At 40.6% G+C, this 288,358-nt stretch overlaps 1 long non-coding RNA gene across 1 annotated transcript; it reads right to left on the reverse strand.

Moving 5' to 3' along the window:
- Window positions 1-61,951: 61,951 nt before the first annotated feature.
- Window positions 61,952-221,235, reverse strand: LOC148112292 (uncharacterized). Its single transcript, XR_015729596.1, has 3 exons — window positions 220,769-221,235; window positions 69,411-69,488; window positions 61,952-64,065 (listed from the first exon to the last, which is right to left on the reverse strand). It is a non-coding gene; the product is annotated as an uncharacterized LOC148112292 (long non-coding RNA).
- Between the last annotated feature and the right edge of the window lie 67,123 nt (window positions 221,236-288,358).

Below are 288,358 nucleotides of genomic sequence, written 5' to 3' on the forward strand. Positions count from 1 at the left end.
ACATTGTCTCAGGGTTGGTAATAGATAACTATGCATATGGTTGGGAAGTGACCCCTGTAAACATTAGATATGGAGTGATAACTATATCTACTTGGGCTCTGCAAAAGGATTTTGCAACTAATTCACTTGCATGCCTTCTATTTCTACCGGCCCCCATTGTAGCATGAATACTGAAACAAAAATTCAGAAATGGATGTGCTGCGGCATGCAAACAAGTGAAATTATGGAAATAGGGTGACCTCCATTTTAAAAATGGTTTCTTAAAGACTATATAAATTAGAACCATAGAATCATAGACTCATAGGCTGGAAGGTCTTCTACTCCAGGGGTCTCCAACCCCCAGCTCATGGATCGGCACCAGTCCTCAGCATGCTAGCAACCAGGCCATACAAACAAATGAAGCCCCATCCACAGTATGCAGCAGTGGTAGGATTCAAATTTTGTTACTACCGGTTCTGTGGGTGTGGCTTGGTGGGCATGGCTTGGTGGTTGTGGCAGGGGAAGGTTACTGCAAAATCCCCATTTCCTCCTGATAAGCTGGGACTCAAGAGGCAGAGAATAGATGTGGGTATGGTCAGTCAGAGGTGGTATTTACCGGTTCTCTGAACTACTCAAAATTTCTGCTACCGGTTCTCCAGAACTGGTCAGAACCTGCTGAATACCACCTCTGGTATGCAGGTAGCATGCAAAACTACCCGTAGTCCAGGCCGCGGAAAAAAACCTTTCTCCATGGAACAGGTCCCTGATGCCCAAAAGGTTGGTAGCCGCTGTTCTAGTCCAACCCCCTGCCCAAGACAGGAGACCATATTGCATCCTGGACAAATACTGTAGCTGTCCAATTTTTCTTGAACACCTCTAGTGATGGAGCACCCACAACTTTGAGAGACAAGCTGTTCCGTTGATTAATTGTTCTTACTCTCAGGAAATTTCTCTTTAGTTCCAGATTGGATCTCTCTTTAACAGGCGTCCATCCATTACTTCTTATCCTGCCCTCTGTTCTCTGTTCTTTGGAGAGAAAGTTGAACCCCCTCCTCCCTTTGACAGCCCCTGGAAGACAGCTGTCATGTCACCACTAACCCTTCTCTTCAATAGGATAGACATACTAGTTGAAATGGCTCTAACTTTTCAAAAAAGTCATTTAGAGAAAAATGATTTCAATTTATTTGCATATCCCTTGTCAGGACCCATCACACAGACAAGAGTGAACATCAATAGCAATAGCACTTAGATTTATATATTGCTCCCTACTACTTTACAGCACTCTCTGAGAAGTTTATAAATGTCAGCCTATTGCCCCCAACAATCTGGATCCTTATTTTACCGTCCACGGAAGGATGGAAGACTGAGTCAACCTTGAGCTGATCAAGTTTGATCAACTGTGAGCAGAGTTAGCCTGCGATATTGCATTCTAACCACCGCGCCACCAGGGCTCAAACTGTCCCTTTTGGAATTAAGTAGCCAACAAGTGACCTTATTAGCCCATTAACTCATCTGGCAGTCCATACTGCCATACTGGACTCTTTACTATGGTACTTGTCTATTCATAAAAAACTTTTGCTTCTTTAAAAGCTTGTTTATTCATGTCAGAAGCATCACAATTAAAATGAGGCAGTATGACATAAAAATTCAAGATTAAAATATGTACAAATTTAAGCAGATCTTGCCCAGAAACTGGCAACATTGATTGTGTTCTGTCACGCTGCCATGAGGTCAAGTGTACACTGATCAGGACACGAAGGGTAGGTATACAGGTCTGCATCAGAGGTGGGTTTCAACAGGTTCTGACCATTTCTGTAGAACCGGTAGCGGAAATTTTGAATAGTTTGGAGAACCGGTAACTACCACCTCTGACTGGCCCCGCCCCCATCTATTCTCTGCCTCCCGAGTCCCAGCTGATCTGGAGGAAATGGGGATTTTGCAGTAACCTTCCCCTGGAGTGGGGTGGGAATGGAGATTTTACAGTATCCTTCCCCTGCCATGCCCACCAAGCCTCATCCACCAAGCCATGCCACGCCCACCAAGCCATGCCACGCCCACCAAGCCATGCCACACCCACCAAGCCATGCCATGCCCACCAAGTCACGCCCACAGAACCGGTAGTAAAAACTTTTGAATTCTACCACTGGTCTACATGCTACCACAATTGCAAAGAACAGAAGCCACTGGATAGCCCCTGATCTTATTCAGGAGGGGGGAGCGGACCTGGCAGGTATTACGGAGACCTGGTTGGGCCATGAGGGGGGGGTTCCCCTCGTGGAGATGTGCCCATCAGGCTTCCGTGCATTTCATCAGCCGAGAGCTCAGGGCAGGGGCGGGGGGGTGGCGGTCATTATAAGAGAGGGTCTTGATCCGAGGGAGACCACTGTGCCTCAGATAGCCGGATGTGAGTCCCTTTTCGTGAAGTGGGGTCGTGGGGTGCAGATGGGTCTGTTGATCACGTACCTGGCTCCCTGCCACGTGGCGACGACCCTGCCCGAACTCCTCAATGTTATAGCCGAGGTGGCGGCTGATACCCCCAGACTTCTGGTCATGGGGGATTTCAACTTGCCATCCATTGGTGAAACTTCTGAGGTAGCTCGGGAGTTCATGGCTTCCATGACGGCCATGGACCTGACCCAAGTAATTCACGGCCCTACTCACATGGGGGGACACACTCTGGACTTAGTTTTTGTCTCTGGTCAGTGGTTGAGTGGCCTTGATATAGGGGATATAGATACTGAACCCTTGTCATGGTCTGACCACTCGCTCCTTCGACTTGACTTTCTGACCGCCGCACCCCGTCGCAGGGAGGCGGAGCCGACCAGGTGGTTCCGCCCCAGGCGCCTGATGGATCCTGATAGGTTCCAGATGGAGCTTGGGCCATTTCCTGAAACTCTAGCTCACGACTCGGCTGATGACCTGGTGGCCGCCTGGGATAGTGCGGCTGCCGGGGCTTTGGACCGGGTCGTGCCTTTGCGGCCTCTGACCCGGCACCGAACTCACTTAGCTCCTTGGTTCTCCGAGGAGCTGAGAGAGATGAAGCGCCGGAAAAGACGCCTAGAGAGCGGTTGGAGGGCCAGTCGTTCCGAATCCGACTTGACACTGGTAAGGTCTCATATTAAGACCTACCTAGTGGCGATAAAAGCGGCGAAATCTAGCTATTTTGCCGCTCTTATCGCGTCATCAGATAACCGCCCAGCCGCCCTGTTCAGGGTGACCTGCTCCCTTCTCCATCTGGGAGCGCGGGAGGACCCCTTGCAGGGCCGAGCTGAGGATTTTGTACAGTATCTGGATGATAAAATAACTCAGATTCGGGAAAACTTGGCCACTGACTGGGTTAGTTCAGACGAGATGACTGAGGCAGGCCTTGAGAATGTTATCTGGGAGGAGTTCGATCCTGTGGCTCCCGAGGACGTGGACAGGATCTTGGGACGGCTGAACGCCACCACATGTTTATTGGACCCGTGTCCCTCCTGGTTGGTGCTGGCTTCCCGGGAGGTTACACGAGGCTGGCTCCAGGGAATTATCAACGCTTCTTTGAGTGAGGGTGTCCTGCCGGCCGCCTTGAAAGAGGCGGTGGTGAGGCCTCTCCTCAAGAAGCCATCCCTGGATCCGGCTGTTTTGGCTAACTATCGTCCAGTCTCCAACCTTCGCTTTATTGCGAAGGTTGTTGAGAGTGTGGTGGCGCGACAGCTTCCACAGTACCTGGATGAAGCTGTCTATTTGGATCCGCTCCAGTCCGGTTTCGGACCTGGGTACAGCACGGAAACGGCATTGGTCGCGTTGGTGGATGATCTCTGGAGGGCTCGGGATAGGGGTTACTCCTCTATCCTGGTCCTGTTAGACCTCTCAGCGGCTTTTGATACCATCGACCATGGTATCATGTTGCGCCGGCTGGAGGGACTGGGAGTGGGGGGCACCGTTTTGCGGTGGTTCTCCTCCTATCTCTCCGACTGGTCGCAATCCGTGTTGACAGGGGGGCAGCGGTCGACCCCGAGGCGCCTTGTTTGTGGGGTGCCACAAGGGTCGGTCCTCTCGCCCCTCCTGTTCAACATTTATGTGAAGCCGCTGGGTGAGATCATCCGTGGTTTTGGGGTGGAGTTCCATCAGTACGCTGATGATACTCAGCTGTACATCTCCACCCCAGACCATCCCAACGATGCCTTGGAAGTGATGTCCCAGTGCCTGGAGGCCGTGCGGGTCTGGATGGGGAGAAACAGGCTCCGACTCAACCCTTCCAAGACCGAGTGGCTGTGGCTGCCGGCGTCCCGGTATAGCCAGCTGACGCCATCGCTGGTTATTGGGGGTGACTCATTGGCCCCCACGGAAAGGGCCCGCAACTTGGGCGTCCTCCTGGATGCACGGCTGTCCTTAGAAGGGCATCTGACGGCCGTGGCCAGGGGGGCTTTTTATCAGGTTCGCCTGATACGCCAGTTGCGCCCCTTTCTGGATCGGGACTCCCTACGCACAGTCACTCAAGCACTCATCACTTCTCGTCTGGACTATTGTAACGCTCTCTACATGGGGCTCCCCTTGGGGTGCACCCGGAGGCTCCAACTGGTGCAGAATGCGGCCGCGCGGGGGATTATGGGAGCGACTGGGCGCTCCCATGTGACTCCTCTCCTGCGCGAGCTGCATTGGCTTCCGGTGGACTTCCGGGTGCGCTTCAAGGTGTTGGTGACCACCTTTAAAGCGCTCCATGGCTTAGGGCCGGGGTACTTACGGGACCGCCTTCTGCCACCAATTGCCTCCCACCGGCCAGTTCGCTCCCACAGAGAGGGCCTCCTCAGGGTGCCGTCGGCTAGACAATGCCGGCTGGCGACCCCCAGGAGGAGAGCCTTCTCTGTGGTGGCACCTACCCTTTGGAACAATCTACCCCCAGAGATACGAGTGATCTCCGACCTCCGGACCTTTCGTCGGGCCCTAAAAACTCATCTCTTTCAGTTAGCCGGTCTCTCTTGATTTTATGATTTTATGGTTGGTTTTAAATTTTGATATGGATTTTAAATTGATAAATTTTAAACTATGGGCCAAATTTAATTATTTTAAATCTATTTTTAATCGTATTTATGTATAAATGTTTTTATTTTGGCTGTTCACCGCCCTGAGTCCGAAAGGAGAAGGGCGGTATAGAAATTCGAATAATAAATAAATAATAAATAAATAAATTTGTTCAGAGTGTTTCTGGATCTTGTTGTACCCGTGCTCAGTCTATTCTAAGTTTAAAAGCTTAGAAAGGCAGATGGAAGAAGGAATGATTATCTGCGGTTGTAGAAGGTAAACATTACTATTAATAAAAGAGAAGGGAAATTAACCGTCATTCCATAGACACCGCCCCAATTGCAAAGCTAAAATTGATTAGAGATTCAGAAGCCGTATTAAGCACAATGCCAGATCTGACCAGGGGTGTCTCTTACAAAGTTGTGGGATTCAAATCATTTAACAACCGGTTCTTCTGCCCTAATGACAGTCTGGGTGGGCGTGGCCATGGCCAGGGGATGTGACAGGCAGCACTCGGCCTCCCGCACCGCCCTGGGAGCAAAAACGGGCTGCGGGGGAGTGGGGGTGCTGCACCCCCCATGCCCCATTTTGGGCCTAGTAGGCCTAGAATCCCACCACTGCTCTTACACAGAAAATACTAGACATCTCTATCAATATTCAATCCTGGAAGAGGAGGATCCTCAGGCCAACTGCAGATTAACATGGTCATACGAGTTAGATAAGTCTAAAAATCATCAGATGATGCAGCTCATTAGATCAACCACAAGCTGCTCAAACTCTGAAATCAAGCGACGATCTGAACTTTTATAGGTCGGAGTGGCAGGGTGATGCTTTTTTCATTTAATGGTGGCTTAACTGGAGACTGAAACCAGCCCTTTGATGCTACTTAAGTGCAACGTAAAAATCAGCCCAGCAACATCTTCATCTTCTGGGAAAGCCACCATAAAAAACTTTGAAGCACTTTCCTTTGGTTCCTAATATCTTAATGACATTTGTCTTATTAATATAAGAGACTGATGGGAACAAGTGATAAGCTAACTCAGACGTCAGAAAACTCATTTCTTTCTCTCTGATCTGTTCATTTTCTATTTGTAGGGAGAATTTAAAATAACAGACTGCTGCAAAACCCACCTCTTCAGTTCCTGGAAATTCTATATCATTTTCTTGCACAGGCAAACTAAACTTGAGATGTCAATAGACCAAAAAAAAAAAAAAAAAAGGACATAAAAACCAAATCCCCCCACCTTTGAAAACAGCTTTTTCCCGAAAGAACAACTGTTCCTCATACACATTACTGCTTTTCAGTGTCCCTCCAGTGTTTTGAAACACTGTTTTATAGGTCTTCAGTGATAATATGCTGGATGTAACTAACAATTATATTATTTTTTCCTTGCTAATTGTATCCAACTGGAATTTCTTCTGCAGCTAACAAGAAACATTTATGGCAAATACAGGGAACGGTGGAGATAAAGCAATTGGCAAAAACCAGGATGCTTAAGTATCATAAAACAGCCAGGATCCAAACAGGTGCGAGATAAAGCAATATAAATAAACTGCTCTGTATGCAGCGCACCGCTCGGCAGAGTTGTGTAAAAAATAAATAAGAATTGGATGAAATCACTTTGCTCCTATCCAGAGGAAAATTTAACAAAGCCATGCCTTGTGTCGGCTAATTAGTTCCAACAGCTGGGAAAACATTTCTCAAGTGGAAACTTTAAAAAAAAGTTAAAAGTTGTTCTATAAAAATGAAAAACAAAGATGTGATCAGATATACAAAATGCTTCGGGGACTCTAAGATGTAAGTTTCTCTAGCTATTTCCTAACATTTCCAACGACCACACTCCAAATACTTTAAAAGAAACCTTTCCATCTTTTGCTTATCTCTCTCCCTGTCTGGTTAGGTTACTTAGGGTTTTAGCACTGTTGACTAAAAACATTTTCTGCCTGAATCCACAAGGTGACCCTGGATGAGTTGGTCCTTAAAAGTTATGGCATCTGTTCTTCTTTTTTTTTTGAGATCAACAGAGTGATCTTCAAATCAGACCATTCCCCTCCATGGTACGGGAAGGCCAGCCCTGCATAACCAGCCTTTATGGAATAAAAAGGAAATACCATATTTTTCAGAGTATAAAACACACCGGAGTATAAGACGCAGCTTAGTTTTGGGGGAGGAAAATAGGGAAAAAATATCTGCCTACCAGGTATTCATCTGGTTAGCATCCTTATAATCTGGTCAGTTTCAGCACATTAGTTTGCTGGTTTTTATTCCCTGCTTGGGGATAAAACACAGCTTTTAAAGCACAACTGATCTTTGGAGAGAGAAGCAGTGAGAAAAGCAGGCAAAGCACGGAGATCGCTTCACTTGTTAGCACCTCCTTAGAGCTGAAAAAAAGCTTCACAGTTGAGAGTCGGAGGGAGCAGGCAAATCACGGAAGATTGCTTCGCTGAAAAAAACTTCACAACTGAGAGTCAGAGGGAGCAGGCAAAGCACGGAGATCGCTTCACTCACTAGCTTTTTTGAAAAAAAGCTTCAAAAAAGCTACATTCGGAGTACACACCCAAATTTTCAACCTCTTTTAGGAGGGAAAAAAGTGCGTCTCATACTCCGAAAAATACGGTAGAATATGAGCAACCCTTTTATATTTTAGGCTTGAAATGAAATTATGATCACTTTCACTTCAGCCAAGACATGACAAGAATCGGAAATGGTTTGCCAAGAGAGGCTACAAATCCCTACGTTCTTAGTCTAGGCATTGGAGAAGATAAAAGAAGGACCCAACCAAACATCCTGACTCTTTACAAGCCAACTTTGTTGCAACTGAAAAAGAAAACAGAAACAAAAACTCTAATCAAGTTCATCCCTGCTCTGGGGAACTGCAAGCCGAAAAGGGAGAGCTACAAAGTTGTCAAGCCACCATTCCTTTTAAAGGATGAGAGATTTAAGAGCTGGAAAGAGAGGAAAGACAAAAACTGCCTTCCATTGCAAAATGCTCCAAGAGGAAATATTAGCTCTGGATAGAGTTAGGCTCCAGTTAAACAATACATATATTCAGTTTTCCATCACTGTTGGTATCAGAGGAACGCAAATGTAAGGATAAAAACTGATAGTAACACTTTTTTTTTTTAAAGGGCTGGTTGAACCATAATGACAAGTCTGAAAGGAATGGATAATGTAAGAAAGAAACTCTTTTATCCTCAACAATATTACATTATTAATGTATATTATTCAAACAATATAGCCTTCCTTTTTAAAGTAAACCAGGTTTAATTCCTACCTGCTGCTGTGTCAAGAGCGGTCTCCAAGTCTGAAGGGAGCACCTTTTCATTAATTCAAGTACATCAATAATGGTCAATGTAGGCATTGTGGTCTGCAAAAAAGAAAGATGAAAATGCTCACGATGGGCCATATTTATTTATAAGGAATTTGTTTATTTATTTAGCATGTGGCATATCATACATGGACTAGTACCGTGATGGCGAACCTATGGCACACGTGCCAGAGGTGGCATGCAGCACTCTCTCTGTGGGCACGTGAGCCATTGCCCCATTTCAGCTCCACTGTGCATGTGTGCCCACCTCCCGCCAGCCAGCTGTCTTTGGGTCTCTGCTGCGCATGCATGGGGGAGGGGGAGGTGGGCGTGGGGCCGTGTGTGCATGTGGGTGGGAGGGCATGCATCAGGAATGGGTTCTACTTACCTTTACTACTGGTTCACAACGGGATCGCATGCCTTGCTTCTGCATGTGCGCAGATTGCCAATGATGACATCCGGGGCAGTGGGCAGGGCCTCCTGCTGGTTTTACTACCGGTTCTTGCGAACCGGTCCGAACCGGGGGTAACCCACCACTGGCATGTGTGCATGTGTGGGGTGGGGCGTATGCAGGGGGATGCGCTTGTGTGCAGAGGGAGTGGGGCACGCATTGCATTTTGGGGATTCAGGGGGCATACACGCATTCACATATGCACAAGCTTTGGGCACTTGGTCCGGAAAAGGTTAGCTATCACTGGACTAGTAATATACTGTATATTAACATTTCACCTAAAAAATTTTTTATTATTTTTTATTTTTATTTTTATTTTATTTTTTTAATTTGATTGATATGCCGCCCTTCTCCGGAGACTCAGGGCGGCTTACAATGCGCTCAGCAATAGCCTTCATCCTTTTGTATATTTATACAAAGTCAGCTTATTGCCCCCACAAACTGGGTCCTCATTTAACCTACCTTAGAAAGGATGGAAGGCTGAGTCAACCTTGAGCCTGGTGAGATTCGAACTTGCAGTAATTGCAGGCAGCTGGTCTTAATAACCAGCTTAATAACAGGGTGCCTTAGACCACTGTACTACCAAGGCTCATTAGTAGAACCCTATAAAATATAGATGTTAAAATAATCTGTGTTCAAATACCAATGTCTAGGCCGTCTAAGAACTGAAGCGCAGCATCGTTTATATTTTTAAAAAATCAGATATATGCCCTCAGTTTACAGCTAATCACGATGTGATCTACAGTTTGACATGGAACCCCACACTGAGGGAATGATATTATGCCCCATTTATATAGGGAGACCTAGCAGATATCATGTGAAGTGCGAATCCTATTCAGGCTTGTCCAGCCTGGCACCTTTTTTGTGGGGTCATTTAAATGTCTTCATTTTGGGGGACATTTAGCTACCCATTTGACTTTGCATTGGAAATCGATGCGAAAGTTGTTGGGCAGATCTGCATCAAAGTTGTAAGGAAAGGGGGCCATTTACAACTGAAGAACAGAGAAAACTATACAGAAGAACATTTAGTCAACAGGTTTTAAAAACAGAACCCCTGGTTGATTTTGTACGTTGTTTTAACCTCATATCGTGCTAAGCCACAAACCATGTCTTGCAAGCCACAAAAGCTAGCTTCATACATCACACTCAACCAGAACTATAGAAATCTATAGCTTAGTGGGATGTATATAATAGTTAAGAAACCATTTTCTTAACCATCATCATTTTCTCTCCTTCAGACAAGCCAACAGTTCCAACAATCCACATATCCAAAGGGAACTATCCCATTATCTGAAGAGAAGAGACTTCCCACCAAGCCAAGGGGCCTTATTACTTCAGAAGCTCTGAGAGTTAAAGGCCTTAAGAAACTCACCAGTTGGAGAATATTTCAACGATGGCCCCCAGCAGAAAATTCAGTTGCTTTTAATATTTGTAAACCCCCTTGAAATCATTGATAAAGGTTGATACGTAAAGGTTTCCAATATAACTTATAAAACAGTCCAGGCTGGGTCTGTGGATGTCCATTTTAATTTCCCACAGTGCTCTAGGGGGCCATTCAGTTGCGCTTTTAATAACACCTGTCATTGATTAGCTCAGGTGAAATGGCAAAGCATGCCTTTTGTTCTCCAAAGATTTAAAGGAACCTCATGCTCAGATTCATATATATAAGGGCAGATGAATGATATGTATCAGTCTGGCTGGCTGAATAAAAGCAATTAAAAGATTAAAAGAAAATGTTAAACTTTTTTTTTTTTTAAAGAAAAAGAAGCATTAGAAGCATTAAGAACATATCAGGAGGAGCAGGGTAAAACCAAGTTCAGCAGATATTTAAAAACATCTCCTACATTTTATGACAGGACTTTTCTTTAACAGTTTACAGCCAATGGTGTTGTGTCTATAGATTGCTAAACCTTGCGTTGATTCCTTTTATCTTTTTATATCCAGCCACCTTTGCTATTGGTCAAAGGCCAACGTTCAGCTTAACTTTCCCAGAATTACACTTGCCTTCGGAAAAAGTTACTCCACTCTCAATTCCCTTCTTCCTCCCATCTGAAATATTTTTTTTCAGACTGTAGGGTGGATGGAGGAAGGGTTGAAATTACCCCAGCAATCCATACGCGTAACACGTTATACTATGATATAATATAGCTTAATTTGCAATGGGAACCTTGTATCCTATGACTCATCCTTTATGGTTTAACATCTAGGGGAAAACCTAAACAATGGGGACATCTTAAAGCTAACTGTGATTAAGAAAATAAGGCCTAGCTATATTTCTGAACCCAGCCATTGTCGCCGGATCCAGATGTCACACAAAAGCATCATTCAGAATGTTTTGCAGCGTTCCTAAGATTTTGTGCTTCTTTCTTCTTTGATATGGCTGCAAGGAACAATTTAGAAGCATCCGCTTCCATTTTGTGCTTCCATTTGTGCTTCCAATGAATTTGATCGTTTATCCAGCCTGCTGAGTTTTGGTTAGCATCAACGGAGGCTTGCGTGAAATAAGCTAGCTCTGCATCGGAGGGTTATGAATATGATTTATTTAAATAAGTCATTCTTGACATTCGCTACAATTTAGGTTTGTTTGAAAAGGGATGGCAAAGAAAGGAATGGCTGAGTCTGAGATTAGTTATAAGTCATGGTTATGAAGGTCCTTTCTCCTGCTAGAGCACAAGAGTCCCCATGTGTGAGTTTGTTTATTTAGAAAATGTATATGGCCACCTACTCGCTCACAGTGACTCTAGGCGGCTTACAAGCAATAAAACACATTGTATAAAAAAATAAAAATAAAAAGTAATGCCCCTCTCCCTCACCCTGGTTGACAAAACACAGTCAAATAAATTGCTGATATGGACCTGATCTCATCATCCTTCCATGCAGATCCCACAACTGCTGCTTTTTATCTTTTCTGGCAGGTTTTCAACTGTTGTGGTCCGCCAGCAGCCTGTGCAGCTGGCACGGAGTCGGACAGTGAGGAGGCTGGGGAGGAACATCAGCCAGTCCTAGAGTCTGGGGAAGGCCCAGACGAGGGCTCTGCATCAGAGGCAGAGATGGGACCAGGGCCATCTGGCAGTGATCATGAACTCTGGAGAGCAGAGAGGCAGAGGAACAGGAGGAGCTGTTCCTAGTGCACAGAGCATGTGCAGAGCTGTCAGAAGGCAAGAGCAGCTAAAGTAAAAAGGATGACTCGGGAGTAAGGCCAAGAGTAAGAAAGATGATTGGCCCCTCCAATAAGCTTAAAAGAGAAATGAAGGCACTTGGGCCTTTTTGCAGGAAAGCAACGTTGCTAACTCTGTTTCCAGTCGGCATCTCTTGTTTGTTTCTGAACTTCATGGGGCTTTGCCAAGTAAGGCCTTTGGCAGGGTGTCAAAGAAGATAAAGGTTGGTGATTATCCTAAAGGACTTCTTCTGAAGGACTTGTTTTGCAACTAATTGGGACTCAGCTGGGAATGAACGTAATTCTCAGCTGTTAAAATAAAATAGGTTTATTTGGGACTAATTGTGTCTTGTAATGACTCAGTAAGCCTAGGTCACAACAGATGGGCTCCATCCCACTCTGGGTTCTTCAAACCATTTGGCAAAGTCTTTAGGGTTTTATGAAAGAGTGTCAAAATGGGATCCAGTCTAATTTCTGAAGGGATGATACTCCAAAGGGGAGGGAGTCACTATGGAGAAGGCTCTTCTTCTGGGTCCCACCAGATGTACTTCCTTAGGAGACGAGACCTGCAACATTCCTTGCTCTCGTGGTTGGTTGGATGTGACCAGCAAGAGATGATCCCTCAGATAACCTGGTCCCAAACCATGAAGTCCTTTAAAGGTGACAATCAGTGCCATGAACTGCACTTGGAAGCAAATCGGCAATCAAGGTAGCTCCTGTAGGAGAGGTGACACATGCGCACGCTGAGGTCTGCACAAAAGAGAGCACTGTATTTTGAACCAACTGGAGCTTCCAGATGCTTTTCAAGGGCATCCCCAGGTAGAGCCAAATAGTCAAGAGTTGGGCAGCCATGCACATGTGTACAATGAATTAAAAAAGTGGAAACATTGCTGTCCCGTGTAGCATGCCACCAAGCAATGATAGCATTATTGGCCTTGTGCAACTGGCTGACAATGCCATTTTCTCTGCTGTGTCCCAATTCAAGGTTTCTACCATCCAACCTGTCTGGATGGCCACTGCAGATTTCTTCATCTGCAAAGATGGGATGTGGCTGTTTGCTGAACCACATCCTGGTCATGCTAAACTACAGTTTAGAAGAGGAATACACAGGACCTTTGTGTATGAACACACACATATTCTGGAATGTCTCGAGGAGAAAAAAAACAACAACAACAGAAGCTCTTTTCATCCATTAAACACTAGAGAGTTTCCAGATGAGAAATTGCTTGCAAAAATCAAGCTTGGGGTATGGGTGGGAAGCTGCTCTAAAGTCTTGAGCACAGCAATGTCTCTTTGCTTAGTTATTATTTCAGTTGTTCTGTGTAAATAATAATTATTAACAAACACACTTTATTCCTTTTTTTCCACAAAATGCCCAAGGTGTGTAAAAATAATTAGAATCAATAAAAGAGTGAAATGAATGATAATAACAGCATGACACACGGGGTGACCTAACACGGCAGAGAGTTAATCAAACATACCAGAACAAATGTCACAATTACCTATGGAGCAGCAACTGACAAACAATAATATCCAACCGGTGGGCAGGACGATGATGCTAATGGGACATGTCAAGAGCGCTGAAATGCTTCCTGCTGATTTTGTGGTGGGTTAGGTCAGCCTGCCTCAACTTGGGGCCTTCCAGAAGAGTTGAAACTACAACTCCCAGAATGCTTAGCAAGTAGTAATTGGAACTTCTATCAATCTAGTCTTACCTTATCTACTTTCAAGGCAGTGGTGAAATCCACTCTTTTTTTTACTACCGGTTCTGTGAGCGTGGCTTAGTGGGCGTGGCTTGGTAGGCATGGCAGGGGAAGGATACTGCAAAATCTCCATTCCTACCCCACTCCAGGGGAAGGATACTGCAAAATCTCCATTCCCACCCCACTCCAGGGGAAGGATACTGCAAAATCTCCATTCCCTCCCCACTCCTGGGGGAAGGATATTGCAAAATCTCCATTTTTTAAAAAAAAATTGATTTATATGCCGCCCTTCTCCGGAGACTCAGGGCGGCTTACAATGCATTAAGCAATAGCCTTCATACTTTTGTATATTTATACAAAGTCAGCTTATTGCCCCCACAAACTGGGTCCTCAATTTACCTACCTTAGAAAGGATGGAAGGCTGAGTCAACCTTGAGCCTGGTGAGATTCGAACTTACAGTAATTGCAGACAGCTGGTGTTAATCACAATGCTATCAGTCTGCTGAGCCACCAGGCCCGTTCCCACCCTACTCTGGAGCCAGCCAGAGGTGGTATTTGCCGGTTCTCTGAACTGCTCAAAATGTCCACTACCAGTTCTCCAGAACCTGTCAGAACCTACTGGATTTCACCCCTGTTTCAAGAATACTTTCAATCCCAAAATTTCTTATCACCAAATATTAACTGGGCTAACATTAGGAATTACAGGTGAGTCTTCAACAACAATTCATTTAGTGACCATTCAAGTTACAACAGCTCGGCAAAAAGTGATCGATAGCCATTTTTCACACTTACAAAATGTTGCAGCCTCTCCCATGGTCACATGAACAAACGTCAAATGCTTAGGAAGTGGTTCCTATATATGACGGTTGCAATGTCCCGGGGTCATGTGATCAGCTTTTGCGACCTTCTGACAAGCAAAGTCAAAGGGGAAACCAAATTCACTGAACAACTGTGTTAATACTTTAACAACGGCAGCGATTCACTTAACAACTGTGGCAAGAAAATGTAAAATGTGGCAAAATTCACTTAACAAAACAGTACACTTTTTATTGTTCTGCAGTATAAATTTTGGGCTCAATTACGGTCATAAATCGAGGACAAGCTGTATATTGCATTGAAAATTCTGGTCTCTGTCCAGCTAACCCGCTCACTGCCTCCCCCCAGAAGTCTCAGGACACTAAGTATCTGCAGAAATGTTTGAGGAATGTCTTTGCAAGAACATCCCCAAAGGATGATGCTGTTTACAAAATTGGTGGTTAAAACATGAAGAGAGAAAAGTGTCTTTTCTGCTGTTTATTAACTTCAGCTAACGATTGACGGACGCGATAAAACATCCTTTTATATGTTACCAATAAAGCAAAATGAACTCAAACCAGGGATCGTATTATGAGAGCTACACATTGGTTTCATTTAGAGCATCGGATGGTTTATTCTTTTTTTTAAAAAATTTTTTTTAATTCCTTCCTGTAAAAGTATTATGCCTAGGCCCCATTCATATCTGATCGTCCTTTTAATGTTTTTCATTAGGAAACCACAGTTAATTTTAGATAATAGTTGCAGATAATCACACATTTGTGTCTTTCTTGAATGCCTTAGATCTGGGGTTGGGGACTGGGGAGAGAGGTTTGGAAAAGAGGTTTTTTTTTCTTCTTCTTCTCCTTTCTAACTCCTTTCTTTTAATTTGCAGCTCCAGGGTGAGTGCGGCTGTTCTTGTCAAAGAAATCCTCACGCTATAGACATTCCGTCTCCTCATCTCAAGACTGAACGAAAGTCCCTGCCTGTTTACTCATCCTTTGTTTTAGTTCCATACCCTGAGTGGTTCAGTGGTTAACCATCAGGTGTGCCAAAAAAGATGGTAGACAATGAGATTTCAGAGAAGGTTTTCAAGGTTGGGCTAAAATGGCATAATGTTGGAGGAGGTGATGGTGGTGGCAGCAGAAGGGGTGGAGAACTTGAAACCTACTTTCTGAAGTTCTTGGAGTACCGCGAAGGGGGGATTGCCTGTTGTCCCCTTGTCTCTGACCCTTTCTTGTACCGCTGGAATTTGGTGGCGTTCCATCATCTTTTTTTTTTTAATGCAAAGTAGGTGATGAAGGTTTGAGGAGGCTTATCTTGAGCTATCAGAAGTGGCAGCCGAGAAACTGAACCATTCAACCCTACCCAGTCTCATTATGTTAGGTTGTGTCTGGCCTCTCCCTCAAAACCCTCATTATAGTATATTAAGGAAAGGGTGTCTGATTGTGGTTGGAGTTATCTAAGCAGGTATGTTTAGTACTTAGGAAGGGGAGAAAGAGAGAAAAACCCCTTACCTTGTGGCCCTGGATTCTAACTCTGGAGTCAGATGCCTGTCTCTTTTCCCCCATCAGACAAAAAATGTCTGCTCCTTACCGTCCGCCAAAATCTGGCAAACGATTTGGTTGCATTTGGGGGTATTGCCTGCACATTCCACAGACTGTGGTCCTAGGAATCTTCCCAGTCCCACAGCAGTGGTGGGTTTCAAAATTTTTTACTACCGGTTCTGTGGGTCTCGCTTGGTGGGCGTCGCATGGCATGGTGGGCGTGGCTTGGTGGGCGTGGCAGGGAAAGGCTACTGTAAAATCTCCATTCCGTCCCCAATCCAGGGGAAGGATACTGCAAAATCCCCATTTCCTCCCGATCAACTGGGACTCAGGAGGCAGAGAATAGATGGGGGCGGGGTCAGTCAGAATTTTTACTACCGGTTCTCTGAACTACTCAAAATTTCCGCTACCGGTTCTCCAGAACTGGTCAGAACCTGCTGAAACCCACCTCTGTACCACAAGTACCTTTTAAAGGGCTAACAAGAAAGCATGCTTGGAGCAGAAGTGTAAGGATCTGAAGGGGATATGTGTGTATTTTAATCAAAATGCCTAATTTCTTCCAGATAATTAAGTTACTGACCAGAGGTGTTATTCACTTACCTTCACTACCGGTTCGCAAATGTGAATGTACGTGCACGCACGGGTCCTTCTGCACATGCACAGAGTGTCAAAAATGGGACGTGATGACATCCGGGAGGGTGGGAGGAGCTTCCTGCTGTATACCACCACTGTTATTGACCCTGATGAGTGCTTGAGATGGGAAGCCCTATAAACTGAATGAATCAATCAATACAGAGAGATCCTGGTTTACAACCACAATGGTAAAAGCTAAGCAAGTGGTTGTTAAGTGAGTAACAGCTGAGTCTGGCATCTTTTTTTTTTGCAATTGTTAATCCAAGCATTGTAGTTGTGAAGTAAATTCACATTTGGGAATTTACTTCATGGTTATTAAGGGAACCCATCTTCCCCATTGACTTTGCTTGTCAGAAGCCAGCTTGGGAAGGGTGACAAACGGTGATCACAGGATCCTGGGATGCTACAACCATCTTAAATACATGCCGGTTGCCAAACGCCCAGAATTTTAGAATAGAATAGAATAGAATCACAGAGTTGGAAGGGACCTTAGAGGTCTTCTAGTCCAACCCCTGCTTAGGCAGGAAACCCTACACCACTTCAGATAAATGGTTATTCAACCACTTCTTAAAAACTTCCAGTGTTGGAGCATTCACAACTTCTGGAGGCAAGTTGTTCCACTGATTAATTGGTCTAACTGTCAGTAAATTTCTCCTTAGTTCTTGGTTGCTTCTCTCCTTGATTAGTTTCCATCAGTTGCTTCTTGTCCTGCCCTCAGGTGCTTTGGAGAATAGCTTGTCTCCCTCTTCTTTGTGGCAGCCCCTGAGATATTGGAAGACTGCTATCATGTCTCCCCTGGTCCTTCTTTTCATTAAATTAGACATACCCAGTTCCTGCAACCGTTCTTCATAGGTTTTAGCCTCTAGTCCCTTAATTATCTTTGTTGCTCTTCTCTGCACTCTTTCTAGAGTCTCCACATCTTTTTTACATCATGGCGACCAAAACTGAATGCAATATTCCAAGTGTGGCCTTACCAAGGCCTTATAAAGTGGTATTGACACTTCACGTGATCTTGATTTTGATCATGTGACTGTGAGGATGTTGCACTGGTCATACATGCGAGCACCCGGTATTAAGTTACCTATGCCAATGCCCTTGTCACTTTGAATGGTCACTAAACAAATTGTTTAAAGTCAAGGACTACTTGTAAATAGTTCTATCGTGAAACTGGATTCTCCCCTGCCTCTGGGACCTCTGCCTCTGAGGCCCACCCACAGGGGTGGGCTTCAAAAATTTTAGCAAGGGGTTCTGTGCCCGGTTGCTGGGTGGGTGTGGCCATGGTGGGCATGACCTAGTCAGCCTCCTGCACCACGGCAGGGTTTTCACCCTCCCCAGGCTTCGGAGGCTTTCACTGAGCCTCTGGGAGGGAGAAAACAGCCTCCCCAGGCTCCAGAGACCCTCTGGAGGCCAGAAACTGGCCTGTTTCTGGCCTTCCTGAACTTCCGGTAGGCCCATTTTTTGCCCTCCGCGAACCTCCATGCATGCCCTGCATTTACCTGCATCCAAAACGGGCCGCATGGGGACTCCTGGGAAGGGTGGGGTGGGGTAGGGTGGGCGGGACAGCCAGGAATGGGATTTGGGGGTTCTCCTAACTGCACAAAATCTTAGCCAGAGGTTCTCCCAAACCCCTGCAAACCTCCAGCAGCCCACCCCTGGGCCCCCTCCATAGAATGTGCAGACGATACCCTCAAATGCAACCAAATAGTCTGCCAGTTTTTGGAGAAAGTAAGGAACAGCCAATTTTTGTCTGACGAGGGGAAAACAGGCAGGTATCTAACATCACAGTTAGAATCCAACTTTAATTCCATTTGGTCCTTCAACTCTTGCTTGCTTCAATATTTCTCATATGGAAAGGGAATGTACCTTCTCCAAAATCTGTTTTGCCTAAGTCTCTTTCCACGTTCATCTGACTTGCCTTGTTCCTATGTCCTCCTGATCATTGACCAGATATACTTCCCACCTGAAGGCAAAAACCACTTAAGCGTGGGGCAGTTGCTAACTTGCTAGTCCAGGTTCAGTTCCCACTCAGCCCTCAAAACTCCCTCGGTGACTCTGGGCTAGTCCCTATTTCTCAGCCCAACCTATCTCATAGAATTGTTGGGGCGGAGGAGGAGGGAGTAACTAATACCTTGAGCTCCAGGACGAAAGACAAGATACAAATCTAGGAAAAACAAAAGAAGACACAACACCCCACAAATATAAGTTTAAGCAAAAGTCAAATGGCTGAACAGCTATTGAAGTCCTGCAAATAGATCTGAGGAGGCAAAAGCACTTGACTAGGTAGATCTGTATGCAAATTGATACCCTGTTTTCCTCAAAATAAGACATCCCCTGATAATAAGCCCAATCGGGGCTTTTGAGTGCATGGCAATAAGGCCGAGCGCTTATTTCAGGGTTCAAAAAAATATAAGACAGGGTCTTATTTTCGGGGAAACGAGGTATCTATCTAATCTATTCTATCTATCTATCTATCTATCTATCTATCTATCTATCTATCTATCTATTATCTATCTATCTATCTATCTATCTATCTATCTATCTATCTATCTATCTATCTATCACTACCTACCTACCTACCTTCCCACCCTGTTTTCCCCAAAATAAGACATCCCCTGATAATAAGCCCAATCGGGGCTTTTGAGCGCATGGCAATAAGGCCGAGCGCTTATTTCAGGGTTCAAAAAAATATAAGACAGGGTCTTATTTTCGGGGAAAACACAGTATATTCATCAGTGTTACGATTGTGCCCTTTTGCTGCAACTCTTGGGTGGAGAGAATGTTTTTGAGAAAAGCTGACCTGTAAACAGCTGGCAGGACATTCAATATTCAGTCAACTCTCATTGTCTAATAGTGTGTGTATTCTCTTGATAGTCCCATGTCTGTGCAGATATGGAGGGTCAAGGCAAGTTCCCTTAAGTCACTTCCACCTATTCTTTGGGACTTGTAGGAAAGCTATATCTTGGATAGAGGCAAAAGGGTGATTCCTACTCCTTTTTCCTCTAGCTCCTCTCTACTTATCTCACTTTTCTTTCCTCTGTTATGTTTATTTCCCCCGGCTGTCCTTGCCTATGGCCAACATGAAGCATTAGGCTGTAATTCAGGCTGAATTCTCATTCACCAGGACTGAGATTTAGATCTAACTCCTTTTTGGTCATTGCTCCGTCTGTGAAGGGCTAAATGGATGGACTGTGCAACTTGCCCCTTGCCTTCTGAATCATCCTACACTGAACATGACATTTGTAGAAGGACAAAAATATGCAAGGAATGGAATGTGCATGGACACGCCAGTTGATTTAGTCCAAAGAACAAGAAGCCTGGGTGAATGGATTTGGGACCTAGTGGAATTTGGATCACTGATATGGTCCATATTTTGCATAGCGGTTTCTTTTCAAGTGGAAGCACATAGAACATTTTATGGTTTGTTTGTTTTTTTGCCATTTCTGTACTTATTTTATTTGTTTCATTTGTCAAACATGTACAAGATAACAGGTATAAGTATAAACATGGACATGAACACAGGGAATGAGTATAAATAAATGGGGATTTTGCAATATCCTTCCCCCAGGAGTGGGGAGGGAATGGGGATTTTGCAGTATACTCTCCCTGGAGTGGGGTGGGAATGGAGATTTTGCAGTATCCTTCCCCTGGCACGCCCACCAAGCCATGCCCACAGAACAGGTAGTAAAAAAAATTGAATTTTACCACCGGGAGGAAGATGATAAAAGATAAGAACAGAAACAGGGGGGAAGATGAAATCTGGCTGTAAATATAATAAGAGTATCAGTGGTAATTCGTTCCATTGTAGCCTGAGCGGATGGAGAGAGGCATTCTACATTTGGGATGTCGCCATCTAACTAACTTCAGAAGTCGCTGGATAATAAGAAATTCAACAGACGTTGACTGTAACTCTCGGCAATGTTCATGTGTTGTTTTTTACACCTACAGTTTACCTTCCCCGACACAGCTGGACTCTAACCAGGCTTTGGCCTGCATGAGCACTATTCATGGATGATGGGAGGGGTAATCCAAAACATCTGGAGAAGAGATTGATACGAAGGCTAAGCTTGAATCGAACGAGAGATTACAGCCTTCAGGAATAGTTAAGATTGTCTGGAATTCCAAATACTTAGAAGAAAAGAAAAAAAAAAAAGTCGGAACGATTTACAGTCATCCTAATGCATGTCCAGAATCCCTTTACAGCTCTGAGGTTTGCAATTTGCAGTTGATTTCAGCCTTGTATCTCATTTCCTTTGTGTAGCTTCGGTATAATTGCCACATGTTAATGAAAATTGCAAAAATGTGTCCTGCTTCCCAAAGGCAGCCCAGTCCAAAGTGTTTTTGGCTTCTCTGCTCTAAACAAGACACTGATTAGCTAGTAATCAGCCAGTGATTAGCAGAAACAAGTTGGTCATTTGGAGTTCAGCCTGTACATTGTTTGCTTCAAGTCAATGGAATGCTGCAGCCTAGACCAGACGAATAGATACGATGGCCCACTGTAAACACTGAATTCAGCATATTTGTTCTGGAAAATTAATTTTGAGCAATAACAACAACAACAACAACAATAGCCAAGGCAATACGCACACACAACCTAAAACTTTTTGGTTTTGGAGCCCAGTGATCTCTCAATGTAATTAAATTACAATGCCAACCAGAGAAGAATCAGGTGGAATGTTTAATTAATGGTTAATGCACATGAAATCAAATGCAATTTTTTATGTTCGTTCCATCAACTACTTTTCTGGAGAACAGCCTCCTGCTGTCATAATTCTCAAGAGTCAAGGGTTGCCTTGGCCCGCAAAAAATTGGACAGCTTTCTCTAATATTCCCACAGAGTTTACTGCACTTCTGGTTCAGTTTACTCAAGGATAATATTGACAAATGAATGATAAAGCATAGCCGTTTCAGTTTTATTTCAAACCACCACTGCTGCCATGACACAGTTCATGGAATAGAATAGAATAGAATAGAATAGAATAGAATAGAATAGAATAGAATAGAATAGAATAGAATAGAATAGAATAGAATAGAATAGAATAGAATTCTTTATTGGCCAAGTGTGATTGGACACGCAAGCAATTTGTCTTTGGTGCATATGCTCTCAGTGTACATAAAAGAAAAGATACATTCATCAAGAATCATAAGGTGCAACACTTAATGATAGTCATAAGTTACAAATAAGCAATCAGGAAACAATATCAATATAAATTGTAAGGATACAAGCAACAAAGTTACAGTCATACAGTCAGAAGTGGAAGGAGATGGGCGATGGGAACGATGAGAAGATTAATAGTAGTGCAGATCTTATTCTTAAATATGTAAAAAGCAGTTTATCGTAAATATCTGACATCAGATTTGTAGAGTGGACACATTCATCTGTATTTCTCAGTCTATTTCTTGGACAGTATAGATAGTCCTTGATTTATAATGGTTTGTTTAGTGACTGAAGTTTCAATGGCACTGGAAAAAGTGACTTATGACTGTTTTTCACACTTATGACCATTGCATCTTCCTCATGGTCACATGACCAAAATTCAGACACTTGTCAACTGGCATGTATTTATGACGGTTGCAGTGTCCTGGGATCATATGATTCCCCTTTTGCGACCTTCTGACAAGCAAAGTCAATGATTCAGTTAATAAATGAATTACTAACTTAATGACTGTAGTGATTCACTTAACAACGATGGCAAGAAAGGCTGTAAAATGGGGCAAAACTCACTTAACAACTGCCTTGCTCAGCAACATAAATGTTGGGTTCAATTGTAGCTGTAAGTTGAGGAGTACCTGAATTTATCTTTTAGATTTATATCCCATCTTCCTTTTAGGCAACCAAGATGGGATAATATAGAATTCTCCCACCACTGAGGCTGAGCTGAGCGAGAGTGACTACTTCAAAATTACTAAGTGAATTTTCATGGCTAAAGGTGGATTTGTGATTTCTATTTTTCCATTTTAGAAATATTAGAAAGACATCCCATGATAATAAGCCCAATCGGGCTTTTGAGCGCATGGTAATAAGGCCAGGTGCTTATTTCAGGGTTCAAAAAAATATAAGACAGGGTCTTATTTTCAGGGAAACACGGTATTAGGGTTTTAATGTTTTAATGCTTTAAGCTGCCCAGAGCCATTCCGATAGGAGATGGGTGGCAAATAAATTTAATAAATAATAAAATAAAATCTTCTAGTCCTTGTTTTTGGCAATGATTATCAGCAGTTGAAAAATATGGTAAATCTAGGCTGGTTTTAGCATTTTTTTTAAAAAAAAAATAGATATCTACACCCATTATTTAACTCACTCCATATGAATGCTGGTTCTTGTTCAACCTTTATTGTTTGATAATTACTGAGCAGCAGGGGTATGCAAATCACCCCAATTTGGTTTGAATAGCCAATTTATGTTGACTGAAATTAATCTGAATAAACGTATTTAAATTTCAATATTTTTTTTTTTCTGTGCAGAAAAAAGAAATGCATTTCCATGCAGGTTGAAAGTCTTGGGAATTGCCTTCTTATCGGATCTCTGAATCAAATTGTCACATAGGCCTAGAGAAACCCTAAATTTAATGACTTCTACATCCCATTCAAAGGATGTCTGGTTGGAGAAGCTATTTCCAATAATTTGTATTACAAAGCACTAACCTGTAATTACCGCAGAACAACAACTGTATTACCCCAAAGAAACCTAAGGAGCAGCTCAATCCTTTCTGCTGGTTGATAACCTAAATGGAAAAATTGCAGGATCGGTTTTTCAGTCTTCAATCTAGAGCTTTACCCTCGAAATTTAGCATGGCCCTTTGAATAGAAGCAGGATGTCTACAAATAACAGGGTCAGACCATTCTTGTAAAGTGCTGGTATCTTTCCATGCAAAGGCTGCTCAAAATTGGGCCGCTATTTCAGGGGTGAAATCCAGCAGGTTCTGACAGGTTCTGGAGAACCAGTAGCGGAAATTTTGAGTAGTTTGGAGAACCAGCAAATGCCACATCTGGCTGGCCCCAGAGTGGGGAGGGAATGGGGATTTTGCAATATCCTTCCTCCAAGAGTGGGGAGGGAATGGGGATTTTGCAGTATCCCTACCCTGCCACATCCACCAAGCCACACCATGCCCACCAAGCCACACCCACAGAACCGGTAGTAAAAAAGGTTGGATTTCACCACTGCGCTATTTACTTCCTTGCTTGATTTCTATAGTCACCCATCTCAGCACACAGTTCACTTAGTGACTGTCTGAAGTTTCAATGGCACCGGAAAAAGCGACTTATGACTGTTTTTCACACTTATGACCAATGGTGAAATCCAAATTTTTTTACTGCCGGTTCGGTGGGCATGGCTTAGTGAGCGTGGCATGACTTGGTGGGTGTGGCTTGGTGGGCATGGCAGGGGAAGGATACTGCAAAATCCCCATTCCTGCCCCACTCCAGGGGAAGGATACTGCAAAATGCCCATTCCCTCCCCACTCCTGGGGGAAGGATATTGCAAAATCTCCATTCCCACCCCACTCTGGGGCCAGCCAGAGGTGGTATTTGTCGGTTCTCTGAACTACTCAAAATTTCCGCTATCGGTTCTCCAGAACCTGTCAGAACCTGCTGGATTTCACCCCTGCTTATGACCATGACTCCGGGCAGCTCACAATTCAAAGCATATATTAGAATTAAAATAAAAAAAAAAAAACATTTTAAAACAACAAACTGTAAAAAGCATTAAAACAGTAAAAAAATAAAATAAAACATCTAATTCAAAGTATCAAAGTATACATTCAAAGTAAACATCATACGAGCCACGGTGGCATAGTGGTTAGAGTGCAGTACTGCAGGCTACTTCTGCTGACTGTTGGCTGCCTGCAATTTGGCAGATCGAATCTCATGAGGCTCAAGGTTGACTCAGCCTTCCATCCTTCCGAGGTGAGTAAAATGAGTACCCAGATTGTTGGGGGCAAGAGGCTGACTCTGTAAACTGCTTAGAGAGGGCTGTAAAGCACTGTAAAGTGGTATATAAGTCTACATGAGATTGCAATTGCGATCATACAAAATCAAGATATCCGGCCCAACACTAGTCTAAGGTATTAATCCAGACATTCATCTAAGACTAGTGAAGTCAAAGTATAGTTGCTACTATAGTTGTTGACTACAGATATCTTGGGCCAGTCACTATCATTCATCATAGCTTAACTAATAGATGGTCTTTGCAACCATTTAAGAAAAGTTTATTTCAAGATATTACCACTATCTCCTTCCATGGTTAGCTCCACTAGATAGACTAGACTAGGAAATCACTTCCATAGGAAGCTACTTTGGCTGAGATTGGCTGCTATAGCAGAATTTTGCAAATCTTGTTTTTTCCTCCTCCTCCTCCTCAGTTGTACATAATTACTGTATTTTTTGGAGTATAAGATGCATTGGAGTATAAGACGCACCTTAGTTTTTGGGGAGGAAAATAGGAAAAAAAATTCTGCCTACCAGGCTAGCATCCTTAGTCTGGTCAGCTTCAGCACATTAGTTCTCTGGTTTTGAGCCGGGTTGGGGATAAAAAACAGCTTCTAAAGCACAGCTGATCTTCGGAGGGAGCAACAATGAGAAAAGCTGGCGAAGTGCGGAAGATTGCTTCACCCGCTAGCGCCTCATTAGGGATAAAAATCAGCTTCTAAAGCACAGCTGATCTTCGGAGGGAACAGCAATGAGAAAAGCAGGCTAAGCACGGAAAATCGCTTCACTCGCTAGCACCTCATTAGGGCTGAAAAAAGCTTAGAAAAAGCTAATGGAGTATAAGACGCACCCAAGTTTTCAGCCTCTTTTAGCGGGCAAAAAGTGTAACTTATACTCTGAAAAATACAATATATTGGGAGTTAAAATGAGTCTTTTCAAGTGGGGTGGCTATAACAATCTAAATAACAATAATAAAAAGCATTAGACAACTTTTCTTGCAGAGGGAATTCAGCAGCTCCGAAGCCACCAATGGAAAAGCTCTGTAGCCTTCTTGTTCTCAATTACAGCTGTGTGGCTACTGTACAGACTGATATGAATAAATACCTTGTCATTTCCACAATCCAGGTAAAATCACTAAGGAAAGTTGTTTACTGCTCCAACCTTGTATTTCTTTTGAATTAACTGCATTTCCTCCCAATGCCTTTGGGCACTGTGGGAATAGATGAGTTAGTGTTACTGATGAGTTAGTAACTGCGTTAGGATTATAGAAGAGTGTAATAGATGAGTTTGGACTACAGACAATTTAGTATAGAGTTCTGAGTTCTTTCTGCTTTATTTTGTCATATTCATTTTGCACAAACCTCCAAACCAAGGTTAATCCCTTGATTTCCAACTAGTTGAGGCATTTTTAACTATTGGGGGTGCTGCCAGAAATACAGATTGTAAATGCTGGACAATTTATTCCTCAGAGAATTCAGGATCTGAACACTATAAACTCATGAGCTTTGGGACTCAGCTACATAATGTACTTCCTTTAAAAAGATATGTCTTTCCTGACGTAGTTTATCAGTTATTGGCTTTCCTCTATTCCTGTTTCATGGCAGTATCTTCTACGATTAAGTAACAACAATAGCAAAACAGTCTGATTTAGATTATGTTGCTCAAAATAGCATTTTTCTATTTTTTTTTGACGGAACTCCCCCCCCCCCCAAAAAAAAAGACCATGGAAAAGATGATAACATTTCTGCAAAAATTGTCTGCACGTATGCAAGACTTGAAGCCTCCATTGCAATTCAATTCTGAATAAAAGTAAAGATTCTTGAGTTGAGCTTGGCTCCTAAAGACTAAATAGATGCCTAGTGCCCTTCTCTCTAGATGTTAGGTTTTATCCTGCTTTCTGGAATGACCTAGATCAGAGGTCTTCAAACTTGGCAGCTTTAAGACTTGTGGACTTCAGCTCCCAGAATTCTCCAGTTGGCTGGAAAATTCTGGGAGTTGAAGTCCACAAGTCTTAAAGCTGCCAAGTTTGAAGACCTCTGACCTAGATGGTGCCGCCTGAATGAGACACCATCAAATCTTATTTTGATCAATGATTAATAAATTACTTAAAAGCATAATTAAAAACAAAATTATAGTGTTCAAATTTGCATCACCTATTGCCTCATTTCCACTGGGGCAACACAACATTGTGTTACTATGTAGATGATAGATATGTTTTATACCTGAGAGAAAGAGGTTCATATAATAATTATCAGTTATTCCTAGGTATTGACACAGCAGGAGTAAAGTACAATTATTCCAAATATCTTTGGAGAAGTAACAATATAGTAGTATGGGATGAACTGTTTCTTTCTCCCTGGATCCCCAGGGCCAAGTGCTCATAGTCAAAACATCTATTGCAAAATATCTACTACTCTTTTTGCAAAAGTGCAATGGCAAGGAGATTATGTTTGGCCCTGAAAACTACTGTCCTCAGCTGGTAATGGTCAAAAGAATCAAGATGATGTTCACTTGTCTGGGATGTCATAAAATCTCCTGCCTTGGATGGGGGTTGGCCAAGAAGATCTCCAATGCCCCTTCCAGACTTATGATTCTATGAGAGTGCAATAAAAACCCGGACTCTTAAGGAACTTGTGAACTGACTATTGTTTAACAGATTAACAGAGTTGGAAGGGACCTTGTAGGTCATCTAGTCCAACCCCACCACTCAAGCAGGAGACCCTATACCATTTCTGACAAATGTCAGTCCAATCTTTTCTTGAAAGTCTCAAGTGATGAAGCTCCCACAACTTCCGAAGGCAACTTCTGTTCCATTGGTGGATTGTTCTCACTGTCAGAAAGTTCCTCCTCATTTCTAGGTTGAATCTCTCCTTGGTCAGTTTCCATCCATTATTCCTTGTCTGTTCCTCAGGTGCCTTGGAAAACAGGTTGACCTCCTCCTCTCTGTGGCAGCCCCTCAAATATTGGAACACTGCTATCATGTCTCCCCTGATCCTTCACTTCACTTGACTTGTTCTACCCTATCCTCACTGAAAATCTTCCCATGAAGTTCAAGAGCGAAAGTCAGACTTAAACTCAAAGATGTCACAATGTGATCCAATCAATTATTTGCTCACGCTGAATAGACAGAATCTTGCCAGACTAAAGCTATAGTCTTCTAACTTATAGCTATATCCTGGGAGATTCTAAGACATGGCTATCTCAAATCTTTTCTTCCCTCTCCCATCCAGTTCAGGACTATACAATCTCTTGGTTTGGAACGTGCTACTTCCTCCCACTCTTTCTTCAGTTGCACATTCCATCACACTGAAAAGGAATATGAATCTAGGTGAACCACTGTAATGTAGGGATGGTCGACTTGGAGACATCCAAATTCCTGAGATGCAACTCCTACCAGCCCTTCCAGGATAGCCATTGGTCAGGGACCAGTGGAGGAACTTTTGCAAGCTCTCTCCTTGTCTCTAATTAAATACCACACTGGTTCTTGCTCCATAGAAGTGGAATTACAAAATAGGAGACATGTTGGAATTGGTAGGAAAAGCACACGAAGCATGGTTTTGTTGGAATTCTTTCCAACTTCATGACCAGGAGCCATAGGATATTTTTTCATTTTCTTCTGGGTAACAAAATAGGGTTGGTGCAGGGGTGCTATTCAGCAGGTTCTGGAGAACCGGTAGCGGAAATTTTGAGTAGTTCGGACAACCGGCAAATACCACCTCTGGCTGACCCCAGAGTGGGGTGGGAATGGAGATTTTGCAATATCCTTCCCCCAGAAGTGGGGCGGGAATGGGGCTTTTGCAGTATCCTTCCCCTGAAGTAGGGTGGGAATGGAGATTTTGCAGTATCCTTCACCTGCCACGCCCACCAAGGCACGCCCACCAAGCCACACCACACCATGCTCACCAAGCTATGCCCACAGAACTAGTAGTAAAAAAATTTGAATTTCACCACTGATTTTGAGCAGAAATTCAAGCACTCTCTTTCTTTGTACATATACATCTGGCTTACACATATTTAAACATGACAAGGAAATCAGGTTATACTGTTACAAGATAGGAAAAGTCTGCAGAATATGGCATCTGGAATTCTTTCTACTTCTTTAAAAGTAGACTCCACCTGGAGTCACCTGAACTGAAGGGAGAAGGGAAGGGTGTTAAAATGGAGCTGTTGCCATCATTCTGAGCTGTAGTAATGCATGGGGGACAATTTCTTTCCAATCACTACGTTTGAGCATTTCCTAACTTGAAACTCTCTAGATGTACTTTATTGCTGGAAATAAGGAAATTTTGAAAATCAAGAGCCATCCCTTCTGAAAACCTTTGTATTTGGAACAAATAAATGGATACTTATTCATTCACTACATCAGATCAGAGAAAACTAAGATCATGGCATCTGGCCCACTCAATTCCTGGAAAGTAGATGGGGAAGAAATGGAGGTAGTGACAGATTTTATTTTCCTGGGCTCCAAGATCACCACAGATGGGGGACTGCAGCCAAGAAATTAAAAGACGCTTGCTCCTGGGGAGGAAAGCTATGGCAAAGCTAGACAGCATACTAAAAAGCAGAGACATCACTCTGCCAACAAAAGTGCATATAGTCAAGGCTATGGTTTTCCCAGTTGCAATGTATGGCTGTGAAAGTTGGACCATAAGAAAGGCTGAGCACCAAAGAATTGAGGTCTTTGAACTATGGTGCTGGAGAAGACTCCTGTGAGTCCCTTGGACTGCAAGGCAATCAAATCGGTCAGTCCTAGAGGAGATCAACCCTGACTGCTCTTTAGAAGGCCAGATCCTGAAGATGAAATTCAAATACTTTGGCCACCTAGTGAGAAGAAAGGACTCACTGGAGAAGAACTTAATGCTGGGAACGATTGAAGGCAACTTAAGAAGGGGACAACAGAGAATGAGGTGGCTGGATGGAGTCACTGAAGCAGTCGCTGTGAGCTTAAATGGACTCCAGAGGATGGTAGATGACAGGAAGGCCTGGAGGAACGTTGTCCATGGGGTCGCGATGGGTCGGACATGACTTCACAACTAGCAACAACTAACTCATTTTCACAGACTGATCAACATTTCTTGGACTATCCATATCATCTGGAAACTAAAATAGGTCTAGTGAGAACTTTGTGCATTCCTCCATAAAAGGAGACGAAAGCTGTTCTCAGGAGTGACTAAGTTACCCAAAGATAGGAATATATATTTAATTTTTAGAAGTGATTCTCCCAAAGCTTCATGGCTGGTGGAAGTGGATAACCATCTCTAATAAGAGTGCATCATCCTTTAATCAAGCATGCACTTCATTAGAACATATCTGAAAGTAGACCATATGTGATGTGATAAAGTGATAAAGAATAATGGTTTAGGAGACCATTATGGGACTAGGTGGCTCCACGTTTCTCTATTATCTGTGGAAAAAAAACCTGTTTTCACAGGAAGCTGTTAGATAAATAGCCAAAAAGTCTCCAACTGAATAGACCACAGGATATATTAGTTTTAAATAGGGAGTAGTTCAGTTGCTGGAGTTCCTATAACCCAATCCTTTCATCTCAGTCTTGCTAAAGAGAAGTCTGTGAGAATCAGCTTTGGAAATAATCATTTTTTTAAAGTTTTACACAGCGAGCCTGATATGTGCATGTCAGACTAAGAGTTCCTAATGCGAAGTGGCACACAAGGAAATCACTATCATCATCATCCCTTTACATGCTTGACTAATGTTACTCTCTATTTGTAATCTTGTAGTACATGATAATAAGAAGAGATGTTGGGTCTTGACTTATGGAAGTTCCCAGGGGTGAAATGCTCCCGGTTCGGACCGGATTGCCCGATCTGGTAGCGATGGTGGCGGGTGGTTTGGAGAACCGGTAGCAAAAATCACTGCCCCCCCCCATGCCCAGCTGAGCTGCGTGATCATCAGAGGCTGTTTTTTTTTTTACTTTTAAAAGCATTTTTCCTACAACCACTTCAGCCAAAAAAATGCTTTTAAAAGTAAAAAAAAACAGCCTCTGATGATCGTGCGGCTCAGCTGGGATCGTCAGAGGCTTTTAAAAGCATTTTTTCTACAACCTCTTCGGCCGAAAAAATGCTTTTAAAAGTAAAAAAAAACAGCCTCTGATGATCATGCAGCTCAGCTGGGATCGTCAGAGGCTTTTAAAAGCATTTTTTTCTACAATCTCTTCATCTGAAGAGATTGTAGAAAAAAATGCTTTTAAAAGCCTCTGACGATCCCAGCTGAGTTGCCTGATTGTCAGAGGCTTCTAAAAGCATTTTTTTTCTTTAAGATTGTAGAAAAAATGCTTTTAAAAGTAAAAAAAAAAAAAGTTGGCCAAACCTACCCAGTCACATTAACCCCCCCACCACCACCACCAAGCCACGGCCACAGAACCGGTAGTAACAAATTTTACATTTCACCACTGCTTTACATGCCTGACTAATGTTACTCTCTATTTGTAATCTTGTAGTACATGATAATAAGAAGAGATGTTGGGTCTTGACGTATGGAAGGCCCTTGGGTATTTAATGTACTTACAGAAACATGTCCAACAAGTCCAACTTCTCTGGTGTCCCTGTAAACTGCAACTATTTAATATATTTAAAAGGAAACTGCTGAAAGCAAAGTCTTTACCAAGGAGAAGGGTAACCTACCATAAGTGAAATGAAGGGAAAAAAAGGGCAGCCAGACTAGTCAAACTGGAACGATGCCGGAGGAAGCAAGAGCTAGCTAGTGTTCAAAAATGTTCCATTGATGTCATCTACTGTATATTAATACCAGGTAACGTGGAATGCATGGAGAACACTTGCCAATAAAGTTGCCAAGAATCAGACATGACTAAATGGTTAAAACAACAACAACAGTTTGGAAGGCATTTGGAGGGTGCTTGCAAAGTGAATGGTTGGTTGGAACATCAAGGACGCTGTGTTTCCTTAAGGGATAAATAAGATAAAATAAGGTAAGCTTTATTGTGACTTTTTTTCTGTAAACACACTAGCACACATTAAAAAAATGAAATTCTATATTCTGATGTATATACCCTTTCACACACATATGCTATATGTATACACACCCATCCACCCACACCCAAACCCCTATATATCTACAACATCTACAATATCTATCTATCTATCTATCTATCTATCTATCTATCTATCTATCTATCTATCTATCATCTCTCTCTCTCTCTTTCTCTCTCTCTCTCTATCTCAGTCCATTTTGAATACATAGCGGAAAAAAAGTCTTGAGGATTAACAAGATTGATACAATATGGCAGTAATGGCTAACCTTTTCCGGACCGAGTGCCCAAAGCACCCCCAAAATGCAATGTGTGTGTGGCCCCGATGCATGTGCCCCGCCTCCGTGAATGCACGTGAGGCCCCCTGCACACGTCCCGCCCCTATGCATGCGTGGCAGAGACCCGAAGATCAGCTGGCCGGTGGGAGACGGCGCGCATGCCAGTGGTGGGTTGCCCCCGGTTCAGACCGGTTCCATAGAACCGGTAATAAAACCAGCGGGAGGCTCCGCCCACTGACCCTGACGTCATCAGAAGCAATCTACGCATGCGTGATCCCATTGTGAACCGGTAGTAAAGGTAAGTAGAACCTACCCCTGGCGCATGCGCGGTGGAGCTGAACTGGGGCAACGGCTTGCATGCCCACAGAGAGAGCGCTGCGTGCCACCACAGCTATATGGTATAAAGCTATTACAGAATCGAGTAGTTCTGCTTTGGATACTGTGAAGCCTCCTCCCAGAAGGTAACAAAGAAAACTGGTCATGGAGAAGACATGTAACGTCCAATACAAAACTGTGGACCCTGCTCAAGCATTGCTTATATGCCATGTCTTGGATAGAAGGCAGTGAACTTCCAATAGTCTTTTCTGCTGTCCTCACCACTCTCTGCACAGCCTAAATCATCTTTTGGTTTTCTTGCACCCTATGAGCTTCAGCACATGCACAGAAGTCACTTCCACTAGGAAGTTCTCTGCAAATGATTTAGACAACTGTATTCATTACTAAGAGAAAGTTCAGGGGACCAGGATTAATTATCTCCTATATTCCCAGAGCTCTCCTCATTTCTAAAAGGGGTGAACAAGAGAGAGATTTTAAGTATTTTAATTAAAAATGTCAAATAGTGGGAGAAGCCAGGATGGTAGCTCAGAAGCAGAGATCATAAAACTTGGATTTTCAGATCCCGATGCCAAGATGGCACCCTTTCTCTGGCCAAGGCATATTTTTCAAAACTATTTTAGTAGCTTCAGTAGCTTGATTAAGATGTTGGAATTGGACCTAAGAAACCAAGATTCAATTCCCAGTTCAGCCATGGAGCTCGGGAGGTGTCACGGGGCCAGTCACTGTCAGCTCAACCTTTCTCACAGGCTTGTTGTTGAGCTGATAAAATGATCTGCCTTTTCATCTCAAGAGAAAAATTGGACTGCAAGCACAGTCATAAATAAAGAAATATTTGAAATATGCAACTGGGCTATCTCTGCCTGAGAGGCCCAGATTAAGGAGGGGGGGGCTGGTTATGTAACAGGTTATCACAGGATGACCTAAGACTGTAGAAAGCCATCCGAGTCAGTTTTTGGGAGATGGGTGGCTATAAAAAAAAAAGGATAAATAAACAAATAAATAAAAACAGAGTAAACTGCATTTAGACTAGACCCGTGATGGAGAACCTATGGCACACGTGCCAGAGGTGGCACACACAGCCCTCTTTGTGGGCACACACGCGCATCGCCAGCTGCTCTTTGCAGGCTCTGCAGCACTGGAAAACAGCACGAAACACAGCCCCAAAACAGGCCATTTTCTGGGCCTTTTTCGGACCATTTTCAGGCCGTTTTCTGGGATATTTTCAGACCCTTTTTCGGGTCATTTTCAGGCAATTTTGAGCCGTTTTTCAGCTGTTTTGGAGTCATCTTTCGGACAAGAAGCAGGCCTGAAAACAGCCTGAAAACAGCCCAAAAAACAGCCAAAAAATGGCCAACAGGCATGCCAGCCAGTTGATCTTTGAATTTTTAGTGCTCTGGCACACATGAAGATTAGCTGGCTGGTGCACATGCACATGCCAGAAACTCAAAGACCAGCTGGCTGGCGTGTGCATGCGCACTGGGCAATGGTCTTTGGGTTTCCGGTGCTCCGGCATGTGCACATTCTGCTTAATAGGGTCAGGTTTCCCTCTAATTCTGCAGATTACACTAGCTACAAGATACCCCAAAATTAAACCAGAGATTTTTTTTATTAGGGATTTTACCAGAAACATATAACAGAGAATTGAGTTACCTGATTGTGGATGTATTGACAGCAGCTAGAATTGTGTTTGCTAAAAATTGGAAAAATGAGGAAATACCTAAACAAGATGAAGTTATTAGGAAAATGATGGAATGTGCTGAAATGAGCAAATTGCCATTTGAAATTAGAGAACAGGAAGATAAACAATATTATAAGATATGGGATTTATTTTATCAATGGCTAGATAATAAAACATGGAAATGAAATATGAAATGGATGTTATAATACAATTTATGGAAATGATTTTAATGGGATGAAAATGCCATTGTTAAATGAATGACAAATGAGAATAATGATATAAAGATATATGTTAGATTGATAATACGAAAAATTAGAGAATTTGTAATGATGAATATGAGACGAAGCACAAAAGATTTGTAACCGAACGACACACTACTTGTAATTGGAATGGATGATGGATGTTTTTATGTTTTGTTTAAAATAAAAAAAATATTTCAAAAAAAAAAAAGATCCCCCAAGATTAAGAAACTTGACGTCTCCACTTTCTTCTCTGCTATTATCCTCTCTGAAATTATCCACGATCAATCTGATGCTATAATACTTAACTGCCTGTTGTATAAGCATCCACGATCCGGTAGTTGATCTTCAAGGCTTTGTAATCCATTGGGAAGATTTGTATTACGGCCTAAAGCGAATGGCTTTGGGAAGACAATTATAGCAGCAATTGCTATGAAAACGACGAAGGGATCACGAGTTAACTGAAGTGAGCATGTTCGCCTAAATTAGAAAAGATTGTTGTCTTGTTTAATGGAGAAAATACATCTCCAGATTGGCCAGAAGTCATTAAACAAAAAGAGCAAACTTGAAATTGAAATAATTAAACCGTAGTCATAAGGAAGCTTGAGAGAAACCAGGTCAACATATGCTCGCAAGGTGTAATTACAAGCTAGCTTAAAAGGAAGCAACATATCTTTATTACTTTCAGAAACCCATTTAAAGGAAGGATGGAAGTCTCATTTCAGCAGAGTTGGGTGTGAAATCAACTAGATCACAACAGAAACAGCTCCTTGGAAGACGTCCAAAGAAATGCATTCTTTAGGCAGGCTGATGTGGCCGATAAGCTTAGTCAAAGATAGAGTTGTTTAGAGTACGTTGAGACTCTCCAGAATCACAAATTTAAATAGATGTGGATAGATGTCTGGATTACTCATAGGAAGTCTTTGGAATTTTTCAGACAATACTGCATTAATCAGTATGGCATATATCCCTTAAGGAAATAGGAAAGAAAGATTTTGGATTTCTCTCAGTTGTAGCTGAGAAATTCCAGAAGATTTTACGAAGCACGCTTTGTAAATGTTTTCATCTAAAGCAGAGGTGTCCAACTTTGGCAACTTTAAAACATGGCCGGCTGGGGAATTCTAGGAGTTGAAATCCACAAGTTGCCAAGCTTGGATCTAAAGGATAATTGCCCTTGATTCATGATAGGGATATGGATATTAGATTAATCTGCAACCCCCAGTTCTTCTTATACTATTGCAGGAAAGGAGTTCCTGGAATGAATTACGCAAATCTTCTGAATTATACAAATATGGCTTGATTTTTTTTTGCAGGGGGGAGAGGGGAGTTGAATGAATTAACTCATCTGATTGATTGGATGAGATGCAAGCTCCATTTAGTGCATTTGAAGGAGCCATAGTTTGCCTTCGAGAATGTCAGCCATTACTGCCAAAGAATGACCACAAAAGGAAAAAAAGGGGGAAGATGGAAGAATATGACCTACAACCACAATCGAGCACAACATTTCTTTTGTTAAGCAAGACAGCTGTTAAGTGAATTTTGCCGCATGTTGTGGACTCTCTTGCCGCTGTTGTTAAGTGAATCACTGCAGTTGCTATGTTAGCAACAGGGCTGTTAAGGGAATCAGGCTTCCTCATTAACTTTGCTTGTCAGAAGATGGGACACAGACCACAGGGCCTGGTGGCTCAGCAGACTGATAGCATTGTGATTAACACCAGCTGTCTGCAATTACTGTAAGTTCGAATCTCACCAGGCTCAAGGTTGACTCAGCCTTCCATCCTTTCTAAGGTAGGCAAATTGAGGACCCAGTTTGTGGGGGCAATAAGCTGACTTTGTATAAATATACAAAAGTATGAAGGCTATTGCTTAACGCATTGTAAGCCGCCCTGAGTCTCCGGAGAAGGGCGGCATATAAATCAAATTTTAAAAAAAGAAGAAAAAAAAAGAAACCATCATAAATATGAACCAGCATCTGAAATTTGATCACATGACCATGGGGATGCTGCAATGGTCATAGGTCACTTTGTGTAGAGTTGTTGTAACTTTGAACAGTCAAAGTTGACTTGTGTGTGTGTGTTTGTGTGTATGCAGGGGTGGGCTGCTGGGGGTTCGCAGGGGTTTGGAAGAACCTCTAGCTAAGATTCTGTGCAGTTTGGAGAACCCCCAAATCCCACGCCTGGCTGGCCCCGCCTGCCCCTCCCTGCCCCTCCTAGGAGTCCCCACGTGGCCCGTTTTGGATGCAGGTAAGTGCAGGGCGCATGCAGAGGCTCTGGGAGGGTGAAAAATAGGCCTACCGGTAGTTCGGGAAAGCCAGAAATGGGCCTGTTTCCAGCCTTCAGAGGGCCTCTGGAGCCTGGGGAGGCTGTTTTTGCCCTCCTGGAGGCTCGAGAAAAGCCTCCAGAGCCTGGGGAATGCAAACACACACACACACACACACACACACACATACACACCGCCATGGTGCAGGAGGCTGACTAGGCCACACCCACCATGGCCACGCCCACCCAGCAACCAGGCAGAGAACCCCTTGCTAAAAATTTTGAAGCCCATCCCTGTGTGTATGTGTAATAAAATCACACCAAAAGTCACTCAGGGGAGCCAATCTGAGCAACTTTTTTGCAAAAATACATAAATTTTTCAAGTGATTAAAAAGATGGTAATGCTTTTCAGAGAACATTTGCTGATATTTCCCAGAAACATTCTTTTGTAAAAACAGTGTCATGCCCTATAATCTCATTGGGACAATCTGGTTTTCTGAAGCCCAACATTTCACTATACTTAAGTCTTGTGGTTTATTATAAAGTGTATCATAGCTAGTTTATAATTACTTTTGAAGAAAATTGCAGAGGAACTGGAACATCAGTCTCACTCCAACAGGTACATTATTAAGGAAAATGAAGGAATTTCTCCCAGGAAAGTATTCTTCAGAGCAATCTAATGGTGTCCAATATTGTCAAGTAAACTATTTGAAAATTTGTCTATGCAAATGTTCTACCTTTTGTGGAAAAATAGCATTAATAAAAAAAAATCAAATCAATAGAAGTTAAGGAATTGAGGTCAAAAATAAATGTAGAGAATAAAATGGAATCCATTTGCTTGGATTACCAATTATACAAATGTAATCAGGGCAATTTCTGCTCAGCTTGATGGTAAAGGAGCTAGTAATACCTCTGGCTGATTCAAGGAAAAGACAAAAGTTCAATTTCGGTTTGGTTATCTCCCGCCCACCCCCCACCCCAATTTAAGGATTAGTTTTTCAGCATTCATTTCAATTTATTAGATGCCTGAGAACATTCTTAAGCATTTCTACTTCCTCTAATAAACATGTTTCTAATTTTAAAGCAAATTACACAGTGCATATGTTGTACTGTGCATTTTTCTTTGTGCAATGGTGCTACAAAACTCAAAAAATGTTACATATTACAAGATTCTTCTGTTTTATTTTTATTTGTTTTATGTGTCATATTTGTATAGCAATCCAGAAATTGACATCATACAACACTTAATTAAAGGTCTACCCCAATATGGGAGGGAGCATCCTGCTTCCCTTTCGCCTTTCAGCTCCAATCCAGGAGCCCTCAGGCAGTCACTATTGCGACAAACTATTTGTATCAAATTTATATTTGCTGATAAAGAAATAAAGAGAGACTAGTATAGATCTATTTCAAGCTATTTAGCTCTCATCAGCTAGCCATACCCCTACTTGGATTCAAACCCAAGTGTTCGTGGCCGTGCCACTTTAAACCCCTCCAATCCATACATGAAGCAGACTGACACCCAACATGAAGAGATGGCATGGCCACGAACATGAAGCCAAACACAGCAACACAGCTCACCAGCTCAAATCCCCCTGCTACTCAGACTAACCCGAGCACAACCAAGCCCCCACCTAAACAGAACACACACCCATCCAATCAGAGCACAGCCAACCCCCCATCCAATCAGAGCACAGCCAAACCCCCAACCAATCAGAACATACCTCCACCCAATCAGAACACAGCCAAGCTCCCACCCAATCAGTTCACACCCCCACTGGCAGTTAAAAGGAAGAAACAGCTGCGATCACACACATTGCTCCTAGAAGCACGAAGCCGAGAACACCAGCCTGAAGATGATGAATGAGACTTCGTCGAAACGTTGCCAAGACACCTCCAATTTTACGCGGGAGAAAACCCGAATAACCAAAGACCTATATATATAGTTATATATATAGTTATATATATCCATATATATATATGTGTGTGTGTGTGTGTGTATATATATATATATATATATATATATATATATATATATATATATATATATATATATATATATATGTATGTATAACAATCATAATTTTATTCTTGTTTTATTTGTAGTCTTAATTGATTAAAGTGGTCTATCAATATTGCAAAATAAATATAAAAATATTAACATAACTGTTCTTTAGTTTATACTTTGGTTTAAGATGTGAGACTTATTTAGCATACTGAAGTTCTAGTTATGGATCCGCTATTCAAACCTTTATTGTCAGAGTACAACATGTGTACTATGAGATTGGCTGAGCCTCCCTTCGTGCACCCCTCTCCCAACCCAGTACAACTCACAGTGAAAGACAGTAAAAGAAAAATCCCTAACTGAGTGAATCCTGCTAACAATCACCCAATCCTACTGCACCATGTGAATTTATTACACGTCGCACTGGCCCCGCAAGTCAATTGTACTATGTTGTTGTAAAGTTATTTTCCATTCGAAGCCTGAAAGCCCACGGATAAAAACTGTTCTTCAGTCTGTTTGTGCGGCTGCCTATGCTTCTATATCGCCTTCCCAATGGAAGGAGAATAAAGAAGTGGTGATCAGGGTGAGAGTCTTCCCTGAGGATTTTCCTCACTCTTCCAAGGCAGCGAACCCTAACAATGTCGTCTAGTGATATCAGGGGATAGCCCACGATTTTTGTGCTGTGCTCCACCACCCTCTGTAGTGTTTTTCTATTCTATCTAAGACAGCATACCACACCGTAATGCACGGAGTGAGGACACTTTCTATTGTGTTAAAATCACTTCCGTCTCTAGGTGAAAGGCATTAGACAACTAGGATACCATCATTATCATCATTATCAATCATCAGGTCAAGGACAAGAATTCTCTGAATGGATTACAACTTTTCCAAGAATCAAGTATATCCACCCTAACATGCAGATCAAATGATCTTCTGTACACCACTCTAGATATTACTACAAAGTGGGGAACAGGAAATAGAAGTACATGACACTTTATTTCCTACTTTCCTATGGTTTTAAGCGGGTGTAACACTTAAACGTAGGCAGAGATAGTGGGCGCTACCTCAGATTAGATGAGGTTCTTAAAAAGGTCTTCACTTGTCCTCAGTCTGATGGAAGTTGGTGACTGCCCATCATACAAAGCTTGCCAATCCTAACTACCTTAGAAATCTCTTAGACCACATTCTCTTCTCAGGGGAAAAAAAGGGGAAGATGTGAGATATGAGACTCTAGAACTGGAACCATAAACTTTTAAAATCAAATCCCTGAAGTATCCTACCAACCATAGTTGGCTATTCATAAAAAAAAAAAATCAAGTTTATTCAAACAAAAGATTATTCTAGATTGCATGGATCCTTGGTTGTTAGAACAGGGAGCCAACATATTCCAGACAAATAGTGTTCCCCTTATATGCTTCTTTGCTTACAAATCTCTTGAGGGTTATTGTGAAATATATTCTTATTTCTGTATGGAAAATCAAGCCCGAGATAATGTTTGCTCATACAGAAGTACAGTTTTTCCTCTCTTTTTGTTTTTAGGATCATCACTTTTAACATTTATCATAGTAGAATATCAGCCTTTTAGGTACTTTGGGACAGGGGTGAAACCTACTTACCATCCCTACCGGTTCAGAAACCTACTTACCTTCCCTACCGGTGCGCGTGGGGACCCTCTGAGCATGCGCAAACCTTTCTGTGCATGCGCAGAGGGTTAAAAAACAGGGTACTTCCTAGTTAAAAGCAGGAAGTAACGACAACCGGGTGGGTGGGCGGAGCTTTGTGCTGCCATCGCTATCGGTTCTCCGAACCACCCGCCGCCATCGCTACCAGTTCGGCTGAACTGGTCCGAACCAGTAGCATGTCACCCCTGCTTTGGGACTACCCGAAGGCCATCTGCTGGGAAAGTAGCAGGCTTCCTTGGGGAGTTGGTTGACTACTCTAAGAACAGACTGCTGGGCCTGATGGACCTGGAATCATGAAGAGTTGTGCTTATGTTCTTATATTCTTAAGCAGTTTCACATAGGGACAGAGGCCAGGCCAACATTAGAATTGGTTTGGATCTTCAAATTTTGAATATATTAATTTGTGTTGGTGTGAGTTTTTTTTTTTAATAAATATTTTATTAAATATACAATTTAAAAACATTAGACTTGGTGCGACTTGTCTGGTACATACTTTTCTAACACTTTTTCTTTTGTGTATATTACAATATAACATCACGCATATTCCATATATACCTTTTGTACATTCAATCACACTCCAGTTACATACATATTCCCTTTGTATCTATTAAAATCCAATTTATTCCTCTCTAATATTTCTTTTAATATTTTATTTATTTTTCTTCCCTTTGTTTCTAATTCTCTATCCTTTCATTCCTCCTTTTCTCTAGCCATTTATAAAATGTATTCCAGGTTGCGTAGAATTCCAATTCATCTTTATCTTTGAGCTCCATTGTTAACCTGTCCATTTCTGCACAGGTCAAAATTTGGTTGATTATTTCTGCTTCCTGTGGGTTCTCTCTGCATTTCCAATTTTGTGCAAATATCAACCTTGCTGCTGTTAATATGTGTACCATAAGATATAATATGAGTTTGTTAATACCATCTCCTTTTCTGTGACATCTGATTATGACTACCTGCCTGTAATAAACTCTCCCTCTTACCATAATATCCTAGTCTCTTAGTAATCTAGGTCAGTTACCGGAAGGCCCTGAAGAAGCCAATCAAGCTTGGTCAGACCAGAAACAGGAATTCTTGAATCAACTTTGTAGAGAAAGGTGTGAAAGTTCCACTTAAAAAGTTATGGGGAAGAAGAAAGAAGAGGAAGTACATGTCACTTGCACTTCCTGTTTCCCACCATTACCCCGTGCCTAAAGCCATTCCTGGATCTTAGGTCTTGCAAGCCATATCATTTCAGAAACTAGACATGAGTGATGCAGCAGCTCAAATACCACACAATTATCTTAATTAATGCTAACTAGGGTACAAAGGTGGGGCAACCAAATTGGCTGCTTTGATCTTTAATGTTCAGGACTGCCCTGGTCCAATTTAACTTTAATGGATGATAATATTACAGAACAAATCAAAAGTGAGGATAACATTGACCAGAAGAAAGACAAAACGAAGAGATCACTATTTAAAGCCTTGGGGAAGGAGATTAGCTGGAAGACTGAGTGTCTCCTTCTAAGCAGGGTGCGTTTGTCTCTTCGGCTTACCTGTTGTTGTTTTTTTAAGTAAAGCCATACATTATGCACCCTTAAATAAATTAATTTTCATGAATTCTGATGTAAACTGGCCTCCGTCATCCCTCTAAACTATAGGTTGCGATATGGAATAAGTCCCCTTAAGATGTCGCACATCTCTGGCCGAGGTGGTATTCAGCAGGTTCTGACCAGTTCTGGAGAACCGGTAGTAGAAATTTTGAGTAGTTTGGAGAACCGGTAGTAAAAATTCTGACTGGCTCCGCCCCCATCTATTCGCTGCCTCCCGAGTCCCAGCTGATCGGGAGGAAATGGGGATTTTGCAGTAACCTTCCCCTGGAGTGGGGTGGGATTTTACAGTATCCTTCCCCTGCCATGCCCACCAAGCCACACCCACCAAGCCATGCCCACAGAACTGGTAGTAAACATTTTTGAACCCCACCACTGATCTCTGGGTTACAATCAGCAAAGAAACCAAAGTGCATTTTTAAATATATCTATTTTAAGGTTAAAAAAGAGGAAAGTTCTTTAACAAAGTAGCTTAGGAATGTGCATTTGTGAAAATATGGGCTCAGACATGCCTTTATTTTCAAATATGAAATATTTGGGCAGATATAAATATGAAATTTGGGCAGATTCACAATGAAACTATGAGAAATTCACACATGGTTCGTTCCAACCATGGTAAGAGAAAATAGCAAAAACTAAGAGAGACAACCTAAAACTTAATAACATCGCATGTGGTCTATGACGAAAAATAGTTGTCACTAAAGTAAGCTTTGTTTTAGAAACCAACTTTAGATCTTAACAGAATGAAATTAGTATTTTAAGGATTAAATTATTCTAGAAGGAAGGGGAAGGAAGTTTCTTGACTCTTCTGGTTTTGCAAAGAAAAAAGAAAAAGTATTTTGCACATAATGAAATACAGGATGAACGAGTAAAACATGCCACCAAAGGGTTGTTTGTCAACCCTCAAGGTGTATTTTATTACTCATTTCTAACATTCATTACTCTCATTACTCAAAACAGTTCTGACAGTAACTAACTTCATAAAAATAGGCAGGCAGGCAGGCAGGCAGGCAGGCAGGCAGCAGGCAGGCAGGCAGGAAATCAGTATATAATTTAAAATATAGGATGTGAAAGGTAATAAAATAGAATGGACAGAAGATGCACCTCAGTATAATTTAGCACTATGTGGATTCAGTTCAGTGGTGAAATGTAAAATTTGTTACTACCAGTTCTGTGGGCGTGGCTTGGTGGGGGGTAATGTGACTGGATGGGCGTGGCCAACTTTTTTTTTTAACTTTTAAAAGCATTTTTTCTACAACCTCTTTGGCCGAAGAGGTTTTAGAAAAAATGCTTTGAAAAGTGGGGGAAAAAAAGCCTCTGATGATCGCGCGGCTCAGATGGGCATGGGGGAGGGCAGGGATTTTTGCTACTGGTTCTCCAAACCAGCCGCTGCCATCGCTACCGAACCGGGAGCATTTCACCCCTGATTCAGTTTGTATCAGTGGTGAAATTCAGCTGCAATCAGCGATCGCCAGAGCCTTTTTTAAAAACTTTTTTAAAGCATTTTTTTACTACCTATTCGCCCGAGCCGGTAGTAAAAAAATGCTTTTAAAAGGTAAAAAAAAATGGTTCCAATGATCGTGTAGCACAGCTTTGATCATCAGAGCCTTTTTTTAAACCTTTTAAAAGGATTTTTTTACTGGCTCGGCTGAATAGGTAGTAAAATAAATGCTTTAAAAAAGTTTTTAAAAAGGTTCCCCCGTGCGCCACAGCTGATCACCCCCCCCACATGCTGTTCTACTTACCTTCCCAAGCCTTCCTTTGGTGTGCACTGCACGCGTGCACAGCTCGCATTTGGTATGCACTGTGCATGCACATGCACAGCATGTGTTTGGCGCATGCGCGGCTAGCGAACTGGTAGTAAACCGGTTCAGATTTCACCACTATGGGCATCCCTTTTCAAATTCTACTGAAGCAAAACCTGAAATGTGCTTCGTAATTTTAGCCCTGTGTGGGGCAGAATTTGTTGCACAGAAGCTCTCTTTGCTGTGCCACTTGCCAAGATGACAACAGAAAACAAGTTCCTTTATCTATGAAATTGCCCGTAATTGATAGTTGCCTATTGGAATCAATTATAACAATACCACGGCCTCTCTTTGCCTCTTCTTTCCTTGAAGGGATGAATAGATTGATAAAAATTATCCAGAGGAGAATCACTGTGGGCTGGGAGATTTGGGAGAAACTAAAAAGGAGAATTGAGAATTGAACAAGGGACAACAAAGAATGAAGATAAGGGAATGGTCACATCAATAGGAAGCAGAGGGGAGGCTGTTGTAAGCTGTTTGTGTGAATAGATTTCTAATCAAGCAGACAAAAGACCACTTACACTCGAGCATAATACAAACCAGAACCAAATGAGGCAGAACTTTGATGGAAAAAATGACCCGAAATATAAAGTTTAAAATAATAGGGTGCTGAAGGGCTCTCTATAGGATTGAAGGAAGGAATCATTTAGTCTGGTTTTCAATACAACACCCTGTGTTGCTCCATTCTAACAACACTATAGCAATAAGTAGTGTACATTCTTGTACTGCAGTGAGTCTTCGACCCTTTACAAACGGCAGGAGAGAAAGTTGAACACCTTTCATATGCGCTGTGTCCGACAAATTCTTGGCATCACCTGGCAGGACAAAGTTCCAAATAGTGCAGTCTTGGAACGTGCTGGAATTTCTAGCATGTATACACTATTGAAACAGCGACGTCTACGCTGTCTGGGGCATGTCGTGAGAATGGCTGGTGGTCCAATTCCAAAAGATCTCCTATATGGGGAATTAGTGCAGGGAAAGCACCTCAGAGGGAGACCACAGCTGCGATATAAGGATATCTTCAAGAGGGACCTAAAGGCCCTGGGAATGGACATTAACAACTGGGAAACCTTGACCTCCAATCATTCAGCTTGGAGGCTAAAGACGCAGCATGGCCTTCTCCAATTCGAAGAGACGCTTGTTCGGCAGGCCGAGGCAAAGAGGCCATCCCGGAACCAGCGAAATCTGGAAGCTGGGCAGGGGACAGAATGTATCTTCCCTTAGTGTGGAAGGGATTCCCACTCTAGAATTGGCCTTTTTAGTCACAGTAGATGCTGTTTTAGGACCTCTTTCCAGAGCATGATACCATAGTCTCTTGAGACTGAAGGATGCCAATGACAGCAATAAAAAGGATGAGTTTATTTTATTTTGGGGTTCATACAGTTTCTCCTCTGAAAACTGTTGCACACACATTACCATAAGAAACCAATGAAAGCCAAGTTTGATATTACTGTCCAAAGAACAGAGACGCTCCTAGACAAACAGATTTGCTAAATGTTTTTGCACTTGGACCATGCAGATTTGTCTGCAGTTTTTTTTTTTTAAAAAACCCTATTATAAATTCCATGCGTATCTTTTCCCATTGTGGCACTCATTTTATTCTAAACTCCCCTCTTTTAATTATCTCTCATTTTCCATTCTCCCTCCCCCCTCCCTGTTTCCACATTTATGGGAAAATATAGCAAAGAAACTAATTAAGAAATAAAGATTTTGGTTCTCTGCGCTTATGCTTTCCCCCACTTTCTAATAAAATATTAAAGCTAAATTGAATTTAATTTAACTTGATGACTGTTTAACCTTAGTAGTCATCAGTTCACTGCAGTTACTTCCAAGATATTTCTCCCCCATCAACCCCTAAACACAAAGCTTAAACATATTTGGCACTTAACCAACATGTTCTGGCACTCTGACTGTGGGTTATAATTTCAGAGTCACTGGTGAAATCATTAAGAGAAAGCTATTTTACAATCCTCTCTCACACACTCTTTATGATTGTGTGTGTTTGTGTGTTCACTTATAAAAAAACAGATGGAGAAAAAAACGTATCTGCAACTGGGACTTGCTCAAGTCTAATTTATTCTCAGGAAATGCAAAAGAAAACCTGAGAACTTGACAAAGCCAAATTCCATGATGGCATTGCTTGCAAATTGCATGAAGAGAAAGAACCCTACCAGCTTCTCCATCTCAATCTGAGCATCCCAGTGTTTTGGAAATGTGTGCAAATTGACATTTGTCTCTTTCTGTCTTGAATGGCAAATCATCTTTGCATATAAAATGAAGCTTTATGTCTTTTCTTTTGCTTCCTTCTCACCTTTGGGGATATATGCAAGGGTGGGCTGCTGGGGGTTCGCAGGGCTTCAGGAGAACCGCTAGCTAAGATTCTGTGCAGTTCGGAGAACTCCCAAATCCCACTCCTGGCTGGCCACGCCCACTCCACCCCTCCCCTCCCAGGAGTCCCCACACGGCCCATTTGGGATGCAGGTAAGTGCAGGGCATGCCTGGAGGCTCGGGGAGGGTGAAAAACGAGCCTACCGGAAGTTCAGGAAGGCCAGAAATGGGCCTGTTTCCAGCCTCCAGAGGACCTCCGGAGCCTGGGGAAGCTGTTTTCGCCTTCCAAGAGGCTCAAGGAAAGCCACCGGAGCCCCGGGAGGGCAAACCCTCCCCTAGTGTGGTCCAGGAGGCTGATTAGGACACGCCCACCATGGCCACACTCACCCAGCAACTGGCAGAGAATCCGTTGCTAAAATTTTTGAAGCCCTGGATATATGTAACTTCCCTTCATATAGTACAGGAGAAATTATGCAAGAGGAGACTCTGAAACATCTCCCATATGTCTGTGGATGTTTTATAAAACAATTATACCTAAACGTTAAAGAACGAACAGAACGTTTGCATTTTCTCAAAATGTTCTCCAGAGCAAAGGGGCTGCCAATTACTTGGAAACCTCTTCTATTGTGAGTCAAAACCTCCCTCCCTCCAGATTTCTGAATTGGACAATTCAGGAGGTGGCTCAATTTGGTGTAGCAGTAACAGGTACTGGGCTAGAAACTCAGATACTGTGAATTCTTGTCCCACTTATGACATGAAGCTAACTGGGCCAGTCTCTCTCTCTCTCTCTCTCTCTCTCTCTCTCTCTCTCTCTCTCTCTCTCTCTTTCTCTGTCATGTGCAAACAACCAGAACCACTCTTACATAGGTCCAAGAAAGCTCAGAGAGCATCAAGGACCCCACAGATACTTTATTGTTGATCACGTATGTTACAGGAATCTCACCAGAATCTCTGCCATCCCTTGGAAAATGGCAGATGTAGACCTGAAGATTTGATCTCAGACATTTCATCTCCCAAGCAAACTCTAAACTGGGATGTTTCTTTACTCTCCCTAGAGGGGATTGTTCCCTTTCATGTGGTGGTTTATTTATTTGTTAGTTAGTTAGTTAGTTAGTTAGTTAGTTAGTTAGTTAGTTAGTTAGTTAGTTAGTTAATTAGATTTATATGCCGCCCTTCTCTGGAGACTCAGGGCGGCTTACAATGCATTAAGCAATTGTTTGACCACACTCTCTCACCAAAGGAAGAAAAGAAATGCAAGTTGCTTCCAACAATGTGGTCAAGAAAATTTTGTGGACTTGTCCAGGCAATTGCCAGGAGTCAAGTCTGACTCAAAAGCAAGCAAGCAAGCAAGCAAATAAATAAATAAATAAATTCTCTCACAACTCTTCCCTTAATTTTATTGTCATACCAGATTTCGGAGGGGGGATAGATTGTAGAGCTGAATTAATTTTATCTCATAATTTTTAATGATAAACACATCACATTAGAATAATACAAACATTATTGTGCAAATTATATTGTAGTCCAAATTAATAGCCTGCATTATATTTACTGGATAGGATGGATAAAGGTCGTGTAGGAGGGGATTCATATTATGGTCCCTGATTAATCATACTTCATTAGTGCAGTCAGGAAACCATAAAACAAAATTACATTTGTGAATCAATTGCTGAAAGGAGCTAGGGCTGAGAGCTGGAGGATAAAAAATGATTCCTTTTCTTCCTGGACTGATGCTATCAGAACACTCTGTAATTAACCACAGAAAAAGCAGATAGAGATGATAAGAGATTAAGGTTTCCATTTGCATATACATTTACTTATCTTGCTCTAAGTTTCACTGAACTGAATGGAACTGACTTCTGCAGAAGGTTAAGAAGAAGCATTTCTTGAAAATTACACCTTGTATCTTGTTGCACAGTGTTCAGAATAACGATATCATCAGAACAGGACTAGGGGCAAATTTTTGCTTAGTGAACTAGGGAGAGCCCAGATGTGCCAACTTTAGATTTCGGAAAATGACTGAATCGTTGTTTATTACAGCCTAAACAGTCTCTCCCCTGACTCACAACTGTAGAGTTCAAGGTTAAGAACAACCAGTGACACCAAGATTAAAGGTGACCATGGAAGAAGTCCATTTTGATATTTCTTGGTGATTTGAGACTGATCTTAGAATCAGGTCAAAGGGGACCGATTTTTAAACTCGAGAATATAGGATTTATTGAGGCTTTTTGCATACATGATAGATGTGGAGTATAATGCCCAGGGGATCTGGTTGCTGTCATACGATATAAAATGGGATAGTCAAAGGTCACAGCAAATGCCACAGTCTTTAGGAGATAAGTGAGACTCTAACTGGGGAAGTACCTTTAACTGTGCTGGAGTTGGGAAAGAGGCTGAAACATTAGGTGAAAATCCCAGCTGGGTGAGAATTCAATAATATGGGTAGTTCTTGTCTTATGAACATAGTTGGGATATAACTTCCATTACTAGGGTGATGCATCATTAAGTGAGTCATCATGTGACTGTGCTCTATTTACAATCCTTTAGCCATGTTTGTTAAGTGAATGATGTGATTGTTAAATGAATCCAGCTTTCCCCCATTGATTTTGCTTGTCAGAAGCCAGCTGGGAAGTTCACAGATGGTGATCAAATGACCCCGGGATGCCTCAATCATTGTAAATATATTCCAGTTTCCAAGAGCCCAAATCACGATCACATGACTGCAGAGATACTGCAATGGTTTTAAGTGTGAGGATCAGTTACAAATTACTTTTCCCCCCCAGCACCATTGTAACTTTGAACAGTTGGTAAAGGAATGGTTGTAAGTCAAAGACTGCCTACTGTATACTTTTTTTTTCTATGTTCTGGAAGCCTTGATGGTATGCTATCTGGACCTTAGCCTAGAGGCTAGTCTAAACTGAATTTTAAGAGTAGTCCATACCCCAGGCTCTTCCTGTACTTTGGAAATTCAATTCCACCAGGCTATTAAAAAAGGCCATGGTTTTCCCAGTTGCAATCTATGGCTGTGAAAGTTGAACCATAAGAAAGGCCGAGGGCCAAAGAATTGAGGCCTTTGAATTCTGCTGCTGGAGATGACTCCTGTGAGTCCCTTGAACTGCAAGGCGATCAAACCGGTCAGTCCTAGAGGAGATCAACCCTGACTGCTCTTTAAAAGGCCAGATCTTGAAGAGGAAACTCAAATACTTTAGCCACCTAATGAGAAGGAAGGACTCACTGGAGAAGGGCCTAATGCTGGAAACGATTGAGGGCAAAAGAAGAAGGGGACAGCAAAGAATGAGGTGGCTGGATGGAATCACTGAAGCAGTAGGCATGAGCTTAAATGGACTGTGGGGGATGGTAGAGGACAGGAATGCCTGGAGGAACTTTGTCCATGGGGTCGCGATGGGTCAGACACGACTTCGCAACTAACAACAGCAACAAAATTAAAAAAGGAAAATTCATGACTTCATATAATAATACAGACTACTGAGTTGGAAAGGACCTTGGAGGTCTTCAGGTTTAACTTCCTGTTCAAGCAGGAGGAGACCCTACACCATTCTGGACAAGTGATGAAGCAACTACAACTTCTGGAAGCAAACCGTTCTACTGATGAACTGTTCTCACTGTCAAGAGATTTCTCCTTAGTTATAAAGGTTGGCTCTCTGTTTAATGATCTTCCACCTGTTACTTTTTTGTCCTGCCTTCAGGTGCTTTGTAGAATTAGTCAACCCCCTCATCTCCGTGACAGTCCCTTAAATATTGGAAGACTGCTAGTCCTTCACTTTGCTGCAGTGGCTTTGCATTTCAGTGACAACTTCTGCATCCCTAACAGAAGCATTGTGTCATTGGGCAGATTTCCAAATCCCCACCAAATGTGCCTTTGTAGAAATAATTGCTGTAATTTAAATAGAATTACACTAAAGTGGGTAATCCCATGTCCTTTCTGGCTACCAGTGGGTAACTTTAATGCCCTGACCTTCTTAAGCATCCACTCTGTACCATTTGTAGAGTGATGTTGACAACTGTTTGATTCAGGGTTAAACTGTCTTCAGCCTCTGTCTCTTATTTTACTTAGGAAGTGTTGGAAGAAATATTCTTCTGGGTTCAGTTCCAAGTGGGGAAAAAGACACTGGAAACATGGAGACTGCTTGGAAAGATGGTTTAATGGTGGACAGGATCACATGGTTTGAGTTCCTGAACAGAAAAGGGCCGAGATGCTGAGAATTCTTGGGTTTTATACTCTGGCTTTGAACTTCCTGGGGCACAGGAAGAATATCCTGATTGGTTGCTGTCAGAGGTTATAGCTAACCTTGCTGGCTGATGTAATCTTCCCAGGTGCCATGTTTCTGTTGCTAGATGGGTCCTATTGTGTTGCAGATGATGGTCCATTGACAAAGGTGTGTGGAGGGAATGAGTGAGCTTGGATGAGGCCTTAATGGCCATTGACAAAGGTGGGGAGAGGCAGGAAGCTGCTTTGTCTTTAAAACATGTTTCTCCATTTCTCATCCAGGGAAATATATTCTGCTTTTTAAATATTTCCTAAAATATTTCATTCTTCTAGGAGAGGGGGTGGTGGTGCTAACTTCCTACAGAAGTTTAGCCATTTCTTTAGTAGGAGAATACAAAGCATCTCAGATCATCTGGAAGCCATTGACAAGACAAGCAATCCTTTAGCAGATCAACTTCACTCTTCAAGCTCTTAGGTGTGACACTGTGTTTAATCTCAAAGGCCTTTTTATTATGATTTTTTTTTTGCTTTAAAATTGTCAGACTTCCTTGCCTTAATGTTTGGCAGACTTCAGTCAGTGTTCTCCATCTGATGAACAAAGTTTCCCGTTTCTTTGTTTCCTTAGGTGTAATGTTTTGGGTACACGCTCTTAGTTTTGGTGCTGTGCGTCTGTTTTTCTCCTGTTCTTTTTAAAACGTTGTCATCGTAATATATGAAGCATTGGCCTCCTTGCAGTTTGTCAGACTACATCAGGCTGTATCTTGTCACATACAGGAACAAATGAAGGCAATATGACTGAGTTGCAGATACATATCACAAGCCATTATAAAGTTAATAAAAACTTTCTTTGAAGGAAAGTGCATTTGATGTGTTCTCTCAATGAGCTTCGGATCATACTGCCGTCTTTCCTGACAAGTCAGAGTTGCCAAATCTTTTAAAATTTAAATTTATTAAGCTGGTTGAATTCCATTTTATTGAAGCTTGCCTGCATCAAAAAAGTACTTCTACCACGTTGTTGGTTATTTTATTTTATTTTATTTTTGCTTTTCCTTCTCCCTATTGAATAAGATTCATGCAACTGTTGTTAAAGTCCATGCAAATAAACAAAATAAAATTCTAATGAAGATTATGTTATAATAAAAACCATATCACTGTATTAAGATGCATTAATATTAATGAGGTTACCAAAGCTTCTTATTTATATCTGGATTAATTGACTTGGCAATTGGCTCAGGGAGTGTGGGAAAAGGAATATACATTCTAGATACCATAATTCTTGGTCACCTTTTGAAGAAAAGATTTACCAAATGCAAAGATGGGTATTTTCTTTGGCTTATTTCTCTTGCTTTTATATTTAAAAAGCAAGCAAGCAAGCAAGCAAGCAAGCAAGCAAGCAAGCAAGCAAGCAAGCAAGGAAGGAAGGAAGGAAGGAAGGAAGGAAGGAAGGAAGGAAGGAAGGAAGGAAGGAAGATCAAATCACATCATTTTCACTGGAAAACACATCCCAGAAAACAGAAAAGTGCAGATTTGGTCAATACCAATCTAAGTACAGATTTAGGAAGTGCAAATGAGATAAAAAAAAATTAAAAAATAGACATAATGAATTTCCTTGCAGTAGTAACTCAAGAGTTGAAAGATTTATTTCAATGTGATTCTAATGTATGAATTTTTATTGCACGTTTTTGCTAATGTATGCATTTTTGTGTCTACTTTTCTCCAGCAATTTCTCTCATGGAAAGCAGACTTTTGTGTACTTTTCTCAAATACTCCCTTTTAATTATTTTCTCTAATGTATTGTACACCCTTTTCAACATGTTTTTAAATGAATTGGAAAACACGTCCCAGAAATCAGAAAAGTGCAGATTTGGTCAATACCAATCTAAGTACAGATTTAGAAAGTATGAATGGGATATATATACTTTTAAAACAGACCTAATGAATTTCTTTGCAGTAGTAATTCAGGAATTGAAAGATCTATTTTTAACCATCCACACTAATCTGATCTTTACTTTTTTTATGCAGTTGTGCATTCGTCTTTGGAGAGAGAGATTTAGGATAACAAAACTAGCTCTCGAGATTCTTGTGAATAAAAATAGGAGAAGGGAATGTTGCATATCGTCTTGAACTCTTAGTGGAAAGGAGGAATATAAATGGAACAAGTAAATACATAAATAAGGGACTTTGGGCCAGTGGTGGGTTGCCCCTGGTTCACACCGGTTCTGTAGAACTGGTAGTAAAACTGGCAGAAGGCTCCGCCCACCAACAATACTTCTGCGCATGCTTTGCTCTGGGCTTGTTGTTGACAAAGTGGTAGGAGCAGAATGGGAAAGGGACAATTTAATGCAAAAAATAAATTACTATTCTGTCCAGCAACTCAAAATTCTGTAGGGCAGCAGTGTCAAAACTGGCAGCCCACGGGCCAGCTACGTCACATACAGGCCACTCCCACCCCAGCTCTGCAAATGGGAAAAACATCACGAAACATCACCTGATGGCAATGTGATGCAGCAAGTTTGACACCTGTGTTGTAGGGAAAAAGCTATCATGGATTTTCATGACCTCTGCCACTGCTCCCGGATAAGCAACACAATCTTTAAACAGGGATTCACTGAATACACATAAATGTCTAGGTTTACACCTCTGACTGAATCATGCTTTTCAAAAGAACAGCTAGGTTTGCATAGCATGCTAAGCCCAAGCAAATCACATTTATTTATTTATTAAGCTTATATTCACCCATGGCGACTCAATGCGGTTTACAGAATATAAAAACCATATTTAAAAACAGTAAGACTAATAAAAAAATCAAATAAATTAATGTAATAAAATCACCCCGACCCTCCCACCTCCTGCCCCAGCGACAGCCGATCAAATGAGCTATTTAATGGGCTCCATCCCGCTCTGGGTTCCCCAGGCCCACTGGCAGAACCAGGTCTTCAGTGCCTTCTGGAAGAGTTATTAGAGTGGGGGCCATTTTAATCTCTGGGGGAATGATGTTCCAGAGAGAGGGAGCCACCACCGAGAAGGTCCTTCTTCTGGGTCCCACCAAGTGTATCTCCCTCAGGGATGGGACTCACAGCATTCCCTGCCTCCCCGCTCTAATGGGTTGGGTAGATGTGACCGGCAAGAGACAGTTCCTCAGATAACCTGGTCCCAAGCCATGAAGGGCTTTAAAAGTGACAACCTGCACCTTGAATTGCACCTGGAAGCAAATAGGCAAACAATGCAGCTCCCTCAGGTTCCATAATCCCGCATTATGGATTAGCACAAAATATGAGTCGAAACTATAATCAAATCCTGTGATGAGAGAGAGAGAGAGAGAGAGAGAGAGAGGGATGGAGATAGAGAGAGAGAGGGAATATCCAAAGTATTTCTGCCTTCATCACCACCCTTAGCCTTTTCTGTGGGAGAGGGTTTCAAAATGTCTGTCTGTCTGTCTGTCTGTCTGTCTGTCTGTCTGTCTATATCCCTATCTATCCAACTCTTACTGCAGAATTAATGTTGTTTAAGGGCTTAGATTAAATCAGGGATCCATTCCAACTTTTTCAAAAGAGGGGATGGGAGTGACATCCACATGAAGATAGCAGGCTAATTTAAGGAGCACTGAGCTGGATGCAAACTACACAATATGGTCCAATAGTTTGCAGTCTCATCCTACATTTTGAGATGGCTTTGCCTTTGCAGATTGGTAGGGCCATTTCTACCACTAATTTGTGGTGTTGAATTACTGCACTTTAAGAATCATAGTAAATATTCCGTTTATTTCTTGCATTTCTATCCTGATGAAGTCTCTGATGACGCTCAGCAATTCATATGACATAAGGAAAATAGGAAAAACATCCGCAGTACATTTTAAAAAATTACAGTTCAGTCACTAAGCCAGACAACCCATTGGTGTAACAAAAATAAAATAAATGTAATTAAATATAAATATAAAAAAATGCTCAATAAGTAACTTCATTGGAATACTCTCCGAGAGTTCAGTTTTAAGGACTTTCTGAGAGCTATCAATGAGCTTTTAATATGCAGAATAGAGTTACATCTATTATTTTTTTATTTAGATGTAACAATGTGGAAGCTGATCTGCATCTCTGTCTAACTGCACCTGTTTTATAATTTTGCTCTTTGCACCTGCAATTCAAAAGAAAATCTTCTATTGCAGTGAATGACACTTCCCCCCCCTTTATACAAATCTAGGATACCTGAACTGGAATCACATTGCAACGGACAATAATTTCCCCAATTCTAATTGTCTGATATCAGCCTGGATAGGATCCCTTACATATTTGATACTTCAGATGGATGAACTCTATTCCAAATTTTCCTCCTTAATAGAACTTTTTGCCTGGCGAGAAAAACAATGGAAGAAGTTGGGGGAAGATGGAAAATTACAAGTTTAAAGTTTTGTGTATAAAACAGGGTGATCGCACAATTCAAAGACTCATCTGAAAGTATCGTTATTATCTTTTTCTTTTTTAAATGTAGCTCATATGCTAGGGGTGAGAAGTAATCTGAAATTTAGTTCCAGGTTAATAAATCAAGTAATAATCCAGCAGGAAGTTGGGTTGCATTTTAGATTAGGCTGCTTTTGAAACATTTTTTGCTTCCCACAGTACTTATGCTCTGCTAACTCTCGGTAATTGAAGTTTTGGGTAATGTTATATAAAGTACAATTATAGTTAATGCAACATACCTCTTTTGCTCAATATATATAGCTTGTAAACGTGTGAAATGGCTACAACTTTCATTTGGCCAGCTAGTTGACTGGAGACAGGAATAAGACAGATATCTCAAGTGTTCCATTAGGTGAATTTACTGTACTCAGTGATTAATTATAACCTTAATAATTCACTCCCATTGCCACAGGCCCAAAGCTGCTATTACTCACAATGTAAATACCAGCTCTTTCTCATAGGCGATGCAACACCGAGAGTGTGTAGTAGTGAAAAACCCTTGGAATGCATTCTGTGAAGTTCTTGTTAACACAGGTTTTGAAGATCTGACGACAGATCAGAGCCACACAGAATGGAGACCCGTTTCTGGGAATTAAGTAACCTAATGGTAGACTTAATTTATATGGAGTAGATCCAATCTGGAACTTTTCCAGATAGGACTAGAAAGGACCTTTGTTTGAAATCGCTCATGTCCACTCAATGTACAGAATACTCCATTGCATATCTTATTGAGATATCTGGATAGACACAGTCCATATATTGTGATTGGTTAGATGCAGGGGTGGGATTCAGCTAGTTCAGATGCTTTGGGCGAACCGCATGTTAATTTTAATCTGGTTCGCTGAACCAGTAGTTGCAAGGACTGGCTGACCCCGCCCACTCTGCCCCTCCCCTCCCAGAAATCTCCACGCAGCCCATTTTGGATGCCAGGTAAGGGCCTGCGCAGAGGCTCTGGGAGGGCGAAAAATGGGCCTCCCAGAAGTACCAGAAGTACCAGAAGTCCAGAAACTGGTACTGTTTCTGGACTTTAGGCTACTCCTTCAGCCTGTTTCAGAGGCTGAAGGAGGCCGTTTTCGCCCTCCCAGAGGCTCAAAGAAAACCTCCGGAGCCTGGGGAGGGAGAACAATGCCCCCTCCGCCATGGTGCAGGTGGCTGACTAGGCCACGCCCACCATGGCCATGCCCACCCAGCCACCAGGCAGAGAACCAGTTGCTAAATTTTTTCAATCCCACCCCTGGTTAGATGTTGCCCTAGCATGCTATATATGACCTCAATCAATTGTGGTTTACTCCACAAACCATTCGCCAAGCAAGCAATGGTTGGACATGATTTGGGAGCCATATCTATATAAGGTAGTTTTATAGTGGATGGTCCTCAAGATGTAAAAAGAGGAAGACCAGGCCACTGTTATCAGTGATCACAATAAATGGAGCTATGATCATTGGACAAACCTCCACTAGCTCTTTCCCCACTTCAGATTCAGCCACATCAGTGCCTCCTGTAGATTTTTTAAACAGTAGTGAGTAGTAGGGAGGAATCCGAAAAGTATCTCAACCTCCTGCTCGTTTGAAATTTGAGCACTGTCATTCAGAATAAATCAAGCAGCCTAGGAAGAACATGCAACTTCGTATTCACTCATGTGTAGGAAATACTTTTCATAAATGAGCCGGTGCACCATTGCTTGAGATGGCAAAGACAAGCAGAAAAGGTGGAATATGCGAGGTAGTAATTTTCCTGTTATTTTATGGTTGTTCTCCAGGAGTGCAATCCTGAGACCATGTCCACGCTATCAATGCCATGCTATCTAATCCTCATGTCAAAGTAACAGTAATGAGAACAAACTTCTCATTATTTTAGCAATGGGTGGATAATACTACAAAGATGCTCTGGAACATTAGTGGAGAAATAGTCCACTTGAGATTGGAAGAAGAAAAGTACTCAACCTCCCTACCTATAGGAGAAGAAGGAACAGAGGCTGGGGCAGTGGTGAAATGCAAAAATGTTTGCTACTGGTTCTGTAGGCGTGGCTTGGTGGGTGTGGCTTGGTGGGGGGGTCATATGACTGGGTGGGCGTGGCAATCTTTTCTTTTTACTTTTTTAAAGCATTTTTACTACCTATTTGCCCAAACCAATAGTAAAAGAATGCTTTAAAAAAGTTTTTAAAAAAAGGTTCCGATGATCACAGCTGTGCCATGCGCGCACATACTCACACATGGACACACACACTAGAGCTGTTATTCATCAATAACAAATCAACACAACCACCATACAGTCTTAGCTACACCTCCTGATCCCCAGACCCAGTCACATGTTTCCTGACCGCCTAAGCTTTGTATCTCTAAGTGGCTACAAGCTCTTAACAGTATTTTTCAAACATATGGAAGAAAAACAATGGCCCGTCAGGAGCAGCTTGCAAAGCCACTGAGTTGTGAGATTCTCGGCCTCCCAAATATACTGTACTTTTATCACTTGCAGGACTAGAAATGAAGATAAAATTGTGCATATGGAACTGGTTGCATATATAACTGGGGACACCCAGCTCTTCCCCAGTGGTGAAATGTAAAATTTGTTATTACCGGTTCTGTGGGCGTGGCTTGGTGGGGGGTGTTTAATATGACCGAGTGGGCGTGGCCATTTTTTCTTTTTCTTTTTACTTTTAAAACCATTTTTTCTACAACCTCTTTGGCTGAAGAGGTTGTAGAAAAAATGCTTTTAAAGCCTCTGACGATCCCAGCTGACTTGCCTGATCGGCAGAGGCTTTCTTTTTTTTTTTTTAAGCCTCTGACGATCCCAGCTGACTTGCCTGATCGGCAGAGGCTTTTTTTCCTTTTAAAAGCATTTTTTTCTATAATGTCTTCTGCTGAAGAGGTTGTAGAAAAAATGCTTTTAAAGCCTCTGACGATCCCAGCTGACTTGCCTGATCAGCAGAGGCTTTCTTTTTTTTTTTTTAAGCCTCTGACGATCCCAGCTGACTTGCCTGATCGGCAGAGGCTTTTTTTCCTTTTAAAAACATTTTTTTCTATAATGTCTTCTGCTGAAGAGGTTGTAGAAAAAATGCTTTTAAAAGCCTCTGATGATCCCAGCTGAGCCGCGCAATCATCAGAGGCTTTTTAAAAAAACTTTTAAAAGCATTTTTTTGGCCAAAGAGGTTGTAGAAAAAATGCTTTTAAAAATAATTTTTAAAAAAAGCATCTGATGATTGTGTGGCTCAGCTGAGCAATGGGGGGGGGGCAGGGATTTTTGCTACCGGTTCTCCGAACCACCTGCCTCCATTGCTACCGGATCAGGCGATCCGGTCCGAACCAGGAGCATTTCACCCCTGCTCTTCCCCAACCAAAAACCCTTCCTCAGCTATCAATCATCTTTGATGTAGCCCATGTTTCTCAGTTTTAGTAACTTTAAGGTTAGTGAACTTCAACTCCCAGAATATTGGGAATTAGAGTCCATGCATCTTAAAGTAACCAAGGTTGAGAAAAACTGGTTTAACTTAACCTTGAAGAGGATTTAAAATAGCTTTATATGTATTCTTTTCAATTGTATTGATGAATTTCACATGGTTGGTAAGTATTTTCCACCTATTTTAATTTCTTCAGAATAAAGGACTACTACATTTGGACTGCAAACATTCAGATGGACATGAGATGGCAGTAAGAAGATTTTCTCGATGTTGGCTACTATCTAGTAGTCACCTGAAGTTCTGTAGTCTAAATACAATAGCCCCATTTTCTGAATGAGATTGGAGAGCGTACTGTTCTCAGACTTCTAGTCTCATATCCTCATACATTCAATGTCTGTTGCCTAGCTCATTGAATCTCCTGGCTTCATATACAAGAGCAAAGCTTTAAACAAATTGAATAAAAATAAACAAGATACAGTATATGCATATGTGTAGATCATTATCACATTTAATTTCTTGTTAGAAAATAGTTAAGCATCTCCCTCTTTGGCTTGAATTATTCTATGAATGAAAGACTTCATTCTACTACTAGGACTTGGGACAGAATTTTTTTTTAAGGAATTTGAACATGTAGAGAAAAAAGACCTTCAATCATTTCCACGTTGCATCCTATTTGAGGAGTTTGTGAGCCACAATCGTATTGTAAAGTAAAAGACAATGGAAATGTTGAAGAATCTTATGCCATGACTTGCAAAATTTAGAATAATTGCAGTTTACACATGGTCAAGAACATTACTCCTTAAACATAAGGTGAGGTGATGCAAAAATAGAACCCATTGATGTTCATTGATTGATATACACATGTTTTATGTTGTCTGTCACCCCTTCTATAACTCAAGAAACAAGAGTGACATTTTCCTACATTGGGGCAGGAAATTTCTTTTGCAGTGAAGGTCCCCATTTTGGCCTTCAATTTCAACCCCTAGATATTGCAGGATAAAGGATGATGAGGACTTGAAGTTATGTAGGGGTTGGGAAAGGTACAAAAATGAATTTTGGTTGCTGCAGAGGCCCCATAATAGTTCACTCTACATAAACTACCTAGCATCGCGTTTCGTTTAACTCCATGTGGTTACACATCTATACAGGTACACATAAGATAGAGCAGCTAATATATTAATCTCTAGAGAAGGGAAGCTGAATATGAAACATACAGACACGTTGGTTGAGTTTCCATACATGCTAGGCAAGTTGTTGGGTTTCCTCAGTTTCAGCACCTGGTGAAGAATGCTGCCATTCTCTTAGGCCAGGGGTCAGCAACCTGCGGCTTTGGAGCCGCATGTGGCTCTTTCAGCCCTCTGCTGCGGCTTCCTGTCACTCAAAATATGCATCACAACTGCCAATGTGCAACACCCACTGGCATGTGATTTTCAACCACTGGTAGGCCAACCAAGGATAAATCCAAGAAAAGAAAAGTTTCAGAAGAAAACAGAACGTTTAATTCAACTACATATGCTAGTTTTGTGGCCGCTCAAGAAATAGTCAGTCACGGGAAGGGTTTTGTGGCTCCCGGTGTTTTCTTTTCTGTGGGAAACGGGTCCAAATGGCTCTTTGAATGTTTGAGGTTGCAAACCCCTGTCTTAGGCCATTGTTATGAACATGGTATTCAACTGTAGAATGTAGAACTGTTTATCAATTTGGTATTGTATGAGAATCCCACCACTGAGTTTCATCTAATCTGGAGTTAAAAGTTTAGAGTTTAAAGAAAGCTATGAATCCAACTCAAGTGTTGTTGAAAAGCCAACTAAAATGTTGCCACAAAAGGCAAACCAGGACATTGTTTTCTATCAGGAACAGGTGGCTAGAAAATAAATTGCTCTTGTTGAATTGGAGACAGCAAGGATCAAATGTATGGACTTGTACCAACCTCACCCCCAAGAATCTTTCTTTCTCCAAAACTTTCAAGTTCTCTCCAAGTTCTTCCAGATGTTTTTGTCTGAGCATGATCGGTCCTACATAAAATTTTCTCCTGTAGGCCAAATTAGACGGCAAATTTAGGCGAGAAGCTCTCACTGCCAAGAAGCTTGCGTTTCAGGTGGGAAGTCTTCCGATAGGGAATCTGCCTAAGGCTTTGGGATCTGGTGGTGCATTCAGGCTCACAGCCAGACTTCCTACAAGGAAAGAGCTTTCAGGTGGTTCCAAGGATGGAAGGGGGAAAGTCAAAGCAGGACAACAAGGCATGAAACACCAAAAGGACAATTCCCATCATGCCCAGAGAGCATAGTTGATTAATTGCGAGATCTTATGGAGTTTGTAATTTATAATTCATATTGTGTACTTTTGGTCTAATAAATTAAACAAACATTGGGGAATTCTAGGACCTGCACATTCTTGTCTGTATGTCCTGCTGGGCTGAATTTCAGTACCAGTCCATTGCTGGGAAATAACCTAGAAATTTTCTGTCTTTTTTTTTTCCTGTAGAAAACAACAAGAAGGGAGCATGTATGCCTTATACAGTGTTTCCCCGAAAATAAGACCCTTTTTTATATTTTTTGAACCCCAAAATAAGCGCTTGACCTTATTTTTGGGGGGGTCTTATTATTTTTGGGGTGCATGGAGCAAGACGGGGCTCCTCTTGCCATCTTACCTGATTTCCAGCTTTGTCTCCTTAATCCTAACCAGAGGAAATGGCAGGGACTGGCATTTAAATATTTTCAGAGAGGGCTTATTTTCGGAGAGGGCTTATTTTAGAGCATGCGCTCAAAAGCCCAATTGGGCTTATTATCAGGGGATGTCTTATTTTCAGGGAACCAGGGTACATTGAAATAAATATCAATGAAAGTTGGTACCAAATTATAATTGAACTTGATTGAAACCTGAATAAGTCAAGGATAGAGAAAGCTCGATAAAGCATTCTTCAAAATGAAAAAGGTCTTCTGCAGTCACAACATAAGCCTAAGACTGAAAATGGGACTTGTCAGATGTTACATCTTTTCTATCCTGCTCTACGGAGTGGAGAGTTGGTCTCTGACAGAAAACCACTTGAAGAGACTAGAAGCATTGGAAATGTGGATTTACAGATGGCTGTTACGTATAAGTTGGGTTGACAAAATCACAAATGAGGAGGTGATAAGCCGCCTGGGAAAGCCAAGGGAAATCATCAAAGCCATTAAAAAGCGAAAGTTAGAATATTTTGGACATGTGATGTGACACCCAGAAAAATACGGGATCTTCACTTAATCCTCCAAGGAAAGATTGAAGGCAAACCAGGTCCAGGCAGAAGAAGAACATCATGGCTTTAAAATCTAAGGGACTGGTTTGGACAAAACTCAGCAGCACTCTTACATGAGGCTGTTGATAAAAATAGGATCGCCACCATGATTGCCAACGTCTGATGACAGATATGGCACAAGAAGAAGAAGAAACCTGTATCTGCTTGTCTGTCTGTTCATCCATCTTTTCCACATCCCATCTGTCTCTTGGCTCTTATAGGCACGGTTTTAGCACAGTTTTTACTAATATTTTAATGTTGGGTCATTTTAGTCTTTTAATTATTTTTCACCTGTTTCTATAATTTGCAAGCTGCCCAGTCCCCTTGTAGAGGAGATGGGGATATAGAAAATAAATAAATAAGCAAACAAACAAACAAACAAATATCCATCCATCCATCCATCCATCCATCCATCCATCCATCCATCCATCCATCCTTTTTACCCAGCTAGGTGGCAGTGCTGAGCTTATTTTGCCCAATCCAAAAAGAACAAAGCTGGACTTGCAAAATAGATGGATAAGAGACCACCTGAAAACCTTTGAGTGGCAAATTACATTGGGAATTTTTATTTTTTTTAAAAAAAATCAATTTTGTTCCCATGAAAGCTACCTTAATGTGTCGCAAGAAGCTGAGCTCACTCGCTGGAGATTTTAACTTTTTTTTTTTACATTTTATTAAGTCAATGTAATTAATCGGAGTTAATTTGAATCACATTTAAATGCAAATTAAATTAATTTAGATGTACTTTTTGTCCAGCTTCCTCATCTCCACCTTCGACTGTATCAACCACTTTTTAAAGGACAGCCTCTGTACACTATCCCAAGAACAAGGCTGGTCACTTAAGCCGAAAAAGTTGTTTAACCCAATTCGAAATTACAGGTAGTCCTCGATTTTTTAACAGTTTGTTTAATATCTGTTTGAAGTTACAACAGCACTGAACAATTTTCACACTTTTGCAGCATCCCCATGGTCACATGATCAAAATTCAGATGCTCTCATATTTATGACAGTTGCAGTGTCCTGGGGACACATAATCAATCCCCTTTTGTGACTTTCTGACAAACAAAGTCAATGGGGAATAGAATAGAATAGAATAGAATAGAATAGAATAGAATAGAATAGAATAGAATAGAATAGAATAGAATAGAATAGAATAGAATAGAATAGAATTCTTTATTGGCCAAGTGTGATTGGACACACAAGGAATTTGTCTTGGTGCGTACGCTCTCGGTGTACATAAAAGAAAAAATGGTACAACACTTAACGATAGTCATAAGGAACAAATAAGCAATCAAATCATACTGGGAAACAGTCAATATAAATCTTAAGGATACCAGCAACAAGGTTACAGTCATACAGTCATAAGTGGGAGGAGATGGGTGATAGGAACGAAGAGAAGATTAATAGTAGTGCAGACTTAGTAAATAGTTTGACAGTGTTGAGGGAATTATTTGTTTAGCAGAATGATGGCGTTTGGGAAAAAATTGTCCTTGTGTCTAGTTGTTCTGGTGTGCAGTGCTCTATAGCCTCGTTTTGAGAGTAGGAGTTGAAGCAATTGATGTCCAGGATGCGAGGGGTCTGTAAATATTTTCACAGCCCTCTTTTTGACTCGTGCAGTATACAGGTCCTCAATGGAAGGCAGGTTGGTAGCCATTGTTTTTTCTGCAGTACTAATTATCCTCTGAAGTCTGTGTCTGTCTTGTTGGGTTGCAGAACCCAACTAGACAGTTATGGAGGTGCAGATGACAGACTCAATAATTCCTCTGTAGAACTGAATCAGCAGCTCCTTGGGCAGTTTGAGCTTTCTGAGTTGGCGCAGAAAGAACATTCTTCATTGTGCTTTTTTGATGACGTTTTTGATGTTAGGTGTCCATTTTAGGTATGGTACAAGCCAGATTCACTTAAGAACCATATTATTCACTAAAACAACTGCAGTGATTCACTTAACAACCGTGTCAAGAAAAGTTGTAAATTGGTGTAAAACTCACTTAACCAATGTCTCGCTGAACAGCAGAAATTTGGAGCTGAATTGTGTTTGTAAGTCGAGGACTATAATGAAACAAAATGTTAAAAAGTGATGATATTTATGTAGTTGTCTACCAAGCACATCTAAATTATATTAAAATAGCCAAAATATATTTACAATCCCCAAGGCATGTCACAACATTTGAGCACCTTTTGAGCACAACTTTTAATATTTGGAAATTGAAAGTTGAAAAAATCGACATGCCTTATGTTGGTATATCCTCCTCGTTCTACACTAGAGGTGGGTTTCAGCAGGTTCTGACCAGTTCTGGAGAACCAGTAGTGGAAATTTTGAGAAGTTCGGAGAACTGGTAGTAAAAATTCTGATTGGCTCTGCCCCCATCAATTCGCTGATCGGGAGGAAATGGGGATTTTGCAGTAACCTTCCCCTGGAGTGGGGAGGGAATGGGGATTTTACAGTATCCTTCCCATGCCACATCCACCAAGCCACGCCCACCAAGCCATGTCACACCTATCAAGCCACACCCACAGAACCGGTAGTAAAAAAATTTGAAACCCACCACTGTTCTACACCCATTATTCTGTCAGACACACTCACAGCATTCCCTATTATTGTGGTCAAAATGCTATCTTTAACTGCTTGGGTTTCTGTCCAGACTGGGAAAGGACTCCTGCTTTTTCAACTAACACAAATATTTGTTTCCATTTTCCAGAAATAAGATGGCAGGTGGTTTAGGTTTTAAGCAAGATTTTCTCTGCTTCCCCTTTTCATTACAGTTGACATGCTGGAGCCTGAGTTTTGTAACCGACTTGTAGCCTATGGCATCAGACAGGGGAGATGAAATTTAGAGCAAACATGCACAAAAAAGAACATGCACAAAACATTGAGTTGACAGCTTGCTGAGGTAGCTTTTTTTTGTCAAAGTTGCTCTAGCGTAATCGCCGCACATTGTTGTACAATAGTTGACATAGCTCTGTTGCGATGTGATGGAATGGAATCACCATTCGGTATTTGCAATTGTCTGTGATTTACTCTGAGAAAGAAAAGAAAATAGCCCAGTCCTAACAGGTGTTTTAGTGAACCAGTTGAAAAACTTGATTTTATCGGTCATCTATAAATAGTTTTACTATTTATTATATAATGCTATGATATTTTTATAGATACCTGGCACAATCTCCTGTATATACCCTATTTTCCCGAAAATTAAACCCAACCGGAAAATAAGCCCTAGCATGATTTTTCAGAATGCTCATAATATAAGCCCTACCCCCAAAATAAGCCCCAGTTAAGATTGTCAACCAGATGGAGGCATTTAGTACTATATTTTCCCCAAAATAAGACCTAACTGGAAAATAACCCCTAATGCGTCTTTTGGAGCAAAAATTAATATAAGACCCGGTCTTATTTTCGGGAAAACGGGGTAAATTAGTTGTCTGTTACCTTATTGTATTGGGAAATGTTGTAGTGGCTAAGGACCATCTTTAATGTTTTGGTGAGACTGGAGGATAAAAGCTAGAGTAGATACGGCACTGATGTGAGGAAGACAAGAAACCATTATTTACTTAATATGTCTAAAGAATCATAGAATCATTGGGCTGGAAGGGACCTTGGAGGTCTTCTAGTCCAACTCCCTAACCATGGCAGGAGACCTTTATTTAATTTTCTTCTTTGCTACTGATTGTTATGCTAAGGAGATTTGTAAAGGTTCTGCAGAGCCAGTCCCCAATTGTCAACAAGTGAATGGGGATAGATTTCTGCAAGATGTCTAGATAAAAATAGAATACACAGACATACATGATATCTTCCCCCCAATTGCCAACAACAAATATAAACATTGGTAAAGTATTGCAACGGAAGTCTGCTTTTTTTCCAAGAACTGCCACTTGGATTGCTGATTAATTTCATATCTTCTGGACTGAGGAAAAAAAGGTTTAATGTTCCTTAGTGCTATGATTAGCTCATGGAAATCTCTGCAAAACCTTGGCCAGATAAGTGATGTCTCCATTTCGGCCTCTGTCTTATAATCTTAACAATATGTTTTGTAACATTGAATAATGATAATTAAATCAATATCAAGCAAGATCAGAAAATAGATGTGGGGGGTTTTGGACAAAACTTCATATGTAGCCAATGTTGGTTAGTAGTTGGGGCTATATTCAAAGCTTGTTTCAATGCTAAAGGAGGTAAGTGATGAATTAGTTGTTGGCTTATAGAAAAATGGGTTCTGTTATCACTCTTTACTTCTATGCATGTTTCTCCTCTTCTGTGTGGAGTTAACTTAGAAGAGCAGAAGAATCAGGACATTGGGGCTTAAAGAGGATATAGTCCATATTCAAACATTATGCTTTGTATAATAAGGGAATTCATCCACTACGGGTTTTTTTAAGTTAAACCAAACACAAATGACCATTCAACATATTTGGATAGAGACATGGGATGGGACCTTTCTTACAATTTCTTCATAAGGTGGAGTATTTCAATATATCAAGAGTAACTTTAAGCAATACAGCTTGCATCATCACTGAAAAAAGCCAATAGAAAGAATTCCCTCAAAAAGTCTGATCTTCTGATTTAACTAAAACGTTCAAAATGAAGAGGACTGCAAACAATGGTTGAGATGATCCTTCGGTGGGATAAAAAGAACTTTTGTGTACCACTCTTGGCCCCCCATTAGATTTCCTCCAAATTCTCATCTCTGAAATAATTTCTTATATAAATTCTCCTTCATCAAACTGTCTGAGGCCAAGTAGAAAACAACGAAGAACAATTTCTCTACCCCTTGTGAATAGGCCGTGGGAAAACAAATTGGTCTTTTAGAGTTAAGCAGCTGCACTATTCATACAACATAGAATAACTGAGTTGGAAGGGACCTTGATGGTCATCTAGTCCAACCCACTGTTGGACAAGCAGGAAACCCTACACCACTTCAGACAAATGGTTATCCAACATTTTCTTAAAAACTTCCAGTGTTGGAGCATTCACAACTTCTGAAAGCAAGTTGTTCCGCCGATTAATTGTTCTCACTGTCAGGAAATTTCTCCTTAGTTCTAGGTTGTTTCTCTCCTTGATGAGTTCAGGACAGAATGATGTTGGCTGGTCCCATGTTTGATTTCTGAGACTTTAGTTGAAGGTCTGAAATATGTTTGTGTGTTTGATGGTCCAGGATTGTTATGCAGGACTATCCATTAAACAGAAGAGATCACCAGTGAAATGCTCAAACCAAATGGCTGCTCCTTGAGCTAAATTTAACAAGTGAGCCAATGAACTATAATATGGGGAGGACCTGCCTATCTTTGCCACTATCTGACATGTTACCTATGTGTACAGTTTTCTACAAGATCTATCCTGACACTGTGATTTAATAATCCACAAATAAGGCCTCTCCTCAAAGGATGGGAACTACTTCTGCCTGTCAATCCTGCTATTCTTAATTGGCAGAATTTACATTTTTAATTTAATTACATTTTTTAATTTGATCTTTCAAGGTTCCTCTACACCACCCAAGAATATTGACAGTCGACAATGAGGAGACAAGAGGAAAATCTTCTGGGAAGAATTTTTTTTGGCAATGTGTAGAAGACTAAACATATACTACTAGGATTATACCATGAGAGGACCATCTAAATCAGGGGTCTCCAACCTTGGCAACTTTAAGACTTGTGGATTTCAACTCCCAGAATTCCTCAACCAGCTGACTGAGGAATTCTGGGAGTTGAAGTCCACAAGTGTTAAGGTTGCCAAGGTTGAAGACCACTGATCTAAATCATACATGCTTGTCTGTTTCCTCTTGATTAGAAGATAGAGCCATTCTTCTATTAGCCAGAATAGCTTCTGAGAGATAGCAAGGAGAAAAGGACAATTACACATGCTTCATCTGAAGATGTGAAGAGAGCTGATCCATTCATGAATGGTAAATCCAGAGGAACAATTATGTCCCACCTTACCTAAAGGTTCAAATCTCCCAAATCTCATATTTATAAGAGCACTGGCTAACACAGACATCTTTAAATTGCTGATCCATTTTGGATATATTTCGATATCACACCCCATAATGTCCACATAATAATCATGACATCATTATTATTAATCAGCCAAGATTGGGAGCCAATGCCATAGAGAAAGATAACAAGATGGGAAAGTAGCCATTCAGATAAATTACTAGATAAGAAATTATTTATTATTAATCAGGAAAATGACTTCTAATATATCTGGAAGGCACCGTGGAGAAATCTGGATTATCTAGTAGCTCAAATATGCATGCCTTGGTGGTGCAGCGGACTAAAGTGCTGTTAAGTAGCACTTAGCTGCCAGCTGTCTGCAATTACTGCAAGTTCAAATCTCACCAGGCTCAAGGTTGACTCAGCCTTCCATCCTTCCGAGGTAGGTAAAATGAGGACCCGGATTGTGGGGGCAATAAGCTGACTTTGTATAAAAAGAACACTGCTTAGGGGGAGCCGAAAGCCCTACTAAGCAGGTATATACAAAAGTATGAAGGCTATTGCTTAACGCATTGTAAGCCGCCCTGAGTCTCCGGAGAAGGGCGGCATATAAATTGAACCAATAAATAAATAAATAAAATAAATAAGGTTTTCCTTAATGCAGATTCCCCATGGAATTTCTATCTTGGAATATTACATTCTTGCATTCAGGCTCCATTTCTTTCAATCTATTTTAAGGGTACGGTGTAATGCATTAAGCATTATTTATCAGAATTATTTCTTGAAAGTTCATAAAACATATACAGATATTATTATCCTTCTATGTCGAATTGTGTATATGTGTAATGGAAAGTGTGGATGACCAGCAGGAATGAAGAATGGGATTGTTTCCTGCTTAGGAAAGGCAAGAGGCCTCAGTTACTTAATGGTCAGAGCAAGTAACTGACGATCAGGGGTGCTATTCAGCAGGTTCTGACAGGTTCTGGAGAACCGGTAGTGGAAATTTTGAGTAGTTTGGAGAACCGACAAATATCACCTCTGGCTGGCCCCAGAGTGGGGTGGGAATGGAGATTTTGCAATATCCTTCCCCCAGGAGTGGGGAGGGAATGGAGAATGGGAATGGAGAATGGAGGTGGTGGGCAGTTTCAGACATGCAAGATTAATGTCAGCCCACTCAAGTAAACCAGACAGGTCAAACAAATAAATCAGACAGAAAATTCTAATTTAGGTAATTCTACTTTATTGTAAGATTATATTAATAGAATCCTGCAAGAAATCTGAAGGTACAGACTTCCCGCTGCCACTTTTAACTGCTTGTTCCTTTAGGGTAGATCCTTCCTAAGTTTCTTCCTTTGACCAACTGGGGGCTCCTGTCTCTCTTCTTTGATTGTTTCCTAAGCAGTATCTTTTCCTTTTGTTCCCCAAGGTCATCTGCACATTCCATTCCATTCCATTCCATTCCTCCCTCCGTCCATCTCTCTCTCTCTCTCTCTCTCTCTCTCTCTCTCTGTGTGTGTGTGTGTGTGTGTGTGTGTGTGTGAGAGAGAGAGAGAGAGAGAGAGAGAGAGAGAGATCCTATTTTATTTTCCATTCGTTTGATGATTAAATATCAAATTAGTTTTGTTAATCATTCATAAGAAGCCAACTTATTTCCTTTGATATGAATTTAAATACTGCTCAATGACTTTGATCAAACAACAGGTCCAGCCTTAGTACATGCTTTCTCACAATATACTAAGCTTGATTAGCAGCAGCCTTGGTCACTTTTTGGGCTTTGTGGAAATTGTGAAAACCCAACTCATTTGGTTGGTTATGATTTAATATATTATGTCCCTCTGACCCAGTGGTGGAATTCAGTTTTTTTTTTACTACTGGTTCTGTGGGTGTGGCTTGGTGGCATGGCTTGGTGGGTGTGGCAGGGGAAGGATACTACAAAATCCCCATTCCCTCCCCATTCCTGGGGAAAGGATATTGCAAAATCTCCATTCCCACCCCACTCTGGGGCCAGCCAGAGGTGGTATTTGCCGGTTGTCCGAACTACTCAAAATTTCTGCTACTGGTTCTCCAGAACATGTCAGAACCTGCTGGATTTCACCCCTGCCCTGACCCCATGGTTAATTCGGAAATCAGGTTAAGGGTGTTGAGCTTTTTCAGTCATTTTGTTACTCCCATTCTATTTTTTTTAATTATTTTTTTGCCTATTTTCTTCTATTCCTTCTTTTCCAGATTCATTATGCAATACTCATCAGGACTGTAGCGCAAGAGAAAAAAGCCAGTAAACCAAAGGAAAAAACAAAACAAAACAACTAAGCCCAAATTTATTCTAGACACAATTTACAAATTCACATTGCTTAAATTATTAATTAAGTGCCAGTTTGGTACAGTGCGGGGGTGAAGGTGTTGGCCTAAAGACCAGGAAAATATGAGCTGTAAATCCTACCTTAAGCATGAAACCCAGCTGGCTGACTTTGGACAAGACACTCTCTCCCAACATAGCCCACCTTGCAGGATTGTTGTTCTAGGCAAAACAGGAGGAGGAAGGAATATTAAGTACATTTGCTGCCTTGAGTTGGTTATACAGTAATAAAGGCATGATAAAAATCTAATAAATACATAGTTAAAATAAAACTTGTTAGAATGGCATGCACGGAGGACCCTCGTGAAACCTCCTGCAGTTTGGATCTTATTTTTATATCGGCATTTTCCGGAGGACAGAAAGTTAGTTTAGAGCAAACAAAATAGACTACAATGCACTGCTTTCCACAAGCTAGCTTCTATCACCTGGACACTGAATAGTGGGTAGAGGGAATGAGAAAAATAAAGAAGTAGAAGCAAGAAAATGCACTTAGAAATATAAAACAGGATTTTTTTAAAAACGGAAATTTCTTCCTTATTTTTACACTTTATTTAAAAAAAAAAAACTCTTTTCCACTTTAGGCTTTTGAAGAAACACATCTGATAGTCCTCTGCCTGCTTTTCTTTTTGTTAATGGTAAAGGATAGATGAGGAGTTAGGATAGAAATGGTTTTTATTGAAAGGAGGAAGAGGAGAAGGAGGAGGAGAAAAGAAAGAAAGAAGGAAGGAAGGGAGGGAGGGAGGAAGGAAGGAAGGAAGGAAGGAAGGAAGGAAAGAAAGAAAGAAAGAAAGAAAGAAAGAGGAACACATTTAAAATCATCTGCAAAGATCAACACGTGTCCTTTCATTCCCCCCAAATATTTTTGTATTAATGTTGAACAGTTCACCCCCTCTCCCTCCCTCCCTCCCTCCCTCTCTCTTTTACACAAACACACATACACTTTCTCATTGCAATCTCTCTCTCTCTCTCTCCCCCTCTCTCTCTTAAACACACTCATTTTCAAATTTCTTTCCCTCTGTGTCTCTTTCACACTTGCACACTTGCTCATTGCAAAACCAGCTGGATACAAGTCCTGGCTGAGAGGAAGAGCTGAGGATTTGAATGGCAGCGAACTACCCCTCCAGTTCACTAAGTTGATAAAGTTATTAAAAAGCAGGAGCAGGATGAAGATGACAAATGGGGCGGTGTTGGGTGTGACCCACCCATACCTTAAGGCTGTGCAAACAGAGAAAGAAAAAACAGAACAAGTCTGACAGGGTAATGATCTACAATAGCCTCATTCCCTCAAGGTTAAAATATGTGTGTGTCTGTGTGTGTGTGTGAAAGCGAGCGAGTGAGCGAGAGAAAAGGAGAGAAAAGAGACAGAAAAAGACCACAGGCCAAACCCGTTTTCTGAGGTTGTTCTCTGGTGCTCTTGGCAAAAGTGTGCGCTTAGTTTTGTTTGCACAAACTTGACTTCAGAGTTTTATTTATTAGGAAACAGGAGAAGCAAATCTTTCTTACACGGTGGAAAAAAAGATGGACTTGGTCTTTGCTATAAGGGTGGGGTCCGAAGGGAGTTCTAACCAGCCACTGGGACATCTGCTTAGCAACAGGACTCTGAAGGAAAAAAAGAGAGCAGAGTTGGGGGCAATTGTTGGGAGCCGAGAGGCCAAGCAGAGCCTTTATGCAATTGGGCTTCATTCCAGCTTCTTCGTGCCAAGTGCCGAGCTTTGCTTCCAAAAAAACCAAACAAGGACATTTTTACAAGACTCCAAAAAGTGAAAAGTTTTCCTCCCTCCTCTTCCTCCCTCTTCTCTTCCTCCTCCTTCAAACTCTTGTCTTGGCTGTGAAAAAAGGATGCAGGATTGTTTAAAGTTATGACTTTAAAAAGGATGCAGGATTGTTTAAAGTTATGAGGAGGAACCTTCTGACAGGGAGAACAATCCACCAATGGAACAGAAGTTGCCTTCCGAAGTTGTGGGAGCTTCATCACTTGAGACTTTCAAGAAAAGATTGGACTGCCATTTGTCAGACATGGTGTAGGATCGCCTGCTAGGACGGAAGGGGGGGAGGTTGGACTAGATGACCTTCAAGGTCCCTTCCAACTCTGTTAATCTGTTAACATGGAGCAGGAGCTTGCAGGAGATGGACGGTTTTTATTCTATAGATGCTGCTGGACCCAAGAATGATTCAAAGATTTAAAAGTTGGTCGCACAGTCAGTCAGAGGTTATTAAACTGGATTTTGCCCACCTATTGAGTCCTATTGACTTGGGATAGGCAGGTGCTATTTTGATGGTATTAAAGGTATTATCACAGGATGAAAGCTGTCCAAGAAAAGCTGCCTTTTGCAATTGATTTATAGTGATTTTGTCAATGGCGGTTTTACTGTTTATGGGTATTGCTAGTCACACATTCAGTCAGATGTTTACAGTGAGTTTGGCATTTTTAGTCACTTATTTAGTCTGTCCCAAGGATCCGGGATAGGATAGGCAGATATTTGATAGTGCTAAAGATGCCTTTGCGGATCTAAGCTGTTCCAAGTAAAGCTACTTTTACAATTGACTGATGGGTTTTTTTCTCAATGTCAAGGATGTGCAAGTGGTGCTCCAGATATTTCGGTACTATCTTTGCATTTTCATTGCATTATTATTAATATTATTATTATTATCCCACCTATGGAGTTTGTTTGTTTATTATTTATTTATAAATTTTATTGGCCACCCATCATCACAGAGTAACTTTGGCCAGCTTACAATCAGTGTTGTTGAGGAAATAAAATTATTGGGGAAAGGTTGGGATGGTGATGATATTTGCCTATGACCACATGCTACTTTCAGGCAACTTTCAGACCAGGCCTCTGCAGGGGTTTGATAAGGAAACACCCCCCCACCACCACCACCAACATCTCATAGGATTCCTGGCAGGAATTCTGGTAAAGAGGTGCTGGGTGCTGTAGAACAGGGTCCCAACCTTTCAGACCTCAGGAACCACTAACTTCATAATTTTAAATCCCGCAGACCATTAATATGGTCTGCCTAATGACCGACCGGGTGGGCATGGCTAGGTGGTCATGTGACTGGGTGGGCGTGGTCAACTCAATGTCACTCACGTCGAGAGGCACCTTGCTGGCCTCTCCTTGCCCCTCTTCTGCCAGCCACTCCTCGCCTCTCCACCCAGGCTCCTTAGGGCCTCAACAAGAAGCAGCTGTTGGAGCTAAGCAGCCACCACGAGAAAGAGTTAACAAAACAGCTGGCTCAGTTCAAATTGGATCTGACTGAGAAGGAGGCTCCGCAGAAGCACCTCACTGAGGGCTACAAGCACAGGCTTTCCAAGCAGAAGGAAGACCTGTGGGCGTGCAAGGCCAGGTACTGGCGCCTGGAGGCTCAGAGGGCTGAGATGGTCAGCCAGTTCCAGGCCATGATGCAGTCTCACTGGAACAAGGCCCTCTGGCTCTTCGCCACTAGCGGCACTTCCATCCAGCCTTCGCCCAAAGCCCTGTACCAGGAGGCTGAAGCAGACCCCAAGTCGGAATTTCTTCCCCCCTCTGACCCACATAAAAAGACCCCAAAGGGGGAGCCTCTCTGCCGCAGCACAAATGTTCATTGCACATATGCGGCCCAGGTAGTTTGAGGACCCCTGATTTAGTGCAATATAAAAACTATAAATAATTTTTCTGCGGACCACCAAAATTTTCTCCCAGACCACCAATGGTCCACGGACCACCAGTTGGTGACCGCTGCTGTAGATAGCTAGATTAATTTACAGGTGTTGTAATCCCTAAGGGGCCTGAGCCCCCAATACTTGAAGGAATAATTTCCCACCTATGTTATAAAGTAGGAAGTCCAGTCATTTGGAAAGGTTTATTATGGGCAGTAACTCAGAAATTTTATATGATAAAAAGATGTTCCTTTTTAGATAACTTTATTACGTTTATTTTACTAAAAAGATTAAAGAACTAACAAACACTAATAATTAAGAGAACAGGAAGGAAAAGAAGAGAACCAAGCCAAAAGTACAGAAAGAAAGAAAGAAAAATTGCTTAACGCATTGTAAGCTGCCCTGAGTCTCTGGAGAAGGGAGGAATATAAATAAAAAAAATAAAAAAAAAATATAAAGAAATGATTTCTGATTTTGTTTTATAATAGTTATAAGCATAAATTTAAACAGAACTTTCTCTAAGTTTACATTAGTTTCATTTTTCTATTATAAACTATTTTTTTTCAAATAATCGAAACAGTGGTGACATCCAAATTTTTTTACTACCAGTTCTGTGGGTGTGGCTTGGTGGGTGTGGCATGGCTTGGTGGGTGTGGCTTGGTGGACATGGCAGGGGAAGGATACTGTAAAATCTCCATTCCCATCCCACTCCAGGGGAAGGTTACTGCAAAATCCCCATTTCCTCCCGATCAGCTGGGACTTGGGAGGCAGAGAATAGATGGGGGCGGGGCCCATCAAAATTTCCACTACCGGTTCTCCAGAACTGGTCAGAACCTGCTGAAATCTACCTCTGAAGCAGTGGATAAGCAAATAAGCAACAAGCTTATTTTAAGGCCATTTGAGGAATTCTATTTTTATAATTCTTAATAGGAGTCATCTGATTCACACCTTTCAAATTAATATGCGCATTAAAGCTTTTCTTTTTTGCACCTCTCAGGTGTTGCTAGGATAAAAAATAAATAGATCAATGTCTACTTTTAAACATGCCGATGAAAATAAATTGGGATAAATGTATGTTTTGACAGCATAAATATTTATGGTTTTTTCCCCTCCAAATTGGGGGAAAAAAGTATTTGAGGATCGGTAAAGGCAGAAATAGGAAAGGACAGCTATCAGTGACTTTGTAAAAGTCACATGAGCCAAAAATAGACCAAAAACTAAGCCAATATTATGTTAATTATGTAGCGTGCGGTTCATCATCTGCTTTTTATTTGCAGTGACTTCTGCTCATGTATGCTCATGGAAGCTCTTTGTTTGTTTGTTTGTTTGTTAAATTATTCTGTTTATTAAACTTGTTATATTATTGGCAACCAAAGTGAGCCTGCAGAATTCTGAACTGAAGGAGCTGGAGAGAATATTTAAGCCTCCTCAACGTGAATACCAAATATTGATGTCTATTGGACTGTCACTTTCTTGTTCATGTGGGCAAAAGGAAAATTAGATTTGGCCTGATCTGGAACCTCATCTGGGTTGACTGGTGGGCCTTATATCACTTGTTAATTGGCTTCTTCCTGATCTAGTTTAATAGTCTGCCCCAAATAATGCCGTATTGCAGGCTAACAATGCTCATGATCCAGAGTTCAATCCTGACTGGCTCAAAGTTGCCTCGGCCTTCCATCCTTCCAAGTTCAGTAAAATGAGGACCCCAGATTGTTGGGGGCAATATGCGGATTTTATAAATCACTCAGGGAGTGCTGTAAAGCACCATGGAGCAATATATATAAGTTTAAATGCTATTGCTGTTTTCTGAAATCCTCGACAGAAGTCTTTCTCCTTATCCAGTGCCATTAATTAGAGATGACAGTGATTGAATCAAGGACCTTCTCCGTTCTCAGTTTGTGTTCTACAAAGGAATTATAGTCCTGCTCCTTAGGTTGTGATTGATGAGCATTGGCTCACTGTCCATTAATTGGTTATTCCTCAGCATAAAAACCTAAGCTATGAACTGTCAGAAACCTGGGCGGCAAAAATCATATAGAAAGGAGGTATGCAAAATTCTTTACTCCAGCATTTATTATTCACTAGACAACCTGTGATCCATTTGATGATCATTTCAGAGATATGACTTTACTTAACAGAATGATCAAGTTTAAAAGCAGTGAGAGTAGGACATCCAAGTTCCTTCTGGTTTGACCGTTCCCTGAAGCTGATGGTTGGACCAATCCACCCAGTCTCCAGAGCAAAAGTGGTCTACTGTCAGCTTTGGAAGCCATATTAGGCCGGAAGCTGCCATGCTGCCACCTTCTCGTGTGTGGGAAAGTAGGAGGGAGGGGATTTAGTAGAGGGGTTGTCCGTAGACATAATAGCATTCTTCCTGTCGGTCAAGGTCAAGGCGATCCTGCATCTGGAGAAGGAGTGGTCCAGAGTACTGTCTCGAGATGGGACGCCGGTTGATTGGAGCATGTGATCGACTGAGGAGTGAGGGGATGGTTTGGGGGGTTTTGACTTACTGAGGGAAAACCTGGATCTCTCAGATTTGGGTTTTCCCAGATGTGCCGGTTTACCTATTCTAGTAAATAGAACTTTGAAAAATGCTTGGTTCACAGTCTTTACTTGGAGTTGGGTTTTTTCTGGAATGCTGACATCTACATGATCTCCAGCAGCTGAAGGTGTAGCTAGTCTGGAGGGCTAGAGCAGGACAGATCTACTGAATCTCTGGGCAGCAACACAGTAGCATTGCAGCAGTGAAGCGACCACACATTTGCTAAATTTCAATCCCACAGGAGACACGTGTCCTGGATTTTGGACACATTCTGTAAATGAGCTGATTTGAGGTACCTTGGTTGAAAAATGGTTGCCCTATGATGCCTCTTTCACCAGTTAGCTACAGGTGGAAGAGTTGTAGTAAATTATAAATGTGTGACTTGCCAAAGACAAGAAGAAACCTGAAATTTACACATAGGGCAGCATGGTTTCCCAAAGTACACAAAAATGTGCATATATTGGGGAAAATATAAATATTTGTATTTGACGGACATGCTCTACTATGTTTCTGAGTCTTCCAATAATTCTGAAGAAGGACTACTACAGTATATCAAGTGAGTATAAATGTACTGCAGCACCTTGAAGAGTCAGCTGCTCAAGAGATGTTGCTGGCTCAGACCTGGAAGCATGGTTGCCCTGATAATCCCTAAGGTAAAGATAAAGGTTCCCCTCGCGCTTATGTGCTAGTCGTTCCCGACTGTAGGGGGCGGTGCTCATCTCCGTTTCAAAGCCAAAGAGCCAGCGCTGTCTGAAGATATCTCCGTGGTCATGTGGCCGGCATGACTCAATGCCAAAGGAGCACGGAACGCTGTTACCTTCCCACCAAAGGTGGTCCCTATTTTTCTACTTGCATTTTTAACATGCTTTCAAACTGCTAGGTTGGCAGAAGGTGGGACAAATAATGGGAGCTCACCCTGTTACGCGCCACTAGGGATTTGAACCACTGAACTGCCGACTTTTCGATCGACAAGCTCAGCATCTTAGCCACTGAGCCACTGCATCACCCTTAATTCCTACGGGATGCCAAACTCTGTCTTGTTGGTAACATCTACCAGTCTTTGTTTTTGTGTCAGCTTTGTTTGATCACAGCCCTGTTCCCTCAACACCAGTGGAGAAAACTCACATTACAGCTCTTTCTCTTTGAAATTTTTTTAGCAGAAGGAAGAGTGCCACTTTCATTAATCAGGTGAAGATGTTAATGTAATGTGTCTATTTGAATAAATCCATCTCTGTATGAAAAGCCACATAGAAAACATGATAGGAAGGCATTTCTTTTCCTGATAGGCTGCATTCATACAAACACCCTAGTTAAATTTTTAATCTTTGTTATCTCATAAGTATCTTGTAAGCTTCTTTTCAATAATTTATTAACAACTTAAACAAATGTTTCATCAAAGCGGGGGGCTAAATTGCATCAATATTTCCTTATGTATTCCCAGTTTTACTTTATGGTAACGGGTGAAGATCAATCACATACATTTCTCAGTCATATAACAGAGACCATTTTATTAATTAATACTTGATACAAATCTGTGATTAAAAACTTAGCCAGATCTGTAATTAGGTTTATAAATACACTTACATGGATTTTTGCAAGGTGGGAACAAATGAATGGATAAATTCTCATGCATGAACAACATCAAAGATTAAATCCTCTCCTTTAGACTGTGTTGAGCTCCCAATGTGGCTTTGCTGAATATTTCAACTCAGAAAAAAAATATCATTTGTGAAAAAAATATAAGGTGGTTATATAAATCTAGTGCACATGGGATGGGATGCGGTGGCTCAGTGGCTAAGACGTTGTGGCTAAGACGCTTGTCGATTGAAAAGTCGGCAGTTCAGCGGTCCGAATCCCTAGTGCCACGTAACAGGGTGAGCTCCCGTTACTTGTCCCAGCTTCTGCCAACCTAGCAGTTTGAAAGCACGTAAAAATTGCAAGTAGAGAAAATAGGGACCACCTTTGGTGGGAAGGTAATGGTGTTCCATGCGCCTTTGGCATTGAATCATGCCGGCCACATGACCACGGAGACGTCTTTGGACAGCGCTGGCTCTTCGGCTTTGAAACAGAGATGAGCACCGCCCCCTAGAGTCGGGAACGACTAGCACATATGTGCGAGGGGAACCTTTACCTTTACCTTATAAATCTAGTGAATCATAAACAGAAATGGTTTTATTTGAACTTTAATTTGAAATTAGTTTTATAAGCCACTTGGGAATTATAAGAGGACTTGATGCCATGACTGATCTGGACATCTTAGAGGCCCTTCTGAAATGTCTTACAATAAGGATAAGAAAAACATACATAAATAATGTAAATATTTCTTCTCCCAGTATCAGCTATCAGCTATCAGTGTTTCATCTTTTTATCACGATTCATGTTTCTTTTTAATATTTTTTTAAACTGTTAAGGATCATTTCTCTTATTTTTCATCAATTGATTATGTGCCATCAAATCAGTATTAAGTCAGGCAACTGGACCAGGTGGCTCAGTGGCTAAGACACTGAGCTTGTCGATTAGAAAGGTCGGCAGTTCGGCGGTTCGAATCCCTAGTACAGGTCTCCTCCGTGAGCAGGGGGGTTGGACTAGATGACCCCCAAGGTCCCTTCCAACTCTGTTAATTTTAAATACTGTTAAATTTCTTAGTGACCACCTAGATTTTGTCCATGTCCATCTATCTCTAACCTAAGCCTGGTCTTTCAGGGCTTCCAATGGTAAATTTTATTTTATTATTTATTTTATTTTATTATTTATTTTATTTTATTATTTATTATATTTTATTATTATTTTATTTTATTTTATTATTTTTATTTTATTTTATTGTTTATTTATTATTTATATCATTTTATTGTTTATTTTATTTTATTGTTTATTTATTTTATTTTATTGTTTATTTTAATTTTTAAATTATGTTTTCAGTTGCTTCATTTTCATAGAGGACCCATGCATGAGCCAAGGAAAATTTCATGGCACTAAAATGCACATAACTTTACCATCAATCGTATGTTGCAATGCTACCACCCAAGTGTAGGCATGTATGGTGCTGCTGTAAATGCTGCTGGCAAGACTAGGTGCCCCTTAGGGAATTCTGGTATCCCAATGGCCTCTTTCCAAACCACACAATCATTATTTAACTTCTCCATATCTTTCTTATGCCCTGTTTCATAAGTGAACAAATGGATTTCCTTTTTAAAAAAGCCCCTAATTTTGTTCCTTCACTGCTTTCTAGTGATCAGGCATCAAGTAGCAAAACTCCTATTGAACCCTTCCCTTCTCCTCCCCTCCCCTCCCCTCTACTAATGGTCAACAAGAATTGGTGTTAGATAAGAGTCAACAGACTTTACAGGAGAGTTTAAGTTAGGTTTCTTATGGGGGGTATAGAGACTTCAAACCGATGATATGTTTGACCCCACTTTCTGGCTCAGCCTGGATGTCTGCTACAAGAAGGTCATTCTATGAAAACTCTGGCTCAAAATCAATGAATGAGAATGCAGCATAGAATTTATCCTGTATGTTAGGCACATACTTACTGATGTGATTCTCAGCTGGCCCTACATCTGGCTCCCAGCTGATGACAAAGAGAATGTCAAAATGCCAAAGGCATATCAAATATGACATTTGCTTTAAAAATGTAACCAAGAACGAAAAATAGAGATGGAATAATCTTATTAGTTAAAAAGATAAAGAGACAGCTTCGATGCTCTTTCTTTCCGTATAAGAATAGGAACATTTGCAAAATATTGGCAAAATATATTATTGAAATATATTATTAAATCTAGGGGGAAAAATGCATGTAGTATTAAATCTACAAAAAAAAACAAACTCATTTGGGTCTTATGCTGTTAAATTTGGAAAGTCATCATTTAGAATTATTAGCGAATTAAATTGTGGGACAATTTTTTTCAATTTAATTCAATTTATATGCCGCCCCTCTCCAAAGACTCAGGGCGGCTCACAATACATTTAAAATCCTAATAAAAAACATTTAAAAATTAAAAACATTACGACATTAAAACTCATTCATATCATTCCCCATTCCCCATCCCAGGGGTGAAATGCTACCAGTTCGGGGCGGTTCTCCTGAACCACTAGTAACAAATGTGACTGGTTTGCCGAACCGGTAGTAAAAATGCTTAAAAAAAAAAAGTTCTGACGATGGCGTGGCACAGCTGATCGTCTGAACTTTTTTTTTACTTTTTTTAAAGCATTTTTTTACTACACATTGGGGCAATAGGTAAAGAAATGCTTTAAAAAAAGTAAAAAAAAAAGGGGGGTTCCGACAATCAGCTGTGACAATCAGCTGTACCACGTGATCCTCGGAACTTTTTTTTTTTACTTTTTAAAACAGTTTTTACTAGCTATTGGGGGAAGTCTGTTTTTGTTCCCAGGGGGCTTCCCTGAGGCCTGCTAGGCCAAAAATGGGGGGAGGGGCTGCTGCAAAAGAAAGAAAGAAAGAGGGAGAGAGGGAAGAAAGAAAGAGAACGAAAGAAAGAAAAAGAAAGAAAGGGAGGGAGAGAGGGAGGGAAAAAGGAGAGGAAGGAAGGACCATAAATCTGGCACTAGACGCAGCTTCAGAGGATACCTTGAAAGAGCACAGCAATCAATCCAGGGCTGGAAGGGACCTGGAGATCATCTAGTCCAACCCCCTGCTCCAGCAGGACATTGTTAAAGTGAGTTTCTGTCTTTTGACCCCCCCAGTCACATGACTACATCGCCACGCCCACCCAGTCACATGACCCACCAAGCCACTCACACAGAACCGGTAGGAAAAATTTTAGATTTCACCACTGTTTCATTCCCTTTACTTAAATTCATGCATGATAACACTGTCTACAAGAATCTGAACGACTAGTGATTAAAGCAAGTTGGTGGTAGATAAGAGTCAATGGAATTCAAGGTGGGCTGGACTTCGATCTCTGATGGGCACAAAGAGACTCAAGACAGATGATGCATTTGACCCCCTCCTTCAGGGTCAGCCTGATTAGGTCCTATACATAAAAATAGGTACAACTAGAAGAAACATTAGGACAGGGACGGTAGGCACACTGGTGCTCTTATGCACACAGTAGCACACCCCTTATGGAGCTCTTAGGAATGGGGTGAGATCAACAGTAGACAGTCTAAGGTTAAAGCTTTGGGGATTTGGGGAAGAAACTACAGAGTCATGTAGTATTCCAGGCATTGACCACTCTGTTGCTGAAGTCATATTTTCTGCAATCAAGTTTGGTGAGGTTTACCTTAAGTTTGTATCTATTGTGTGCTTGTGTATTGTTGTGGTTGAAGCTGAAGTAGTCATTGACAGGTAGGACATTGCAGCAGATAATTTTATGAGCTATGCTTAGGTCATACCAAAGGCGGCGTAGTTCTAAGTTTTCTAAGCCCAGAATTTCAAGTCTGGTGGCATAGGGTATTTTGTTGCGAGCAGAAGAGTGGAGGACTCTTCTTGTGAAATATTTCTGGACACGTTTGATTGTATTAATGTCCGATATGCAGTGCGGGTTCCAAACAGATGAGCTGTATTCGAGAATTGGTCTAGCAAATGTTTTGTATGCTCTGGTTAGTAGTGTGATATTATCGAAGAAGAAGCTACGCAAGCTTAGGTTTACAATTCTTAATGCCTTTTTGGTGATGTTGTTACAGTGGGCTTTGGCACTTAGATCATTAGATATGAGTACTCCAAGATCAAATAGTCAACCAGCCATTCTATTAGCCAGTGGAGGCTTCTGAGCCTGCTATATGCTTTCAGCAGTAGAATCAGAAAAGGCTTTATGTTCTTATAGTACATAAGAAGGATCTTTCTTGCTAATGGAACCGCTGGACCAATCCTCAAAGTAAAACAACACAGAGAATTTATTTTGCAATGCACACCACTTATTTAAAACAAATCATGTCTATTAAGGAAATTCTGCCCACAAACTGCATATTTTCATTATATTGGGGAAAATTTACAATATGCATGATGGGAAAAATTGGAAACAAAAATGCATGCATTTTTAGAAAAATACAAAAAAGGCTAAAAAATTTAATTACTAATTTCTTTTTTTTTTTAAAGAAATCATAAACTGATATAGGAATGGAGCAAACTGAATTTAGAAGCAGAAAAATTAGAAGCCAATCTTTAATGTACACATCCCTATTTGAGATTTTTCCCATAGAAATTCATGGGAATTGACTTTAATGTTATTATATTAGGTTTATCCACTGTAATTATTATTTGAATGTCTGTTACAAATAAACTAGCTTTTGTATTTCTTTTTAATATATTATTTTATATTTAGTGTCATAAACATCATAAATCTTTGTAATTCGGTCTAGGCAAGTCTATTCAAGTTTACTTGACTAAGGGAAAGTGATTGGTGTAGACATGTGTGATTTGAAATACTCGAGGGCAATTTTATAACTTTTACCTTTGATGTTCTCCGAGAACTCTAGTCATACAGGTGCATATTAAACACCACTTTTTCCAGATTTGTACAAATAAAATGTTCGGCTTAGATGTTGAAGAACCAGCCTCTAAACCATTCTCAGCTATGAAAACTACTTGGGTGGCCTCAAACTAAACATCTCTGAAAGATCTGACAGAGATTTCAGAGATTTGACAGTCGTAAACTGTGTAGCTTGTGCCCCAAATATTAATAGGGATAATCAGTTTTAATGACTTTTTAAAAAAAAGGGGGGGGGTTTAGACAACTTCATTTTGGGCTTTTCATAGCTAGAAGTTATCAAACTCCAGCATTAAAGACTAGAGTGCTGGGGAATTGAACATTTAGAATTAGTTATTTAGGATTCCCCCCCCCTTCTCTCCTATAAGTGAAGCATTCAGGGGCAACTGGTTGGTTCTTATGGAGATCTGGGGTGCTTTTAAAAAAAGCCTTGGAATAGAGTAGAGTAGAGTAGAGTAGAGTAGAGTAGAGTAGAGTAGAGTAGAGTAGAGTAGTCTAGACTAGACTAGACTAGAATAGAATAGAACAGAATAGAATAGAATTAGAGTAGAGTAGAGTAATAATAAAGAACAGAGTAGAGTAGAGTAGAGTAGAGTAGAGTAGAGTAGAGTAGAGTAGAATAGAATAGAATAGAATAGAATAGAATAGAATAAAGATAGATAGATGAGTAAGACCAAACAAGGAAGAGTCAAAACACAAATAAGAACATGTATTACAGTTGCGATACCTTTGACAAAATGTATATTCGAACTCTTTGTTTACATGTTTTGTATGTTTTGTTGTCACTTGTTTTGTTTTGTTTGTACTTTTAAACAAATAATTTTTTTTTAAAAAAAGAATAGAATAGAACAGAACAGAACAGAACAGAATAGAATAGAAGAGTTGGAAGGGACCTTGGAGGTCTTCTAGTCCAACCCCCTGTTTGGCAGGAAACCCTACAACACTTCAGACAAATGGTTATCCAACATCTTCTTCTAAAAACTTCCAGGGTTAGAAGTTCCAGTTCATCTAGTTTAAAGGTTAAATTAGTTGTAATGCCAACCATGAGTGAGTAAATGAATTGTGAAGTTTTCTTACCTATCTATCTTGCATAGAATCACTCACTGGGACCTTGGTGAAAGGCCTTGAGTTTACATTAACCTTTTCTACTTCCTACTATCGTCCCAGTTTATGCCTATTTGCTTGTTGTGGAAGGCATCCAAAGGGGAATGCTATTTCCTGCCAAAAGTATTAGGAAATTAGGAATTTCCTGCCAAAGGGTAGTTATGTATGTATGAACCATGAGCAGAAAAAGGGGCAGAGGCTTAAAGTCCATTCATCTCTTCCCTTCCTTCTCAAACCCCGTTGAGTTAGGTCTTTCATCCGTTATTCACTTTTTTTTGTTCTGCTTGGTTGTTTCTTTTTTTCCCTCATTCAAATTTTGAATGGAAGCAACTCTAAGTTAACTTTAGTGGACATAAATAGAAACCAAGTGCAGAGACAATATGGATGTACTTTCAGATATAACAATATATGAATCCTGCACAGACAAAATTCTTCTGGTCGCAGCCATCATGGACCATATAATTCTACCCCTCCAATCATATTCTAGAAAAAGGGACTTGCTTCTTCTGTAATTCTCTAGATATTTTGGTATTCAGATGAGTCTTGCGTTGACTTAAGGTCTTAGACCAATGGCTAGTTCTAGGAATTTGAAAATGCTGTTCTCTAAGCTATGGAGCCAATTTGGACTAATGATTCAGTGCTGGTGACCTTCTTATTTCCAGCTATCTGTTGGTCTGTCAACAACCTACTCCTCTTGGAGTGCAAAGGAAAGAAGAAAAAACTAAACAATGCTATCTTTGCAGAACTTTAGTCTTTTATGTCTAAACTTGCCTGCTGGCAATTATGGAATTATGATCCTTTCCCCATGCTACTAGATCCGTGATGGCAAACCTATGGCATCGGTGGGCACACGAGCTCAGCTCCGGCGTGCATGTGCCCGCCAGCCAGCTGATTTTCGGGACTTCTGGGCCCACTAGAAGTCAGGAAACAGGCTGTTTCTGGCCTCCGGAGGGCCTCCAGGGTGGGGTGGGGAAGGCCGTTTTCACCCTCCCCAGACTCCTAGAAAAGCTCTAGAGCCTGGGGAAAGCAAAAAACGGGCCTATTGGGCCCACCATGCCATCATGTGCCAAAAGCAGGGGAAGCGTGTGGGGGGGTGTCACGCATGCATGCACAGGGGGCTGAGGTGCATAGAATTATGGGTGTGGGCACCTGCGCAAGCGACCCCCCCTGCTTTTGGCACGGGATGTGTTTGGCAGTAGATGGAATTTTAAGTTTCATTATTACATAACCAAAACTATGTGCCACCAAAATAAATGGGGAAAAAAATAATAGCAAAATCATGCCAGTCAGCTGTCTTGAAATGGTGTTGTAATTTGATTCTTATCCTGTGTTGTTGTTTTTTTTAGCTTCTTGTGCTTCTGTTTTTTTTTTTTTTTTTTGACACTGCCTTCTTTCAGGGATGACTCAGTTTCTTCTTTTCACACATAAAGGTCATTTCCACAGCTCAAGGTCTTTTCCACACCTAACTGAGCTTAGATGTGGTTTCTCCTGCTGGGGAAGTGATCTTTTCACTCTCCAGCATTTGCAGACATGGTTTCTAAATGAAGATTCACTCAGCCAGTTGCAATTAGTGCAAACGCTCATTTGGCAGTTTGCTTTATCTCTAGGCCATATTTGAACTGTCAGATTGCAGCCAAAATACTCTCCGATGTGTCTTGCTGGCTTGCTTGTTCCAAGATCTTATGCTTCCTGGGGTCTCTAATTAACATGTAAGTAACATGGCAGATGAAAAGGGTTTTAGGTCCAACGGAGAACTGGAGTAACTCTCAACCACATATGGCCCAGAGATGAGATCCAAATTTTTTTACTACCGGTTCTGTGGGCGTGACTTAATGGGTGTGGCAGGGGAAGGATACTGCAAAATCTCCATTCCCACTCCACTCTGGGGCCAGCCAGAGATGGTATTTGCCAGTTCTCTGAACTATTCAAAATTTCCGCTACCGGTTTTCCAAACTACTCAAAATGTCCGCTACCAGTTCTCCAGAACCTGTCAGAACCTGCTGGATTTCACCCCTGATATGATCCCCTGTCTTTGAGTTCTTATCCCAAGAAACACAAGTGAAGCAATACAGGTTTCTTCTAGAAATGTTTAGATGGATCCTTTTCATTGCAAAAGCAAATATTATGAAGAACTGATTTTCAAGGGAACTACAAAATGGAAAACCAGATGGATGAAAATCTCTGGCTAAGTTCCTGCCTGGGTTATAGTGGAGAGACGCAAAACGTTAATGCAGGACCGGACTCCATTTAGCGGCTACTAATCTCCCCTATAAAATTTCTATCAAAATTAAAAGCTGTTCACATGATTTTCAGGTAAGGAGGTTTGAGAAGTTAAGCAGTTTTCTTCCTAAGACTGCATCGTAGTTTAAAGTAGTGTATGATCTGGAGGAGAACTACAAAACAATTCATAGTAACTTCAACCATCCAGAGGGTAATTGAGAACCAAAATTGGATTCCAGAATCTGGACAACAGCAGCAATCTGCATATACACCCGAGAAGTGCATATCAGATGGATTTCTTTAAAAAATAAACACAAAACACTATTCTTCTCCCATTCATGGCACCGTTTAGCCATAGTTGACCGGCCATTGTTTGGGAACAGGATACTGAACAGGTGACGTCATTGCTGTAATTATTCAACCAGGCAAAAACAAGTGGAAAAAGTTGATACATTGCTAATGACAGGAGACCATCAATACAGATTTTCCCCCACCCTCTCCCTAGAAAAGGGCTTTTCCCAGTGCTTCTCTCCTTTTGCTTACTGCTTCTTTGGAATTCATTGGTCAAAAATTGGGTATTTGGAAACAAGACTGGATTCTGAGTCATTCATTCATTCATTCATTCATTCATTCATTCATTCATTCATTCATTCATTGAATTCAATGTATATGCTGCCCATCTCCACAATAAGGTGACTCTGAATGGCTTACAAAGGCCAAAAAGATAAATATAAAAATAAAATGTTAAAACCTATAAAAACTCTACCAGTAGAATCAAGGAAACAGATGGCATGGAGAGCAAATCTTCTCACCACATCAACCACCTCCAACAGTAAGTGCCTCTCCTTATTCCTGAGAGGAATCTCCCTTCTGGGTCTAGATCTAGAACCGTGATGGCGAACCTATGGCAGGCGTGCCCGAAGTGGCACACTGAGCCATGTCTCTTGGCACACACGGCGACGCCCGTTCCTCTTCCGGGTTTCTGGTGCACATGCGTGTGCAACAATCGGCTAGCCCTTTTGCATACGCCAGTGCTGGAAGCTGAAAGAGCTGGTTTTCTGTTTTCCTGTGTGAGCATGTGCGCCGGCCAGCTGATTGTGCATCTGGAAGAGTAGCTGGCTGAAACCGAAAGTTCAGTAGCTGAAACCGGAAGTTCATTTTTGGGCGTGAGCATGCGCCCTGGGCAGCTCCTCTTCCGGGTTGCAGCCCAGATGTGCGTGTACACTCCCTTTTCGGCACTCAGTGCCGGAAAGGTTTGTCATCACTGATCTAGAACTTTCTATACATGTGGACCTCGTTCTGCCTCTATACCTGAGTTAAACTGTCAGGTTCTTGGTCTTTGTAACCAACCTGATCATCAAACTCCTGAAGGTCTGCTCTATCTTTAGAGCAGGATTCAATCAATAGGACTAGGACATAGAAAGATCATTGGTCAAATCCATCAAATCTCTTTCTCTGGTCTTCTGCTGGTGTTTTCTTTTAAAACAGAATACAGAATAACTGAGTTGGAAGGGATATTGGAGGTCTTCTATCTAACCCCCTGCTCAGGCAAGGAACCCTATATCATTTCAGACAAGTGGCTTTCCAATCTCTTCTTAAAAACTTCCAGTGTTGGAGCATTTACAACTTCTGGAGGCAAGTCGTTCCACTGATTAATTGTTCTAACTGTCAGGAAATTTCTCCTCAGTTCTAGTATGGTTCACTCTTTAATTAGTTTTCATCCATTGCTTCTTGTCCTGTCTTCAGGTGCTTTGGAGAATGGGTTGACCCCCTCATCTTTGTGGCAGCCCCTGAGGACTCCCCTGGTCCTTCTTTTCATTAACCTAGACATACCCAATTCCTGCAACCGTTCTTCATATGTTTTATCCTCCAGTCCCCTGATCATCTTTGTTGCTCTTCGCTGCAATCTTTTTTACATCGTGGTGACCAAAACTGGATGCAGTATTCCAACTGTGGCCTTACCAAGGCATTATAAAGTGGTATTAAAATGGTATTAACATTTCACGTGATCTTGATTCTATCCCTCTGTTAATTTTGTTTGTTCGTTTATCCGTACTTACTGAACATATTACTCTTAACACTTATGAGTTACTCAAGGCCTGACTTTGAATGCTCATCAAATATCTACTTACATTGGCAATCCAGGAAATCATTCAGTAGGTAAAACAGAGGGCTTATCCTCCCATTCTCAACAGATTATCCCATAATATTAGTAATTGTCAAATGTTAGCTTTTCTCAATAAAAGAAAGCTGCCCCATTGTGTGGACGAAAAAAACCTCCCTCTTGATTAGCTCATTAACATATGAATCGATTGTGTGAAGTAGCAGATGGAAGGGAGCAAGCTCAAAGGATCCCACTGCCAAATTTCTTGTAGAAGAGTTTGAGAACTCCCCCTTAATTGGTTAAATACTGTGAAAATATTTATTTCTTCCACAATGGAGCAAAATGATGGACTCTGGGCTACAATCGCCTGCCTTTCTCCACTGCAGTCCATGGAAAGTTATTGCTTAATTAACCCCCTTTAAATGAATACCTGATAATTAATAAAGCCATGGATGTTACCCCAAGGCTCAAAGCAGAAGTCTCTTCTGTTCAAGTATGAAACGAGAAAACATGCTGTACTAATGGGAAATAATTCCGGTGGAAGGCGAACCAATTAGGATTAGTGAATTCCATTTCATTTAAAGTTTCAAGATACAAGAAGTAATTTATCTAGGAAATTAATAGTGTTAGTGACTTTTCTAATATAGCAGCAAATGGTTCATATCAAATTAATGGAAAGCAAACTGACTAATGCAGAATGAAGCTTATTATGAAGGTATAAATGTTATGGATATGATAAAGTACAAATGATTAATATTAGAGGCTTCAGGTCTTCAAAATTGATACCTGTTTTTAATTTTTCCATATGTTGGAGCAACTTCCTTAGTTAAGTAAATAAATAAAGAGCCTGCTTACTTAATATCTTCCCTTAAAATTGAGGCTCTAAACAAGGGCAATCATTTCACATGTTTTACATGACCCTTTTTGTACATACATGCAATTTTTATGACTTTGCTCTGAAAGCATTTAGATTCAAAAGTTGACTTTAAAACTACACATTTGATCTTAGCCAAAAGGTAGAGATGCAAGATGCAATAACATGCCATAAATAAATTTGGTTTGGTTCTGCAACCCAACAAGGGCACAGACTTCAGAGGATAATTAGAACTGCAGAAAAAAATTGGCTACCAACCTGCCTTCCATTGAGGACCTGTATACTGCACGAGTCAAAAAGAGGGCTGTGAAAATATTGACAGACCCCTCGCATCCTGGACATAAACGGTTTCAACTCCTACCCTCAAAACGACGCTATGGAGCACTGCACACAAGAATAACTAGACACAAGGACAGTTTTTCCCCAAACGCCATCACTCTGCTAAACAAATAATTCCCTCAACACTGTCAAACTATTCACTAAGTCTGCACTACTATTAATCTTTTCATCATTCCTATCACCCATCTCCTCCCACTTATGACTGTATGACTATAACTTTGTTGCTGGTATCCTTAAGATTTATATTGACTGTTTCCTTATGACTATTATTAAGTGTTGTACCTTATGATTCTTGATGAATGTATCTTTTCTTTTATGTACACCGAGAGTGTATGCACCAAGACAGATTCCTTGTGTGTCCAATCGCATTTGGTCAATAAAGAATTCTATTCTATTCTATTCTATTCTATTCTATTCTATTCTATTCTATTCTATTCTATTCTATTCTATTCTATTCTATTCTATTCTATTCTATTCTAAATTTAGTCACACAGCATTACAGAAAGCTTTATGTAAACATACTTCAATGGCAGGAAGTTTATACTTTTCTTTCTTTCTTTCTTTCTTTCTTTCTTTCTTTCTTTCTTTCTTTCTTTCTTTCTTTCTTTCTTTTTTTAGGGAAACTGAGTGTGTTCTCCCACTATAATGGGATGTGAGAATAACCTTGAGAGACAGAAGGAAGCCAAGGCAACAGTCAGTCAAGAGGTATATCCATCGATGGAATGGAATGGGGACGGAGAAAGCATTCCCCCATTTTTAAAATGGTTTTTTAATTGTTTAAAATTGTTTTTTTATTGTTTTTAATTATTTCCCTTGCTTTTTGTTGTGATGTTTATTTGCTCTGTTATGGTCATTTTGTTGCACTGTTTTTTCCCCTCTTTTTGAATTTTGTATACCATTTCAAATAAAAGGGAAGTGGTGGCTCATTGGCTAAGACGCTGAGCTTGTCGATCGAAAGGTCGGCAGTTCAGCGGTTTGAATCCCTAGTGCCGCATAATGGGGGTGAGCTCCCGTTACTTGTCCCAGCTTCTGCCAACCTAGCAGTTCGAAAGCACGTAAAAAAATGCAAGTAGAAAAAAATAGGGACCACCTTTGGTGGGAAGGGCGTTCCGTACACCTTCGGCATTCTGTACACCTTCGGCATTGAGTCATGCCGGTCACATGACCACGGCGATGTCTTTGGACAGTGCTGGCTTTTCGGCTTTACCAACAGAAACAGAGATGAGCACTGCCCCCTAGAGTCAGGAACGACTAGCACATATGTGTGGGGGAACCTTTACCTTTACCTTTACCTAAGTAAGTAAGTAAGTTTAATAGGGGGAACAGTTTCCTTCCAATAGTAGGGTTATAATGATTAAAACAGTATCAAGATATGATCAGGAGTACAAGCTTTCTTTAATCCATAGACAGACTGATGCTTCTTTCAGGTACCTCTCATTGGACAGGACTAAATATTTTTTTACCCCCTTTTTTATCTTTTGAATTGTGTTTTTTTTTTTTTTGAGAGGGGAGTACAGGGGGCACGCTCAATCTATGTTCTTTGAGACTTGCAGAAAGTTTCATCACCAATGCAGCTCTGGACCTCTTTTAGAGAAGCCATCCTTGAACAAACAGAAGTTGCACTGTTCCACATAAACATCTAAACAAAAGCTATGGTTTGGTTGTCCTATTAAACACTCTCACTGGCTGGGCCATTAAATTAAAGTTTTTTTTTTTAAAAAAAATGGACAGAAAAAATCCATTCACAGAGGACGCAGTGAGAAGGAATGTGATTAGCCTTCTAACCAACGCTCTTCCCCTCCCCCGTTCTGCGAGCAAGGATAGATGTTTTCTAGGAGTATTTAGAAGAGCCTTACAAAATTGCCCATTGAAACCTAGAGATGAATAAAAAATATATACATACAGAAGTATTTGAAGATCGGTTTTATTACTGAGCATAATTGACATTGTTCCTAATTTTTAATATCCCTAGAAGGGTTGTTCAGCTAAACAGATTAAATTAGTCAAACAGTATCAGAGGCAGTAAGGGTCCCCCGTGCAAGCATTTTCTACAATTTGTAGAACTAGATTGCAATTTTGGAAGTTTGCTGGAGTGGTAAGATCCATTCTGCTAGAATCAGCCCTGTAAATTGTCCTGATGAATTTTATTCCCTGAAGTCCCTGGAATTTGTTCAAGCCTGAAATCTCTCAAGTTACTACCACTTGTTCCTTTGGCGTCTGCAAAGAATCAAGCATTTAATCCAATACGTTATCCTGGATCTGTGCCTGATTTAGTAATATGGATAACTCTAGCTCAAGAGAGCAATTATTAAAATGAAATTGTCCAGAGGTGGAATGCAAAAATTGTTGGTGATTTGGCCATATTTCTATTCAAGAATTTTCTAGGCTTAGTAATATGCAATTATAGAGGAAGGGATATCATTACTGTACTTATTTTTTTTTAGTTCTTTTTTTTTAAAAAAAAAAACAAGATACAATGATGTGCAATAAAAAATCACATATTTTGGGAATTGAAAAGATTCTGTACTTTATTTTATGTATTATTACTGTTGATTTCATTGTATGATAAAATCTTTGGGGAATAAAGGGATTACCTTTAATCTAATGTAGATAATGTAATTCTTGGGAGGAGAACCTAATTCCTTATTCATCCATTGATTACTGATGCTATGTACTTTAACTGGATAGCTATGCAATTATCCGGTGGGGGTTTTTTTTGTTTTTTTTTGCATTTCACCAGATTATTCTAGATGCATATATAAAAGGCATGCTTAAGGGGAGAAAATATACATAATTGTATTTATAGAATGTAGGCACTGGAAATAACCTTGGAGGTCATCTATTCCAATTTACTGTCCAATGCAGAAATCAACTACAGCATCCTCGAACACCTCCATTCACCATCTGTTTAAACATCTAAAGAAATTTTGCTGCCTCCTAAGGCAATCTGTTTGCATGAAGACACATTTTCCTGATGCCCAGAAAACCCTACTTCCTTCTAATTCAATTTTTAAAAAACATATCCTCCAGAACAGGGGTGCTATTCAATAGGTTCTGATAGGCTCTGGAGAACCAGTAGCGGAAATTTTGAGTAGTTCAGAGAACCGGAAAATACCACCTCTGGTTGGCCCCAGAGTGGGGTGGGAATGGAGATTATGCAATATCCTTCCCCCAGGAGTGGGGAGGGAATAGGGATTTTGCAGCATCCTTCCCCTGGAGTGGGGTGGGAATGGAGATTTTGCAGTATCCTTCCCCTGCCACATCCATCAATCCACGCCCACTAATCCACGCCCACAGAACCGGTAGTAAAAAAAAATTGAATTCCACCACTGCTCCAGAAGGCAAGACAAGAAACAACGGATAGAGACTAATCAAGGAGAGAAGCAACCTATTACCAAAGAGAAATTTTCCGATAGTGAGAACAATAAACCAGTGTAATGGCTCGCCTTCAGAAGTTATGAGTGCTCCATCACTGGAGGCTTTTAAGAAAAGCCTGGACAGGCACTTGTCTGGAATGGTATAGGGTCTCCTGCTACAGCAGGGAGTTGGACTAGAAGACCTCCAAGTTCCTTTCCAACTTCGTTATTCTGAACCAACTGTGGACAATTTAGAACTTCAAAGGTTTCATCCAGACATCCTCCTTACCTATTGCCAAACTGGCTTGCCAACTTCCTGTTTGTTTGTTTATCCTCACAATAAAGCCTCCATGTTGAAGACCTGCCAGAAAAGGTAAAAAGCAGCAGTTGTGGGATCTGCATGGAAGGATGATGAGATCAGGTCCATATCAGCAGATCCACCTCTTTTCTATATGCCTCATGATGTCACATGCACACCCAAAAGGATGAGTTGAAAGTGGTGGGTTCCTGTAGATACTGCTGAGGAATAACGGGTCTCTCCCCTCAAGCAGATGCAGTGTTGCCAAGAAGAGAATAAGCTAGGAAGATGAGGATTTTAACTGGAGGTGGGCTGTACTTACTTTCACTGGTTGTGAGCGCCCGTGTGCGCTCACTTCGCTCGCATGCACCTCTTTGGGAGAGAAACGGAGCTTCAAACATGCTCCTAATCAACTCAGGCAGCTCCGATGAGTACAGCAGGGGCGGCTCGGATCACAGCTGCAGCTGGGCCAGCCAATGAGCCAGAAAGTTAGTTATAAATGGAAAGTATAGCACAGGGATGGATGGATGCCCGCACGCGGCGATCAAAGCTAAGGGTTTGCCCCAGTGGTGAAATCCAATTTTTTTTACTACCAGTTCTGTGGGCGTAGCTTGGTGGGCATGGTGTGGCTTGGTGGGCGTGGCTTGGCGGGTGTGGCAAGGGAAGGATACTGCAAAATGTCCATTCCCACCCCACTCCAGGGGGAAGGATATTGCAAAATCTCCATTCCCACCCCACTCCAGGGGGAAGGATATTGCAAAATCTCCATTCCCACCCAACTCTGGGGCCAGCCAGAGGTGGCATTTGCCGGTTCTCTGAACTACTCAAAATTTCCGCTACTGGTTCTCCGGAACCTATCAGAACCTGCTGGATTTCACCCCTGGTTTGCCCAAACCCTTTCAACCATGCAACAGCCCACCACTGATTTAACCATCACAGCTCTCCTTCCTTTGTGTACATCTTCCATGACCTCCACACTTTCTCAAAGTAGCCTCCAATAGCCACATCCACATCCTCGTGTAATGACAGAAAAATGTTTTCTCATCTTCTACAAGGGAGGAAAGGACAATGCCTGGGGACATGGAGGAAAACCCAAAGACAGATATTATGTCTCCCTACAGTCTTGTTCTCCAGGCAAAATATGCCCAATGCTTCCAATTCTTTCTCATGGATTTTCCTTCCTTTCCCTTAATAATTTAGTTGTTCTCCTTGGGACGCCTTCTGGTTTCTCAATGTCCTTCCCAAAATTCAGTGTCCAGATTTGGACAGAACATTTGCAGAATGAAAAGGAACGATTACTGTTCTTATTTATGTTTTTCAAAAAAAAAAAAAATGCACTATAGGCGGAGATAGGAATGGAATGCATGCTTTATGAAACTGACACTGCTTGGAAATAAATTAATCTCACTATCCATCGTTCCATATAGTTTTCAAGTGTAGAGCATTTGCTCCTTAAGCAAGGTTACACATACAGGTAGGCAGATGAGTGTGTTAAAAAATGTGGTTTCCCCTCCCCTCCCTAAAAGCAATTACTGATGCCCTTCCGGGCTTAGAGTAATAAGAAGGAATGTCAAAAGAACTTTCAAAACTAATGAAGGCTATATCTAGTACAGCTTCTTATTTCCAGCCACATGTTTCTGAGATTTCCAGATATATTTTATATTATATTAATATTATATTAATTATATAATATAAATAATATATTATATAATTATATATTATATATTACATTACATTATATTATATTATATCATAAATTTTAATAATAATCATCATTTTAGCCATTGTCTATCCACTGAAGAATGAAGGCCTCATCTGCATATTTCTAACCAATACAGTCCTGAGCCTTTTTCCACCAATTGCTCCTGTAATACTGCTGATGTTGTTGATCCATCTTATTTTAAGACTCTTTCATGGACGCTTTTTATCAAGTAGGGTCTAGTCTAGTCTAGTCTAGTCTAGTCTAGTCTGGTCTGGTCTGGTCTGGTCTGGTCTGGTCTGGTCTGGTCTGGTCTGGTCTGGTCCGGTCCGGTCCGGTCCGGTCCAGTCCAGTCCAGTCCAATCCAGTCCAGTCCAGTCCATCCCATTCTATTATTATTGTATTGTATTGTACTGTACTGTACTGTACTGTACTGTACTGTACTGTACTGCACTGCATATTGTATTGTATTGTATTGTATTGTATTGTATTGTATTGTATTATATTATATTATATTATATTATATTATATTATATTATATTATATTATATTATATTATATTATATTATATTATATTATATTATATTATATTATATTATATTATATTATATTATATTATATTATTATATTATATTATTATATTATATTATATTATATTATATTATATTATATTATATTATTATATTATATTATATTATATTATATTATATTATTATATTATATTATATTATATTATTATATTATATTATATTATTATATTATTATATTATATTATATTATATTATATTATATTATATTATATTATATTATATTATATTATATTATATTATATTATATTATATTATATTATATTATATTATATTATATTATATTATATTATATTATATTATATTATATTATTATATTATATTATTATTATAATATCACATCACATCACATCATAGTATTATTAACTATTCAGTACTAATACCCTACTGTACCCTACCCTACCCTACTATACCATACCATTGTATTGATCCTGACGGGGATCAAGGTTAACTCAACCTTCCATCCTTCTGAGGTTGGTAAAAGGAGGACACAGATTGTTGGGGGCAATAGGCAAATAATCCCCTTTTTTTTTTTTTGCTTCAAAATAGTCACAATAGTGTGGGATAGCTAAATATTGATAGTTATCTGTTCTCACTAAGGTATTATAAAATAGCTGGTGTGGCACAGTGGTTAGAATGCAGCATTGCCAGGAGTTCAGTCCTGACCATTTGAAGGTTGACTCAGCCTTCCATCCTTCCGAGGTTGGTAAAATGAGAACCCAGATTGTTGGGGGCAATAGGCAATTAATGCTTACATTGTAAACAGCCCAAGAACTATGGGGTGGTACACAAGCCTAGATGCTATTGCTATTGTTTGCTTAAGCATTCGGTAAAACTGCTGAACAATCTTGGAAGGCTGAGATTCTGAAGAACAACTACGTTCTGATTAGCCTCAGAACAAATGAAATGCTACAATATTATCTCTGCTCTCCTTCAAAAGCCTGTTTTTCCTCCACTCATGTGCTAAAAGCTAGCCCTGTCAAGCTTCAGCCAGAACCTAATAATTACTAGTGAGAAATGTGTATTAGCTATCTGCTTACTGCAAATCTAATAATAATACAATGCTGGATAGATTTCTGCCATGTCCTCCCCCATAGCCCCGTCTTTAATGATTAAAACAGGAGCCATTGCTCTTTCCCTTTACTTTTAAACATGGAAAAACCAGACACAGACAGAGAAACTTGCAGTCCAAGTGCTATTACAGCAGCCTCAGTTGTCAGGTAATCTGATTAATCTGATTGGACTCCTAGATACACACTTCCTTTTCTCTCCAGGGATGTTACATCATTTAACCACGATGGTGCAACATGGTCTGGTTAACTTAAAACTAACTTGGCAGAAGGAACTTTTTTTGGGGGGGGTTAGAGGGGAGGTAGGTAGTGTCTTTTCTGTCCATTTTTGTTGGTTCAATATATATCCTTTCTATTTTTGTCAGTTGCTAAGCAAAGAGGCTTAATCTGATTGATAGGACAGCCAAGAGCCAAACTAGCCCAGCATTCTGAATCTCAGCAAGCTTTCAAAGAGGGACAACTTGTTTTCTTCCCATTGTTTTTTTTTTTCCCAACGGTTCATATTTCACTTTTGTTAGGGTTGGGGTTGTATGGATTTGTATCGGAACCTGGATCAAAGTGTCCCTTTCAAGTATGCTACAAAACAAGATGGTGCCTCTTCCTGAAGAACAGAACAGCCCTTTTACAGGATAACCGGAGCTTCTACGCATTCACAGCACATCCACACAGAGAAACCAAGCCAGGGAGCTCAACCTTGCCTTAATATTTGATCAAGGTGATATAACCTCCATAAGGTGCTTCATTGTAGTGTGGTTGAGCTACAGGCTTCCTCAAGGCAAAACACCTCATAGTTTGTATTGGTAAGGCACACATCCATATTACATGTGAGTTTGAAGATTATAAACAGACCCCCTCCAAAGCTGGCCACTGTTGACCATGCCATCGTCCAATAAGTTAATGCCCCTTAAAAGAGTAGCCTTCATGGCATCAGATGGCAAGGAATTCCCCTGCTTAATCTGTGCTTTGTTAGAGAAGTATGTCAATTCTTACACTAGGCCTGAATCTCCTCATAGATTCCAACCTCGTGGATTCCAATCTATCAAATATTGCTCTGTTCTCCCAACAAAACATGAGGCCCATGTAGGATTATTGGAACAGTTTTTGCTGTTTCTGTTGTCATCCAGGAGGTTCCACAAAGGGAATGCCAAAATAGTTTAGATGACTATGTTGGTCCCATCCAACCCTGCCTCTTTTTATATGGGCTAGAGGTAGAAGGGCAGATTCTTATCCAGCTACAGTTCTATTGATTTATTTTTTTCCCCTATCTTCATACATGTTACCCACCTGCTTGCTTGTTCTCTTTAAGGAGAGGAGTTAATATTTGCTTACCTTAACCTTATTTTTCTCAGGAAACTTGGAACTATTAAAGGTGGCATGTAAATGGAGAGTGAGAAACAGGTAGACCATTTAAGAGGAAAGGCTGGTTTTTCTCTGATTTTCTCTGATTTCTACTAGGAGACAGTAGAAATTGCCTTCCAATCAGGGCCCCAACTTTTGAACTAGAGCTGCAAATCCTAGAACACTACTGATGATCACTCCTACAAAAATGGAGATAAATTTGATAGCTCCCCAGCCCTCTACAAACCCCAACGTATTATAAGGTAAAATCTTACCAGTTGCTACAAGAAAATGTTGACTGCAAACACACCATTCCTCCTAAATTTAAAAACAGGTAAACCATTCAAGAAGAGGAAACCCTGATTCTTGTCTGAGTTCCTCTTTCAAAAGAACACTAAGAAGTAAACAGTAAGATTAATATCAGTCTTTAAGATTGCCCAGATTATTTTAAAGAGTGGCATTTGTTAAATTCGATTAAATGTATCTGAATTGTGGATGATGCAGCCCATTCACGCCCATAATCATTCTGGGCCATTCTGACCATCCTAGGACAGGACATGTGATGATAGCTGGTCATGTGGATTTTGTCATAGGGTCATAAATTCTTCCTGTTTCGTTCTATACTTTCATATTCAGTTGGTGTAATCCAGGGGTGAAATCCAGCAGGTTCTAACAGGTTCTGGAGAACCAGTAGTGGAAATTTTGAGTAGTTCGTAGAACTGACAAATACCACCTCCTGCTGGCCCCAGAGTGGGGTGGGAATGGAGATTTTGCAGTATCCTTCCCCTGGAGTGGGGTGGGAATGGAGATTTTGCAGTATCCTTCCCCTGCCTCGCCCACCAAGCCACGCCCACAGAACCGGTAGGGAAAAATTTCGGATTTCACCCCTGGCGTAATCATATGTTGGCTCGGTTGCTTGACCATGGCTTGTTATATGAATCCGCAGTTTGAAGGGGGTTTTTTTGGCGCCTGTGAATGCAAATGTTTTCTTTATATAAGTGACCATGCTGAAGCAAATCGTTGTCCTTCTGTAAAGAACTCCTTGAGGGCATGAACTTATTTGAACAGTGTTTGGAGAAAGTGGTGACCAAATAAAGACATGTGACCTGTCAGCAGTTAGATCTTGGTGTGTCATTGAAGCTAAAGCCCTACGGATTTCAGAACAAATTCTATTTATAGCTGCATTTAACATGCACATTTCTAAGTCTACATTCTTGAACTGTAACCAGAAAGACATCCTTCCCTTCCCTTCTTGCTGTATCAAATTATCCTGTCCAATGCATCAGTATGGGATGTAATTGCAAGCTGGATGGGGAAGGACTTTCACTTACAGTAGAAGGCATTTCTCCACTTTTCTGATTATGCATGATTTTAGAGGAAATAATTAAAACTTTTCTTACAAGGCTTTGTTTCCTCTCATAGACATCTGTACTTCCCTCTCCTATTCTTTCTTTTTTTTTAGGGACACCATGCTCCATAAAACTCAGCCCATCTCTGCTTTGCAGAAGAACAGTGCTAGATCTGCTGGCAACAGCATACCATGTCATACACCAAGAGCAAAACAGAAGGGATGAGATAGATGGAAACTGAAGGTGCTGCCGCCATAGAGACAAAGGGGCGGGGGGGGGGAGTCCCATTTCCATTCTTTTGGGTGGTTACTGGTCACAGAACCAAAGATGAGTTGGAAGATGTATGGAGGCCAACTTTCACATCCCTCCATCCTTGACAGTGCTGTAGATGTTGCTTGAATACATCCAGGAAAGACAGTCTCAGCTTCTCCCTAGGTAACCTATCTGCTAGGAAGATATTTTTGAACAGTAAACTGGAATATGACTTCCTGAATCTTAAATCCCTTCTTTTGTGTCCTGCAGACCGGAGAGATAGAGAATAGGTCTTGCATGATGTCCCTTCAGATATTTGCTATCCTATTCTTCCCCAATCTCTTCTCAAGGCTAAATATTCCAGTTTCTTCAATATTTCCTGACTGTTTCTATGATCATCCTCATTGTTTTTTTCCCTTTTCCTGGACACAATCCTCCAAGTGGGTTGGCCAATGCAGAGCAAAGCAGAACTACAGCTTCCTGTCATTTGAAGGCTATACTTCTATCGGTGCAGATTAAAATTAGATACGCAGTTTTTGTAGCTATATCACATTCACTTTAAAACCAAACAAGTTAAAAGGGCAAGAGAAGTGAACTCTGTTTGCCTGTTACTTTGAGGCCCTCCACCTACAAAAATGGAGGAACGCTATGAGATGTTATGCATTACCGTAAAATCTCTGGTGAACATGGTTCTCTTATTTTATCTACCCATTATCTTGACTTTATCAGGTTTTTCACAGAAATGCCACACATAAACCACATGCCTTATCGTGACCTTTCAGTTCACATTTTACCATTTGCCCTTTCTATAACTTAGATGGACAAGATTTATTTATTTTATTTTTTTGTGGACTGACAACCACACTTGGCTTTAATGTGTCCTATAATGTGCTGCCCTCCGAAAAGTAATGTGCAGGGTCAGGGCGAAAATCTCGTTTCCCTCATACTTTAAACGTCATTCAAATTAAATGCTGTTACTCTTTCATTGCATATGTGATAATGCCCCTCATCACATTAGCAGTAACCCGTTGCTGGTGCTTCTTAGGTTTCATCCAAGCTTTGGTTATGAGACGATGGATATTTCCTCTTCATGCTCAGAAGAAGAGTGCATCATGCATATAGCCTTGACCAATTGATTGATTGATTGATTGATTGAATGAAAGGAGGCTAAATGTTAGCAAGCAAGAAGCAAGCATCCATAATCGTTCATGGAAGCAATTGTTGCATCCAACACTGGCCACAGGAGCTCAGTTTGGCCAGCATTGGCCAAACTCTCTCAGTTGGAGAGATCAATGTTTATTTTCTTCTATCCAAAAATAATATTTGCATTTCATATCAGAGTTTACAACATCATAATTCCTTTCTCGTCTGGTGCTGCAAAGATCCGCTTTGTACAGAAATGCAGGAGCATTTTTATAGATACGTTTCGTTATTTTCCTTCGGTGAAATTATAAAGACTGACATTTGTTTTATTAAACTGAATTGCATTCATTTCACGATCTCTTCATTATGAAGGCTTTCAGTTTGATATTTGTGCTCACATTCTTCTGCATCTCTCCCTCCTTTTGTTCCTTGGTTTTGATCTTGGAGAAACGTTGTTTATTCTTGATGGACAGTTTTGTTTACTCATTGTTCCAAATGAAATGTATTTTAAACTCTAAGGCAGGGATCTCTCAGAATGACTATTTCTGGACGAGCTCGGAAAAATCAAAATGGGCTGCAAAACTTTCATTGTCTACCCGAACAAAGAATAAATGGGAGTTACAAAGAAGTCCTGAATGCAGTCCTCTTCGTGGACTTTAGCAACCCTTTAACATGCTGTGGGAAATAATGAAAATAGATGGTTTTATTTATTCCAAAATGAGTGTACATGTTTTGTGAGTGATCAATCAATCAACTAATTCAACTTTCAAAGAAAATGATGCTCAGCTAGTTCAGAGCTGAGCAGAACAGTCATTTTGTGATGGTTTTACCCTTAACATTCCTGCAACATTTATGCTTGAAACCCAGGAAAAGGGTCATCTATTTATTTATTATTTTTTATGCCACCCATTTAACTGTTGATCATCATTGTCCTGGATCTTCAAAATTGAATGCCTAATTAGAACAGGGCAAAAATTTGGTTTTTGGCTTGAAATTGTCCTAATGGTCCCTGTGTCCATAAGTTGTCATAATAGAAGGGGAAGACATTTGTTCATATGGTAGCAACAGGGGTGGGCTTCAGACTCTTTAGCTGCCTCGTTGTTGGGTGGGCATGGCCATGGTTGGCGTGGCCTAGTTGGTAGCCTGCACCATGGTGGGGGGGGGCTTTTTCACCCTCCCCAGGCTCTGGAGGCTTTCCTCAAACCTCCAGGAGGGCAAAAACAGCTTCAGAGGTCCTCCAGAAGCCGGAAACAGGCCCGTTTCCAGGCTTCCAGAACTTCCAGTGCCCTCCCAGACCTTCTGCGCAGCCCCTGCACTTACCTGGAATGATGAATGGGCTGCATGGAGACTCCTGGAGGAGGGGAGGGGTGTGTGGGGGTGTGTGGGGCGCATGGCCAGCCAGGGATGGCATTTGGGGGTTTGCCAAACCCCGATGATCCTTGGCTAGAGGATCACCCGAACCCTGCTGAACCCCCAGAAGCCCACCCCTGGGTAGCAACTAAACAAGCCTTCAAATCTGAGCAGTCCTTGGTACTGAGTTTGCTTGCAGGCTTTTCATTACCCAAGTTTGGGCTGAGCTTAGTATGTAAAATGCAGAGAAAAGCCAGCATAATAGTAAAATGATCAGAGCTTTAATTCAGATTGGGGAAATCATCATTAATACTTCATTCATTGAGTTCCATCACCTATCAGCCCTCCTTATAGTTGGGGGTAATGAGGATCAAATGAGGGGGGGAGAAAGACAATAGAATATACTGGTATGTATCTCTGATTGTTGTTGTTAGTTGCAAAGTTGTGTCCATTGTGACCCCATGGACAACGTTCCTCCAGGCCTTCCTGTTCTCTACCATTCTCTGGAGTCCATTTAAGCTCACGCTGACTGCTTCAGTGACTCCAGCCAGCCACCTCATTCTCTGCCGTCCCCTTCTTCTTTTGCCCTCAATCGTTCCCAGCATTAGGCTCTTCCTTCCTTCTCATTAGGTGGCCAAAGTATCTGAGTTTCCTCTTTAGGACCTGGCCTTCTAAAGAGCAGTCAGAGTTGATCTCCTTTAGGATTGAACAGTTTGATCACCTTGCAGTCCAAGGGAGTCTTCTCTAGCACCATAGTTCAAAGGCCTCAGTTCTTTGGTGCTCAGCCTTCCTTATGGTCCAACTTTCACAGCCATACATTGCAACTGGGAAAACCATAGCCTTGACTATACACACTTTTATTGGCAGGGTGATGCTCTGCTTTTTAGTATGCTGTTTAGATTTGCCATAGCTTTCCTCCCCAGCAGCAAACATCTTTTAATTTCTTTTAATGTATTTCTGATAATGGTATGTAAAGACATTTTATGTAATTCTCTGTCATGCTTTTCACCTAGGCCATGGATTGCTTGAACAATAAATAAATAAGCAAGACCAATATTGCCTGGCTCAAAAATGGAGTGTTGCAAAGTGCTCAAGAAGTTCCTTGACTGATTATGTGTAATTGGTGTTCGCTGATTAGTTATTGTTCCCTGATTGGCCTTTCCCACATGATTGGCATTGGCTGTCCCTACTCATCTGTATCTGTGGTGGTGTAGGGGGTTACCCCAGAGAAAGGACTCTCATGCTATGACACGCATTGGCTCAAATTAATTCTTACTAATCAGTTTAATTGTTTTTATATTTATCTTATAATCATCTTGTATTTGTATATGTATTCAGCAGTTCGAATCCCTAGTGGCACGTAACAGGGTGAGCTCCCGTTCCTTGTCCCAGCTTCTGCCAATTTAGCAGTTCGAAAGCATGTCAAAAATGCAAGTAGAAAAATAGGGACCACTTTTGGTGGGAAGGTAACAGTGTTCTGTGTGCCTTTTGTGCTTAGTCATGCCGGCCACATGACCATGGAAACGTCTTCGCATAGCGCTGGCTCTTTGGCTTTGAAATAGAGATGAGCAACGCCCCCTAGAGTCAGGAATGACTAGCACATATGTGCAAGGGGAACCTTTACCTTTACCTTTAAGACACCCAGATTTGTTTTAACAGTGAGAAGAGCGGCATATAAATTTGACAAATAGAAGAGAATATTTGTAGCTCAGGGTTGAACTATGGAGTCCTTGGTGCTCTCTGAGCTTGGTTGCTTTCTTGCACACATTTCCTTACCAAGCTAGGTAGCATCATCAGCACTGAAAACATCAGCAAGAAAACTACCAAGTTCAGAGATCACACCAAGGACTCCACAATTTAATAAATAAATTGTTCTCATGCTGCTGTCATCTTTTCAGTGTACAACACAAACCCTGTCATTGCTTTTCCTTCTCCAGGCCAAACCCCCCTTTCTGGGAATGATCTGGCTGGGGCCCTAATGTGACTTCTTCAAAAGGACAGGATTAAAAAGACCCGCAAAAAGGTTTAAAATTGATGGGTTCTTTTGCTTCCATTTGTGCTGCTCTGCTTTGGTCTCCTTGTTCATTTTCTTCCTGCCCCACTCTACATAATCTAAAGTAACACTGATATATTGCCTATTTTCATTCTGCTCTTTGAAGCACAATCCACTTAGCGATTACAAACCTCACACAATTTAGCAGATACCATCAGGGCAGAAACTTGCTACGAGCATGTCCTTTAATAAGCAGAGTGAATATTTGAAATGTGGTTTGTGGTTGCAGGTTTTTGTTCCTGGATTAGAGGAGGAAGCGATGTGCTTGATGGCTACACTTGATTATCTTCACTCAGTTCTTGTGACTCAGACAGGCTTTCCCATTCAGTGGCTAAGGTTTCACCCCCTGTTTATCCATTTTTAACCAAACGATAATGAGGGGCGGGGGGAAATAAGTGAAAGCAGAATAACATGGCCATTATCCTCCTTTTATCTTTCTTATAGTTTGTTTTGCACTCCATGCTGAGTCTAAAGGAACCTCCATCCTCCTGAACTTATACAAGAACATTTCCTGGCTAAACTGATCCATAATTGGATTTTTTTTTTTTTTTGCATTTACCTGAAATACCTACATTTCGGTATATCCATATTAACCTCTGCTCTGATGTAGTGCCACATACAAAAAAAATATCAGTTTTGCCATCTATGTAGGAGAAGGAGTGACAGAACCTAAGGGCAGACTGAAAAGAGGGACCAACCTAGAATCCCTACATAGTCACAGGTGGTCTAAATTCAACCCCACCCCTTAAATTCAACTCCAACAGTTATTTGCGGTTATTTACGGGACCGCCTGCTGCTGCAAACAGCCTCCCACCAGCTGGTACGCTCTCACAGAGAGGGCCTCCTCCGGGTGCCGTCGGCCAAACAATGTCGGCTGGCAGCCCCCAGGGGGAGAGCCTTCTCTGTTGGGGCACCTACTATCTGGAACGAGCTCCCCCCGGAGATACAGAGGATCCCGGATCTACGCACCTTCCACCGCGCTCTCAAGACCTTTTTATTTCACCAGGCTGGTCTGGCCTAACCTCTCCCATTCTCTTTTTAATGTAAATTTTAATGTGTTCTTAACCTGGGGTTTTAAATTTGTCTTGGGCTAAATTGATTTAATTTGATTTTACTTCTGCTCTTTTGTATTCTATGTGTTTTATCTTGTGCCTGTTCACCCCCCTGAGTCCTTCGGGAGTAGGGTGGTATATAAATCAAATGAAATGAAAAATGAAATGAAACAGATGCTGTTAGTTTAGAAAATTCCTGTGCATAGGCTATATAACAATAGTTCAGTTTCATTGAATAATAGAATAACAGAGTTGGAAGGGACCATGGAGGTCTTCTAGTCCAACCCTCTGCTCAACCAGGAGACCCTGTACCATTTCAGACAAATAGCTGTACAATCTCTTCTTTAAAACCTCCAGTGATGGACATCCAAAACTTCTGGAGGCAAGTTGTTCCACTGGTTAATTGTTCTCACTGTCAGGAAATTTCTCCTTAAATCTAGGTTGCTTCTCTCCTTGATCAGTTTCCATCCATTGCTTTGCTTCTTGTCTTGCCTTCTGGTGCTTTGGAAAATAGATAGGTTGACCTCCTCTTCTTTGTGGCAGTCCATTAAATATTGGAAGGTACCTATCATGCCTCCTCTAGTCCTTCTTTTCATTAAAGTAGACATACCCAGTTCCTGCAACTGTTCTTTGTAATGTTTTAGCCTCCATCATTTTTGCTGCTCTTCTCTGCACTCTTTCCAGTCTCAACATCTTTTTTAATATTGTGTTGACCAAAACTGGATATAATATTCCATGTGTGGTTGTACGAAGGTTTTGTAAAGCAATACTAACACTTCATATGATATTGATTCTGTCCCTCTATTAATGCAGCTTGGGATTGCATTGTGTTTTGGCAGCTCCAGCACACTGCTGGCTCATATTTAAGTGACTGTCTACTAGGACTCCAAGATCTCTTTCGCAGTTACTGCTACTGAGCCAGATTCTACCTATTCTATATCTGTACATTTGGATTTTCTTGTCTAAGGATAAAACTTTACTTTTCTCACCATTCAATTTAATTTTTTTTTAGAAAGGACCTAGTTTTCAATTGGACTTTCATGCGTGCACGTTTTCCAATGTATCCGTTTGGTAAAATTCAGATTCAGCAATAAAAGTATAACTTGTTTTAGAATTCTTTCAAAGGATTGGAGAGAATTATTTTAAAATATTTCAGGAGATTGGGAAGAAAATTTCACAATTGGTATTATGCTCCTGGGAAGATCCTGTCTTCTGTTGTAGAGATGGCCACACTGGAGCTAAATCTCAAAGGAAGACATCTTCAGAATGTCTTCACTTTCATGACTACCATCTCTGGAAATGCAACAGAGCAGACCTTGAAAAATTATTGAAGAATTTTTCCTTGGCTAGGAGAAGTGTACAGACACGGCCACATAATTTGGTAGAGAATTTTGACAAGCTATTTGTCTCCTGCAATGCACTACTCTAGTCATTAGAGAGAAGATATAAGGACAATTTAGAGAAGGTTGTAGAAACTACAGGAAGAAATACTATACCCTAAGTTTCAGGTTAGATGTGATAACTTTTGAAGGACATCTGAGGTTGTTTGCTTTTTTAAAGCATTTTCACTTAAGTCTCCAACTCAAATTTCCCAGGCTGGCTGTTATATATAGTCAGTAAAGACAAGATAATCCCTTTTCATATAGATCTGATCCCAAGCAACTTTTTCAAGATCAGACAAGATCAAATAGGGGTTCCCACCTGGGCTGCTCAGCTTCCCAATTTTTTTAAAAAATGAGATCAGGGCATTCTGATAAAACTTGATAGAGCCATGCTGCTTTAATGATGTTATCATTCTGGAAAGTAAGATTTCTCCCCGGGAATTCTGACCTGAAATCAATTAAATAGGTACACAAGAATCCTGGAACTTCTGATAATCGGAGAAAAGCTAAGCAATTTTAATGAAAGAATGATTATTGTATATCAAATGTGTGTGAAATGTGAATTATCATATTCAATGGTTAGATGGCCTAGACCAGAGGTCTTCAAACTTGGCAGCTTTAAGACCTGTGGACTTCAACTTCCAGAATTCTCCAGCCAGTTCTGTGCTAGTCGTTCCCAACTCTAGGGGGTGGTGCTCATCTCCATGTCAAAGCCGAAGAGCCAGAACTATCCGAAGACCTCTCCGTGGTCATGTGGCCGGCACGATTAAACGCCAAAGGTGCACGGAACACTGTTACCTTCCCACCAAAGGTGGTCCCTATTTTTCTACTTGCATTTTTACGTGCTTTCAAACTGCTAGGTTGGCAGAAGCTGGGACAAGTAACGGGAGCTCACCCTGTTACGCGGCACTAGGGATTTGAACCGCTGAACTGCCGACCTTTCAATCGACAAGATCAGCGTCTTAGCCACTGAGTCCCTCATTTGTTTGATTATACTCCACCACAAAAGAAAGCTTCAATACTCTCTGATAAAGATAGCAAACTACCAGAAAAGGTTTGAAGATAATCCTGACTTTGAGTTGAAGCTTAACATAATCAAGGTTGAGTATTTAGCCACTACCTCTCTGCTTGAGAGGACCCTTCCATTGACAATTCAAGAAATCATACAATATTTGTTTATTCATGTTGGATATGCTTTGCTTCAGATGCAATCATTTCAAAGATTCCATTAATAGTTTTGTAATCTCTTTGCATTGCAGTGAGATTATGACTCTACATCATAACATTATTGGACAAAGGAAATGCTTCAGACTGTGAGTTATGGGCTATTTCCTCATGTACAAACACAAAAGCCACTAGTTTTGTATGGGTGCAAATGTTGGCTTTTTGAGGCATGCATTTAAAACAGTCAGGGCATAGGTTAGATAAGACTATCATTAAGTGTTGTACCTTATAATTTTTGCTGAATGTATCTTTTCTTTTATGTATACTGAGAGCATATGCACCAAAGACAAATTCCTTGTGTGTCCACTCACACTTGGCCAATAAAGAATTCTATTCTATTCTATTCTATTCTATTCTATTCTATTCTATTCTATTCTATTCTATTCTATTCTATTCTATTCTATTCTATTCTATTCTATTCTATTCCAGCCCTCTCTAAGCGGTTTACAGAGTCAGCATATTGCCCTCAACAATCTGGGCCCTCATTTTGCCCACCTTGGAAGGGTGGAAGGCTGAGTCAACCTTCAGCCGGTGAGATTCGATCTGCTGAACTGCAGTTAGCAGTCAGCTGAAGAAGCCTGCAGTACTGCACTCTAACCACTGCGCCACCTTGGCTCTTGTAACATTACAATAAAGTAGAATTAGCTCATCTGATCATATTTTATGTCTAATTTATGTGGGCAGTCTAACCAAAGCTGTCTTATATGGACCTTCTTCATCTTGCTCAACTCTGACTTTTTCCATTCTTAACTTAGAGAGTGGACCAAGATCATCTATACACAACATGGCCCCTCTTCTATCATTGATAGCTCAGCCGTGAGCATTTAAAACCCTTAGATTTTTAGCTAAGGATTAAGTATGCATTGATTTCAAAAATGCTAAGCAAGGTCATACCTACTTGATGGGAGACCAAGAGGGAAAACCAGGGCAGTGTAAATGCAGAAGCTGGCAAGGCAGCAACCAGACAGAACTACTGAATAAACATTAGCAGGTGTCTTCCAATGTCAAGGCAGAGGAAAGAACAACCACAAGTTCTTTCATTGACTGGAAAAAGTGGTACAAAAAGATTTAAGGTTTAAATCCTGAATCTGAGATAGCCAGATACAGTAGATCACCAATCTTATCACAAGGTAGACAGGTTGGTAGTTGATGGATGGATAGCCAGATAGGATTTTTATGGATATCTATGGTACCTATATTACCTACAATTGAGTTACTAATTGAACAAAATCAAGTCTAAAAAGTTATGCAGTTCTTGGAAACAGGGCTGAGACATTCGAGAGAAGAGATTTACAGCTGTGCTTGGCCTGAAATTTGACAGGTTGTGGATTAGATTGGAGAGCTGAAAAAAATTCAGAGAAGGAGGCAATGGTAGACTATGTCTGTATAATTGCCAAGAAAACCCAAAGGCCACAGACATGAAAATATCAAGAGTTGTGATCAATTTGAAAGAGACTAAATCTGCTTTTAAGGTGACCAATGTATGCTCATTTCAGCATAAGGCCCAAACAGCAGCCCAGAGTGCTCCTTAAAATATTGTGTTATAAGCCCATCTCTTTCTTTCCACCCGCAGCCCCCCCCCCATGTAGATAACAAAAATGTTGGTTGACCATGAGATGGCAGCAAAAGGTTAGAGTTTTCTGTATTTCTTTGATGCCATCTAATGGCTGCCCAGATTTTTCCAACTATACGTTAGAGCGTCTAAAATTCTGTAAAGTTTACCTATGGGAATGAAATGTCTCTTCTAGATCTTTTCAAATCTCCCCTGTAGTCAGCTTTTGGAGATATTCTAGACAAGAACCACCAGCAGTATTCCCTCTGTCTTTCTTGTAAGGTTACATTAACATAAATTTTCAACACTAAAAGTATTTCTCTCCTTTTTTTTCACTCTCTGAAAAAGTAGGAAGAGTCCCTTCTGAAATGAAAGGCCCACACCTTCCATCTTTCTGTGGCTTATCTTTTACCTGTCAGCTGTTCGGTTTGTGGCTCTTCCTCCTGTCTTCCAAGGTCATTCCCATATGCAATTATACCTGGACAATGCCATTGGCTTCTCCTAGGATGTTTTAACAACTTTCTACTTTAAACAACAAAACCAATAGGAAAATTACTGCTAATTTCTGAGGGGCTGAATAACAAATGGCTGGCTGAGGGTCTTGGTTACATGGGTATTGGGGAAATTTGCCAAAGTCTCTTCAGTTGAAAACAATTGCAATCAGACATCATACGTTGAGATAATGATGGGATTGTCAAGCATAAAGAATCAGGACCATACATTAAATTGCAGTCTAGGAGATTTATTGCTTGGCCTATATACAAGAATCTAATCAACTAACCTTCAGTGGCAGTAGATAAGGGTCAACAGAATTCAGGAGGGATTGGACCAGACGTGGTATTCAGCCAGTTTGTACCAGTTCGTGTGAACCATTGGCAGAAATTTGGCCAAGGTTGCTGAACCGGTAGCAATGGCCAGCTGGCCATGCCCCCAAACTGGTCCCCCGGTCGCCGCTGCTGGAAAGCAGCTGGCAAAGATGCCTCCTATTGGACCTGCATTGCAAGTCCAATGGGATGCATGTGCACAAAGAACATAACAGCGACGGCAGCAGCTTTTCCCACGATCTCTGGTACTTTTCGGCAGCCTGTGGCCAGCCGCATCCTCTTTGAGAGTTGTTTTGCGGCTGCAGCAGCTGTCTGGGGGCCGCCGAAAACTCCAGTCAGCTTGCCTTCTGGACTCTGGACCAGTCTTTGTGGAAGGTAAGCAGCCCGAACAAAGAGGTAGTGGTGGGGGAGGAAGCAGGGCTAGGGCTGGGGCCACTAAAGGAGGGGAAATGGCGACTGGTGAAGGAAGGGAGGGGGTAGATAGGTCAAAATTCCAAAAATTTTCCTACCTTTTCCTGTGGGGATGGCTAGGTGGGGCTGGGGTCATGTGACTGAGTGGGTGTGGGCATGAGTGATGTCAAGTTGGCCACGCCCAATCAATCACATGCCCCTAGCCACGCCCACCAAACCAGTAGCGAAAATTTCTGAAACCTACCACTGGATTGGACTTCAACTGTTTGTGGAGATGTAATGATTGTGGGCTGATGATTTGCTTAACACCTCCCCTTGGCTCTGCCTGTTCATCTCCCATAGTGTTAGAAGATGTCATTTACTGGGTACTGCATGGAATGCAAACTCCATCCTCAACTGAAGCTGAACAGAAATAATTCAGGCAATTCAGAATTTTAGAATCTATGACAATATGTACCCTGTTTCCCCCAAAATAAGACCCAAATGGACTTATCCTAGCATTATTTTTCAGGATGCTTGTAATATAAGCCCTACCCCCAAAATAAACCCCAGTTAAGATTATCAGCCAGATGGCTGCATTTAGTACCGTATTTTCCCCAAAATAAGACCTAACCAGAAAATAAGCCCTAATGCATCTTTTGGAGGAAAAATTAATATAAAACCTGGTCTTATTTTTGGGGAAACATGGTAGATATATTGGTAATCATTCTTAGTTGTTCACCAAAGATGTATTAATATAGATGCTTTTGCATATAGCTAGATTAGAGTGGAAGTTAACAAGCCTGTCTGGAGATAAAACTGTTTATGAACATAAAACAGTTTTTTCTAAATGTATAAAACAAAGTAAAAACATACGGAAAACATTTGTTAGCCATCTCTCAAAAGTCCAAGAACAGAGGCAAAATCTGTTTCTATTTAAACTTGATCTGAAAACAATACTTTAACAATCCTGCTTGTACAGTACCAAAAAGTACACATGTGGAAAATGTAAATTGCCTTTTAAAATCAAGAATTGTGGTAATGTGATTTGGCCCCCATTAGTATGTGAAGAAGGTTAACTGTTTTTCTGTTGCATTAAACTCTTTGCGGTTTTTCTAGAAATAACAAGTTATTCCCAAATAAATATCCACCCTTTTAATACATATTAACAATGGTGACCTTTAAATATGAAACAAAGAGTGGTCCCCTGTTGCTTTGCTCCAGATAATGCACAAACCACCCCACAAGGCTGGGGAAACAAAAAAGAAGACTTCAGGTCCTCAAGCAATGTTTAGATGTTTGTTCCAAGAAGGCCAGATGCCAGGATTCGTGAGAGCCCTCATCTTAAAAACACAGAGCCTTGCTTACTTCCAGCTTTCCTAATTCTTCACATTCTTTCCTAGCAGGGAGAGAGAGGGGGGAAAAGCTGGCTCCATTAAGAGCAGAAATATTTGGAAGGGTAAAAACAAACAAACAAAAATAATCCATTTTCAAGGTCCACTTGCAGATGGGTGGAATTGTTTATGAAGCATTTACCATTCATTTGCAAGAGAAAATGGTGTAAGAGCAAAGGAGAGGCCCTCAAAATAGTGGAAGATTTATTTTTTGCTCCTCTTTCCATCCCATCTCCACCACTGCATATGCATTAGAATATGCCGTAGAAAAGAATATACGAAATCCCTTCAAAACATCCTAAATAAAACACCTAGCAGCTCCAGAAGAAAAACCAGGAGTCATCTACAACATACAGTATAAAGGACTGCAAAAGCTGTCCCAAAGGTGCTTTTTCAAGAGATAACTGGACTTTCTTGTTTTTCTTTGAAGAGAGATGAACAGATTAACAGAGTTGGAAGGGACCTTATAGGTCATCTAGTCCAACCCCCATTCAAGCAGGAGACCCTATACCATTTCTGACAAATGGCAGTCCAATCTTTTCTTGACAGTCTCAAGTGATGAAGCTCCCACAACTTCCGAAGGCAACTTCTGTTCCATTGGTGGATTGTTCTCACTGTCAGAAAGTTCCTCCTCATTTCTAGGTTGAATCTCTCCTTGGTCAGTTTCCATCCATTATTCCTTGTCTGGCTTTCAGGTACTTTGGAAAATAGTTTGACCCCTTCCTCTCTGTGGCAGCCCCTCAAATATGGGAACACTGCTATCCTGTCTCCCCTGGTCCTTTTCTTCACCAGACTAGCCATGCCCAGTTCCTGCAACCTTTCTTCATATGTTTTAGTCTCCAGTCCCCTAATCATCCTGGTTGCTCTCCTCTGAATTCTTTCTAGAGTCTCAACATCTTTTTTGTAGTGTGGTGACCAAAACTGGATGCAGTACTCTAGGTGTGGTCTTACTAGGGCTTTATAGAGTGGTATTAGTACCTCACTTGATCTTGATTGTATCCCTCTGTTAATCCAATTTAGGATTGCATTGGCTCTTTTGGCTGCTGCTGCACACTTCTGCTTCTATTTAGCTGATTGTCCACTAAGACTCCAAGATCTCTCTCACAGTCACTGCTATTAAGTCTGGTTTCCCCCACCTTTGGGAAACCATGACCTGGATGATTGCTAATCTCCATAGATGACTGTAAGAGCCATTATGTAAGACAAACAAGCAGGAGACCAGCAGAGTGCATCCATGAACACCGACTAGCAGAGAGAAGAAATGATGAAAAGTCCTTAATTGTACAAATCATGGATAGTTTCAACTGTGAGCATCTTAGACCAAGCCAAGTCTAAAAACACTAGAGAATTCCTGGAAGTATGGTTGACAAATCAACCATCAACAGGTACGTAGAGATAAACTACATCTACACGTCATTCAAAAGAGACAATCAAAAAGCCAAAAAGCAAACAGGAAGGCCAAAACCTCCTCATCAGCAATCAGAGATAAGAAGACACAAACACCAAGATTAATACTAGACTAAAAATCATGATGTAAACAATGCCCCAATCAAAGAACTACAATGCAGACAAGTAATGATAACAGTAAAAAACAACAACAGCCTAGTCATCTCCAACCAACACTGACAGGGCAAGCCACTAGTATATAAAATGAGAGCAAACCCCACTCTCTTTTAGCACCGATAATGTTGCCTAGTTGGGTAATTAAATGTCTGCAAGAAAACCATCAAGTTCAGAGCACATCAAGGACTTCACAGTTCAGTGACAAACTACAAATATCCTCTTCTATCAGTAATATGCTATTATTCAGTTTGCTGGGGGAAATGGAAGTTTGCAACAAAGTAGAATTAGCCAGGTAGAACTCACATTATCTCTTACTAACTAGAGATTAAATAGGAAGTTGCGATTTCAACCACATATTGCTTGCCAACTGATGGAGAATGGATGATGTCAGATGCTGAGCCCACTTTGATCTCTACTCCACTCCACTCCCTCCTCCCTTTTCCCTTTCATGTCTCCAAGACAGCTCAAACCATATTATACAAGCTTTGTTCCTATTTGCAACAAGTCTACAAATGTAATAAAAGTTATGAATATAAAAGGAAAACAAAGGAGTACAGATAAAAGAACATTATTATTTTTTAAAAAGAGACTGTTTAGCACCTTCAGCACTCTGGTTGTAGCATATATTTCCATATTATCTTCAAAGTTAGCATCATGTTCCTATAACCGAAATGATATGTAATTAAGTTATGTGTCGGCTCTGAAAGCTTTAGAAATTGGTATCACTGGTTCATGAATTTTCAGCTGAAGAAATGCTATTGCCCAGGTTTAGGCATCATGACCTACATGTGAATTTAGGATTACATTCCAGCTACAAACCTGATTCTTTCAGGAGGTAAGTTATCTCATTTATAACAGGGCAAAATCGAGTTCCTTAGGCATGTGTTTTTACAGAATATAGAATAACAGAATGGAAGGGACCTTGGAAGTCTTCTAGCCCAACCCTCTACTCAAGCAGGAGACCCTGCGCCATTCTGGACAAATGGCTGTCCAATCTCTTACAAGCCTCCAATAATGGAGCACCCACAACCTCTGAAGGCAAACTGTTCCACTGATTAATTGTTCTCATTGACAAAAAAAATTCTCCCTAATTCTAGGTTGGACTTCTCTTTGATAAGCTTCCATCCATTACTTCTTGTCTTGCCCTCAGTTGTTTTGGAGAATAGCTTTGTCCTCTCTTCTATGTGTTGTTGTTGTTACTTGACAAGTTGTGCCCGACTCATCGCGACCCCATGGACAATGTTTCTCCAGGCCTTCCTGTCTTCCACCATCCTCTGGAGTCCATTTAAGATCACACCTAGTGCTTCAGTGACTCCATCCAGCCACCTCGTTCTCTGCCGTCCCCTTCTTTTTCCCTCAATCTTTCCCAGCATTAGGCTCTTCTCCAGTGAGTCCTTCCTTCTCATTAGGTGGCCAAAGTATTTGAGTTTCCTCTTCAGGATCTGGCCTTCTAAAGAGCAGTCAGGGTTGCTCTCCTCTAGGACTGACTGGTTTGATCGCCGTGCAGTCCAAGGGACTTGCAGGAGTCCTCTCCAACACCATAGTTCAAAGGCCTCAATTCTTTGGCGCTCAGCCTTTCTTATGGTCCAACTTTCACAGCCATTCATTGCAACTGGGAAAACCATAGCCTTGACTATACGCACTTTGGTTGACAGGGTGATGTCTCTGCTTTTTAGTATGCTGTCTAGATTTGCCATGGCTTTCCTCCCCAGGAGCAAGCGTCTTTTAATTTCTTGGCTGCAATCCCCATCTGCGATGATCTTGGAGCCCAGGAAAATAAAATCTGTCACTACCTCCATTTCTTCCCCATCTATTTGCCAGGAATCTTCTATGTGACAGTCCCTCAAATAGAAGATTGCAATCCTGTCACTCCTAGTCCTTCTCTTTATTAGAGTTAACATGCCCAGTTCCCGCAACCATTCATTGAATGCTTTAATTTCCAGTCTCTTAATCATCTTTGTTGCTCTTCTCTGTGTTTTTTCCCAGAGTCTCAACATCATTTTTGTATTGTGACAACCAAAATTAGATGCAGTATTCCAAGTGTGGTCTTACCAGTGCAGTATAGAGCAGTACTAACATCTCACGTGAATTCAGATCTCTGTAGACATAGTGGGATGCGATGTAATGATATATGGCAGGGGTCAGCAACCTGCGGCTCTGGAGCTGCATGTAGCTCTTTCACCCCTGTGCTGTGGCTCCCTGTCACTCAAAATATGTGTCACAACCACCAATGTGCGACACCCACCGGCACACGATTTTTTGAGCTTTTCAACCCCCAGTAGGCCAACCATAGATAAATCCAAGAAAAGAAAAGTTTCAGAAGAAAATAGAACGTTCAATTCAACTATATAAGCTATTTTTGTGGCCGTTCAAGAAATAGTTAGGCACGGGAGGGTTTTGTGGCTCCTGGTGTTTTCTTTTCTGTGGGAAACAGATCCAAATGGCTCTTTGAGTGTTTAAGGTTGCAGACCCCTGGTATATGGGAAGGACCCTGGGAGATAGAAGGGAGAGCCACAGATTGGACAACTGACATATAAAGGGTGTCTCAGCTCACAAAAGAATAGAGGGCATGGGAAGTGTTTCAGAAGGGACCCTCTCTAGTTTTCCAGTTTCTGTCATTCACTCCTGAAATGGCTGTTTGTATCATTTTGCAAAATGCCATCAGAGTAGGGATGCAATGGGATCATTGGGAGGGGAATCCTATTTCTCCAGAAACAAGATGGTAATCGGTGGACCTCATTATGATATAATGTCCATGACAAGTGTAGGAATGCGTACATCCTATAAATTGCACATCGAAAATGGAAAGCTTATGCTTTAATCATCACATCTGCTATCAGCTTGTCTCGATCTTAGCTGTAGCCCTTGCAAAAGGGATGATTACAAAGTCTGAACAAATGCAACTCTCAAATCTGAAAAGATAAAATGACCAGTTTTACCGAAACTAGATTTAGTATAGCAATCTTGTTGAAATTATCCAGCAGCCCTCAGGGATGTTAATCAGATCAGTTTGCATCTCTCTTTCCCTCTCTCTCTTTCTGGGTGTACAATTGCACAACTCTTTTGCATATAAACTGCTTGCATGAATGTACACAAAGAAAGCATTTTCATGGGCATGTAATTAAGATAGATCCTATCTGACAAGCAAATCCCATATAGAATAAGCACTAATTACATGGTTACAGTAGCATCTAACAGCATCCTGGGGTTTAACAGAACCACATTTTTTCAACTCTAGCCATGACTGGGTGTGCCTGTTGTCTGACACATCTTCTTCATAGTCTGGTGCTGTTTATGATTTTTTTTTCCAAAAATGGTCCCCAATTTGTTCCCAGAAAATGAAGGCAAAGCATGAAATAAATCAAACATGATTAATCTCATCCAAACCCAGCTTTCTTGTGGACTATTTGTACTCTTTCGTGAAGAGAAGAGGATGAGTTGGAAGTTTGCAAAATGTTTTTAACTGATCTGTTGTATTTTAATCTGTATTATGAATGTTACTGTGTACCATTGAAGTTTGCAAACAAATGGCTTAAGAAAGTGTTGGACCATAGAAAGAATGTTAGCCAGACTTATTTCTGAGTAAACGTATCCTGCACTGCAAATGTGACTTTTTGATCATTTTGATTTTTAAATGCATTACCCTAAATGGTTTTTAGATTTTAACCATTCCATTCTCTCGGTGTTAGAGCACCAACCTTCAACAGAGCTTACTGCAAGAAAACAAGTATTGGGCGGTGACTTACATATGCTATTTGGAAAAGCAAAACATCTCCAAAAAGGCATTAAGGGTTGTAAACCTCATCTTGCGTAGCTTCTTCTCCGGTAATATTACTCTACTAACAGAGCTTACAAAACATTTGCTAGACCAATTCTCGAATACAGTTCATCTGTCTGGAACCCGCACTGCATATCGGACATTAATACAATTAAGTGTGTCCAGAAATATTTCACAAGAAGAGTCCTCTACTCCTCTGCTCATTACAAAATACCCTATGCCACCAGACTTGAAATTCTGGGTTTAGAAAACTTAGAACTACGCCGCCTTTGATAGGACCCAAGCATAGCTCATAAAATCATCTGCTACAATGTCCTACCTGTCAATGACTACTTCAGCTTCAACCAGAACAATACACGATCACACAATAGATACAAACTTAAAGTGAACCGCTCCAAACTCAATTGCAGAAACTATGACTTCAGTAACAGAGTTGTTAATGCTTGGAATGCACTACCAGACTGTGTGGTCTCATCCCCAAACCCCCCAAACTTTAACCTAAAACTGTGTACTGTTGACCTTACCCCATTCCTAAGAGGTCTGTAAGGGGCGTGCATAAGAGCAGCAGCGTGCCTACCGTCCCCATCCTAATGTTCCCTTTAATTGTATTCTTTTTATGTATTCAATTCATGCTTATACTTATATATACAGAATTATCTAATATGTACTCGACAAAATAAAATAAAAATAAATAAATATATGGAAATAAAGGCAAACGAATACCTGAATTACAATTACTTGTTCACGGCCACACAATGACTCCTTACAAATAATTGGAAGTTTTTTTCCTTACCAACCCCATAGCCAAGTCCTGCTATCATTTCAGTAGCCTGTATTGAACTTTACAGTTTATTAACCAGTTTTAAATGCATGTTTTGTAATCCAATTTTATTAATTGGGCCAAACATTAAATAATTAGGTAAGATAACCTACTTGCAGATATTCAGCTTGCTAATGAGAAACTGGTTCTTTGCATTATGAGGATATTTATTTCTGTCCATACATTTCTATATAAACAAAACCCAGATTTTATTGAAGCCATCTAATACCCAACTTTCCAAGTCAATATAAATAATTAAATCCATCTTTTTTTTCCCCAGACAAATTATCAGCAGGGAAAGCTTTGCAAAATATTTTCTCATGAAACACAGAGCTATTCCTTTAAATAAAAGGGCCTGACAAAACTAGGAAGCAGTTAGCTCAGCTGCATTAATAGAGAGCTCAGTCTATCAGCATTTAGTGAACTCTTGGTGACCCTGGAAGAAAGCAGTGACTTTAGCTTCTCCTTATGAAAAAAATATGAATAAAAAATAGAGTTGAAATATAAGCATTATTCAGGGGAAATATTACAGTGGAAAAGTGTGTATCATTTCAGAGCCTAGAATACAAGGTTGATCCGAGGGCAGGGGTCGGCAACCTTAAACACTCAAAGAGCCACAAAGGCCCTAACCGGAAGCCCCCATTCAATTCTGGAGCTGACCGGAAGTCTGGTTCCCCCATCATAGTCTCCTCCTAGCATGGCATCCTTTTTCCAATGCTAACTGGAAGTCCGGTTCCCCCACCATAGAGTCTCCTCCTAGCACGGTGTCCTTTTTTCCTCTGCCAACTGGAAGTTTGATTCCACCACCACCACCATAGAGTCTCCTCCTAGAGTGGCATCTTTTTTCCTCTACTTGTCCTAACTGAAAACCCTATCAATTGTGGAGCTGACCAGCAAAGGGATGAAAGAGCCACATGTGGCTCCAGAGCCATGGGTTGCTGACCCCTGTCCTAGAGAGATGGAATGGGCTAGGTTCATTTTTTGTACATGGGGTGGAACCAAATGGTTTGGGGGCTTAGGAGGAGATTTTGACTAGTGTGACTGTCTCATAGAACACAACCAATTACTTCAATGTTTCAATTGAATACTGAGATATATATACATAATCGTTGGAGAGCAACCATCCTAACTTGGGAGGAAGGGTCAAAAGAGGAATCAGCGTGAAATCCATGTGTAAACACAAGAAAGCTAGACCTGACCACCACCTCTGAATGCTTTAAATCGGGGGTGTCAAACTCAATTTCATTGAGGGCTGTATCAGGATTGTGCTTGACCTTGGGGAGTTGGGGTGGGCGTGGCCAAGATGGGAATGGCCAGCTCAACGTCACTCATGTCGGGGGGGGGCTGTGGTGGCCTGAGCGCTCTTCTAGTGAAAACGGGCTTCAGAGCTTTGTTTCAGCTGCAAGAGTTTCCTGCAACCCTCTGCCAGCGAAAACAGAGCTTGGGAGTGCTGCCCACGGCCCTCATGAGCTCTGTTTTTGGCTACAATAGCCTCCTGCAACCCTCTGCCAGTGAAAATGGAGCTTGAGAGGTCCACACGCAGCCTTTCTCTGCTCCGTTTTCATCATTGGCAGTGGCACTGCGGGCTGGTCCTTCGCTGTTTCTAGGGCGGCCCTGTGGGACAGATCTAAGCACCCCGAGGGCTGGATCTGGCCCCCAGGCCTTGAGTTTGACACCCCTGCTTTAGAGCCTTACCTGGTTTTTCCAGGTGAAAGCTACTAGTCTGGGGAGATTCCTGTACTATAGGCAGAGAACAATAAAGTAGCTAATTTGAACTCTATCCATGCAGGCTGTTCATGCCTAACATTAATCATCTCTCTCCCAAGATTATTGTATGAAACCTCTACATTGGATGTATAGGCATCCAGTTGAAGCCACAGTGACATTACTCATATCATGATCTCAGTGAACATTTTGAGAGAATTTCCATTTTTTTTCAACAACATTCACATTATATGTGCAGTGTGCCGTACTTGTGGTGGCACTGCTTAGATTTCCTTTCCTCTTCAGCATCTGTGATTGGCTCACAAATTTCTTACCATCATGTTCATACTAGTTTCACATCCCATGTCTTCCTATGTGCTAGCTGAACCTCTAATCTAACATCATTGAATGGAAAAATCTGCAAGCGGGAATGCCAATCAGAAATAAAAACAAAATGCAACACTTGATTATGGAGTCCTCTGGAAACCTTTATGAAATTTTTACCATCATAGAAATAAATTTTTCTTAGAATAACTTTTAGAGTGCAAAATAATTCTCAAAAAAAAATCTATAGTTAGTTGGGAGAGTATACAATAACTTGTTTAAAATCTCTAAGGTGGCCATCATTCTGGTAAACGAATAATTCCCTCAACACTGTCAAACTATTTACTAAGTCTGCACTACTATTAATCTTTTCATCATTCCTATCACCCATCTCCTCCCACTTATGACTGTATGACTAGAACCTTGTTGCTGGTATCCTTAAGATTTATATTGACTGTTTCCTTATGACTATTATTAAGTGTTGTACCTTATGATTCTTGACGAATGTATCTTTTCTTTTATGTACACCAAGAGTGTATGCACCAAGACAAATTCCTTGTGTGTCCAATCACACTTGGCTAATAAAGAATTCTATTCTATTCTATTCTATACCATGATAAATCATATACTGAAAAGACTGTGTCCTTATTGGGGCTCAAAATATTTCTCTTTTAGTCTTCCATGGAAGATACCGGTATTTTAATGGTAAAGTGATGTGGTCATGCAAAGTGAAATATCCAAATATCCATGAAATACTTGGGTATTCATTGATGCATGGCTGGTGCTAGTACAAAACGACAGATGCCTGATGTTAAATGCATCCATTACATAGTTTCCTAAAACATAAAGCAAGAATTGCCTTCAGAAGCTGTGGGTGCTCCATCACTGGAGGTTTTTAATAAGAGATTTTTAATAAGATATTTTAAGATGTTCTTAATCCTGAAGCATGCAGAGAAATCTCCCAATTGGGATGAGGATTAGAATGGACAAAGAAGGCATGCAATCCTTAGTGTCAGTAACCACCATGCTGTCCATGTCTCTTTCTATCCTTCTTTCCTTCCCGGCTTACATTTATTTTATTTTTTATTACATTTATTTTATTTATTTGTCAAGCATGTATAAGATAACAGATATAAGTATAAACATGATTATGAATACAGGAAATGGATATGAATAAATGGGGACAGTAGGACAGGGATGGTAGGCACATTGGTGCACTTATGTATGCCCCTTACAGACCTCTTAGGAATGGGATGAGGTCAACAGTAGACAGTCTAAGGTTAAAGTTTTGGGGGTTTGGGGAAGTAACCACAGAGCCAAGTAGTGCAGACCACTGTGTTGCTGAAGTCATATTTTCTTCAATCAAGTTTGGAGCGGTTTAGCTTAAGTTTGTATCTATTGTGTGCTCATGTATTGTTGCAGTTGAAGCTGAAGTAGTCATTGACAGGTAAGATGTTGTAGCAGATAATTTTGTGTACTGCGCTTAGGTCAGACCGAAGGCAGCGTAGTTCTAAGTTATCTAAGCCCAAAATTTCAGGTCTGGTGGCATAAGGTATCCTATTGCGGGTAGAGGAATGGAGGACTTTTCTCGTGAAATATCTCTGGACTTGCTCAATTTTATTGATGTCCAATATGCAGTGCAGGTTCCAGACAAATGAGCTGTATTCGAGAACTGGTCTAGCTAAGGTTTTGTATGTCCTAGTGTGCTGTACAACATTACCAGAGAAGAAGCTTCACAAGATTATTTATTTATTATTTATTTATTGGTTCAATTTATATGCCGCCCTTCTCCGGAGACTCAGGGCGGCTTACAATGCGTTAAGCAATAGCCTTCATATTTTTGTATATACCTGCTTAGTAGGGCTTTCGGCCCCCCCAAGCGGTGTTCTTTTTTATACAATGTCAGCTTATTGCTCCCACAATCTGGGTCCTCATTTTACCTACCTCGAAAGGATGGAAGGCTGAGTCAACCTTGAGCCTGGTGAGATTTGAACTTGCAGTAATTGCAGGCATCTGGTGCTACTTAATAGCACTTTAGTCTGCTGCACCACCAAGGCTAAGGTTAACAATTCTTAATGCCATTTTGGCAATGCTGTTACAGTGAGCTCTGGCACTTAGATCTAATGGAGTACTCCAAGGTCCTTGACAGAGTGAGGGTAATCTACGAGGTCGTATCCGTACATGCCGAGCAACTGCTGCAATAGCTACTTCAAAATGACAGCTTTTAAGGATGTCTCATATTCTTCACACAGACATAAAGAGAGATCTCAATTGCCCAGTGGTACCTCCCTTTTCGAAGCTAATGCCTCTGTTTGTTGGGGATCTCCTTTTTATCCTCATAACAATTCTCTGAGATAGGGTGGATGGGGGGGGGGAGAATATGACTGTTTCAAAGTCATCCAGTGAATTTCCACCCCAAAGAGGGACTTGGACTTGTTTCCTTACCCATATTCTGATATCTTCCCTAATACAGTGGTAATTGTTATGGTCCACCGGCAGCCTACGGAGCTGGCAGCAGAGTCGGACAGCGAGGAGGCTGGGGAGGAACATGGGCCAGTCCTGGAGTCTGGGGAAGGCTTGGACGAGGGCTCTAGAGCCTCCAGAGTCTGATGTCAGCTAGTCAGAGGAACAGGGGGAGCTTGTTCCCAATGCGTGCATATGCAGAGCTTCCAGAAGGCAAGAACAGGTAAGACAAAAAGGGCGACTCAGGAGTAAGGCCTGGAGATGATTGGCCCCTCCCATAAGAAATAAAGGATGAGCAAAGGCAAGTTTTTTTTTTTAATTTGATTTATATGCCGCCCTTCTCCGGAGACTCAGGGCGGCTTACAATGTGCTCAGCAATAGCCTTCATCCTTTTGTATATTTATACAAATTATAAATAATATATATATAAATATATATATAAATTATATATATTGCCCCCACAACTGGGTCCTCAATTTACCTACCTTAGAAAGGATGGAAGGCTGAGTCAACCTTGAGCCTTGGCGAGATTCGAACCTGCAGTAATTGCAGGCAGCTGGTCTTAATAACCAGCTTAATAACAGGGTGCCTTAGACCACTGTACTACCAAGGCTCAAGTGAGCCTTTGCAGGAAGCAACTTTGTTCGGGCTGGTCAGTTTAAATTCTGAAGCTCCGTTTTGACTCTGTGCTCCGTGTGGCCTTGCAAAGCTAATTGCCAATTAGGTCTTTGGCAGCGTGTCAAGGGAGATAAAGGTGGGTGCTTATCAGCCTTATCCCGAAGGACTGTGGCAGACTTCTGTTGGACTCTTTACAAACTATTTGTGACTCATCACGGGCTGGGAATGAACAGAATTCACAGCCGTTGAAATAAAAAGAGGGTTATTGGGACTAATTGTGTTCTTTTTACTATCTCAGGAAGCCTAGGTCAGAACAGTAATACACAATACTATCCTACTATCAACTGACATGATTTCTGCTATAACAGACATTTTAATAACCCACCTCCCTCAGAAATCCTTGCAGAGTATGACTTATCCCACTTGCCATTTTTCTCATTTGCAACTGTTCCGTAGCCAATGTTTGTGTCTAAGAAACATCGGGGTTGTGCAGGCATTCTGGATTCCAGGTGAACAAGATAAATGGCAAGCATTGATTTGAATTATTGCTCAGCTGACTTGCCCACAGAAGCAATAAACAAAAGCAAAAGCAAAACCAAACAAATCAAACACCTAAGCAAGAAAAAAAAAATAACCCGTGCATTTTTTTGAATGCACTAAATCTTTAGCAGTAAAATAAATATGATCACAAGTGTCCTTAATAAATTGTTTTTGGAGAAGCTAAGAAGGCAAACTCTTTAAGCTTATTGCAGAGACTGTAGAGTGATGGAGGGAGAATGAAAAGCTTTGAAAATCAATGCTTTGCAAAATGCAAGCCCACTTGGCTTGGAAATGGTTCCTGGCTTAAAAAATCAATGTTGTTTAAACTATAGCTCCTTGCCCTAAGTCTTTAGAATTTCAACCCAGCAGATTTTTATGGCTTGGGGCAGGCAGCCATACTAACATCAAGCAAACACTACAGCACTGATTTTCAAACCCCAGGATTATTTCCATGGCCAATTAGGGATATAACATGCAGGATATTTTGTTGTTTGTTTGTTTGTTTTATAATAGTTTTATTATACTTTGCAATTACAAACATAAAAATCTGGTACAAACTAAGAAGATTAAAAAAAGAAGAAGAGAAGTTAAAACAGGCAGAGAAAAGAATAAAAAAAATATACAGTAAAATAAGGGTAAAAGAGATAGAGATTAAGTCCTCCTTCAACACAATAAGTACAAAGAACTTCAATAGCTTCTCTGATAGCAATGGCATTAGCAATAGCACTTAGACTTATATACCGCTTCATAGTGCTTTTACAGCCCTCTCTAAGCGGTTTACAGAGTCAGCCTCTTGCCCCCAACAATCAGGGTCCTCATTTCGGAAGGATGGAAGGTTGAGTCAACCTTGAGCTGGTGAGATATGAACTGCCAAACTGCAGCTAGCAGTCAGTTGAAGTAGTCTGCAGTACTGCACTCTAACCACTGTGCCACCTCGGCTCTATGTTGTATGATACTACAACAAGAGCTCTATTCTTCCCATATTTCATCTCTTATCTATAAACAAATTCTTAACGCCTCCTCATTTAATCCTAAACAGGAAAAGTCCACAAAGGAGTTACGAGAAATAGCAACATGTGTGTTTTAAACATAATTAAATAAATCAACTTTGCATTCCTTCACCTTACTTTCAGCACAGTAACTAATGGTTTTCATTACAAATACTGTTGGCATATCCCTTTTCAATATTAAGGCATCAGCTGGTTTCATTTGTATATACAATGTAACATCTTTATCCATATAATTCTTGTAACCTGTCATTTTTAAATTCACATTCAAATCAGTTTTGTCCATTAAAACATGTGCCTCTTCTATAATCTCTTTTAAATCCGGTTTTATGATAGCAGATTTCTGCTTTATTCCCAAATGTCCTTAAATTCAGCCCAAATTAAAATAATCCACTCCATTCTATATTAATGGATCTCTTCTCCTTTAATTATAATCTTTTAGTTCTTTCTCCATACCCCTAGTGTTCAACATTCAAAGTCACATCTTATGTTTTTTCCTCTGGTCAACAGCATTTCCTATAGGAAGATATTCTTATACTTAATTTCATTTTTTTATTTTTTTAAAATAAAATTCTAAACAATGACATTTTCCCACAGAAAATATTCTTTGTAATTAGTATCAAATTCTTATTTAAAATTATAGAAGCCCTTAGTCCATTTATAACTTTCCAAAATCAACATTCTAATAACCCTTTTACTGTTTATGTCCTTAATCTTGCATAAAACAGCTTTTGCTAAAGAGAAGGAGACTCATCTGATGTATGAAACTTGCCATTTCTGAAGATTCTTAATATCCAAAAAGCAGCTAACAAGCTATTTCCAAAATTGATCAGAAAGGAAGTATGTAAACCTAGTGTCCTTTTAAAGGCACTGAACCATGGCTACATTTATCTAATCAAAAGAAAACATGATAGCAGTCTTCCAGTATTTAGGAGTCTGTCACAAATAAGAGGGGGACAACTTATATATCACCACCGCGATAATTGAGCCGTGGTGGTGCAGTGGTTAGAGTGTAGTACTGCAGCCTACTTCTGCTGATCAACAGCTGCCAGCAGTTTGGCAGATCGAATCTCACCAGGCTCAAGGTTGACTCAGCCTTCCATCCTTCTGAGGTCAGTTAAAGGAGGACCCAGATTGTTGGGGGCAAGAGGCTGACTCTGTAAAAATCGCTTAGAGAGGATTGTAAAGCACTGTGAAGCGGTATATAAGTCTAAGTGCTATTGCTATTGCTATTTTCTAAAGCAGGGCAAGACAAGAAGTAATGGGTGGAAACTTATCAAAATGTGATCCAACCTAGAACTAAAGAGAAACTTTCTGACGGAATAATTAATCAATGGAATGACTTGCCTTCAAATGCTGTGGGTGCTCCATCACTGGACGTTTTTAAAAAGAACTGGGCAGCTATCTCTATGGAATGGTATAGGGTCTTCTCCTACACCTACAACTGTTTATATACAGTTTATGGTTTAACTTGGATTTCTGCACTGAACAGAGAAATGAAGTGATCATTTCCAATTCTATGATTGTACTTCTAATCAACCCAGTATACAAAACTATTTTTGATCTACTGTACTTAAAAATAAAACAGACTTTGAATTTATGCAAAACATGGCAGAATGCTATTTACCCAGTGGTGAAATCCAATTTTTTTTACTACCGGTTCTGTGGGTGTGGCTTGGTGGGCGTAGCAGGGGAAAGATACTGCAAAATCTCCATTTCCACCCCATTCCAGGGGAATGATACTGCAAAATCCCCATTCCCTCCCCACTCCTGGGGCCAGCCAGAGGTTCTCTGAACTACTCAAAATTTCCGCTACCGGTTCTCCAGAACCTGTCAGAACCTGCTGGATTTCACCCTTATATTTACCTAATACATTTATCTTTGCCATTTTCACCTTCATCGATTTCGTTTTTGTCATCAATTAACATTAACAAAGTTATTTACAAAATTGTAATCATCAATATTTGTTAAATATTGAGCCTGGATAGCTCAACAGAGCACTGTAATTTAACACCAGCTTTCTGCAATTAAAGTAAGATCGAATCTCGCCAGGCTCAAGGTTGACTCAGCCTTCCATCCTTTCTAAGGTAGGTAAATTGAGGACCCAGTTTGTGGGGGCAATAAGCTGACTTTGTATAAATATACAAAAAGTATGAAGGCTATTGCTTAATGCACTGTAAGCCGCCCTGAGTCTCCGGAGAAGGGCAGCATATAAATCAAATTAAAAAAATAAAAATAAATAAATGTTAAAAGGAGCCTGAGTGGCGTAGGAGGTTAATACCTCCTAAGGCAGCATTTAACATCCAGCTGCCTGCAATTACTGCGAGTTCAATTCTCACCAGGCTCAAGGTCGACTCAGCCTTCCATCCTTTCTAAGGTAGGTAAATTGAGGACCCAGTTTGTGGGGGCAATAAGCTGACTTTGTATAAATATACAAAAGTATGAAGGCTATTGCTTAACACAGTGTAAGCCGCCCTGAGTCTCCGGAGAAGGGCGGCATATAAATCAAATTAAAAAAAAAAACAACAACAACAGCAGTATAACATAGAAGCAAGTCGAAGTAACCTAAGGCCAAGTTATCTTGCACTGAAGGGTATTTCATAAGGAAAGTCTACACTTAATAGCAAGAATAACAAGAAGAGTGGAAAAGAAGCAAACAATCACAGAAACATACAACAATAATAACTGATGATATAGCAACTAATAAAATAATCAAATAAAACAGTAATCATAAATAAGTCATGCTTCCCTAAAAGCATGCTTAATATCAAAAACATCTGGTGCAGAATATATCAACACTACTTGAAGTCTTTTGGATAGTTTAAGGAACTGTGTTTCTAAGTTCCTGGAAGAATGCTACATGGATTTGAATGCACCTGAGAAGAATCTCTCTTCCAACTTCCACTTTATCCAAGGAAGTGGGGGGGTGGGGTGGAAATAAAAGGGATGTGCTTTCCTTTCATTGTCCTTTGAACTCATTTCCATATTAGAACTCAGCAGACAATTTGACAATTGGACTTTAAAGGTATGTGGTGGCTCAGTGGCTAAGACGCTGAGCTTGTCAATCGAAAGGTCAGCAGTTCGAATCTTTAGTGCCACATAATGGGGGGGGGAGCTCCCGTTACTTGTCCCAGCTTCTGCCAACCTAGCAGTTCAAAAGCAAGTGAAAAATGCAAGTAGAAAAATAGGGACCACCGTTGGTGGGAAGGTAACAGCGTTCCGTGCGCCTTTGGCGTTTAGTCATGCTGGCCACATGACTGCAAAGACATCTTCGGACAGCGCTGGCTCTTCGGCTTTGAAACGGAGATGAGCACCGCCCCCTAGAGTCGGGAACGACTAGCACATATGTGCGAGGGGAACCTTTACCTTTACTTTAAAGGAACTGTGCCAAAATTGCTCACGGAGAAGATCAAACTACGATATCATGAGAACCTGTTTGCTCTCATGGTTAAGGCACCAGTCTAGAAAGTGGGATACTGTGAGTTCTTGTACTGCCTTTGCCATGAAATCCCACTGGGCCACTTTCAGCCAATCACTAGAAGACAGTGAGGTCAAGCCATGAAGGCCATGAAAGGATGACCTTGGGCCAGTCACTTTCTCTCAGCCCCGCCTACCTCACAGGGTGGTTGTTATTGGGAAAACAGGAGGAAGAAGGTGGGTTTCACCATCTTGAGTTATTTGTAAAAATAATAAAGGCAGGACACATACATACATACATACATACATACATACATACATACATACATACAAACAAACGTATAAAGCATGTGTCTATATTGGAACTATAGATACCCTGTTTCCCCTAAAATAAGACATCCCCTGATAATAAGCCCAATCGGGTTTTTGAACGCATGTGCTAAAATAAGCCGCCCCCCAAAAATAAGCTCTCCCCGAAAATATTTAAATGCATGCACAGCCGGTCCCTGCCATTTCCTCTGGTTAGGGTTAGGGAGACAGAGCTGGAAATCAGGTAAGGTGGCAAGAGGAGCCCCATCTTGCTCTACGTGCCCCAAAATAATAAGACCTCCCTGAAAATAAGGCCAAGTGCTGATTTCGGGGTTAAAAAAAAAATATAAGACAGGGTTTTATTTTCGGGAAAACACGGTAGTAGGTTGAAAATGGTTCTTTATGGGTGTCTTTTTTTTTTCTTGCTGAGACTTCCACTTAAGGGCTTTCAACTCCTTCTTGCAACATTTCCATCCAATGAAACATAAGAATATATAGCCCTATGCAAAATGTTTATCTAATTAGGGAGCTTCTGACTTGATTTAGCCATTTGCTATGTAGGCCAAGTAATAGTTATAATTGTGTACAGATTCATCTGACACCCCCTTCTCTCTTTCTCTCTCTCTCTCTCCCTCCCTCTCTCTCTCCTCCCTCTCTCTCTATTTTTCTCTTACTCTCTCTCCTCCTTTCTCTCTCCTCTCTCTCTCTCTATTTTTCTCTTTCTCTCTCTCTTCCTTTCTCTCTCTCCTCCCTCTCTCTATTTTTCTCTTTTGCTCTCTCCTCCTTTCTCTCTCTCTCCCTCTCTCTCTATTTTTCTCTTTCTCTCTTCCTTTCTCTCTCTTGCTCCCTCTCTGTCTCTTTCTCTCTCTGTCTCTTTCTCTCTCCTCCCTCTCTCTCTATTTTTCTCTTTCTCTTTCTCTCTTCTTCTCTCTCTTGCTCCCTCTCTGTCTCTTTCTCTCTCTCTCCCCTCCCTCTCTCTCTATTTTTCTCTTTCTCTCTCTCTCTTCCTTTCTCTCTCTTGCTCCCTCTCCCTCTCTGTCTCTTTCTCTCGCGCTCTCCTCCCTCTCTCTCCCCTCCCCTCGACTCTCTCAATATCTTTCCCCTGCCTCCACAACCCTTTGGTGTAGTTTATGTAGAACATCTGTTTTTTAAAAAAGTGTCGCAATTTCTAAACATATTCTAACACCCTTGGGATTGGAATATCAACAACTGTCTATTGCGGTGAACCACAGGTCTGGAAAACGTTTCTGAAAACTGAGTTCTTAAATAAACATCATGCATCCATAACACATAATGCAAAGCAACATTCCTCCTGGCTTTTTCCCCCTCCCCCAACCCCCACCTCCATAAGCTTAATATTTAGACCACATGAATTGCAAAATAGGACTTCCAGAACGATGCCATCAGAATATACAGAAACAGTGTCTTCTTTCCCCTCTGTACGAAGAAGAGTGTGGAGGATGCACCAACAGAATAAGTATTTTCATTTGAATTGGTTCTTCCTTCAGGCAGAGGGGTATTGGTTTGTTATTAAAACAAGTTGTTAGAGGAGGAAGAAATGGATGCAACAATTGAGATGGTCTGAAGTAGAAAGTAGAATTCTGCAGGGACCATTTCATCTGTTTTGCTGCCAGATCCTGGGTGTTCTGACCCAGCCTTAGCAGAAGCAAGAAACAGACTCCTTGTCCCGAAAAAACCCTCTTTATTTAGCTACTATGAATTCATGGCATCCACACAAAGAAAAGTCCAGGCAATAATCCTTCCAAGGGTTAATTGCAATAACAGACCTTATCAGTCCTTGGATAATAGCCAGGCCCAGAGCCTCCAGTCACAAAGCTGTAAATTAATTCCTGGCAAGAAGTCTCTGAGGCACGAACCACGATAAGCAAATCTTCCGAAAGAAATACGAACTGTTGTCTTCTACAACCACCACTCCCCTTTTGCTTCTATTTATTCCCCAGCCAGGGAGGGACCACTCAGCATCCACGTGGGCCTTTCTTCCCGAGTCGTCTCCTGTTTCTCCATTGTTCTCCTCTCCTGACAGTTCTGCGCATACGCACATCTGGAACAGGCCCCAGCTGTTCTTCTTCCCCACTTATCTCCGACTCCGAAGGCAACTGGAAAATGTCGGACGGCCCTGGCTCTATCTCTGCTTCCAACGCACAGCATCCATCAGAGCCTTCCCCAGACTCCAGGACTGGCCCAAGTTCCTCCCCAACCTCCTCATCATCTGAGTCTGCCGCCAGCTCGGCTGGCAGCTGACAGGTCACAACACTGGGCTCTGGAAGTAGCCTAACCCATCTTTAGGAACAGTGGCTAGAAGATTCTGTTTGGAGATTCATTTGGAAGATGATTCAGTGAAATGTGCAAATTGAATCAACTTTCTGAATGATTACTAGCTACATTCGACTATCACGATGCGTCTGAATTGATTTAATGTGGACATATTTAAATTGCTATTGTGCCTTTGCTTGTTCATTCTGATACACTGACTGAAAGCAAATTTGTGTATTTAATGTTTATCTTGAATAGATTTGATGATTTGAATCTGCACACTCCCCATCCCCACGCGTGCATGAGCAGCTCCCCACACACGTCCCTCCCCCCCATGCATGTGCGTGCAGGCCCCCCCGCACACACCACACACCCCGCGCATGCATGGCAGAGATCCAAAGACTAGCTGGCCAGCGGGAGGCACGTGCACATGCGTGGCGGACCTGAACTAGGGTGACGGCTTGTGTGCCCACAGAGAGGGTGCTGCGTGCCACCTCTGGCACACATGCCATAGGTTGCCATCATGGGTATAAGGTTTCCTGCTTGTGCAGGAGTTTGGACTAGGAAATGTTCAAGGACCGTTCCAATTCTTTTTTTCGGTTAAAACTCCTGCAGCCTTAGAAGAAAGTTAATGGCAAGCATCTATTGTTTGTTGTTTCTACCTGTAACTTGGGCTTTCAAATGTAAAGTTATAAAGAATTAAGAACTAAGAGTTGGCATTTAAATAGAGACAATCTATAATCTGCAGTCCAGAGGAGTGATTGGTATTAAAAGTGACATAGCTATTGAAGAGAAAAATATGGTCTCTGAAAGAGAAGAAAGGTGTTTGGGAAAGCTGTCTTGGAAAAGAAAAACAAGAGACTGATCATGAGTTCGCTTTTCAAAATATTGACAAATGGAAACCGAGAGATGGCTCTGTTCATAAACGAGAGCACTATTAACCATGATGTGGCTTTCTTCTAACAGTAATGTGACAGATTTATCTTTGTTTTAAAACAAAAAGGGTAAAACTGGTAAAAAAAAGTTGATAGCTCCAAACCTCATAAAATATTAGTGTTTGCTGCTATAGCTATTAAAATTAATGGTTATGGATTTCTTTCTTTTTTCCATTCTTCTACTAAGCTTTATTGCATGGAAGGGTGTGTGTGTGTGTGTGTGTGTGTGTGTGTGTATGTGTGTGTGTGTGTGTATTGTTGTGTGGTTCTGGCTTTTAAGAACATTTAAGGCTTTATTAAGGGATGATGAATTTTCAGGATGGTATAAGGGCAATATGTCAGCAGCAGGCTCACTGCCCCAGCAAGTTGCCTGTTTTGTTAATCAATTAACAGTGATCAGTGGTGGGTTTCAAAATTTTTTACTACCGGTTCTGTGGGCGTGGCTTGGTGGGTGTGGCTTGGTGGGCATGGCAGGGGAAGGTTACTGCAAAATCCCCATTTCCTCCCGATCAGCTGGGACTTGGGAGGCAGAGAATAGATGGGCGTGGGGCCAGTCACAATTTTTACTACCAGTTCTCTGAACTACACAAAATTTCCGCTACCGGTTCTCCAGAACTGATCAGAACCTGCTGAGACCCACCTGAGAACAGGAGTGGAAGACATCAGAAGGAAGTTTCTCCTGCCAGCTTTTTGTCAGTCAGATTAGGAAAGGAATCAAAGGAAAAGAGTGTCTGTAATGTGAAGAGATCTGAACAGAAACAATACTGATATTTCACTCCTAAATGAAATGAAATTAATTTTCTATTACCATAAATATTATGAATTCTCATGGTCAGCCATAGATGTCTAGGAATCCTTCCCTTTTGCTTTTTTACATCTTTTTTTTTTTTGTTAGCAAAAGTATTCCAAAAACTCACCAATTCCTCCGGCTCTTGTTGGCATTTCATTCAAAAATGTTTTGAGAACCATTCAATTTTGCTATTTGCATCCTCTTACGTAACAGGACTTTGCCCCAATATTTAATCAATCATGCTGAAATGTCTGTAATAACCTTTGGGAAGGCCTCTGGAAAGCTAATATAAATGGGCCCAATCATCATTCCCCCCCACCCTTTGTAATAAAATAACCTCTAAAAAGTTCCATCAAATTGAGTGGATTTTAAAATGTCCGTGCAAAGAAAGCCACCAGAGTGGACCTGTTTTGGGTACTCAGTGAAGGATGGGCTATTCATCCGCATTTTTAAGCCTATGTGTCCATAGTTTAATTTTATTCAATTTCTGTTTCAATTTAGATTGAACTTCTATTTCTATTTATGTTACTTCTATCTTCTGTTGACATTACATTGATTTTGTTGGCTTTGAGTGCAGTTTGCCTACATCATGATTTTGTCCGGCAAAAATACTAATTCCTCAAAAAAATATTTTAATAAAGATTTAAAAATTAATAAAATATATTTTTTAAAGATGCATAAAACAAAAATTGAAATAAAATAATATCCATGTCCTTGCATCTGCCCCCCTGTTTTAGCATTACAGCAAGAAAAGGTACCTTATCCTTTAATTACAACCCAATTTTTTTTTTCTGTGCAAAATATGAATGGTAGGAGACTTGAGAAAAACTCCCTAATTTCATTTTAATGCTCAAACTCCTGGTTAATGTTTCTTAAAGGGCCAGCCAGAAATCAACTGATCTTGGCTATTGTGGGCTGGCGAAGGGAACAAGTGGTTAACCCGTTTTGTTTCTCTCTTGACCTTAAAACCAAACTTGAACTTTGCATGGTCAGAAATCCGAAGCATAACCCATCATCCTGCTTTTAATTTTCCCCAGACTCTTCATCCTTCCTAATTCTTTTTTTATATTTTTGCCCATGACCTATCAACTATGAGGTAGTGTCTCTGCATTTTGGAAGTGGGTAGTACCCTCAATTATTTAATGATGGGGAACAGCAAATTTGCTGAGATTACAAGTTGAATCTCTAGCTTTTGATTCCAACAGTTCCAATAAACTAAAATATGGTTTTGTACATCTTTATTTCTCTAGTCATATTTTTTTTTCTTTTTTTATTTCCACAGGGGCATTTGTATTTCCAGATGTGATCCAAGTCTGACCTCTGGAGTCAGTGGCTTTCTAAATGGAAGCATGTTTAGAATGTATGCATGAATATATTTCATGCTAAATATCTGAAAGAGTTGACTTTGGGGTAGACTGGTTGAATGTTCAATGAGAGAAAATGCAAGATTTTGTTTTGTTTTGTTCTGAATGCTCAAATCTGGACTAGAAATGAAACTAACGCAGGGATGGATAATGCATGGCTCTCTATCATCTTTTTGGAAACTCTGGAACTTCTTCTAACATTTAATTATACGAAGGCCAACATTATAGCCATGGCTTCTTGGCCTATTAAATGGGAAGCACACTAATATGATAGTGGAAGGTTTAAAAGAGATTTCCCTCAGTTCTTTGAAAGCAAACAAGTCTCCACTCCAAATCTAGATTAAAAGAAAGAAAATTCAGTTGTAACTGTGTGATTGATGATGGTCGGTCTATATTACATTCTCTATCCCCCTGGGGACCCCTTTCCTTACTCAAACCATGAAGTACAGTCCCATCTTCCCCCAAGCTGCTCTAAGGGATAAGAAATTATTTCAAAATAGCATAGTGCTTCAGTATTTATGTATCTATGTGGGGATAGAATGATATCCCCAGCCAAATCCATAGGACAATACACTCATTAGTCATGCCTTCAGCAGTGCTCAACAATGTTACGGGTGTATTTTTGTCTAATGGCAGAATTGGTCATAATTTGCATGAGGGAGCTACTATACTAGGGATACCGGGTCATCTGGAGCTGGTTAACATGTTCTGAACCCCCCAAATATGTCCTGTGCAGGGAGTCACAAAGCTCCGATTTACCAAAATTCAAAGAGAAAGAACTGCTCCAATCCACCCCAGCTCAACTTTCAACCTCTATCCCTTTTCCTTGTCTTTCCTACTAACCCAGTTTATCTTGGCTTGCATTTCATTGAAGAAAAGAATTAGAAGGAATCATTGGAAAACTCAGATCTAACCAGTGGTGAGCTTCAAAAAATTTCGCTACCGGTTTGGTGGGCATGGCCAGGTGGGGGGCATGTGACTGAGTGGGCATGGCCAACTTGACATCACTCATGCCCATGCCCACTCACATGAACCCCCCACCTAGCCACACCCACAGGAAAAGGTAGGAAAATTTTTGGAATTTCATCCTATCTACCGCCGTCCTCCCTTCACCAGTTGCCCCTGTTTCCCCTCCTTTAGCAGCCCCAGCCCTAGCTCTGCTTCCTCCCCCACCACCACCTCTTTGTTTGGGCTGCTTACCTTCCACAGCAGTTGGTCCAAAGTCCGGAAGGCAAGCTGACCGGAGTTTTCAGAAGCCCCCAGCCAGCTGCCGCTGCTGGAAAATGGCTGGCAAAGAAGCCTCCCAGCCGCAGAGGTTTCAGAAAAAGCGGCTGCCGTAGCCGCCATGTTCTTCATGCATGCACATTCCATTGGACTTGCAAGGCAATGGGATGCACATGCACGAAGAACATGGCTGCTATAAACATGGTGGGTGGGGTGAGTGAGTGGCGACCAGGGAACCGGTTCGGGGCGTGGCCAGCCGGCCATCGCTACGGTTCGGTGACCTTGGCCAAATTTCCACCAACTAAATACCACCTCTGGATCTAACCCCCTGCTCAGTTCAGCAACCCAAAGTAAAACATCCTTGACAGCAATAGCGATAGTACTGTAGACTTATATATCACTTCACAGTGCTTTCCAGCCCCCTCTAAGCAGTTTACAGAGTCAGCATATCGCCCCCCCACCCCAACAATCTGGGTCCTCATTTTACTGACCTTAGAAGGCTGGAAGGCTGAGTCAACCTTGATCCTGCCTCTGAGTGGTAAATAGTCTTAAACGAATTTTATTTCCAATAAAACTTACAAGGTCTCTTGGGGACCCAAGAGGCATTCTTGGAAATGCAGTTGATGCTAATGACCGCTACTTTGTTTTGCAACATGGCAGATTCTCCTATATTTATGTAGGTTTAATCAAAGTGTTTTTTTAATGTAAAATGTCAGATGGAGCAAGTAATTTGAGGGTTAGGTTAAATATACATAGTGGGACTTTTGATTTCTTCCTGGAAACCCCAGCCTTTATATATCTATGTTCATATACAGCTATTAGGATAGCACAACATGCAGAGTTTGCCAAGTTCGGGGAGCGGAGGTTGGATAGAATCAGAGGGTCTTAAAGGTGGAGGATCTGTTGATGCCATTTACATCTGATGGTGAGGCCATTCATATACATGGAAGACTTGGATGGTTTTAAATAGCTCACCCTTTTGCTTGTCCCCTCACACAAAAGCATACACAAACAGGCTCAGTGCCAAATTTCCAAAGCAAGTCTCTGATACCCAAGGCAATTAAAACATTAACAGCCCAGCCAAGTGAACAAACTGGTAACTGACCTCAGAGCCTCTTAAGGTTTACCATCTTGGTTTTTTAGGGGGACGTGCAATGAAAATTATTGATCTGAGATCTCTTTGTTTAAACAGCCCCTACTGTATTTATTTGTGCTGTTTTTTCTCAAATCAGACAAAAGGAGATGGTTCGAAGCCAAAGGCAGCGTGACATCCCTGCTTTGTGGTTCGTTCACTCCCTATACAGATGTTTTCAATCTGCAGAGTTTGCCTTGCACATCCATATGAGATGAAGCAGGCTTGATTTAAGCTGGGACGGATGCCAGCAAAGAAAGCGAGAGGGGGGGAAAAATACAGCACTGACCCTTAATAAGCAACTTCTAGAGAGTTCGTTTGAGGAGTTCTTCTCAAAATCTCAGATGGATCAGGACCACCTGATACTTTGCAAGCGTCCAGGCACTCTTTTACCAAGGGATCATGCTATTTTAACGCTGTTTGCATGAACACTCAATCTTGGAATATTTAAAAAATGAAAAAAAAAAGTTGTTTCCAAGCCAAAAATAAATAAATAAATAAAAGTCGTACCATCCTTAACTGAACATTGTGGGCAATGGCCACCAGCCAGTCACTTTGGAAGCAATTCTTTTATTCTAAGCAAGTATCAGTTGCTCCAGCCGGTTTTTATATCTTTGCTTTCTTTAGTCAAAGAAGAGAAAGGGTTTTCTGTTTGAAGAGACACTTGGTTATCCAGCCAGGCAAACTCCAAAAGCTTTGGAGTCCCACTTGATTTGATAGAGCCTGCTTAGGAATGCTGCATCTGGACTGCAAAATGCCAGACAATGACTAGATGAGAGAAGAAAGCTAAAGTTTTCTGTTTCTCAGCATAGAATATAGAACTCAGAAAAATCAAGTTGGAAGGGACCTTGGAAGTCTTCTAGTCCAACCCCCTACTCGAACAGGAGACCTTATATCACTTTAGATAAATGGTTGCCCAGTCTCTTTTTGAAAGCCTCCAGTGATGGAGCACCAAAACTTTTGAAAGAAAAGCTGTTCCATTGGATGATTGGTCTCACCATTAAGAAATTTCTCCTTGGTTCTAGGTTGCTTCTCTCCTTGGTTAGTTTCCATTCCAGCTATACATGATAACTAGTTTTATTTTTTCCAGCCCAGATATAGTAATCCTAATCCTACCCAATGTCATTTAGGGAGTCTTACTGAATTCAGAACTGACTCCAGAGTTTGGAACAGCACAATAATGAGCTTATACTACTACTACTACTACTACTACTATTACTACTACAAATGGTTAATTCTTTGTTTACCTTTACAAGTAGTTCTCAAGTTACAACCAACCATTCATTTAGCAACTGTTTGAAGTTATAACGGCATTGAAAAAATGCCAAATGACTTATGACCCATCTTTGATCAAGACAATCATTGCAACATCCCCCAGGCCATGTTAGAAAAAATTTGCGCTCTTGGCAACTATCATATATTTAGACTGTTGCATCATCCTGTGGTCTTGTAATCACCATTTGCAACTTCCCCAGCCAGCTTCTGACAAGCAAAGTCAATGGAGGAAGTCAGATTCACTTAAGGACCATATGATTCACTGAACAATTGCACTGATTCATTCATTCATTCATTCATTCATTCATTCATTCATTTATTTCTTATACTTATATGCCGCCCTTCTCCCAAAGGACTCAGGGCGGCTCACAGAAATTAAAACAATGAAAACAATAAAAATAGCTACTAAAATAATCAATTAAAATCTCCCAATTAAAAATCACCCATCAGATCAGCAAATTTGTTGGAAAAGCCATGTCTTCAGGTCACGGCGGAAAGAGCGGAGGTCGGGGGCCGTCTGGAGCCCCGTGGGTAACCCATTCCAGAGGGTCGGTGCACCCACAGAGAACGCCCTCATCCTGGGCGCCACCCACCAACATTGTCTGGCTGATGGCATCCGGAGGAGGGCAGTCCTATGTGAGCGCACAGGGCGGTGGGAGGCAGGCAGAAGGTGGTCCTGCAGGTACCCTGGGCCCATGCCATTTAACAGCCATGGTAAAAAAGATAATTTAGCAGTGTGCCATTCATTTAACAACTACCTTGCTCAACAACTGAAATTCTGCTCCCAACTGTGGTTGTAAGTCAAAAACTACCTGTATGTTGGGAGAAAATGTCACACTTCTTTTTTTGTAGTTATGTAGCATTAAACCATTAATAGTTTCTATGTACATAGATAGCAACCCAACCAGGATTTTTACTGAATCTTGTTATAAAGGTAAAGGTTCCCCTCGCACATGTTCTAGTCGTTCCCGACTCTAGGGGGCGGTGCTCATCTCCGTTTCAAAGCCAAAGAGCCAGCGCTGCCCGAAGACATCTCTGTGGTCATGTGACCACCATGACTAAACACCAAAGGCACACAGAACGCTGTTACCTTCCCACCAAAGGTGGTCCCTATTTTTCTACTTGCATTTTTTACGTTCTTTCGAACTGCTAGGTTGGCAGAAGCTGGGACAAGGAACGGGAGTTCACCCCGTTACGCGGCACTAGGGATTCGAACCGCTGAACTGCCGACCTTTCTGATCAACAAGCTCAGCGTCTTAGCCACTGAGCCACTGCATCCCCTGAATCTTGTTATAACTGCCCATAAACCTAATCTTTCAAACCAACTTATGGTCTTTCTTGTTGTCCAATAGCAATAGAGGTTTTCTATTATGTGTGAATTATTAAAGTGTTCATGTCTTGCTCTTAAAAAAAGAGAGAAACTAAGATACCTCAAATCAGAGCCATGCACTTGCTTTGAATCCAAGTTATTAGAAACATCTGGTGGTTCAGTGAGACTAAGAACTCTATTCAGGCTAGCTGGCTGGCTTCCCCACTCACCCCCCACCCACACACTTTCAAAATTATTATTTTATAACTTGTATCTGGAAGAGAATGTATTATCTATCAAACCGCTCCCGTATAGAATTGTTAATCGATACAACTGTTAGCAAATCAATCAATTACTTGCTTTATTATTGACACGGGCAAAGGTTTGCTAAAGATTTGTAACACTCCTCACCAAGTCTTAGGTCATTAATTTACAGCAGGCAGCTTAATGTGGCTGGGAAATACATCATCATTGCCATCATGATGATACAATAGCAATAGCGATTAGAAATGGCAATGTCTCCAAAATTCACCTTTAGGCAATATTTTTATTAAAAGTCGGTAAAAATGCCACAAAGGAGTGTGTGCCACTTTTGGTCTTCTGAGCTAGATGAGGCAAAATGCAAGACACAGCAAGGCTTATAAAATGAAGAACAGAGGGCAGCAGGAAAGAAACAGAAAAGTTAGGATTGTATGTAATGCAAAGATCCGAGAAAGTAATCTATGGGGAATAGTGTCGATCCACCCTCTGAAATCTTGATGGGCTGTATTTCCTCGTACAATCTTTGAATGACATTTATAGCCTCTTTTTACACCACTGCTTTCCAAGCAAATATAAATGGAGATCCTATGCCAAAAATTGGTAATGCAAGCAACCCTGAAGTACCAACATATTGATGTTCTCCTGAAACATTTTCCATGACTCACCCACATTAATTAAAATTTCCATGGGAAAGAAAAAAAAAAACAAAGGAAACACTTCAAATCTTGGAAGACTGTCCTATATCATAAATCTATTTTTTTATTAAATTTATTTGCTGCCTATCTCATTGTGACAGCAACTCCGGGTGGCTTACAGAATGATAAAAAGGTAATGCAAACTAATTCAAATTAAGATGATTAAATAAGAAACCAAAAAACCAGGCAACGTGGAGGTGGGGACCTTTTCTCTATACCAGGGGTGTCAAACTCACATCGTCACTCCGGCTTCATGTGACGTATCAGGACTTTTTCCCCCTTTGCTAAACTGGGTTGTTGGTATGGCCAGCGTGTGACGCACCTGGTCCATGGGCCATGAGTTTGACAGCTCTGCTCTACACCAGGGGTCTCCAACCTTGGCAACTTTAAAGACTTGTGGACTTCAACTCCCAGAATTCCTCAGCCAGCAAAGCTACAGTCATACAGTCATAAGTGGGAAGAGATGGGTGATAGGAACGATGAGAAGATTAACAGTAGTGCAGACTTAGTGAATAGTTTGACAGTGTTGAGGGAATTATTTGTTTAGCAGAGTGATGGCATTCGGGAAAAAACTGTTCTTGTGTCTAGTTGTTCTGGTGTGCAGTGCTCTATAGCATCGTTTTGAGGGTAAAAGTTGAAACAATTTATGTCCAGGATGTGAGGGGTCTGTCAATATTTTCACAGCCCTCTTTTTGACTCGGGCAGTATACAGGTCCTCAATGGAAGGCAGGTTGGTAGCAACTGTTTTTTCTGCAGTTCTAATTATCCATTGAAGTCTGTGTCTGTCTTATTGGGTTGCAGAACCAAACCAGACAGTTATAGAGGTGCAGATGACAGACTCCATAATTCCTCTGTAGAACTGGATCAGCAGCTCCTTGGGCAGTTTGAGTTTTCTGAGTTGGTGCAGAAAGAACATTCTTTGTTGTGCTTTTTTGATGATGTTTTTGATGTTGGGTGTTCATTTTGGGTCGTGAGATATGGTAGTACCTAGAAATTTGAAGGTCTCTACTGTTGATATTGTGTTGTCTAGTATTCTAAGAGGTGGTAGTATGGGAGGGTTTCTGCAAAAGTCCACCACCATTTCTACAGTTTTGAGTGTGTTCAGTTCCAGATTGTTCTGTTCGCACCACAAGGCTAGTTGTTAAACCTCCCATCTGTATGAGGATTCATCATTGTCTCGAATGAGACCGATCACTGTTGTGACATCTGTGAACTTCAGTAGTTTAACAGATCGTTAGCGATGCAGTCATTGGTATACAGAGAGAAGTGGAGAGAGCACACAGCCTTGTGGGGCCCCTGTGCTAATTGTACAGGTATCTGATGTGATTCTGCTTAGCTTCACCACTTTATTTCTAACCTTCTGAGCAGAATAGACACCTTGCCAGCTTGTCAATAGCAGTTTCTGCCCATGCACGGTTCATACCCAAACGCCCTTCTTTGTAAGATGGGATGGCTGATCCACACCACCAGCCCATGTTCTGCACATCCTTAGCCCTGACCCCTGCCATATACATCTGCACCGGGAAAATGAGTGGATACAGGCAGCAGAGAAGTCAGAAAGAGAAAGATTTGTCATAACAAGAAAGCTCACAGCTAGATTAGGCAATCAATAAACTCATCTTAGGCTACAGTCTGCATTGACTCAGAAAGTCTTCCTTGCACAACAGCTTGTAAATCAAGCCTTGTTTCCCCCCTCCCCATTTTTTTACCCCTCTCTGCTTCCCCAAGCTGTCAAATCAAATTGATTTCCAGTCATTTTAAACTGGTCAAGCTCAGCAAACTGGTCCCATAGGTGACAAAGTAGGACAGTGAGAAAAAAAATGACTGGATGGTTGACGTGTCCATCCTCTTTCAACGAGACAAAGAAGATGTTTGTCTTGCTTATGAGGCTAAGGATTAACTTTCAAGGCTAAATCCCTCGTGATTCCTCTGGTATATTCTTCACACTTTTTGGTATTGATACAGATGGCAGAAAAGTTCCTAGAGCTAACAGTGCAGCTGTCTGATCAAGAAGGGACCTTAGTGGGCCAAGACATGTTGGGAAATGATTTCCACAGATCTCTTGAAAGGTCAGTCAAGGGGTTAAACGTGTGTTCTCTGTGTCTCTGTCTTTGCTAGAGGGGGAAAAAAAGGGAGGGAAAAAGAATTGACGTACAAATAAAGAAACAAAACAAATTTGAAACAGCTATAGGAAGAAGGAGAAAGAGGAGGTGGTGGCAGAAAATGGAGCTGAACCTATGCATGATGTTAATAATAACAAGGACGCCGCAAATTATTTTTGGATGTTCATGCAATGGGTTCAAGAACTCTGAACTTTGAATGACTCTGGAGCAGTAAGGAAGCAGAAGCAGGTGCTGTGATTAAGAATTCATGAAGCCTCAAGGAAGTGGAATCCAATATACTGGCTTCTGGTTTTGTCCTTCTATAAATGTATGTTAAATAAGAACAAGAGTAATACCTTGCAGACCAAGATATAGCTGCTGAAAGAGTTCTACCAATGCAAGAGAGCAGAATAGCTGTGACACCGGGACAATTTGGCTACGTTGTACCCTGGGTGAATATCAGGGGTGAAATCCAGCAGGTTCTGACAGGTTCTCGAGAACCGGTAGCAGAAATTTTGAATTTGGTTGGGAGAACCAGCAAATACCACCTCTGGCTGGCCCCAGAGTGGAATGAGAATGGATATTTTGCAATATCCTTCCCCCAGGAATGGGGAGGGAGTGGAGATTTTGCAGTATCCTTCCCCTGCCACGCCCACCAAGCCACGCCCACCAAGCCACACCACATCCACCAAGCCACGCCCACGGAATCATTAGTAAAAAAATTTGGATTTCACCACTGGTGAATATGCATTTGACAGGATGAGTTTATGGAAGTGACATCCCACTCAACCTATGAGGATCAAATGCTACTTTGTCTTATCCTTAAAGTTCTTAAAAGTTCTACTTGGTAACTGAGTGGATCCTCAGGGCTCTTTTATTGATATGAGATGGATAGGATGGGATAGGATGGGAAAGGATAGGATAAGATAAAGGTAAAGGTTCCTCTTGCACATATGTTCTAGTCATTCCCGACTCTAGGGGGTGGTGTTCATCTCCGTTTCAAAGCCGAAGAGCCAGCACTGTCCGAAGACATCTCCATGGTCATGTGGCCAGTATGACTCAATGCCAAAGGCACACAGAATACTGTTACCTTCCCACCAAAGGTGGTCCTTATTTTTTTACTTGCATTTTTTTACGTGCTTTTGAACTGCTGGGTTGGCAGAAGCTGGGACAAGTAACGGGAGCTCGCCCCGTTACGCGGCACTAGGGATTCGAACCACTGAACTGCTGACCTTTCGATCAACAAGCTCAGCGTCTTAGACACTGAGCCACCATGTCCTTTAAAGGATAGGATAGGATATATAATAGGTCCCTTGCAGTAAATGTTGACTCCTGGTGACTAACTGGACAACTCCTTACAATTATCTTGATAAGATTCTAGAAGTGGTTTTCCCTTGCCTTCAGGCACCAGGTCACCCAGCTGGCTTTGTGAAGTGAAACCAAAACTCACAGTCTCCATGTTTCTATCCAGGTAGAATGGATGGCCAGAATTGGGTGTTATTGATTGCAAGAGTTGAAGTCCAATATAGAGTTGAAGGACACCAGGTTATGGAAGACTTGTTTCCTACTTATGGATCTGTGGACCCAAATGGTGGGATGTTCCTAAGTCAATTAGTTGCTTTTTCTTTCCCAGGCAGGTAAAAGGATCCAGGTACTTGTTTCATTTCCAAATGTGTTGCAAATACTCTGTTTTGCAGACAGATTAGTTTAAGACATGTAAAAGGAGGAACTCCTGCATTATTGCATCAACATCAACACGTCTCAACCTTGTCTAGGATTTGGCAAATGATCACAGCAGCAGGTAATAGCATTTGGCAGGACGAACTAGTATAGGCAGCTCAGTTCTAAAAGTGAAATTATTTGGAAAACCACTACGAAATCTTGCTATTGTATTCTTTTCTCCCCGCAAGTTGTGCTCAGTTTTTGCACTTCTTCCTCTCTGACCTGCTCTTTTCCTATCTTCTTTCTGAGGGAGGAAGGGAGGGTCTCCTTCACTGTAATTAGAAAATGACAGTGTTGGCTTCCAGTGTTATTGTTCTCCTCTGCCTGTGAAAGCAATAAGAACTAATTCTTTTATTACGTGTGCAATAAGTCAGGGGCCAATTTTACCCTGGGGTAAGATGGGCAGCCAATAAATTTAATAAATAAAAAATAAACAAATTCTATACAAAGAAATTGCATTTGGCATGGTGCCTTATAAGGAAATGAATGGGAAATTTATTGTTATTAGTTGCGAAGTCATGTCCGACCAATTGCGACCCAATGGACAGCGTTTCTCCAGGCCTTCCTGTCCTCTACCATCCTCTGAAGTCCATTTAAGCTCTACCATCCTCTGGAGTCCATTTAAATCCATGAAGCTTACTGCTTCAGTGACTCCATCCAGCCACCTGGATGTCTGTCGTCCCCTTCTTCTTTTGCCCTCAATCATTCCCAGCATTAGGCTCTTCTCCAGTGAGTCCTTCCTTCTCATTAGGTGGCCAAAGTATTTGAGTTTCATCTTCAGGATCTGGCCTTCTAAAGAGCAGTCAGGGTTGATCTCCTCTAGGACTGACCGGTTTGATCGCCTTGCAGTCCAAGGGACTCGCAAAAGTCTACTCTGGCACCTTAGTTCAAAGGCCTCAATTCTTTAGTGCTCAGCCTTCCTTATAGTCCAACTTTCACAGCCATCCATTGCAACTGGGAAAACCACAGCCTTGACTATACACACTTTTGTTGGCAGGATGATGTCTCTGCTTTTTAGTATGCTGTCTAGATTTGCCATAGCTTTCCTCCCCAGGAGCAAGTGTCTTGGCTTGAATGGGAAAAGAGGCAAGCAATTGAACATGTCTACGGAGTATATTATTTGCCATATGGCACTGGAAATTCAACTGTTGTAGGGTGAACCAGCAAACGTGTAGAGCTGCAGTTTAATTCTCATGAGATTTTAAAGTTTCACAAGCTGAATACAGTGATGAATTATACCTAACTAAGGCAACTAAGAAGAGAGGTGAACTGGGAGATTCAGTTGTCCTCTTGGCTTAAGATCAAAGTAGCCATTTGACCCACTTCGGTACTATGACATTGTTTTGAAAGTCTATAGTTCTCTTGAACTGTTCTGGTCAGTATTAGAACAACATATGAGACTGACATCTGTCGATACATCAATTAACCTGCAGAGCCATCTCACCAAGATGGATCAAATTACTAACTTAAGCATGATTTCTCTGCTCCTTTATTGGGTGTTGATTTGGCTCCCAATAGAGAATTCTGGGTTTTCCCAACATTTTGTGATGTTCATACAGATGATCATACAGATGTCTTGAACCCATTGAAAAGTTCCTTAGGTCTTCTACTCCTAATTCTGATTTTCCTTCAGCAAATTACAAGGTGAGTTTTGGCCGTGGCTCTCTCTAACCCTTGCATATATGATGATTCAGCTATTACAATCTCAGCCGAGCTGAGCTAAGGCACCTTCTCAGCACTGTCAGAAAATTCATCAAGCCTACATCTCAGGAGCTGCTCCACACCATCTGTGCCTTTGCCCCCAGGTTAGCAAAATTGCACAAGATGTGGGGCAAAAGAGTGGCGCCACAAGGTAAAAGGGAACGAAGACGAAGAGCTAAATGCTGAGAGTTCAAGATAGTTGAAGGAAAGCCTAGAGACAGGAAAACTTAGATAAATGCACAGTGTGAATCATGTTGCATTAATTGAAAGCAGAGATAAGTGAATAATCTGTTTGCACAACTGCATTCGTGGGTACAAAAAAAAAATGCTGGGATGCATACCCAAGTGGAACTTTGTCTATCGGAGACTTATTGCTCTACATCTTGGGACCCTTCCACAGCACAGTTCCATTTATTTAATGGATATATAGCTCTTTTTTTTTCTCCTGAATCTCAAGGCAGCTTGCAAAGGAATCTCCCTCCTTTATCTTACATCAATCAAGTAGAGTGTGAGTGATTCTTTTCCTGATTCAAAATATCTCTCTGATTAGCTGTAGACTTAAATCTAGTATTCATTCACTCACTCACTCACTCACTCATTCAGTCATTCATTCATTCATTCACTCACTCACACACTCTGAGACTTTAGGGAAACTGAGTGTGTTCTCCCACTATAATGGGATGTGAGAATAACCTTGAGAGACAGAAGGAAGAGTCTCAGCCAAGGCAACAGTCAGCCAAGAGGTATCTCCTCCCACCAATGGAATAGAATGGGGACGGAGTAAACATCTCCTCATTTTTAAAATGGTTTTTTTATTGTTTAAAATTGCTTTTTTATTGTTTTTAATTATTTCCCTTGCTTTTTGTTGTGATGTTTATTTTCTCTGTTATGGTTATTTTGTCGCACTCTTTTCCCCCCTCTTTTTGAATTTTGTACACCATTTCAAATAAAAGGGACGCAGTGGCTCGGTGGCTAAGATGCTGAGCTTGTCGATCGAAAGGTCGGCAGTTCAGCGGTTCGAATCCCTAGTGCCGCATAACGGGGTGAGCTCCCATTACTTGTCCCAGCTTCTGCCAACCTAGCAGTTCGAAAGCATGTGAAAAATGCAAGTAGAAAAATAGGGACCACCTTTGGTGGGAAGGTAACAGCGTTCTGTGCGCCTTTGGCGTTTAGTCATGCCGGCCACATGACCACGGAGATGTCTTCAGACAGCGCTGGCTCTTTGGCTTTGAAACAGAGATGAGCATCACCCCCTAGAGTTGGGAACGACTAGCACGTATGTGCGAGGGGAACCTTTACCTTTACCTTACCTGAGATAGTTGGCAAGTTAGCAATGCAGCCAGAAAACTGGGCCCTTAAGACATTCAGCACTTTATGGTCTTACGAAAGGCTAACAGTACTGATGTCATTCTAATCTTTGAAGGGAGGAAGTTCCACAAGGTCAGGGACCACTCTGGAAAAAGCTCATACGATACTTTTCCCCAGTACTCACCCAATACTTTATTCCATCACCACTCAAGACTCTCTCTCACGACATACACTTCCTGTCAGATATAACCTGCCTTTATACTTTAGATACAATGAAGCAGCCATGGTGGTTGATGGAGGATCAGGGGAGCTTCAAGTGAAAGTTTTATTTCAATTCACGAGCTGGCCCAATTTCTCAAAAGGGCTAGTTCATTTTCTTAATGGTAGGACTATCCTTCATTGATAACAAGTGTAGAAAATGAAGAGATATCATACAAATCCAAGTATGTCTTCTTTTTAGTAACCTTTGTTGTATTTTTTTTTTAAATAATGACTTTAGCCACTCTGTTGTTATATTCCTGAATTTCCTTTGGAATTCTTATTTAAAGAAGCATTGGCACAATTCTTAGGATGAGCTTCCACTATTGGAATTAGGAGGTGTGTTAAAGTTCCTTCTTTCATGGTATCATCCTTTCTGCAGTGGTCTGCAGCTTCCATGATTTCTCAATAGAAAACATTTGGGTCAAAACATCAGTTGTGGGTCAGTGATGGGATCCTCCCGGTTTAACAACCGGTTTGGTGATTGCGTACTTGGCAAGCTGCATGCGTGTGCGCAGTTTGAAGAAATCTTCATTTTCGGGTTTCTTCGGAGAAGTAACACAGCTGATTCATGCGGAAATCAGCTATTCTGTGCAAATCAGCCAAGGAGATAAAGGTTGGAAAATAGCGCAGGCTATCATTGGGGCAAACCGGTTCGTTCCCAGCTGATCATCAGAGCGACCATTTCACCCGAACCGGTCTGAACCAGTTGAATCCCACCACTGTTGTGGGTGTTATCCCAAATCAGTGCCCTTGTTGCTGCAATGAATATTGCTATTGAGAGATGGTTGGAGAATTTCTCCTTCTTGAGAGAAATTTGCAGAATGTGTCCAGCAGAATTTTGAATGGTCATTGGTGGACAACTAAGAAAACTAGGAAACTAGTTGTAAATTCTTTAATTTTTTTATACCCATGTGTTGAAAGAGTTTGGTTGATGTGCCAGTTAGATTGTCATAACCCTGGTCATTTTAGTTTCCTTGGAAGAACTGGAGAAAAAAAAAATTCTCTGGGCTGTTTTCCAAAACTTAAAAAGCTATGTATTCAAGATTTGATAACAAATGGTTAGGAATTTCAGTCAGGATACAGCAAACACACAGTTGACTCTACAAATGTCTTGTTTTCCTGTTAGGGATACTATTGTTGTCTAAAGGTACTTCTTTCTCCTTGGCCCAAACTGATATCACATATAACAGAGTTTATTTACAGTACAAAATTGCTCTGCTGACTATGTGGTCAGAGATAAACCTGGACTTTTAAAAACTGGCTCTCGCTCTCCTATTGTATGATATAGATGCTTCCAAGTTCAAGGTAAGGCCAGTCTGTTTAAAGTCTGTTTTCTTTGCACCAAAGGAACTTAATTTTGTTCTACTTTCCCCCTAATCTGGGAACAACTGGGACAGGTTGAAGTGCTTGGAATAAGAAGTCAAGGTTTTCTGAGGCACACGCTCTCTGCCTTGGCTGAGAGCACGGAAGAAACCATAAATAGATTTTTGGGGTTATTGTTTTTGAATGAAATCCTAATGTATACCACGTAATCTGAAGAAACAAATTGTATTTCTTTTCCAAGGAGATGACAATAGCCCTTATTAAAACACCCCAAATTTCTCCATACAGGTTCTGGTTGCTTTGGCATGGAACATGCCAAAGCAGGTAATAATCTGGTATCTATGCAACATGTTAAATTTGGTTTATTTCATTTATTTCATTTATTTATTTATTTATTTTTGTCAAGCATGTATTTTATGACAGATACAAGTGTAAACATAATTATAAATATATGAAATGGATATGAATAAAAGGAAACATTAGGACAGGGACGGTAGGCACGCTGGTGCGCTTATGCACACCCCTTACAGACCTCTTAGGAATGGGGAGAGGTCGACAGTAGATAGTTTAAGGTTAAAGTTTTGGGGATTTGGGGAAGAAACCACAGAGTCAGGTAGTGCATTTCAGGCATTGACCACTCTATTACTGAAGTCGTATTTTCTGCAGTCTAGCTTTTTTTAAGATTTCGTTATGGTGCAACCCAGCCTATTTAGTTTGGGATTCAGTGTATAGTCTGTACTCAGAAAATGGTTAATTCTACAGTCAAATTAAGTGTGTTGAATGAACAAAGCCATTAAGTTAGTTCAAACCCTATAGTTTAAGAGAGTGAGCAGTGCTCAGCAGTCCAAGTTGCTCAAAATTCTGCCTGTTTTGATATAGCAATAGTCTAATTCTTACAAGTTTGTCCTATGGATTTATTTGTTTCTAAAAGTGTAGAAAAAAGTAGCAACTGATAATGTTGGCAGTATCCTACAGCATACTGAGACTTCGCTTCCATCTTCTTCTAATGTATGTAACCATTGATACAAATTGCCCAAATTCTTTTTAGAAAAATTCAAATCGATGTGTTGGATTGCTTGATGTGTAAATTTTCCAGCTGCTGTCTTTTCAAGCAGAATTTTCCTCCATGTATACACTTTTTAGAAATATAACTGCAGTTATTTACATGTGCGTTTTCTTTGTCATTTTTGTTTAGCTGGTTTTTTGGTCAGGGAAGTAAGAACTCTTCATCTGTTGCCAGAATTTGTACAGCTATGAAGTGTAGTAAAGATGATACTAATCAAGGCGAGAACCAACCTAGAACTAAGGAGAAATTTCCTGACAGTAAAGAATTCTAATTAATTCCAATTGGGATTAACCTCCTGATCCAGGTAGGAGTTCCAATTAATCAATGAAATGACTTGACTCCAGAAGTTGTAGGTGCTCCAACACTGGAGGTTTTGAAAAAGAGATTGAACAATGGTTTTTCTGAAATAGGAAATAGCAATAGCACTTACACTTATATACTGCTTCACAATGCTTTACAGCCCTCTCTAAGCGGTTTAGAGTCAGCCTATGGCCCCCAACAATCTGGGTCCTCATTTTACCCACCTTGGAAGGATGGAAGGCTGAGTCAACCTTGAGCCGGTCAGGATCGAACTCCTAGCAGTGGGCAGAGCTGGCCTGCAATGCTGCATTATAACTGCTGCACACCGTGGATGGGTGGATGGATGGGCAATGGCAATAGCACTTAGACTTATATACTGCTTCACAATGCTTTACAGGCCTCTCTAAGCGGTTTACAGAGTCAGCCTATTGCCCCCAACAATCTGGGTCCTCATTTTACCGACCTCGGAAGGATGGAAGGCTGAGTCAACCTTGAGCCTGGTGAGATTCGATCTGCCAAACTGCTGGCAGCTGGTGATCAGCAGAAATAGCCTGCAGTACTGCACTCTAACCACTGCACCACTGCGGCTCTGGTACACTGTTTCCTTCTTGAGCAGGGGGTTGGACTAGAAGACCTCCAAAGTCCCTTCCAACTCTGTTCTGCTTTTGGCTTGTAGCTATTAGTTGAACTAATACTTTTCTGAATTATATAGACTATCAATGTGTAGATTGTCAAATCTGCTCCACCGTAATCAGTGCCATTGCCTGAAATGGTGCATTTAGATACAACCAAAACACTCTTTGTAAAAGGGAGCTGATACTCTTGACTCTCAGCTCTGACACTCAAGTATAATTAAGTCAACAGAAAGCAAAGTTTGCATTATACATGCACAGCAACTATGCTTTCAAAATCTGAAGATATTGAGTTCCTATTTCTTTTTGAGCATATTAAGTTAATGACAGTGCTTAATAATATCTTACATGAGATGCTTTAATCCCCCAAATAAATACTTATTTTCTGCTTTTCTGCAATTTTGTTAGGATTACATCATGTCAGATTACTTTAAGTCTGCTCTAACCCACTTTGAAAAACACTAATTATTCAAAGGTCTTTCATGTTCTTAACGTCACTTTTATACTGCAGGCCTTCTGGGAAAAGTGGGATCTGCTGAAATGTAGAAAAAAATGTGGTTGGCAGGACAATAGTGGCTCAGGGCTGGGGTCCTTCCGATGTATTAGGACTACAGCTCCACAAATGCAAAGTTAGCGCAGCCGAGGAACACATTTGAAATAAATTGGATGAAAGAAGTTTGCTCTGGAGCAGTGCATCTCGACTTTGGCAATTTGAAGATGTCTGGACTTCAGTTCCCAGAATTCTCCAGCCAGGCTTAAAGCTGCCAAGGCTGAGAAACACTACTCTAGGCCCATGATGGCAAACCTATGGTACGCATGTCCAAAGTGGCACACGGAGCCACGGCATCGCCCATTCCTCTACCGGGTTTCTGGCATGCATGTCAGTGGTAGGTTGCTCCCGGTTCGGACTGGTTCGCAAGAACCAGTAGTAAAACCGGCAGGAGGCTCCGCCTACTGACCCGGACGTCATCATAGGAGATCTGCGCATGTGCAGCTTTGCGTGTGGGCGTGAAGTGAGCGTGCAGGCGCGATGTGAACCGGTAGTAAAGGCAAGTAGAACCCACCCGTGGCACATGTGCGCATGACAATCAGCTGGCCTTTGTGCGTGCAGCAGTGCTGGAAACTGGAAGAGCTGGTCTTCTGTTTTCCTGTGTGAGCATGTGCGCCGGCCAGCTGATCATCGCATGTGCATGCGTGCCAGAAACCTGGAAGACTAGTATGTGTACCGGAAACAAAAAGTTCATTTTCAGGGGGTACACATGTGCCCTGGGCAGCTCCTCTTCCAGGTTGCGGCCCAGATGAGCGTGCATGCTCCCTTTTCAGCACCTGGTGCTGAAAAGGTTCACCATCACTGCTCTAGACTGTTGTTCCAGTTTGGGTCATGAATCTCCTTTTTTTAACCCAGAGTCTCTAATCTCTAGGATAGCTCACATTTACTGGTAATTTATAAGGCCCTAAATAATTTGGGATTGCATTACCTGAGAACAGCCTACGGATTTTGGATTAGTGATCATATAGAACAGGAGTCTCCAAATTTGGCAATTGTAAGATCTGTGCATTTCAATTCCCAGGATTCCTCAGTCAACCATGCTGAATTTGATAGAAGAAAGTCTTATCTATTGTGACAATAGATATATGGAATACTCTTCTTATCAGGCTTTGAAGTCTTTCCACCAAACTAAAGTTGCTGGGGATTTTTTTTTTAACCTGTCAGTTATTGTAAGTAGTTTTGGAGTCATAGTTTTAACTTTTTATTAATTGTTCAAAGAGGTGTATTTCTTCTTACAATATAGTTTAAGAATCTCTTTTTGTGGAATATTTTGAGCTTTCCAATAAAAGGAAAGATGGGATTCTATTTTAACGTAAACAAAGATCTATTTTTTAAAAAAGAAATGCATGCTACTAAGGGATGGGTGATGGATGACATAAATAGTAATGGTCACTCAGAGAACAGGAAAGACCTTTATTCTGTGTCTAGCCCAATCTTTTGCATCATTAGGTGAAACTGTCCAGTTTATGTCTACAATTTCCTAGCTAGGAAGACCTCCTCCTACCCCTGGGTGCCTCATGCTTTTGTAAATTCTTTCTTCCCATCAAGAACTTTTAAAAACTGTTGATTTATTAGGGATTAACAATGCCTGGGAATAATGACAGAGAGATGTCTTGGTTTGGCACCTCTTATTATGGAACTCTTGGGTTGAAGGTGTGCCAGATGTCTCCAGAAACCTAACTGATTCAAACGCTTAAGCTGCTTTTAATTTCTTTTGCTGCTCTCTATTTGGAAAGGTATGAAACTCAAATACTTAGGCCACCTAATGAGAAGGAAGGACTCACTGGAGAAGAGCCTAATGCTGGGAAAGTTTGAGGGCAAAAGAAGAAGGGGACAGCAGAGAATGTGGTGGCTGGATGGAATCACTGAAGCAGTAGGTGTGAGCTTAAATGGACTCCAGAGGATGGCAGAGGACAGGAAGACCTGGAGGAACGTTGTCCATGGGGTTGCGATGGGTTGGACACGACTTCACAACTATTTGGAAAGGTGAGGCCCCAAGGCCAGATGAGTTCCCTAAAAATGTTAGGTGAAGTCTTTCCAAGTTGCACCCTTACATTTTAATCCAGCCAAAGGAAAAGTTGATTGGGGAGTAATCCTATTAGCCAGACTTCATTAATTTATACAGAATATAAAAAAAACATTAGTTTCATATATTCGTTTGTCTTCCTTTTTTATCTGGCCTCATAGAGTTAGTTTTTCTTTTACTCTGCATTTTTCAAAACAAGGGATATGGTAACAGATTTAAGAATCTCAAAAGTATTTGCATACAGTCTTAAATTTGGATATCTAAATAATTTTTGCTAAAATTTCACACTTTGTCATAATTTTACCTTACCTCTAAAGATACTTATGAATATCTCTCCATCCCACCATTGTGTCTGTAGGTTTGGTTTAGAGCAGGGGTGAAATGCTACCAGTTCGGACCGGTTTGTCTGAACCGGTAGTGATAGCAGTGGGTGGTTCAGAGAACTGGTAGCGGTGGCAGCGCAACGCTCCACCCATTTGCCCAGTCATTGTTACTTCCTGGTTTTAACCAGGAAGTAACCTGTTTTTTATCCTCTGCGCATGTGCAGAGGGTCCAAATGTGCATGCATGGCACGTGCACTTCCAAACCAGTAGGAAAGGTAAGTAGATTTCACCCCTGGTTTAGAGTCCAAATGATCACAGAAACCCAAAGTGTATGATAACCGTGGTCATTTCTCAGTGTTCCTGGCAAATGATAAATGGCTGAGACAGGGAGATTGTACGCTATTTAAAAGAAAAGGGAGTCAGAAGTGGAGATTTATGACAAACAATCGGTGTCATCCCCTAAACAGCCTAAATATCTATTTTTCAACATTCTTTCCCTTGGTTTGCTTTTTTATGGCAGAGACTTGCAACACACTTCACAGATGAAATTAATTCAAAAGTATGCTGGTTGTTTAAAAAAAAAAAACAGAAGAGAGAGAGATGTGCCGAGCTTAGTTCTTCAGCATTAAAATGAAACAAATCCATTTGCAAAAGAAATTTGGTGGCTCTATTTTCATTCCATCTGATAAACAGCTGCATTTCCTAAATCTCTCAGAAAGAAGGTCTTAAACATTGCGTGCAGCCTTGTTAGCCTAATTGCACATGAAAACTTCTCAGTCTCAGCATATTTGTGGAGAATTCCTAAGAACAGAAAGGAGCAGTTGATATAAACCTATACCCTTTGTTACAGCCTTTTTTTTAAAGACCAGGATCCATAGATTTGGAGCACACAACCTGCATGGATTGATTGATTATGTGTCATCAAGTCATTTCAACTCATGGCAACCATATAGGTAAATTTTCTCCTTGATAATCTGTCCCTAACCTGATCCTTCAGGTTGTCTAATGCTGTACTCATCACAATTATAACTGAGTTTCTCCTTCTTGCTATAGGTCATTCTCTTCTTTCCTCTCCTTCTATCTTTCACACCATTAGACCCTTTTCCAGAGAGCTGTGTCTTCACAGGATATGTCTGAAGTAAGGATAATTTGAGTCTGGTAATAAGTGCCTCAAGTGAGAATTTTGGATTAGCTTGTTCAATGATTCTTCAGTTTCTTTTCTTGGCTGTCCACAATACTCTCAGGAATCTTCTCCATCCCTAATGTTCAAGCACATATATCAACAATAGAGTTGAAGAATGCCTAAGAAGACCAGTTTGTGGTTATCCATATGTAAAATAAGAAGGGATTTCTTTTCATGTTGAGCTCAACTCTTGGTGACTTCATGGACACATCCACATCATTTTCTTGGCAATAGTACAGTAAAGATTGGCCATTTGCCTTCTTCATTGCCATCAAGCCTAGAGGGAAGGCATTCCCTGGTAGTGGCTTCACATAATTCCAAGGTCAGAGAGGTTGGATAGATAGATCTATAATATGTATTCCTGATGTAGAAGACTTTCAAGGTAGCCTCTACTATAAAATCTTTATTTTTTCCCCCTAAGTCATGATGCTTCTAGTGAGAATAATAACTGCAAGAATGTATTAAGCAAAGTGATAATGTATTTTTTATTTATGTTGGTTACAACATAACCAACATAAGTCAATTTGGTGTAGAGGTTAAGGCATTAGGCCAGGTGACCAGGAGTTTCTAATCGCACCTTAGGCACAAAGGGTGACCTTGGGCCTGTCATTTTCTTTCACCCCTAGCAAGGGAGTCATAGCAAACCATTCCCAAAATCTTGCCAACAAAACTGCAGGGAATTCTCCAGGCAGTCACTAGAAGTCAATCCTGACTCAAAGGCACACCAAAGCAAACAGACAAAAATACTACAAAGAGCAATATGTAACTTAAAAGAGGCATGTGTGAGAGTGAAGAGCAATCTCTTTCCAATGGTCTACCATGATCAAGACAACTCTCATAACAGAAAACAAATTGCCTTCTTTTTCATCTTCTGCCTTGTTTTCTTTTTAGAGGTGCATTCCTTCAGATTGAGTTGCATCATTGATGACATCAAAGAATTGATTGGATCATTTTAAAGGTGAGGATGACTATACTAGTAAATACAACTGTGCTAGAGGAAAGTCTCTCCATCAAGCAAAGGCAGAAGGAAAGGACAATGCAGCATAGCTCATAACTTCCTTTGCTTCCTCAGATAACTTCAGACATACATTTATTGCATTTGCTCCCAACTTTCCTTCCTTTTATAAACATTAACCTTGGAGTCCTCCAGGAAAAATTCTTTTGCCTTGGCCTTGACTTTTAGCAATAGGAAATACCTTATCTTGTACTTTGTGCCTTTGTAGCATCTAACAATATGGCATTTGGTTGAGCTCTTCCTTAAGGTCCATTTTTCTTTTAATTATTTTTTTTAAGTATAGAACATTTTTGTCATTCGAATTGAATGAGATCCTATGGATTTGTGACATGTCAATAATTCTTTCTAATATAAGAGATAATGGTGGAAGCCAGCTAGAGAAGACATTTTGGTAGCTATGATACCATTTTTAACATACAATATAATATGAGCCGCGGTGGTGCAGTGGTTAGAATACAGTACTTCATGGTACTTCTGCTGATCACCGGCTGCCAGCAGTTTGGCAGATCGAATCTCACCAGGCTGACTCAGCCTTCCATCTTTCCGAGGTGGGTAAAATGAGGACCCAGATTGTTGGGGGCAATAGGCTGACTCTGTAAACCGCTTAGAGAGGCCTGTAAAGCACTATGAAGTGGTATATAAATCAAAGTGCTAGTGCTAGTGCTAGTGCTATACTATGTCTAAGTTTGGTCAGTTTTTTCCTAACTGGGTCATAGTTTCAACTGAATGTAGATTGACCGTTTCTATTTCTTCTCTTCTGAGCCCAAAACACCAATTTGATGTCCTCCAGTTAGTTGTAGCCATACGTCTACTGGCATTCCTGGCTATTTATAGTTCGTTGAATGATTATCAAGAACACAGATGTTAAACCTCTCTCATAGCCCAGGTTAAATACTCTGATTACCCATATCAGTGGTTCATGGAACTGGTACTTACTTAAGCCTTCCTTTTAAATCAGGGGACTTAACTTTGGCAGAAAGTGTCTCTAGTTTAAGATGCCTGAAACTGATTTTTTCTTTTCATGCAAAATTCTTATAAAGTTCCTTTACAGGAAAAGAACATAGATATTTGATCATTTAAGAAAGAAAGAGAGACAGAAAAAGAGACACAGAGAAAAACAGAGGGATAGAGACAGAGAGACAGAGTGAGAGAGAGAGAGAGAGAGAGAGAGAAAGAGAAAGAGAAGGAAGGAAGGAAGGAAGGAAGGAAGGAAAGAAAGAAAGAAAGAAAGAAAGAAAGAAAGAAAGAAAGAAAGAAAGAAAGAAAGAAAGAAAGAAAAACAATGATAAATGATAAATGGCTGAGACAGGGAGATTGTACACTATTTAAAAGGAAAGGAAAGTCAGAGGTGGAAATGTATAACAAACAATTGGTGTCATCCCCTAAATCTATTTTTCAACAGTCTTTCCCTTTGTTTGCTTTTTTGTGGCAGAGGCTTGCAACGCATTTTACAATTAGTTTACAAACTTTTACAATTAGTTAAAATATTCAGATCTAAAAGTGAGCAAATTTATTTCATTAGAAATGGGATAGCAGGAAGGCAGGGTTGTGGGAAAGAGACCTTTGTCCTATAAACAATGAAAACTTTGCTAGATACTAAGAAGTAACCAAGAAATTTGGCCTTGACTTCCTTCCTCAGTGTTCCTTGTTGCCCTCCCAAGTGGGCCTTTCCTGAGACATATCCTTTTTTTCTCCCCTCTCTTTACTGCTTCAGTCATCCTGTTTTAAAGCAACAGCATAACACTGCAGTTTACATACTAGAATATGAATAGAATAAACAAATGTTCTCTAAGCCTCTTCTGCTTAGCAGAATGAATATGAATATATATTTTCAATTGCTACAATTTTAACTTACAGGTCATAGGTGCAAGCAAATCTTTAGAATATAACGTGTGTGTGTGTGAGAGAGAGAGAGAGAGGGAGAGAGGGAGGAAGAAAGAGAGAAAGAGAAAGAGGGAGGAAGAGAGAGAGAAAGAGAGAGAGAGAGAAAGAGAGAGAGAGAAAGAGAGAGGGGGAGGGAGGGAAAGAGAGATAGAGAGAGAGATATCGAGCTCTCCATATAGATGGAGGAATTAAATAACATATACACAACACAAATTGCCTATCCTTGCAATTATTGTAACATTTAAAGGAGAAAGAAATGGATGGATGGATGGATGGATGGATGGATGGATGGATGGATGGTTGCATGCATGGATGCATGGGAGGGAGGGAGGGAGGGAGGGAGGGAGGGAGGGAGGAAGGAAGGAAGGAAGGAAGGAAGGAAGGAAGGAAGGAAGGAAGCAAGGGAGAAACAGAATGTTATCTCACTTTTGATTTAAGAGAAGCAATAGTGATTCATACAAAGGAATGTTGGATTTTATCTTTATCCTTATCCTTTATTTTATTATAGTTTTCCCCCTTACTTTCCAACCACCTTTATTTGGTATACGACCTCTCTCTATGTAATATATGCTATACTCAACCCCAGAAGGTGGTTTCAATTATTATAACACTGAATTATGACACGAGACACATTTTTTTCTGGATTTTATCTGGTGAATGAATGGCGTTCTCAGGCACTAAGCAGAGGCAGGACAAAGGAAAGGAGATACTGTAAGTTCAGAACTAAAAGCAATTTCATGTGATTTCATTTGTAATTCAATGTGATTGAAATAATAGAAAATTACTTAATATTGTTAATACAATTGCACCTTATGTGTATAACAATGTCCTCTTCCTAGCCAATTATGATTACAAATTGCTGACAACTTTGGATAGTGTATACAGCATGTGGACCTTCCTCATTTATCAGGAGGAAGGCTCAAATTCAGGAAGCTCCTCCTGGCACTTGTACAACATCTGCCCAACAACATTTAACATCAATTCCCAATGGAAAGCCAAATGGGTCACTGAATGCCCAGCTGTTGGAAAACATATGAACGACCCCACAAAAAAAAGATGCCGGGCTTTGAACTAGACCAGTGATGGCTAAACTTTTTGCCGTTGCATGCCAAAAGCAGGGGGAGCACGGGGGGGGTTGCACATGCGTGTGCCCACACCCATAATTCAATGCCCCCTGTGCCCCCCTGCATGTGCAACCCCCTGTGGTCCCCCTGGTTTTGGCACGCAATGGCACAGTGGGCCTGGTAAGCCCGTTTTTCGTCCTCCCCAGGCTCCAGAGGCTTTCTAGGAATCTGGGAAGGGCAAATACGGCCACCCCCCGGAGGCCCTCTGGAGGCCAGAAACAACCAGTTTCCCAACTTCCAGTGGGCCCGGAAGGCCCGAAAATGAGATGGCCGGCGTGCACATGCACGTTGGAGCTGAACTAGGGCAATGCTCGTGTACCCACAGATATGGCTCCGCGTGCCACCTGTGGCACGCGTGCTGTAGGTTCGCCCTCACGGGCCTAGACATTGGTATTTGAACACAGATCTTTTTAACATTCATATTTTATTGTGTTTTACTCATCCAGGTGAGTCCTGGAGATTGCTAGTCCATGTATGATATGGCATACGCTAAATAAATAAAAATGTAGAAGGGCTGAGACAATGGCTTGAAGGACAGGAGGAAGAGGCTCCATCAAGGCAATGGTCAGATAAGAAGGTCTTCGGCCCAACTTGTGAAAACGTCTCAGACAAGCCTCTACCTCATTCCCATGAAGAGATAGGGAGGGAGGCTTGCTCCCACGGGGAGACTTGCAAAATTCTGTTATTGCAGCAAAACTGATCTACGTAGCATTTTTTCTTAGTTTGGTCCACCTCGTTGGGCTGACAGATGGGGCTACAGGCAAATCTTTCAGGGTCCAGATGGATTCCTGATACGTCAAATTGTGCAAATCAGAGTTAATGATATCTGTTACTTTGCTGAATAGTGTGTTTTAATCTATTCTGACAATTACAAGCTATTTGCAAGCAGAACCATTTTAACCTCTATTGGTCATGCATATCTTTTGGCACTTAATAAGCATACCGTTTATAAATTATTCTTTGGAAACCCTCGACTATAACATATTACATAGGAGAGGATTACTCATCTGTTTATATGATGTTGCTCACCACCAAATAGCACGTCCCTTTTTCCTTAAAAGAAAAAGTGTTGATGATTATTAAGCAAGCTAGCTTTTATAACATGATCATTCAAAAGCCCGAAATGAATGAGTACTACTACTACTACTACTACTACTACTACTACTACTACTACTACTACTTTTCCTTCTCCTTCTCCTCCTCCTCCTCCTCCTCCTCCTCCTCCTCCTCCTCCTCCTTCTCCTTGGCATGGATGCATCTTAAGCTAGTTACTTTTGAAGGCGAGGGCTCCTGAGATTTTCTCACAAAAGGATAGGTACAAAAGATCAGGACCCCAGTCAGCTCTGAAGGAATAAAGATCAGAAAATAGAGAGCATATGTTGCTCCAGCACTTGTCTGCAACTAGCTGTGGTCCCGTGTGTGTGTGTGTGTGTGTGTGTGTGTGTGTGTGTGTGTGTGTGTGTGTGTGTGTGGACCTTGGAGTCAGTGTTGACTGTTGGCAACCCCTGGCAATTATCTTATATAATTGGATCTGCGCACCTTCCGCCGCGCGCTTAAGACCTTTCTATTTTATCAAGCTGGCCTGGCCTAAATCTTCCCCCTTTTTAAATGTGGAAATTTTAAATTTTTAAATTTTAAATTCGTCTTTTTATAGGGGTATGGGTAAGGCATTTTAAATTGGGGAGCCATTTTAGATTTAATTCTGTTTTAAACGTATTTTAATTGTTTATATTGTATGTTTTTAACTTTGGCTGTTCACCGCCCCGAGTCCTTCGGGAGAGGGGGCGGTATAAAAATCTAATAAATAAAATAAAATAAATAAATAAATTATGCACTCATTTGCATAAATGGCTTGCTATTTCTTTCTGTGGTTGAGAGAGAAATGGACTGGCTCAAAATCACCCAGCTGGCTTCATGCTCAAGGTCGAACTAGAAATCTGAATCTCCCAGTTTCTAGCCTTGTGTCTTAACAAATGAAGGCAACTATACGTGTTCCAGCACCAACTATATGCCACATCCTACCATACCATACATCAAAAATATTTTGAAAGTAGAACGCAGCTTCTGAGATCTGCAAATGGGCATCGCACACCGCCCAGAAGCTACCATACGAGGACAAATCATGCGTTGCAAAGATTGGTTGGAGGCTTCTAATGTAATCTAAAAGGTAAACGTAAAGGTTCCCCTTGCGCATATGTGCTAGTTGTTCCCGACTCTAGAGGGCGGTGCTCATCTCCATTTCAAAGCTGAAGAGCCAGCGCTGTCCAAAGACGTCTCTGTGGTCATGTGGCCAGCATGACTCAATGCCAAAAGGTGCACGGAACGCTGTTACCTTCCCACCAAAGGTGGTCTCTATTTTTCTACTTGCATTTTTTAATGTGCTTTCGAATTGCTAGGTTGGCAGAAGCTGGGACAAGTAACAGAAGCTCACCCCGTTATGCGGCACTCGGGATTCAAGCCACTGAACTGCCAACCTTTCGATCGACAAGCTCAGCGTCTTAGCCACTGAGCCACCACATCAGTCTACCAGTCCCCAGAGTTCCTCTGTAAGGACTCCTGTGGCTAAATAGGACAGATGGGGAGGAGCTTAACCACCAGATTACAAGAACACAAGCGAGCGGTCAGACGAAGAGATTCAAACTCATTGGTAGCCTCGTATTGCAATGAACAAGGACATACAGCTACTAAGATCATTGGCAAAGCAGGGACAAAAATAGCCAGGGAAATGATTGAAGCCTGGAAAATAAGCCCTTGGGTAAGGATTACTCATTTATCACCAGTTTATCAAGTATTTAGGAGCCAGGGGCTTGGCAGCACAAGAAAACAACAGCTAATAATTTAATAGTCGACCATCAATATCCCAATCTACAACTAAAAATCCACATGAAACCAGGCAGCAGATAAATACTACACACGGAATAGCTCAAAGCCAATATTCTGCTAGAAAGAAGTTCCAACACCTCTGGTGCTGGTGACAAACCCAGATTAGATCCTTGTGCCTTAACTCCAGGGGTGAAATGCTCCCAGTTTGGACTGGATCGCCTGATCCGGTAGCGATGGCAGTGGGTGGTTCAGAGAACCGGTAGCAAAAATCCCTGCCCCCCCCCCCCACGCCCAGCTGAGCCGCACGATCATCAGAGGCTTTTTAAAAACTTTTAAAAGCATTTTTTCTACAATCTCTTCGGCTGAAAAAAATGCTTTTAAAAGTAAAAAAAAAAGTTATTTTTAAATCAAGTTTTAATCAAGCTATGTTCCATTGCAACTCGAAGAACTTACTCTTTAACAATCTTTAAGTCCTTACCAGCATATAGACAATGTTAGTGTTCCTTGCATAATAAGCCTCACTGTATAGTTGCTTACAGTGAACCACATTTCCTATTTAATTTGATTCTCTCAAATTAGAGACATTTATCTTAATTACGCCAAGTGGGCCATCGTATCAGTTGCAAAACACCTGACTGGAGAATATGAATTTCCATAGATGGAAGAGATTCAGCTCTAAGAAAAACCAAAGGCATGATAGTGCTAATAAGAAAGTTTTATCTCATAGCGATGCTATAAGAAAATAAATATACCGGAGCTGATGGGATACAGCAATCCTACTCTTGCTTTAAGAAAGAGAAAGGCATCATTTAATGTCTGTGATTGATTGCAATGTTCTACCACATGGGTCCTTCACATTTAAAACAAGCTGCATGTATATGGATTTATATATGTTATGAGAACTGGAGAACTGAGGAGTAAGTTTACAAGAAAGAACATTTTAAGAAGCAAAGCCGGAATTACACTGTTTCTGGGATCTTGGTGGTATAATGTATAATGATAAGTGATTCAGCCAACTAACCAGCTTGGCTGTAGATCTCACTTCTCTCTCCCCTTTTTTAAAAATTTTCATGCCCTCTTGGTTGTTAGTGGTTTGATTCTTGTAGAAGCAGAAGCCGACTCTATCATTACAAAACTTTATTGTAGATGTCCATACCAAACCAAGAAGAAGATACACAAAGACCTATAATTTTCTGTGCTCTCTTGCCAGCTAAGCCCTTTTGGGTCTGTGCCCTCTCTGAGGCCCAGCATAGCTCTACCCAGTGAGGTCTTAGACATATATTGCATGTAGCTTCTCTGAGAAAACCCATCTCGCATTCTAGCTCTGAAGGTTTATAAAATTCAGAAATAGAATGTTGCTATCCTTGAAAATGTGGCACATGTGTAATTAAGGAGGCCAACTTCACAGTTAATTCTAACTGCAACACGAGGACTATTTATGGAGGCAAATGCTGGATATATGAGGAGAATGACAGCACAAAGTTGGTGAAGAAATAGCAGCACTTTCTCATTGGTTGCATTTAAGAATTAGAGTTCTATAAATTGAAACTTATATTTATTTTTACATTTGAACTACAAATCTTGGAATGAATGAATGAATGAACAATTGATATAAAGTCAGAGAAGTAAAAATGCGGAATCTTAGCTTTCAAACTGAAGCTGATTATCATTGATAAACTAGAATTCTGAAGATTGCTGCATCTTGGAGAAAAATGGCCCTGTGTCTCATAGGGTTGTTTCATTACAAAAATAGGAGGACATTTATAAATGTGGAGAAGGTTGGAAATAAAAACAAAAGAAATTCTAAATCATATAATGGGAAACTCACGCCATGTGTAGGATCTTAACTATGGTCAGAACAAATTGAGCTTCAGAATGTTGTCTAAATTTAGCTAATCATTCAGTAAAATAGAGAAGCTGTCACAATATTGTGAGCATCAAGAAATAAAAGAATAATTTATCTAATGGGTTAGAAAACGCAGCAGAAAGTGTATCTGACAGCAAACAAAATGTTTGTTCCAAGTATTTCTCAGTGAAAGGAAGATTTCAAAAGAAGCAGCTTCAGTTCTAGAACCTTATGTGGATCTGAAAGACAAGCTAACTGAATTAAGGTTAAAGCATTGTGTAAAATATGCATATATGTTGAATTGAACAATGGAAAAATGGTAGCAGAAAAAATGTTTATAAAATATGCTTTCACATTAAATTCAAATGGTTGCATGAAACAGCAAAAAAATAGTGAAAACATTGTTATAAGAAGGGGTATGTTTATTTTCTGTGCCTCTATTTTAGTATCATGTTGTGTTTTATTATGAGACACAGCAAAATCCTTACATTAGTTTTTCATTTATATTTTCCAGTGGAAATATAGAGGTGAAAGCTGCTAGCATTAATGCTAAGATGGTGATTTAATCAATAGCTTCATCAAACCTTTTATCTTCCTAATCTAGGAGAAAATTGCAAGATTTTTAAGGAAAGGGAAGGAAAGGGAAGGGAAAGGGAAAGGAAGGGAAAAAGAAAGAAGAAAGAAAGAAAGAGAGAGAGAGAGAGAGAAAGAAAGAAAGAAAGAAAGAAAGAAAGAAAGAAAGAAAGAAAGAAAGAAAGAAAGAAAGAAAAGTCTCTTGTTCACAGTTCAGTGTGGGTAGTCATAAAGCTGTTTTTGAGAGTAAACAAATAAAGAATTGAGAAAATAAGGAAGAAGCTGGTATTTAGAGAATGTGACTATTTGGAGAATGTGCAGTTTTGAACACTGAAGGGGCTGTTCATTTATTGGTTGGGTTCATTATAACAGGAACTGGTTTAAGTATTATTTTTAAGAATATATATATACATACAGTTTCTTGAGATAAATGGACATTCAAAGGCTGACTGTTTCCCACAGGCCAAAATTAATAGAGTGAATGGAAGTGATTTTGTCTAGAGGTCAGTGTGGAGGTTGATTCCAACAACCTTTTGCATCCTATAATGATAGACAACTCTGTTTGTTTTATGTTAGCCACAAGTTATTTTTCATTGTGAAGACAACTGTGGGCGAGAACTGTTAGAAAGCTTGAGAAAGAAATGAAATGACTCATCCAATAATTTATCCACCAATCCTATCTTGACTTCTTAGTGTTCATAAAACATAGAATAATAGAGTTGGAGTCTCCTAAACCAAACCCTTGCTCTATCAGGGGATATTATAATATTCTGGGCAAATGGCTGTCCCATCTCTTCTTAATTAATTTCATCTTGCCCTCTTGAATTTGGCTTGGTTGCAACTTTATCCTGTTATTTTGTTTGAAAGTTTATTAGCTTTCAAACAAAATTTTATTGCACTATTTTTATTTCGCTCACTTTATAAATTTCTGTATGACAATCCTTAGCTAAAAGTGAAATATTAATGCTCAGTCACTGAGCAGAATTAAAGAATAGAATAGAATAGCTCGACTCCCTCTTCTTTGTGGCAGCCCCTGAGATATTGGAAGACTGCTATCATGTCTCCCCTAGTCCTTCTTTTCATTAAACTAGACATACCCAGTTCCTGCAACCGTTCTTCATATGTTTTAGCCTCCAGTCCCCTAATCCTCTTTGTTGCTCTTCTCTGCACTCTTTCTAGAGTCTCCACTTCTTTTTTACATCGTGGCGACCAAAACTGGATGCCATATTCCAAGTGTGGCCTTACCAAGACATTGTAAAGTGGTATTAACACTTCACGTGATCTTGATTCTATCCTTCTGTTTATGCAGCCTAGAACTGTGTTGGCTTTTTTGGCAGCTGTTGCACACTGCACACTGCTGGGTCATATTTAAATGACTGTCCACTAGGACTCCAAAATCCCTCTCACAGTTACTACTATTGAGCAAGGTACCACATATACTGTACCTGTGCATTTTGTTTTTCTTGCCTAAATGTAGAACCTTCCTTTTTTCACTGTTGAATTTCATTTTGTTAGATAGTGCCCAATGTTCAAGTCTCTCAAGATTCTTCTGTATCTTAAGCCTATCTTCTGGAGGTTGGCTATTCCTGTCAGTTTGGTGTCATCTGCAAATTTGATGAGTTCCCCATCTATACCCTCATCAAATTTGAGAATCATTGAGTTGGCAAGGTCTATCCAGCCCTATATATCAGAAATATATAATCTGTGACTCCAGAATCAAATGCAGCTCTGATTCGATTGATTGATTGATTTCTTATTTATTTATTATAGCATTTCGATGAGGTGTAGTCCAAATCTATCAAGGTAGCTTAAAAGCTATTGAAAACTTTGCTCCTGATCTATCTCCAAAGTCCTTCCAAAAAGTCATTTCCAGCATGATGGAAGGGGAAAACTTTTAAATACCATGGGGGATATTGATGCTACCTCTTTTTTAATTAATTTGATTTATTTTTTGAATTAAATGTAAATATAAATTAATTCAGATTTAGTTCTTGTGCATTTTTCTTTGTCCTGGCAGCAAAAACCTTCTGGAAGATAGTCCTCTGGGTGCTGTTCAACTTTTAAGATGTTGCCATCCTCTAGGAAAAAAAAAAAAACTCTGCCAGAAATGCACACCTAAGAAACACAGAAGGCAATGAAACACACTATATTAAGAAGTAATTTTCTTGGGGGCAAAAAAATCACACTGACTTACTTCACTCTTTCAAATCAGAGTTTTCTAGACATAAATCACACTAATACAAAAAAAGAGAGATGTGTTAAGTGTCTTCTGTTTTGTACTGTAGGAAAGTGTTCCTGCTGGTTGTAGTTTACTCTGCTAGTTGTAACTGACTTTAGGGAGTGGTGCTTATCTCTGTTTCTCTAAGTCATTGTGCCAGCAATGTTTGAAAACAATTCCTCAGTCATGTGGCCAGCATGACATCAGTCTGCAGTGCAGAGTGTACAGCGAAACATGGAATGCTGTTAACTTCCCACCAATGTGGTACCTATTTATCTACTTGCATTTCAAACTGCTAGGTTGGCAGGAGTTGAGGCAAGTGACGGGAGCTCACTCCATCAGGAAGTGGTAGGACTTGAACTGACAGAGTATAGATATTCTCTGGCTTCTATTAACACTCCATTATGGTTGGTAGTGTTAATTATAAATCCATTTATACTCCAGTATGATTAGATAATAAAATTATGTGAAATGTAGACTTCAAGAAAACATTTGGAATATGAAATGGTTTTAAATCTCTTTACCCTTCTTTCTTAGCTAATAGCAGCTAACTTCTTGGGTTTTTCTCTGAAGTAACTATTTTAAAAATAGATTAGGTCTTCCTCCTGCTCTCCCATTTCGAAAGCTGATAAAACTATTTTTAAGAATTGTGTAATGCAGGCATGGTATGGTAATTTCCGAGTATTTGAAGAGTTAACTATGGGATTACAGCCTGTGAAATAAATGCCTAATGGAGATAACTCATTGCAATGTGTTTTTAAGATTGGCTTATAAAACAAAGTTCTGTTTGTTTAACAGCTTAATCTTTAAAAAAAAATCACTGTTAGAAGTAAGAAGAATAATTTTTTTCATTTTTAAAAATGAACAAAAATATTTGATGAAAATGATTATATATAATTGATCATATATCACCACTCTCTTGGTGTCTTTCGATACCATCGACCATGGTATTTTACTCGGGTGGCTTCAGGGGATGGGAGTGCCTTGTGCTACCCTGGTTAACTTCCTTCCTCTGTGGCCACTCTCAGTCAGTGTTGATAGGCGGGGAGAGATCCAGCCCTCACCCACTGATTTATGGAATTCCACAGGCCTCAGTACTCTCTTCACTCCTGTTCAACATTTATATGAAGCCACTGGGTGAGATCATCCATCACCATGGACTGAGATATCACCAGTGGTGGGTTGCTACTGGTTTGCCCTGGTGGATGAACCAGTAGCGGCAGGAGGCTCCCCCCATCCACCCGGACGTTTCTGCACATGCTGATGATTCTCAACTGTATGTCTCGGCCCTTGATGAGTTAAGTGATGCCGTGTCCTCCCTCTCGCAGTGCCTGGAGGCTGTTAGGGGTTGGATGGGGAGCAATGGGTTGAAACTAAACCCTTGCAAGACTGAGTGGCTCTGGGTTTGAGGTTCGTTGGCTCAGGGAGAATTGCCACCTTTGGTCTTGGATGCGGTGGCACTACCCCAAACAGACCCTATGCGTAATCTAGGGGTTTTCCTAGACTCATGACTCTTGGTCGAAGAGCAGGTGGCGGTTGTGGCCAGGAGGGCCTTTGTGCAACTGTGGGTTGTGTGCCAGGTACGTCCTCTCCTGGACCAACCGTCCCTACTCACAGTCACTTCCTGTCTTGACTATTGCAACACGCTCTACATGGGACTGCCCTTGAAGAGCATCTGGAAGCTCCAGTTGGTGCAAAATGCAGCAGCCTGCATAGTTTTGTGCAGACCCTGGTGTGCACATGTATCACCTCTCCTGCAGGAGCTGCATTGGTTGCCGATTTGCTTCCGGGTGCAATTCAAGGTGCTGGTTGTCACCTTTAAAGCCCTTTATGGCTTGGACCAGGTTATCTGAGGGAGCATTTCTTGCCGGTCGCATCTGCCCAACCAATCAGAGTGGGGAGGCGGGGAACCTTGTGAATCCCATCCCCTAGGGAGGTACACCTGATGGGACCCAGAAGAAGGGCCTTCTCCACGGTGGCGCCCCCTCTCTGGAACATCATTCCGCCAGAGATTAGAATACTCTAATACTCTTCCAGAAAGGGCTAAAGACCTGGTTCTGCCAGCAGGCCTGGGGAACCCAGAGCGGGATGGAGCCCATTAAATGGCTTGTGTGATCTGCTGTCGCTGGGACGGGGGTGGGTGGGAGGTGGGGGGTGATTTTTTTGTATTGTACTATATTAATTTATTTGATTCTTTTTGTTAGTTTTTATTGTTTGAAATGTGGTTTTATATCCTGTAAGCCGCCTTGAGTTGCCATGGGAGAATAGATGACAATATATGAAGAGCCTTGGTAGTACAGTGGTCTAAGGCACCCTGTTATTAAGCTGGTTATTAAGACCAGATGCCTGCAATTACTGCAGGTTCGAATCTCACCAAGGCTCAAGGTTGACTCAGCCTTCCATCCTTTCTAAGGTAGGTAAATTGAGGACCCAGTTGTGGGGGCAATAAACTGACTTTGTATAAATATACAAAAGAATGAAGGCTATTGCTTAGTGCATTGTAAGCCGCCCTGAGTCTCCGGAGAAGGGCGGCATATAAATCAAATTTAAAAAAAATAATAAAAAAAATATAAATTCAATAAATATTTTTATTTATTTATTTATTTATCAAAATTTATATGCCGCCTTTCTCCCGTAGGACTCGGGGCGGCTTACACAATAAAAAAACATAATAAAATACTAAAACCAAAAAAAGTTAAAATCCCCACAATTTAAAATCACACAGCCGATCAAGGGATTTGCCGAAAGAGCCATGTCTTCAGGTCAGCGCGGAAAGTGCGGAGGTCGGTTAATATATTTATTTATTAAATAAAATAAATATAATATAATCAATCTAGTCTCTTGAAAATTGAGAATGCTTGTAAAAATTGATTATTGTGGTGTCTGATACAATGGCAGGCTGCACTTTTTTGGATAAATGTGTAGGAGAGAACAGAATGATTTCTCTGTTCTATGCATTTAGCAGGGAAGTTCTTTGTCTGATGATCAGTGATGGGTTGCTATTGGTTTGCCCTGGATCAGCAAACCGGTAGCGGCGGTGGCAGGAAGCTCCGCCCACCCATCCAGACGCTCCTCCGCATGTGCGAGCATGAGCAAACCGGTAGCAAACAAAATTGAAACCCACTACTGCTGATGACCACGATATGACAAATAGGTTAAAATGATGTTTTGTGGGAAATAGGATATTGGATAAAGATTTATATTTATTTAAAACGTGCATTATAAAAAATAGATTCCAGAATATATGTTTCGTGAATTGGGCAAACTTTTGTTTAAAGTTGCGCATCAATATAAAATCAGACCAATTTAAAGAGGGGGGGGGAACATCAGAAAAAGTGAGCTGGAGCAGAAACTGACTGCTTTGTCCATCTCTACTTGAATGGATAAATTATAGAGTTTCATTGAGTGAAGTATCCTTAAACTGAAATGCCAGAAGGGATTTTAAAACTGGTTGAAAATGGACAGAGGAGGAGACTGTTTATGAACATCCCACATCTATTACGGTGGTAGAGTTATAGAGGGACATCGTCAGAAGAGAAAACAAACAGAACTGGCATGATGCAAAGATACACAAAGGCCCCCAAGCTGTATTAAATCACTCCAAGACATTGCCATTAAACAGAATTACTGTCCCCATTAAGTAGCAGTCATTGCCATTTAGTGTCACTGACTATTTAGTTGCTTCCCCAAGAGACATTCTGATTAAGCAGATGTCATACTTGGATATCTCCTGGAGAAAGGCCTTGTCTAGAGGAATTTTTACTCAATGGATAACACTTTGTTGGTAACTAGCCCAGAGACTCCAGGAAGAAGGTAGTACTATAGACCACAAATGGTCATTGCTGGGTGTTTCCCACTGCAAAATGGTGAGAAATCAAGCTATAGATTTTCCTGTATTGTATCTGAAGATCATCTAGAAGTCACAGATGCATAAAATTTGGGAGTCAAACCTGGTAGATTTAGTGGGTATTGATCAGGTTCTTTAAGCCCCAAATGATTCACAAGTGACACTGTTAAAAACGTAACAAATTCCTGATAGCATTCAAGAGAAAAATGGGGGGGGGAGGACTTTCTCCTAAAACATAATTATGCAATGGAATGGGAAATAAAACTGACTAGGGCTCAAATAATGTAAGCTCCCTGTAAATCTGGGATGTGGCCAGGGGTGAAATCCAGCAGGTTCTGACCAGTTCTGGAGAACCGGTAGCGGAAATTTTGAGTAGTTTGGAGAACTGGCAAATACCACCTCTGGCTGGCTCTAGAGTGGGGTGGGAATGGAGATTTTGCAGTATCCTTCCCCCAGGAGTGGGGAAGGAATGGGGATTTTGCAGTATCCTTCCCCCAGGAGTGGGGAGGGAATGGGGATTTTGCAGTATCCTTCCCCTGCCACGCCCATCAAGCCACCACGCCCACCAAGCCACACTCACAGAACCTGCTGGATTTCACCCCTGCCTAGGAAGTGTCTCTTTTCTCTATCTTTTCTCTGTCCTGGTGAACACTCTACCCCATGGACTTTAGAGTTGTCTTTTACAAGGTGGATGACCATATAAATCTTATTTTAAATAAATGGATTTTGTAGCTTTGCTTTTTGTAGCTTTGCCCCCACCCAGAAATGTTGGGTAACCATACTATCACCTTTCATCTGAAAGCCCTAGAAAATGAAGGGCAAGCAGGTGCTCCTTTTCATTCCCTTTTCCAGCAGTTTTCATAGAGGGCATCTGCAGTGGTGAAATCCTCCGTGCATTGCCACCGGTTCGCTGCCCGCACATGCGCGGTGTGCGCCAAATGCGCGGTGTACACATGCATGTGTCAGCTTTCCAGAAATCCCCAACTCCGAGTAAAGACGCGGAAGCAAGCATTTTCCAAATGCTTCAGTGCTGCCAGCATGTGCAGTGCACACCAAACGCATGCTGTGCACACTGTACATGCTGTGCGCATGCATGCACATATGCAATGTGCACCAAACATACTTTGCGTGGAAAAAAGAGGTTTAACAAGGTAAGTAGAACAGTGAGGGGGGGGAACAGCTGTGCCGCGCGATTTAGATTCGCTAGGAAGCAGGATTTCCTGCTTTCTAGCAAATATAAATTGCGCGGCACAACTGATCGTCAGAAATACTGGTTCAGATGAACTGGTAGCATTTTTTTACTACTGGTTTGCCTAAACTGGTAGCTTTTATCACTACCGGTTTGCCCAAACCAATGCGAACCAGTAGCATTTCACCCCTGGGCATCTGTGTTCAATTTCTTCAATTCTCTCATGCTGCATCTCTGTTTGTGTTTATGGATATATGTATCCCCAGGGTGGCACATGACACAGTGCATATCATCCATTCTGGGTCCCATGATAGGTGAAAGAGAGATTCAGAATGGGCCATGTTGCCACCAGTCTAAGCCATTACCCAGCTGCCTCTCACACACATCACATTTGGTTCGATTTTCCCTGCAATATTTTTTTTTTCTGTACAATCCACAGCTACATCTGGCACAATTTCAAACCCAGTCCTTCTTTTGCCAAGTTCTCCTACCATGCCAAACTTCGTCGCATTCTGTTCAGTTTGGGGAAAATTATCCTACAGATAGATCAACAGTCCTTTGCATAATTCCTTTCTAACTTTCCCTTGGATTGAAAAAACAAAAACAAAATGGGATCATGTTTGTGAGATCCCTTCTGTAGATACAGGATGAACACCAGATTTGAATAAGGAGGCTAAAAAAATATTATTGCCATGCGAACAGCTACCTATATTTTCTCCTGCTCTTCAGCGAACACCAATGGGAGCTGCAGACATACTAATTTTATGTCTTTGACTCACTTGGTGCTGTAATTACTCCAAGCTGTGAACCATCTTGTAATTATTCTGGACCCCCACATGGCAGTTGGAGATAATCAGAATTATTCCATCTCTGTAGGAAAAGACATCCTTACCTTCTCATGCCCTAGGAAAAGGCATCAAATGAAACAATATTGTAAAGCAATCATCCTTTGGTCATAAAAGGCTATGGCACTGAAGAGGTTACAAACCATTTTGTTCAACTAGACTATTTACAAGAAGCAACAGAGAATCTGTTTCCTGTCATTTCCATCATATATCTCAAGCCCAAGAGACCAGAGCCCAATTACAGCCTGATATCTAATCAATACACACCTTACTCCTACAGCAGGAACTAAAGGAGTAGGCCCTTGGGAGACAGAGTTCAAATTACTCTACTGACAATTCCAGATAGCAGCTAATGATAGCACATACTTCTCCGAGAAGGGGGTTGGGTTAGGAAGATGAATGATGCAATGCAATAGTCCAGAGCTTGATCCCATATGCAGATTGCATTGTGCTTGGCATTCCAGCTTTTCCATCTGTAAAAACAGCTGGAAAGATGGGATTGTCCCCAAACTTTCAAACTTTATATAAGATGTGTAAAGGCTTTGGGGGTTTATCCTGGCAGTTTCACTCCTATGTGAAGGTATCTTTCCAAAAGACCTCCCACTTGAAAAATTAAGTGTTTCTCCAATATTTCTGGGGATAAATTGTAATATATTATTTTCTAAATTGAACAGCTAGGGTTAACTCTTCTGGTTAATATGGCAGCAATGCCCGTTTTGACCAATCAACAAGCCAGCAAATGGTTGGGTTCATGACAAAGAAAATTATGCTGGTGGATGATAGATATTGTTGTACATTTAATTTGTTATGAAAACACTTTCCTCAGGATCTAGGTAAGGGTGAAACAAAATCGTATATTTACATTTGCCATTTTGTTTTTGCAGAAACGAAATATTGCAGCTATTACTTCAATGATATAGATACATAAAAAATTCCATTCAGACCCTTATGGGAGGCCTATGTCTTTCTCAATCTCAGGTCCTCTACCAAAGGCATGAGAGTTTCAGGCTTAGGCATAGAGAGTTTGATGACGTAACATTTCTCATTAATAGATTGATCTAAAGAAAACTTGTGTATATTATTGTAAAGTTGCTGATGCTAATGATGTTATGGTAGTCATACGTTTATGGTTAGCATAATTGAGAAGACCCCTAAAAATACCACGGACAGTCAAGAAAACAAAGAAATGGATCCCTCAACAAATCAACCCGGGTTCTAGTCAAGGCACAAATAACCATGACTCAAATTACCCCCCCTTGGATAAATTATGAGAGATTTTGCTTTCTGGAGAAGGATATGATGTCGGGATAGGTGGAAAATTGAAGAAGAGGACAACCAGCCGCAAGGGTGTGTGTGTGGACCCCATTAAGGTGATGATGAGTGCTCCCACTTTTGAAAAATGGGATATATCAACAAGGAGGAAATCTATCTATATGATCAGTAAGAATCAAGCAGCACTTCATGGCATATAATCAAATTGAGAAGACAGAACAAAGATAGCTATTCTGTGGTCCTAGTGAACTGCTATCTTCAACCCTACGGCAATCGCTGAAATCTTTAGATATAGCCCCAAAGATGTATGGTATCCCCAAAGTCCTGCCTCTCAGAAAGCTGATGTTCAGAATTCAGAACTTCATTTTATTCTTCAGTCTTCTAGCCTTCCACTTCCAGCAGAATCCAAAGAGAGGTGAACAAAACGTGCATGCAAAAATGAAGTGAGGAGGTCTTAATACTGGAGCTGAAAGAACAACAATGCCTAGTTTGAATGGATCCACACTCCTTTTTGAAAATCTGCAATCAAGCTGTTTATCAGATAATTGTGCCATTAGATCAACCCGGAACTTCCAAAAATATCCTTAAATGGGCATTCTGCCTCCAGCTGTGTTTATGGCAGATAGCATCATGTATGTAAATACATTCAGATGTTTCCTGAATTATTTTAAAACAATCATTTTAACTCTAATCATTTGATAGACATGAGTCTTTTCTTCAAGGAGACGACGTGAGTGAGCAATGTGCAAAATCAGAGAGTTTGGCTCGGTGCTCTGTAAGTAAATGTCATATAAAGTGGAAATGGAACCTCTTCCACTTTCTTTATCAGAGAAGCCTATGGAAGCAGGAACCATCATTGGCCCTGTTATTTTTTCCTTTTCCTGCTACTTTTTGATGAACAGTTTAGGGGGATAGGAGAAGGAGTGGCAGCTAACATAGCCTCTCCCCCAGATGAAGATATCAATTGAGAAGTCAACAGTTAATGAAACTGTAAGTCTAACTCAGGGCTCTGCAACCTTAAATACTCAAAGAGCCATTTGGACCTGTTTCCCACAGAAAAGAAAATACCGGGAGCCACAAAACCTGGGTGGACGTAGCCAACTCACTTCTACTGGTCACATGACCCAGTAGCCACACCTACCCAGCTGGTCATTAGGGCAGAGAACCAGTTGTTAAAAAACACCGGGAACCACAAAATCCTTTTGACATATCTGTCTCTCCCTTCCCTCCCTCTCCCCCCCCTCTCCTTCTCTCTCTGTATCTCTATGTCTCTCTCTCTCCCCCTCTCTCTGTATCTCTCTGTCTCTGCCCGGCCGCTTCTCCATCCCCCGCCGATGCCCTTACCTTCTCAGGCCAGGCGAGGAGTGACTGGGAGGGGAGGGTGAGGGGCGTGGCCAGCCAGTGTTGGGATCACCTGAGAGGGAGCCACAACAGGGGGTCCAAAGAGCCACATGCAGCTCCGGAGCCGTAGGTTGCTGACCCCTGGTGTAACTCAAAGGTAGTTTGTTGCTCAGTCCAGTGGTGAGTTTCTACCCAGTTCAGGTGAACCAGTAGCGGCAGTGGCAGGAGGCTCAGCCCACCCGCCCAGACGTCATCATGGATGCTCTGCACATGCGCAGGAGGTTCTGCGCATGTGCAGAAGCACTGCGCGTGAGCGAAGTGAGCAGGCTCACGTGCGTGCTCACAGTTCCAAACTGGTAGCAGAGGTAAGTGAAACCCACTACTGGCTCAGTCACTAAATCAGTGACTTTTCATGACCCCATGTACCAGAGCACTCTAGTCCCCCCTATCCTCCACTGCTATTATTATTTATTTATTTATTTATTTGTCAAATGCGTATAAGATAACAGAAAGAAGTGTAAACATGATTATGAATACAGGATAAGGATACGAATAAATGGGGATAGTAGACAGACTTTCCTGAAGTTTGCCCGAATTCATGTGTCAATGAACCAATCTAACCATCTCATCTTCTGCCGTCCCCTTCTCCTTTTGCCTTTAATCTTTCCCACCATCAGGGTCTTCTCCAAGGAGTCCTCTCTTCTTATTTGATGGCCAAAGTACATGAGCTTCAGCTTCAAGATAACTGTCCTTCCAAAAACCAGTCAGGCTTTATCTCAAGAGTCTTCTCCAATACCACAATTTATAATCATCAATTCTTCAATGCTCACATGGTCCAACTCTCACGGAAATGTCCTCAAACTGAGAACACACCACACCCACCAAGCCATGCCCACAGAACCAGTAGTAAAAAAATTTGGATTTCACCACTGGCTCAGGTCTATGTTTTATAAACATAGTCCATCCAGACAATCTTCCTTCCTTCCTTCACTTCCCTGGACTAAGTTGCAAAATCAAATTCAAAATGGCTTGAAATACGGATATATATATAATTTTTTATATGTAATTGAAACAAAGACCCAAATCTGCTTGTCACACATGTTGATTTCCAGGGTGGCCAGATTGAAGTCTTTCTTGGATAATCTGTAGAACACACTTATGCTGGAATGTTATTTTTCTTGTACTTTGCATGTGAAAACATTGCAGATGCATTAATTAAATCTCCCACACCGTCTTGGGAAGTTGCGCTGTTGAAGCAAGGTCTGTGGAAGAAACCCTGCACACTGTAATTTCTAAAGATGACTTAATGTCTTACTTCAGTTCTCCCTGTGGCTTAAGGAGCCTAACTGTTAAAAATGGATGAGGTGAGATTTAGCCATCATCTCTGTTCTAAACACTGTTTTCTTCCTAACGGCTGGCAAAAATAGATAGCAATTTTCACATTAAACTTTCCAGCTAAGCATTTCATTTGAAATGAAAACCAGTACTTTTGCACCAAACAACAGGGTGTAACTTTCCAAAGAGTGGAATGGATTTAGATGGTCCTGTGTGGTCATGCTGCTTTGGTATAAACATGCCTTCCACATCCAGAGTATCTTATTTGCAGGTACAAATTGAAAGAAGGAGACTGTGTCATCCAAGGTTTGGGAGATCTGTACTGACATTCTAGTTCTAGACACATGCAAAGCCAACTTCCATGGAAAGTTTAGCCCTTTGGATCTTCACAAAATTCATATCTTCTATCACATAGCTTAAATTGGACCACAATTTGGTTATTCATTTATTACAAATTTGGTATACTATCAGATTCCAAAATAGCTTTACATGGTTGTCCAGTCTATTTTTGAAAACCTCCAGTGATGGGAAAAATGAGAATAATAATAAATAACTTTATTGTCATTGTACGTGTATACACAGTATACCCATACAACGAAATTCACTTAACACCCAAAGACCAGGTGCAACACACATAACAATCCCCAAACACGCTCCCACCCACCACAAATTCCCCACCCCTAAACCACCCAAACATCCACACAACAGACCAAGTAATGCTGTCCAACAACTCACTGATGGTGGCCCTTTAGTTCATTGTTGAGTGCAATTATAGCTCTGGGATAAAAACTATACAGAAAACATGTGGTCTCAGTTTTAATTGTTCTGTATCTTCTGCCAGAAGGCAACAGTCCAAAAAGATTGTAAGCAGGATGGGAAGAGTCTCTGAGAATGTTATGCAACTTCCTCAAACAGCGAGATTCGAAGATGTCATCCAGGGCTGGTAGCTGGAGTCCGATGATATTCTGGGCAGTTTTAATGATTCTCTGTAGAGCTTTTTTGTCCGCTACAGAGCTGCTCCCATACCATGCAAGAATGCTGTATGTCAGGACACTCTCAATAGTGCTGCGATAGTAGGACAGAAGTAGATGGTGAGATAGATTTATCTTCCTGAGCATTCTCAGGAAGTACAGCCTCTTCTGTGCCTTCTTCACAAGCATGTTAGCATTCATAGTCCATGAGAGGTCCCCCAAGATATAAATGCCCAGAATAATATTGGTTAATATCCTTATTTGGACCAATCAAATTTACACTGGCATATGTGCCAGTGTTTGTGTTTTCTAGAATAGGAAACACAAGAATAGAATATTTTCTCTTCAGGCAGAGAATGAAGTTAGGGAAGGCTGTCCTGAAGAACAGTTACCTTCAGTCTTTTTAATTTGCTGCACGGTAGACATATAAATTGGGAATTATGGAAGTTGTACTATGAGACATCTGGAGAAGTCAGAACAGCAAAAGGTTACTAGCAAGCTATAAGGATCAGAAGTCTGGTTTAATTTAATATTCAGCAATGGTAGCACCTAATTTATCTTATCTGGACCTGGAGGCTAAGGGTACCTCAAAAGGTGACCACCAGGAATATTACTACTGTAGATTAGATTGGAAGGACAAAATCTTAGAGGAAAAGAGTAACAAAACATTACTATTCCATGTTAAGAAAACCTCACTAGACCTCGCTAGAAGTTGAGCTTGATTCAAAGAAGTTTTTACTATTTGAGCAAAAAGGAGAATTCAAATCTGCCCTAGATCTGTTGAACCGTGGGACCAGCCAACCTTGCATCCATTTTGTCTGTACAAAATTACAATTTTTGAATGGCATTTCCATAAAGGAAGACGTTCCCAGGGTAGGAGGGTGATGGGGAAATACACGAGGGAACATTAGATTAGCCACACCAATCCCTGTCAATATTTATGTCTCTGTGGAAATGTTCTTCCCTTTATTGACTTGGGACCTTAATTCTCAAAAGTGCGTGGGAAGGCTGAAGGTGGTGTTTTAAGGGCTTTAAAGAAATCGCCTCCGGTGGTTTTCTTGATTGAATTATAAATGTTGAAATGTTACATCATGCCTGCAATGAAGGTAAATTCTACTGCTGTTCCCATCCTTTGCCTCTTCTTGTTCTTGGATCAGTCTGTCTCTCCATTCACAGAATAGTTGAGCCTGACATCAGCACATATTTTTGGTTTCCCTTGAAATCAAACATGATTTTATTAGATCCAGATCGTTTTTCAGTGGGTTTGCCCAGACAGTTAACTGACAATTAGATGAAGTTAATAACAGCTTTAATAGAGTTTAGAAGTTATTGTTCCACTGAAGTGAGAATTTACTTAAATGTATATTAAACTTGATTGATATTGAAGACTAGAACTGATTGAGGTTTTTCAGGCTGGTTGAAATTCTGTGATTCCCCTTCTTTTCTAGTTTAGTCTTGACACAATTTTAATTTGGAGAGTGAAGCAGACCTCAGGAAAGTGCTTTTTTTCTAGAAATGAAAGACCAAATCCATATAAAAAGAGAATCAGACAAGATAAATCAGGTCAATGTTAAATTCCTTTTTGCATGAGAGAGTTCATTTCCAACAATTTTTTCCTTTAAGATCTTGAATTACATTAAAAATGAGATTGGGTGTGATGAATATGGAGAACATCTACTTCCAGAGGTCCTGTCACTAAAAGGCTTAAAGGAAACCTTGTCCTTCCAGGAAGAAATCTGGCACAATTAAACTTTGAGGAACCTCAAGAAAGTGAGGTTCCTGTCTCAAGGGAGTTTTCCAAGTAGGAGTGCAATCTCCATTTGATCTTCACTGGGGTCATTTGTTTCTTCTCCCTGGATGTGTCTTCAAGACAACTAAAATCTAATTGGCAGCATAGTCAAGGGAATGGTTTTCCCAGTTGAATGTATGGCTGTGAAAGTGGGACCATAAGAAAGGCTGAGCACCAAAGAAATGAGGCCTTTGAACTCTGATGCTGGAGAAGACTCCTGCAAGTCCCTTGGACTGCAAGATGATCAAACCAGTAAGTCCTAGAGGAGATCAACCCTGACTGCTCTTTAGAAGGCCAGATCCTGAAGAGGAAACTCAAATACTTTGGCCACCTAATGAGAAGGAAGGACTCACTGGAGAAGAGCCTAATGCTGGGAATGATTGAGGGCATAAGAAGAAGGGGATGGCAGAGGGTGAGCTGGCTGGCTGGAGTCACTGAAGCAATAGGCATGAGCTTAAATGGACTCCAGAGGATGGTGGAGGACAGGAAGGCCTGGAGGAACGTTGTCCATTGGGGTCATGATGGGTCGGATACAACTTCACAACTAACAACAACAACAATTTAGACTTCACATTAGGTTTGATGAGGATTATGGGGAAAGCATTTATGCTGAACTTTATGGATTGAGATCTTCTCATGTAGTGTCTACCAGGTTCTAAGAGAGCCATTTGGAGTAGTAGTTCAGACATCAAACCAGAAACTAGGAGACCATGAATTCTAGTTCCACTTTTGGCACAAAGACAGCTGACTGATTTTGAGTTAGTCATGCTCTCTTAGCCCTAGGAAGGAAGCAATGGAAAACTACTTCCAAAATCACGCCAAGAAAAACTGCAGGAACTTGTCCAGACAGTCACCAGGAGTCAACATATAGAACATAGAATTATAGAGTTGGAAGGGAGCTCAGAGTCTTCCAGTCCAACAAGGCAGAAGATCTTATATCATCTTGGCAAATGGTTGTCCAGTCTATTTTTTGAAAATTTCCAGTGATGGAGCACCCACAACTCCAAGAGGCAAGCTATTCCATTGATTATTTGTTCTGTTGGAAAAAAATCTCCTTACTTTTAAGTTAAACCTCTCTGTAACAAGTTTTCACCCATTATATCTTATCCTACGCCCAGGTGCTTTGGAGAATAAGTCAATCCCTGCTTCTCTGTGACATCCCCTCAAGTATTGGAAAACTATTATCATGTCCCCCACACCTCAATCCTTCTCTTCATAGCTTTCTAGCTATGCACCTCTCATCAGAAGTCACTCAATTTCTTAAAAGTGTGTGCATGGACCATTAATGCCACAAAAATTTCTCTTTGCAGATGCACTAAGCAGCAAAAAATCTTTTTTTTTCTTTTTAGCCAATAAAACATATCCATGCACTGAAAGCATCATCAAATAATTTCATTAGATATGGATACTAATAGAAGCACACCCATATACACTATGTTGACACCTGTAGATGCATTATGTATAGAGATACATACATCTCTAGATATAGAGAAATAGCTAAATGCACATAAACACACATAAATGCACATAAACACACAGACTTATATTTGCTGGGCAATTTGATGTTTTGACATAAGTAATTGGAATTAAAAGGACATGGTGGCTCAGTGGCTAAGACGCTGAGCTTGTCGATCAAAAGGTCGGCAGTTCAGTGGTTCAAATCTAGTGGTGCGTAATGGGGTGAGCTCCCGTTACTTGTCCTAGCTTCTGCCAACCTAGCAATTTGAAAGCACATAAAAAATGCAAGTAGAAAAATAGGGACCACTTTTGTGGGAAGGTAACAGCATTCTGTACGTCTTTGGCGTTTAGTCATGCCAGCCACATGACCACGGAGACGTCTTCGGACAGCACTGGTTCTTCAGCTTTGAAACAGAGATGAGCACCGCCCCCTAGAGTCGGGAACGACTAGCACATATGTGCGAGGGGAACCTTTACCTTTAATTGGTATTAATTTATTGGATTGCCTTCTCAAATTGCATATCATTTAATCCCTGAGAGCAGCCTTTATTGTTCAGTTTGCAATTGGTTTTATTATTTGTTTGGACATACAAATAAGAGGATCTATGTACTGTAACTGAGCCTTAAAGTAGACATTGTATTTAACACATTGTGTACAACTCTCTCTCTCTCTCTCACACACACACACACACACAAACATACACACATACACATAAGGACCTAATCAGCCTCGAGTACAAGTACAGAAGGTTTAACAGCAATAACATTAACTTCTGTTGGCATAATGCAAGTCTTTTTTTAAAAAAAGAATTCATACAAGGAGATGAAAAGAGGGTTGAGGGTAAGTGGCAGGAGGTAAGAACAATATCACTTTGGCACATCAGATGCAGCTATATATTTTTACAGGATAATGTAGTTAACCTGGGGAGACATTGGCAGAGAAATACTGTGGGAGGCTGCAGCAGTTTGGACTCTTACTGAAATTAGATTCAATACCTCACAAACCTCCAATTTCAGGGTGAACTAGAAGTGTGCATGGTAGACTCACCTAATCTGAGCTATAAACACCCAGACCACTAGTAGATAACCACTTAAAATAGATAGTCCTCTAACCAGGGGTGAAATCCAGCAGGTTCTGACAGGTTCTGGAGAACCGGTAATGGAAATTTTGAACAGTTCGGAGAATCGGCAAATACCACCTCTGGCTGGCCCCAGAGTGGGGTGGGAATGGAGATTTTGCAATATCCTTCCCCCAGGAGTGGGGTGGGAATGGAGATTTTGCAATATCCTTTCCCCAGGAGTTGGGAGGGAATGGGGATTTTGCAGTATTCTTTCCCTGGAGTGGGATGGGAATGGAGATTTTGCAATATCCTTCCGCTGGAATGGGTGGGAATGGAGATTTTGCAGTATCCTTCCCCTGTCATGCCCACTAAGCCACACCCACAGAACCGGTAGTAAAAAAAAAATGGATTTCACCACTGGCTCTAACTCTTCTCTGACCATTAGTCGTCATCTGAATTTTTGCAGTGATGATCTGGTAGAGATAGACTATTTTCGGTAACCAAGATTTGTTAGTTTCAGAATAATGATAACATCTTCAATACATTTTCCCCCCCAAGAAATTGACTGAAAGGGGGAAATCCCCAATGGCAAAAGTGCCTAAAGCCTAGGAGAGAATCTCAACAATTACAGTAATTACTTGGGAGGCTCTTAGGAACATCTGGTAGAGAAATAAGTAGAAAGTTGTAATTTGCTAATTCATATAATCACTCAATGAACACCTAGCCTCATTCCCTGTTTGTTTATAATCTGGTACTGAAAAGTCTGCCTTCCAATTTCTTAAAAGTGTGCTTCTGCTGTAAAAGAGATATCTGTTTTCCTACCTCATTCTCCGGATGTAGAGAATTCATTAGAACATCTTTTTCGGTCATGGCTTTGGCCTTACTATACGACTGTGAGACAGCTGGAGCTATGGGCACGTGCTGATGTTTCTTTCTGTTGCCCATTTCTCCATCACCCTACAACTTTTCTAATTTGCAGATCTTAAAAAAACCCTATAGGATCTTTTCTTCTGGGATTTAACTGTAGCCTGAGAAGCTCCAGCAAATTATTGGAGATGTTCCATCACAGCCACAGAAATCTACTGCCCATTCTTGAAAATGTCACCAACACCTTATTCTCTGATGAATATTTGTAGCTCAGGGTTGAACTATGAGGCCCTTGATGCTCTCTGACTTGATTATTCTCTTGTAGACATTACCTAGTTTGATAATGAAATATCTGCACCAAGGAGCCTTGGTGGTGCAGAGGACTAAAGTGCTGTTAAAGTAGCACTTAGCTGCCAGCTGCCTGCAATTACTGCGAGTTCAAATCTCACCAGGCTCAAGGTTGACTCAGCCTTCCATCCTTCCGAGATAGATAAAATGAGGACCCGGATTGTGGGGGCAATAAGCTGACTTTGTATTAAAAAAAAAGAACACCGCTTAGGGGGGGCCAAAAGCCCTACTAAGCAGGTATATACAAAAGTATGAAGGCTATTGCTTAACGCATTGTAAGCCGCCCTGAGTCTCCGGAGAAGGGCGGCATATAAATTGAACCAATAAATAAATAAATAAATAAATAAATAAATAAATAAATAAATAAATAAATAAATAAATAAATAAATAAATAAATAAATAAATAAATAAATAAATTTCAAGTTAATAGTGCACCAAGGATATCACGCCTTATTCTCCTTCCTTCTTTAAAACAAAGGAATATCTAATTTCTACCAATGGCTCATCATCTAACTTTGTCAACCCAACATCTGTTACACTTCACCAGTATTTGAAACATGTTATAATAATCCTTTCATCCTAGCTCATATGAGTTCATGGCAGCTCCCTAGGTGGCTCAGTGGCTAAGACACTGAGCTTGTTGATCAGAAAGGTTGGCGGTTTGAATCCCTAGTATAGGTTTCCTGTGTGGGCAGGGGGTTGGACTAGATGACCTCCAAGGTCCCTTCCGACTCTGTTACTTAAATTTATTTGTTTAATATGCCACCCATTTCACTGTTGGAGTTACTCTGGGAGGCTTACAAACTGCTAAAAAGTAAATATAAAATCACTTAAAAGTAATAAGAATTAGAGAATAAAAACCAAGGAGATGGTTGGGCAAGCATAGGTTTGTGATCTTCACTCTTACCATGTCAACCACCTCCAGTGTAGAGTGCCCCCATTGGGGTCCCAGGCTAGCTGGCAGAGACAGAGTTTGAGACTTTTCCAGAAAGCCAGAATAGGTGGGAGTGGATCCCACCAGTGGCAGAACGTTCCATAGGCCAAGGGCCACAGCAGGAAAGACTCTTCTGAAATTCCTTGGTTGACAGGGGCCATAACCAGCCCCTTCCTCTAGAAGAGGTAGGGTGGGTCAATCCTGCTGGGGCAAGACAGCTCCTCAGATACCTTAGATCCATCTCATAAAGGGCTTCGATGGGAATGGCCCCATTGTTTCCCCCCCCCTCTCTTTCGTATTGGACTAGTCTTACAGGCTTGCAGTAGAATGCCAATGGTGTAAGTGATGAATGAATCACCTTCCTAGGTTTAGCATCTGTTAATTCCCATTTGTTTTTCCTTTGCCATTTTACTATTAACCACCGTTATGTGAGTGTCTATTTGTCCAATGCAATCTAAGAAACAATCACCTAAATTGATCTGGCCTTAACCTCTGAAAGCATGCAACTTAGACTGGTTTTATTTTATCTATTGCTCGGTCTCAGCTGCAGCATTAATTCCCTATAGTGCTCTCATGTCTTTGTCACTATCTATACTACTATGTTTCCTTTCCTACTTCCACACCCCCCACCAACCCCCAGCTAAGGAACAAAGTGTTTTCATAAATAAATGCTATTGTAAACAGATACAGAAACCCAAACTTGTTTTGAAGAAGATGATGCATATATATAAGAATACATAAAGTGATATATTTGATAGAGGTGTCACCTTTTTTTAGAGCTTTGTAAAGATTGATGGGGGAAAATAGGGTGATCCATCATTGGAGGCGGGGGCAGGGTATGATATTGGAATTTCAGAAATCTGTTCCCAATCACATCCACTGCTGGATGACTTGGTAACGACCCTATTTGTGAAGCGTTACTGAAAATCAATATGCTGCATTCAAGGTCAATGTACTGTTAGAAAACTCTTTATGCACTGATAGATGGATTGTGCTCATTCAGAATAAATGTGAAAAGAAATTGACAGCTGAGTGTCCAGATCTTGGTGCCAAAACTTTGAGAGCTGGCTCTCTTGATAGAGAAATTTGATTCCATGGGGGAATTACGTCAGTCGGCTTCCTTTGTTGTTTCCCTTTTGGAGAATTTCGGTAATTGTTTAATGTATTTGTCTTCACAGAGTTAAGAAACTTCAAAGGTTTCGGATCACATGTTAATGATCAACATTATTCCCTGGACTTCACAAGCTGAATAACATAATCATTGCCAAGCCATTTGAAAAGAGTTCTTAAAGTTTGTAAGAGTAGTGTACAAATTAACTGGCCCTAAAAAGAAACTGTTTGGTTTTTGAAAGAAAACATTTTTAAAAGCTAAATTATCTATCTATCTATCTGTCTATGTAGTGACCATAAGATATTGATACTTTTTTCAAAATATGCACTTTTGCATCCCATCAACATTCCAAAAGGCATAGTACAAGACGGGTGAAATCCAACAGGTTTCGACAGGTTCTGGAGAACCGGTAGCGGAAATTTTGAGTAGTTTGGAGAACGGGCAAATACCACCTCTGGCTGGTCCAGACTAGGGTGGAAATGGAGATTTTGCAGTATGCTTCCCCTGCCACGCCCACCAAGCCACACCCACAGAACCACTAGTAAAAAAATTTGAATTTCACCACTGGTACAAAAGGAAAGAAAACTTCCTAAAATTACTACTAAATGTTCTTTAGCAACAATTTGATGTAGAGCTATATTTCGACCAATGGCATGTTTGCTAGTTTTCCATCATGGCTGTGGTCTTTTTTTTTTTTTTAACCATGCCGATCTATGCCCTGAGATGTATAGAACCAGTTAATCTTGAAAGGCAATGTATAGTTTAACTATGGCTAGATTTCAAGAAGTCAGGAATTTCTGCAGTTATAACTATTTGTTGACCAAAGAATGGCATACTATAAAGTTTTAAGTGGGTCAAGGTTTTTTTTTCCAAGAGAGATCTTCTCTTTTGAAGAATCATTCAGCTAGGTTCTTGGATTAATTTTGTCATTGTTATTTTCTGTGCCAAAACTCAGCTTCCGTTGCTTTGAAGTGCTTTAAACATTTGACATTTGAATAAACTTTGCAAAATATAATTTTTTTATCACTGATAGCGACTATTAAAATCCTGAGAGGACTTAAAATAATAGAATTAGAATAATAGTTCTACTTTTGTTCTTCAGAGGTAAAGGAAACAGTTCCACTTTCAAAGATTTGTTATTGTTGGCTTTGTAAGGGAGAAGGAAGTACAACTTAATCAAAGAGGAAATGATGAAAGAGTAGAATTGAGCATGTGGTTGGACAACAGTTTAATCTATGCAGTTGACACAATAAATTATGTCAGAATTCTTCACCCACAGAGTCAACAAAATGGATGTTGTCAAAAATAGTAAGACATCTTATTGACAAACTCTCAGGTTTTCAAAGTGGTTTTGTCTTCTCCCTAAAATTATTGAACAGGCAGCATTGATTCATGGGATATGTTGACACCTCAGCAAATGCCTTCGGTGGATATTTGGAAAATGACTAAACCTATTAGCTAGATGGGTTGCTTGATCCACAAAACAGATACTCTGGGAAATTAATTTAAGATGGTACGTTCCCATTGAAACATATATTGACTCAATCCACTAAAGCCTTAGTAATGTGGTTTGGAGGTAAATATGTGATTCAAGTCACATATCTTCCTTTGTCCCCAAATGGTAGGTCTCCTAAGAAATATCTTCCTTCTTGTTTGCATGTTGATGTTATTTGTTTAGGATAGCCATGGACATTTCCTTGACAGAATGTTCATTATATTCACCTTCTACTTCCACAATAGAAGAAAGGTAGCTCACTTATAGTCACTGATAAAAGTATTTGTTGTTAATCCAGCTTCTTTGTTGGACTGATGATAAAACTAAATCATAGAACTAAACCCTAGAAGATTGAGATTTTACTGACAGTAGTTAAGTGAGTCATAGTTCTTAGGCCACCCCTTTGTTCCCTATAGCAGGGGTCACCAACCTTTCAGACCTCAGGGACCACTAAGTTCATAATTTTAAATCCAGTGGACCACTAATATGAACTGTCTAATGACTGGCTGGTTGGGTGTGGCTAGGTGGTCATGTGACTGGGTGGGCATGGCCAGCTCCTCGCCTCCCCGCCCAGGCTCCTTAGGGCCCCAAAAGGAAGCATATGTTGGAGCTAAGCAGCCACCACCAGAAAGAGTTGGCAAAACAGCTCAGTTCAAATTGGATCTGTCCGAGAAGGAGGCTTAGCAGAAGCACCTCACCGAGGACTACGAGCATAGGCTTTCCAAGTAGAGGGAAGACCTGCGGGAATGCAAGGCCTGGAGGCTCAGCGGGCTGAGATGGTCAGCCAGTTCCAGGCCATGATGCAGTCCCACTGGAGCAAGGTCCTCCGGCTCTTTGCCACCAGTGGCACTTCCCTCCAGCCTTCGCCCAAAGCCCCGCACCAGAAGGCCGAAGCAGACCCCAAGTCAGAATTTCTGCCCCCCTCTGCCCCCCACAAAAAGACCTGGAAGGGGGAGACTCTCTGCAGCAACACAAACATTCATTGCATGTATCCGGCCCAGGGGCCGTAGTTTGAGGATCCCTGATTTAGTGCAATATAAAAAATGCAAATAATTTTTCTGCGGACCACCAACATTTTCTCGTGGACCATCAGTGGTCCACGGACCACCAGTTGGTGATTGCTGCCCTGTAGACTGGTTCTTCTGAAAACCAGAGCTAAATGCAGGTTTTCAGCAAAATTATGATAAAATGTGGGATGCTAAAAACAGCCATAAATAAAGATTGGTTGCTGATCTCCTGAAATGCAGTCATGTGGCTGGGGGGACCAAGCTGTCAGAACTTCAGAATTGGATCATAAGTTCTCCCAGGAACATCCATTGTAAATTTGAATGGTCACTAATTTTGAAAGTGCTAAGTCAAACATTGTTCCAGACCCACCCAAACTTATTGTCCAATGTGCCCCAAAGGTGCTTTTTCAAAAGGAATATGGACTTTGTTTTTCCTTGAAGACATTTTGCTTCTTTGAAACTGAAGAAGCTTCTTGGATGATAAGCAAAACCTCTTCAAGGAAAAACGAAGTCCAGTTGCCTTTGAAAAAAGACACATTTGGGACAACCATGACTGAGAATCTCCATAGACATTTAGCTATATTGTATATTATATTAAGAAAAATCTGGCCACTGTGACTTTGCCATCTATTATACAGCTGTGATTAAGCCTCATAATAGAGTATTTAAAACAATTTTCCGAACAAAATTTATGGATCTGCATCAAATATGAATTAACATAACCAATAATCAATACTAAAAATACATTGTGCAAAGAAAGTTGAAGAAAAGAGAGCGATGTTGCTTATTAGCATATAAATATAATTAATTTAGTGCTTGGATGGAAATCTTTAACACACCATAGTTATTTCTTCCATTCCACTTAAAGTTTAGGAGACATCCTTGCATAATTTTTAAAATGCAGAACTCCAGAAATACAAAATAAGGTGTCAACTAAAGGGAAATTTATGAATTTAACTACAATAAAGACTTTCCTTTTTTGGTCAGCTGGAAGTATCAGAGATTGAATAGTTATAGTGGAGCTTCGTTATGAAGAAAAGAATGAGAAGATACAGAAACGGGAACAAAAAATGTTGGTTGCATTAAAGGGGTTACACCAATTTCTCTGAAGACTTCTCTAGCTTATATTATGGGGAGCTGTGTTTTAAAATCTACATTATAGGAAATTATATTCAAGAAAGGAAGGAAGATCTAGGGTAGTTATATAGAAAAAGTATTATACAAATTTTATTGAAGAACACATGTAGATTTTCTTTCAATTTTATAATAGCTTATTTTTTAAAAAAAAACCAGCAATGGAACCTTGAATAAATATATATGTCATTATTATAGGCTAGATTCAGTTGTTCTGCATTTACTTATTTTTCTCTTCTCAACATAATTCCAAACATCAGTTTGGAAGATAATTTCTCTTGGCACATGGATTGAAGAAACTGGATCCTTGACTGATGTGCCATACCTTTCCTTCAATGGATCTATATCAAATTAAAAGTTGTGGCTTAAGGCCATTTTTTTTTCCTTTTGTCTCTGGCATGTTCTTTCCTGTCAGTTCCAACTCCTCTTAGTTGCAAATATAGGGATCAAATGTGAAATATTATTAATGTGGTCCTTTGCTCTTTAAAAGCCTTAATTTCTGGAAAAAAAAACTTATATTTTTTTTTTAAAAAAAAAACCTATGATACACTGTATGCCACCCAATTTTCTCTCAGCATTATTTATAGAAAATGCATAGCTTTTTGTATGTTTCTTATCATCATTATCAATAATCTTCCATATCAAAAAGTAATTATATCTGTAAAAACAACAGTGTACTGTTGTGTAAAATCTAAAAAAACGATCAGTGTAAGTGTACAATTTTAATTATGTAATCTAAAGAAACAATCAGTGTAAGGTGCAATATATTTTCCTAAATTTTAGTATAACTCCATTATAATGATAGGGATGTTTCTTATAATACCTGCCACTAATAATAGGCCATTCCCAGTATTTTAAAATAAATAAAAAAAAATCTATATTTATGTAACATATTCATTACTAATGTTGGAAGGAGGAGGAGGAAGAGGAGGAGGAGATGATGATGATCCACCCAGTACAAACCCATTATGGTTAGCTTGTGAATTTTTCAGGATACCTGCCTAATTCTTCCAAATCTTAATTATTAATTAAGAAATGCAAAGGAAAAATGAAAAAAAAATGTGCCCCATTAGAAGGGCCTAAGTTGTGAAGCACAGTGTCACACTTCTCCAATCTGATTTGCAAATAGAACTTTGCATGTCTTAATGAAATGATCTCTTGCACCTTAGGCTACACATCTATCTTTCATCCAAAGTTACTCTTGGCCACCCAATATAATGCTGGGGGGGGAGGGGGAGCACACCCCAAAAGGTAGGTGGGCTAGTGCAAAAATGAGGAGGGCCAGAAGAAAACCTAAACCTGATTTGATTTGAGTCAATTTACATTTAAATTGAATTAAACTGCATTCAATTAATTTAATTTAAACTAAATTAATTAAATACACTTGATATGATTACTGTTTAATCATTTCCTGCTTCTGGCACATTAACAATTACAATGTGATGGGAATTTTTGCAGTGCTTTGTAGGGTTTATTTCCAAAGGTGGGGTGCCTATGATTATGGGTTACAGACAAATAGTTTTGTGTAGAGAAAATAATTTAACATTTCTTTCATGGAGAGATAATTAGGGAAGTCTCAGGCTTCCAGGATTTAGTTCCATGGAGTATCATCTATTTCCTGTGTGTGCCTTAGCCTTCATCATCAGTCCCATGGAGAAGCTGGCCTAACACCAAATACTTTAAAAGAGAACATTGGTAGTTCAGGGTTGAAATAAGGAGTCCTTGGAGCCCTCTGACTTTGGTTGTTTTCTTGCAAACATTGCATGACCCAGCTAGGTAACTTCATGTGCTAAAAGGTGTTCTTGAACTAGGAGTATCACTGATTATGTTCTAATATTCTAAGACAGTGGCTCTCAACCTTTTCTTCACCACAGAATCCCTTTAAATACCTTTTATGGCCATGAACCAAGACTTAACTCAAGATTTAAATCATCTGTCACAAACTCTCTGTGACATTGTGCCCCACCAGTGGTTCGTAGATCATAGGTTGAGAACCACTATTTTACAATATTTCTATTATATTTTTCATAGTTGAATGCTTTTAAACCAGGTTTAAAAGAGTGGAAATGGAAGTGAATGCATATACTGAAGATAGTTTCCTAGATAATTCAGTTATCCATCCTTCCTTCCTTCCTTCCTTCCTTCCTTCCTTCCTTCCTTCCTTCCTCCCTCCCTCCCTCCCTCCCTCCCTCCCTTCCCTTCCCTTTCTGCCCTTCCTTGCTTTGCAGTTCTTGAAATGTGTCTCTGTCCAAGCCAATACTTTCCAGATGACATACAGTAGAGCAATCACAAGAATATTCTAATAAAAAGAATATTTTAAAAAATCCTCCAAGTTCAAATCCAAAACAACAAAATAAGAAAACAACACCCACCCCTTCTTTTCAAGATGCATGATTCAAAGCAATCAGCTCAAGTAGAAAAGGCAGCAGAATATAAGTTTTGAACTGCCTTATTAAACTTTTGGAGAGAGGTATTTGGATTTGCAGGCATTACAGTAGGTAATGGAGGAATTTAGATCCATTGCATCTCTACTTCTAGCTAACTTGCTTCTCCCATACTTTCTTTGAAGGCTTTCTGAGGTCAGAAAGAGAGGTGATTTGAAAGAGCAACCTGAAGGACCTGGAAATCTAATCTACTTCCTCTTCCAGAATGGGACTTCTCCCTCTAACTTTGAAGTGGAAATTCCAACATATCCTTTAGTTATAGTTCCAGGAACCATAGAACTGCTTCCTTGTTACTCTAATTCCTTTTAATTAGAGAAATTTAATTGTGAGTTTGCTTTTGCTGTAGAAATGGATTGCCACATTTCATTCTTCCCTTTCTGCTCAGGTCACATTAACTATTGAACATTTCCATTTGACCTGGTCTTCCAATGTTTAGAACAGGGGTCTGCAACCTTAATCACTCAAAGATCCATTTGGACCCATTTCCCACAGAAAAGAAAACACCGGGAGCCATAAAACCCTTCCTGTGCCTGACTATTTCTTGAGCGGCCACAAACTAGCATATGTAGTTGAATTAAACATTCTGTTTTCTTTGGAAACTTTTCTTTTCATGGATTTATCCATGGTTGGCCTACTGGGGTTTGAAAAGCTCAATAAATTGTGTGCCGGCGGGTGTCACACATTGGCAGTTGTGATGCATATTTTGAGTGACAGGGAGCCGCAGCAGAGGGATGAAAGAGCCACATGCAGCTCCAGAGCCGCAGGTTGCTGACCCTGGTTTAGAAGTTGGTAAGGGCTTCAATTCAGATTTCTAATGGAGTTAATGTATTAGTAAGGAGAGAAAACTGGCAGGAAAATGAGGAATAGGCTGTTGTGCCAACAAAGTACTTAGGCCCAAATGTTCATTAAAGTTATGGGATTTCTTGAATTGCCAAGATAGTGATGTAGAAGTAAATGGAAGTAGGCAGAAGTGAGAAAGATAAGACTTTGAGCTTTACTACATTGAAGAGTGGTAGAAGGAAAATGAAAAATGATATCCGTGTTGAAGTAGGGGTGAAGTTCAAGGAAGGCTTTGAATCTTACTGTTGGATATATTTAACACTGAAGTTGTGAAAGAAACAGTATTCGGTAAAAGTTTTCGTTGCAGTTATTAATACTTTGGAATCAACAACAATATGCATGTTCTGAAAACAACAACAACAACAAGCGCATTGAAAACAATGGTTCTCAGGGAGAGTAGGTAAAAGGAGAAGCTAAACAAAGAAGAACTAAAGTGAGGGATGTAAATGCTTTCACCCTGGTCTACCTACAAACATTTGCATCCTGATTTCTAACCTCCAACATGGTTCAGCTGCTCTTCAACTGAAGTTCTTAAGTACAACTGGGCAGCCATGTGTAATCTACAAGCAGTTTAGGTGTAGTGGTTAAGGTACCAGGCTTGAACTTGGGAGACTGTGAGTTGTAGTGGTGCCTTAGGCACAAAGCCAGCTGGGTGACCTTGGCCCAGTCATTCTCTCTCAGCCCTAGGAAGCAAGGAAGGACAAACCACTTCTGAAATCTTGCTAAGAAGGATATCCAAGCAGTAACTCAGAATCAACACTATTCGAAGGCACATGCACACGCATGTAATCTATTTCCATATATAATCTATTTACATAAATAACCTTTTTGTTGTTAGTTGCGAAGTCGTGTCCGATCCATTGCGACCCCATGGAAAACCTTCGTCCAGGCCTTCCTGTCCACTACCATCCTCTGGAGTCCATTTAAGCTCACACCTACTGCTTCAGTGATTCCATCCAGCCACCTCATTCTCTGCCGTCTCCTTCTTCTTTTCCCACCAATCTTTCCCAGCATTAGGCTCTTCTCCAGTGAGTCCTTCCTTCGCATTAGGTGTCCAAAGTATTTGAGTTTCATCTTCAGGATCTGGCCTTCTAAAGAGCAGTCAGGGTTGATCTCCTCTAGGACTGACCTGTTTGATTGCCTTGCAGTCCAAGGGACTTGCAGGAGTTTTTTCCAGCACCAGATTCAAAAGCCTCAATTCTTTGGCGTCAGACTATCAAGCAAAACCTGGAGACCTTACAACACCAGATCTTCCAAATTCTTACGCCTTGGTAGAAAAAAAAAAGATTTCCCTCCTCTATAGAAGCACATGATTCCACATGAATCATCCTTGTGGCTTATACACAATGCTTATACATAAACAGGCTTATACATAAAACACAATATGCACAATATTTTAACTCATCCCATCTGATCTCATGGTCTTCTCATTTGACTCTGAGAAGACAGAGTGTAAATATGTTCACACTTGGAAAAGGGGGGGTGGAATCAACAGGAGGGCAATCATTTAACAGAGATAATAGAAAAGGACCCGACCGGGCTAGGGTGGCTCAGTGGCTAAGATACTGAGCCTGTCGATCAGAAAGGTCAGCAGTTCGATGGTTCGAATCCCTAGTACAGGTCTCCTGTGTGAGCAGAGGATTGGACTAGATCAGGGGTGGGCAATTGTGGATCTTTTACAACCTGTGGACTTCAACTCCCAGAATTCCTGAGACAGCCAAGCTTGGCTGTCTCAGGAATTCTGGGAGTTGAAGTCCACAGGTTGTAAAAGACTCACAATTGCCCACCCCTGGACTAGATGACCTTCCAGCTCTGTTACTGACTGTAAATATACCGTGAAATGAGACAGATTGGTGGCGCACAGTTCTGCATGCACAAAAGCTGCTATTATCGAGTGTAGGCAAGTAACCAAACTGTGCCACATGAATTTTCCTAGCATGCAGATTCTGCACCACCTTTAATTCTGTTACATGTACCAAGTGACGAGTGAAATTCTGTATAATTTGCATGAAATATTAGCACATTCCTGTGGGATGCTTTAACATGGCAATTTGCCTTTTTGGGGCCCTCAACTGATGAGACATGTCAACTCGCCTCTCATTGATCATTTTATGGGGATTTAATTGAAACCCACTTAAAAGGTATCAACTAACAGTTCTTCATGAAGTCATCCAAGGCTGTTCCCACAAGCGCATAGTTGGGTAATTAAAAAAAGGACTATCAGCTTTTACATCTAAAATGAGTTATTTTTAATACAAGCTCATTTCCTTTCCCTAAATAAACTGCTACAGAATGTCTGTGCACACTGGTGGAGATGTATTACTAAATTATTTGATTTGATTAGAAGACGCTGTGTGTTGATATGGGTACAAAGATCACAAGTCATATGCAAAAATGTCATATGGCATTGATTCTCCAGTCATAACAATCTATGATTAGTACAAATCTTAGAATACAAGAAAGGGAGAAACCTGAATTAGCAACCTAGAAATAGCCTCTAGGAAATTTGCTTTGTATCAATCTAATCTGATTGATACGAAAGTAAACTAAGAAATCTAGAAGGAAGAGAGTGGGGCTATTAGAATTGTTCAGATTTCATTGGTTCTGTTTTCTTTAGATGTTGGCATCAGCTCATCTTCTTGGTCAATTGGATGAATATGTAACCCGAACAACTGTTTTAAGGTCTTGGAATTTGATAGGCCGCCCTCCCTTTTAGATTTTTATCAAAATAGATTTTAAAAATATGCTTTGTCATATAATGCAAACCCCTCCAACTCAACTGATTCTGTACTTTCCATTGATTGTGTAGTCAGGGATAACAATGTCCCATTGATTTTCATTGTTCCATCAGTTTTCTGATATGCCTCCTATGCCTATATTTTCTTTTGACTCAAGGCTCTCTAATTAACCCATTTTAGCTTTGGAGTTTTTAGAATTTGCACATAAAACACAAGAATTCATTCCTCCCAATCGTGTCTCACATCCTTATCCTCACTACAATTTCATTTCTATTAATTATGCATAGAGATAGACATTGGACACAAGGAGAATCTCCATACTGTGATACAGAGAGAAGAAGCTCTACAATTTGATGAAGAAGCCATAATAGCCTGTTTAAGATAACTGCACTCCAAATAAACTAGATTGCATAACTATAAATCTGCAAAAAAAAAATTTTTTTAGAAGACTTCATGTTTCTAAATGAACATGTGAGAGTTGGTCATCTTAGGTCCTCTATCTTTGTAATGGGCAGAAAGAATAACCTTGAGAAAGAGGAGGAAGATCCAAAGACAACACAATGGTCAGATAAAAGAAATTTAAGTCTGGATAGAAATGCAATTAGAGAAAGCTTCTAAGGACATTCCAACAGGGAAGATTCTGTCACCATAACCCTATAATAAAGATAATATTAGCATTCATAACTTTGGTTTCCCAGTCTGGTCTACCTTGAAGGGTTGACACTCCTATATTGCAAGGTACCATTTATACCCATGTCTAACTGAGAATTATCATCTATGCCTCTATTTTCCCAACAAACTCTTTAATGTATATAATTATTATTTCCCATAATTTTCAAATCTGGTAGGCAAGTTATTATAGGTGTCACAAACCTATGTACAATACTCACATCCACATCCAGTTCTCAAGAAAGCAACATGGAGCAAACAGATTGATATCTGCAGTCAGAGAAAACAAGCCCTGTAGAAGGATTTCATGGATTTGACTCTCTAGAGTCAATCCCTGAACTAAATGGTGAGCATGATCGGAGTAATATTTCATCAACATTTGGATGGCCTCAAGTTGTTTGAAGGTAAATCACAATTTGTTAACAATGACATCCTGTTGTTGCTTATCTCATTTCACCCCAAACTTTGTCAAATGCTGAGATACTCTCACTTTCTTCTGGCCATCAGTAATGACAGTCCTTAACAATATGACAAGGTTTATACCAATCTCACCTAGGAACTAAGTTAGTGGGTCACATCACCACACTTTTCAGTGTGAGCCTTCTAGTGCTTTGCTAATACAGACTGCCTGTATGGAAACACCAATGCTATCATTTCCCTACCTCTCTCAAAATTTTATTTTATTTTATTTTATTTATTTATTTAATTTGTCAAGCATGTATGAGAAGTATAAGTATGAACATAACATATAAACATATAAGTATAAACAGGTGTAAGAAATGAGTACGAATAAATGGGAACAGTAGGACAGGGATGGTAGGCATGCTGGTGCACTTATGCACGCCCCCTTTATGGACCTCTTAGGAATGGAATGAGGTCCACGGTAGACAGTTTAAGGTTAAAGTTTTGGGGGTTTGAGGATGTAACAACAGGGTCAGGTAGTGAGTTCCAGGCATTGACCACTCTGTTGCTGAAGTCGTATTTTCTGCAATCGAGTTTGAAGCAGTTTACCTTAAGTTTGTATCTATTGTTTGCCCATTATTATTGCGGTTGAAGCTGGAGTAGTCATTGGCAGGCAGGACATTGTAGCAGACAATTTTGTGTAGTAAGCTTAGGTCAGACCATAGACGGCATTGTTCTAGGTTGTCCAGATCCAAAATTTCGAGCCTCATGGCATAAGGTATTCTACTGTGAGCAGAGGAGTGGAGTACTCTTCTTGTGAAATACCTCTGGACTCACTCAATTGTGTTAATGTCAAATATACAGTGTGGATTCCAGGCAGATGAGCTGTATATACTTCTTTAAAACCCTGATAGAGTTGTTGAGAGCCAGGTGGCATATAAATATAACAAATTAGTAAATAAATGAAAGAAAAGCTCCCTGAAAGTAAACATGTTCTTATGAATAATGAGATTGAGGGAAGGGATATGAATCTTTCAAAGGAATCACTATTAAACCCATCTTCTTGGAGAGAAGAGTACCCCCTTGATTCTAAGAAAGTGAAGGAAGTACCCGTGTGATTATCCCGTTGTTCATTATACAATATTCTCCCCAGTAAATCAGCACATTCTGGATTCAAGGGAAGAAATTAAGAAGGGATTCCTTAGATTGGGAAATTACACAGCAAAGGAATCCTCAGAACGTTGGAAAACATGTTTAATGGCTTAGGACCTGGTTATTTACGGGACCGCCTACTACCACCAATAGCCACCCACCGGCTGGTACGCTCTCATAGAGAGGGCCTCCTCCGGGTGCCGTCAGCCAAACAATGTCGACTGGCGGCCCCCAGGGGGAGAGCCTTCTCTGTGGGAGCACCTACTATCTGGAACGAGCTTCCCCCGGAGATACGGAGGATCCCGGATCTGCGCACCTTCTGCCGTGCTCTTAAGACCTTTTTATTCCACTGGGCGGGCCTGACCTAATCTTTTCCCTCTTTTTAATTATGCAAATTTTAATTGGTTTTTAAATGATTGGGGTGTTTTAATTTGTCTGGGCCAAATTATTTAATTCAATTTTATTTTGTTTTTAAATTTGGTATCTATGTATTTTTACTGTTTGGCTGTTCACCGCCCTGAGTCCTTCGGGAGTAGGGCGGTATATAAATCAAATAAATAAATAAATAAATAAAATAAATAATAAAACTCAGGACCATAGCAGTTTACACTTTCTGCCATTTCCAAGTTCCATTTGAAGAAATGTAAATTCAAGCATCTCTGACAGACGGCTGGTGTGTCACTCTTGGGATGTAGGTCATACTATCTTTTGTCATGTTTAAATTGGAGCTAGAACTTCTGACCACAGCAGGATGATTGGTCCTCCAGACGCCAGAATGTCTATGAGGACTGTGGAGCCCAGGACATCCTTTACAAGGAGTTTACTGATGGAAGACACCCACAGGCAGAGAACTGGTGTAGTCTTGGGGCAATGATAATTGAGAGACAGGAAATTTGGGGACAGCAGCCAGTTCGACTAGACTTCTTCCTGCTGCCTCAGGAGAAATGTCCTTCAAAGTGCCACCTCTCCTCAAGTGGCTGGAAGATGTTGATGACAAAATCAGTCCTGCTGTATCCTGAAGGTATCTTCTGCCTTGTCCTCCTTTCAGTTCTCCAGCATAGTTTATATAATTGGCAAAGAGAATGGTAGTACAACAAGAAAATCCAGCGCTACAGTGGTAGAGAATATTTATTTACCCTTTTCTTGTGTTCCTGATACTCCACCCACTCAAAACTGAAGTTTCGCTTTTTTAGAAGTTTATTGCTTGTCTACAGCAAGGAAAGCAAAGGTGAGAAGGATGGGAAGAAAGATTCAGCAATATCTGGAGGTCGCATGTTGATCATTTCTAATTATGGTTGAACTATTGGTCGAAGGAGAGGATATGGTGGGTTAAAAGACATTCCAGTTTAGAATCTATTGGGGAAACGTTTGAGATGAAACCTTTAGGTCTATATATGCAATTTCCCAAGGGAAGGTGAGTAGTCTGGTGAGATTCTTGTAGAATGGTGATCAACAATAAAGAAATTTATCTGACCCATTCATGGAGCTATTCTGCTTGCTTGCAGATTTTTATCTGCAATATTAAATTGTTTGCACTTCCCTGGGAAATCAAATCAGTACAGTAATACCAAGCACCTTAATTCAATCCAGCCAATGTTCATTTTCTTCTGTAACAACGTGCTAAACTTCTTGTGCTAAAACTCCCTTCGAACCATTCTCTTCCTACTGTTTTTATTATCTTTTAGGGAAAGAAAATGCCCCTTTAACATTTTAGCAGTGCTTAGAATCTTCTCTATTGGATTTTGATGATGATCTGTTTTTATTTTTACATTGAGAGTCAGTTGGATGCAGTGATTAAGGCACCAGGCCGGAAACTGGGAGACTGAGAGTTCTAGTCCTGCCTGCTGGGTGACCTTGGGCCAGTCCTGCTCAGCCCCAGGAAGAAGGCAATGGCAAATTACTTCTGAAATCTTGCCAAGAAAGCTGTAGGACTTGTCCAGTCAGTGGCCAGGAGTCAACACTCACCTGAAGGCACATATAGTCTACACACACATTTTACATTACATGTGACTATGATGAGTTAATAATCGCTTATTCGGTATAGTCAGAAATGGAATTTTATCAAAGAAAGAAACAAGGATCTATTCAAATTGGCTGAAATAGTAGCTCAATGAACAGAACATTTCTTGCATATATATATACTGTCTCATTAAAATCAGGACAGCATGAAGGAGCCAGGATGAAAAATGTGTCTTCCAGTGAAAATAGACACTACAAGGTTCAAAGAGCAGACAGTTGATGTAGGGTGACCAGATTTCTGGCAAAAGGTCCTTCCGTGTTATCCCTATACCCTCTGTCTGGCAGGTATAGCTTTGCAATAAAATATTCTCTGCCTTCTTGAGTATCTAACCGAGCCTCTTTTCCCCTTAATTCCCTAATAGGTTCTAAACTAAGGCAAGTTAATAAACTCCTCTTGAAATTGACAAGACCTTATTCAATTACACACTAAAGGCTTTTGCCTTTAGGGCTCAGCCTCCAGCATGATAGTGAAAAGGACCAGCAATCTTAATGTGTATTTCCCATTACTGTATGTGCCTGTTTAAATATAAATATTAAACAGTGTGCGTTCCTTCACCCCACCTCCTTCATCCTCCTTTCCAATTGTCTGTGTTCTCCTTTGCCTGTCCAGATATCTGGTAACCTTATTTTGTTGTACACATACAGATTACATAAAATGCTTTCACACTGCAAGCGAAGAGGTTGTAGATTCTCCTTTCCATGACCAACGTATAGGTGGAGTGACCTTTGTGTGCTTTTAATTTCTGGAACACCTTTTTCCGTTCCACCTTGATCTTGTTTATCTTGTTTTTACATATTCCCCAATCTGCCTTCTGCAATCTTGGGTATCTTTTGATTTAAATATTTTTTTTCTTCTTTCCTTTCCTTGTATGAACATGAAACATAACCCCTGGGCATGTCTTCTCATCAAGGACCTCTTTAGCCAGACTTCGGAGTTTCTGCTTTGCAACGTTTCCAAGAAAATGAACCTTCATGTCACAATGATTCTGTTCAATTCCCAGACTCTAAGATGTTTTTTGGGTTTCTATATATATATTACTGTCTGGGTATCTTCTCAAAATTTGTTCAAGTAATTCTCTGTCATGACATGTGGGTGGAAGGAAAAGATCATCTATTGAACTTTAGAGATTAAAGATATCTAATCTTGTATCTTGTATCTTGTATCTTATATATTGAACTATGGTGCTGGGGAAGACTCCTGCGACTCCCTTGGACTGCAAGGTGACCAAACCAGTCAGTCCTAGAGGAGATCAACCCTAACTGCTCTTTAGAAGGTCAGATCCTGAAGGTGAAACTCAAATACTTTGGCCACCTAATGAGAAGGAAGGACTCCTCTGCTGTCTTGTTCTTGTTCAGCCTAATGCTGGGAAAGAATGAGGGCAAAAGAAGAAAGGGACGACAGAGAACAAGGTGGGCTGGATGGAATCACTGAAGCAGTCAGCGTGAGCTTAAATGGACTCTAGAGGTTGGTAGAGGACAGGAAGGCCTGGAGGGATGTTGTCCATGGAGTTGCGATGGGTCAGACACGACTTCGCAACTAACAACAACAACAAATCTTGTATAAATACAGATAGCAACAGTTAAATGTAACTAAAAATAATAATAAATCAGAAAAACAGAATTTTCTCCCCACCTTTCAAAAAATGTTGACTGTTCTTCCCTTGCTAATGTTTGTACAAGTATGTAGAAAGCAATCCTAATTTCAAACAGTTGAAAATTATCTCTGGTTTCCTTTTTTCCCCAGGTGTTTCCTAGTAATATCTATTGTCAAGCTCAGTTGGCTGTTCCTTAAACTCTGACACCTCCTCAATAGTCCTAGAACTGGACATAAAATTAATTCAGAGCCTGCTTGCCTGATCCAAATGGAGCCTCATTCACCTGGCCAACATCAACTTTCTTTTCCTTTCTCACCAGCTTTGCCAGAGAATGACAAACTCATCCTGCCACCAGTCAACAGCAAGGGTGATCATCGGTCGAGGGCCAATGAGACAATTCAATGATGTGGTGAGAACTATTATTTGAATGCCATCTTTATGTCACTGTTAGTCTTCCCTTTTTAACGAGGCAGCTTCTGCTGAGTTCATCCGATTGGAGACTAAGGCGTAGTCTAAGAGGAACAATGACAGCTTCTTCCTATTGCATTTGAATATATCTTCCCCTTGGCAGGACATACAAAATTAACCTCCAGAGAGGGTGTGCCCATTGCTCAGAGCACTAATTCCTTGAGTACAGTAATGATATGCAAAATGGAACTAAGCCAGATGAGACACGGAGAACTCCAGCCTCTGTACAAGAATGGAATTGACCTCCATCATTTTGCTGGTAAATACTTCCCCGGCTTTTAACACCAACAAAGACCCGGATTGTGGGGGCAATAAGCTGACTTTGTATAAAAAAGAACACCACTTAGGGGGGCCCGAAAGCTAAGCAGGTATATACAAAAGTATGAACGCTATTGCTTAACGCATTGTAAGCTGCCCTGAGTCTCCAGAGAAGGGCAGCATATAAATCGAACCAATAAATAAACAATAAATAAATAAACAAGAGAAGCCTAATGGTCAAAGAAAGGAGTAAAGAGTGACTCAAGAGTTTATAAGAATTTCCATCTTTTCTTCTTTTCCTTTCTTTCCAGACTCTTCTGTTTAAGATCAAGCAGCAGCAGGAATGCCTTTGGAAAATAACCTATTAAAGAGGAGGATCAGCAGCAAAAGATGGAAGATGGAGAGCAGATAGCAGTTTGCTTATCTGTCCCACTGCAGTCTATTTCTTTCCTCCTACAAACTGTTGAAGCCCACCACTTTCAATAGACCACAATCCCACCCGCTTTTGCAGTGAGACTCTCAAGAATATTATCTAAGATTCCTGCAACTCTGGGGTCCCTGAGTCTTCTATACAGTTTTTTTTTAATTTTTTAATTCAAATTCAATTCAAATCTTTATTGCCAGTGCACAACATATGTACAATGAGATTGGTGGAGCTCCCTCAGTGCACTCCCTCAACATAATGCAAAACACAGTGAAGACAAAATATCCCTAACCCAATAAATCATATCAACAAACCACCCAATCCTATTGCACCAGTGTGAACATGTTACACATTGCACCGGCCCTGCAAGTCCATCATACTACATAGTTATGATGTTATTTCTCTAATCAGATCTTTAAATTATACTGATTTTGTAGCATTCACCGGCAAGCTGAGGACTATTAAATCAGAATGAGAGGGGACATCTCTGTAAATATATCTTATCATCTATGACAGCCAACCCCTTTAAAACATTTTAAGACACTACTTTGATGAATCTCATCTGAAAAAATTAAGAAACATGGTTAAACATTTTAAAAATCTTTAACTAGTGAATTGTCCATGAGGTGCTCCAATTTTTTTTAAATGTTCTTGCAAATTACCAATATTTTTCTTAACAGTACGCTGTCTTTTTAAAAAAAAAAAATACCCTGCTGTTAAAATCATTCCAAATACATGCCAATGCTAACAAAAGCACAGGAGTTTTAGATGTTGCTCATGCATCTGAATCAAATGAAAAATCAAAAGACATTTTAATGGCATGTACTGCCTTTTTGCAAAAACACTTGCAATATTACAAATGCCAGTGTTTGAAAAGGAAATTACAGTATATAAGGAGTACATTCAATGTTCATCTTAAAAAAATGTCTTGCCCCAAAAGAAAATTAAATTCTGCTCTAGGTGATGTCTGTCAGGTTTTATTCATCAGGAGGTCTGGACTACCTAGGAATCCTCAGAAAAAAAATCAACGAATTTCTAATAAGCAGTGGTGGGATTCAGCCAGTTCGCACCATTTTGGGAGAACCGGTAGTTAACTTTCTGAGCAGTTTGGTGGTTCTTTCAACTGGTTGTTGGAAGAAATCATTAGGGCAGAGAACCGGTTGTTAAATTATTTGAATCCCACCACTGCTAATAAGTAATATTTATTGAAAAAAGAGAAGATCAGAGGTGGGTCTGACCAGTTCTGGAGAACCGGTAGCGGAACTTTTGAGTAGTTCAGAGAACCGGTAGTAAAAATTCTGACTGGCCCCACCCCCATCTATTCCCTGCCTCCTGAATCCCAGCTGATTGGGAGAAAATGGGGATTTTGCAGTAATCTCCCCCTGGATTGGGGAGGGAATGGAGATTTTACAGTATCCTTCCCCTGCCACGCCCACCATGCCACGCCCACAGAACCGGTAGTAAAAAAATTTGAAACCCACCTTGGGAGAGGATGTGATAATCAAAGAACTGCTGTGTTTCAAGAACACATCCTATCTACAGAAACAGTGTTTAGACACCTGTGTGTAACTTTTCCTCATCACATATGAAATGGATAGATGGTCACTCTTTTGAATGGCCCAGTCTATTTCCATCAGTTCTTTGTTTCTGCAATGATTTCCTTCCTTCCTTCCTTCCTTCCTTCCTTCCTTCCTTCCTTCCTTCCTTCCTTCCTTCCTTCCTTCCTTCCTTCCTTCCCCTCCCTCCCTCCCTCCCTCCCTCCCTCCCACCCTCTACTGCGCTCTGTACTTATAATACCTTCTTGTGACATAAATTTATTTCTGACCTGCCTCTGGTGGCCCTGGGTCACACTCTCAATAAAGATTGAGTGCAAGTAATAGTTTTCTGGGTTTTAAATATTTAACGATGTCATGCTCTGATCTGTATATTCTTATGTACAGTCAACTGAAATGTCTCGCTCTTTCTCCAAACCAGGAACTGTTAGGTCTCCGATTGACAGATCATCTCTGCAGTTACTGCAGAGGTCAGTGGAGCAGACTTGAAAAAGCTAGATCATCTTAAGAGTGGTACAGATTCTTAATGTTAATATAGTTAATATAGTTGTCAACTCTGAAGTGAACCCAGCTGGGGCCATTTTTGGAGACTTCAGAGTTGCCACAATGCGAAGAAGGGATAGAGGGGGAACATAGTTAGATGGGGCAGTGGTGAAATCCAATTTTTTTTACTACTGGTTCTGTGGGCATGGCTTGGTGGGCGTGGTGTGGCTTGGTGGGTGTGGCTGGGGAAGGATACTGCAAAATCCCCATTCCCACCCCATTCTGGAGCCAGATAGAGGTGGTATTTGCCGGTTCTCCGAACTACTCAAAATGTCCGCTACTGGTTCTCCGAACTGCTCAAAATTTCTGCTACCGGTTCTCCAGAACATGTCAGAACCTGCTGGATTTCACCCCTGAGATGGAGGTTTTGTAGCCAAAACAAAATAGTTTCCTGTGGGAATCAAGGACATTCCAACAGGTGGCTGGAGAAAGGAGGAGTGAAATAACCAGGCAACTGGCCAGCACCTTGATTGGATAATGTGACTGATTGTTTTGGGGGAAGGGGGAACTTTCACTTTTCTAATCTGATGAAAACTGCGGGAACTTTCAGAGTTGGTTTTCACCAGTTTGTGCCAATATGATATCTCCAATAAAGCTGTTCTTTGAGGAACCTGCCTGCCTCAGAGTTCTGCTTTCTATGGGGCTGTTACTTGGAACCCTGACAATAGTATGATTGTATTTCTGTCTCTATTTCATTTATTTGTAAAACTGGTTAAATGCCCTCAGTTTAGTTCAAAATCTGTCCCTGTGCATTCGGTAATACCTGGTCATTCATTTCCCAAGTCACCTATGAAGTAGATAAATGTCAAAGCAATAAAGGCAGATAAATTCTTATTAGAAGGAATAGACATCTCCACGTGATGCTATCACTTCATTAGGTAATTTACCAGTAACTCAGCTCACAGATGATATCCTTCTTCTACACTGGGAAAAGCCAGAGAGAACAACCTTTTGCACATTTAATGAGCTCAGTGTAACAGTTCATTACACAGAACATTAAAGTCTTCGGCTTAAAACTAAAGAAACTGTGTGGCTTACAGGATGCTTATGTTGATTTAGCAGAGGAAGGCTTAGACTCAAATAAAACTCTAAACTAAGCTGTCATCATCATCATCATCATGCTATCTTCATGTTATAATACAGTAATGTTCATGTTATAACACAGTAATTCATGTTTCATGAATGGAAGTTAGGTTGGATGGACGGACAGCTAAACGTACTGTAGATATCCACTATTTATTGTGATGAATCATGCATGGAGAGATCACAGCACAAACCCTATGGAAATGAGATCTATGGGGAAAGTAAAGGAGCCGGAGAATCTCAAAACAAGATTAACCATCAGTAGATTGTCCAGATTTGTAGCTTTAGATGAAGACTGAAGTATTTGCTTTACTAAATAAAAGTACAGTTTGCTTATGCATGCTCTCTCAATGAGAGAAAGCACTGGGGAGATCAAGGCAGGGGAGGAAATAGAAATTTCAACATCTCTGGAAAATAACCTCTGTCCTTTGACAATGCCACCTCAAAGTAAATAAGCCAAAGGCTTTCTGTTTCTCCACATCTGGGAAATGGAATTTAGATTCTCCTTTTTACTCCTTTCTACATTCATTTCATACTTCCTGTTTTTGATGTCCTCTGGAAAGTTTAGAGGAAATTGGAGTACATTTTCAGTGCTGGAAAACAGAAAACATTCCTGAAGTCAATATAATATTAGCTTGACTTTCTCTTGGATGCAGACCTGAACTGGGTTGCATAAGGTTTAAGCCTGGGGCATTGAAACATATTTATTTATCAAAATAGTGGGCTCTGCAATCAAATGATACTACGCAGAATGAATTCTCCTCCTTTTAGTTTGTTTGATCCATTCCTCCACCTGGTTCCAAGAATATTTAAGGTTTCATTGGCTTTGAAGGATTCTGCTTTTTAAAAATGATCTGAAAATCTTGGAAGTTTTACCTTAAACTGTCTAGTGTGGACCTTTCATGTTTCTTAAGAGGTCCCTAAGGGGGCGTGCATAAGTGCATCAGCGTGCCTACTGTCCCTGTCCTACTGTCCCCATTTATATGTAATCATTCTATGTGTTTATGGCTATGTTTTGGCTATTTATATCCTTTTATTTGTGCCAAAAAAAATTTCATGTATCCATGTCTATGTCTATACTGTTATTTGTTTCCTTAAACTTGTTGACAAAAATAAATAAACAAGCAAGCAAACAAACAAATAGTAAGTTCGAATCTTGCCAGGCTCAAGGTTGACTCAGCCTTCCATCCTTTCTAAGGTAGGTAAATTGAGGACCCAGTTTGTGGGGGCAATAAGCTGACTTTGTAAAAATATACAAAAGTATGAAGGCTGTTGCTTAACGCATTGTAAGCCGCCCTGAGTCTCCGGAGAAGGGCGGCATATAAATCAAATAAAATAAATAAATAAAATAAAAATAAAAATAAAAATAAAAATAAAAATAAAAATAAATAAATAAAATAAAAATAAAGTTTAGAGATTTCACTGTACTGTCTCATTGTGTCTATGTGATGCTAAGACAGATAATAGATGATTGGTAGATGATAGATGGATGGATGTATAGGTAGATGAGTAGGTGGGTTGGTTGGTAGGCAGATAGGTAGGTAAACATTTAGGTAGATAGGTAGACAGATAGGTAGGCAGTTAGGTAGAAACCTAGATAACTAGATAGAATCACCATCAGTAACATGCTCACTGGATCCAGACTTAATACACTTTTTCATCTTTCTTTCATCATGTCTGTGCTAGAGAAATGACAATGCCATGGAAGATGGACATCGACCTGCCCACATATAGACATGGGCACCTCAGAACTAAACAAGGACAAGCACACTGTGCTCCATCCCTCAAAGGGTCCCCAAAGTCTCCTCTGAAATGTATTTCAAAAGCAAGCTCTCTTCCACTGAAGAGAATCAGAACTGCTAAGGGGGAAAAATAGTGCAAAGAAAAAAAAATCTTGGTAGAAGTGAAAGAAATGTCTTTAGCTGGAGAAGGCAAAAAGCTTTTGGAAAAAAAGCAGAGAGAGTTTTCTGGCTCTTGGTTAATAGGAAACAAGACTCCCAAAGTGAGCCTGGAAAGCGTGCAAACAGAAAACCCTATGCTAATGGCAATGCTAGTCTCACAGCCAATGGAAGGCCATTTATTTCCCATCCGCGTTTTCAAAGCTCAAATGTAATCCAGTTCCAGACTGAGCTCACCCTCCCTTCCCATGCACCACGGAGAGCGAGAGAAGAAATAGCAGTTGGGGGTGTCTACAAACTTTCTTATTTATTTGTCTCTTTTTCTGGGCAACAGAAGCAACTCTGTCCATTGAACGGTGGGTTTTGTCTGCCTCAAAGTGAGAAGAAAACAAAAGCAGCATTAAAACTGGAACGCTGTGGTCATCCCCGCACCATACCGGCTTGGATGACTCTCCGTCTATGCGGCTTTTTGTATTAGCACAACTATCAATAGTCTTCTTGTCCCGTGTTCCCCCACAGGGTTACATGAGTACTGTGTCATTCAATAGCATCCCCCTCCCTACCCCACACTTCTCTCTCCGCCACGGCCTTTCAATATACATTTATAGTCTTCAAGGATTGTTGTGGCATTATAATCAGTCATAATGTCCAGCGGTTACTGAGAGCTCATTGGCACATTGAAGTTGATGGCCCATTGTAAGCAGGACAAAGCTATTCTTGTTAAGAGCTGGATTACAAAAGGCAAACACAATGTATGCATTTCTTGGGGATACAAAAGATGAAAATAACACCGGGGGAAGAAAAGGGCGACATTCGGGGACCGAAAATGAGACCTTTGGCCTGGTGAAAGCACTCCTGACTTTTTGGGCCCGCCCTAGTGTTGGTGTGCAAGAAAGAGTGTGTTGGACTGAGAAAGAAATGGGTTTTTAATGGAAAGAAAAGGGAGGGAAAGAGAGAAAACATGAATGGCTAAAGGGGAGCAGTTCTATGCTCCATTCCAGCTCAAAGACAATCAAAAATTGCGGTCCTTCCTCATTCCTCAAAACAAATGCTATTCCATTTTTTAAAAAATGTTTCTGGAAGCTTTCTTCTTTACAAAGCAGATCTTCTTTCCTCTCTCTCTCTCCCTCCCTCCCTCTCTTCTTTTCCTCCCTTCCTCCTCTCTCCGTCCAGAGAATATTTATTTATTTAAATATTTTCAAAACAAATATCTCTGGTTCAAACATTGGGGAAATATTTTTGAGAAATTAGTGGCAGCCCATTAGAAATTTTTAAATAAAAACACCTACAGTTTTTCGGGGTATTCTGCTAATCCACTTTACTACTTAGATCTTAACTTATTTTCTTAGGAGTGTAGAAATGATCTATGGCACTTTTGCACAGAAGCACCCATACAACCAGTGCTGGGATTCAGCCAGTTCGCACCACTTCGGGACAACCGGTTATTAACTTTCTAAGCAGTTTGGTGAGCTGGTTTTTGGAAGAAATCATTAGGGCAGAGAACCGGTTGTTAAATTATTTGAATCCCACCACTGCATACAACCAATGGGCCAGAAACAAAGAAATTAAAAACCTACAATGGGGTATGTAAAACAAATCTCAAACCTCCCCCGATAGCACATTTTAATGGATTTTGAACAGAGGAATTTCAGCTGTATTAGTGGTAGTGAATTCAGAACCACAGAGAGTTGTGTGTTCTAGACTGCTTAACCAAACACCAGAGGAAAATCCTGTGTCTATCACAACCAACATCACCTTGTTGGTGTTGATCTGAGTTGCAGAGGAATTCCTCTGATTGGAAGAACGTCCTGCTGATCTGTTGAATCCAATGTGCCTTCTTCCTGCTCTTCCATCTATGAGACTTTATGCAAGTGACACGACATTTTTTTAAAGGAGGGCAGTAGTAGCTATGTGATCCACATTTGATGTGTACTGGAGGTTCAGAGTAAAATGACAATGTCAGGGTTCCAAGTAACATCCCCAACGAAATAAACCTCCGAGGCTTGAGGTTCCTCAAACTTCCATTTTATTAGAGATGCCATATTGGCATATCTGGGAAAACCTGAATCTGAAAGTTTCCAGGTTTTCCCCACCCAAAGGAAAGTCCAAGTCTCTTCCCCTGCACCCACAAGCAGGTCTGAAGGCCTAATGCAAAAGATGGCTTCCAGGCCTGACAGTCAGTTTCATGGAAGACAGGGTAGAAGTGTCCTTTCAATAAAAAATCTATTCCAAATTATTTCAGATTACTGAAAATAACCAGGCATTATCCAGATCCAAAGATATAGGTGTTTTAGCACTTGGATTTATGTTTAGAGTTGCTGGAGAGAAAAGAAGAGTGAGAATCCCTGAATTTCAAAGGAATGAAATGGTATTATTATATTGCTATCATTATTATTCCTTCTCTAATGTAGCAAGCAAGGTCATTAGAAATAGAGAGGTAATCTAACACTGGAAGAAAAAAGCAAGAAGAAAAAGGCTGCAAGGAATCCAGTTTCTAATGCAAAATACAGAACCAGAATCTTATTACTGATAGTTTAATTGATATTGTTTATGGATAAAACATCACCACTTTTTAACAAATACGTTCTACTTTCTAGAAAGTTTCTTCTAAAGTTTATTCAAAATTTTCTCCTTTGACTTTTACTAACTGCTTATCCTTTCTCTTAATGATGCCTCCTTCCTTCGTTCCTTCCTTCCTTCTTTCCTTCCCTCCCTCCCTCCCTCCCTCCTTCTCTTATCTGACAGATATATCTACATTATTTCCTTCCTTCCTTCCTTCCTTCCTTCCTTCCTTCCTTCCTTCCTTCCCGCCTCCTCTCCTCTTCCCTCCTTCCCTTGTCTGACATATATATCTACATTATTTCCTTCCTTCCTTCCTTCCCTCTCTCTCTCTCTTCCTCCCTCTCCCCCTCTCTCTTCTCATTTCTATTGATGAACAGCAAGATCTTCAACACATCACCTCCCCTCCAAAATCTAATAATTTTGAATTATATTTGCTAATGAGCGGGTTAGAGTTACATCCTAGATCTCTTTCCTCGATGTGCCAAATTTTTGATTTACATTTTACATTTTCAGTTTGGTTTCTCTCTCTTTTCTTCTCCCCTCCCCTCCCCATTTTTTTCTTCTTCCACCCACCCACCCACCCCTCTCTTCAGTAGGCTTGATATTTTTGAGATGTCTTTGTCATTGCCTACAGAATAATATGGAGCGCACAATTATAATGTCAAATAGATGTGCTGAGAGTTGGAATAATACTTAGCCTATTTTTCAATTTGTAGTCAAGTCCTTTTTGTGTAAATTCTGGCAAGCCTGTGGTCAGAATAGGAGCATTTTTTCCTGACCTCCATAATGCTTTTGTAGTTAACTGTAAATTTCACTTTCAAGAAAATGTTTCCAGAAAAGCAGTAAACGATGACAGCATTTTTTGCCAAATAATTTGGTCGGTGTTTGTTTATTTATCAGGGAAGAAAGAAAACATGCTGGAAAGGGGCCCTCATTAGTCATTTTTTGGCACTGCCTCTGTCAGAATCCTCAGGAGAGGGAGATGGAACTCTGCAGCAGAGCATATGGTTTCTGCATAGGAAGATCATCACGTCTCTAACTCTAAGTATAATTAACAATAAAATAGAGGGATTTCCATGGTTGGATAACATGAGCCAAGCCCAAGCTGAGATTTGATCTGATACAAAAAAAAAAAAAAAAAATTGATCTGCTTCAGGCAATTTTTTAGAGATCTGTCAAGGCATTTTGAATTTGGAGAACAAAACGGCTGTTATAGTAGATGCACATTTTCTTTCACCTCACACCATTCCTAAGAGGACTGTAAGGGGGCATGCAGAAGGGGACCAGCGTGCCTACTGTCCCTCTCCTAAGGTCCCCATTTTTTTGTACTCATTTCCTGTGCTCATGTCCAGGTTTATACTTATACCTGTTGTCTTGTACATGTTTGACAATCTAAATAAAATAAAATAAAACAGAGAATCAGGACCATTCATAAGGTTACAGCATAGAAGATTTATTCAGGCCTCTGCAGCAGAATCTGGTCAACTAATGGTCAGCACTAAACTGAAGCCGAATTAGGGTGAACAGAATTCAAGGGGAGCTGGACTGAGATCTTTGTGGCAACACAAAGATTCTAAATTGATGAGACATTTAACTCTGCCCCCTCAGCAATGCCTGCTCTTCTCCTACAGATGTGGGTAGATACCCAAATCCACATTTCCCAGAAAGAAGATAGTGAAGTTGACTTCTCCCACTCTGTTGAGCTTGCCAAGGATGTTTTCCACTGCTGCAGTTAATATTTACATTTTTTTTCCCAAGTGAGCACACTTCCAAACTTAAAAATGGGCAGCTTCAACCTGCTCTTTTGACTTTTTAAGAATGCTAAGTTCCTTAGCCTTTTGCATTTGTTTTCCCTCCATTGTGTCCGAAGTGAAACTAGAGGCATGCTTGCAAACTCACTACGATCCATCCTTGTATTAGAGAATACTTCACACATCTTATTCTCCTTCTCTTCTCATTAATATTAATTGGTAAAAGATTCTCTCCCCCTTCCAAGCAATATATGGTGGGTATTTCCAGTCCATGTCAATAGTACATTTCCCCATTTGTAAATTCATTCCATTCAAGTTCCATATGTGTATGTATGTACATGTGTGTATATATACATGTATATGTATCAGGGGTGAAATCCAGCAGGTTCTGACAGGTTCTGGAGAACCGCTAGCGGAAATTTTGAGTAGTTCAGAGAACCAGCAAATACCACCTCTGGCTGGCCCCAGGAGTGGGGAGGGAATGGAGATTTTGCAGTATCCTTCCCCTGCCATGCCTACCAAGCCATGCCAACAGAACCGGTAGTAAAAAAAATTGGATTTCAACACTGATGTATATATACGTGTGTGTGTGTGTGTGTGTGTGTGTGTGTGTGTGTGTGTGTATGCATAATGTGTGTGAGAATCTATATATTCTCACACACATTATGCATGTCATACATATATAAATATGTATTACTCCAATGTATACACTTCTAAATATAATTCATCACCTCGTATGCATTTCAAAACACTTTTGAACTTGGGGTGTGATTGTTATCTGTTAAAAATTACATTGCGACACATAGAGAGTGTATTACCCTCACATTGTTTTGGGAAGGTGTAGGCCAGACAATGTGTGACAGAATTCAAAATGATAACTTCTGGCATCCTGAAACTGAAATCAGAAAAAGATTGAGTTCCGAAGTCATCAGGGATTCAGATCAGGCCACCAGCAGTGGCCTAATTCTAGACTATTTAGGGACCAAACCCAGAACTTCTATCAAAAACATAGTGCAGGAATAGAGTTAGCTTCTGCCCTCAGAGGACAGTATGTTTGAACAGAGGAATGAGTACTGAAGGAACATTTGAGGTAGGAGAAGGGGCTGTGCAGCTGTTTCTAAGCTCTCTTATTATTTTTAACCATTTCTCAGGAGCTACATTCCGAACAAATCGCACATGTGTTAAGGTCAAAAATAAATCTTATTTAATGTCTTTAACATTTAAGCTTCACTGAAATTAAAACTGAGATAATTTTCCCTCAGTCATTGCCTTTTTGTTTATTTGCTTTATATTTTGCATCTTCTTAGAAAGCGCAAAATCACTCACACAGGATATGAGGCAGTGGTGGGATTCAGCCAGTTCACACCATTTCGGGAGAACCGGTTGTTAACTTTCTGAGCAGTTTGGTGAACTGGTTGTTAGAAGAAATCATCAGGGCAGAGAACCGGTTGTTAAATTATTTGAATCCCACCAATGATATGAGGGATAGGTCTCCTCCTCTGATATGTTTGATATGTTATTGGATTTGTTAAAGCCACTCAACTCCAAGACATTGTAAGATGAACTGGACTGAGAAAAGAATGGCTGGGTCAAAGCCACCCTAGATCCCCACACAAAACCACTTCACACACGGAGTCTCTTTTTCCCTTCTGAAGCCATAAGCATTCTAATTTGATTTCAACTTTTGGAAATATTTTTTTTGCTTTGAAGATTTTAGCATTGGGTTTTCAAAGTTGTGAAGCTTTGATATGGTGGACAGAGACGATGATAGACTTCAGGGTTCTTACTAGAATGCTTAACCAGGCTGGGACGAAGGGAAAAAGTAGTTCTGAGACCCAAACATATAGCCAGTATTCCAGCCTTGTTTGGTTCTGAAACATACATGTTCCAACCCCTGGATTTTGTACAGTGCATTTTCCTAGCAATGTGAGAGTCATAATTCTACCTTTAAATATAACTAAATAATAAAACTGACTTGAACCTACTCATTTTAGTCAATATCATAATGTTGATTTGCAGAGCTTTTCTATACAGAATTAGTTCTGACTGTGATCACTATGAATAGAGACTATTTTATCTTTTGTTGTACATTTTTTCCTCCAAAATTTTGTAGTCTCCCTGGTTTTCCGTGGTCCATGGAATCCCAGAGGATGCCTAGAGGACACATTTTGAGATCAGAAATCAGGAATAGGCCAGAAGGCTACAGATTGAAGGAGTAATAGGATAAAATGAATCTCAACCTCAAGGCACCCCTACAACAATGGAGCGTGTTAATAAAGATCATCAGAAGAATTTTTAATAAATTCTGTAGCAGGGGGTGCTGCTTTATTATGGGATGCTGGCCATTTCTTCATAATGGTAATTTTCCCCGATCATTATTTCACTATATTGGAGAAGATAGATCTTTAGATGAAAATGTTCCTGAGAATTCCATATTTTACCCTAATCTCAAGGCATTATTTAAACCTATCCCATTTATCTGTATAAGCATATTGAATCCTAGTGTAAAATCAAACTCTAAATTTAAAAAAAATCCCTTTCCTGGGTGGGCCCATTTTCGAAGAACAAAACAAGAATCTTAGATAAGCATGTGAATGATAAATTCCCAAAACTTAGCCCAGTATATATATGAACTGCTCAGTTTTCAGTGCTCTTCCCCACATCTTGGACTTAATAACTACCTCAATGGGCATGACTCATAAAACCAAATAAGCAGAAACAATGCCACCTTCCCACTGGCTTCTGGAAACATAAACAATAATAACATAAATATGGCTTACCGAAGACTTAACTAAAGCACAAAGGAAATCTATATTTTGGTATAAACAGTAGTTGTTTGCTGATGTCATCAGAGCAGCTTAACTTTGAAGACCTGAGAATGATCCCATTATTGTATAGACAAAAGAGATTCACTCTGTGCCATTTTGATTCGGTACAGAAAACGCTGGCTCTGATCCAGTTCTAGAAGCCAGAAAATAGATGGATATCATGATTAGAGATCTGAGTTCGATGGAGTTTCCTACCAATTCAGCGGCATCAGGATCAATACAAAGCATCTCCCTATTCTGCAGAGGGTTTTTTTGGTTGTTGTTTTTTTTAATGTGAAATCACTTTTATATTACATAAAAGCTCCCCTTCCCCAATTTCAGTTTCACACTATAGAATTCGAGGGGTCCTTAGATGCTTTCTGAGCTTGGTTGTTTTCTCGCAGACATTTCGTTACCCAAACTAGCTAACATTATCACTGCTAGTAAGCAGTGGGGTTTGCTCTACATTTATATTCTACTGGCTTGCCCTGTCAGTCCCCTTTCAATCCTGAGCTACATATATTCTCCTTTATTGGTGCTATAGAATTTATTAAAAAATATTTTGATGATCTTTATGAACATGCTCCGTTGTTGTAGGGCACCTTGAGTTGAGAGGTATATTTTATTCTGTTACTCCTTCAATCTGCAGCCTCTCTGGCTATTTCTGATCTTAAAAGTTTCCTGTAATATCCTCTGGGATTTCATGGACCAAGGAAAACCAGGGAGACTACAACATTTTGGAGGAAAAAAAGGAACAACAAAAAAACAGAATAGTCTCTACTCATCAGTGTTATTCAATTTTTTCCCCTCCTTTGGGGAAAAGAGCCTGGAAGCATGTTTCTTTCCCATCATCAAATTGAAGATGTTCTACTATCCTGTCATGTGGCTTTTATATATAATGAATCTGTGAGGAAAAAAATATGTGGCAATCAGGGATTAGTTGACCAGGATATCACCTCTCCACCTCACAGTCAATTTTCAGAAACAGCTTTCTGATTTCACCAACTATTGATTTGTTTTATAATGCAAAAATCAGATTCATCCACTTACAAGGGGGGGGGGTGGTGGTCAATTATTTTATAAGCTTTAAAAGGCCATTTTTTACATTTGTATTTTTTAATAGCAAATATAGCAGTATTGGAATTTTTTGATCAGTCATATGATCACTCCAAAAACTGTTTAGGAAAATTCACAAAAGGTGTATTTCTCTTATATAAGAATGGTAAGGAATATTGCAAAAAGGAGGTCTACAGATTTATTTTGGATGTGAGAGGATGTAACAGGGCAGGGCAGGGGAAAATATTTAGAAATAGTTTCAAGAATGCCACTTTTGGAAAAAAAATACTTTGAGATGCATTTCTAGCAAATGTTAAAGCTGAATACACGTAGGATTAAAGGCTGGCTGGACATAGACCACTGTTTTAAGCAGTTGGGAAGTTCTCGGGGAGAAGATTATGAGGACAATTAAACCCTTCCATCATGTTCCTTAGCATCTTATAGCCAAAGAATACAGGTGGCCTCCTTAATAGTCATAATTGGTTTAAATTCAGGAAAGCTATTTATTATTCTGTAAATTCATTTAGCTATTGAATTAAATTCCTTGCTCAATACAAGAATCTAAATTAAAGCATTCCTAAGAAATGTCTACCCAGTCTTTGCTTGAAGATATCTATGAAAATATATGAAGAACAGTTGCAGGAATTGGATATGTGTAGCTTAGTGAAAAGAAGGACTAGGGGTGACATGATAGCAGTGTTTCAATATTTGAAGGGGAGCTGCTTTCAACACTATTCTCCAAAGCACCAGATGGTAAGACAAGAAGTAATGGATGGAAACTGAACAAAGAGAGAAGCAACCTAGAACTAAAGAGCAATTTCCTGGCAGTAAGAACAATCAACCAGTGGAACAACTTGCCTTCAGATGTTGTGGTGCTCCAACACTGGAGGCTTTTAAGAAGGGACTGGACAATCATTTATCTAAAATGGTATAGGGTCTTGGAGGTTGGACTAGAAGACCTCCAAAGTCCCTTCCAACTTTATTATTCTATACTCTGAAAAGTGAGCCCATCAACATTCCACATTGTTGGCTCAAATGTTGAATTGTTTGCCCAGTTGAATAATAGAAAATGTGGTGGCAATGAATTTTATAAATTAACTACAATTGACCTGTTATTATTTAACTGTGTAATGCTTCATATAAAAGGAAAGCAAAAACATTCAGCTTTGAAGAGATTAGAGTATTTTATGGGATTCCTTGCAAAACTAAGCAAACTTAGCAAACACACATGAACAAGCACGCAAATACAGGCATACGGTACATTCAGCTCAGTGGAGGGTTTGTTGTAAGAAGGCAGTGTAGTTACAAGATAGGACTGGAATTTTCTACTTTTTTTCTTTGTTAGTTTGAGGATTGTGGGGAGGTGTTTTCAAAAACAATAAGTTTATAAGAAAAAAAATTAAATTAAATAAAAATGGGAACGTTGAGTATACATATGATTAACAAAATAAATATACACTAAAATCATGCAGTTGAAAATTAGCAGGGCAATCTTAAGTATTTGGGGAGGAGAATAAAACACAGAATTAATGTACTGAATTGTCCACTTCTGTCATAATGTAAGAAGAAGTGCAACATACAAGCGCTGTAATCCTATAAATACCAGAGATAGAACGTACTCCCTTCGAAGTTTGTCTGGGCTTGTAGCCCAATTGTAATAAAGCATATAACTTTATGTTAGATTATCAACTAAATGGGAAATAATTTCCAGCAAAGAATTTTAGGTTGCAGAGGCTCTGAGTGATTAGTAACAACCCGAAGTCTTTTTAAATTTTTTTTGGTGTCTTCTGTTCTTTCTATGTGTGAGGTGATAGTGGTTAGTATTTATTTATTTGAGCTATTACATTATCTAATTAGTTACATATCTAGCTGAAGCATGACCTAGCCTGAATATTTAATTTGTACTTGTTTGAGCATTTATCTAATTAGATGACACGCCAGGTCTACACAATAAGAAATACTGATTCTTTTAAAGAGTTGCAGGAAATTTATCAAATGGAGGAAAAAGAAGAAAGATTCTAGTGCAGTGATGGCTAACCTTTTTGCCGCCGAGTGCCGAAAGTGTGTGCACCCATAATGCAACATGCGCCCGCACCCCTGCGCATGCGTGTCCACATCCCGTGTGTGCCCTGTATGTGTGTGCGCTCCCACACATGTGTGCGTGAGCCCCGTGCATGTGCTCAACCCCATGCATGCGAACGCGTCTCCCAAATGCACCCTGCGCATGCACAGCAGAGACCCCAAAACCGGCTGGCCGGTGGGAGGCGCATGCGCATGTGCATGTGGGGCATGAGTTGGGGCGACAGCTTGCGTGCCCGCAGAGAAGGTTCTGTGTGCCATCTGTGGCATGCATGCCATAGGTTCGCCATCAATGTTCTAGTGGCTTGCTCTGACAGTATGGGTCGGAGTGGCCTTAGAGATTCTTTGGTTGGGCTGTTTACTGTTGGCTCTTTGGCAATTTCTTGATTGGGGTCTTGTTTGCTTGATTGTTGCCCTGATGCTAACCTTGGAATTAATCTATGCTGATCTGAGTGATGATTGCTGGTAGAGGTGTTTGGGTCTTTTTGGCTGGTTGATTGTTTCTTTTTGCATAGTCTATAGATGTCGTCAATGTCTTTGTGTCTATTGATGACCTCACCAACATTGACAGGGCAAGCCACTAGAATATAAACTGACAGCAAACTGCACTCCTTACTAACACTGATGATGTTACCTAGTTTGGATATTGAACCGTCTGCTAGAAAACAAGCAAGCTCAGAGAACACCAGTTATTTGAAAGTAGAGCAACTGCATTGTAATGATATCATTTTATTTTTTAAAAAATTCTATTCTTAGAATGAATAAATCAAATACCATTGCATAACATTCTCAGAGACTCTTCCCATCCTGCTTACAATCTTTTTGGACTGTTGCCTTCTGGCAGAAGATACAGAACAATTAAAACTTGGACCACACGTTTTCTGAATAGTTTTTATCCCAGAGCTATAATTGCACTCAACAATGAACTAAAGGGCCACCATCAGTGAGCTGTTGGACAGCATTACTTGGTCTGTGGTGTGGATGTTTGGGTGGTTGAGGGGTGGGGAATTTGTGGTGGGTGGGAGTGTGTTTGGGGATTGTTATGCGTGTTGGACCTGGTCTTTGGGTGTTAAGTGAATTTCTTTGTATGGGTATACTGTGTATACATGTACAATGACGATAAAGTTATTTATTTAAATACTTTTTCCGCTAAAGTCTCAGATGTAATGTTATGGGTCTGCCCTGTGTCTGTTATGTAAAACTGCCTGATAGCATGTTAAATGATTACTGCTAAAGAACCAGAGAAGTCCCTGTGCTGAATCTTTATGCAGTGTCCCATGCAGTGCTTAGAGAGGGCTGTAAAGCATTGTAAAGTGTTATATAAGTCTAAGTGCTATTGCTATATGTCCTATTAATCACTATCTTGTGTATGCAAATCCATTTACATTACACAAGGAGCATACCTCAGTGGTTTACTAGAATGGGACGTGCAACAGCATGAACATTTATTCTTACACTGGAACCGTCATCCAGTATCAGGCAAAGAGGAAATTAAAATACATAGCAATTAGAAAATGAAGTCAGTTCAGTTTGGCATGGAGGCCAAAGGAAGGAGATGAAGAGAGAAAGGGGGACATCTCACCATCCATCTATTTGCTACATTCCACCATACTAAATAAATACTCCTTCACACACTGAATCAGTGTCAAACCTATTCTGAAATTAAATTCTGATACAAACAGGTCTGCTAACTCTTTGAACCAACCAATCAAACTTCTGATCACATAGATTACTTTATATTGCCACTTTTTACATAGCAGGAGACCTTTTAGTGTCAGCCTACTATGCTTAACATAAGCAAAGATAGTGGAAGATAGGGTGGCACGAATCCAGTGGCATAGACAGTGAATGGAGAATGACAACAGTATTCTTCACTAGGGTCTCTCCAAAAGTTGGAGATGGTACTGCATCTATTCCTTCTTAGGGTTACTATCTTTGTAATTTCTAATAGTAGTAGGAAAAAAACTCAAGTATTATTGTAATATATTCCTTATCTTAGATTCATTCCTATTTCTTGAATATAGGGAGAATTCTTAGATAAGATGCCAACAATCTGTGTTTTGTGTTTTATCAGGACAGCCTTACCTGCTGTTCTTTTGATTCAGACAAGTACACTACCCCCCCACTTTCTACTGAATCTAATTAATGCACAAGTATGCTAATTTCATTTGCCTGCGGCCATTAGTGAGATACCTGAAATCGAGATGTTGACATCTTTCGCAGGAAAGGAGTGCTCCATGGTGATCTGTGACCAAATTGGATTGCTATTCTTTCTTTTGCATTTGATATCATTAACCAAATGAAATCTTCAAATCACACACATCTATTTCTTAATCTTCTAATAGATTAGAACTGACCTGCCCAGTCATCTATCTGGAGCAGAATTTCTGCATCAATTGGTTTCATTGGAAAGATTTAGTCCACTCCTCATTAATCAATAGAATTCCATTTTGTTTTCCCCTTGCGTGAGCCCCACTACATTTTCTACTTCATGCAACAGGCAGCTTTTTGCCCAGATAAATTATTCCCATGTGCTTCTTGGTATTTTTGCCTTAAAGACTAAGCTGCCATTGAAATTATTTGCATGCAATCTTGTCTAGACAATCAAACCCAGCTCTGATTATCCAGTCATGAAAAAGTTGGAAGCTACATAGTCCACAAGGTGAACATGTGAATACCTAAAAACAGCCTCCTTCTTTCCCTTATAGATTAAACAAAGAAGCATTCAAATTTTAGTTTCAGAAGAATGAAGGGCAGTAATGAAGGGCGGGTGGTTAGGAGAACTGGTGCCAAAAATCCCTGCCCCTCCCAATGCCCAGTTGAGCTGCGCAATCATCAGAGGCTTTTTTTTTTTACCTTTAAAAGCATTTTTTCTACAACCTCTTCGGCCAAAAAAATGCTTTTAAAAGTAAAAAAAAAGCCTCTGATGATCGCGCGGCTCAGCTGGGATCGTCAGAGGCTTTTAAAAGAAGTTGTAGAAAAAATGCTTTTAAAAGGCTCTGACAATCCCAGCTGAGTTGCCTGATCATCAGAGGCTTTTAAAAGCATTTTTTTTCTGCAACCTCTTAAGGTTGTAGAAAAAAATGCTTTTGAAAGTAAAAAAAAAAAAAAGTTGGCCATGCCCACCCAGTCACATTACCCCCACCACCACCAAGCCACACCCACAGAACCGGTAGTAACAAATTTTACATTTCACCACTGGGCAGCAGTTTTTGACAGTGTAAATCTCAATGACTTTCTGAAAACAATTTGATTAAATCTTCAGCGAGTGAAAATGGGGGGAATAACTGACAGATTAGCCTGCAGGAACCGTTGGTGTCTGAGACATCCCAGATGGGATTGGGTGAGCAAACTGTAGAATTCAAGGGAACCCAGTAAGGCTTTTCAAAAAATTAGGTTATATTCCTTTGTAAACACTTCCCATATATTAGTGAATGGTGCTTCCCTTACAGCTCTTTAGACCTAAGAAATACTCTTCACGTTTAGCAAAAAGTTAAATTAAGGACCAATCTCAGAGAACGGCAAGTGGGGATCTTTTGCTTTCATTTTCTTTGGCGTCTGAACAAAAATAACCATACACAGGAACGAAGCTGAGTGAAAAAGTGGGTTTTTCCTCTTAAGCTTATCCTTGCCGAGTGGCTTATAAGAGACAATAAATTCAGTAACAAGGACCAGCTGTCTGATTTGGTTACTGTATATTGAGGAAAGGTCATCATTGGAGTTCCATCTGTGCTTTCTCCCACTTAACAGGACATCTGATCATAATATGATTCTAAATGAACCCCATATGGGAAATGTATTTCTATTTCTGTTTCAGCAGCAATAAATATTATCTCAGGCCAGTTTCCCCCCGAAAAATGATGAAAAAAAACTATATTACAATCCTTCCTTCCTTCCTTCCTTCCTTCCTTCCTTCCTTCCTTCCTTCCTTCCTTCCTTCCTTCCTTGCCTCCTTCCTTCCTTCCCTGCCTGCCTCCCTGCCTCTCTTTCTTCCTTCGTCCCTTCCCTCTTTCCTTCCTTCCTTCCTTCCTTCCTTCCTTCCTTCCTTCCTTCCTTCCTTCCTTCCTTCCTTGTCTCCCTGCCTCCCTGCCTCCCTCCTTCCTTCCTTCCCTGCCTCCCTCCTTCCTTACATCCATCCATCCATCCATCCATACACACAGATTGCATAGATGTTTTAATAAATGGTTAGACAGGAATGTGATGGTGACCAGGGATTTAGAAATATTCTCAAAGAATTACATCAACTGTAGCAACTTCAGAAGTAAGAAAGCAAACGTAGTTGTCAAATGGCAATTTTTCTTAATATGAATTTCTGAATCCATGCCATTCTGGATTCCAATATCTTGAGTACTATAGGAGATGAATGGGAAATGTATTGCTTTGCAAATGTTGGTTTATAGAGCCCAGCAACTATTATCCTTGGACACACTAGCTGAGATTGATGGGAATTGCTGTCTGGAGACACACACTTTTCCTATCTTTCCTAAAACATGAATGTTCCACTTGTAGATTAAGTTCCACAAGGAGGTTGGCCCAGATCTAAAGTAGACTAAGTCTTTGGTGCTACCATTGTTAGAAAAATTAAACAAATACAATTTTAATAAAAGAAATAGAGAAGAAAGACTGATGAAATAAAAAAAATGAGGGGATGTAGGAAAGAGAAGGAGAGGAAAAATGAAGAAAGTAGGAAGAGATGGAGGAAGGAAGAGAAGGGGAGGAGAAGAGGAAAGGTTGTGGTAAAATAAAGGAGGGTAAATGGTAAAAGAGCAGCCCCAAACAACTAAAAATGAAAGTTAAAAGATGAATGGAAAAGGATGGATAAAAGATTGTACATTTAAATGTGTTTATGAGAAATAAAAATAAAAATAATTTTATTTTAAAAATAAAAAGAACTAAAATGATATACGAAGAAACAATTTTGAGAACATTGAATATAACATGGATTATAAATTGCTAGACAAGGAAGTAAAGAAATAAAATATATACGACTGGAAAGAAGAATATAGAAATAGTCTGATTAATAAATGAATTGTATTGTTTAAATGAATAATTAATTATAAAAGGAGGTGTTTAAAGATATACAAGGATGGAAAATAAAATAATGTGACTAAAATAGAAAAATGTATGCTTATTTTTTTCTCTCCTTTACTATCCTGCATGCATCTGTTGTGAACCAGAGTGGGCTTCTCTTTCTTTTGCTTTTACTAATGTGCTTCACACAGAAACTAGTTGCCTCCAAAATAGCAGATTTTGCAACACCTGATGCAGACCTTCCCTTATCCAAGGCAACTTCTTCCTCAGAGACCAGAATCCCCTGCCCAGTTGAATCATCATCATCAGAAACAGATGAACCTACTACCTTGGTGCCCCTATTAAATTCAATAAAAACACTATAAATATTACACAGGAACACACCAAAAGCATTATGTTTATGGTCCACAGATCTCACTCTTCCAGAGCCAACATTTGTCCATACTGCCCTTCTCCTGAAGGGTTTTTGTGGAAGAGGGGGGCTGGTAGCGGAGCTGCTCAATAGTTGAGTCACCCACCTAATTAGGGTCTCAAGAGCACAAACCAAACACTATAAACAAACAATCTGTTCATGTAAACTAGCAATCTGCATACAAACAAGACAATATCCAAACTTAAAAAGAGTACCACAAAAGCAGCTGCACAACAAGCATTGCACTCGACCAAATCAGACATCCTAAAAATAAAATTGCAAGAAGCCCTTACCATGGATGAACAACTGCTGTTTTCAAGGTACTGATGCTTTTTAGAATACTCTTTTGCTCAGATGCATACTTTCGGTCAGATGCTCAAACAATGAGTAGCTTCAAGAGTTCACATAGTAACTTCACAGAGTAGTAGTTGCGAGCAACTTCTGGTGCTATGCAAGCGCAACCAATGACTTAGTTCCCAGGCCACTAGCTTGATCCACTGGACCAAGCCTTCGTTTTAGTCTATTGAACAACTCCTTGCTCTCCCAGGAACCTCTGGTGCTAGGCAAATGCAACCAGTGATTACCTTGGTCCACTGGATGAAGTCTCAGTTCTCTTCAACTCACAGTGAGCAACTCCTTGCTCTCTCAGGAACCTCTGGTGCTAGGCAAATGCAACCAGTGATTAGCTTGGTCCACTGGATGAGGTCTCAGTTCTCTTCAACTCACAGTGAGCAACTCCTTGCTCTCTAAGCTCCTTGGTCTTCCATCTAGAACAGAAATTAAAAAGAGTGGGTGAACTTGAAGGCAAAGAAGGAGAGGAAGGGGAATCCTAAATTATATTCATATTTGAATGTGGAAGCAAGCGTGGGTCATATATGCAATAACTACATGCCTTTCAGCCCCATTCCTAATATAATAGTCAGTAAGGGAAAGCAATCCGCTTGTTTGGGGAAAAAATGCACTTTTTGGATTCCTGTTTAGGAATCATAAATCATATGCTCATAAATTCAGCTCTATACAATTTCATTCTTGATATACAAGAAAATGATACTTGGCCATCAGGAATAGACCTGCTACTTGAAGGATGGAAAATGGGGAAAAATATTTTTGGGCAGTAAAAACCCAGCCACTAGGAACACCTGTTATTCAAGATCCAAAATTACAGTTTTTTGTTGTGGTTGTTATTGTTGCTCAATGCCACACATTCCTATAGACCAGTGATGGCTAACCTTTTTGCTATCACATGCCAAAAGTGGGGGGGAGCTGGGGGGGGGTCAAGCACGCACATGCCCACACCCATAATTCAATGCGCCCCACCCCTTGTGCATGTATGTGCGACACTCCCCCCGTGCGACCCCGCTTTTGGCACCCAATGGCATGGTGAGCCCAGTAGGCCCATTTTTTTGCCCTCCCCAGGCTCCAGAGGCTTCCTAGGAGCCTGGGGAGGGTGAAAACGGCCTTCCCCACTCCCCTGGAGGCCCTCTGGAGGCCAGAAACGGCCCGTTTCCCGACTTCCAGTGGGCCCAAAAGGCCCAAAAGTCAGCTGGCCAGCATACACATGTGGGCTGGAGCTGAGCTAGGGCAATGCTCATGTGCCCACAGATATGGCTCCGTGTGCCACCTGTGGCACGTGTGCCATAGGTTCACCATCATGGCTATAGATTCTGGGAGATTAACAATACATTATAAACAGACTATAATACAAACAAGTATATTTAAATAAAAAACAACTGATGCCTATAGTCCTAACTTCCAATCAAAGTGTACCCTTATCCTATACAGGTGGAACAGATAGTCTTTCTGAAGCCTAGGAAGGATAAAGAAGAACAAACCTGTACTCAGAGGGACCTCCAAAATATAGGGGAAACCACTAAGAACAGCCACTTTCAGGGCTCCATGAGATTTCAAGGGAGTTTACGCTACGTGATTTAGATGGATAGGTAGATGAATACATGAGAATGTGGTCCCTCAGATAATCTGGAACCATTGCCACAAAGGGATTTATATTTGATAACCAACACCTGGAATCACACCTGGAAGGCAATTGCTTACCAATGTAGTTCCCCAAGCAGCAAATCACCCAATTATATAAAAATATAACTCTTATTGACCAGTATATCATAATCTGTACCAGCTGCAGTTCCAGATGTTGCAGGATTCTCATATAGCATAGTAGTATGAGCAAGCAGGGATTAAGGCATGAACAACTGTTAAAGAACTACTAAAGGTTCAGCCGGTACCTGGATAAACACATTTTCTTCTCTCAGAAGACTAAAAAATATTTGTTGGTGAGTTTGTATGTGTGTATAGCAATCCAACAGGAAAACTAACTCCCAACTACGTTATGGGAGTTGTGGTAGTCACAATCTAATATATTGAGAAGGCACAAATTTGCTAGTATATATACATATTTGCTAGTATATATGTATAGTATATATGTATGTATAAGGGACGTGGTGGCTCAGTGGCTAAGACACTGAGCTTGTCGATCGAAAGGTCAGCAGTTCAGCGATTCAAATCCCTAGTGCCACGTAATGGGGTGAGCTCCCTTTACTTGTCCCAGCTTCTCCCAACCTAGCAGTTCAAAAGCACGTAAAAAATGCAAGTAGAAAAATAGGGACCATCTTTGGTGGGAAGGTAACAGTGTTCCATGCGCCTTTGGCATTTCGTCATGCTGGCCACATGACCACAGAGACATCTTTGGACAGTGCTGGCTCTTTGGCTTTGAAACGGAGATGAGCACCGCCCCCTAGAGTCAGGAACGACTAGCACATATGTGCGAGGGGAACCTTTACCTTTATGTATTCTGAAACAATATTATATATATAAAGTTGCCTTACACAACAGCAATGTTTCCCATCTGGGCTATTATTGTTCGTTCCTATAGTGGTTGGCTAGTTCTTTTAACTGAGTTACCAGACATTACATTTAACATTTTATACAATTTTACACTTTGCCCTGGATTCCTTCTTTTCTTAACTCAAATCTTTCACCCAAAATGGAGCTATGGGTCAGTAAAAGCCTCTACATGGGACAAGCTCTCACACCCCCAGTGAACAAAAGAAAATACAGCCTGACCTTCTTAGACTCATAGATCATGTGACAAAACCTGCATTGTGTCAGCAGCCCATTGGATTTTAAACCACACAATCATTCCATGTAAATATTATGACAACCTTGCCATGGTGTCCGGATACCATTTGTAAACTGCCAACCTCAATTCAGTAGGTTAAGGAACTGCTGGAGCTTCCATGCAATTCAGTGATTCAACAGACATCATCGACCCAGAATACGTAACTAGAATAGCAATTATAGCCAGACAATTCTGAGGGTAGGAAGACTATATAATTTGCAGTTGTAATCGTTGACTATTCCTTCAGTTGAACTTTCACTCAGGTCTAGCCCAAATATTTGAAGACATGTCTTCTCCTCTACCCAGATAATTCCTTAGCTCAAACAACTCCACTTAACCAAGCTTTGATTCTGAAATCAACATTTGTTGGTGACAAAAATATTACGCATACATGGATGACTATCTCTGGGGAAAGTTATAATGTAAACCAGAGATAAGCAAGATGGTACATCCAGATGTTTTTAATTCTAGCTTCTGCAGTCTCATGCCAATTGCCACTCTGCATGCTGACTCAGGCTGATGGGAACCAAAGTCCAAAACATCTGGAGGGCACCCGTTTGCCTGTCTCAATGTTAATCTCCTTGCATGCTAATTTGTGCTATTCTTAGTTTCCCACCTAGTACAATTTGTGCATATGTAAAGCAGTGGAAACTTTTTTTTATTGTTCTTTACATTCATTCTTTTTTGACCCATTTTCCCCATCAAAAAAGGCAAAAAAAAAAATTAAAAAGGGAGATGTCTTGCAATTTTTTATCTGAATATTGTCCACTAATTTAAAGGTGACATTGCTATTCAGCTTTTGCTCCTTGACAAGGGACAGATTCAGACAGACAACAAGCATATAGGTAATCTTTGACTTACAACCACAATGGGGATCAGAATTTCCATTGCTAACAAGGCGGTTAAGTGTCGTGCCCATTTCTATCACTATCTAACGCCCAAAAGGCATTAAGAGTTGTTAACCTAATTTTGCGAAGCTTCTTCTCTGGTAACATCGAACAGCAAACTACGGCATACAAAATCTTTGCCAGACCAATTCTCGAATACAGCTCATCTACCTGGAATCCACACTTTATATTGGACATTAATAAAATTGAGGGAGTCCAGAAGTATTTCACGAGAAGAGTACTCCACTCTTTTGCTCACAGTAGAATACCTTATGCCACCAGGCTTGAAATTTTGGGCTTGGACAACCTGGAACTATGCCGCCTACGGTCTGACCTAAGTATACTACACAAAATTGTCTGGTACAACATCCTACCTATCAACGACTACTACTTCAGCTTCAACCACAATAATACATGGGCAAACAATAGATACAAACTCAAGGTAAACCGTTCTAAACTCAATTCTAGAAAATATGACTTCAGCAACAGAGTGGTCAATGCCTGGAATGCTCTACCCGACTCCATTGTTACATCCTCAAACTCCCATAGCTTCAACCTTAAACTGTCTACCATGGATCTCACCCCATTCCTAAGAGGTCCATAAGGGGGTGTGCATAAGCGCACCAACATGCCTACCGTCCCTATCCCATTTATTTGTACTCATTACCTGTGCTCATGTCCATGTTTATACTTATACCTGTTATCTTGTACATGTTTGAGAAATTAAATAAATAAAATAAATCCCAAAGGAAGGCTACAGGTATCCAGTTATCCTCTCTTAGTTAGAATGAAGAATTTTGAGAAGCATAACTGGACATAATTTTTGCTTCATCTTCTGTGCTTTTTTTTTTTTTTTTTTTTTTGCTTTTCTTACATTTCCCCATTCACCCCAGAGATAAAATAGGATTCCACTATCTAAATTTTATTTCATCAACATCCGGTAAATATTTCTGGACTTGTACAGCTAAGCTAACCCAGAAATACCTTTATTTATTTAAAAGTTGATGGCTGTTTTGAGATGGCTTTAATGTGAAAAAACCAGTGCGCTGTAAACATAATGAATTCCTCTGATGGTTCATGCAAAAAAAATGTGATTTGCTAAACAATAAAGACATTGCTCTATCCTTATAAGCAAACATACACACCTATCCGCAAAACAAGAGTATACAATAACACAGAATTCACTTAACCTGATGACAAACCATCTGAAGGAAGTAACAGACAGAAGAAAACAGAATTCAGGATTTTGAGCCACAAAACAAAACAACCCTGAACACAGTAAGGTAGAATATTAATTATAAGACTGGAAAATTAGTTGCTCTCTGTTGTGCTGATTAAGAAGAGGACCAGAAGGTTTTTCTACCACCACTGCCTGAGCAGAATATTAATGAAAAATAGGTGAGTCTATAGTGGTACAGTCTGGCATTCTACCACCTCCTTCTGTCTGAATTAAGTGTTTATCTTCTTTCATGTGGAGACTTCACTCTCCAGAAATTCATGAACTCTGTTGCCTATCAAGTCAGAAACCAGCATGGCTAATAGCTATGAAGGCTAGGAGGTATGATGTAGCCATATCAAACAAGTTGCAATAGATTGCCAACAATACATGCCACAAACTCTGGAAGCCACCACCAAGACAATCTACATCACAGTAATGTCTAGTCTGCCCAATATATAAATCGCAATAATAAATAAATAAATAAGAGTTGAGCCTATATCTGGTGATTTGAAGATGAAGCTATACCTATTGCACTTTTGGTAATGTTCCTCTCCCTCATGCTTCCCCACTTTCCTGGAATGGGGTATCTCATTTACATTGTTCCCATTTATTTCTCCATTTCCATGGCCTCTCTGATATTCCATCACAAGTAAAGAGGCTTTGTATTACCGCACTATTCTACTCTGTAGCACTGGATTCTATAAATTCATTGCTCGTGGGCAAACGGTTCTCAGTTTTCCATAGCAAGTCCCAAACATACTTTTTCAGGAGGCAACTGAACTTTCAGGAGGCAACTGGCAACTGAAGACGTTTCACTCCTCATCCAAGAAGCTTCTTCAGCTGTGACAGGATAATGCAATATAAATGGTATGACATAACCAGAGAGCAAGGATGGAGTCTAATAGTCGCTCAAGATGGAAAAGGCTATGCATAAAGAAAGTATTTTAGAACTCACCAGAGAACATCTGAGAAAATAAGAAGTAAAGAAAGAAAATAGTTGGGCTTGTTAAAAAGAAAAAGAAGAAGAAGGATGTAAGTAACATGTGGAGGCGTCTGGAAAATTCTCAAGGTCAAACAGAAAGCAAGGCATGTTTTGGCACTTAGACTCAAATTGGCTAACTGATTCTTTGCGGTTTTGCATTTTGTATTTGACTTTCCCTTTTGAAAATCCGAAAAGCACATGTCCCATGTAGAAATGGTTTTGATAGTTCATTAAAAATCATTTAGGCTCGATCCTCAATGATCTACAATAATTAAATTATCTTGCCAAGAGTGTTAGGCAGAACCCTATGGAAATTGCGTTCACATGTTTAAGACCATGGGGGGGGGGGAAGAAACTTAAAAGAAAAAAGAGAGTATCGTATTTAATAAGATAATATTTTTGACCCCACTGGCAAATTCTCAAATATGAGGTCCTAGAAACCAAAAACTTTCCATATTAATGTCCTGAAATTTAGCAATTCAGCAAGATTTACCCTCTGATTTCTTGAAATTCAATGTTTCCATTTATTTTCTCTGTTTCTGGATATTCTGGTATGTCTTTTTCATGTTTTCCTATGGGATCTTGTTGAGCTTTCTTTAAGATGACCAAGAGTTTTTGATTATAATTTATAATTTTTGAACCAGGTTCCTATGTATCTGAAGCCAGGAATTACCTCATTTGGATTGCAAAAATTCTGAATGACCGATAGATAGCATTAAAAAGAGATGCAATTAATTCTTCCCTGTGGATGGCTGGACGTTTGAAGGCACATTGTGTTAATCTCATTGGAGCTTTTTCTATCAATGGAACAAGTTACATCTAACACCGGCACTTTATATTATATTTAATATATTATATATAATATATAATATATTATATTTGCGATTGCAGCATACATAATACAACCTCAAAAGAATGCGTGCATAAATTTGTCATTGTTTGAAACAATAATGATACAATGTTTAGTTTGCTTTCAGTTCACTTGTATACACTTCCTTTTTGTCAGTTGCAAGCCACATTATTTTACATCCTATTCCGGTGTTTTACTGCTCATTGCAAGATGGTGCTTCGCAATGAGCAACGCTTTTGACTCGTGAAATTATGATGCCTTAAAGTTATAAACAATAAATCAGATGCGATTTCATCACTAAGTGCATGTCAAGGAATTGTGCAGCGGCTGTCCAGATGATATAATAAATATATTTAATATTCAAGTTTATAGCAGTCTTTGTCATCATCCAGAAAAGAAAAACACAAGATAGTCAGGAACACAGAGAACATCATGAGGTAAATTAAACAGTATACAGAACACACAGAAGAAAAAGGCGGGAAAAAATGGAAACTCACCCTTTATACTTACAGCAGCCAATCATAGCATAGATTGTCTCATGCATGAGTCAGCACTCTCTAAATCAGTGTTTCTCAACCTTGGAAGCTTGAAGATGGGTGGACTTCAACTCCCAGAATCCCCCATCCAGCAGCGCTGGCTGAGGGATTCTGGGAGTTGAAGTCCACCCATCTTCAAGCTTCCAAGGTTGAGAAACACTGCTCTAAATAATCAACTACAATTGTGTATTCTGGCCTATTGTACATTTTATTGTTCCAGCTACTAATTTAAATATTCTAACAGGGCATACATCTAAAATAACTTCATGGTAAAAGAACTTCGAGCTAACTAAGTAGGCTATTGATTAATTGATGTGGGAGACCAAGTTTAGGGTAATGGTTAAGGCACCAGGCTTGAAATGGGAGGCTGTGAGTTCTACTCTTGCCTTAAGAACAAAGAAGTGGCCAAAATTGTGAAAACCTTTTGGGAAAAGTATATTTTTGAGGTTTGATGGCTAATAACACCACTTTTGTTTGGAGTTTCAAGATAATCCTATTCCACTGCTGGAATGGCCTGGGAATAGCCCAGACCTTTACCCAATTGAAAATCTATGGAGCCGACTAAAGAATTTTGTTAGCCAGAAGCGACCCAGCAATAAATAGAATTAATAGAAGCTTAATAGAAGTTAATAGAAGCAATCATTCAATCTTGGTTTCACATAATAACAGCTGCAGAACTCAAAGACTTGGTTCACTCCATGGGAAGTCATTGTAAGGCCGTAATTCATGCTAAAGGTTACCCAACTAAGGATTAACTGACATGGTGATCATTTTTGTATATCTTGTTTTTTCTACGTGTTTCACTTTTCTTCTTTATACTGTAACTGCTATTCTAATAGCAAATCCTTCATAAAAGTTATTGCATTACATTGATTAAATTATCTTTCCATTGATGTATAATTTTATGTTACTACTCCCCCCCAAAAAAGTGGTGTGTGTATGTATGTATGTATGTATGTATGGATTGATTGATTGATTGATTGATTGATTGGTTCGATTTATATGCCGCCCTTCTCCGGAGACTCAGGGCGGCTTACAATGCATTAAGCAATAGCCTTCATACTTTTTGTATATACCTGCTTAGTAGGGCTTCCCCCCCACCCCCAGCGGTGTTTTTTTTTTATACAAAGTCAGCTTATTTCCCCCACAAACCAGGTCCTCATTTTACCTACCTCGAAAGGATGGAAGGCTGAGTCAACCTTGAGCCTGGTGAGATTTGAACTTGCAATAATTGCAGGCAGCTGGTGTTACTTAACAGCACTTTAGTCTGCTGTGCCACCAAGGCTTTTATTAGCTAGTTTTAGAAAATACACTTTTTCCAAAAGGTTTCCACAATTTTGGCCGCTACTGTAGGTGACCTTCTGCCAGACACATTTTTTAGCTCTAGTTAGAAGACAATGGCAAGTCTTTTTTTTGAAAAACCTTGGCAAGAAAACTGCAGCCACCAGGAGTCCACGCTGACTTGAAGCAGTGCACATCGTTTTACATTTCTGATGTTGGAGTGTGATTTCATGGATGTTTTAATGTTTGTAAATTGCAAGCTGCCAAGGAAGCAGCATAGAATGATTTGTCACAATAAAATGAATTTTTTTAAAAAAATCACTTTGCTTCAGCAATGTTTTCTTTGCCATAGAATCCAAGTTATTTTTTTTTAAGTGAAATTGGAGATACCAAAATCACCAAAATCTTCAATAGGAAATCTCTTTGCTGAGTTTACAAAACATGAAAAATTATAATGCATCTTTCTCTCCCTAAAGCAATGACAAACCGCTTCTGAAAAACCTTGCCAAGAAAACTGCAGGGATCAATCCAGGCAGTCATTAGGAATCAACACCACTAATTAAAAATATTCTAATATTCATGGAATAGTTGAATATAGATGTTTGGAACCCAATATAACAAGTCAGTCTAGCATTCTAGGGAATATGAACAAAGATCACATTAAAAAAAGAAATCAAGGAAAAGTTTGGAAGAAGTCAACATTCTGTTTCCATTTAATTCTGATTTTGTTTCACTTTTAGAAACCAAGACAGCTAGAGTGATTTAGTTGGGCCCCTAACAGAGCTGAGTTCTTCTAATAGTTTATTTATGTCAATGAAAATAATTAGAATGGACTTTCTTATATGTGATCTTGAGAAAATAGATGCTTATCTAACTGTGTCTTAAGGGAGAGAGGCATGTCAAAAATGTGAATTTGTAATAACATAAATTGAACAGATTTCCTTGACAGGTCCATACAATATCCAGACTCTTATGATAATCTAACATTAAAACTCGGGCCTGAGCTGTTATTTAAACTACAGCCACAAAAACTCTAATCCTTAAATTGGCATGTCTTCCTAAAATGGAAAAAGGGAAAGGAAAATAAGGAGTTAAAGCCACTAAAATCACAATTATTTATGTACTTGGGAGTAAGTCTCTTGAGTGAGGCTTACTTCTGAGTAGCCAAGTATAACTTCACTTTTAAATTTAACTTTTAAATCTAGTTTTAGTCTCGTAGCTAAGAAAGACTTATATTGGGGTGGGTATTAACATCAAATTGCAAAATCTATTTTTTTTAAAAAAAAAAAAAAATCAGTTGGAAGCCAATACATCAAGACTCAACTAGACAACGTTAAAAATAGAATTCACTCAAATAGTGCTTTATTGTGTTCAGATAGCCAGTGCTTTTAAATGTATTTTACTGTGTGAGATCAGCCTGTACTATTTTGCAGAGGCTTGGATTTCCCCAAAGCAATTGCAAAATCGGATGAAAGTTTATCCAAGAATTTTGAGCTTTGATTAGATGGATATATTTAGAGGTTGGTCTCGAGCATAAGAAAAAAAAACCTGTCTCTGCTTGTCTGTCTGTCTGTCTGTGTCTCTCTCTCTCTCTCTCTCTCTTTGTCTCTCCATCCATCCTCCCTCCCTCCTTCCCTCCCTCCCTCCATCTATCCTTCCATCCCTCCACCTTCCCTCTGTTTATCTTCCTTATCTGCCTGCCTGCATGCCTCCCTCTCTCTCTCTCTCTCTCTCTCTCTCTCTCTCTCTCTCTCTCTCTCTCTCTCTCATAACAGCTAGAACATTAAGTAATATTAATGAATGAATGCTCAGTTGGTAATGTTAAATTCAGTATTTATGGAAACAATAGAACTTATTCTGCACAGGTTCCATGCTGTATATGGTCAAGTGACACTATGATAGGGCTGTATGTTCAATTAACTCCTTATTCCAATATCCCCCCCCCCGCCGCCATTTTAAATTACTTCTCTGCCCTGATAATTAAACTTGGTCCATATGGAAAAGTCTACCAGATCCTTCCTGCAAAAATCCAGATGGTCGCTAGATGACAGAAGCTCAAATTCTACGTTCTGATTTTCTTTTCTTTCTTCTTTTTCTGCCCAGATCTAATAGCTTTGTGCACGCAGCTCAGGGAGATAGATAGACTACCCTTGCCTAGGACATACAGGGGGGTGCACAGCAATTCCCTTCCCACCCCCAAAGAATTTCTGAGTGGCAAGGATTGGCTTTGTTAAATCCCTGAAGCAAAATCTCTCACCATGAATCTTGCCTTGTTTTGTTTTTTTGTTTCTGTTTTTAAGACTACTGCTAATTGGGGGGGAAAGCATGCCTTTAAAATAAAGTGCAGGCTTATTAAGCAATTAGCATAGCCAATTAGAGTTGCTGGAACATTTTCTTCAGGAAAGCAAAGGCACCAGAGAGGGAAGGAGTCTGTTCAATGGTGTCTTGGGCCACATTTGACCAATTCAGAAACTGGCTATTTGTGTAGACCAAGAAGCATCCCTGGGCTCTGTTATACTGGCTGTTGCAAATGTTTCAATTCTGTTGTTTTCCCAATTAAAAATTCCTTCCCTCTCAAAAGCTGTGCACATCCCAAAAGAGATGTTCAATAAAAAAACACAAGAGCAATCTATACTAGGAAATGAGAGAATAATACCCTATGAATTCATATGTAACTGAAGCAATGGCTAGAAAACATTCAAGGCAGGGAGATAGGTTTAATTAATTGATGTTTTGGCAATTGGAAGACTGGATTGTTTGATTGCAAGTCTAAATGCATTTCCCCACTCCCTCTCTTTATCTTTATAAGGACTAGGGAGGGTCATATCCAAGACGCTTTCTTAAATTATATTTCTGTTCCAAACTCAAATTTCTGTTATCTGACCATTGCCTTAGTTACGGTTCTTTGCTCAAGGTTATTCCTAATACCACTATACAAACATGAGAAATAAACACTGAAGACAAAGATTTTTCTTGCAGTTTTAAATCTACGTCTATTTTCAACACAACCACTGATGCAAAGAGTTAATGCAAGGAATAACTGAACTTCAGTTTTCCATCTTTAGGATTTTTTTTTTCAGATGGAGAAAAAAAAATGCATATCCTTAGAAGAAATCTTCACTAATATGAATAGGAGCAACTTTAAGAAAGATTGTGATATTAATTCTCTCCAACCAACATTCTGTGTACCATAATAAGATTCTACAATTGGGAGCATAAAAACAGGGAGCATCATGCCCAGTCTGAATTCCATAGAATCATAGGGGTCAGTGGTGGGTTGCTCCTGGTTCTGTCCGGTTCTATAAAACTGGTAGTAAAACTGGCAGGAGGCTCCGCCCACCCGCCGCGATGTCATCATGGGTGATCTGCACATGCACAGAAGCTTCCCGCTGCGAACCGGTAGTAAAGGTAAATGGAACCCACCCCTATCAGGAGGGACTTCAGAGATCTCCTCCTAATCCAATTCCTTGCTCAAGGTAGGAGCCTTATACCATCCCAGTCAATTGGTTCTCCAGTCTATGTTCGAAAACCTCCAGTGATGGAGCACTCACAACTTCAAAATGAATTTAATAACTGCTTTCACTGTCAGAAAATTTCTCCTTATTTTGAAGTTAAATCTCCCTATAATTCCACCCATTGCTTCTTGTGTTGCCTTCTGTTGCCCTAGGGCCATGATGGCAAAACTATGGCACGTGTGCCACAGATGGCACGTGGAGCCATATCTGTGGGCACGCGAGCGTTGCCCTAACTCAGCTCCAGCGTGCATGTGCACGCTGGTCAGCTGATTTTCTAGCCTTCCGGGCCAATCGGAAGTTGGGAAACTAACCATTTCTGGCCTCCAGAGAATAAGTCAATCCACTCTTATTTGTGAAAGCCTCTCACAACTGGAAGACAACTTTCATGTCCTCCCTAATCCTTCTCTTTGACAGGCTAGACCAGTGTAGGTGAACCTTTTCGGCACCGAGTGCCGAAACGGGAGCACACACACACGCGTGGGGGAGCACTGGAAACTTGAAGAGCAGTTTCCCGGCATGCATGTGTGCGCCAGGAAGCTGAGCTTCTAGTTTCCGGCATGCATGCACACATGAAGACCAGCTGGCCGGCATGCATGTGCGCACCTGAAACCAGAAGCTCAGTTTCCCGGTGTGCGCATATGCGCAAGGGAGCTGTTCTTCCAGTTTCTGGTGTTCCCACATGTGTGAAGACCAGCTGGCTGGCACACATGTGCGCACTGGAACCTGGAAGAGCAATGGGTGACAGCTGACATGCCTGGAGAGATGGCTTTGCGTGCCACAACTGGCACATGTGCCATCGGTTCGCCATCACGAGCTAGACCCACATAGCTCCTTCAACCATTCATCATATGATTTAGCCTCCAGACCCTGCATCATTTTTGTTACTCTTCTCTGCACACTTTCTAGGGTCTCAACATTTTTGGGGACTGTGGTGACCAGAACTGGACCTCAATATTAAAGAAAACATTTTTAAAGAGTTTTTAAAAAATGCCCCAGACACTGTTAAACCTTGCAAGAATTCAGGCAAAAACAGGAAAACTCATAAGATGTCTGGGTGAGATTGGTGATCTTGCATTTAGGTCCTTTAAAATGGATAATTAAAAGGAAGGAGTTTTGATTCCTTTGTGAAATAGTGCCTGAAAGGTTGTTGACCCCAATGTATTATTTGGAATCAATAGAACTACCTACTTACTGCACATAATCTATTCACTTATTGTATCTTTCACAGTTTGAATGCAAAGTTTATTCCAATGATGCTATCAAAGTCATCATTATTAGCTCAGACATTAAATCTATAGGTTTGGAATGAGCCCTGTCTTTGATTCTATGATTTGTCATTGTTTTTTTTTTTAATGTTGATTGCCATAATGAACTGTAATGGGGCATTATTTCCATGTCATGATGGGTGATAGCTTTATATTAATTGTGAAAGAACTGAGATATCCTTGTGTACAATTAGTTTTATGCTATTCTATTGGAGGGGATGACAACATTTCTCTGTAACAACAGTTACATGTCATGCAGATGGCAAATTTTTGAACAAAAGACTGAGAGGATCTCAAGAGAAAAATTCCAATGACAGTAACAAAAGGTCTCGGGTGGTTTGAAATATCTTTATGTTGTCGCTTAGATTCCATCCCTGCCAATTTGAAAGTAATTCTTTAGGATAAAAGAGGGAGGAAAGGTTCCCATTTTCCAACATTGGATTATTTTATTCCTCTATTTTTGAAATCATAAACAAAACACACCCCACTTTGAATCAATCTAGACTTTAAAAAAAAAAAAAAGAAATGGCATAACATTCATTTTTTCTCTAATATTCCCTATTCAGCAAATTTGAAAAAAGTTTTTTCCTAATACAGTTCCTTTCTGTGTATTGCTTTCACAAGTGCATGTATATTTGTGCAAATTCTATTTTTAAAGTAGAGAATGGCATTACAAAATCAGTGGGGCAATGGCCACAAGGCAGCCTTGCACCACAAGATAAACTTGAGAGGATTCCCTCTACATTTTAAAAAAAAAAATTCTCACCCTGGAGGCCCTGCATCGACTGGTGGAGTTCTGTCAAACCAAGCATTGACTTAGCCAGCCTGCCTGCCTGCCTTCCTTCCTTCCTTCCTTCCTTCCTTCCTTCCTTCCTTCCTTCCTTCCTTCCTTCCTTCCTTCCTTCCTTCCCAGGATCCCAGACAAGAATGGAAATAAAGATAATATTATGCATCAGCCACTTTCTCATTGGTTTCTACAGCAACTCACAGTGAAGTCGAAACAACTACCTATGCCTGGTGATATCCTCGGGCAGCAGCCACCCTTATGGATTTGCATCTCAACATTTGACCCAATTGCATAACCTGTGACATTTGTATAATGATGTTGTTATTGCACATTCCATCATTTCCTGCATTCCACTCCCCTGTGGGTTTCCCATTCTCTCTGTCGTTTTTACAGCAAAGGAGACAAAATATATATAAACAAAGCTGAGTGGCAGAGAACTTGGAGTGTAGGAAATGAGTTCTCTGCTTTCCTCTCTGTGATGTAGAGATTGCTAGGCAGTCTGTATGTAATCATACATAAAGAGGGCTACTAAAATCAATGGATTCTGAGTTAAATATAGGTGAGCTGTTGAACTTGTTTTTCACCATGTTGGGTTGACACACAATTGGCTCCAATGTTATCTGCCTTCCAGTAACAGGTGAAGACAAAGTATTGGCAGCGGCCATTTGCGTGTGGGCACCAGAAATTGTTCTTGGACTGCGTTCAGTATGCCTTTTATTACTGACATTATCTGTTGTCTTTCTGTCAGCCACTGGAAAACTATGACTGCAAGAAAATACACATTGGATTAATAACAAATAATTCTAAATTTTTCCAGCCATTGCCCATGACAGCTAAAATGTTTGGAAAGAATCCTCTACAAAAATAATAATAATAATAAGATTGTACGCTCTGTTCATTGAGCAGTCATGAGATTGCTCATTCCAGAAATGACAATCAGATTTATGTAATCTGCCTTACATTGTCTAAGTCTGTGTCCTTTGAATGTTAATCACAAATGCCAAATCTTTTCTGGCCTTGTCATCATACTCTGGTGCAGTGTCACTTTGGTCTTAAGCTATGGTCATCACAGTCAGACCAAGTTAGCCTTTTCTGTAGTGATAAGGAATGCTGGACGATCTATTGTCATCTTTTGCTGACTCTGGCATTCTGCCGCCTGGACATTTTCGTCCATCTCATTGAAGATTCACAGTGTTATCCCAGTCATAAAGGATCACAGCATCTTGGCAACTTACTGTCGTATTTGATTCAGGTTATGAATGCTTTACTTATTTTCAATCACTGTTTGTGCAGATTTTTTTTCTTCTTACAAAGCTGCCAAGGACATGAGTAGGATTTTGAGTTTTTAACTCTTGGTACTAAACTTTTCAAAAGTTTTTTTTTATTTTTAAATAAACTTGAGGCTTTGGTTGGACCAATTTAGTTACAGCACTGGATGCTTTAAGAATGTTTGTGTTTCTTCATTTACAGCTCACAAGAAAAAAAGAAGTTTGATTACTTTGCAAAGAATGTTCACTCTTAAGCCAGCTTCGCTTTATTTATTTATTCATTCATTTATATTCCGCCTTTATTAACTCATGGTGGTGAACATATCTGATGCACCTCCTTCTTCCTATTTTTCCCATAACAACAATCCTGTGAGGTGGGTTGGGCTGAGAGAGAAGGACTGGCCCAAGGTCGCCCAGCTGGCTTTCAAGTCTAAGGTGGGACTAGAACTCCTGGAGACTGGCCTAAAGTCACCCAGTCAGCTTTCATGCCAAAGGTGGGACTAGAACTCACTACCTTCCTGTGATTGGCCAAAAGTGTCTTGGCTGGCTTCCATGGCTAAGGCAGGACTAGAACCAGTGGCGGGATTCAGCCAGTTCGCACCTATTCGGGAAAACCGGTTGTTAACTTTCTAAGCAGTTCGGAGAACCGGTTGTTGGAAGAAATCTTATTTTGTTTTTTTTCCACTTTACAGGGCTAATCCTGTAAGGAAGGCAGGAAGGAAACATTCTGGTGTTGTTTCTAGCCTAATCTTTATTGCTCTGCTTACAGAAACTGCCTCTCTGGTTAACCCTTATTACATTGTAACAGCTAAGGCGAGGTGCCCATCGACATGAGTGACATTGAGTTAGCCACGTCCACACGGTCACATGACCTCCGTGTGGGCGTCATTAGGGCAGAGAACCAGTTGTTAAATTATTTGAATCCCACCACTGACTAGAACTCACTATTTCCTTCTTTCTACCCTCATGACTTAATCACCAGACCAATCTGGCTCTATAAATATCTGGCTGCTATAAGTAGTGCTATCATTAATGGTGCAAGAAAATTTAGTAAGATGGACAAAACTGCAGCAATTTGTCACATAGGTTTTTTTTATTTTTAAGATGAAAGAATACTTTTCTACCCACAGTCAGAAACTCTTTCCATTGAATATCCTCTCCACTCAAAAAAAACAAACAAACAAACAAAAAAGAGTACATTTAGGAAACGAAAGCAAGGACAGTTTCCAGTGACAAGGTCAGCTTAGCTTCTAGACCTCATTTTTCAATTCATAATTCATTGCTTGTTTTTCCTGTTTCCTTATGTCCATTGTTCTACTGGGTTGTATCATCCCTACTTTCTTTTCCAAGGCTGTGTTTTAAGTTCATTGCATAGAAAGCTGGGACTAATATGTCATAGACATGTAGCAGGAAATAATTGATAATGTTCTCCATCTGGATATGCAGGTGCATTGAAGAGCATGTCTTCTCCTTCAACTAAACTGGGCTTGTCAAATAAAATGGATTAAAAAAAAAAAAGCATTCACATGTTTCCAAGAGAACTATATGGATTTGTTCAGATACTCATCGGGAGGTGATCTCAATTCAAATGAGATCAACTTGCTGATCTCATCTGATCTCAACAAACTGAGGGAATATTAGACTTGGCTCATTGAATAAATTACCAGTAGGAAATCTAAGCTAGACTGGAAAGTTAAAAGAGAGAGAAATGACAGAGAGGAGCAAATGTGGAAGGAAACAAATCCCCATCACATTGCTGCCAAGAAAGCTATGCAGATAGTTCTCTTGGTAGACATCAGAAGTCAAGTTCACTCAGAGGAGACTTTCCTTTTAACTCTAAGCAGGACAACTCAGGACACGGTGGCTCAGTGGCTAAGACTCTGAGCTTGTCGATCAGAAAGGTTGGCAGTTTGGCGGTTCGAATCCCTAGCACCGCATAACGGAGTGAGCTCCTGTTACTTGTCCCAGCTTCTGCTAACCCAGCAGATCGAAAGCACGTAAAAAATGCAAGTAAAAAAACAGGGACCACCTTTGGTGGGAAGGTAACAGCGTTCCATGCGCCTTTGGCGTTTAGTCATGCCGGCCACATGACCACGGAGACGTCTTCGGACAGCGCTGGCTCTTCGGCTTTGAAACAGAGATGAGCACCGCCCCCTAGAGTCAGGAACGACTAGCACATATGTCCCAGGGGAACCTTTACCTTTACCTTAGGACAACTTAAAAGGGACTGTAGCACAGGTAGGGCTAAACCACACGTATATTTCAAGATTTCAGCAGTAATTATATTTTTTCCCCCTGTTATCAAATGAAAGTGCAGGATGTTTTATTTTTTCAAAAAAGAAGGAAAAAAAGTATTTCCCAGAAGAAATCATTCATACTTGAATGATGCTAGTTATAAAGAATGAGAAATCCGAACAATCATGGCTTGAACATCTTAAGACCCCACTAACTAACAGGTTGAGTTTTAATTATCATTGGGTTCCAGTAGGAAAAGTTTAGCTGCCAGTTTTGTTTTTAAAGCAAAGTATGGTTCCCCACCCCCACACACCCCTTAGAAATATCTTCCCATTGTCCAACTTGTGATTTAAATACATATTTAACAACTTCCCAACTTGTTTTATTGTTGAATCCAACATTTTGTAATTGAAGAAGCATAAAATCATTATCGTTTCATATAGGAAAATACAAGATAGGTTTGGATATTGGGCAAAGCTAGTGGATTTAATTAGAAGTAAGCTGCTCTTGACAGCTATGTGTTGGCAGGATAATAAAATGATCCAAACTATAATTAAGGGTCTGTGTTAGAGAACAGCATCTGAACATTTCACACTTAGAGTGTTGTTGATGGTTAAGTCAGAACAGATTCTCCGTAGCTGTAGACGAAAACAGAAGGAACAGAGCTAAATTGCAAATGGGAATGAAATCCAATTGTTCCAGAGGCAGCTGATGTCATTCCCCCCCCCCCCCCGTTTATGAAGCGATCGAGATAGCCCACACCTTGCTGAATTAACAATTTTTACTATGCACAAAGTAATGGCATGGTAAAGTCTGCCTTTCAAGTTCTCAAAATAATAATAATAATCCCTACCAGTCAATTGCAAAAGGCAGCTTTACTTAGAACAGCTTACTGTACATTCTGCAACAATACCTTTAACACCATCAGAGGATCTATCCGAGGTCCTTGGGAAGGACTCGAGAGGTGGATAAAAATGCCAAATCCAGTTAAAACATCCGCCTGATGGTGCGAACAACTGTAATAATAGCAATTTCTCTGTGAAATTTTCTTCTGTTTTCCCATCTTATTTTCAGTGTATTGGGTTTATTTTTGGACATCTCTTGAAGATATTTATTTAGCTTATTTTATTTTGAACCGTACTGCATTTTCCAGTACCACCAACCACCCTGTTATACAACTCTCTGTCTTCCTGGAAGCTCTGTATCTGCTTGCATGAACTAAGCTGGAAAAAAAAAGTGTCTATTTTTCTTGGAAAGAAATTGTAAAGGAAAATCAAGAGGGGGAAAAAAATCCAGAATTTGAAATGAAGTTATGTATATTCTATTCTGCAGCTTCCCCTCCGCTCCAATATGTAGTGAAAATATTCAGAGTTGTTGGCTGGACTATTTCTTTATTCTTTTTGTTTCTTATTTTAGGACATTCGTGCTTGCTTATTTTCTGGCTTAAGGATGGCATTGAACTAGTCTAACACTACTGTTGTTTTACCAAACATGTTTTTGAAGCAGTTGGGAAGACCTATTTGAAGCATCTGCTGACCAACATAAAAAAATATCAAGAGTTGAAGATGCACTGAATAATGTGGATTGTTTCCCCTTTACATGCAGAGATGGGGTAATAACAAGAAAACTGACTGAGTAACTTTCAAAGAAATTGGTCACAATTACACAGAAAAAAATAACAAAGGTCAAGCCAATATGAAATTTAAGTTTTCAGCTCACTTTTTCTTTCTTGCTTGCTATTTTCTGAATTATAAATAGTATTTTACTGATAGGAAATGACATTTTGCATTGTAAAAAAAAATGCTACTTGTCTCAGAGTTCCTATTGGTTAACATCCATTTCCCAAATTTTGCTCTAAGTTGTCAGAAATGTATGGAAACCATGAAGGAATCTTCACCTGACATAACAGCTAGATTTATGTGTAAATTGTGTGGTCCTGATTGGCATCAAATACTGTATAATGTCCTATTTCATCTCATTCTTCATAATGGAAATCTGTCTTTCATTACTTCATTGTCTGGTATGTGATGAACAAATCTCTTGATTTTGCTTCCTCCACATTTCACTCAAATTCTTCATTTGTTCACTCAAACACATACACACACATATGTCAATACATTCTATATTTTATAGGATGAAAACAAACACTGCAATTTAAAGGATGGCAATATTATTATAAATTCCTAGCATATGGAAGTTAAAGGCAAGCAGATTGTTAATAAAAAGAAGAAAAAGGCAATCTTAATCTGAGTTAGCAACATTATGAGGTATTCAACATGCAACTTTATGCCTAGATGGCCATTCAAATTTTTAAAAACCCAAGTTCTTCCCACCTTTATTATGAAGAAATTTCTAAATTCTTATTTGTTTTAAAAAAATGATTTTTTTTTTAAAAAAATCAACCGAACAAACTTCCCAGCTATCTCTGTACATCGTATTCCCCTTTCCCCACTCTGATTAGTGCTTGCATGTCAGCATAACACAGATTTAATTATTAAGATGTCATAACAAGCTTAGGAGGCCATCAGAATATTAAAAACTGTGTTCTTAAAATGTTTGGAATGAATCCTGATTTAGTTACAGTTAGAGCTGACTCACTGAAATTATTGGGATAAGAAAATGGTGACCAGCTTAAATCATATTGATTTGATTAATTCTATCCAAAACATGACTAAACCTGGATTCTACCTTGTTTTCACCAGCCAACTACTTCTGGAATTGCAAACCAAGATAGAATGTGATGAGTACTCACTGTTGTTAGTCTTCTATGCAGTGGTGAAATGTAAAATTTGTTACTACCTGTTCTGTGGGCGTGGCTTGGTGGGGTGTGTGTAATATGACTGAATGGGCGTGGCCAACTTTTTTTTTTTAACTTTTAAAACTATTTTTTCTACAACCTCTTTGGCCAAAGAGGTTGTAAAAAAATGCTTTTAAAAGTCTCTGACGATCCCAGCTGACTTGTCTGATCAGCAGAGGCTTTTCTTTTTTTAAAAGCCTCTGATGATCCCAGCTGACTTGCCTGATCGGCAGAGGCTTTTTTTTTACTTTTAAAAGCATTTTTTCGACCGAAGAGGTTGTAGAAAAAATGCTTTTAAAAATAAAATAAAAAGCCTCTGATGATTGTGCAGCTCAGCTGGGCATGGGGGTGGGGAGGGATTTTTGCTACCGGTTCTCCGAACCACCCGCCACCATCGCTACTGGATCAAGTGATCCGGTCCGAACCGGGAGCATTTCGCCCCTGCTTCTATGACTGTATGTTGGCTTTTATAGAATTACTCCAGCTAGCAGTCCTTTTGAAAGCTTTCTCATCTGTGCATCAGTTCAGTAATTTTTTACCAGAATGTGACTCTGTCAATAATGGTGCACATATGTTCAACTGTTGTTTCTTATCATCTAGAATGAATGGGTGTCTTGACTCTCATCACCTCAATTTGCACACTAGACTCAACTTTTTGGCATAGCTTGTATCTTTCCATCTGTTCTTCTATCTCTAGTCTGCCAGGATAGTAAATCTTACCGAAGGTTTTGGAGCTGAGGTCATTCTGTAGAAAAGTACAACTGACCTACGAGATAGGCTAATCTAAGAATGACTGCCCTATAGTTATCTAGGGAACTTCGGTGACTAATGGTGGCCTTGAACCTGGGAGTTTCCAAAAGGAAGTCCAGCTCCTTAACCAGCACACCACATTAACTCTTAGCTGAAACTATCAGATCAACTCAATTTGATCTCAGTCCAATCAGAACGGACAAATCAGTCAAAATGCCTGATAAAACACATGTTTAATCTTTGCTTGCACCTTAGTTGAACTCCTCCTTGCCTTCTTCATGACTGGCACAGAAGGGGACATGGCAACTTGTGTACTAGAAGAGGAGGTCTTGACCAACAGATTCTTGGTTGAGGGGCTGTCACACTGATAGAACCTAGTAACTTTAAAGGAGCAGTGACAGGAGCAGCGAATTTATTTTACTTCTTTAAATTTATTAAAGGTAAAGATAAAGGTTCCACTCACACATATGTGCTAGTCGTTCCCGATTCTAGGGGGTGGTGCTCATCTCTGTTTCTAAGCTGAAGAGCCAGCGCTGTCCGAAGATATCTCTGTGGTCATGTGGCCGGCATGACTAAATGCTGAAGGCACACAGAACGCTGTTACCTTCCCACCAAAGGTGGTCCCTATTTTTCTACTTGCCTTTTTTACGTGCTTTCGAACTGTTAGGTTGGCAGAAGCTGGGACAAGTAATGGGAGCTCACCCCGTTACGCAGCACTAGGGATTCGAACTGCTGAACTGCCAATCTTTCGATCGACAAGCTCAGTGTCCTAGCCACTGAGCCACCACGTCCCTTTTAAATTTATTAGAGCCGCCCAATTCCAATGGAGTCCTTTCAGGATAACCAGAAGCTGATGCTGTCGTTACTACAAAAAGAAGAAGCTTTCTCAGAATGATAAATGATGCTTGGCAAACCTAGGTTACTGGTGTGAGACCCCTAGCAGCTGCCCTAGAGTGCCAGCTGCTAAGGCAAGGCCTCCTTGGAGGAACAAGAGGGACAGAAAGCTACAAGAATTGATCGTGGGCTCCCTTCAGTGGTCAAATGCTATGTGATGTCTATTCCTGGGCTGTCCTTACCAGTTTCAATTTTTTTCTTTTCTTTTCACTTTGCACACACAGTTTGGGGCAATTCGAAGGTGGGAAACCCAGACTGGTTGTAGGTTTAAGCCAATGAAGGTGCTCGGAGGTTTCTTAGCCCGTCAAAATGAGATTGCGATGTATAGAATTTCAAGTCAGATTATAACTTTTAAAGAGGCTATGATGATTTTATCGCACCCTCTCTGGTGATGATTAATGTAGATCACCAGAGGCCAAACGCATGCTATCATTGCTAACATGTATTTTAATTATGCCTCCCTCTCCAGGTTCTGTAATTTTGGGCTTAAAAAGCAACATTCCCGCACAAGAGTGCAGCCCTCGTAAAATACGACTGACGTGTTATCATATAAATGAGGTTGTTTTGACATGATAGCACTCTCATAAATCCAAAGGGAAGATTTGGAGACAAGATATGTCAAAAGTAAAACCCGGCACTGTCTCTTAGTCTTTGACATAAACTGTTTATGTTTTCTGAGTTCAACAATCATAATGTGATAGCTTTGATGATTTGCAGACGAAATGGAGGAGTTCCCCAGCCCCTCCTACCTCATCCTGGTTCATTTCAAAGGTATTCATTCTTTTCTTTTCTTTTTTTTCTTTTTCATTTTCGGAGTGAAATTAAAGACTGCATGACTTGCCAAGCCCTAATGAGAAGCTAAATCAGAGTTTTTATATTGCCTTCTTGAGATTTGATTTTGGAAAAAAGACAGTGACTCAAAACACATTTCTTTATTTTGTATGAGCTGTTTACTATTGGACCTTTTGAATCATTGAATTATGAAAAGTTCATTGGACTGCCTGATCAACTGAATTTCATTCTGGGCAAATAGCACTTCTGAAAATCAGCATGAATGAATTTGTATCTTATATGAGACCTAGTTTGGTCTAGTGGTTAAGGCAGGCATTGGCTTAGAAAGCAAGAGATGGGGAGTTCTAGTCCTGCTTTAGGCATGAAAACTAACTGGGCCAATCACCAGGAGACACTGAGTTCTAGTCCTACCTGAGGCATGAAAGCTGGCTGGGTGACCTTGTGCTCTGCCCCAACTCATCTCTCACAGGGTTGTTGTGAGGAAAATAGGAGGAGAAGGTGCATTGGATATGTTTCGTGCTTATTTGTAACAATAATAAAGGTGGGAGATAGATAGATAGATAGATAGATAGATAGATAGATAGATAGATAGATGGGAGGGAGGGAGGGAGGGAGGGAGGGAGGGAGGGAGGAAGGAAGGAAGGAAGGAAGGAAGGAAGGAAGGAAGGAAGGAAGGAAGGAAGGAAGGAAGGAAGGAAGCTGAGGCAGAAAAGCATAAAAAACCCACAGATTTCTTGGGGATATCTTAAAGATTGATTTGCTAATTGTCTGAAATTCTTGGTCTTAAAATGAAAACTCCGTAAGAACATTTCAATTTATGGATGACTTCTATCTACTGTGGAAGGATTTTTTATTTTAGCATTTTATATTGATTGGGACAGAAAAATGTTGCAAGCCCAAGGATTCAAATGGGTTTCATAAGAGGCATCTTTGTGGTGGAGAATTTATACTGAAAGAAAAATAGAGATAGGTCTGATCTAATACTTCACGTGATCAAAATCACGCGAAGTATTAGTACCACTTTATAAAGCCTTGGTAAGACCACACCTGGAATAGTGCATCCAGTTCTGGTCACCACATTACCAAAAAGATGTTGAGACTTTGGAAAAAGTGCAAAGAAGAGCAACTAAGATGATTAAAGGCCTGGAGACTGAAACATATGAAAAACGGTTGGAGGATTTGGGTTTAGCTAGTCTGGAGAAAGGAAGGACTAGGGGGGACATGATAGCAGCATTCCAGTATTTGAGAGGCTGCCACAAAGAAGAGGGGAGGGGGATCAACTTATTCTCCAAAGCACCAGAAGGGAGGAGAAGAAACAATGGATGGAAACTAATCAAGGAGAGAAGCAATTACGAACTAAGGAGAAATTTCCTAACAGTGAAGACAATTAACTAGTGGAACAGCTTGCCTTCAGATATTGTGTTCATCACTGGAGGATTTTAAGAAGAGACTGGACAGTCACTTGTCTGAAATGGTATCTCCTGCTTAAGCAGGGGGTTGGACTAGAAGACCTCCAAGGTTCCTTCCAGCTCTATTCTGATTCAACTGATCAGGTAGGGGAGTCTGTAAGGAAGAGTAAGAACAGGGACAAATTCTTGTACAAAAGTGTGTGTGGAGATGGAGATAAGGCTGTAATCCCATGTTCATAGTTGTCATCTCAACATTGTTTACCTCTCTTTTTCCAAGCACTGCTGGACAAGGTAAATCTTGATTTTTGGGCCCTCCTGAAAACAGTCCTGAAATCAAAACTATGGAATTGTAACTTGCAGGCTTAATATGATCCACCAAAATGGACCACTTTGTCTTATTCCCATCCTTTACTTACAAATTTGGAAGATGGAAATTGAGAACTTTCATGTTAAAAACACAGTTGGAATTAATTAATGGGCCATGTCTGCAGAGGATATCCAACATTTGATGGAGAAAATAATTGTCTGCAAATACTAATACTATATCAGTTTGCCCCCGAGAAAGACCATGAACAGTGCCGTGGATTACGAGGCATTTTCTTCCCAATGCATTGTCTTCTTTGTCTTCAGAAATTCCCATAATAATCTTGCCTTCTTTAGTACCCAAGTTGTCTCCAAAACTATTTTAACACTGAGATAAGGAGCTAAAGGCCCGAAAAAAAGCTTGTTTCACTAAATAAGAGCACATTTCATTGCAAGTATTTAATCATAATTATATTAAGAAATATATATATATATATAAAGTTAAGCAATAAAAATTAAACAGGATGGAGCGAGCAAAGAGGTGGGGGAGAGGGACAGAAAGGATTAAGTGGAGTCATATACAGAATAGATTCTATTTAATGAAAATTTCCTTGGTGTTCAACATTTTTATTATACTTAATAGCACTGCACTTCATTTTTTGTCTCTGATAATTGTGTATGCTTAATGAATGTCCTCTCTTATTTCCCCATTGAGCCATGACAGAAATTAATAAACCCAATTCTGTAGGTTTAAGTTTAATTCTGTTGAAATCTATAAAGTGGCTACATTTTCACTTAATGGAAAACTGAATGAAATGAGCTTTAGTTTCCAAGCAACTCAAGAGGTAAAATTTATTGGCCTTACTTTGTTTTTTCTCTTTGTTTCCTTCTCCTTCAGCCGTTGCTTGGTTTTAACAGCATAGAACAGCACTAACAGACAAAGTGGATCATGAAAACCAAAAGAAATTAAATTATCTTTTTAAAAAAAAAAATCCATTAATCACCTAGATTTTTTTTTTCTTACCAGCCTGGCCAGGAATGATTAGTAAAGATAAACGTGTTGCTTTATCATTTAATAAAGACGGCAAGCATAGAAGAAAATCAAGACTGACAACTATAAAACAAACTTATCTGAAGCAGTGAATAACACTAAAGCAATGTGCTTAGGGCTGAGTAATTTACTTCTTGTCACATTGCATTGGGTGCTAAATGTAGAAAATTAAATAATGCCATGTTGAATTACTACAGTATATAATTGCTTGAGCTTGTTACAGTAGTGCGCTTGAAAGCTGGGAGACCCAAAGAATACAATGGAGAAAATACTCAGGAAGATTAAGGAAGGGTCTCTGCTCCTGACCCTCTCAAATTCCCAGTGAATAATTTTGCCCAATGATTAATGCAAATGGTATGTTGCCTTTTCTTTTTAATAAAAACGATAGTCAAATGTTTTCTTCTAGTGGACACTTATGAAATTCCCAGAGCATATTTTGCAGGTGCCATCACAAAAAGGGCTGCCATTTGGAGCTTGTACATTCACCAATTATCCCAAGGCAAACCTTGAAAAGTATGGAGAGAAGAGCAACAAAGATGATAAATGATCAGAAGGCTAAGTCATGTGATGAGGGAGCTAGATAGGTGTAGTCTATCAAAGAGAAGGACTAAGGGTGACATGAGAGGTGTCTTCCAGTACTCGAGCGGTTGTCCCAGAGAAGAAAGTGTTGACTCTCCACCTCCTCACCATTTATGTACAATGGTAAATGTACATCTCTCTTCCTCCTGAAGTCAGTTATAAGTTCTTTTATATAAATTATATGTTATGGAGTGGCATTAATTAGGGCTGCCTATACTGGGGGCAGCACCTCATTTCTGAATACCATGTCAGTATCCACATTCCAAAAATAGGCAAGGCTACTAAAAAAATGGAACCAGGGGTCAGGATATTGACTCATCTCATTCAATGTATCTTAATTTGTATATAGCGAATATGATTACCTCCCAGGTATATTGCAATTAATCTAATAATTTTATGCGCTTAAAATGTATTGAAATATATTGCAAACACCTTCATATCCCGTGATATAAAGGCATTTGCAATATATTCAGAAGTAACTTTTGGAAGGATTAGTGAAGGTTATTCATGCTTGTTCTAATAATAAACTAATGAGAAACTTTAGAAGTCAGTGATATAATAAGTTTCATCAGTAAACACATGATGCCAAATTTTGTATTATTCTTATATAACGCTATGAAGTACTGTGCCAAAATTAATTCAAAAGCCAGATTAACAATTTTTGCACCCCATGACAGTTATGAGGACAAAAGAGAGAAGACCCAATTTTTAGAAAGCTGATAAAAAGAATTTTTTTTTACCCATGAAAATGTTTTCAAAATATAAAGAGTTTATAAACCTGGGTAATATTTTTAACTGCTGGGATCGTATTGCTGATGTCACTGTGTTGGGTTTGTCAGTTATAAAAAAAGAACCAAAAATTTCTCTCTCTCTCTCTCTCTCTCTCTCTCTCTCTCTCTCTCTCTCTCTCTCTCTCTCTTTGCCTTCTAGGCTCCTTTTTGTTTAAAATGGACAAAACATGGAACCATGCATTTGTCAGCAGGATGATAAATTAATCATCTAAAGCAATATTTGCCAGGGCCACTGTCTCTGTACTGCTTCCAACTCATTCCAATGATAGGATGAGACAGAATTGAACTTCTGGAAGATGGAAGAGTAGAAATGAATAAACAAATCTCTTTTAATTTAGGGTCCCTTTCAACTCTGTTATTCTAGTCCCGTGATGGCGAACCTATGGCACACGTGCCACAGGTGGCACACAGAGCCATATCTGTGGGCACGCAAACATTGCCCTAGCTCAGCTCCGGCACGCGCAGGTGATTTTTGTGCCTTCTAGGCCCACCGGAAGTTGGGAAGTGGGCTGTTTCCGGCTTCCGGAGGGCCTCCAGGGGGAGGAGGGAGGCTGTTTTCATCCTCCCCAGGCTCCTAGAAAGGCTCTGGAGCCTGGGGAGGATGAAAAATGGGTGTTGCAGTCCCACCGGAAGTCAGGAAATGGGCTGTTTCCAGCCTCCAGAGGGCCTCTGGGTGGGTGGGGAAGGCCGTTTTCACCCTCCTCAGGCTCCAAGAAAGCCTCTGGAGCTGAGGGAGGGCGAAAAATAGGCCTACCAGACCCACCGTGCCATTGTGTGCCAAAAGTGGGGGGAGCATGGGGGGTTGCATGCGCATGTACAGGGCACTTTGAATTATGGGTGTGGGCACATGCACGCACAACTCCCCCGCCCTCCCCCCACTTTTGGCACACAACAGCAAAAAGGTTAGCCATCACTGTTCTAGTCTATTCTACTCTATTCTATTTTATGCTAGGCCAGTGGTCTTCAAACTTGGCTACTTTAAGACTTGTGGACTTCAACTCCCAGAATTCTTCAATCAGGCTGGAGAATTCTGGGAGTTGAAGTCCACAATTCTTAAAGCTGCCAAGTTTGAGGACCCCTATGCTAGGCTGATGACACCCAAAGAAGACTAAGGTTTAGTCTGAGAAAGAGCAAACTCAGGAGACCAAATGCAGCAACCAGCCTTAGAAGACAGTGAAGATACTGAACTGGTGAGTAGTAGCTGCCTTTCAGAATAAACTAATAAGCAGTCAAGATATAAGCCACATGCCAGCATTTGACAGAGAAGCAATGAAGGCCTTGGACAAGATAGTCAAACACCAGAATCTGTCTAGATCAACAAAGGTCAGAATTGTGCAGGCAATGCTTGTTCCTGTCGTACTCCATGGAAGAGAAAGCTGGACTTTGAAGAAGCAGGACAGAAAGAGATTTATCAACCCCACAAGATTACCAGACCCCAAAATCAACTCCACAGCTCTTGGAACATTAAAGTAACAGAATCTTGTATATGCTTTTCCTCCTTCCTGCTTATATTCCGCGGAGCCAATTTGACTGTCTTCTTAATATTCATAAATATTAATTTACTATTTATCTATAAGAGCCATGGTGGGGCAGTGGTTAGAAGGCAGCACTGCAGGCTACTTCTGTTGACTGCCGGCTGCCTACCATTTGGCAGTTCAATTCTCGCCAGCTCCAGGTTGACTCAGCCTTCCATCCTTCCAAGGTCAGTAAAATGAGGACCCAGATTGTTGGAGTCTATATGCTAACTCTGTAAACTGCTTAGAGAGGGCTGTAAAGCACTGTGAAGTGGTATATAGCACTTAGACTTATATACCACTTCTCAGTGCTTTACAGCCCTCTCTAAGCAGTTTACAGAGTCAGCATATATTGCCCCCAACAATCTGGTTCCTAATTAATTAATTGGCCACCCATCTTACCACAAGGTAACTCTGGGTGGCTTACAATATTTAAAAAAAGATAAAACTATATGCATAAAATACTACAAAAATATAAAAATACTAAAATTATGAATACTTAATATTCATAATAAGTCTATTCTGGACATAAAGAATTATTTAATTCTTTTTTTCCTGTACAGATAGTCCTCGACTTACAAACATTTGCTTAGTGATACAACACTGAAAAAGGTGATTTACAACTAATCCTCCTCATACTTAACCACCAATGGTGGGTTGCTCCCGGTTCTGTCCGGTTCTATAGAACCGGTAGTAAAACCGGTGGGAAGCTCTGCCCACCCGGCACGATGTCATCATTGATGATCTGCGCATGCGCAGAAGAGCACGCGTGCGATCCCGCTGCGAACTGGTAGTAAAAGTAAGTGGAATCCACCCCTGTTAACCACCATCATAGTATCCACATGGTGACATGACAAAAATCCAGGCTCTTAGCAACAGGCATGTATTTATGATAGTTGTAGCATTCCGGGATCATGTGATCAAGCAAGATTCATCTACAGTAACAACCACACGATTCCCTTAACAAGTGCAGTGATTGGTTTAACAACCCTGGGGAAAAAAAGATGATATAATATAGTAAGCAGGAAATAATTGCCTCGCTTAGCCACAAAAATTCAGCTCCCAATTGCGGTTGTAAGTTGAGGACTGCTTGTAATGGTTTCTGAAAATCTGCTTCCAGGCTGTCTGTCTATCTGTTTACAAGTATTTGATGCTTTTGAAATTTGTGACTTGGAAAGGTTCCTGTGAATATCACGGGTAGCTAAGAAAACAAATGGATCATCAAATCAAATCAACTCAGAGCTCCCACTCAAGGCATAAACGTCCAGCCTTAAATTATCATACTTCTTACACAATATGCAAAGGTATAATTAATTAATTAGGTCATTTCTGTATCCCAATCACAGCGAGGCAGTTTATATCTAATTTTGTCTAAGGATGACTCAGAAGGTAAACTGACTTACAGGTGTTTTGTTTTTTCCCCCATCTCCAATATTTTGGCATAATATTTGCTGGAAGGATGTTGGCTATTGTCAACTGTCTGACTAATGCATCCAAAACAAGTAAACACTCTCAGGAGCTTTGAATTCCCCAAAGTAAAACATTATTGGATACACCATGTTGGTATTGAAGAACCAGCTCTAGTTTTCCTGCACAAATGCTTGCCCAGTTTCTGGTGAGGCTTCCCTTTCTCCCCACCCCTGGGTGATCACCTTGTCCAATTATGAGACGTCCTCTTGTTATGGGAACAGTCCATCTCCTTCTCAAGCACCTGCAGTGGCGACCTTGATGGTTTCCAGGCTCTCGCAGTCCATGCACAAATTCTCAGCACTCCATTCCACCCTTACCTCCCCCCCCCCCAGTTCATTGGCAAATTGAACAGCGATAAGGTTTGAAAGAAGGAAAGTGTTTCAATCTTGACAGCTGTACTGCAAAACACTAGGAATGATTTTGACTTTCAGAAAAGCAAAAACAAAGGAAAGGAAAGCAGACTGGCTTGTTACACTGAAGAATGATTCACTTTCCTTAAATCAACTGCACTTTCTGCAGTTAAATAAATAATTGCCATATAATTCAGATCTAGGAACTAGGGTACCATTTTCATTATGAACAAAACTCCCAAGATGTTTACAAAATGAAAGCTCATGGATGTACAAAGTATTTGCATGGAAGTCAGAAACTGGTAAATTGAGTAAGCAGGTCAACATGTTTTGAGAATACAGTTAAAAAGTGGCCTGTGATGTAGACAACATATAGGCGTTTCAGAAGTTTATGCAATAATATCCTTTCTTTGTAAATTTTTACAGTATGTTTATAGTTCAGGAGCTAGCCACCGAAACACACAAAATTATAAACTGCTTTGGTACTTATTTTTCTTACAAAATATATTGTTCCCATACTGGCGTAGGACAGTGAAGATGGAAATAGAAAAGGAAATGGAGATGAAGGAAAGACTGACTGTTGGTTTTTCTTGAAATTGATTCATTGTGACACAATGTTCAAATCCCTTAGATCAGCGGTCCCCAATCTTTGCGGCTTGATGGCCTGGTTGAGGGGGGAGGGGAACAGGGCTGCGTGAGTGGCAGGGCAGTGTGTATGTTCACGCATGCCAGGGGTGGGTTCTACTTACCTTTACTACTGGTTTGCAATGGGAGCGCGCACACGCTTCTGCGCAGATTGTCAATTATGACGTCCGGCCGGGTGGGTGGAACCTCCTGCCACTTTTCCTACTGGTTCTAAAGAACTGGACAGAACTGGGAGCAACCCACCACTGAAGCATGCACAGTTCAATTCATGCGAGCAGCAGGCTGATGTGCACGCACATGCACAGTTGAGCATTCATCTGGACTGCAAGTTGAACTGCATGCACATCTGCATGCGCACCGGTCCGCTGCTTGCATGAGTTGAGTTGCATACACATGGGTGCACACTGACCTGCCTGTCATATGCCCCAGTTCCAAATAGTCCGTGGCCTGGTAGTGGATCGTGGGTTGAGGGTTAGGGATCCCTGCCTTAGATTCAGTGCAAGGTCACAGCAATATCGTCTCAGCCCAGATACTTTCCCAAAGGATCATTTGGAAAGGCGAAACTGTTAGGAACCAGTGGACATAAAAAAAGAAGTGCATATGTATAGATGTGGTGTGCGTGCGTGCGTGCGTGCGTGCGTGTGTGTGTGTGTGTGTGAGAGAGAGAGAGAGAGAGAGAGAGAGAATAGAAAAGGTGATCAGCAGAATTCAAATTATCTTAGAAAAAGAAAGACAAATGAAGATAACGAGTAACAGTGAAAGTCCAAAACTTAATGAACTCTCCCATCTTTGTGTACGTGTGTCCTTGTGTTTATCTTAATATGTAAAGCAAAATCTGGGCTGAACAATAAAAATCTTTCTGGAAGAATAGAAGACCTATCAATACCATAAATCAAAATGTGATATTGGATTTAAAAATAGACTCAACGCAATTGTGAGCACAATACCTAGTTCTCCATGCCTTTCAAGGAAGCTGGGATGGAGGGAAAAAAATGTCTGAAGGCACACCTGCCATCATTCAGTCAAGTTATGAATATGGATACGGGGAGGGAAGCAAGTGTCTAAATATCCCTATTAATTTTAATGCATGTAAGCAATGTGCAACTTCATGACTTTTAAGCAAGGCCCTTTTTGACGCTCATTTGAGTTTGATATGAGATTTAGTGCATGTTATTAACCTTGTCAAGACAGTCAGCATCCTTGAGTGGTGCTTATCTTCGAAGCACACACAAAGTCAGTGTCACAGGTCACCACCACTTAAATTCATATTTATGCTCCCTAACTTACTTTCATATTGGTATTATGGAGCCAAGGAAGGAACGGTGTCTCATACAAGGAAATGGGCATTAGAAAGTGTGCAGCCATTCATAATAGAATTTTCAATACAGGGTCAACTGCCATTGATTTATTTTTTTAATGTAGGAACGGATAAATCATGAAGGAAACATTCTAGAAATTACAGTAAAGTGACCTCTTGGGAAGAAACAGGCAGATTCTCATTGGGGTTGTTGGTTACTAAGCAGTGGTGGGTTTCAAAAATTTTTACTACAGGTTCTGTGGGTGTGGCTTGGTGGGCGTGGCATGGCTTGGTGGGCATGGCATGGTGGGCGTGGCAGGGGAAGGATACTGCAAAATCCCATTTCCTCCTGATTAGCTGGGACTCGGGAGGCAGAGATTAGATGGGGATCAGTCAGAGGTGGTATTTGCCAGTTCTCCGAACTACTCAAAATTTCTGCTACCAATTCTCAGGAACTGGTCAGAGCCTGCTGAAACCCATCTCTGTTACTAAGGAAGATTAACTTTCTAACTGCCAGACCAAGTGCACTTAACAGGACATCTGCAACTATTTTGACCTCATTGGCATCTAAATAAATTTCATTTATGTTTTTTTTCTTTGTATCAGATAAAGCTAGGTTAGGAAGGGAGGGGGGAAGAAGGAAGGAAGAAAGGAAGGAAGGAAGGAAGGAAGGAAGGAAGGAAGGAAGGAAGGGGAGGAGAAGGGGAAGGGGAGGAGAAGGAGAAGGAGAAGGAGAAGGAAAAGGAGAAGGAGAAGGAGAAGGTGGAGTAGTTTTAGTGATCATCCATCTCCAGAAATTGTTCCTTGTTTCTCTTTGTTCAGTTTCTTGAATTCTCTTGTTTTCTACTCCCAAATTCACAATTTCATTGACTGCAGTTAAAGGTAAGGGTTCCCCTCGCACATACATGCTAGTCGTTCCCGACTCTAGGGGGCGGTGCTCATCTCTGTTTCAAAGCCGAAGAGCCAGCGCTGTCCGAAGATGTCTCCGTGGTCATGTGGCCGGCATGACTAAATGCCAAAGGCGCACGGAACGCTGTTACCTTCCCACCAAAGGTGGTCCCTATTTTTCTACCTGCACTTTTTACGTGCTTTCGAACTGCTAGGTTGGCAGAAGCTGCGACAATTAACGAGCTCAACCCATTACGCCGTGCTAGGGATTCGAACCGCTGAACTGCCGACCTTTCGATCAACAAGTCTTAGCCACTGAGCCACTGCATCCCTACTGGTGTTATTAGTCAATAAATCCTGATGCCATTAACCTGGAATAGAAACAAGCTAAGATTTGGTTTTTGACAGCCTTCTGGAAGAGGACATTCAAAACAGAAGTGAAGGCTGAGTAAAACCTTATTTTCCATTCACATTTTTTCACATTGATTTCTAACCCTGGCTCAACCAGTCTGTCTCCTTACAGTCACATTAATGCCACCCCTTCTTGAAACCCCTAATGCTTCCTTGATCCTCAATTTCACACTACCTCCTACCCATTAATTAACTCATCTACACCCACTTAATCTACTTTTTTTTAATCAATCCATGAGCCTTTCCAGGTGTTCAAAACTCTTGCATTAGAACTGAAGGGAAGGGAGTTGTGTGGTACCATCCACCCTGTATTTCGTGGTTAGGGGGTCTACAGCAGGAAAGTAGTTATTATGGATGAGAGAGAGAGAGAGAGAGAGAGAGAGAGAGAGAGAGAGAGACAGAGTAATTTAGTTTGAAATTAAATACCTGTTTACCTATTTTAACCTTTCTGAACCCATATATCAACTAAAATCCAGCATTTTGCAATGAAGTTTGCTAATCAAAAAAAAAAAAAAGGAGAAGTACATTTGGAAAATGTCTGCATAAAAAATAGAGCATAATTTCTTGAACACAAAATATTGGATGTCTGTACTTTTTAAAAAAATGTTTTGTTTTAGGCAGAATTACCTAAAACATGGATCAGCAACCTGAGGTTCTGGAGCCGCATGTGGCTCTTTCACCCCTCCGCTGTGACTCCCAGTTACTCAAAATCTGCGTCACAACTACCAATGTGCAACACCCACCAGCACACAATTTATTGAGCTTTTCAACCCCCGGTAGGCCAACCATGGATAAATCCAAGAAAAGAAAAGTTTCAGAAGAAAACAGAACATTTAATTCAACTACTTATGCTAGTTTTGTGGCCGCTCAAGAAATAGTCAGGCACAGGAAGAGTTTTGTGGCTCCCGGTGTTTTCTTTTCTGTGGGAAATGGATCCAAATGGCTCTTTGAGTGTTTAAGGTTGCAGACCCCTGACCTAAGAAGACTTACTAACAAAGAGGCTATGTGCAAAAACGCTAATATGAATTATGCTAAACTTTACAAATCTTAATGAAACGTTTATGCAAAATACACAGAGGATGAGAATACCGAAATGGAAAGAACCGAAGTTTTCAACAAGAAAATGAAAAACTGTGAGAAACAGATGCCCCATTCTTTGTTTCTATACTCGTAAAAGTTAGCTGAGGAAATTTAACACATATAATAGTTCTAAATCGCACAGGGAACGTATATAAAGTAATAGGTTCCTCACTGCAGATCATGAAGGTGGGTGGAGATGAGCTGGAGCAGGACTGATGGGCACTAAAAACAAGTGAATTTACCCATTTTGTTTCTTCTCAGTGGGATAATAACTGTACCTTTTCTTCCTGAACAAAAGAAAAAGAAGCAACCTAGAACTAAGGAGACAGTTAGAACAATTAATCAGTGGAACAACTTGCCTCCAGAAGTTGTAGATGCTCCAACACTGGAAGTTTTTAAGAAGAGATTGGATAAACCTTTGTCTGAAATGGTATAGGGTTTTCTTCCTGAGCTGGGGGTGGACTAGAAGTCCTCCAAGGTCCCTTCCAACTCAGTCATTCTATTCTATTCCTATATTTCCTATATTGATCCAAACAAAATATTCCCTCCCTTTTTGCAGAAGATTTTTTTCCTTGTGAAACTTCCTGCATCCTATATAATATTAACTTAGTATGGGGGCAAGTGGCAAATTCTTAAGATTTTTACAAGAATGCCTGTAAAAATGAGAAAGAGAGAGAGTGGAGAAGAAAGAAAGAGAAAAACTAAAGAGGAAAAAAAGAATTAGATAAATGCTTATGGGCACCTCATTTTTTAAAATGTCTTGCCTCTGCAAAATATCATTAGCACCTTAAAACATTGATCAGAAGGACTTTTACCACTTGTGACTTTAATCAATCCTCTAAAAGTTACAAAACTCACTGAGCAAAATATGAATGTCAGGGCATTCATTTCCATGCGTCATAAATTCCATGAATAACCCACCTGAAGCAATCTTGAACGAACAGGAGGTATGTACTGGGATGGGCTCAGTTAAAAAGGGGGAGAATTGGAGGTGACTTTTAGGATGAGCCTATGTCGCATCATCAATGGTCAGTTCATCAATGCCAGCTAGAAGGGTTAGGCTGCAATATTCAGATGTGGAATAGAACACAATTACCAGGAGAATTTATTTTATTTGCATCAGTGGTGAAATCCATTTTTTTTTACTACCGGTTCTGTGGGCGTGGCTTGGTGGGCGTGGTGTGGCTTGGTGGGCGTGACTTGGTGGGTGTGGCAGGGGAAAGATACTGCAAAATCTCCATTTCCAGCCCACTCTAGGGGAAGGATACTGCAAAATCCCCATTCCCTCCTCACTCCAGGGGAAGGATACTGCAAAATCCCCATTCCCACCCGACTCCAAGGGAAGGATACTGCAAAATCCCCATTCCCTCCCCACTCCAGGGGAAGGATACTGCAAAATCCTCATTCCCTCCCCACTCTGGGGCCAGCCAGAGCTGATATTTGCCAGTTCTCCGAACTGCTCAAAATTTCCGCTACTGGTTCTCCAGAACCTGTCAGAACCTGCTGGATTTCATCCCTGCTTTGCATTCTCTTATTAGAAAAAAAAAAGCAATGAAAGTGGGGGGGAAATCACTCCCAGATTTCCCCCCCCCTTCATCTTCAGAACTACTTCTACATCCTTCATGGCATTGCCAATAGATTGCAGGTGTAGACTGTAATGAGCTGACAAAAGTAAGTCTGCCAAGAGCGTTATGACATTTTTGTGTGCAGTGGAAATTCATGCTAAAATCTGCTTGTGGGCTGACATCCATGGCTCTGTTTAACAGTGCCTCTAACTGGTCTTTGAGAGCTATAAACGGCATGTGGTTCCTGCTAAGGCTGTTTTAATTGGTTATTGCAGCGCAGTGTGAGATTCATATCTGTTCAAAAGCATTAGCTTGCCTCCCTGTGTATAGCTCTGAAAATTCATGTGCTTAAAGATGCAAAGAGGAGTGGGATGCGATTTCAGCAGCCTATGATGGGAGAGGAAAAGAGGAAAATTTCCTGTGAGTTACGCTTGGGCTTTATGGAAAGCGCAAATAATAATATAGAATATAGCATTCTTTACTGGCCAAGTGTGATTGGACACCCAAGGAAATTTGTTTTTGGTGCATGTGCTCTCAGCGTACATAAAAAGGCAAGATACATTTATCAAGAATCATAAGGTACAACACTTAATGATAGTTGTAGGGTACAAATGATATAAGCAACAAAATTACAGTCATACAGTCATAAGTGGGAGGAGATGGGTGATAGGAACAATGAGAAGATTAATAGTAATGCAGCCTTAGTGAATAGTTTGACAGTGTTGAGGGAATTATTTGTTTAGCAGAGTGATGGCTTTCGGGGAAAAACTATCCTTGTGTCTAGTTGTCTTGGTGTGCAGTGCTCTATAGCGTCGTTTTGAGGGTAGGAGTTGAAACAGTTTATGTCCAGGATGTGAGGGGTCTGTAGATATTTTTCCAGCCCTCTTTTTGACTCGTGCAATATACAGGTCCTCCATGGAAGGCAGGTTGGTAGCCATTGTTTTTTCTGCAGTTCTAATTATCCTCTGATAATCATGTCTATCATGTTGGGTTGCAGAACCCAACCAAACAGTTATGGAGGTGCAGATGACAAACTCAATAATTCCTCTGTAGAACTGTATCAGCAACTCCTTGGGCAGTTGAGCTTCCTGAGTTGGCGCAGAAAGAATGGTGGTAATAGTGAAAAATATTATGCAGATATGAAATTCATCTTACACTATCCTGCAGAGGTGGGTCAAGATGTACCAACATAAATGATCCAAATATATAACAGATTGAAAAGAAACAAAGAAAGGCTAAAAATGCACTGAAAATAACTGCAGAAAAGTTTGATAAAGATAATCTTATTTTCCCTTTGTCATAAAAAAAAAACCTAGTTCAAATGTTGACAGAGAAGTGGTTTTGGAAATCAAATTCTGCAAATTCTTTTGGACTGCTCAATCCACATGTCTTGCTTTTAAATTTTAAAATGTATAAATATGTACGTTTTAACATTTTTAAATTAAATGTTAAAATGTATTTATTAATCCTGGGCAGCTGATGATATTCCAATCATGTTGGATAATTCTATGAACGTCAGTGTCAAAAACTGAACCAGATGGACATTTATTTACGAGTTATTCAGAACAGGCAAGAGATTTTATTTTAAAAAAGCCAGCTTTTCCAAGCCACTTCAAGCCACTAGCAAGCTTTCTTGTTTTGATGGCAAGCTTTTCCAAAAATTGAAACACCTGGGGGAGAAAAATACACAGGTTTCAGCAAGAAAAGTGAAGGAAAAAGTTCATGAACCCGTGTTAGTTTCGCTCGGTCTGCAAAGAAACCCACAAATCATTGCACAACGGCCTGTAAACCTCAGGACTCCTTCATGTTATAATTTGGGATGCTAGTGCCAGTGTCATATAAGGAGAGAGGTGATTATTCCTCAAGATCCTGAAGATTCCTCTCAAGGAGTGCCAACATGAGTGCTTTCGATGGAATTAGCGTTATCTGGAAGAACACAGCTGCATCCATTGCCTTCACTAAATAACATCAGTGCCATGTGTAATTGCATTAGATAAGTATGATAGTTACCTTTATTAGAAACGTAATTGCTGATCTTCAGCTAGAAAGTCTGGCTGAGAATGTCGTTCTTTTTCTTACGTTCCTTCGGATCAAATAATAACTTAACCAAACAGTGTGATACAACCACCGACTGAAGGAGAGGAGGACCCGATATTGGGGAGGGGGGCAGTGGTGGGTTGCCCACGGTTCGGACCGGTTCTATAGAACCGGTAGTAAAACCGGCGGGAGGCTCCACCCACCAACCCTGACATCATCAGAACGCTTCTGCGCATGTGCGCAGCCCCGTTGTGAACCGGGTAAGTAAAGGTAAGTAGAACCCACCCCTGGAGGGGGGGAGTGTGATTTAAAAGAGTCAATTAGGTAGAGGAAACATTTCAAATCAAATCCTTAGGTCCGTGATGGCGAACCTATGGCGCGCGTGCCCAAAGTGGCACATGGAGCCATGTCGCCTGGCACACGAATGGCATCACCCGTTCTTCTTCGGCGTTTCAGGCACGCATGCACACGCGACGATCAGCTGGCCTTTGTGCGTGCGGCAGTGCCAGAAACTGGAAGAGCTGGTCTTCTGTTTTCCTGCATGAGCATGTGCACTGGCCAGCTGATCGTTGTGTGCACATGCACGCCAGAAACCCAGAAGACTAGCTGTTCAGTGTGCATGGGTCTGCCGGAAACCATAAATTCATTTTCAAGCATGTGCATGTGCCTGAAGCAGCTCCTCTTCCGGGTTGCAACCCAGATGAGTGCATAAAGCACATGTGCGCACACTCACTTTTCGGTACTTGATGCCAAAAAGATTCACCATCACTTCCTTAGGTTTTTATCTGCCCTTTTCCCAAGGGAACACAGGCAGTCTGGTGAGATTCTTGTAGATGGGTGATCAACAATAAAGAATCTTATTTGATCCATTCACGGAGCTGTTCTGGCTGCTTGCATCGAACAATTGCAGATTGGTTTATGAATAGGATGGGAAGACCTTTAACAAGCCTGAATCTCAAAGAATGGAGACGTGGAGGCAGAACTGAATGTGAGAGAAGGCAGAGTGATACATTGATCCTTTCAGAGAAGAAGTCTTGAGAGTTTTGCTCTTAAGCGTCTGTCTTTGAAAATCCTATATTTCCTTGGATTGCTCAATTGGGATTCAGAAGAAGCCTAAAACAGGCTGATCTTCTTTCATCTTCTTCGGGTTAAAGACAGCTATATGATTTTGGCTCATTAAGATAGAAATAATTACGATCAATTTACTTTTGAATAAGCACTTAACAAACTGCTACACATCCATAAATTGATATACATTTCATCATAAAGTGGATAGAAAGGGAGTGAGATGAGGAAAAATAGATTTGATAGATTTGTTCATCTCCAGAAGATGTCAAAAATTCAATGCAAACATGGCTGCAGTTTATCCATTGTAAAGCAAAGTCTCATTCGAAGGGAGAGGGCATCTACTACTCGTGAAAGTCCATTAAATTCCAAAGTCCATCATCTGTGATCAATTACAGGTTTGCATAATGATGCCATGAAAAAAAATATTCTCTCATTGCCCAAATGACATACTGTGTCAGGCCTGGAAGCCATCTTTTTTATTAGGCCTTCAGACCAGTGGTGGTTGCTCCTGGTTCTGTCTGGTTCTTTAGAACCGGTAGTAAAAGCAGTGGGAGGCTCCGCCTACCCGCCCGGACATCATAAATGATGATCTTTACATGCACAGAAGCTTCTGCGTATGCGCACACTCCCATTGCAAACCGGTTGTAAAGGTAAGTAGAACCCACACCTTCTTCAGACCTGCCACATTTACTACTATGGGAAACTGGAAGGGGGGATTGTGTGGAGCATGGGTGATACATAGTCATATGTATCACCCATTCTCAGAGAGTCAAGGACATCTTGCCCTGCACCTGGAGGGCTGTGACTGGGCAGCATCTCCAATTGGGATGGTGCTTTAATTGGACCATGTGATGGACTTGTGGGTGTTGGGCAGGGACTTGAACTTTCCTTTAGGTGAGGAAAGCCCTAGAAGCTTTCAGATTTGGGTTTCCCCAGATGTGCCAATATCTCTAATAGAATGTAATTTTGAGGAAACTCAATCCTCAGAGTTTTCTTTCATTGGGGGTGTTACTTGGAACCCCGACATACTGTTTCGTCAGGACAGTGATCAGACAATTAATTCTTTCGGATCCAAAGACAATGAGCACACCAGTAAATAAAACTATTCTAAGTGTTCTTATTAACTCAAGGAAACAGATTTGAAAGGATAATATAACAAGCACTCATACCAACCAAGATGATACTCAAATCTCATTCAAAGTTCCAAGAGCTCCTTGATAAGGACAGCAGAGTTAAGTCAAGAGGGTCAGTCTCCACAGTACCCAGTATCCAGTACCCAGTACCCAGTGCTAGGTTCTATGCAGAAGCTCCCAATCGACAACAATACCATTTTTTTTTTAATCAAAACCTGAAGCCATGACTTCATGGCTCTATTATGGTCATGAGATTGCAAGTCCTGACCTTGACTGGTTGGCACAATGACTCTAGGATGGGAATCAAAAGTTGGAGGCCCTCACAGTGAGAAAAGCTTTGAAGCTGTAACAGTAACAGAGTTGGAAGGGACTTTGGAGGTCATCTAGTCCAACCCCCTGCTCACGCAGGAGACCTATACTACGGATTCGAACCGCCGAACTGCCAGACCTTTCTGATTGACAAGCTCAGTGTCCTAGCCACTGAGCCACCTAGCCAGGCTGTGCGAAGAGTTCTCTCCTTTATTCAGAAAAAAAACAAAACAAGGTTAGCTCAGAATGAGCTCTAAACATCTAGACTTTTTTTTTAATATGAAGGAGAAATCAAAATATGTCACTAAACTCGTTGAAATAACAATGGTCTTCTGTATTGCCACTACACATACTTTAACAGAAATGACATAAATATAACATACATTTAAGTTTTTCATTAGACTATTGAAGATGGAATTGTGTTACAGTATATATTGTCTGGGAACGTATCTTGAAGAAAAAAATATCCATTGCATCCAATTAGTTAAATGAGGATCTTTTGAATCAAATTTTAACCATATTGGGGGAATTTTCTCCTCTAATAAAATTGTCTAATCAGACATCCTAGAATTATTTTCATTTAAAGAGAACTTTGTAAAAGGTAGGATTTGGGGGAAGAGTACTGTGACTCAACAACCCATAATTTGTGAGCTGCATATTACTGCCAGCGTCCTTTTCCAACCCTCAGGACATACTTAAAAAGTAATGTCAGCTGCCATCTCAATGCTTTTTTTGTGCTTTGCTACTATTTGCCAACAGACTGCCATGAACTATGGGAAGGAGGGAAGGCAAGGGGGAAAGCGAAAATAAGTGCTGCATCTCTTCAAGGCACTGCTTCAAGGTCACCCAGTATACCAGCTGCATACCAGCTGCATACCATCCTGCATTTGAACCAATGGTTACAAAAACATCCTTCCTAAACCTGACTGGTCACAGGGGGTGGGCAATGGGAGGTAGCTAAGGGAGGGAAAAGTTGAATTTAGGGCTTTTAGTGCGCAATTCTCAGTTCTGGCTATGCATTACTGCAAAACACTTGGTTTCTATTAAAATTACCTTTCTCAATAAATGGAGTCAAGGATCGTTTCTATTTAGAGGTTTACGTGATGGCAGGTCTCACAGGTAAACTGTATATTTGATGATTAAGGTGTTCATTTCCTGTATTAAATAGTCCAATGTTTGTTTATTTATTTGGTACATATGAGGTTGTAATTGGGTCAAATGGAAACCATTTTTCCCCTTAAGCCAGTAAAAAATTAAAAAGAAAACTATATATTATATTTTTTATCCCAGGCAGCTGATCCCTGCTTTATTCCAATTTATGGAGGCAAATAAAATGTTTGAAAAGTATGAATGTCCATGAAGTCAAGCTTGACATGGAGACATGACTTTGAATTGGTGAGATCATTTAGAGTTGAATCCGCTGTATACTTTATAAGAAAGTTTCACTTCTGAATAAATATGGGGAGGATTCTAACGAAACAATGTATTTTTGAGCTGTATTTGGAAAGACCCAAGGTCCAAAATCCTGGATAGCCTTTGTTTCTGAGTCAGAGGTTGAGTATAGTGCTAAACAGAAGTATGTCAAATTGAGAACAGAAAAATACCCCCATTCCCATATTTGTTTTAGGCAACTAAAGCAATGTTGTGCGATCACTTGGTCATTCCAAGAAGTCCTATGAACATACTCCTATGAATACCAGGAACCTAAATGTAAGAGAACAGAAAGCACAAGCACTTCAGGTCATTCCATGCAGTGAATAAAATAAGTCCACAATATGCACATGTGCATGCACCTACCGTGTTTTCCTGAAAACAGGACCCTGTCATATATTTTTTTGAACCCTAAAATAAGCGCTTGGCCTTATTTTCAGGGAGGTCTTATTATTTTGGGGTGCGTGGAGCAAGATTGGGCTCCTCTTGCCATCTTACCTGATTTCCAGCTCTGCGTTTAAATATTTTCAGAGGGAGGGCTTATTTTTGGGAAAACAGGGTAACCCAGGGTCCTATTGTGTGTCTTTTTACTTCTACCTGGGGTTCTCTTCTGGATTGCTTTCAGTGTGCTTTCAGTTTTGGAGGTGCCTAAGTTTACTCCACCTGGCTCAAGGTGAGATTTAAAAAAAAACAAAAACCCAAATCTAGCCTTGAGCAACTATCCTCACAGATTGATTTACGGAGCTTGACAACATAATGTACTTCCATTAGCTCTATTAGCATAGAAAAAGGTTAGTGAGCCATCACGGGTTGATGGAACTAAAGCAAAATCCTTAATTAAACTAAAGTTCCTTTAAACATTGTAATTATCTGAAAGGCAACACCTGTAATGTGGGAATGACTTTGGGAGACAGGAAGAAGAGCCGCAGACTAGCAATGGTTAGATTAGAGGCACCTTAGACCACAGAAGGAATAGGAGTGTAGCACATATCTCAGAAAAGACCCTCCCTAGACTCGTAAGATCGATGGCAGCCTTGTGAGATAGTCCAGACACAAAGCACAGTCAGGATTATTAGCTCTTTAATGTAAGGTTACATTACTGTTTATTTATTTGCTTGTTTGTTTGACTTGTGTGTCATCCAAGATGCACATGAGGAAAGGTTGGGTCTTCTCTTAATCTGTTAGCCACCTCCAGAGTGATGCATTCCTGTTAGGGCCCCAACCCAACTGGCAGAGTCAAGTCTTCGGACCTTTATGGAAGGTCGCAAGGATCTAAGGATCTAAGAGCCGCGGTGGTGCAGTGGTTAGAGAGCAGTACTGCAGGCTACTTCTGCTGATTGCTGGCTGCCAGCAGTTTGGCAGATCGAATCTCACCAGGCTCAAGGTTGACTCAGCCTTCCAACCTTCCGAGGTGGGTAAAATGAGGACCTAGATTGTTGGGGGGCAATATTCTGACTCTGTAAAACTGCTTAGAGAGGGCTGTAAAGCACTATGAAGCAGTATATAAGTCTAAGCCTAGGTGCTATTGCTATTTCACCTGGGGGGGGCACAATGTTCCAAAGGAGAAGAGCCACAGCAGAAGAAGCTCTTCTCCGGGACCCTGTCAGCCAAAATTCCTTGACCAATAGGGTTGGCAGCATGTCCCTTCTACTGGCTTGGTAGGAGCAAGCCAATCCAATTGGGATGAGACATTTTCTCAGATAGCCTGGACCCATACTATGAAGGGATTTAGAGGTGATAAGAAACACCTTGAATTGTACCCAAGTTCAGCTTGCAGAACAGTGATGTAATGTGGGCCACCGTAGGGGGCTCAAGAACTGCCCATGCCACCACATTCTGCACCAGTTGCAGCTATAGGGGTTTACCAGGCAGAGCCTGAGGGCTGAGTCAAATACATCATCTGTCTAGAATCCCTACATTCCCAGAAGAAACCTAAGTCCAGCCCCTACTCCCCCTGAGGTGGGTTTCAGCAGGTTCTGACCAGTTCTGGAGAACCGGTAGCAGAAATTTTGAGTAGTTCGGCGAACCGGTAAATACCACCTCTGACTGGCCCCGTCCCCATCTATTCTCTGCCTCCCGAGTCCCAGCTGATCGGGAGGAAATGGGGATTTTGAAGTAACTTTTCCCTGCCACGCCTACCAAGCCACACCCACCAAGCCATGCCATGCCATGCCATGCCATGCCATGCCCACCAAGCCACACCCACAGAACAAGCAAATGCAGAACAAGACTCTGAAATAGATTCTTTTCACCGTGGCAACATTCCTCTCTGAACGCTCTCGAAAAGAAAACAAATCTCTCGCAAGGCCAATTGGAAATCAAAGCGAGTGCATATTTATGACTCCTGAAAGTTGTTTAAAACAATGTTCTGAAAACGGGTATTGAAATCCACTTCACACGAAAGTCGTATTCTCTGAAATCAAGGAAAAATGAGGGGAGGAGATCAAAGTTTTCCAGGCTGCCTGGCTTTGCATATAATCGTTCTTTATCAGCTCTGAGCTGCATTAAAAAGAGGCAAGGCTGCCGACAAAGAAAATATTAAATGAAGCGATGCATAATACCGTAATTATAAGGATGGTGCTAAGAAACAATAATTGTAGGATAAATTATCATCAAGAGATATTTCCAAACATATACCAAAAAGGCATGTCATTATCAAACAATTATTTCAAGGTTCATCTGCATATTAAAAGGAGAAATGGAATACTCCCTCTCTTTTTATTTTCTTCTTCTGCCACAACTGGGGGTGGTAGAAATGTTCAAAATAGTTTACGGGAACGAAATACACAACACCCCGGTAATAGCTAAGGGCGGGATTAATGCTTTGAGTTTCTGGCCAAGTGAGACTTGTTAACATCCAAAAATATGCAGGCTGATCGGGCCTTCAGAGATTTCTGTTGTGCCTTTCAGTCAGTAAATGAGCATACAATAGACAGAAGATCAGGACTGAGTAGCTCTACTTCAGCTTCAACCACAACAATACATGAGCACACAATAGATACAAATTTAAAGTAAACCGCTCCAAACTCGACTGCAGAAAATACAACTTCAGTAACAGAGTGGTCAATGCCTGGAATGCACTACCTGACTCTGTCGTTTCTTCCCCAACCCCCAAAACTTTAACCTTAGACTGTCTACTGTTGACCTCACCCCATTCCTAAGAGGTCTGTAAGAGGCGTGCATAAGAGCACCAGCGTGCCTTCCGTCCCTGTCCTAAGGTTTCCCTTTTTATTCGTATCCATTTCATATATTCATAATCATGTTTTATACTTTTATCTGTTATATATGCTTGACAAATAAATAAAATAAAATAAATAAAAAGTAAAATAAATAAAATAAAATAAAAATAAATAAAAATACATGGAGGAAACAATTTCCTGAAGGCCATACCTTCCAGCCTTTCCCTAGTAAAATTCAGGGAGACCTACAGGAGGGAACCAAAACAGATCCGCAGAGGACTTCTAAAATGTGCCTCTAATCTTAATTTTTTAAAAAGATGCTATGTATTGAATGTTCAGATCACCTCAGATCCAATTTACAAATGCATATTGAGCTGCTCTAAGAATTGAGGTCCATCAATGCTTCAAACAAACAAACAAACAAATAATAGAATCAATACAGTGAACCAACGTGAAGATTTTATTTGAAAAAAGAATTGAGCGAATCTCCCTCAGTTGGCAACATTGGGTTAAATCTTCACACAGCAGTAGATGCTGAATTAACTCACTGTAGTTTTCATTAAATTAAATCAAATCAACTTTTGCTTTTGTCCTGGCTCCATCCATTTTGAGGAATGCTATTGTTGCGTCAAAAGATGTGTGGATCTCAATCTAGGGGGAGAAACGTGATGCTTTCTTGCCTTAGCAAGATATTTGACAGAGACATACAAAACATTTGCTAGACCAGTTCTTGAATACAGCTCATCTGTCTGGAACCCGCACTGCATATCAGACATAAATTCAATTGAGAGAGTCCAGAGATATTTTACGAGAAGAGTCCTCCATTCTTCTAACCGCAATAAAATACCTTATGCCACCAGACTCCAAATTTTGGGTTTAGACAACTTAGAACTACGCCGACTTCAGTCTGACCTAAGCATGGTACATAAAATTATCTGTCACAATGTCCTTCCTGTCAATGACTACTTCAGCTTCAACCACAACAATACACGAGCAAATAATAGATACAAACTCAAGGTAAACCGCTCCAAACATGATTGCAGAAAATATGACTTCAGCAACAGAGTGGTCAACGCCTGGAATGCTCTACCGGACTCTGTGGTTTCTTTCCCAAACTCCCCAAACTTTAACCTTAGACTGTCTACTGTTGACCTCACCCCATTCCTAAGAGGTCTGTAAGGGGCGTTCATAAACGCATCAGCGGGCCTACCATCCCTGTCCTAATATTTGTTTTTATTTACTCTTTTCATGTATTCAAATTATGTTTATACTTTTACCTGTTATCTTATCTATGCTTGACAAATAAACTTATGATTATGATATAACAAAAGGCCAAGCTGGAGCATGAATCCCATTAAAAAGATGGTTAAATTCATAAATTTTAGCACATAAGCATGTGTGTAATTAAATAGATCGCTGCAAGGTTATTGCATAAATGTGTTACATCCATGTAACTCTAACTTGCATACCATGCTTACCTTGGTTAATTGAACCATAGTTTGTTAAAATAATCCAGGTTTTCTAGGTTCGTGCGACATATTGAAGCACAGGAACCAGTGATCTGATCAGAAATAAAGATTCCCCACGAAATGCGATGTCATCTCTCTCTCCAATACAGTACTTATATCTTTTTATTCTGCTCTTACATTTTGACTGACTTATTCATGTACCTTTAGAGGAGTGTCATTATCTCACAGAACACAGGCCATAATTGGACATTTTCCTGACAGGTTAAGCTACATTTCTAAAAATTTGCAAATGCAAACCCCAAAGCCATTCCCAACTCTAGAAAAGATAACTCCAATCCAATTTTTTCCCCTCAAAGAATACTTAATGTGGATCCTTTAGCAGTCACAAATGGAATGGGGCAACAATAAGATTTGTCTCTTACAAACACACACACACACACTCATACACACACACACACACACACACACACACACACACTGACAGAGAATCAGGTCACTACTACTAAGTACAGAGTAGTAGTACTACTACTCTGATTTACTAAAACAAACACCCAGGAATAGTGAAGCAATAGCTTGAAAAGACTGGTATTTAAAATCTGTAAGATTTCGTATCTCATATTAACCGAGTCAGAATTGTGGACTATTTTAGTAGGTTGTCTGCATAGATTTGTGTGGAATGGGTGTGAATGCAATGGGTAGGACCAGCCCAACTACCAAATTCAAATGCATCCCTTTGGATGGTAAATTTGTTGGGTAACACATTGGAGCCAAGGCCCTTCATTTTGACAAGACAAAGTTCCATAATGGGAACTAGGATAGTAAATTACTAAGAGGCTATTCATTATGTGGCTACTATAGGCACATAATAAATAAGTGGCTATAATAAATAAAGTAATTAATGAATAATAATACATTTTGTAGAACCACATTTGGGATACTGAGGCCAGTTTTGGTTGCCACGATAGGAAAAAAAAAATGTTGAGACTCTAGAAGGAATGCAAAGAAGAGAAACAAAGATGATTAGGGGACTGGAAGCTAAACATGTGAAGGTTCTTTGGCTTTGAAACAGAGATGAGAACCGCCCCTAGAGTCGGGAATGACTAGCACATATGTGCGAGGGGAACCTTTACCTTTTACCTTTACTCTATTGAAAAGAAGGACAAGGGATGATATGATAATATTGAAGGAGTTGCCATAAAGAAAATGGAGTTCTCCATCTATTCTCCAAAGCATCTGAAATCAGGACAAGAAGTAATGGATTGAAACTAATCAAGGAGAGAGCCCAACCTAGAATTAAGGAGAAATTTCCTAACAATGAAAACAATTAACCAGTGGAACAGCTTGCCACCAGAAGATATTGGACAGCCATTTGTCTGCAATAGTATAGGGTCTCATGATCAAGCAGGGAGTTTATATTAGAAGATGTCCAAGCTTTCTTCCAATTCTGATATTCTGTATTCAATCACCCTTCTCGATATCTTGTACCGTGTTTTCCCGAAAATAAGACCCTGTCTTATATTTTATTGAACCCCGAAATAAGCGCTTGGCCTTATTTTTGGGGAGGTCTTATTATTTTGGGGCACATGGAACAAGATGGGGTTCTTCTTGCCGTCTTACCTGATTTCCAGCTCTGCGTTTAAATATTTTTGGGGAGGGCTTATTTTTTGGGGAGGAGGCTTATTTTAGTGCATGCGCTCAAAAGCCCAATTGGGCTTATTATCAGGGGATGTCTTATTTTCGGGGAAACAGGGTTCGTAAGTTGAATACAAGAACCCAACACTTTTTCCATTATTAATTGACTGCTCTTATGGCAGCATGACAGAATGCAATTAATGGTCCTAATTTCTGGACAAGATCTGTTTAACTTGTACATATTTTTAAACTTGTATTTTATGTCTTATACTATGCCTTATTTTAACTGTGATGCTTCCGACCAGTAGTGGGTTCCTCCCGGTTTGGCCTGGTTCGGGCGAGCCGGTAGCGGTGACGATATGATGTCACCGAACTGGTTCTCTTTGTTTGCGAGCTGGTCCCTCCTGCCCCCCTCCCCCCCGCGTTATTCTTACCTTTTATTTGGCCCCACCCCCAATCTATTGCTGCCTCCCGAGTCCCAACTGATTGGCTAGATGGAAAAAAACTGTTTAAACTCTTGCTGCGGGGCTTCAAAGGGCTGCCCTACAGCTGATCAGTGTTAAAAGGCAGTGTGGTGGTAGACTGGTGCCTCCAAAAACGAATGAGTAGACCAGTGCCTCCAAAAACGAATGAGTAGACCGGTGCCTCCAAAAACAAATGAATAGACCGGTGCCTCCAAAAACAAATAGGTAGACCGATGCCTCCAAAAACAAATGAGTAGTCCGGTACAGCTCTGCAAGCAGTTAAAAGCCTGGTAGACCAGTACCTCTGCTAAATCCTAAAGAATTGTCACATGACCATCAAGCCACACCCACAAAATAAGCCACGCCCACAGAACCGGTAGTAAAAAAATTTAGAACCCATCCGTACTTCCGACACAGATAAACGAAACAATTTGCCACTTTCTTTTCTGATTAGGAAGAAACCAGAGGCTAAACTAAAATTTCTGCAAAACTGAAGGCAACTGTAAACAAATCCTGAAGGTATTTTGGCACAGCACTCAAAAAATTTCAGAAAATTGTATCCTGCTGACCATGTGTGCCTTTGACTTTTTTTTTTTCTTTCTAAATTTGATTTATATGCCGCCCTTCTCCGGAGACTCAGGGCGGCTTACAATGCGTTAAGGAATAGCCTTCATCCTTTTGTATATTTATACAAAGTCAGTTTATTGCCCCCACAACTGGGTCCTCAATTTACCTACCTTAGAAGGATGGAAGGCTGAGCCAACCTTGAGCCTCGGGAGATTTGAATTTGCAGTAATTGCAGGCAGCTGGTCTTAATAACCAGCTTAATAACAGGGTGCCTTAGACCACTGTACTACCAAGGCTACTAAGACTTGACAGAAATATGAAGAATGTATTAACTGTATACTACTAGGTACCAGTTAGATTGATACATCAGCTCTTAATGTTTGCTGTTATTTAGTATGCAATGTTAAGACTAAAAATTATGATAGATGCTGATAAAAAGGCAAGCCAGGAAAAAGAAAGGATTTCATGGTGCAGAGACTCAAAATTTGAGTCTATTTAGTTGCAAAATGACATGTGTGTTGGCACCAGGACTGCTATCTCACCAATATAAAAATGAATCACTTTTTGGCACATCAGCCATTCAACCTGGAACACTTCCCAGCTATTTTTAGTCTTTCCCAGATGTACTGAATTAACTCAACCAACAATATTTCTGGAATTGCTTTACTGCCCCTAAATTCCAACACTGGCTTAACGTTACATAAAAATATGTATAGTGATACAAATTCTCCCCCTTTCTCGGCATAAATGAATGATTTTTTTTTCAATTTAACAACAATGCTGAAAAGTGTGAGAATATGGCATTCAGAGAGACCGGGGGGGGGGGGGATGAAGGTTTCTCGGTGGATCATCCTTTTAGTTTCTTCCAAGTTGTCAGTTTTCAAGGCTGGCGTTTGCTTTGATCTGTTTCCATAACAGTTTGCAAACTATGTTTTGAGTTTAGCCCTAAGAAAGCTGTAGAAATGTTAGTGAATATTTCTCCTTTGCTATTTCTTTTTTTTTTTTACATGCAAGTTACCTAATTGGTAACTTTACATGCTGAGTTTTTGCATGTCTTTTCAGTAGCTATCTGAAGATAGACATCTGATATCTGACAGAATAGAATAGAATAGAATAGAATAGAATAGAATAGAATAGAATAGAATAGAATAGAATAGAATAGAATAGAATAGAAAGAGCTGAGGTGGCGCAGTGGTTAGAGTGCAGTACTGCAGCTACTTCAGCTGACTGCTAGTTCAGCAGATCAGTGGATCAAATCTCACTGGCTCAAGGTTGACTCAGCCTTCCATCCTTCCGAGGTGAGTAAAATGAGGACCCAGATTGTTTGGGGCAGTATGCTATTTAGTATACTGTCTTCGGAGAGTGGGCGGCATAGAAATATGAAAGTAAATAGATAGATAGATAGATAGAATTGATTTGATTTGATTTGATTTGATTTGATTTGATTTGATTTGATTTGATTTGAATTCTTTATTGGCCAAGTATTATTGGACACACAAGGAATTTGTCTTGGTGCATATGCTCTCAGTGTACATAAAAGAAAAGATACATTTGTCAAGAATCATAAGGTACAACACTTAATGATAGTTGTAGGGTACAAATGATACAAGCAACAAAATTACAGTCATACAGTCATAAGTGGAAGGAGATGGGTGGTGGGAACGATGAGATGATTAATAGTAGTGCAGACTTAGTAAATAATTTGACAGTGTTGAGGAAATTATTTGTTTAGCAGAGTGATGGCATTCGGGGAAAAACTGTTCTTGTGTCTAGTTCTTCTGGTGTGCAGACTGAAGATAGGAGATACCTGAAGACCTGATTTTAGGAACTCCTGGATGGGATGGAATGCATCAAATAGCATTGCTTTTTATTGTATGTATACTGGGTTTTTATCCTTGTAAGATGCCTGGTTTACGCAGATGCTAAAAAAAAACAGCTAGGCATGTGTGTTACTTCTGGTCACCAGTCTTGTTCACATAGGAGAGACAACCCAGCCAATTAATTCACTTTGAAAGCTAGCAACATGTCATAGAAAATAATTGGATTATTTATTCGGTTACTATGTGTTTAGCCTTCCCAGCTACTATAAAGGAGACCGAAAGGCTGCCACGCCACAGTTCACTCCCTGATTTTTTTTTTATTATTATTATTTTCTCACACTAGAAGCAAGTCATAAAAATCAGTGATGATATGATGGGAGTTGACATATGTGTGGTGACAGGGTCTTAAGCATGATGAATTCCTCCCATGTGGCCACTGGTACAAAAATGGAAATGACCAAGAAAATGGACCACTAAGAGAACCTCATCTTCCAAGTACCCCTCTAGCAGTGGTGAAATCCAAATATTTTTACTACTGGTTCTGTGAGCATGGCTTGGTGGGCGTGGTGTGGCTTGGTGGATATGGCTTGGCAGGGGAAGGATACTGCAAAATCCTCATTCCCTCCCCACTCCTGGGGGAAGGCTATTGCAAAATCTCCATTCCCTCCCAGCCAGAGGTGGGATTTGCCAGTTCTCCGAACTACTCAAAATTTCCACTACTGGTTCTCCAGAACCTGTCACAATCTGCTGGATTTCACCCCTTCCCTCTAGGATCTTATATGGACATGTCTAGTAAGAGTTGACACATGGAATTTTAGTGATTGAGTGGAATTATCGTAATTCTCAGCACTAAATCTGATTAATTTGGAACTAAAACTGACCAACTGAGGAATTAGTTGACTAATCAGATGATCCTCTTTTGGAGGTCCAATAATTATAAATGTCTCATTGATCCAGTAAAGTAAATCATAGAATGAGGCAAAGTTTGTTGAATTAATAAAATTTAATAAAAGTAACTAGTTTTGCACTTCTCTCTCTGTGTATATGTATGTATGTCAGTATGTCAGAAATAGTTGGGATAGTTGGGATAGAGGAAAGACCCAAACAAAGAGGTTGCTGCATTCCTTGCCATAAATGATAGAAATAACGCAAGCAAAATTAGCATTTCAGAGTCTTTGATTTCAGTGAGAAAGAGCTGTAGTTCATCTCAACCAACAAAATCAATAGGATTTTAAAATGATTAACTGTGGCCGAAGTTCTTTGTAGTTATTAACACTGATCCAGCTAAATTAAATACTTTTCTACCCTGTTAGTTTCATTGAGGGGGTTAAATGAGTACCAATTTTCTCCTACTAAAATTAAATAGAATTAGGAAGCTATCTTTGTCAAGATTTGTAACCACAGAAATACAATTCCTTTGAGTTAAATATATTGTCAATTCCCCTCTCACTTAAATGAACACCATCTTACACAAACTTACCAGGGAAGTAATCAGTAAGACTCACTTTAGGTTAAAAAGCATGTAATTTTCTCTGGATCGTAGCCCAGATCTTCTGCCTGAATTTAGTTGTCTTTCCAAATTTCCTTGATTTTAGGATAGTCTAATCCACAATTAGCCATCTAGTTGGCAGCACCTTGGGGATCATGACTAATAATAACCAACTAAAGGGGATCAGTTCTGGCTTATACTCGAAGTAGAAACCTCTAGGACAGTGATGACTAATCTTTTCTGGACCGAGTGCCCAAAGTGCGTGCATGCGCGTGAACTCCCAAAATGCAATGCATGTGTGCGCCCCATTCATGCAACCCCCCATGCATGCGCCCCATGCATGCAGCCCTGTGCATGCGCCCCCGTGCATGTGTGCACAGGCTCCACGCATGCGCCCTGTCCCTCGTGACCAAGTAGACCAAGTAGAAACCCCTAGGATAGTGAAGGCTAACCTTCTCCGGACCAAGTGCCCAGAACGCACGCATGCACACGAACCCCCCAAATGCAATGCATGTGCACGCCCCATGCATGCACCCCACCCCCATGCATGAGCCCCCACATGCCCCCCTGTGCATGTGTGTGCCTCTGCATGCGCCTTGCCCCGTGCATGTACGCACGGGCTCCCTGATGCGCCCTGCCCCTTGTGCATGCGTGCACCCCCCCACACATATGCCCTGCCCACTGCACATGTGTGGCAGAGACCTGAAGACCAGCTGGCCAGCGGGAGGTGCGCATGCATGCGTGGCGGAGCTGAGCTGAGATGACAGCTTGCATGCCCACAGAGAGGACTCTGCGTGCCACCTCTGGCACACATGCCATAGGTTTGCCAGCACAGCTCTAGGAAATCCTAAAATAAGCTAGGATTTATTTATTTACGAATGAGGGCGAATATATGTGACCCAGGATAATGTTGCTGGATCCAATCAGGATTGGTCACCAGGACCAGAGGTTTAGTCTTCCGAGCTTTCGGACTTGTGCTGGAGCCCATCCTCAGGGAATGTCTCTCTAAGGTAAAGGTAAAGGTTCTCCTCGCACATATGTCGTCGTTCCCGACTCTAGGGGGCAGTGCTCATCTCTGTTTCAAAGCCGAAGAGCCAGCACTATCTGAAGACGTCTCCATGGTCATGTGGCCAGCATGACTAAATGCCAAAGGTGCACGGAACGCTGTTACCTTTCCACCAAAGGTGGTCCCTATTTTTCTACTTCCATTTTTTAAAGGCTTTCGAACTGCTAGGTTGGCAGAAGCTGGGACAAATAACAGAAGCTCACCCCATTACGCAGCACTAGGGATTCGAACTGCTGAACGGCCAACCTTTCGATTGACAAGCTCAGCGTCTTATCCACTGAGCCACCACGTCCCTAACTTCTCTCTAGCAGAATGTTATTTATTTATTTAGCTTATGGCAAGTAAGCTGGAAAGGGTGCATTAGCAAACTGCATCCATTTTGTCCTCCCCACACACCACAAAAAGTCACCAGGAGTCCAGCTTGACTTGAAAGAGATTAGCTAAATCCAGAATTAGTTTGGGTTGCAAAAGCATGTTATGCTTGCATTTTGTAATGCCAAAGGTGCTTTTTCAAAAGGCAACAGGGGCTTAACTTCAAGAAAGTTCCGTTGCCTTTTGAAAAAACACCTTTGGGCCAACAACAATCTGGATGACTGAGAATCGCCATTGACTGTTGCTTCTTATAACTTTCTCTCTCTCTTTTTTTTTTAAAAAAAATCCAGCGATGAGCTATCTAAATGCATTTATAAATTCATCACATTAAAATAATGGTGCGTAATTTAGTTACTTATTTATATATCAAACTTCTTAATCACACATCTCCCTCACAGAAGGGGCTTTTTATTATGTATGGGAAATAATAAATTATGGGTAAATGGCATCATTTTGCGGGAACTACTATTTTTACTTGATCTCAACAAACACCTCATCATGAATATTAATTGCTACTTGTAAAAGAAATCCTTTGCAACCTTACTGCAGCTTCCTTTTGTCTGAAATGGTATAGGGTTTCCTGCCTAAACGGGGTTGGACTAGAAGACCTCCAAGGTCCCTTCCAACTCTGTTATTCTATTCTATTCTCTAAGTACGGCAATGTATCCTTGGAGAAGAAAGGAAAGGAAAGGAAAGGAAAGGAAAGGAAAGGAAAGGAAAGGAAAGGAAAGGAAAGGAAAGGAAAGGAAAGGAAAGTGGGGGGGGAGGGAATCAAAGGTGGTCTGAAAGAAACACAAGCCAATATTGTATAACCGATTCTAAGTAGGTTTTTAATTTGTAAAAGCCACACAGCAAAGTAAGACTCTAACAACCCACCCACTTCTTTTGAATCCAGATCAAAGGGAGAGTTTTAAAGAAAAATAATGAGACATAACTTTATGAAGTCCCAGAAAAACCACTGTATTAACTAATTTTAGTCTCTAGCTTACAAAGTGAGCGCAATTTGGAAATTCTTTCTTTTCCCTCCAGTTTCAATCAGGGGTTATTTTGAAATGGAAAGGAAGCATGTACATATTACAAAATGCATTTTATAAATACTCATACCCTAATAAAAGCTTCCTCTACATTTATATTTATTGCTCAATAAATTATAGCAATAATCACAGCAGTTTCTCCTCCCATCACTTTTGATGGTACATTAACATCTCCTTTTAGCAACAGCAAAAAAAAAATATTGCAATAATTATACACATAGGAACATCTGAAGTTGTCTTATGACACAGCCTAGTTTGTAGTAACCACCGTGGGATGTCTCTAGCTGGACCACTTTGCCTTTGGGCAGAGGGTTTGCATCATTAAATGCTTCTATACGTTAGACAGCCCCACCCCCTAGATGAAAATTAACACATCAGGGAGGATTGAGCCAAATTTCTACCCTAACATAAAATTGTTATAATTTTGAAAAACAGGGAAAACATTGGAGATTTTTTACTATAACATTTGGAAAGCTGGAGACTGTGCATGGGTTCTGAAAACGGAAAAGCAGCAATGCTTCAGCTCTATGCCAGAGAAAGAGAGAACATGAGATTGACAGTTAAATAACTTATATTTTACCTTGAGAAGAAGTCAGACATAGTTATAGTTGTTATAGGTAGTACAGGTTATCATACTATTATGTTGTGGCAAAAGAGACTAGTTTGGAGTGGAGTGGTTTATAAGCCTTGGAAAATCAATACGTAAACTTCTTAGCAATTATTTATTTATGGAGATGGATGGATGGATAAAACAGATGATAGGTAGGTGCGGGGATAGATAGATAGATAGATAGATAGATAGATAGATAGATAGATAGATAGATAGATAGATAGATGATAGGTAGATAGATAGGTAGATAGATAGATAGATGATAGGTAGATAGATGATAGATAGATAGAGATAGATAGATAGATAGATAGATAGATAGATAGATAGATAGATAGATAGATGATAGGTAGATAGATAGATAGATGATAGATAGATAGATAGATAGATGATAGATAGATAGATAGATGATAGGTAGATAGATAGATGATAGGTAGATAGATAGATAGATAGATAGATAGATAGATAGATAGATGATAGGTAGATAGATAGATGATAGATAGATAGATAGATGATAGATAGATAGATAGATGATAGGTAGATAGATAGATAGATAGATAGATAGATAGATAGATAGATAGATAGATAGATAGATAGATAGATAGATATGATAGACAGTCAGTCAGTCAGTCAGACAGACAGACAGATGAAAGATTAACAGAGTTGGAAGGGACCTTGTAGGTCATCTAGTCCAATCCCCACCCCCCCACCCAAGCAGGAGACCTTACACCATTTCTGACAGATGGCAGTCCAGTCTCTTCTTGAAAGCTTCCAGTGATGAAGCTCCTACAACTTCTGATAGATAGATAGATAGATAGATAGATAGATAGATAGATAGATAGATAGACAGACAGACATAGAATATTCCTGTTGTTGTATCCTGAAGCAGAAATTGTAGCATGATAGAAAAGTATATTACAGCAGCCATGTCTTTCAAGATTGTCCCAAAATTACAGCACCTAGGGTTTTGCAGGAAAACACACACACACACACAACAACAACAACTACTACTGCTGCTACTACTACTACTACTACTACTACTACTACTACTACTACTACTAGCTGATAGGCAGTCTTGAAAAGTCCATTGCTGCATTAGCAGAAAAAGAAAGGAAAGGAAAACAAACCTAGCATAAAAGTGAGTAAGAGTGCAAATGCAATTTTAATGAATAATGAAATGGATGATGAGGGGTTTTTTTCCCCTCTCTCCTCCCGATTGAAATAATAAACAAAGCAGCAAAGCAGGCATTGCACCCTCCTAGGGTAAAAAGGTAGTATATCCAGGAGCAGATCAGATGTCACCTCCTGCTGTGAAGTAGTTTAATCAAAGCACTTTTGACTGCATGTACATATTTCCATGTGCTTCAGAATACTTGGCATAGTTAACTTCAAATCTTGCTAGTTAATTGTTGGCAAGAAAAGACAAATTGTGAGCAAGGGAACTATTCTGGGAGGATTTAGAGCATTTGAATAATTTAGACCCCTGCCGTTAATGTGACAAGATTGTTTTTCTCCTGCAATCACCTGCTGCTACAGGAATTAAAACGGCTGGGGCACTCTTTGGCCTAGGCCAGGCCTCCGTAATGAGCTTTATCAGTCCATAAATGAGTTTATGCAGCAAATTAAACTGTAAATTTGGCCGGAATTGTAAATAGTTAGAAAATAAAGATATGCAGAAATAATGAGCCCGGTTGAGGCAAGGCAGAGGGAGAGAATGCAAAATGTCAGTCCTTTAAATCTTTATCCTGGCAGGGTTTCTGAAAGTTTACCGCCGGTGTTGAAGGTGTATGTTTGTCTGTATAAATATATGTATGTCTCTGTAAACAGCAAGGGAACACTTATTGCCACAGTTTCTTTAAAGAAGCACAAGTGAAGGTGCAGGAGGCTCAGCTTTTAGCATAGAGGAGGAGGAGGAGGAGACAATGACCAGAACAGAAGATGGTGAAGGTTACAATTACCTTCCTTATTGATCTAGGTCAGGGGTCTGCAACCTTAAACACTCAAGGAGCCATTTGGACCCGTTTCCCACAGAAAAGAAAACACTGGGAGCCACAAAACCCTTCCCGTGCCTGACTATTTCTTGAGTGGCCACAAAACTAGCATATCTTTTCTTTTTTCTGTTTTTTTCTTTTGATTGGATTTGTATACCGCCCTACTCCCGAAGGACTCAGGGCGGTGAACAGCCACAGAATAAAACACATAAATACAAAAATTTAAAATAGAATAAAAATGAATTAAATAATTTGGCTGAGACAAATTAAAATACCCAATAATTTAAAAACAAATTAAAATTTACATTTAACAGGGGAAAAGATTTAGGCCAGCCAGCTTGATGAAATAAGAAAATCTTGAGTGCACGACGGAAGGTGCGCAGATCCGGGATCCTCCGTATCTCCGGGGGGAGCTCGTTCCAGATCGTAGGTGCCCCCACAGAGGGGTATATATAGTTAAATTAAACTTTTTGTTTTCTGCTGAAACTTTTCTTTTCTTGGATTATATCCATGGTTATTGAAAAGCTTGTCGCACACTGACGGTTGTGACGCATATTTTGAGTGACAGGGAGCCGCAGCAGAGGTGAAAGAGCCACATGCAGATCTAGAGCCGCAGGTTGCTGACCCCTGATCTAGGACTAATGGTCAATGCATGGGAAGCTAACAGACTGTTCCCCTTCTTCCAGGGTTAATCTCCTGTAGAAATATTTAAGGGACAGGACATGTGACTGAAAAGACAATGCACAGTCAACAACACCTTGCAGCCTTTGAACTGCTGAGCCACCATTAATTTGACAAGGAGCCTTGGTGGTGCAGCCGACTAAAGTGCTGTTAAGAAGCACTTAGCTGCCAGCTGCCTGCAATTACTGCGAGTTCAAATCTCACCAGGCTCAAGGTTGACTCAGCCTTCCATCCTTCTGAGGTAGGTAAAATGAGGACCCGGATTGTGGGGGCAATAAGCTGACTTTGTATAAAAAAGAACACCTACTAAGCAGGTATATACAAAAGTATGAAGGCTATTGCTTAACGCACTGTAAGCCGCCCTGAGTCTCCGGAGAAGGGTGGCATATAAATTGAACCAATAAATAAATAAGTTGCCTGTCAAACCATTAAACTGGCAGCCAATTCCACATTTAACACTACCCTGTGTAAAGAAACCCTTCCATTTTTTTTATCCTGAAGAATCGCTTCACATTTATTATTTTTCTTTTATTTATTTGATACATTTATATGCTGCCTATCTCACTGCTACTCTAGGCGGCTTAAAACAATAAACAGGAAGAAATGAAAAGAGCGTGAACAGAAGTAAGGTAATAGAACAATAAATAAACAATGAAAGAAAATACAGAGAACTACAACAATATAATTACACCCACCCACCCCCCAAAAAAGGAAAGATGGGTAGAGAGCAGAGAACAAGGGGGTGGTGGAAAAAGTTGCATTAAGCTTGATTTAAGTGGAATGGAGGACACATGTTCTAAGTGATTGAATGATGAACTATGATTTTATTTGTATTTATCTTTTTATTTTATTTTATTTTGCTCCAAAAGAGAAAATTTGGAAACACTGCTCTAATCTTTTCTTACAAAGGAACCTATAATGGGTTGTGAGAATAACCGAGGACCGTGATGGTGAACCTATGGCATGAGTGCCACAGCTGACATGCAGAGTCCTCTCTGAGGACACGTGAGCCATCGCCCAGCTCAGCTCAACCGCGCATGCACGCACGCGTGCCTCCCGCCAGCCAGCTGATTTTTGGGATGCGCAGGGGTTGGGCGCATGTGAAAGACACATATGCATGTGTGGGGGCAGGGGTCACGTGCACATGAATGGGGACAGAGGGAGCGCAGGGGGATGCAGTTCCGCCCCCTCACAGCCCATTTTTGGGCCCAGGAGGCTTCAGGGAGGCCTACTAGGCCCAAAATGGGAGGCGGGGGGGTTGCAAGGGCATGTGTAAGGGGAGTGTGGGGGGGTTGTGCGCACATGCGCGGTTGGGTGCATTGTATTATGGGTGCCGGCATGCACGCACGCGGTTGAGCACCCGCGCACACGCTTTTGGTACATGATGAGAAAAAGGTTAGCCATCACGGACCTAGGAGATAGGAGGAAAAGCCTCAGCCTGAGCAACAGTCTCCTAAGAGAATTTTGAGTCGAAAGGAGGATAGAGAAAGCATCTCAGAAGGGATCCTCCATCATTCTCTGGAAGATAAAGGCAAGACGTTCTTTCAGGCATGCGTGTTATTACAATCCGACAAGAAAACTAACGCTCATAGTTTTGGTTTTCTGTCTGGACTTGAAGGACTGACAGAAATTGCAATGTTCTGATTGTCTAACACAGTGTTTCTCAATCTTGGAAGCTTGAAGATGGGTGGACTTCAACTCCCAGAATCCCCCAGCCAGCGCTGCTGGCTGGGGGATTCTGGGAGTTGAAGTCCACCCATCTTCAAGCTACTAAGGTTGAGAAACACTGATGTAACAACTGATGTTTGCCTTTGCTTAGAACAAAGCAGGATGACTGGTGGCCATCCAGAGCAGAAGTTTCCCAACAGCCCAGTCAGTCAAGGCCAACGTTGCAAGCAGCCTTTTCCCACCCATCCATCCACCTTCCCAGCACCAGACTAGACTAGACCAAAAAGTACTCAGGTGCTGTTTCTGGCTGTCACGAGAAATAATCTTGAGCAATTCCCCCAGCTTCCATGCCTTCCTCTCGGCTTCTCCTCCCACACTTTGTCTGTCTCCTCACTTTAGTCTGTTCAAATGTGTATTGAGGAAGGCACCATCTCTTAATATTAAGTGTTGCCTCGAGGCAGTTTTATAATACCAACAATGCCGATTATAATTTCTAAAGCTTGGATCCTAACCGCGGTTCCCATGCCAGCACCAAGCTGTGCGTTGCAAGAGGCCCACATTGTGCTGAGCATTAAAAGAGGGACAACCAGGGGTGGGTTCTACTTACCTTTACTACAGGTTTGCAGCGGGGCCGCGCGTACGCTCTTCTGCGCATGCGCAGAAGCGTTTTGATGACGTCGGAGTCGGTGGGTGGAGCCTCCCGCCGGTTTTACTACCAGTTCTATAGAACCGGTGCGAACCGGCGGCAACCCACCTCTGGGGACAATATATAGCATCCTCTTCCAACAAAGCCAATTTGGCAGAAATTGTGGATGTGCCATTAATATACACATTTGAGAGCAAATGCAAATAACAGTACTGTAGTGAGAGACAAATAGGGGCCTATTGCTTCTTATCCATTGTGGTTCACTGGGAAGAAGAAAAAGATGTTAGGCCCTCAAAATTCACTGAGCTGAAGGAAACTTCTCTTGTACCACAAGTGTTACTCACAAACCTCCAAGTTTCTAGCTGCATTTTAAGCCACGCAATCATTCGTTTATTGTCCCAGTATCACAATCTTAGAGGGAAACGGTGGCTCAGTGGCTAAGATGCTGAGCTTATCGATCGAAAGATCGGCAGTTCAGTGGTTCGAATCCCTAGTGCCACATAATGGGGTGAGCTCCCATTACTTGTCCCAGCTTCTGCCAACCTAGCAGTTTGAAACAATGTAAAAAATGCAAGTAGAAAAATAGGGACTATCTTTGGTGGGAAGGTAACAGCGTTCCGTGCACCTTTGGCATTGAGTCATGCTGGCCACATGACCACGGAGACGTCTTCGGACAGCACTGGCTCTTCGGCTTTGAAACGGAGATGAGCACCGCCCCCTAGAGCTGGAAACAACTAGCACATATGTGCGAGGGAACCTTTACCTTTACCTTATCACAATGTTCCACCAACCAATCAGCTGAACATAGCCTCTCCCATACCCAAAAAGATAATAGCAGTTATTTAGTGAGACTACAATAATGTGACAGAATACTGTAGCTCAGCCTTCTTCACTTCGATGTTTCAACAGATGAGTCAGACTACAACATCCATCATTCTTAACCAAGAAGCCCACATTGTAAATTCTGAGGATTGTCCTCTAATACATCTGCAGGATGACAGTTTGGAGGCTGCTAAAGATAATGGTAAGAAGTAAAAGATGTAAATACCACTGAAAAGTCCAGAGAGAGACAGTGAGGCACCTCTAAGGACCAATGTGTCCACAAACATCTCTTCTGATAGCTATCAAGATCCCAGGGCTATTTCTTTGATCTAAGGCTCTAATATTACATGGGAAGCTTTGTGGCTACAAAACAAAGCACAAGCTTTCAGGATCATCAACATATCTTGGGATGCTTTTGGACCATACAAAACCCAGAAATTTGGGTTATAAATCAAATGAATAGACTATATAGACTTTCTTAGAAAATCAAAATGGAAGGTCTTCAATCAGAATAGAAGGGAATGGAATGGAAGGGATCTTTGGAGGTTTTCTATGCCAACTCCCTGCTCAAACAAGAGACCCTATACCATTTCAGACAAGTGACTGTCTCTTCTTAAAAACCTTCAGTGATGAAGCCCCTACAACTTCTGGAGGCAAGCTGTTCCACTGGTTAATTGTCCTCACTGTTAGGAAGTTTCTCCTTAATTCCAGGTTGCTTGTCTCTTGATTAGTTTCCATCCATTGTTTCTTGCCAGCCCTCTGTTGCTTTGGGAAATAAGTTGACCCTCTTCCTCTTTGTGGCAACTTCTCAAATACTGAATACTCTTCAAATATCATGTCCTCCCCTAGTCCTTTTATTCTCCAGATTAGTCAAACCCAAATCCTGACACTCAAAGTGGCTGATGCTCAAAGGTTGGAAATATATCTACCTGTCCAAAAAAAAAAAAAAAAAAAAGGACATCATCCTTAGTGGCCAGAGGGATGAGGGTGGGTTGATGACTGACCACACCCATTCTCAGTTGCAAACACAATGTTTTAACATTTGACATTCTTTAGGTCTATCAGCCTAAAAATGTTGCTTACTTCCCAAATTGTGAAAAGTAGATTGAGGTGTTAAGGATGCTTTCCTCAACCTGATCACGTTTTTTAAAAATAGGATTACAATTCACATTGTAACACAGGCAACACAGTGTTGGGTTGTTCTGGTGTTAAGATTATGACAGCCCTAATAGCATATATTGGAAATGCTCCATTGTGGGGGATTTTCCTGAAGTATGGTAGAAGTAATTTGAACAAAAATTGCTCTACCCTCATGTTTTTTTTAGGATGGCAAAACATTTTCCTCATGCCATTAACTCTTAAAATATTGCATCCAACTGTAGTAGAAGACATATGAAAATGAAGTGGAATGGTGGGGGCAGTGCAGTGGTGAAATCCAAATTTTTTTACTACCGGTTCTGTGGGCGAGGCTTGGTGGATGTCGTGTGGCTTGGTGGGCGTGGCAGAGAAGGATACTGCAAAATCTCCATTCTCACCTCACTCCAGGGGAAGGATACTGCAAAATCTCCGTTCTCACCCCATTCCAGGGGAAGGATACTGTAAAATGCCCATTCCCTCCCCACTCCTGGGGGAAGGATACTGCAAAATGTCCATTCTCACCCCACTCCAGGGGAAGGATACTGCAAAATGTCCATTCTCACCCCACTCTGAGGCCAGCCAGAGGTGGTATTTGCCGGTTCTCCGAACTAATCAAAATTTCTGCTACCAGTTCTCTGAACTGCTCAAAATGTCCACTACCGGTTCTCTAGAACCAGTCAAAACCTGCTGGATTTCACCTCTGGGACAGTGGTACCCTATACTATGACAACTATAGCAGCTATGGAACAAGATGGAGGCAGGACACATGCACACACAAACACACACACACACTTATTTATTTATTTCAGGACCTTCTGAACAAGTCTAGATGGAACAAGATTCTCTTATGTATTTTTCAGTTCAGGTCAGGTCTTGAGTCCAAGTCCTGAAAAATAAAGGGATGATAAACAATGGGGAGACAGTTGTTCAATCTTATTTTTGATCATTTTTGAAGCAGGCACTGCCCCAGCATATAATGTCCCAAAGGAAAAGAAGGAATCAGACTGTTCATATTAGGATACTTCCACATTAATGTAGGCAGACGAGTGCCCAATATTTTGAAAGATTTGGACTCTTTATTCTCACCTATTAATATCAAAACATTCAACCATGGACAAAATCGTGGAACCCATTTTCCATGTAGGGAGAACAATATTCAGATTTAATTGCAATTGGCAGCATCCTTATATGGATGCCATTGCACTAGGACCTTTCATAGTCCCTAAAGCACATGGAGCAGAATGCCTTTCATGTTAGGTTACGTTTCCAGTTGGGCATTGTTATAGACTGTTAAAGCATCTTCTTCATTTCAATAATGCCCAATTAAGAATGCTGAGGTCACATGGTCCCTTCCTCTGAAGGGAACTTCAGAGTCCTAGTGGGCCATCACTTAAATATGAGCCAGCAGTGTGTTGCAGCTGCCAAAAAAGCCAATGCAGTCCTAAGCTGCATTAACAGAGGGATAGAATCAAGATCACGTGAAGTGTTAGTACCACTTTATAATGCCTTGGTAAGACCACATATTGTATCCAGTTTTGGTAGCCACGATATGAAAATGATGTTGAGATTCTAGAAAGAGTGCAGAGAAGAGCAACAAAGATGATTAGGGGACTGGAGGCTCAAACATATAAAGAGCAGTTGCTGGAATTGGATATGTCTAGTTTAATGAAAAGAAAGACAAGGGGTGACATGATAGAAGTGTATTGTCCCAATATCTCAGGGGCTGCCCCAAAGAAGAGGGGGTCAACCTATTCTCCAAAGCAGCTGAAGGCAGGACAAGAAGCAACGGATGGAAACTAATCAAGGAGAGATCCAACCTAAAACTAAGGAGGAATTTCCTGACAGAACAATTAACCAGTCCTTCCCATCTCTGTTATTATGTCATTCTGCCTCTCTTCCCAGTTCTGTCCATCCTTAATAAACAAAACTGACTGTGATTTGCAGGCAAAATTCTAGTCTCTGATATAAATTATTAAGACCAGCTGCCTGCAATTACTGCAGGTTCGAATCTCGCCAGACTCAAGGTTGACTCAGCCTTCCATCCTTTCTAAGGTAGGTAAATTGAGGACCCAGATTGTGGGGGCAATAAGCTGACTTTGTATAAATATACAAAAGGATGAAGGCTATTGCTGAGCACATTGTAAGCCACCCTGAGTCTCCGGAGAAGGGCGGCATATGAATCAAATTAAAAAAAAAAAATTATGTAAACCAAATTAGATTGAAATATACAGCAATTGATTAGGAACCCAATAGATAGGTCGTTCTGGATATTTGGGGTGTGGGGGGGAATGAGATATGCTTTGTGGTTATGGATTTTCCCTTTTCTTATTTTTGCTTTTAAAATATGCCAGTGCATTTGTTGGGGTTTCTTTTTAATGCTTGCTCCTTTTATGGCTGCCTACCACCGCTGAAAGGTCAACAGTTCAGCGGTTCGAATCCCTAGTGCCGCGTAACAGGGTGAACTCCCGTTTCTTGTCCCAGCTTCTGCCAACCTAGCAGTTCAAAAGCACGTAAAAAAGGCAAGTAGAAAAATAGGGACCACTTTGGTGGAAGGTAACAGCGTTCTGTGTGCCTTTGGCATTGAGTCATGCCGGCCACATGACCACGGAGACGTCTTCGGACAGCGCTGGCTCTTCGGCTTTGAAACGGAGATGAGCACCGCCCCCTAGAGTTGGGAACGATTAGCACATATGTGCGGGAGGACCCTTTACCTTTTACCACCGCTGATCATGAGTAACAAAGTCCTTTCCCAGCTGCTCAGAGACTTCTTCCTGGAGACCACGACTTATGAAAGCCCTTGGTTTATCTGAGTCTAGATCAATTTGGTTTCTGTATATAAAAAACCATAGAGTTGCTGAGATAGAAAAGGATTCGAAATGTAATCTGATCCTGCTCCCTCTGCTCAAACAGGATCCACCAGATCAGTTACTCTGCTGCTGCTAGGAAATTAAAACCTCAACCCTGAGGAGAGACAAGCACCACTTTGTACAATAAAAACCAATTATCGTCTGCTCTGAGCTTCTGAAGAACTTGAAGGGAGTTCATAAGTGAGAGATACCAGACAGTTATAAGGAAACTCAGCCATCACGCTTCCAGATCGTGGAAACAGACCTGGTTGAGGGGACTGATTCATAGGTGGAAAGACAAGCTGTCTGCTATTCAAATGATCTCCATGAGAATGCAGGCCTTCAGTTCGTTTCCCCCACTGCTTCATCAAACAGATGAGAGCATTTTTCCCACAGTTCTGAAGAGGATCGTTCCAAGGGGATACATTTGTCATCCTCATCATTACCCTACCAGATAGGATTGACCAAGTTGGAGCCATTAACTCAGGATTACCCCCAGAATAAACTTGAACACTAAGCACCGAAGTCCCAGATTTTTTAAAAAAATATATTTATTTAGTTTGTCAAACATGTACAAGGTAACAGGTATAAGCAGGGGTGAAATCCAGAAGGTTCTGACAGGTTCTGGAGAACCAGTAGCAGAAATTTTGAGCAGTTCAGAGAACCGGCAAATACCACCTCTGGCTGGCCCCAGAGTGGGGTGGGAATGGGGATTTTGCAGTATCCTTCCTCTGGATGGGATGGGAATGGGGATTTTGCAGTATCCTTCCTCTGGAGTAGGGTGGGAATGGAGATTTTACAGTATCCTTCCCCTGCCATGCCCACCAAGCCATGCCCCCCAAGCCATATCACGCCCACCAAGCCACACCCACAGAACCGGTAGTAAAAAAAAAATTGGATTTCATCACTGGGTATAAGTATAAACATGGACATGAACATAGGAAACGAGTACAAATAAATGGGGACAGTAAGACAGGGACGGTAGGCACCCTGGTGCGCTTATGCACGTCCCCTTTACGGACCTCTTAGGAATGGGGTGAGGTGCACAGTAGACAGTTTAAGGTTGAAGCTGTGGGGGTTTGAGGAAGTAACAACAGAGTCAGGTAGAGCATTCCAGGCGTTGACCACTCTGTTGCTGAAGTCATATTTTCTGCAACCAAGTTTGGAACGGTTTACTTTGAGTTTATATCTATTGTTTGCCCATGTATTATTAAGGTTGAAGCTGAAGTAGTCGTTGACAGGTACGATGTTGTAGTAGACAATTTTGTGTACTGTGCTTAGGTCCGTAGGCGGCGCAGTTCCAGGTTGTCCAAGCCCAAAATTTTGAGCCTGGTGGCATAAGGGATTCTATTGTGAGCAGAGGAGTGGAGGACTCTTTTCAGGAAATACTTCTGGACCCTCTCAATTGAATTAATTGTATTAATCAATTGTATTAATGTCTACATAGGTTGAGGAGGAATTTAGGTGGATGGAATCCATACCAAACAGTGAATTGGTACAGGAGAAAACAGTAGCGATGGAAATATAAGTAGTCCTCATCTTACAACATTTTGTTTAGTGACTGTTCGAAGTTACAATGGGATTGGGGGGGAAGTGACTTATGACTGTTTTTCACAGTTACGACTATTGCAGCATCCCTATGGTCACGTGGTCAAAATTCAGACCCTTGACAACTGATTTATATTTATGACGCTTTCAGTGTCCCAGGCTCATATGATTGTAATCTTCTAACAAGCAAAGTCAATGGGGAAACCAGATTTGCTTAACAACCATATTACTAACTTAACAAATGCAGTGATTCGCTTAACGAAGGGTCATAAAATGGGGCAAAATTCACTTAACAACTGTCTCACTTAGCAACAGAAAGGTTG

This window comes from Pantherophis guttatus, chromosome 11 (assembly GCF_059756535.1).
Source record: "Pantherophis guttatus breed Tessera chromosome 11, ASM5975653v1, whole genome shotgun sequence".
NCBI classification, from domain to species: Eukaryota; Metazoa; Chordata; class Lepidosauria; order Squamata; family Colubridae; genus Pantherophis; species Pantherophis guttatus.